At 51.7% G+C, this 204,751-nt stretch overlaps 2 protein-coding genes, 1 non-coding gene and 1 pseudogene across 6 annotated transcripts; 1 reads left to right on the top strand and 3 right to left on the bottom strand.

Moving 5' to 3' along the window:
* Positions 1–2,280: 2,280 nt before the first annotated feature.
* On the top strand, positions 2,281–9,734 carry TIMM22 (translocase of inner mitochondrial membrane 22). The gene is made up of 4 exons (XM_054572978.1): positions 2,281–2,617; positions 6,501–6,697; positions 7,170–7,242; positions 8,613–9,734. Exons 1-4 carry the CDS (start codon positions 2,380–2,382, stop codon positions 8,687–8,689), a joined length of 585 nt encoding a protein of 194 aa, XP_054428953.1. The 5' UTR covers positions 2,281–2,379; the 3' UTR covers positions 8,690–9,734.
* LOC129070171 (Y-box-binding protein 3-like) lies at positions 4,640–5,688 on the bottom strand (annotated as a pseudogene).
* A 1,322-nt stretch (positions 9,735–11,056) lies between the features above and the next one.
* ABR (ABR activator of RhoGEF and GTPase) lies at positions 11,057–151,543 on the bottom strand. 4 transcript variants are annotated; one of them, XM_054573270.1, is made up of 23 exons: positions 145,947–146,035; positions 105,043–105,227; positions 82,947–83,045; positions 76,039–76,224; positions 70,281–70,388; positions 67,482–67,542; positions 62,700–62,752; positions 61,984–62,124; positions 60,005–60,126; positions 58,302–58,467; positions 54,547–54,669; positions 54,154–54,229; positions 53,547–53,651; positions 52,550–52,624; positions 49,235–49,332; positions 48,739–48,870; positions 19,947–20,006; positions 19,574–19,683; positions 18,777–18,916; positions 17,697–17,831; positions 16,663–16,768; positions 14,348–14,495; positions 11,057–13,703 (listed from the first exon to the last, which is right to left on the bottom strand). In XM_054573270.1, the coding sequence occupies exons 1-23, from the start codon at positions 146,005–146,007 to the stop codon at positions 13,614–13,616; spliced, it is 2,580 nt and encodes an 859-aa protein (XP_054429245.1). In that variant the 5' UTR covers positions 146,008–146,035; the 3' UTR covers positions 11,057–13,613. The 4 variants fall into 4 exon arrangements, with proteins under 4 accessions (XP_054429245.1, XP_054429247.1, XP_054429246.1 ...); XM_054573272.1 differs by lacking the exons at positions 105,043–105,227; positions 145,947–146,035 and adding an exon at positions 151,428–151,543; XM_054573271.1 differs by lacking the exons at positions 105,043–105,227; positions 145,947–146,035 and adding an exon at positions 90,318–90,537.
* A 46,549-nt stretch (positions 151,544–198,092) lies between these two features.
* Positions 198,093–198,199, bottom strand: LOC129070375 (U6 spliceosomal RNA). The gene has a single exon (XR_008529117.1). It is a non-coding gene; the product is annotated as a U6 spliceosomal RNA (small nuclear RNA).
* Positions 198,200–204,751: the final 6,552 nt, after the last annotated feature.

Here is a 204,751-nt window from a genome sequence, read left to right as displayed (position 1 = left end):
ATTATTCAGACTACTCATTGTTACCAAATTCACATACAACTCAAATCTACGTAAGACACACTGCCCTTCTCAACTTGGACCTCCTCATTTCATCCCACTCATACCATTTCTTTTACTTCTGGGCTCCAGTGACATACTGAGAGAACAGCAGGCCAGCTGGGGGCTCGACACCCAAGTGCAATATGATCGGGTCCCCCTCCAGTTCAGCACATACCCATTTGTGCCACTACCCAGAGTCCTTCAAGTGATGGGTCACCACTTCAGAGTGTTCTGACTCTGCCTACAACCATCCCCGTGAATCTAATTCCTCTTTAACTGCCCCTTGTTCTCTCTGACCCACTGACATGCTGCCGCAACCCTCCATCCTTGTCAGAACAGACAACTTGCGGTGGAGAAACAAATCGTACCACGAGGCCTGCTGGACGCCCAGTGATGCCGTGCCAGATAAAGTCGCCTAGGGAAACAGACACGGGAAACCACTTCTGACTTCTGGAATATGCTTGAAGAGTTTCAAGTTTTCCATCAGGTGAAACTCATCTCACCTATTGAAGATGGATGGGGGGAGAGAGATACCAGATTAATGTCTGTGTCTATAACTGTTCTCTCTCCATCTGTGACCTCGGCCAACAATGTTCCATAAAAAGGTCTCTCCCTCATGTACCATGGCCACATGGAATTTCTGCATGTGCTTTCTTGGATCTCCTCTGAACTCTGCTGTAGACCCTTAATTTTTGGATTGATTATTAGTCTCTAACTAGTTTCATGGACTAATTGTTTAGACCGTTGATTTCCAAGGCCACCTTGCCCAGGAGTGCCTGGGGGCCTGTCCCAACTTTGCTCTTGGGTCCAACGTTGGCTCTTAAGACCTCAGCATGCATCAGAGCTCGGGGCCCCTCATTCACCTGGAAGGAAGGGGTGTTTGTCCGTGTGTTGAGTTAGAAGTGCCTATGGAAATAGTCTGGCTCTTGTGCTTATGAAAAAGGTCTAAGCTGGAGATAAAGATCTGGGAGTCATTAATGCACTAGATATGGTAGTAGAAGCCACAAGTGTGGGTGAGTTGCTCAGGGAGAGTGAGCTTCATGAGAAGAGAACAAAGGACGAAGCATCGAGAGGACAAAGAGGAAAAGGGGAAAAGGTGCTTGCAAAGAAGACTGAGCAACTGGAGAGGCCTGTAGCAAAATGAGGAGAGAGGAGCTCCACTGAAACTGTGAAGAAACTTCAGAGAAGGAGGGAGGAGTCAGCAGTGTCAAATGCAGCCGAGAAGTCTTGTAAAATGAGGTCTGAATTAGATTCAACAGGTGTGAAGTCCTTGGAACCTTAGGACTAGCTCCTTCAGTGGTTGGAGCAAAAGCCAGATAAATTGTATGCTCTGCCCGGCAGCACAGAGAACGCTGAAAACCAAAAAAGGATCTCTCTGCCTATGTTGACTTGCTCTCTTTACTACCTTCTGTTTTCATTTGTTTCTCTTAGCGGATACACCCAAATATATCGCTAGTCTGGATCAATACAATAGTCCGAGTTCTATGTTAGTACCATAAAAACTACAAAAGTTTTTTCTGGTTCATATATAGTACTATCTCAGTTTACCTTCAGGTTCTGAGTTTGCAAGCTGGTAAACACTTTAATTGGTTCAATATAATATAAATTTAGCTTTTCATAGCAATTTTAGTCCTACATCACTAATTCCACGGACAACCACCAGCCTCAGCCTCCCTTGAGCTCTCCATCAAGACAGTCACCTCCACTTTCTATCACTGACCCTGATTTTTCTTACTCTTGACTAACTTCACTCATCAAAGGTTTCATTATTGAACAAAATATTTACGCCATACATTTATACCATGCTTTCACGTTCCTTTACAGAGCACCTTCCATGACATCTCACGGTACCTGCCAGGAGTAAACTGTGAGGGCAGTGGCGAGGCGCCTCCTGCCGGCGGCCCAGCGCGCTGCAGCTTCACGGGCGCGCTACTGCTCCGCTCCCGCCTGTCCGGAGCCACAAAGGAGGACTAGGGGCGAGTGCCAGCGCAGGGCTTCCTGGGAAATGTCTTGGGCGTAGGAGTTAGAACTACAAATCCCGGTGGGCACCGCGCTGCAGCACCGAAGGTGGGGGCGCGCTGCTGGTTCTGAATCTTGTTTATCAGTGCAATTGGGAACGCTGCACAAACCTGGTTCAGTATTCACAAAAGGCTTTGAGGAAACATAATAGTTGTGCCAGGTGCGCACGAACGGACTTGAATTCGGCAACTCCCTCGGACTTGCTCGAGATGGCGAATCTGTCGTTGCGGAGCAGCGCCTAGACACGCAAAGGCCCGAAGTGAAGCTCGTGGAATCTGCGGCGGGAGAGAGGACGCCAGGGTTTCTTGGGCAACTGCAATCATGGCGGCCACTGCGCCCGGTGCCAGCGGCTCCGCGCCTGAGGCGGCGGGTTCCTCCGAAGCCCCCCTGCAGTACAGCCTTCTTCTGCAGTATCTGGTGGGTGACAAGCGTCAGCCCCGGCTCCTGGAGCCTGGAAGCCTGGGCGGGATCCCGAGTCCGGCCAAGAGTGAGGAACAGAAGATGATCGAGAAGGCGATGGAAAGCTGCGCCTTCAAGGCAGCGCTGGCTTGCGTGGGAGGTGAGGCAAGGCGAGAGGGCGCCCTTGGGAGGCTGAGGGTTTGAATGGCAGCGGGGTCCTCTGGCCAGAAGACCGCGCGCCTTGGAGGCAAGGAGCTTGTGGGCCTCGACCTTGACAGCACCCCCGCCTCCTTCAGGGACCTCCAGCAACCCTCTCTAGAGTCTTTGGAAACTGGATCAGAGATGAGGCGCTATGGGTCGGGACGTGAACGTTGTAAAACAGTTGGCTTCGTTCATCATTCGTTGAGTAGCTTTTAAATAATTATTCTTTCAAGAAGTTGTTCCTGAGTAGCCGTCACGTGCCAGGCGGTGGAGAGACAGGGAGAGAGACGAGAGCCTTGTTCTCCCGAAACATTCTTAAATTTATATATCGAAGATTGTCTGCAGAAGAATGCTGCAGACATTGGGAACAGCACGTGCAAACGTCTGTTCGGGAGCTGGCTTGAGGTTTGAAAACAGGCCATGGTGACCAGTAGACTAGGCAGCAGTGAACAGAGGGGACAAAAGTCTGGACTTGGCTTTAAAAAACAAAACAAAACAAAAAAACAAAAAATCTTTTGAAACTATGAGAATGTACAGTCCCCCTCCTGTGTGCAGGGTAGAGATTGACTGCATTTGTAGATGAGCTGAAACCTCATCGAGAATGACAGACAAACGAATGTTGTAAGAGTGCAAATGTGAAGTAGAGTACAAAGAAGGAAGGAAGCATTTTTTGGTTTGGGGGGAAGGCCACAAGAGCAGGTGAGACTGGAGCTGTATCTTGAAGGATTGAGAGAATGGAGGTGGACAAAGAAGAGCAGTACCATTTCAGGTTGGGGTAGAGTGGGGGTTTTGGGCTTTCTGTCTATAGGCATTAGGGCAGTAATCGATGGTTTTTTAGGAGAATTAACAAGTGGTAATGAGCGTGACTCAGGCTGGAGTGTGGTGAAGGAAAGAAAAGTGGATAGGGAGACCAGACAGGAAATTTGCTAGACGGAAGGTTTATGAGGTACAGACTGGGTCTTAATTCATCATTGTGCGTGACCCTGGTGTATCACTTACATATTTGTTGAAATGAATGAGGCTTTGTAGTGCTCCAGGGTGGAAGTGATAAAGGCCCTAGACTAGGATGATAATTGTGGACGTGGAATTGTAGGGGGAAGCAAAGAAACAGAAATGCCCTTGAGGTTTGTAGCTGGAGTGGCTGGAAAGGAGGAGCCATAAGCAAGAACATCTGGAGAAGGTGCCCATGATTTCATTGAACGTACACAGTTGACTCTAGAACAAGATGGGCTTGAACTGTGTGAGTCCACCTCTACACAGATGTTTTTCAATAAATACCTGTACTGTTTTCTGTCCTCTGTTGGGATTTCACGGATGTAGTCGGCTTACCGTATGCACTGACGTACACCACTTTATATAGGGAACTTGAGCACCTGCAGATTTTGGTATTCATGGGAGGGCCTGGAACCAATGCCCCACAGATAACAAGGGACAACTAAGGGATATTTTTTTTCCTCCCTCAAGGGTAAAAATTTTACTTTTGAGGAACTTCATGCTGCACATTTTTAAAGAGTCACATAAGAGAGCAAAAATGTTACCCTCCTGTCATCCTAGAAATAAATAAGATGGGTGTAAAATTTCTTTTTAAATTATGACACTTGGAAATTGAGCACCAGCATCCAAAATGAACAAAGAGAGAGAGCGGGGGAAGAAGCATTTACCATATATTTCAGAGTTCTTTGGTTGGGCTTCTCCCCATGTGGTATTAATACTTAATCTTTCATGTTACCAAAATAGTAAAAACCAGGAAAAAAAAATATATATACCTAGTGGTTGCTGAAACTGGGAAGGTTGCTCTCATCTTCTGTGCAGGCATTCGCGGGAAAATTGCTGGCAACATTGACTGACGTTCTCCTTTTGTACTTGTTTCAAATAATTGTAAAAATTCCAATGCCCACATGTTGGTTATTAGTCTTCCACTTTATTGCTTTGGTGTTGGTAAGGTTGTGGTCTGCTTTTTGTTTTATTTTTTGAATGGTCATTAATTCTTTAGCTCATCTGTTAATGGCAAAGGTGCCTGGGGAGCCTGGTGTTGCTCAGAACTGCACTGCTCCATGGCGGGAGCAGGGTTCTTAGATGGCACTTCACCTGCCTTGGCCTCTTTGCCGTCTTGTGAAGGAGCGTTAGGAGGATGAGGGTGACGCCGATAGTCGTACGGCACCAGCATCCCGGGCGAGCAGATGCCTGGTTTGGACCATTGCTGCTTGTTCATTCTCTTTACCTTCAGCCTCTCCCACAGCTGGGGCGGGTCGTGGGTGAGGAGGTCCCCTACAGTACCTTGGCTGGTAAGCTGGATTTGAATGAACTGGGCTGTGAAGCTGCGCTTCCTGGGGGACTTCATCCTCCATCTCTCCGGTCTCACCAGCCTACATTCTCTTGGGAAGGGGAAGGCCTGTGAGTGAAGGTCAAAGGTCTGTCCCACGTGGTAGGGCGGGAACCCGGCTGGTACTGAGGGTGATACTGGGGCTGCACAGCTGACTGCAGGTCCCAGAGAACTGCCTGTCTGTGGCAGGGGGGTCATATTCTTCACTGATGCTCCTCCCTTCCTCCTCCCCAGCGTAATTACGGGGCAGTGTGCGGCATCTGCCACAGTAGCCAAGTCTGTAACAGCGCAGGTCAGCGGCAAAACCACTCTCTCCTGCAGGAACTGCGTCTGGGCCGTCGCATTGGCTGCTTCAGCACCCTCCTCTCCTTCCAACTCGACGGTTTCTCTGTCTCCTCCCCTGCGCAGATATTTCCATGGGTTATTCTTGATGGCAGTCTGATGTACAAACACGTCTTTGGTGTCATTTCGATGTATAAATCCATATCCATTTCTGGCGTTGAACCATTTGACAGTGCCAAGGACTTTGGTGGCAAGAGCTTTTTTCTCTACAGCTTTACTGTGGGCGGCAGCCAGGTCCCCACCGGGCTTCGCTGCAACGATGGTGGCGATGCAGGGCCTGGACCTGGGGCGCGCTGCTGCCCACGGCTCTTGGGCTCCACTGGCATCTATGGGAGGGTGGTGGTGGCCTCGCCTGCCTGGCTCATGTCGCCTCCTTTGCTCTCAGGCATCTCAGTGGTCGTTGGTGGGTGGTTAGCGGGGCCGGCGGGCTGTGCACTTGCCCTTGGGCTCCTCACTAGATTTTACTCGGGACAACTAAGTGCTGGGGGAGTCAAAAGTTGGGCGTGGATTTTTGACTGGGGGCGCTTGGCACCCCTAACCCTTGCATCGTTCAGGGGTCAACTGTATTGACCTTGAGGTGACGAGAGGACATGCCTGTGGAAATGTCCAGCAGGCTCAGCAAGGACAGATGTGGACAGCAGTGCAGTGACTGCCATTTGGTAGCTTTGTGACTTTACGGAAGTTACTTAACCTCTCTCAGCCTGAGTTTCTTCAGTTACAGAAAAGAGAGAATAGTATCAGCTTCACAAGATTACTGTGAAGAATAAATAAGGCTGTAACAAGTGTCCAAGTAACTGGCATGTGGTCTTTACTAAATGGCTATTATGAATGTTACCATTGTTAGGGAGTGATTCGCAAAGGCAATAGCTTAACTCAAGGGTGACTGGTTACATGAGAGAGAGTGCAGAGAGCAGAGGGTTAAAGACTGAATCCTGAGGAATGCAGTGTTAGAAAATGAAATGAGGGAGAAATCCAAGAGGAGACAGAGAAGAAGCTGTCAACAAGATAGGCCCTGGATCGTGTAATGTGGAAACCAGGCTAGTGGAGAGTTGGGGTGGCAAGGGGTGTGGGGTGCCCGCATCACTGGTGGCCCCCCAGAAGGTGTTGTTTGCATATGACCCCATTACAGTAATTAAGAAAGCATGTCAAAGAAATCTTCATCTCTGTTTGTTTTTAGGATTTGTCTTGGGAGGTGCATTTGGGGTGTTCACTGCCGGCATTGATACCAACGTGGGCTTTGACCCTAAGGATCCTTACCGCACTCCGACTGCAAAAGAAGTTCTTAAAGACATGGGGCAGAGAGGAATGTCCTACGCCAAAAATTTCGCCATTGTGGGCGCCATGTTTTCTTGCACTGAGTGTTTGGTAGAATCTGTAAGTGTCTCTGCCTTCTGAGAAAGCCTTGCTTGCTGCCATCTTACAGCTTCTGAAGAGAAATGCTCTAATGTTATTAGAAAGCAGATCAGAAATGTCCAGTACTTTTCTAGATTGGGTTTCTATTAAATAGCCCTAATGTAAACTTTTTGTTTTTATGATTTGGGCTTGCATGATCCTTTACGTCTTTTTGTAGGCTTGAGGTTGGTTAATGCTTTTAAACACGAGACTTACTGGGGAACACGAGAAGAGATTTTGATTACTTCTCAAACTCTGCACTTGGTTTCAGTGCTCTGGTACCAAGCATCTGTGAACATGTTCAAATTTTAGGAACTATACTTTTGAAAGAGAAAAAGATTAGGTTTCCTTTGGGAGGGACTAAATTAGCCAGCTAGAAACCCTGTGCTTTTCCCTCTTAACCATCTTGTTCGGCTTGTTTCTTTGGCTCTAACCTGCACTTCTCCACCCACAGTACCGGGGAAAATCAGATTGGAAGAACAGTGTCATTAGTGGCTGCATCACCGGAGGAGCCATTGGTTTCAGAGGTTAGTAAACAGCTCTCAAGCGGTTTTCTTCGTGGCCTTGGACAACATGCTGAAGTTGACGTTTCTAAACATATGAGTGTTCCAGGAACAGCCCAAAGTATATATGAACATTTGGTAGTCTTCCCTTCAGACAAATTAATCACGTTTTCTTATTTGTCCAACTTAATTTCCAGAGCTTCAGGGCATCTTATCTCGACACTATTGATATTTTGGACCAGATAAATCTTTGCTGGGGGAGAGGAGGTTGTCCATGTATTTAAGGATGTTTAGCAGCATCCCTGGCCTCTACCCACCCGATGCTAGTTTTGAGAACTAAAAGTGTCTCCAGGCATTGCCAAATGTCCCCTGGGGAGCAAAATTGCTCCCAGGTGAGAACCACTGATAGATCTAGATCTGTCTTAGAAAAAAATAACTGCCCCCATGTCGGAAATATGGGAAGGACTTCCCCACAGCAAGTATTCCTTGAGTACGTTGCTATGCAGGATAATACGGAAGAATAGCTAGGACCCACTCAGCCCTGGAAAGCCCATTTGTCCACATATCATGCTGAAATTTCAGCTCCATGCATTTCCAGTATTTAGACATTTTTCTTAATAATTTTGTGTGTAAGTTATTGTGGTAATGTCTTTCTGCAGTTGAGGATTCTTAGATTTCTGTCCATGGAAAGCCAAATATAGGTGTTCAAGAACTGTTCGATTATCAGCTGTGAACAACAGAGACAGAAACCTGTTCCCTGCCCCTTCTCCCTGTTGGCGTTCCCGTCAGGAGGGTGCTGCAGGGGGCCAGTCACTTGACTTTTCTAACAGCGTCCATGGCTGGGCCACTTTCTCTGCCGTGTCCCGACTTACCCAAAGCAAAAAGCCTGTTTTCTCATTTTCTGAGACGCAAGATGATTTGCTTTCATTAAAAACCTGCTTTTGCTCCTCAAACAGCCATTTACGATTTAGAGAGTAACTTTTCCTTTGGTCTTCCCACTGCTCGGCTTTGTCGGGGCCTCTGAGCAGCTCCGCTCCCTCTAGGACTGCTTTGATCACCTTCCCAGGAATTTATTCCATAAACAAGTCAGAGTAACAGGCCATATGCTTTCACTTGATTCTAAGGGCTGGTTTTCTTAACCAGTTTCCTGCCTGTGAGGGGCTACTTTCATGAGCCTGGAAATATTCTTTGGAATGAGAAAAGTTAAACGAACGCACAGCTTAGCTGAAGCACACTGGGCGAGGTCATGTGCACGGCTTCGTTGAAGTCTTGCAGATCCCTGATAGGTTGAATGACTTAGAACGGGTAAGCTGGCTTCTTTGCATCTGCGGGTATGCAGGCTTTTTGTGAGTGCAGTGTCACCACAGATAATGTCATTTCTGTTTGCTTTACAGCTGGCTTAAAGGCTGGGGTCATTGGTTGTGGAGGTTTTGCTGCTTTCTCTGCTGCAATCGATTACTATCTACGGTGAGAATGACTGCCTCCCAGGAAGGACAGCCCCAGCCCAGCATCGTGGCTGCTCTGAGGGGGGCATTGACTGCCCCTCCCCCCCACCCCTGCCTCGGCACTTGCTTCAGGCACTGAAGACATGGATTTCCCCTCCTATAGCTGATGTTGTGAGGGAGCTGCCTGGCTGCTGTATGCCTCCAGCCTCTGAGCAGCTACGCTGTCTGCTCCTGGACTCCAGCCAGGCCGTATGGGGATACGCCATGCCAGGCTCTCTCTCTGGCAGATTGGGAGTCAGTGCATTGACTTGTAGAAATTAAGCTCCACAAAGATTCAGTGCTGACTGCACCTGGCCCTCTGGTTGTGTGGTGCTGTGGAGCAGATGGGACTTCACACAGACCCTGGGAAGCTGTTCTGCCTGGGACCCCGCGCTGTCTCGCGTATCAGGGCGGGGCCAAGGGAACTTACGCCCTCCTGCCAGTTATGTCATTTTGTTGAGCGCTCTGCTATCCTTGTTAAAAATGTGTATTTATATTAGTTTGAGTGGTTTTATTTTCAGATTTTACAATTCCACAAAATGGTGCCATGTGGCCCAAAGAGTGAACATTCAAAGGAGAGAAATTGAGAAAGCTCCCGAGGAGTGTGGGGTTGTTAGATTCTCGGGGCTTGTAGAGTGGCGTTGCCCTTACTGAGACGTCGGCCAGGGCCTTCTACCCAGGAAGCCAGCCGGGCTGCTTCCTAGGATGTTCTGAAATCCCACACGTGAGTCCTACTGGCTTCCTCTGAAAACCTGCCTGTGGACTGGCCTAAACCACTTGTTGCTGTTCTGCTTTGAGCACTGGACTAGGCCTGGCTCGAGGACAACATGTGAAGGGTCCTGCTGTCATCCTGATGACTAAATGACAGCCAGCACTGGATAAAGTGAGTCATTGCTGAGAGGCTGTTCCCCTACCCCGGTTCCGTGGTATGTGCTCTTTCATGTTAACGTAGTGCTTTGACTTGACCTGACAGCCTTTTCTGACAATAGCAGCTCAGCCTAGTTGTGTGCCATGGGCAAAAAAAAAAATTAGCCTTTTTAAAAAAGATGGATTTTGCCTCTGGTTCTGCTTTACATCGGTAGCAAGATGAAGCTGATGAGTCTGGGCTTTTGCTCTTGGGGCAGGCAGGTGGGCTTGGTGGGGGACATAGAATCCTGGCCACCTGTAGCCGGTGTTTGTCTGTTTTCCTACTGTACAGTAACTCCTCCGCCTCATCTTTCTTCTCCCTTGCCTGCTGCCTTCTGGCCCGCCCACCCTTAACCAGATTTCAAAGACAAGGCTGGAACATCAGGCGTCCCGAGTGTGTGTGTGTGTCGTGAGTGATAATGTCAAACCCAGCGGGTAACACCTCCCTCTGGCCATGTCTGCTGTTTCCTGTGGAATGAGTGTGAGTAGTACACAGAGCTCATGTCCTTCTATGGTGAATTCTATATAATGCCTGCCCCAGTCTCACAGGCAGGAGACGTCTGTGCCGCTAGGCTGTCTGGAACGTCCTCAGAGGTCTGAGGACAAATTTAGAATTGTTGTCTACACTGTCCTAAATAAGATGTCTGTAAGCACTTTGAGAGCAAGAGCACATACTCCTACCTGGCACCTGTCAAAGTGCTAGATGCCCAGCTTCTTCTCCCAGCCAGTCTAGTGCGTAGGGTCAGACACACTGCATGACCGAGTCCAAGACACGCTGTCCTCACAACGGCCTTGGCAGAGATGAGCCCTGGGACTGTCAGTAGCCATCAGTTCAATAAGCGGAGCATTGTCCACATTGACTATTGACTCAAGAGAGGAGATGAATAGCTTCCTGTTTTAGATGGCCAAGGAGTCGGTATGACCTCATAAACCAAACACCAATTTCCAGAGACATCTGTTCCTGATCTCCAGAATAAACACAGTGTCCGATGGCTTGGGCTGGTGGGGGCCTCCGCAAACCCCACTAGCTCTCCTAAAGGGAGGCTGGGCCCTTTGGGGGACCTAGCCTTGCCACAAGCAGATTAGGCCAAAAGATGAGCCACATCCACGGAAAACGCAGAGGGAAGTTTACATAAAATAAGAAGCCTCCACTTGAAGGGGCTAATTCCTGCTCTTTCTCAGGCATACTGATGGCCACGTGTCTGGCCAGGCACTTATAGCTGGTGGCTGACCTGGAGCAAGGAGAGGGCTTGGGCTCCCCTCCCTCAAACCGCCTCAGTCCCCATGGTCCACAGGGAAGCTTGAGGGGCATTAACTCGGTAGGTGGATTCCTGGAAATGCATATCTGGATGCAGCCTGAAGAGTTAAACACACGTAGATCGGCGGTCTTCCCTGGATGGGCTACCGAGAACACAAATGTCCGCACCACAGGGTTGAGTTGTGTGCAAATGTTGGGGTTTTGCATTTTTTTTTATTAACATTTTTCTCTCACGTGGTTTACATCAATTTATAATAATCTACATAAGTTGAAACAGAACATAGACAAAAAATATATCCTTACCAACTTATTAAAGTCAAATATTAATGAAGGGTTCCATCCTACCTGTATCAGCAAAAACCAGCAGCCCGTAGTCACTGCCAGTGAGGACAGGCCGACCAGGATTCCTGGAGCATGTCTGCTGAGCCCGTTGGCACAGCCTGCCCTGCTGGGCACAGTGGCTGGGCGTCCTGAGCTGCACAGTCCCTGTTTCTCAGGAGAATCCATGGGCAAGGAGAATCCTTGGTGCAGCTTAGTCCAGGTCTGGTACCTGCCCCCTCCACTTGGGGGGTAGAATTTATAACGTTCTGAGCCTTTGCATTTCTCAGCCTTCCACCCATTCTCACACTGCCTGCACGCGGGAGCTGCAACAGCTACCTGATGCTGAGAAGTAAACATCCCTTACTTTGGGGAGGTGAGAGGCACCCATTTTTGGCTGTAACTAGCTCAAGCTGGGCCTCCAGTTCATTACCATCAATGGCTTTAGAAGCAAGAGCCTTTCGTGCCACATACTGACTCCTGAGTGCCAAGCAGAGACTCTAGGGATGGGCAGACGCTGGTATCTTCAGATTCAAGTTCTTTCCCATCTCCTGTCTCAAGGAGCAGGGCTCATAGCTAAGCTGCTAACAGGTAGCTAAATGGCCAGTATGTCCCTCCTCTTGGGCATCTCTTTCCTCTCATGAGCACAGAATGTGTACCGTTCTGCCCGATATTGGGCCACAGGTGTAAACAAGATCAGAAAGGGCCCTGCTTCTCACGGAGCTACAGCTTTAGGGCCAGCCAGTCCTCCTTTGGAACAGCCCTGAGCTCAAGCTACAAGAGCTGTTCTCTCCAATCCTGAGAGCTGGGAATCTACTCTCTGCCACACAGGATACTGTACTACAACCCAACCCCCTGCAGCCCAGGAGTGTCTGCCATTCCAGGCTAACCACCACAGGCTGGCAGCGCCTGCTCACATGGGAAGAAACAAGTATTTGGGTATACTTCGCACTCCTTTCCAGTACCAAGCAGCGGGTCCCAAACTTGGGAATGAGACCTGCTGATCGCTGACTCCGGAGCAGAGCATCAACATCAAGGGTCTCCAACAAAACCCAGTCCCAAGATGCAGTGCCTAGAACACCTCATCCTTCCCCAGCTTCTTGCGTTCCCAAAGTTCATCCGAAAGGCTGCATCGAGGAGCCAGGGTGGAGAGGCAGCACCCTGAGGGCTGGCTACCATTGGACCGCACCTGCCCACCCCAGGCCCTGGAACACACGTGGCTGGGAGGGCTGCCCTGTGGCAGTGCTTGGCTGTGGAGGATGTAAAATCTAAGGCAAAGGTACCACAAGGTACGTGAGGTGCCAGGAAGGGCTAGTCTCCTGGATGGAGCCTGCCTGGGTCTGGACACCTGCTTCAGCCATATTAGCTGCCCTCCTGGAGGCCTGGCTGCGCTAGAAAAGCCACTACAACTCGCTGCTGACAGCGGCTCCCCCCAACTCAGGACAACCAGTGCCGCGTGGCATTCCTCTGGTGTTCAACCAGTGCTGCCCAGTGGCTGACTCTTCCACCTTCCCCGAGTCTTTCCTCACCCTCTGGCTATAGCAGGTCACTCGTGAGTCTTCACACTCAAAGAAAACAGAACGCAGGGGGAAAGGAACTGAAAAGCAGTAGAAGAAACAGTCAAAACGCCTCATTGGTAGGCAGGAGACAGAACAGATAAACCCCAGAAATGGAGATTCTCAGGTGGAAAACTCCAGAAATCCGCTTTCCAGCTCTGTGCTAAGCTGAGGATTAGTGTGAGTCTGTCTCCTAGTCCAACATTTGCACAGGCAGCAAGGCAAGCAGGTGTGCTTCCACAGGTGGAGGGCGAGGGAAGGGCTGGGCGGTGGCAGGTGGCAGCCTCCGACGGGCCCCCGCGGTCACTGCCGCCCAGGGCTGCCTCAGAACTTCCAAGGTGATGGAGCGAAAACCAAGGCTGCACATGCAAACGGGCAGGCTGGGAGGGAGGAGAAAACTGAGGGGAGGCTGCCAGGAGGCTGCGATCTGGGAGCAGGGCCAAGAGAGGCTAAGCTGGCAGTGGTTACCGAGCGCCAAATAAAAGCCCTTGGACTGGACTCAGAAGGAAAGAAAGTGTTGGAGGAAACGAAAGAACAAAGCAGGCCGTCTCTGTGCCCATACCAGGTCAGTCACTACCTTTTCTGCATGACAAACAGACATAAAACAATTCCCGAACAGCATGGAGCATTAGACACAACTAGAGGTACGGAGGGCGAGAGCCCAGGGTGTGGCGGTGAGGCTGGGGGCTGGGTCAGCTGGCTTTGTACAAGGTGGCACAAAAGATGCACATATTCCAGTTCTTGGAAATCTGCGTCCCTTGGAGTCTGGAGTGCTGGGTTTGGGAGTTTTCCATTGTAGTCTTTCAAGTCTGTGTTGGGTCCCCTGGCTGGAGGGGCTGGTTTGGCCACCCCCACAGCTGCTCCCACCCGGGGCTACACATCGGTGGAGAAGTACAGTGTGTTCCGCTTCAGTTCTGCGAAGGAAATGGGGGGGTGCTGCAGGTAGTAGAGGAGGACCTGGACCTGTGGGGAAAGAGGGGAGACTGAGGCAGGGTCCTTTTACCTGCTGAGAAGAAAGGGTCCCCTGGCTGGGGTCACGTCTGTGTTGGCCCCCTTCCCTCTCAGGCTGGCTCCAGATGCTTCCCCTTCCTTGGCAGCCCAGGTGTGCCTGCCCATTTGCAGCAGTAGAGGGCGCTGCAGGGCAGAGGGTGAGGAGCCTGGGGCCACTTTGCGGCCTGTCATAAGCTTCCACCCTGTCTCCAGGGGCTGGCTTTGGCGTGGCCGCCTGCCTCAGGCTGGACCCTGCCCTGGGTCTCCTAGGGATCCCAAGGAAGCTTCCTGACCCAGAAGCAATCCTAGAGCTTCCATGCGAGAACAAGGCCCCAGCTTTTTCCTATGCCCCTGGGCTTCCTTTCCGGGACAGAGGCACTCGCTGGATCGCAGCCAGCCCCTGGGCTCCGGTCTTGGGGCCGCAGTGTAACCTCTGTTTCGGTCTGGGAGGGGCAGGACTGTCCAAAGCTCTGCCTCCCTGGTCACGGCCTACAGACCATCAGCCCAGCTGCTCAAGAGGGAAGGGGTGTGGGACTCTTGAGCTGTTCTCTCTTCACCCCTCAGGGGGGCTTGTCGCACCCCTCTATCAGCCACAGGCCCGGCCAGTGTGGCAGTACCTGTGCCATGACATCATGGGACCAGATGTCTGCAGCCGACGTAAGGTGTGCTTTGGTCTCCACTTCTGAGGGTCTCAGTAACGTGGGGCCAAACACAGTAGCCAGGTTGTGAAGGGACATTTTGTTGATGGGCTCCTTCTCAGCAACCCTGAAACGGAGTGGAGGGGGAAAAAGTATTTTGTCGGCAGCCACTTGGAGCTCCAGACCCTCGGCCTTAGGTACGAAAGCTCCTAGAAGGATTCTCGGAAGGAGGTTACTAGACTTCCTCTCTTATGGGTAGAGACCTCTTGGTAGGGAGGGAACTAGGTCAAGGGGCCAAGTCCCCAGCTGTCTCAGTACATTCCTATGACAGATTCCCAGCTCGGGAGCCACACCCTAAACTGATGGTAAACTGCCAGAGTCAGGAGGACACACTCAAGCACCTCTGCCTTAAGAGATGATGGTATTACTGGCCCAAGAACCTTCCCAATAATGGTTCGCACTCCTCAAAATCCTTTGAGTAGGTATTATCACCTCCATTTCACAGATGAAGAAACCAAGCACAGAGAGGTTAAGTGACTTGCCTGAAGTCACACAGCTAGCAAGTGGGACACCTGGGCGGTGAGCCCAGGCAGCCTGCCTCCAGGGCCCCTGCCCTTCACCGCTCTGTGCTTTACCCTTGACCAGCAGGCCTGGAGGAAGGGTCAGGGTGGGTGGGGCAGGGGCAGGAGCCCCGGGTGGGAGCTGGAGCTCCAGCAGCGGTTGCTAACTAGACCCGAGGCTCCGTGGCGGGAATAATCCTCATCCCAGATGGAGCTCAGAGGCTGCTCTCCCACTCCTGTTCAGAAGGGTCTATCTCATGGCAGCCCAGAGTTGCCTCCCCTTGGATCTTCCTCTCCTTCTCTTGCATAATAGGACAGGTGCTCTATAGATATTTCCTCTGAGTGACAGCAGGGGCTGCTATCTGTGGCCGGTGTCCAGGAAGTTGAGTGCTACCCAGCACACCAGAGAGGCCCTGGGCCTCCCCAGTCCTAGGAAATGCTCCTGGGGCTGAGACCCACCTGCCCCGAGCAGCGCCTCTCACCCCGCTCTCTATACCATCATTCCCAGCCTCCACGCGAGAGTCACAGACGTGCCCGCTGACTGCTTTGGAAACGGGCAAACATGGCCATGCCAGGAGGCAGCTGCACAGCTGGCCCAGCCGCTCTCACACACACAGACACGGCCAGCCAGGGGCCCAGATGTGGGAACAGACTGTGCCCAGTTCCCAGGGTGGAAAACCTAATGAATTTTCCCTTTGCACTCCTCTGTGCGTCCTCCCCACAGGGCTCGCCACGCGATTTGGGAATGGGTTGGGGTTTTGGTCCTGGCCAAACCAGTGGGAATGTCTCATAACGGGGAAAACAAGACAGCAACGCCAGGCATTTCCAGATCCCTGCCGGGCCTCCTGAGTGTGGCCCTCCGGAGCCCGGCCCGGCTGAACTGCGGGGGCCTGGCCTGGGGGCTGGGGGCGGGGACGGGGCTCAGTTCAGGGAGGACCCACAGCACAGGCCCCTCTCCAGGCTCCCCGGTCCTGGGTGGCGGATTTAAGGGACACTTGGGGACTTTTCTGCCCCACTCATACCCCAGACCAGTCCTGGGGTCAGAAGTGAATGATAAGGGCGTCTTCAGGACGAGTTTCAGTTTGAAGTTTGCTGCTGGCCTCAACTTTAGCAGCTCTTGGTTTGACCCGATTACATACAAAGAGGGAGCGATCAGGGGAAAGGTGGGAAGGGCCTTCGTTTAGGGTATTGGGAAATGTGGATTCTAGGGACGGAGCTCGGCTAACCTGAGCAAACCCCTGCTGGGCTGGGGACTGCTTCCCTATCTTGGAGATAAGGTGTGGCCAAGACCAGCAGGTATTTAACTTTTTGACCACGACACAAACACACCTTACATTGTAAAGCCCACAGGGCTGTGCGTAACTGAATGGAACAGGACAGTCACGCACACTCTGCCTGCAGCGCACCCCGAGGCTGTCTGTTTCCAGTTCGAATATGCTAGGTTGACTGAATGACCCCCTTGACTGGAAAATTCATCTATGGTTTTTGGCTCTAGCCCTGCCTTTCTAAGCATTCTATGGCCAATATTTCAGATTGTTATTTGGACCCAAATTTTTCTCAAACCTGAACTGGAGTGTAAAAGTTTGAGAAGCGAACTCTCACCCTGCTCTGGATGGTCCAGCGGACCCAGCACCCACGAGGAGGTGCGTCCTGCAGCCGGTGTGTGCTCTCCAGCAGGTGCCTGCCCTGGACGCCCTGCCCCACCCCAGCCCCTGATGGGGCTCCTGTCATTACCTTTTCAAGTGTTCCAGCAGGAAGAGGAAGGTGATGAGGTTGGGGTCGGGCAGGGAGCGGAGCAGATGCATCATGCAGTTTTCCTTGGCAGCAGGGTCTGACAGGGCTGTGGGGAAGAGACGGGGCTAGGGCGGGGCTTGGCGCCCAAGCAGGGAGGCCCTAGCCAGCGCCCCTGCGGTCAGCAGGCGGCAGGGCCCTGAGGGAGAGCCCAGGCTGCCTGGGGTCAGGGAAGCAGTCCGGCAGGGAAGGGCCGGGCATCTTTCCGAGGGTGGGCTGTGCGCAGCCTGTTCCTACCGAGGCCCACCCACGACCTGCAGCTCAGCCAGGAGGCAGGCTGGTGGGAAGCAGACACCCTGCCTCCCCTCACTGCCCAGGCCTTTGTGGCTGAGGCCATGCCCTACCCTGGCCTGTAAGGCTCAGTTTAAGACAGGACAACACTGGTGTGAATGTTTTCTCTTTAACCCACCCGACGCTGGAGCACGGCAGGGAGCGGCAGCGAGCAGCCTTCCGTGGGGCTCCTCCTGCCTCACGGTGGCTGAGGGCCTGATCCGCCCCGGGGGAGAGAGGCAGGAGGGGGCACTCAGGCCTGGATTTGGCCCAGGCAAGTGGAGGCCACAGCGCTCCAGGCCAGGGCCCTCCACCTCCGCCCCAGCATGAGTGAGAGATGAACGAGTGCTCCTTCCAGAAGACTCCGTACCAGCCATGTCAGGTGTACTCCAGCCCTAACCAGGCTTCTCCTTGGTTCTGGGGTGCTGGCCCCTGACCACCCGCTGCAGGGCAGATTTCCTTGGACACCCAGATTTCCAAGCAAGGGGGTCACTGCCCACAGAGGAAGGACAGAGGGCAGCCCATAGGACAACAGGGGGGAGAGGCAGGTGAGAGAAGGTCCAGGCTCTGGCTCAGGCTCTAGCAGGCTGCCCTTGCCCTCCTGGCTACTCAGCCCCACACTACAATACGCTGGGCAACTGATGAGCAAGAGAAGCCACAGACTCTCTACCCTGCTCAGCCCAGCCCTTGGGGGCCCAGAGCCTCACCGATGCCCTCCATGAAGGCAGGGTAAAGTCGGTCTGTGAGGAGGGGTTCAGGCAGCTCTCGGAAGTAGAGCTTGAGGGTGCCGGCAATGGCATTGATGTCCATGTCACTCAGCATCAGCAGGATGTCCTTGTTATCTGTAGAGTAGGTGAAGGTCAGGGTCCACACTGGCCTCAGCCACCTCTCTCCCATACACCATGCACCCCCTCGGCTGCTTGGGTGCGACCTGTTCCATTCCCCATCCATCCTTCAACTACCAGGGGTGCCCCTGACTCCACCTCTGCTCTGCCCTCCCACAAAGACAGGATGCAGGCAGTGCCCACAGGTGGTCTGCAGCTCAGAGCCACGAGGAGGGGGGAAGGGGGCAGAGTTCTGAAGCCCCATTTGAACCACAGGGGTCATACTCCCTCCCTCCACCTAGAATCTCTCCACCGCTAAGCCCTTCTCTGGAAGGCAATGCACATTTTTTACACCTAAAATCACGTTGCAACAAAGCCTCAGCTTCCAGGGTGCACAGAGGAGCTGTGCACCAGCATGTCCCCGGCCTCCCACCCCAGGCTTCCCAAACACGTCTGCTTGGCAGCACCCAGGGACACCCATGGGCCTCCTCTCAGCCTCCCTGGAATCGGCACTGCCTGTCCAGTTCCAGCTCCCTGACTCCGCACATGATACTGCTGTAGCCTGGACCGGCGAGATGGGGGCAAGAAGACCTAGAAAGGTCAGGTCCACCACCACTGAGGAATTTGTGGTCCAAGCTAGACAACAATGCCCCTCTCACAGGGTGGGTGCCTGGGGCCCTGGAGACAGCCAGGGGGGAGTGGGAGCCAGGGAGTGGATAGAGATTAGAGGGGACGATGACCTGAGAGAGTGCAGAAAGCACCTGTGACACAGGGACTCAGAAATGGTCCACCCCCACCCTAGGACTGTGCGGTCCACAGACCAAGGCTCCCTGCCATCGGCTAATCGGGGACCCCCAAGGAGACGGCCCCCCACCCCAGTTCCACAGGGCTCTCCTGCCGGCCCTAGAGCCTGCTGGGACACCCTCTCCCCGCCGCCGCCCAGGCGGGGCCTCCCACACTCACTGGCATCAAAGACGGCCTTCAGCGCCTGGATGTCTGTGGCCACCCCTGATATCCGGTAGATGCCGACCTCCTCGATGCCCCTCTTCTCCACCTCCTCCACGCACTGCCGGACGATGTAGGGCACTTTGGAGCGCTCCCGCCTGCGGGGGACAGGACGTGAGGGAGGGTGGAGGGAGGCCTCCCAGTGATGGCTACGTAGCCCCCTCCCTGAATAGCCTGGCCTTGGAAAGCTCTAGCCTCCGGGATCAGGAGGCGTGTGGCGGGGGAGGGCAATACGGGGCTGAGAAAGAGGCTATGCCGCCCTGCCCCGCACAGCCCACGCAGGCCTGCCTGTTGCGAGACAGCAAGGGACAGAGGTTGGAAGTTTTGGGAGATAAGCCCACAGACTGAGGAAAGAACGTTCCTCAGAACACAAGCCTCAGAGTCAAATGCCATGGAAGACCCAGCAGGTAACCCATACAAGGGAGGTGGGTCAGGTCCTGGAGACAAGGGGACGGTGGCGAGCTGAGGGTGCATGCCCTGTCCCGAGGGCCAGCCGCTCCTTGGATCCAGCCCACTTCTGCCAGGTTAGAAGGTGGGCCTGCCATTGTCAAACCCTCCTGTTTATTATGGGAAGCTGATGCCCTGGTGTTTTCACGGGCCGTCTCCTAAGGTTTAAATGCAGGCCCATTTAGTTCTCCAGTAGCACACGGGACAGCAGGTGCGCCTCTGCGGGCCGCTACTGAACTGGAGGGTGACTGACCAGGGGCCAGGCGGGGGCAGGGAGGGCTCGCAGGGGCCCCGGAGGCAGCACCTACTTAGTCACCACGCTGATCTTCACACCAAAGACGCCGGTCTGCTTTTTGGACGGGGTCCTCTTCAGGCTCATATCTCGGCTGGTGAATTTCATGGAGAATTCCACTTTGATCTGGTTGGGGGTGAGGCAGGACATGAGTGCCCGGGGAGTACCCCTCAAACCTGGGGTCCTCTCCCCCAGAACTGCAAACAAGGCCTGCATCTAGTACCCAGGGCTCCCTGAGGTAACACCGGCAGGGCGGAAGTGAGAAGGGTGCAGGCGGAGGAGGGCGAGGGCTTCGGCTAAGGGGACAGGGGCAGGCAGCACCCGGAGGACACCAGCCAGAGGTTGGGCTGCCCACCCACGGCGCAGACATTCCTGTCTCTCCAGCTCACCCCGTTCATCTCGATCACATCTGTGTGCCAGTTCTTGGTTTCTACAGTTTGTGGATCCAACTGTGAAGAAAGAAAGAAAAGAAGAGAACGTGAGAGAGGGAGAGACGACAGCTCAGGGTCCAGCCCGAGCTCACCCTGTTGTTCAGCCGCTGCTCCCAGGCTGGCGAAATGGTCAGGAAGGCAGAGTGGGGGCCCAATGTGCACCCTGAGATCAGCCCTTTAGGGGGGCCACAGCCCCCAGCCCTGCTAGGGGCAGTGAAGGAGGAGCGGCACACCACTAGGTACTTTTGCCCATCACATCTTTCACTCCTGACCACCACCCTGTGAGGTGGGACTATCGCCCACTTCACAGATGCAGAAACTGAGGCTCACAGACAGGAAGCAACCTGTATGACCCCCTGAAATGGAGCAACAGGAGCGGAGGTGCTGAATGGGAGGCAGCGCTATGCAGAGGCGCAGAGCCCAGCCTCGGGAGTCGGGCCACTGGGTCCAGACCCGGGCTCTGCCGCTTGCAGCGGCCCAGCCTTGGGAAGTTTGAGCCTCGCTGAGCCTCATCTGTTTCATCTGCTCACTGCAGTCAGTAACAGAACCTTCCTCGCTGAATTGTTTCGAAGACTCAGTGACATAACTTGGGGTAAGCGGCCGGCCCCCAAGGAAGCAAACACTCTGCAGGGAGGCCCCTGCGTTGGGCTGGAGCCTCGGAGGCAGGGATGACAGGGGAGGCTCAGAGGCCTTCCTCGCGAGGGGCCTGGGCGGGACTCTGTTTCTCTGACCCAGTGGCCTTCAAACTTTTCCCTTGTGCACCCACAAAATCTGAAAAACTATGCACACCCTGGCACATTTTTAAGTCAACAACTGAACATTTCCAAAGCAAGTTTAAATACTTGCAAGGAATAAAATTTCCAAAATAATGTAAATATTTACATCTTAAAATAAAACTGTTACCTCATTCTTTTAAATGTGTTCAGTGAAGTCCAAATACCATAGTGACTTGATACCCACTGTTACCCCCTTAAAGAACATGAACGAGCTATTCTTTCCCTTGTGGAAGCTGCACGCTGCTTCTCCTCCTCGAGTTTGTTTCTGTTCTACTTTCCCAAAGAATTTTGCCTTCGTTTGTATTTTTAAAAGTCTTTTATTCATCACCCTATTCTATTTCACTTCAACAAAAAATATCTATATAAATGGAAATAAAAAATTTCCTGAGACCACAAGGTTCCAAATATTCAAATCATATTCTGGATTAATTATGACAATAATTAGGAGTATACAATAAAAACTTAACCAACAAATTACAAATTTTAGTAAATATGCAGCAGCAAAATACCAATTTGGTGGAACTGCATCTCTTCATCAGACGGGAGGAGCATTTTTTATGTTTTAGCTCATGGATGTGTAGGGATATTATTTTTTGCCAGGGTCACACAGGGTTCAGCACCAATTCTGTTCGTATTGTTCTGGTTTTGTTTTGAAAGATGTAAAGAATGAAACATCTTGTTCATGTAAATAAACAGAAAAGGCCGAAAATGGTTTTACTATAGAAATGTTAGGCAATTTTTAACGTTACGTTGCACATATATCTATTATGAACATTTATTTTAAATAATCTCTCAGCTCACAATCCATCAGTTTTGTAGAAAACAAAGCAGGGGAGGCCACCAGACCCGTGAAATGCCCTTCACAGCATGCTCGCTTTTTGATGGCAGCACCCATGGGAGGTGAGCATCTGCAAACGGACTCCCTCCCAGTCTCCCTGCCACATCACCCTTGGGAAGTCCTGGCGCGCCCCCAGGGCAGGCGCGCAGTTTGAACCCGCTGCTCTAAGAGGCCTTGCCACGGAGGCAAACTGGAGCCGGGTCAGCCCAGGGTGGCCTGGGCCCTGGGGCTTCCTCCAGCTCGAGCTGAGGCCATCCTGAACCTTCTATCATGCACACACCAGTCGGGGACAGGTGGCACCCAAGAGTCTGGAGTTGGCATCTGGGCCGGCTCTGGCCCAGGCCCAGGCTTCAGCAGTCAGTTTCCTGCCCGGAGAAGGGACGGAACAGAGAACAGGAGAGAGGGAGATCGGTGTGGAGGGAACCAAGCACCGTGCCCCCACCCCCGCTCCCTGCTGAATCACCGGGAGCAGGTGGACTCACCGGCCTGGCTGCTGCCAGGGTCTCTATTCCAGAACACTTGGGTCCAAGTGCCCTACTGGGTCCCAAAGGAAGCTCCAAGTTTGGCCTCCCTTTCTGGAAGCCTCCCTCCCCTCTAAACTTTTGTCCCAAACCCTCACCAGGCCTTCATCCCATCTAGAATGCTGGGCCTGGGACACAGGACCTGGTTCTGCCCCCAGCCCTGGCCTCCAGCAGCAGCCACCTGGAGTAGGGAGACCTCAACGACTTTGTTGACAGAGGCGGACACTACCCTTGGACACACACTCTGGAGTGACCACCCCTTTAACACAGGTCTCCCCAGGCATCAGCAAGACCCTCGGGCCAATTCTATGGTCACGGCACCTGGCCAGGTTCACCTCATGTCACTCTCCTGCTCCAGCCTCCCCTGGCCTGGCACCCCCGGCAACTGCCGCTGACTGAGCTAGGGGTCTCCCCATGGGTCCTGGAGTGGCACCTGGACAGAGCCTGAGGGGAGGGGAAGTGTAGGGACTGAGAGTCCGACCGATCTGGGTCCAAATGTTCGCGCTTCACTCAACTGTGTGAACTGGGGCAAGTCACTTAACCTCTCCGCGCCTCGGTTTCCTCGTGGGGGTGCCCAGACCTACGTCAGGGGCTTGTTATGGGAAACAGGAACAGCAGATGATGACCTGTGAGCAGCTCCCCGAAGGCTGGCACTATGCCAAACCTTTATACACAGCATCTCAATCATCGGAACAAGCCTCACAGGGTTGAGCCTTTACGCTGCTCCCATTTTACAGATGAGGATGTGGAGGCTTAAAGAGAATGAAGCGCTGGCCCGGTGCCTCACCCCTAGAGGGTGAGAGCCAGGACATGGACTCAAGTCTCTGCTCATCTGCTCTGCTGAATCTGCAAGATCACGGGTAAAGCACCCGGCCTGGCGCCTGCACCTCCTGGCCACAAGGGCGCTGCTGTTCCCGTTATTTATTGAGAAGGGAGACATCAGGGCTCCTGGCGCGGGGCCGGGCGCCACGGCAGACCTGGGCGCTGCCAGGCCGCCGCCTCCAGTACAATCCTTCTGCCACTCCCCTCCTCACTGCCTCTGTTCCAGCTGCCCAGCATCCTGACATTTTCCTGGGAGCCTCTGAGACAGGAAAAGGGACTCCTGAGGCTAAGGCCCAGTGTTCACCCTGCTTCTTCCAGGAAGCCTTCCTGGATAACCCTAGGCCTCAGGAATCGTCGGTTCCCCTCTGCCCCTTGCACTAAGACCCAGTCCCTCCGCAGCATGCCAGCACCATTTACTGCTGTTTTACACACACCAGCTTGTCCAAGGCCAGGTCTGGGTTAGATGGCATTTTTGAGTTTCACTGCAAGTGCCCACCACTGCTGTATGCCTGATCCCCTCTACAGGTGCACCCTGGTGCCCGCTCAGGGAGGCCGGCCTGCCCCCTCGGTGCCCCAACAATGAAGCTCTGTCTCCCGGGAGGCCAGCAGTCTCCAGAAGCCAAGGCTATTTCAGGATGTCATTTAAATACAGAGAAGGGAGGGTGCGGAGTAGAGAGGGACATGGCACATTTTCCAGAGAAATGATGCTGCCTGAACTGCTATGGCTATTTATAACCCCTGGGAAATGTGGACTCTGCTATTTCCTGATTGGAGTAGTGCCGGGGGCAGAGGGGCCAGTCCCTGGGATGGCAGGGGATGGGAGCACCTGACTGCTCACCCTCTAGTCCCAGCAGACGGGTGCCATCCAGCGGCCCTACAGAGCACGCACCTGGGGCACGCAGGATCACCTGCGGGAGGGAGGGGTCGCTACAAAGGGCAAGGATGGGGATGACCCCTGGAGGGCCTGCCCTTCACCCTACAGGAGGAACTACACACACAGTGGGGCTCCCCAGGGTGGGGCCCAGGCAGGAGACTGAAATGGACCATAGAAGACAGAAGCAGGTCGTAGAACGTGCCAGAGAAAGTGATGAACACATGGGCAGTTCACAGCCACTGGAAGCAGCTCAACCATGAGCTGCCTTTGCATTTGGATTTGGTCTGATCATGTATGCATATCCAGACCTCTGTCCTTAGGGAGAATCTGCTGACCTTTGCAATGAGTGTCCCAGAGAGAATGACCAGGTCCCCGGCAACGTCTTGGGCTCCTGCTGGGAATCCTGCATCCCCACCTAAGGAGAATCTGGCAGGGGCTTTGGGGAGGTCGTCTGCCCTGGCCGGGCCTCAGTGGGCTCATTTAACACAGGAAACACCCTGGCGGCCTTGAAGAGGGCCAAGCGTTAGAGGGTCCGAGAGCAGGTGAGGGCATGCTGTGCACGCCTGAGCATCCTCCTGATCGTGGTTATCACCTTCATTTTGGGAATGTCCCCAGGAGCCCCCTCCTTCCGGCCCGTTTCTCACCCACCTGGGGCAGGTGAGCCAGCCTGGTGCTTCTCCTTCCCTCTGGTTCCAGGGCTGTTCACGGCTTCCTCCTACCCCACCCCACATCGTGCTTGGCATTTCAGCGGCACCAGAGAGTCTGGGGTCCCCGTCCTGCTTCCCCGAGTAGGTGACAGAGCCCACATTCAAAGTCGGGTCCTGATGGTGGGCAAGTCTTCCCCACTGTACCACGTGCCTTCAACCACGCAGCTAGCTGACGGTCTCCTGGTGGTTTCTGCCACCTCTCCTTCCCCTCACCCTCACGCGGGCTGCTCCAACCTACAGCGGCGGGGCCTGGGGCGGCCCTGCCACGGAGCCGCCGGCAGTGTTACTTTGGGGTGTAATGCAGGTGCTCCCGGGCTGATGGGGGCCCATGAGGAGTGTTCACCAGGGGCCCCAAGGGCCCCCAGGACCGCGCCCCCCCCACAGTCCCTCAAAGCTCAGCTCCCTCCATTAGCGCCTCCCTGTGTGTGTCATCTCCACAGCACAGCCCCCCTCCCGTCGCCTGTCCCTCTCTAGGCCGAGCACTGCTGTCCCCTCGGCTCTCTGAGCCCAGGGGGCTGGCACCCAGAGTCTGCCCTGAGTGGTGACGTGGACTTCCCTTGAAGCCCAGAGGTGTTTTTAGGGCTAAAAAACCTAAGTGCCTCTTAACAGGAAGGGCAGTCAATTGAGTATACCGAAGTTGTCGCCACAGGGGTGAACAGGGCACTGAATGGGAAGGCAGAGCTGTCTGGCCGTGCTGCTGGGGACGTCTGCCAGAGGCTGAGTGCTGGGCCGTGACCGGGCCCCAAGCCCATGTCTTGTCTGCCTGGGGGTACGTTTCCTGTGGCCCCCGGGCCAGTGGCCACGGTGGCGGTCTTGGGTTGGCTTTCCCCTGCCCTCCTCTGAGTGCATTCACATGCCCTGGGCTGGGTCCCCTTGGGACACCAAAGCCAGCCTGTCATTGGGACAGACCACAGGAGTGAGAGGCATGGTAGGGCTGGCAACCAGGAGATCAGGGAGCTGCCAAGAGCCTGCCTGTCCTCCCTCATGGGGAGGGTACGGGAGGATTCCGTCAACGTGGCAGGGTGGGGTTGAGGGGGCGGGGGTGCCAGGGCCTCTATCCTGGCTTCCAGCTCAGCGGCTGGGTTGGGGAGACCAGGGTCAGGCTCTGTAAACTCACCTATCCTCCCAGAGGCCCACCCTCCCCGCAAGGCCAAGTGACCTATGCCCTCCAGCCCTCGCCCCGCAGGGTCAGGCGCCCACTCCCAGGCCAGCCACACGACAGGCTTGTGCGAGGCACTGGGATGAGGCCACCTTGCCTCAGCTTGCCTCCTGCAATCCCCTCCCCAGAACTTTGAAGTTCCCAGAGGCCCACATATGGAAAGGGTTTAGCAGTGCTGAATGAGGCTTTTTATTGAAGCCAGGTTAGCCTCATAGCTCCCACTGTGACCTGCCTTCCCCAGTGCTCCGCATTCCAGCGGTTCAGCCCGCTCTGTGCCTGCTGCACTTTCAGCCCTTGGGCCGGGCACGGCTGCAGCCAGAACTCAAGCCTGGGCTGCTCTGGGAGACCCCAAGGCCGGCACAATTCTCCCAGAATCCCGGGGTCCACCCACCACTCCCTCCCTACCACACAAAGCCCGGAGACTTCGCCCCAGAACCAGGCCTCAAACTGAACGGCCAGGAAGCTGCCCCACCCCGGCTCAGGGACATGTTGGGGACACTAGGGTAACAAGACCAGGGTCACTGGGGAAAAGGAACTGGTCAGGGTCAAAGCAGCACAGGGGCAGCCTCCAGCAGCCCTGTCTCCAATGGGACGGGGCCATTTTAGAGGTCAGGGTCCAAGGCGAGAGGCTGCCTGAGGTTCCGACTGGGCAATTCCATGCTTGCTGCCGCGCCTGGGACTAGGCAAGGACCTTTTGGAAGACCATGGGCTCAGTGGCCTCCCTCTGAACTTGGAGCTGTTTGGTAAAAATGATGGAAGTCCTCCGCAGTTGACTTCACCCTCCCTTTCCTGGCCAGGACAGCCATCTGGGCACAGAGCCTGTTAGTAAGAATGACAGGCACCAGCAGTCTCACCGCCTGTGCCCGCTGAAGGGCCTCCCAGTGGACTCTTCCCTGGGCCCCGCAAGCCACGAGTCTCACGTTCACTAGCCGTCCGCTAAAGTAACCGCCCATTTCTACGCACAGCGTGCTGGCTGGCCCCACGCACAGCAAGGCTGCCAGGCAGGACGCTGCATCCAGAAGCGCCCCATCCAGGGCTGACAGCTCTGCCCCCAAGGGGGTCCATGGCCACCCGGACAACTGCACGGCTGAGGAACAGCCACAGGCTCCAGCAGGCTCCGGGCCTCCCCCTTGGCAGGACGGTGGGTATGACGGCCAAGATCCGGGTTGCCTGGGTTTGAGCCCTAGGATTCTATACAAGGCCACTCATATGACCTCATCTGTGTCACCCTCTGAGCCTCAGTTTCCCCATATGTAAAATGAGTGGCTAATAATAATGGCACCTCGTAGGTGATCACCCACCTCATATCAGAGCTAAGAGCAATGCCTGGCGCGCGCTCAGCCTGCGCTCAGAGCAGGACGGCATCACCAGCGCTGGGCGGGGACGCTCTGGGGAATTCCCGCTGCTCTCAGGTTAAAAGCCGAACCCCCCGCCCGCTCCGTCCCAGGTGATCTACACTCTCCACACAGCCTCCGTCTCCCCGGAACACACCACGGTCAGCCCAGCGCAGGGTCTGTGTCTTGCGGGCTCCTCAGCCTGGAACGCACTGTCCCAGATCTTTTGAGAATCCTTCCTGCATTTAAATATTTAAAATTCTCTCTTTAAGCAAGGCCTCTCTCTCCCCATTCCTCTCTAATCCATTACCCAATTTAATTAATTTTCTTCATCTTTTTTTAAAGATTTTATTTATTTTTAGAGAGAGGGGAAGAGAAGGAGAGAAACATCAATTGGCTGCTTCTCCCACACCCCCAATCGGGGACCCAGCCTGCAACCCAGACATGTGCCCTGACCGGGAATCAAACCAGCGACCCTTCAGTTTGCAGGCTGACACCCAATCCACTGAGCTACACCAGCCAGGGCCCCAGTTTAATTTTTCTTTACTGCACTTGTATAGCCCAAAATAATCTTATTTATTGCCTGACTCCTCCTGCAGGCACAAAGTTCTGTGAGAGCAAGGCCTCTCTGCCCGGGCCACCTCGGGAGTGGCCTGCATAGTAAAGGTGCCCCATTGATACTCAGGGGCCAAATGAACTGACTGGGATGTGGAGGGTGGAGGAACTGGTGTCTTCCCTCCGGGGCTCTTCGGGGCCGGGGCCGAGCAGGCCCACATTCCTGCTCGCCTCTCTGCTTCCGTGCTCAGTGAATGGCTGGCCGTGGCCCAGGAGCAGCCCTGTGACCTCTCCCACCCAGACTTTCCCAGTGTGTCGAGTGGTTAAGGCTCAGGAATAGGAATCTTGAGACATGGCCAGAATCATCATGTGAACTGGATCTAGGGGATCATCCTGTACAGCTCCTTCTTTATGCTGATGCCAGAGAACCAGAGAGGTGAAGATTTGCCCAAGGTCACACATCAAGTTAAAACAGCAGACTCAGGATGGGCCCCACCAGCCTGGTGCCCTTCCTACTCTGGGTTCTCGCGCCGCATAGGCCTGAGGGATGGGAGCTCTGCAAGGAGCAGGCCGGAGCACGGAGGCGGCCTTCAAGGCCCTGACGGGAAGGGGAGCTGTAGCTGTCCCCGCACATCGGAGGCACCAACCCTGGCTGGGGCCACTGTCCGGGATAGTGGCCATTCCAGCTTCTGGCTTAGGAGTAAAATTTCCCCGGCCAAAGCAGGACCAGGGAAATTACTGTGGGGTTCTGGGGCACTCACGGCCTCTCTGCAGAGGAATCTCAAAGGGTGGCCCCCATGGCTGCTTCCCACCTCCCTAGGGCCCCACCTGCAGACCAAGGACAGTGGGACCTTAGCCTGAGGCTCACGGGGACCCAGATCCAGGGCTGACCCTGGCTTCCTGCCAGCACCTGGGGAGCTGTCAGAACACGGCCCCCTCTTCTTGTACCCAGCATGAGTGGACAGGGAAAAGAAAGCCCAGCTGGCACCTGCTCACCAGGTCCTGACAATGTGGGCAGCCAGCAGGGCCACTCAGCACAGGGCTGGGCCTTCCCAGAGGGCTTACCAGTGCCTGGCAAGTCTCCAAACCAGTACCTGAAGTTTCTGGGCTCTTTCCAAAATGTGTGCCCTCCTGGGGCCTCCCAGCCTCGCAACCCTGGGCTCAGGCAGTATCGGCCTTTCAGGAACCACCCTGGTTGGCAGGCTCAGCTGCCTCTGGTCTAGGGCCATCCAAAAGCTGGGGCACGAAGCCCAGCACGGCTGACCGGCCAAGCCACCTGTGGATCAGAGATGCTGTGGAGGGCCAGTGCCTTTTCTAACTTTCCCAGGTGCTAAGAAACAGCACCTTGCCAAGTCCACTTAGAGCAAGCAAGGTGTCTCCCACTTGGGGGGGGTCCGTGGCCCTCTCAGAAATATCACACAATTCAAGTGTCTGGGTGGCTCTGTGTCTGGGCGAGGGCTCCATAACCTTTGTCGGATACTCAGCGTCAAGGACTCCTGTTCTGAGGACTCGCACAGCCCTCTCGGGAGAGGCAGCTTAGTGCAGCAGCGGGAGCGCAGGGGTCAGGAGGACAGCAATGTGACCCCAGGAATGAGGTCCTCTCTCTCTAGGGAGGGAGTGAGCGCTGTGAGAAGCATGGTGACTGCAGGAATGCAGGGAGGTCACTCCACTCCCCCAAGCCTCCAGCTGGCCTGGTCCCAGCCCTGGCCCTGCCGAGGCCCCGGAGGACACGAGCGGGCTGCGAGGTCCTCCAGTCCTGCGGGAGGCGCCCTGTTCCTCTCCTACCGCCGAGGGGTAGCTCCAGAGGGGTGGCGGGCATGTGCGTGGGGCAGACACTGGATGCAGGTCCCTTCCCTTCAGCAAACAAGGTGGAGACAGGTGGGGCTGGCGGAAGGGGTCAGGGTCGAGCGAGCAGTGGGCAGCCAGGGCAGGACGGATGTCTGCTGCACAAGGTTTCACAATCTTTCTTTATGCCCAGAACCAGTTCATGAAATAAAATAAATGAGCTTGAGACATATCTCTGTCTTAGACCCCAGCACCCTTGCACCCTTAGCAGCAAGTGGCTGGCTGAGTGAGCCTTGGGGTACATGCATGGTTTGCAGAACTGGTGCTACCTGTGAGGAAGAACTGTCCATTTAAATGACAGACTCTGGGGGTGCAGGCCAGGAGCTGTCCTGTGGTGGCAATGAAGAAGGAAAGAAAGGGCCCTGGCTGGTGTGGCTCAGTGGATTGAGCGCGGCCTGCAAATCAAAGAGTTGCCGGTTTGATTCCCAGTTGGGACACATGCCTGGGTTGTGAGCCAGGCCCCAATAGGGGGTGCTCAAGAGGCAATCACACAATGATGTTTCTCTCTCTCTCTAAAAATAAATAAATAAAATCTTTTAAAAAAAAAAAGGAGGTAAAGAAAGGGACCCTCCTGAGCCCTAAGGTTCCCCAGACAAGTGGGCCGAAGGCAGCTCCACATCCTGTCCTTCCTTGGGTAATACCTCTGACCCTTCCTTAAAGCCAAGGGAGCAAACTCCATGAGAGTGACCAACTCACTAGGGTTCAGCAGCAACCCCCCTCAGTGTGCCTTGCCGGCCTCCAGCTTCTGGACAGAAGCTCCTTGGAGTCAGGGACTTCTCAGACCCACATGGGAACCTCTCAAAGCAGAGACAAGGTCATGTAGAACCAGCCTCCGCTCTCCCTGACTCCCCTGGGCCCTGCCGGTTCCACCTGCCTCCCTATACCTCTAGCCTGTATCTGGCCTCGCCTCAGCGGGCACGTCTCAGCTTTGGCTGCAAAGGCGACAGTGGGGCCTAGCTTCTCCCCTGCCCTCACCACAGCCCCCAGACAAGTATTTCTGGCCCAGCCTCACTGGGCCCTGCTAGGCCTCTATGGCTCCCGCAAGTAACCCCATTAACACCTGTGGACACTTCAGGGCGTGGGGTTCGGGATTCCTCTTTTAGCCTCTCTGTGTCCAAAGTGCAACCTAAGGATCTAGAAGCACAGAGGATGGCAGAAAGAGCAGGCACTGAGCCTGGTCTCCTTGAGTGTGATTTGGAGCAAATTAAAAAGAAAAAAAAAAAAAGAAAGTAGAAATGCGAGGTTGAAACACCAAGAGGACTGGCAGAACCCACAAACCCAAATGCCACGTGTCTGCCCTGCTAAATGCTTGCACAACAAACCAACTGCCAAGTCAGAGGCCGGAACGAGGCTTCAGCCCCAGAACTCTCTTTGGGGATAAGAACAACCTCAACCATAGCCCCCTTGGGACCCAAAGGAAAGCCTGCGAGTGGTTGGTCCCTGCCTCCCCTCTTCCAGCAACAGCAGATTCCTTGGGCCAGGCTCCCTACAGGTCAATACTGGCACTTTGCCACCTGAACCGATTCTTCAGCCCCTGTAGTGTCCCCAGATGAGTCACACACACATCCTCCTCCAGCCTTTAATGAATCTTTGGTTAAATGCGAGCAGGAGGGCCACAGGTGTTTACGGAATCCCCAGCACCCAATCCTTAGGGCAAAGTTAAGGAGGCGACCCCTGCCCTGCCCTGCCCCTGCCAGGCTGGGCAGTGCCCGGTGCCCCTCCCCCATCCCACGTAAGCTGCTACCTGATCTAGGCCCCCTTTCCTGGCAGGGAGCCTGCTGCTCTGCAAAAAAAAAAAAAAATAATAATAATAATGCAGCTGCGGAAAGAAAGGAAGTGGGCAGTGGGCCTGGCTCCACAAGAAGGCCTGCCACCCACCAGCACGGGCACAGCAAGGCAGGCACTGCAGGAGGAATGAATGTCCCTCTGTCACCCATGGTGCAGACCCTATGTCTGTGACACTGACATACTTTGTCGCACAGCAGGGGCTAGGAGACTGAATCACCCGCCACACAGAGCGTCCCAGCGCCAGAGCCACCCTGCAGTTGCACTGACGCCGATCAGCTCAGCAGCTCAGCAGCCCAGCGCCTGCTGTCCCGCCAGCCCCTCGTGCCCTGAGAGCCCCAGGGGACAGGGAGCCATCAGACGCCCCCAGAGGCGAAGCCCCCTGAACAATTCTTGAGGTGGCTTCTTGGCTGGGCTGTTCGCAAAAACTCAGGGAAAGAAAAAAAGAGTCTAGGAAAGTCTGGGATTTTAGGGTTTAAAAATTGTCCCCTACCTGCCAGGTGCCTCCCCGAAGGCGCAGGTAAGTCAGAAGGGCTCTATTTAGCTGGCAGTGGGCCAGGAGCCTGCTGGGTCAGTTTCTGGCCAACCTCAAGGTCTAGGATTGGACAAGGAGCTTTGGGCTGGTGTCTGCTGGCCTCAGCAGCGTTTGGGGAAGGGGGTGCCGGGGGACTGGCTCCGCGCTGCTGGGCACAGACAGCTGCCTCAGCACAGAGGGGCTCTGCGAGCAGCTGAGGCCAGCAGGGCTCTGCTGGCTTGGTCCCCAGAGAGGCTGAAGGTGACACAGCGGCCAATGCAGGACAGCTCAAGTTGCTGCCCTGCCCAGCACTTTCCAGGACTGATGTCACCTCTAGGAGGTCAAGTAAACCCCATTGGCAGGGGATGAAACGAGACCAGGAGCCCATGGGCCCAAGATCACTTCCTCCTGGTAGGTGCCAGGAGCCTCTCTGCTGGCTGGCAGTGGGGACTTGCACAAAGGGTCCCCTTTTGAGCTACAGGAGGACTTGCAAATCCCCCTTAGCCACACAGACTAGCCAAAGCCTCCCTTATGACTACCTGACAGGGCACGGCTCTGGTCACCAGGTCAGGCAGCCTGCGGCACCTTGCTCAGGCAGCTAGCTCGGCCTGCAGTTATCAAGCACTCACTGTGTGCTAGGCACTGGGTCTGGCTCTTCCTCCGATGTCTGATGCCAGGGCCCAAAGCCAGCCCCAAGGCAGCCTGCCCAGCTGCAGGACAGTCCGCTTCTATCTCAGATTTTAATCCCCACCCAGGTCTGGGGCAGCAGGCAGGATGGGCAGTTTTCCCTGCCACAGCTTGGTCGGAGCTGCCCGCTGGGTCAGGAAACTCCTAGCACATGGACTGAGTTGCCTGGTGCCCAGCTGGCACCGGGCCAGCAGTCAGCCGGGGGTCCCTGAAGAGGCAGCCTACAGACCCCAGACTCCGTACATCCCTGCCTCCCCAGCACACCCCCCATCCCCGCTGGTGGGGGTGAGGCTCCATCCCATACAAAGAAACCTCACACGGTTGATGGTGTCGAGGTGCCACTGTCAGTGCCCCTCACCGAAGGGACAGCCAGTAATGCCGACTGGACACAGCGGGGTAGGGTCTTGGCTGAACACTAAGGAGGGGCCACTGAAACCCAGGAGCCCCCTGCCTCCTCCACTCATATTCCTGCCCCTAGAGACTCAGAAGCCAGGCAATCCCCTCCCACAGGGGACAAACCCCCTTTTCCTGAGACAGGGACAGATGCTGAGAAGGCAGCCAGGGTCAGCGGTGGGGGCAGGGACCAGCATCAATCATCATATTAAGGCCACTAGGGCAGACTAAAGGCAGACCCCAGTTCTGTCCCAGGACCCCACCATCAGGCAGGAGCTTCTGCAGCCCCCAGCCTCCCTCAGCTCCTCTAGCCCACGCGGCCCGCGCGCCCGCCCCGCCCCGGTCCGGTCCCCCACCAGCACCTTTTGGCGGAGCAGCTTGCTGCGCACACGGCCCCAGAGCCGGGCGCCTGTGTTGGGGGGCCGCTTGCTCCCCTGCTCTTCCAGCTGATCCAGGCAGCAGCGCTCCAGGGGCTCGCACACCGCCTTCAGGCTACAGTCAGGCTGAGGCAGGACGTCGGTCATGCCGGCGGCCCCACTGTTGGCCCCGACAGCTCCGGGGACGCGGGAGCGGCAGGGGCACCAGAGCTCAGCGGCAGAGAGGGAAGCAGAGAGGGAGCGTTCGGAGCGCTCAGCCCCCGCCAGCGCCGGCGGGTAGTTACTGGAGTTGGGCTGGGAAGCGCATGGTGCGAGGCTCCGCTTTCTCCTCCCCTCTCGTCCCTCCTCCCGGGAGACTGCCGAGGTGGAGCCCGGTGGCGGGGCCCTCTCCTTGCCTGCTGGTCCCGGCGCGGCGCCTGAGTGCGTGCGCCACAGACGGCCGGCCAGAGCAGCTCGGGGAGGTCCCCGCCTCCACCGAAGGAAGTGACTCAGAGGCACGGAGGCTGCCCCCTCCAAAAAAACCCAACCTCCGGGTTTTAACTCCTGGCAGGCTGGGGCTCCTCCTCACGGACCCTGCCTTTCTCCCTCCGGCCCCTACTAAATAAAGTTTGACAAGCAGCTAAACACAATCCAGTCCCTTCCCCTCTAGATCCCAGGTTAACCCCTTCACCACCGGGCTGCTCCCTGGGGCCAGGGGTGAGGGAGGCTTGCTGGGAGCCAGGAGGGTGAGCACGGGCCAGGGCTCAGGGGCAGGAGCTGCGCTTTGGCCATCAACAGCTGCCCTCATCCGGGAAAAGAGTCTGCATCGCCCTGGAGTTCTGCATCCTAACCCCCAACTCCGGCCAAGGCCCCTCCCTCAACGCCAACTTGGTGCCGGGGCCAGACAAGCATGTACTAGCCATCAAATCTCTTGTGGCAACTGCAAAGAATAAGGAAGGTCCCCAGTGGGGCAGCCTCCTGGGCTTTAGGGGCCCCAGAAGGAACTGGCTACTATGGACCCTCTCTTGGGTCAGGAGCAAGAGACAAGGATGACACTGGTCACTGGTGCCCAGCAAGAGCTGCTCCTCACATGGCCACTTTTAATCACAGCCCGGCGCACTCACCAGAAAAGCCCGAAAACAGGCTTGTGCTGCCAGGGGCGGAGGATGCCCACTGGCAAAGGGGCCACCAGCTCCTCTGTGCTGGTGCCTTGGGGGCTAGAGATGCATGAACTTGTTTTTGACCATCAAGTTGGTGAATGTTTTAACCAAAGAGTGAGGAGTGAAATCGTTTTGCAAGGTACCAATGCAAATTGGAGCCCTGTAAAAATTTCCAATACAAGTTTTCCAGAGAAAAAAGACAGTCCTGAACCCCAAATGATGAGGGTACACAAAGTCAGAGGTGTCTAGAATGTGACACCATGCACAGCTAGGCACAGGGTAGGAAGGAAACCAGTATTTTCATCGTGCCAGTCATGAGCTGGTTCCCTTGCAAACGGCTTTGAAGAGACTGCGTTTAAGCCTCACAGCTTTTGTGATGTTGGTGTCATGGTCCCAGTTTTAAAATAGATGCGATTGGGGCTAAGGGAGGTAAAGCTCTCCCCTGAGGTCACGTAGCTGTAGCCGGGAAGTGCCAGGTCATCTCCAAAGCACTGGGTGCTCACAACCACTGGGCTTCACCGACGCGTGGCTGGTTCTTTGCATTCAGGAAAAAGAGCAGAGTCAGGACATCCCTTGGTTGACCCCAGGGCAGGTGGGTCAGAGCACAGAACCAGCCCTTGGCCTCCCCTCTGGAATACTCGTGCTGGGTCTCAACAAGCATCCAGGTCTTGGGGTTTAATATCAGAGCCCTTGTGCTTTCCGAGACAAGGAGCCTTGTGGCATCCCCGCAAATAGCCAAGACCTGGTCATAATAAGAGCTGCCCTTTCCTGAGAGTTTACAATGCAACGGTCACCACGCTAAACCTGCACAAGGACTGACTCACTTAATGCTCCCCCAACTTAGTAAGGAAGTACTGGCATTCCTATTTTCCACCTGAGGAAGATGAGGACATGGAGAAGTTGAGCAATGTGCTCAATGATAGGCCAGGCCAGGAACAGAGGTCTGGCTGGCTGCGAAGCTTCTGTGCTCACCACTGTGCTGTCCGGTGTGGCAGGACCTGGTCCTGCACTGCCTCTGCCTGGCCGGGGGAGGCGGGGTGCTGGGGCCCTGCTGAGCGCTGGGTGTCCCTGCAGGGCTCCGCACCACACACCGCCTTCTGCACAGCGTAGACGGGGCTGGGCCGCCAAGGCAGTGCAGAGCCCCCTCATACCTCATCTACAGTTGCCCAAAACCACTGCAGCTAAATGGGGCTGAGCCACACAGCTTTTCCAGCACCTCAAGGGCAAGGGGAAGAGACCCACAGAAGCAGCGAAATACCTGTGTCCTCTGCCCAGCTGAGGCCCGGGCCATTCTCCTTGCCTGCCTCTCCCAGGCCACCTGGGTGCCACCTCTGGCGATAGTCTTTCTCCAGCCCCATGAGGCAGCTTCCTCGCCCGAGCTGCCACAAAGCCCATGTCCTCCAGAAAGGTTTTGCTCAACCCTGCAGTCCTCATTTCTTCATCCAACTCCTGTCATTCAAGACACCTCGACTGAGGTCCTAAGTGCCTGGCCCTGGGGCAGGGCCTGAGGAATCACAGAGATGAATCAAAAGCCTGCATTTGGCAAAGCTGACAGCCCAAGAGAAGAGAAGAGCCCCGGGCTTAAACACCTCTCAACAGGAGGCAGAAAGGCATTCATGTACTTGGCGCATATTAATTGTTCACCTACCCTATATCATACTCAGAAGGACAAAGCATTGTTTTTGTCCTCAAGAAATCCAGTCTTGCCCTGACCAGTGTGGCTCAGGTGGTTGGGCATCATCCTGTAAAGCGAAGGGTCATCGGTTCGATTCCCAGTCAGGGCTAGGTTGTGGATTCAGTCCCCCGTCGGGGCGTGTACGAGAGGCCTCTCTCACATTGCTGTTTCTCTCCCACTCTTTCCCCCTCCCTTTCCCTCTCTCTAAAAATAAACAAATATAAAAGAAATACAGTCTTAAGCTGCAAGAACAGCATGAATAAAGTGCTGTGAAAGTCTAGAGAAAGGAGGGAAAATTTCTAGACAGAGGGACTCCAGGAAGGCCTCCTGGCGGAGGAGGGGTTGGCGTGGTCCAAATCGCTGTGGAAGGCCATCCACCCCAGCTTTACTCTGCACCCCCCAGCTAATGCGCAACTGCTGGTTGTGTAACTGGCTGTAAGGTGCCATTATAATTGCTGACCACATTCACCTGCTACAGACACATGGTCAGCGCTTGGCACCACCGACTGGTTAACTTCAAAACTGGCCCCTTGCTGGCTTTCTAAGGCCTCTCCTCTCTATCTGGGTCACATTTCCCAAGATGCAGTTTGGGGGAATGCTGTGCCCCCCCCCCCCATCTGCAGGTGTGTGGGAGAAGGGGGACAGAATAGATCCTGTCCCCAAAGCTCTACACTTGTCTTAGGAACCCCAGGCTCAACACTTGTCTGGGTAAAGCCAGTTCTGATTGGATGAAAGATGGCCAGCTAGTCTCCATGGTGACATAAGCGCCTTAGCAGATGGGTAGCCATTAGGAGGCTGTTCCCTTGAGCTGCTCATCTTTCCCTTCCTCCCACTGAGGGCTCTCTCTGGGGGCAGCAAAAACTTGCCTTCTCTTCCCCAAGTCTGACTCGGTCCTTCCTGGAGACCACGGTCTAGGAGCAGAGGCTCCAGGGGGGCTTTGTACAAGACAAATGTTCCCAGCAAGTTCCTCAAAAGCAGCCATCTGAGTCCTGGTCCCTCCACCCCACCATGGACCCTTCCTCATCCCTGCTGAATGGGCTAGGCTCAGGCTGTCCTGGCCACCCAGGAAGTGACCACATCCCCTCTCCCCTCTGCCCACCCCTTCCGCCCAGCCACACCTGGCAGGACCTGCCTCTGAGGATGCACAAGGGCTCCTGTCTAGATAAAAAGAGCCTGGGTGGGAAGGCCTACACGAACAGGTGTCACTGTCTTTGGAATTAAAAACATTCCTAGCAGACCGTCCAGTCATCTCTCATCCCCTCCCCAGGTTCTCTGCCAAGGGCATGAGAGGGGATGACCCCAAGGAGAGGGCAGGACCTGGGGTTACACCCAGGGAGCACTATACACCTTGGGGCCAGGACCCGCCCCCCGGCACAGGTGAGTGGGTGAAATCACTAACATGATTGCCAGCAGCGGCGCAGGAGAGAAAAAGGCCAACAAGGAATATATGTGGCCTGAGATGTGTGGGCAGGAGAGGCAGGGGTTGCCCCCGGGGCTGCCTGGGTGACAGCCGGGGGAGGGGACAGCTTTCAGGCAGACCCTCCAGCCTGTGAACACAGAAAGAGGGCCCTGTCTCAGAACTTTGGGGTGTTGCTGCCACTTCTCCAGAGTGACCTCCTTTTTCCCACTGGATGACTCACCTTCCCTCAGGCCCAAGCTAGGACCCCAATTCTCTGTCCCTGTACCCAATCAAATGAGAACTTGAGGCAAGAAGAAAGGTTTCTGAGTGACTAGCTAGGCCAAGGCCACAGGCCCCCCAGTGAGGACAGCCTGGAGTGAGGGGGGCGCCCCAATGGGCCACACGGACAGTCTGGGCGCTGGACCTGGGAGCCAAGGAGCCTGGGGTCATGTTGAGGATGAGTCCTGGGGGGACGCGGTCGGGGTCCACCAAGGACGTTCCTTCTCAGCCTCTGGGGACAGCATGGAGCAGGCCCCGAGGGAACAGGGCAGGGAGGCAAGGTGGTGGCAGAGATCAAAGTGGGTCTGAGGCTGTGGGGCTGCAGAAGGCAGCCTGCAGAGGTTCCTGCCCAAAGACAGGCCCAGGAGTCTGGGCTGGGAGAGACACGGTGGGACGGGGCGGGCTGCACAGGAGGGCCCCCGGGGCCCTGCCCGGGCAGGGGTGTGTGAGCTGCTGGGGAGGGTGGCACGTCCCAGGGGAACTGTGGGAGATGGGGTGGGAGAGTCCCTTGAAGACGACCGGCTCTGTGATCCCTGCATTCCTAACGTGTGTTCTCACCCTGTTCTGTACCGATGCTAATCAAAACCTGCACATGGGATGGGCAGGGCTCTTCACAGAATGAGCAAGTAAGGCAAGACCCATTTATGTTTTCCTCTCTATCCACCTTCTGAATATCTGCTATGTTCAACGCCTGCGTTAGGCCCAGGGACAGGAACCCTTTGCTCAAAGTCAGAGCAACCAAGGGCAGAGCTGAGCCTAGAAACGACGTTTTCCCTCCCTCATTCATTCCTTAGTCCGTTGTTGAATAGATCCTCAGCACTGCCAGGTTGGGGAGGACCTTGAACAGGTCACAATCTAATCTGGCCAAACCAAGCCTTGGGTGCCTCACCACTGATCCCCCTCCAAGGAGGTAACTGTCAGCGATGGGAGCGATCTGGCAGCCCAGGCCAGAGCTCCCCGCGTCGGCACCCTGCCTGCTAACAGCTACGCACACACGGGGATGTAATTCTCTAAGCTCTGGAATCTCAGCTCTGTAGATAAGTGGCTACGGGTGGCTTTAGATGGATGCCCAGGGTGGGGGTGGGAAGCAGGTTCCGAGGTGGACTGCAGGTTTAAGGTGTGCCTGGCACGGTCTCAGGGCAGGGGCAGCTAAAAAGCTAGTTGCTCCAAAGCCCAGACCTAGCCTGCCAAGGTGTCCTGCGATCCTCCTACGTTCCCAAAGACCCGCGCCGATTCATGGCACAGGGCAGAGTACATGCTGTTCCCCACACAGGCTCCCTCTTGCCTTGACCCCCCATTGGCATGGTGTGGGTACTTGGAGGCCCTAGATGGGCTGAAGAGGCTGAAATAGCCCCGGGGCCCACACACCCTGAAGAGCTGTCTTGATGGCATGTCCCTGGCAACCCCTAGTGATTCTCATGGCATATTGGTCACAGAAAAGGATGGAAAATCCACTTGAGCCTTTGGGAACAGCTTGCTCATCTAAAACATGCCCACCCAGGAACAGAGTGGACAGAGCCCACCCACCACGTGTCCATCCATTCCTTCCCAACACAGCTCACAGCCAGACCAATGCCCAGACCGCCCTGGCTGCTGGCCTGCTCCTCCTCACAGGGAGGACGTGGGGTGGCTGGGGTCCCCCGGCACAGCCGGTGGCCAGAGCCTCACGGGCCTCGCAGCTCAGGGGTCGAAGACACAGTCTCAGGCAGGAGGGTTTGAAAGGTCACGGTCCACTGAGCCTCCAAGCTTTTTTTCCTCTTTCTCTATTATTAAGTAACTCTTTTCCACTCAACTGTAAGCTCCAAGTGAAGAGAACTGAGCTCCTGGCAGCCAGAGAACCTGGCCGCACATCCTGCCTAGTCACTAGGGACACGGCAGCCACTTTCTCTCACTGGGCTCACTTTCCACACCTGTCAAAACAGGAGCTTGGACCAGATAGTCTTTTTTTTTTTTTTTTTTAATAGCAAAGGACACTCCCCACCTTTCTTTTCAAATGAAATCTTATGCCAAAGTCTCCCTGCCTCCCAATCAGATAAAAGCAGGGAGTGAGGTCCCCAACTGAAGCGAGGATACGGGACCTTATCTGCTCACACCGCCTCTGTCCGCCACGCCCTGCCATGGTGCTTCGGGGCCCTCCCAGTAACCCCCAAGCTCTGCAGGCAGAAGCTGAGGGCGCCGACCCTCCTTTTGAGGGGATGGGCTGTGAGCATTGCCGATGGACAGTCCTCATGAGAACCGCTGCTTCCCTTGACCACGGGCCCTGGGGCTCACTCTCCCTGCCGGTGGAGCAGGTGCAGAGGCTGGAAGCCTAGGGACTTTCTAAAGGAAACTCCCGGGCAGACTCCTGGATGAAACGCCCAGGTTACCTCTGCTCTCTCTGCTCTCGGAAAACTCTGCCCCTCGGCTTTGCTGGTGTGAGTTTCCCTCGGTGGCCTTGTGATGGGGGGGACACTCATCTCATCCAGCCAGTCAGGCTGGCGTCTTCTGGGTCACCTTGGCCCAAAAGCCAGAGCAGCTCAGCTCTTTCCTCCAAGGTTACAGTTGGGCTGTACCTGCCCCAGCCCCTGGGGAGAAGCTGCGCCTGGGGGTCAGACCCTCGCCAAGTGCCACCACTGCCCACAACTGCCTACGGCAAAGGCTGGGCCAACAGTGAGGGCCACGGCAGGCCCTGCAGCCCCTGCAGTGAAGTGTTGGCAGACCCCCGCTAAAGTGTCCCCCCCGCCGCCTGCCCACCCCGGCATTCACGTCCAGCCTCAGCCCTCAGTCAGGGAGGTCCCTGGCAATTCCTCTGCTAGGTCCTTTCCTCAAATGTTTTGGGGGGGGGGGGGAGTCATAAGTGAGTCATTCTCAGGGACTAGTTTTTTTGATTTCTAGGAGGACTGACGTTGCAGCCTCCCTTGCAGGGAGACCAGCCATACTGAGAGCGTGCTGTATGCCAGGCACCGCCACCTGTGTGGACTCATTTAATACACAGGCTCGAGAGGACGCACTCGAAGAGGACACTTCAAGCTGGGTCTTCTGCCCAAGTCGAGGAGCCCCCAGTCCCAGAGCTGTGAGGACAGCATCCCTCCTGTGCTTTGCTGAGAGGCCGAATGTTCTCAGGGTCTGAGGAATCATTTCCCGAGGTCCTGGATCAGCTTCTCTGCCTGTCACCCAGCCCTCGGAGGTGGGCGGGGTGCGGGCACCTAGCCTGCCTGCCTGCCAGCCAAGGTGGCATTCCCAGCTGGGGCAGGAGAGAGAGGGGGAGCCTCGAGCCTCCATCTGCTTCATATTGAATGCTTCCTGTTTCCAGAATCCCCTGGGCGGACCTAGGCTTCCCAAATCAGGAACACCTGGGGGAGGAGGCGGCTGAGCAGGGATGAGGAGAGGTTATGCTGCAGTTTGGGAAAGCCTTTGGACAGCAGGGGGGCTCTCTCAAGGGACCCTGCCCCTGGCTTTCCCCCTTCCTGCTGCCTGCATCCAAGTATAACGGGGCATCGAGGAGGCAGTGTTGAGACCTGCCTTGAAGAAGGACAGCAGGTGGGGAGCAGGAGAACAAATGGTCTGAAACAGCTGGGGTGGGCGGGGCCCGGGCAGGACAATGGCTGCAGTCACCAGGGCCCCTGGGAGGAGGTAGTGCCTGAGATGGGGAGGGGACCGGTCCTGGCGATCGACCGCCCCCTTCCTCTGGGCTGGCACAGTGGTGACAACGGCCGCCACATGGGCCTGCTCTGAGAGCAGCGGGGACGTAAAACTCAAACTCCAGAGGCAGATGCTCCCCTTGGCTGTGCACATCTGGTCCAGGCCGGGGGTGGGGGTGGGAAGGAAAGGGTCCATCTTCCAGGGAAGAGGCTGGAAAGCCACAGCCAGCGTGGCCACTTTGGTGTCCTGGGCAGGGAGCTGCCTGGGTTCACAGGTGCCCGGCTGGGGGTTACGGGGAAAGCTCCTTGGCCAGCCTGACGGGCCAATGCTTCCTCACAGCTGCCGCCCCACCGTTCCTAGTCAAAGCCAGGCCACACCCAGGGGCCCGGGGCAGCTGTAGTCAGTGTGGCCCACACGACGCACAGGAGAAGGCATCAAGGACCCACGTTAAGGCCTGTCATTCCACCAGGGGAGGGCCCAAGCACCTCGTGGTCCCAGCGCTGGACCAGAACTGGAAGGGGTTTTGGGTCAAGCAGGCCAATGCCCCAGAGCCTTGGCTCCTAGGGCAATAAAGCTGGCACACTTGACCGTCAAGCGGGGACAACAGACCCTTCAGGGGCCAGAGGGAGGGACCTGGCGTGGGGGAGCCATCGACTGCTGCCCTAGCAGGCTCCTGACCCACGCCCACTCTGAGTTTCCTCACTCCGCAGGGTAACTGAAACCAGAAGCAGCTCCCCGCCGACAATGGCCCCTTGTCTCCAGCCCCTCCCGCTCTGTGCCTGCAACTGGCTGCACTGCACCGAGCTGAGCGCAGCACCAAGGGGACAAGCCCAGAGCTGCTCAGCCCCAGGGCTCAAGGCAGGAAAACCCTGGGCTGGCCGGCAATGAGGGTCCTAACCTTGACGTCCCAGCCTGCTGATGTCGGTTCATCGGAGCTGCCTGACTCCATCTGCTTAAGGAAATAGATATTACCTCAACCAGCCAAAGGCCCAAACACAGGAGGGTCGCTTGCAGGTAACAGCCTTTGGGGGTAGGGGGCTGCTTGACGAGGCACACTCAGAACCCCTGCAGGAATTCAGAAGACAGTGCACTGCCACATGGTCAAAAGGCCACCATCACCAGGCGAGTACTGACTATGCCAGGCCTTGGACTTTCACATTCAACACTCATCAGAGCCCATTTTACAGGTGAGTTTGGAAACGGAGGCTCAGAGAGGTAGAGTAACTTCTCCCACTCTCCCAACTAATGAATAGGGAGAGCTTGACTCTCACCCCCAGATCTGTCTGGCCTCAAAGCCGTGCCAACACTGGCTGAATGGTCAGAACCCTCGTCTGTTTACTTCACTGTCACCACATGCTCCATGGCGGAGAAGGGTGCATAAATGAGTGACAACAGGGGTGTGCATGTCACAGCTCTGACTAGCCCTTTGAGGTGCATTCCGTGCTTTGAGCCTCACAACAAGCTGGTGATGAAGGCGGAGCGGGGACAATTGTCCCCATTTAACAAGCGTAGAAACAGAAACTGAGCCCTCAGCCCAGCGCTTTTCACACAGTGCCGGGTAACCAGACTCCACCCTCAACACATCCAACTGGCAGACTGAGGGGAGGGTGGCAAGGGAGCTGCGGAAAGGCGGGTCGAGGAGGTAAGTGCCTGGGGGGACGGTGGGGGCATACTGCTTCCCACAACTAGAAGAAGTTAATGGTGACCAGTGTGCTCTGGGGTCGTGGGGCCCTGCTCTCCTGTTTCAACTGGAGAGGGATGAGCCGTTGGGGGTGGGGGGAGAAGGGAGGACGCCCCCAGGTCTGGAGGGAAGGTCATGAAGTCTCCATTGTCAGAGACCAGGCTTTTTCTCTCACTTAAAAGTAAGAAAGTCTAAGGTGGAAACCCCCCCAATGTCTATGACAAATGAATAAATAAACAGAATGTGGTGTATACATAGGTTATTCAGCCTTAAAAAAAAAAAAAGGAAATATGATACAGGTTGCAGGGATAAACCTTAAAGACATTATGCTAAGTGAAACAGCCAGTCACAAACAAGCAAATACTGTATGATTCCACTTACATAAGGTTCCTAGCGGGGTCAGGTTCACAGAGACAGGAGGTAGACGGTGGCTGCCCGCGGAGTGGGGAGGGGGTTGGGGAAGTACTGCTGAACGGGCAGCATTTCAGCCTGGGAAGATGAACGGCTCTGGAGATGAAGTGCGGTGGTGGTTACACAACAATGTGAACGTACTTAATGCCACTGAATTGTACACCTAAACATTATTAAGATGGTAAATTTAATGGTATGCATGTCACCACAAGTGAGAAACCAAGTAACAGGGTCTAGATACTCAGATTTGCCAATCTGGGCTCTGTGAACGCCTGAGTTTCATTGACTCCTCCTGGCTTCCAAGTGGTCAGGTCAAGGATGGCGAAGAAATTACCCCCCTTTCCTCTTCAGACACGGGCTTCAAGCTGCAGGAGGGAAGGCCTCCTATCAGGCCTGAACTTGGCAATGGGGGATGAAGGGGTGCTCCCATCCCAGGGCTGGGTGGCCGGAGCTTCCTTGTTGGCCCGAAACCCCGCTCCCTCCCACCCCGGGACTTAACCACTGCCTCGCAGGGAGGGCTGCCCCGGAAGGTTCCTGGGAAAGTGAAGGTACCTCGCACCCTGGAGGCAGGGAATAGACAGGGAGGGGGCGGGAGGGTCGGGAGGTGAGCCCCAGGCTTGTGGCTGAGCTGGGAACGAGAGAGCCGGGGCCTGGAGAGACTCTTCTGGCCTAGGTAACTCCTAGGTCTCAGGCGCTTTTCTAGTCTGGAGTTGGTGGCAGGAACTGAGCTGTGAGGTCCTCGGGAAGAGCTCTCCCCTCTGGCCCAGCCAGCCAACAAGGGCTAGACCCTGGGAATACGCTAATCAGCCAGCGGGTGGGTCCCAGTTAGGAACAGCACATCTGGAGCCTGGAGCAGCGGAGGTTGGAAATAGACTGGGATAAATACACTGCAGTCCCCCAGGGCCAGGGAGGCAAGGCGGAAGAAGGGGGGTCTCCTGGCTGAGCTGTTCCTGCGCCAGGCAGGGGTGGGGCAGCAAGGAGGAGGCAGGCAGTGGTGGGGGTTGGGGGGGCTGATGGAGAGTCAAGGTGCAGCCCCTTAAGTCTGGGGAAGAAAGGGAGGATTCCTGAGCCTGGAGGAGGAGAAATGCACCAAGCTGGTGGGATCTGAGACTAAATTTGCAGTGACAAAGGACAAACCGCTGAGGGTCACAGACTGACATCCCAGTCTGCCCTGCCCTATCTAGGAGTATTTGTTACTCATCCGTCCAGCAGCAGACCACGCGTGGCCAACCTGAACTGGGTTCCCGGATTTGGAGCTGGTGCTCAGTCACTAATGAGCTGTGTGACTGTGGCCATGTCACCCCCCTTTCTGGTCTGTTTTCTTCTTCCCCCAAAACAAGATTGGATTCAATGCCCCCTAGGATTCCTTCTGGCCTAAAACTCTACAGGTCCTCTTCTTTTCTTCATTCCTTCACTCTCCCTCTTACTTTCTTGCTCACAAGCTCTCCTGCTCAGGGCAGGCAGGCTCCTGAATTTCCTGGGATACTCCCTGTGCATTCCTGCCTCCCTGCTCCGAACGCCCACCACTCCTTTCTGCTGAGCCAGAGCCTGCCACCTTGCTGGAACAACAAAGAGCCTCTAAACAGCAATTCATGCGCTGGTCACTATGGAAAATGACTTTGATAAAGCGTATGAAGTACTTTTGACATTGAAACACAGAAGGTAATTATAAAGACTACATACAGCCTTAGAAAAAGAGATTTATGATGATACATGAAAAAAGGAAAAATACAAAATATACCCTGTGATTAAACCATATAAAATTTTGTATACTCGAGGAAGGGGAAAGGCACAAAATAAAATGGCTGTTCCAGAGGAGTAGGAGTAGGGATGGTTGGTGATTATGTTTCAAGTCAATCTACTACTATTGCAGTTCTCTCTCTAATACAAACATTGCTTTTGGAATTAAAACCCCAGTGTTCTCAAATCCCTCTCGCTCCACCTCCTCCTGGAAGCCTCCCTAACTCCAGCCTACGAGGCTCTTTCCTTCTTTGACTCCCTTTGGCTCAGATTTCCTCTTACTACGTTTGGAACATGGGAGACCGGAGAGCACCAGCAGAGGGCAAGGCCTGGCCTGGTCCGAGCCTGCCTCCAGTCCCGGCTGCCCTGCCTGCATGGCTACCCTGCCTTAGAGAGGTTACTTAGTCCTTTATGTCTCAGCTTTCTCATCTTGAAAACTGTGAAAACTTTCCTACTACATAGGGTACTCTGAAGCTCCCCGGAGATAACGCTATGAGCATCAGCCCAGGGCTCACAGTCAGCTCTCTGATGGATGTAATCACCACCGTTGCTGCCGTCTTGCCTTGTTCTCTAGTGGCTTGAAGTATATCTATACGTTTGTCTTCCAACCTGGCAGTCGATTCCTTGAGGCCACGCCCCTGCACCACACGGAGCAGCCGGCCCAAGCTGCGCACGCTGCACGTGCACAGGAAGGCCCCATCCCCTGGCTCTTTTTCATGCACGCCTCTCTCCAGGTGCATGGCAAAGAACTGTCCCCTGCCCAAAGGTAAGAGGACTCCAGGCAGAAGGAGCCTGAGGCTCACCTTATGCCACAAAGCAGGACGCTGGGGCGGAATACCACCCGACTGCCCTTCCAGGCCACTAGCGAGGCCAGAGCCTTCACCCAGGCTGGGAGAGTCCCTGATAAAGAGCTGGGACACAGAGACACAGCACAAAGGAGAGAGCATGGCTTTCCCTGTACACTCTAAGCACGTCTGTAAAACGGGGAGGATACAACTGTCATTTTCCTTGGAGACCTGTTGCAAGGGTCACGAGACAATGTTGGAAAAGGGCCTCCAAGAGCGCGAGAGCTGGACACACATGTTGGTAATTAGCACCGCCCTCTGTCTGTCACTAAATGCTGCCCCCCCGCCAGCCCACTGCTCCAGAGTCCCTGGCCCCACGGCCCTATCAAGCAAACTTGGGCAGGAAAACTTGTATTGGAGCAATGCCTGCAGTTTAGGAAATGAGGTCCCTTGATGTTCTCTGGAGGGCTGAGCCAGAGGGGCCTAGAAAGAGGCGGGGGTGGGGCACCAAGGGTAGGCCTTCCCTCCCTGCCTTTTCTTCAGGCCACCTAAACGTCCCCAAGGACTCGGCCCCGACTACCAGGCCGCCTTTAGCTCCATCCTTGGTGCGTGCTGAAGGGGAGCAGAACCGACAGCCACATCCCCTACCCTGGACACGTGACAGGAAGGGAGGTGGCAGCAAGCTGTGGGAACAGACTGTCCCAGGGCTCTGTGGGGCCAGGTCACGTGGGAATGGCTGGGTGCAGGCTCTCTCCGCAGCCTGGTCATCCTTGGTGTCTCCGAGGACAGTCACAGGGTGATCCGGACTTCACAAGGCACGGACTTCACTGAGGACACCCCTCCCCCTCCCCAATTCCATGGAAGGCCAGGAAGACAGCTCCATGGCTGAGGGCCAAGCGCTGCACCAAGGCTGCACCTTGGGGAGCCGAGGGCTGGGGGACTTCAAAGCCCTCCAGAGGACGCTGGCTCTGAACTGGCCGCTCGCAGGCCCAGGTCAGCTGGCAGCAGGAAGGTTTGTGTTTCTTTTAATATCAACTCCCAGGCATTTAACATTCCTCGAAGCTTAAACACAGAAACATTCTCCTTACCAGACTGTGCTTTCTGCTTTGCCAAACATAACCTGGCTTCCTCCCCTTCCCCCACCGCCTCCATCTGCTCCTGTCTCCAAGATGTAATGATTTATGGTGTTTCCCCTGGGGCTGGTGCAGCGGATAGAAGTGAGAAAGAGGAAGCAATAGGGCTGGAAGTCCAGGTGGAGGCGACGCCATCAAGACCTGGAATCTGGGTTCCGGAGGGGTCAGGGCCCAGGGGACCTGCTGAGTGGTTGTGCTGGACATTCTTTTTAACTCTTCTATTCCACAGCCACCAACGGCCCGGGCACATAGAAACTGATCATGTTTCTTAGCTGAGTATCTCCCGGGGCCGGACAGGCCAACCCAGGACCTCATCCTGCCTGTCACTCCTGCCAGGCCAGGAATGTGGAGATGGAACCCCCTCTCCTTACCCCTGCAGGAAGTAGTTCCCCAGGACTGAACTTAGAGAGTTTTCGCTCTTCAGCCCTCATTTCCTAAATAAAGAATAAAATAATGAAGGACCCACTTACAGTTGCCTGGCAACACCATCTCCCTGGAGACAGTGCTACAGAGTGGGGCGCAGGTCCCACAGCGTTAGGAAAAGATGTGTTTAGGAACATGGGGCGACATGAGGCAGACAGCCAGGACCCCACCAAGTGGAGCCACCCCTCTTCAAACACTAGAGCCTGAGACAGATTGGGGGAGGAGGAGGCCCACGCAGGACCCAAGGGGCAATGCTACTAAGAGCCAATACCCAAACCCTAAAGCCTCAACAAAGCATCAGAGAACAAATACTTCCTGCAAAAATAAAAAAAATAAAATAAAATAAAAATCTTTCAGCTCTCTGTGCCCAGATTTTGTCTGACATAACTGTTAATAAGCCCGGAGCACCTAATGCCCATGGCTCAGTCCCTGTGTGTGCCAGTTACTGTTTCCCTTGATTTCACAGACACAGAATCTACCCCCAAACCAGGCCACCTTGTGTCAAAGTGTGAGGCCACACAAGGTACCAGTGGAGTGTGGATGGCTTCATGCCTGCCTGTGTCTGCGTCCTTGTCACAGGTGACTGAACAACAGCTACCTTCGAACCCGGAAGAATTTCCAGAGATACAGGCTGCAGACAAGGACCCCTTCCCCATGTACATTAACAGGGTACCAAGAAACACAGCTGAGGCACGTACACTCTGAAACCGACTCAGGACCTGCTTCCGCCGATAGCCGCAAACCAATCCTAAGCCAAGCAACACTAGGGACAGGGGAGTAAGGCCCAGCAACCCTAGTGACAAGTCAGAGACCAACCCTCAACAACCCAGCAGATCCTGAGCCTGTCCAAATGCTGGGGCCTCACACCTTACAACAGATGCTGTGAATCAAACACAGCACTCACAGAGCTTCTGATCCCTTAGCACGGTGCTCCTGGGGAAAGCCACCAGTGGACTAGAGTTGGGGAGTGAAAAAAGAGGGAGCTGCCATCCCCCGAGTCCATCCTGCAGGAGTATGGACGACCCACCCGAGCCAGGTGCGGAAGCCCAAGGAGCCAGGCGTACACAGGCGTCTGGGGCTAGGACAGGATGTCACCTCCAGCAGGCGAGAACCAGCACACAGGGAAACTTTTCTCAAATCAGCTCTGAGCCCGAGTCAAGAAAGGCCAAGCACCTTGACCAAGAAGGCACCTGACAAAGATGCCTTCCCAACTGGCACCACCGCCTGGCAGCTCCCCAAGCCCTGCCTTGGTGCCCCGGCTGCACCTGGACGCTCACCTGGATCTGCCCTTTGCCCATGATCTTGTCCACGATCTCGTTGTTGTCCTTGTTGACCTTGGTCTTGTCGTAGCACTTCTCGTAGCACAGGATCCTCAGGGACTGAGAGCCCTCCAGTTCAATCTCGAACTCCTGAGGGAAGATGGAACAAGGGTCCTAAACCTCGGAAGCGGGGGGATGTGGCTTCCTGGCAGGTGGCGGCCCCCACTTTGCAAGGCTGAGAAGCCCGCAGGACCACACCATGAGGCACGGAGCAGCGTGCTCACGTTCTGGGGCTCTGGACGCCTCCCTATCACTGATGAAGTGGCGTCTGGGGCCTGAGCTGAAACCCCGCGTCTGGGCAGCAACATGCGGTCCGAAGTCAGAGGAGGGGCCGAGGGGTTGGGCAGACCCAGCCGCCCCCAGCCAACAGGACGTGATCAGCACAGGGAGTGGGGTGGCACGGTCAGTGACAAGCTCGGTGGTCCCTGTGGGGACATCAGCCCCCTCCACTCACCTCGTCCCACTTGGGCTCTGTCGTGTCCCGAAATACCCTGGTTTTGGCTTTGCTGACAAAATAGCCAAAGGAATCCACCTCCAGGGTACAGTAGAGGTCTGCAGGGGGGACAGGCAGAGACACACTGCGTGAGGCCTGAGGCCCGGGAACTCGGGAGGAAAAGGGGCTTCACATATCTGCCCCCCCACCCCAAGGGGGCTGCCCTCGGCTTCCTCCCCACGGCCCTGGGAGTGAGTCTGGCCTCCCCCAGCCCTCAGCACTCCCCTGAGATGGCGCTGCCCTCCTGCCTCACCCACCAGCCTCTGGCCACGCTGCTCTCCTCCCTGAATGTGCCCAGCTCTCCCCTCCAGGGCCCTTGCTGTCCCTTCATCCCTGATTGTCGCCTCCTCATCATGTGGTCACCTCACTGACCACGCTAACGGAGACACCTCTCCCCACCTTCCCCACCGACCCCAGGTCCTTCACCAGGGTATCATGAGCGTTTGAGGTGGGAGTCTCTGGAGGGCATTTGGCCTCTGGGGGCAGAAAGCTGGAGTAACGCCCAGCCACTGAGACCAAAAAGTGCCTCCCCCATTCCAACAGCTCAATTTGTAGTTGTTTTCTCCATAGCACTTAACTTTAACTGAAGTTGTTTTTTTCTCTTTCTCGTCTCCCCCTGCTTCACTACATCAACACCATACAGGCAGGAGCCTTGTTTTCTTAGCCACTGGTGGACCCTTCGAACTATTGGATAGCTAATAGTTTCTCCTCATTTGCCAGCTGAGAAAACTGAGTGGAGAGAGGCAAAAGGACTTAACGTCACACAGGATCAGCAACCCGGGGCTCCTGACTCCTCTCCTCTCAGCCAGCCCCACGTGGGATGAATGAATGGAGCTCTTACCACCCCCCAAGTGCTTCAGGTAACCAAGTGGTGGGGGGCTGGGGCTGGGGGTAGGCAGAGCTTTCCCTAGTGTGTCCATCTTGAATTGTGACCTCTGAGGCTGAAAATCTTCTCCCCTCTACCCTGAGACCGAACTGGCCAGACTACGGCACCAGGGGGCCACCCCAGGCACTCTGCAAAGCTGCCTGTCCCGTCTGTGACTGGGACTCTGGCAGCCTTCTTCTCCCCATGACGGGGACTGCCCAGGTTGTTTCCTAGGGTAATGTGTCTGTTGCAGGGGGTGGCTTTGGGGCACTACAGCCAACCCTCTGCAGCACGCATCAAGGGGAAAAGGGCAGAGGTCGGAGGGTGGACGTCCAGCTAAGGCTCCGGGGTTGTGCAGCTGGGCTGTTTTCCATGAGAATGGAGGTGGAGTCACCCCCAAGTAGTCCCTAGCTGGGTGTGGCATAGAGCAGATATAACTGCACATGGGGATGTGGGTGCAGATTAAAGGTGAACAACGCCGAAGGCCCAAAGCACCCGGCCTCTGCCAGATCAGACTATAGGCTGAGAGACGGGGCAGGAGGGGTTGCCACCACCTACTGATTTGGTGTAAATCCTCCGTCAAGGGCCAGGGCCTCGTTCATGGGGTAAAAGGGAAGGCTTTGGAGTCAGACTGTCTGGGTTCAAATCCTGGCTCTGCCTGAACCGCCAACCTCTCTGCCCGAGGCCTTCCCCCTGCACGGCAGGAGTACTCATGGTGCCTGCACCCTCGGCCTGACTGTGCAGCTGTAATGAGTTCACTAGGACAAGAAGCCACGCTGAAGACTCATAGGTCCTAACCCCCTCGAGTCAGAATGAATACCTGAGCCAGCCAGAGGGAATAAGTGAAGACAGGCTGGGATAAGGAGGGATTTCGTAGCAGCTCGCCCCACGTTTCACCACTAAGGCCCGTTCCAGCCCAGCGGGGAGAGGAGGAAGGGGGAGACGTCTGTGTGCTGTGGACCTGGGAGGCGCCCAGTCCAGCCGCAGATTCAAGTGGGTACAACAGCCCTGTGGAGCTTACTAGCCAGAAATATCCTGGGCAGTACCCCCCTCCATCCCTCTCCCGCAGAAGGGGATTCCGTGGGTCGGGGGAGGGTTCAGGAAGCTGCCACATGTACACACAATACAGCTCGCGTGATGAGTGCAGAGGTCCCAGCCACACTGAGAGATGATGCTCTGAAGGGAAGAGCGTGGGCTTCAGCGGCAGAAGACGTGGATTCTACTCCACCACCCACGTGACCTGTCTGTGCCGCCTGGGAAAACCCCTGTGCCCTCGGCGTCTTCGTGTGTAAAATGAGAATGGTACCGGTGAACTCCACGGGATGCCAGGAAGATTAGAGCAGTACTACACCGGAAAAGGCTGTAACATGCCAGGGCGTGTCCGTACACCGGCCACATTTATGTTTTCCTCAGCATCTAGTAAGGTGCCCAGGCACACAGTAGGTGTGTGGAAATTAGTTGCCTAGTTTAGTATTTCTGAGCTACTATTCATCCAACGATAAAGGACACATGGTTCTGCCCTCTAAGAACTCATATGGGAGCAGTAAATTTGAAGTGACAGAACAGTATGACAGGTGCTGTAAGCATGGTTTGCCCTGGAGTGACGGGAACACAGAGCGAGGAGGCTGATGCGCCCCAGAACTCAGGTTTTGCATAAATGCTTACTGAACACCTGTGAGCCAACGGCACAACCTCTGCATGGGGTACTGCCTGGGGGGAGGCCAAGGGCAGACCTCACCCACCAGGGAGGCAGCGGAGGGTGGGGGATGGGGCTGGCTGAGATGAGAGGAGCCGGGAGCCCTGGGTTTCTGACCCTGTGTGATGTTAAGTCCCTTTCTCTCTCTCTGACGCAGTTTTCTTATCTGGCAAATGGGGAGAGACTATTACCTAACTGACTCACAAATTCCTGCAGGAGAACTAGATAAAAAGTGTAACTGTATCTTGTAAAATGCTAAAACCTGCACAGGTTTAGTAGGTATGATGACAGAGAAGGGAGGGTGTGTGGCACTGTCCTGGCACTGCACACACGCAGTTGTATCGCAGCCTGCTCTCAAGTCCGTATTAACGAGAGTGATTGCTTTTATGGAGAAAGAAGCTGAGGTTCAGAAAGGTTAGGAGACGTGCCCCAGGTCACACAGCTTGTAATCAGCAGATGTGAAGTTGGAATCCAGGAATTCGCCAGACTTGGAGACATAGGGCGGGTCAATGGCCCTGCCCAGAGGTACTGGTTCCTGGCCTTTGGGGACATTTCCCACATCTCAAGGCAATGGCAGGGCCCCAGCCTGGCAGACCAGGGCAGAGCAAGTGGGCTGTGGGAGGCGCCAGGCAACGGGTCCGCAGGGACTTTCTGGGACAGGATGAACAACGGCCCACCCAGCCTCTTTCTAGGGCTGGTGGTCAGGGACACTTACTTGCTGACTGCTTGAACCCCTTGGCAGAGTGGACAATGACATGCAGGAAGCCATAGAGGCCTGGAGACTCGTCGTCTGCAAGAGAGCAAAGCCCCCAGGGTAGGGGTGGTGAGCCGCTTAAGGTTGTGAGACGCAGTAGGAGCCTAGGCCTGACAGCACCACCTGGTGGCCAGATGAAGAAGTTTCCAGAGCCTACAGCTCCAAGACGGTGAGCTGGTGCCCCTTCTCCCTGCACTCAGCCTGGGAGACCAGTCCACACTTCCCCTCCTGGATCAAGGAATTTGTACTCCTCCCCCAGGGCACTTTCCCTCTCTGAGTCCTGCTATCCCGTAGCTGCCTCTCTCAGTCTAGCCTTTCAAAGTAAAAGTTAACCAGTAAGTCACTCTGTGCGAATGGGAGAGAAGGCCCATACCTGCCTCCTCTCTGGAACACGGCGGCAAGAGACCTTCCCGTGCGGTGGAAAGCTTGCCTTCCAAACCTCTTTCCAAACCCACGGGCAGCCCGGTTCCACCCACTCTCGGCCAGTTACCAGCCCTGATCACAGCCCTGCCCGGCTCAAAAATCTCCCACAGGTACCTGGGCTTGAACAACAAACTCCCTTGCTGGGCATTCAGGGCCGTCCGAGATCTAATCCCTGGAAATACCCGGCCTTGTTTCTCATACGCTATTCTAGTCCATCTCCCCTGCCCCCCGCCCCCTACCCCGACCCCCTGCCCTACGCTTGTCTTTTGCTTCCACTATCTGACCACCTCGCGATTATGTTAACAACAAGCTCCCAGTGCACCAGGGTGCCAGATTCTTCTCCCAAGCCAGTGGGGGCCAGGGAGGTGCTGGGGCCACCTGGGGGAGTGGACTAGCCCTGTTCAACCATCCTCTGTCCCTGGCAATCGAGTCATCCCAGCCTAGAAAAGCAGGGATCAGCCATTTGTAGCCAAGTGCCTGGCTAGGTCCCTGTGGAAGGCCCCAGCAGGAGTGGGCCACCTTGGATTCCTCTTACCATCTTTATTGCTGGTGACAGGAATGTTGTGGACAGTCCTAAGTTTGAAACAGGATCCCGTGAGCACCTGGAGCTCCACTGAGCTCAGGACAAAGGCCTGGAGATCTGCAGGGGAAGCCGAGGGAGGGGAATGTCATTGCAGGTCCACTAGGACCTGTGGCTCCCTTTGGGGGCTATTGTAGGGGGGGGAAAACTAAACATAGTTCTAGGGACAGAGTTAGTCATTGGAAGAAAAGGAAAGACTTGTGACCCCTCACATGGGAGTAGGGTGGGTGCTGTCAGAGGAGTAACAATAGGAGAGTCTAACTGTAAGAGTACATGGGCCTCTTCAGTTAGAGTGTGTCAGAAGGAGGGAGAGGGAGAGGGGACCCTCGGCTCTGGGTCCAGTCCTATCACTGCTTCATTGTATGTCTTAAGCAAACCACTTATATTCTTTGGGCCTCAATGGGCTCGGTAATATCAATTAAGGGCCACCTGCCCTGGCACTTTATAGAGTGACTGCGGGGGCTGAAGAGGAGACACGGGACAGAAAAGTGCTTGGAAATACACAAGGTCGATTGCTGCTATGGACCCTATCGGGGCAGTGTAGAGTCGGGCAGGACTTTACCCTTCTTCTGTAGTTTCTGAATTGCTTCTCTCCACTCTGACCTTTCATAGTCCGAGGACAGTAGGAACACGTAGCTCTGAAGAGAGGAGATGACAATTCAGCGGGGTGACTCTAGTCAGATCAAGCACATTCCTGGATTTGGGGGCTCCAAAAAAGCTCCTTCTTACAAAGGTACCACCCACCAGGCTTTGAGGGAAACCCAGTGATAGAAGTGGCAGTGCCAATGATGGCCAGCAGAGGGCACTGGCTCCACACCAATGGGGAGAGGGAGTCCAGGGCTGGAGCCACAGCAGCCTCTTTGAGAACTGGGGGCCTGAGTCCCTGAGTCCTGCAGGTCAGGGCCAGAAGCCACAGAGAATGGACAGTCCTAGACTGAGGAAGGGGGTTCCTGACCTTTCCATTCCGATTGTGGATCCGAAATGGGATTGTGGGGGAATTAAGCAGCAGCAAGAACTCATTCTCAAACATCTTCTTTTTCAGGCGCTCGATGGCCCGGCTCTGTCCTTTGTTGGCTTTCTGCAGGGGACAGAGGGCACAGATGGTTTCCCTCACTCAAACTCCACTTTTCACTCTGCAGCTCTAAGCACAACTTTCCCCTGTGTGTTAATCGTATTTTTTTCTTTTTCAATACTTTATGATGCTTTGACATCTTGGGAGGCCTACCTGGCCAGGGAGAGAACTATTCCTCCCAGGCCATGCTAATTCCTAGCATATCCCCAACCATCTCCTTTACTGAACTCTCACACATCATTCCCCTACCCTAAGTCACCTAGGACCAGGTACCAGATAACTAGGGACAGCCTCTATAGCCCAGAGCCCGCCAACATTATCCAAACTAGCCAGTCCTACGCTCTTTCCTGCCCTGCCTGCCTTCCTCTTGGAAAGCACCGTACAGGCTCTGGGCCATGGTTTCCTGTGCTCCTTCTGCTTCCTGACTAAACCTGGCGTTTCCCCCATGTGGCCCTGTGTGGTGTTGTGTGTGCCCTTCTCTTAAGAGGCTGTAATTTATAAAAATCTTCTTTCGGACCTGACTGCTGTGGCTCAGTGGATTGGGTGCCAGCCTGCGAACCAAAGGGTTGCCAGTTCGATTCCCAGTCAGGGCACAGGCCTGGGTTGCAGGCCAGGTCCCCAGTAGGGGGCGCATGAGAGGCAACCACACATTGATGTTTCTCTGCCTCTCTTATACCCTCCTTCCCCTCTGTCTAAAAGTAAATAAATAAAACCTTAAAAAAAAAAAAAGGTCTTCCTTCAGTCGCATTAGCCTCTTCAGTCACCTCTATAAATTAAATCTTGGGTACCCTGCTTAATACCTCAGGCACCTTTTAAAGTGAGATACACTGTTCAAAAACTTCAGACACCATTCAGCATAAAGCCCCAGCTCCTGGCCTGGTGCATGGGGCCTGCCAAGGCTGGGTCCCAGCCCCCTCACCCCACCTGATACTCCCCCACGCCCCACCCTGCACCCTGTACCCTACACCTCAGCCTCGTGGTGTTATTCCCTGTTTTCTGACAAGCCATTCCCTCTCATTGGTGTCCCTTCTCCAATTTTCCAAGTTTATATTTTATAAAGGACTCTTCCCTTTTATTAACTACTATTATGCCTAAGTCTTTTTTTTTTAAAGATTCTATTTATTTTTAGAGAGGGGAAGGCAGGGAGAAAGAGCGGGAGAGAAACCTCAGTGTATGGTTGCCTCTCTTCTCCCTGCACTGGGGACCTGGCCCACAACCCAGGCATGTGTCCTGACTGGGAATTGAACCAGCGACCCTTTGGTTTGCAGGCCAGCACTCAATGTACTGAGCCACACCAGCCAGGGCATATTATGCCTAAGTCTTGGTTCCCATGTCTTACTCAAACTCCATTGTTGAAATTCTTATCTGCAGCTTTTTTTTACCCATTTGACTAGCAAAGTTGTAACAGTGGCTCCCAACCTGTGTTGTGACAGTGTGGGGGATGAGTGACTCTCATACTGCTGGTGGGAACATAATCAGATGCAGCCTTTTCAGAGGGAAATCTGGCAAGTAAATGCACAAGCCCTTTGCCCCAGACATCTCTCTTGTAGGGAATCTACCAGAAAGAAGAAATGTGAGTGCGGTGATGTTTGCTGCAAACTTGCCTGAGAAGAGTAAAGAATCAGCAATAATCTAAATACCCAAGTACATTGTTGTGCAATCAAGCAACAGAATAGAATGCAGCTATTAGAAAGAACCTGACAGACTCAAACTACAGTGCACTGTTAAGTAAAAAGCTTAAATTGTAACACAGCACCTGTAGCCTAATCTCATTAAAATACTAAAAAAACAAAAAAAAGTCTAAGCACAGAAGAGTCTAGAAGAAGACATCTCAAAATGGTTACAGCAGGAGTCGGTGATGATCAATCAGTTTGATTCTACACACTTTGGTATTATGAGTTTTCCTTATAACAAGTCAGGGTTACATTGGTGACCAGGAAAAAAATAGTAAGTTAAAAAAATGTTATTAAAAAAATAAATCACCGCTGCTTCTGTGATTCAGAGAACGACTTTGTTGTGCCTCTCCAGTGACTTTCATCGCGTGTGTCACACACTGTGGGCGGTAATGGGCATGTTTGCCTTCTCCCCCCGCCGAAGAACTCTGTCAGGCGCCCGGCACACCCTGCAGCCAGCAGCCAGTGGAGCTCAGTAAGCGCCGATTCGGCTGAGCAGAAGGCAGCCTCTGTCGACACACGTGGGGCAGGAGGGAAAGCACCAAGCCCACCGGCTCTCAGGGCCAGGTCGGGATGGGGGGCAGCGCCAGATGGGGCGCAGGTTCCACTGAGGCCAGGCGGGGCCTGGCCATTCGGGGGCAGGGACACCTGTGCGGGTCAGGGTGCTCCCTCTGGATGGATGCACCCCCGGCCAGACCCGCAGGCCCAAACACCCCTGGGATTATTACTGTGGTCTTCTGCCCGTTCAAGGAGAGATAGATCTGAGTTCAAAGATCCTTAGAGGCCATCTGCTCGTCTTCCTCAACAATCATTTATGAAACAAGTCTTTATTTATTATGTGCCAAGTACTAAGGACATAAAACAGCCCCTTGCTAGAGTTCAAATCCTAGTCAGCAAAGGAAAAAGCTGACTCTGGAATTAGAAATCAGTACCAATAAAGCAGAGCAAAGAGGCAAACATCAGGAGCCAGGATGCGGGGCACCCAACCCAGACCGCCACGAGTGCACATTAGGGGATGCTCCCCAGGGAAGGGAGGCCCCAAGCAGAGCCTGGATGGGTGAGGAAGAAACCAGACCAACCAAACAAGCCCCTCCACGCCCTGCCTGCCACTTATGGGGAAGCCTCCTCCTGGGTGCTTGCCTCTAGCCTCTGCTTTCAGACATATGAATTTAAGGCTATGCATTTCCCTGTAAATAGCACTTTGACTACATCTCATGCATGGGGTCTGATATGTGGGGCTCTCATTTTCATGCAGTTCTAAACAGTCTATAGTTTCAATTTCGATTTCCTCTGTACTCTGAAAGTTTTAACTTGCCAGCCCGCTATTTAACTATATTCTAGTTGTTGATTTCTCATTTTACTGCACCATGGTCTGTGAACATGATTGGTATACTACCAATTTTTCTTTAAATTTGAGGTTTCCTTTGCAGCCTAAAACATGTTCAATGGGTGTGAATGTTTCACATGTGTTTGACAAGAAGAATCTCGGTTTTCTGTCAGAGCACAAGCTTCCATGCATTTTTAGATCAAGTGCGTTGTGACATGCAAGGCCTCTCTCTCCTTGGTTTCTGCCTACTTGATCTGTCAGTTTCTGGGAGGATTCCCAGGCCCTTTCTCTTCTACATGTCCTGCTTTTCCTTCAGGAGGTCTCCTCCTCTTGCTTCCATTTTCTACAGTGTTGATGTACACTGTTCTCCAGGAAATTTCCCAGGATCAACCCCACTAACTTCTGAGCACTAACTCCTTGGCTTGCCCTCCATCTGCTCGGTGCTGACCTGCCAAGGTCAAGGTCTTTCCCTAAGCATGTATATGCCAGAGGCTTCCTTCTCTTGCCTCTTCCCTCCTCACCAGGTTTCCAACCCTTACCACCTCCCCTCCCTGCACTTGTCAATTCACCCAGTTCAAAGGGCCCCAATAAAAACAGCTGACTCCCCCGTGCCAGCTCAAAGGCCAGGCTTTGCTCACCTCCTTCTGGATTTCGCTCTTGAGGGCGGAGATCTTCATTTTCATGTCCTCCAGCTCATGGTCTGGGAAGGGGTGCACATGGGGGCTGGCCTCCGACTCCTCGGGGGACGGAAACACGAGGTCGGCCAGGGGGATGTACCATTTGCAGTCATATTGCTGGTGCTTCCTGCCAAGAAGCCAGAGGAGGACATGAGCCAGAAGGAACTTGGCTTGTTAAGCCTGAACTGCTGAACCCCAAAACTGCCTAAAAACGATTTACTGAGAACTTGTCACAGGCAAAAATGATCCATTGTCCTTGGGTTACCCAATCAGGAAACGCACACACAGAGGTTCTAGGGTCAGGCGACAGCGAGGACTCTGGACGTTGGCCATGCCAGTCTTCTGGTCTAGTATGACTGACGTTTTTAAGTGTCCCAAACCTCTAGGACAGGGGCAGGAGTGGGCTCATGCTTTCCTATTCCCCATCCCACACTCTCCCTTCCCTTCCAGCCTGTCCATACGTAGCTCATACTCATTATCCTTTACACTGGAGATGGAATGCAAATGCTATTTTGAATGCCAGCTCTGACCACTGAGGTCACATGTGGTACTGGAGAGAGGATTATAAAGCCACATTCAAGTCCCGCGGGCAACAGTGCTGTGGTTCATTAGTAAAGTTTGCCATGGACAAAGGACTGAAGGCATAGGTATGTTTGCTTATGATTGCCACCTGTGCTTTAAAATAATCTCAAATCTGGTTCCAGGGAGCTCTGCCCTTTATTGAATCTCATAAAACCTCGCCTTCTCTCACTACCCCCAGAACATAGGTGTGCACCTCGTTCTGGTCCCTTAGTGGTGAGCATGCGGCCTGTTTCCCCTGGACTGTAAGCTGGCGCGCTGGGCACACAGCAGGTGAACGAGTGTGGGATGCATACCAAACAATCTACTTTGCTGATGGCACAGAGGGGACCTACATCACTAAGTACAGAGAGGGAGGTGGAAAGGAGCTTTCAAGTCAAATTAAGGTTCAAATCCCATCTCCTCCACTTCTGGTTGTGCAACCCGGGGCAACTTATTTAACTATTCTAAGTCTTTTCTCTCATCTGTGAGATGCAGAAAATAATACCTACTTTATAGAGTTGTTGGGAAGATCTTAAATAACATATTCAAAGCATTTGTCATGGCACCTGGCATGGCAGAACCACTCAATAAATGATAGCAGTGGATTTAATGAATATTCACTGACTTGGTAGCAAAAATGTAGAGTTGTCTAATAAAAGAAGAATGCTTAAGTAAATTACGGCATATCTACTTGTAACATCATGCAGGGAAGTAAAATGATGATTATGAAGATTAGGCAGCAACAGGGAAAATGCTTATGACGTGAAATGGAAAAAGCAGAGCCCCAAATTGGGTATTCACTCTGATTACAAGTATATGAAAAAATGTAAGAACATTAAAAAACTGGAAGGAAATATAGCAGCAGGAGACTCATGCTTATGTTGGGGTGGGTGATGGGTTTTTTTGTCTGTAATTTGGTTATATGATCTTTATAATTAAAAACATCATTTATCTTTAGAAAAAGACTATGCAGTAAAATAAAATAAATTAATATGTTTTTAAAGAGGAAAAAATATGCAGATTGTCGCTCGTTGCTAAGGGGCTCCATGGGGGCAGGGTCTCACTCCTCCCCAACTTCGTACTCTGGGCACTCGCCCACTCACCCTGCGGATGTCTTCTTGAGCTTGGCGCACAGTAGGACATCTGTGAAGAGGAAGACGTGCCGCAGCTTCCGGGAACCCTCCGACACTTCCACCAGGAAGCCGTCCTTCACCAGCTGCCGCGTCTGAGGGAGACGGCACACCCACCCACCTGCTCAGGGAGAGTCAGCCCAGGGCCCAGACTGCTCAGGGGCACCATCCCGCTGAGAGGGCTGGGGAGTCGGGGGACGGGCGGGGGGGAGGGGCTGCAAGGAGGGGCTGCAGTGCCTGGTGGTTAAGAGCATTGGCTTTGGGGTCACATGGACATGGGCTTGAATCTAGACTCTGCCACTTCCCAGCTGTGATCTTGGGCAAGTTCTCTGACCTCACTGAATCTCAGTTTAACCATCTGTAAAATGGGGATAATGATGTCTGCCCCTGAGGAAGGGATCATTAAGGTGATACATGCAAGATGGCACAGGGCCCAGCACATCAGGTGTGATCAACACATGGGAGCTTTACACTTTTCTGCCGCTCTCAATAGCTCCGATCTGGAGGGACCCTAGTTCAGGATGACTTGGTTCCTCAACCCTCGGTCATGAACAACCCCCTGCCCTGTCCTGTCCTGCCCTGCAAGTCCTGCTTAAGTCCTGCTTAAGAAGTTGGTCTAGTTTCAGTTCAGCTCGACCTGCAGACCCCCTCAGGCCTGGTGATACGAGCTCTGAGTAAATTCTTCAACCACCCCAGGTGGATGGGAGGCGCTGGGCTACCCTCTGTGGGGCTGTTGGGTGTCCTGGGGAGCCTGCAGCCATCTCTAGACTGGGTGCTGCTTGGTCAAGAGCACTGTTCCATGCAGAACTCCCGGAGTTTTGTCCCTGCCACCCTCAGAGGCAGGAGAATCCCTGGGGCTGTCACAGTCTGTCCCAGCCTTCCTTGTACTATATACCATGTTAGAGCTACATATGCTACAATACGTAGATAAGTATGTCAAAAATATAACACTGAAATGATCTGAAAGTGATAGTGCTGTCAGCCCCTGGAGGTCTTTCAGCTAATCCCCAAGTCAAACAAACAACTGATATTCCAGGGTTTGCAAACCAGGGCTGGGAGCCGCACGCAGGGACAGCTCTCTGTGCTCGTTAGTCACTCTCTAGATCCTGTCCCTCATTACTTCCCTCCTCAGGAGACACTGGGGACTCATAAATGTAACGAAGGAGCATAAACCCAGCCAGCCTGCGCTCCTAAACACCATTTAATTCCCTCTGCTGGACAGGAAGTGCTGTACGTGGGCCGGGCTGCTGACCCATGCCAGTAACTATCTCTCTGATTCTTCAAATTGCTTCTCCTCACTGGGTCACCCCGCAACCTTCCTCCAAGAAGGCCCCCAGGGACTGAAGCTGCTGTACCACATCTAGGTGCTCACCTGGGACATTTCAGTAACCTGGCTGCCTCAGCCACCTCTCCCACCAGTTTTCCCTGCTATGGGGCTCACTCCCTAGCGTCCCTATCTGCTCATGCAGGCTCAGCAGGGGCAGCTCGGAGCTCCCACGCCCTCAGACTCCCCAAGCTCCCTCAGACTGCGCCACTGCTGCCAGGGGGCCCTGGGGGCATCAAACTACCCATGTTGGGGGCGGTGTTTGCATTCAAGACTGAGACAGCCAGAGCCCCCTGAGTCCCTGGTATGGGGGACAGTGCACGGGGCTTACAGGCAGCTAACCCCAGCTAAAGAATCCAGTCCTGACACTTATGGATAAGAGATCTGCCAGCCTGGTGAGACTCCCCAGGCCTCAGTTTCCTCTTCTGCCACAGTGGAGGGTTATGAAGATGAAGGAGACACTGGACTTAAAGCCATCAGCCCAGGGCCTGAAGGCCCCTCCGTGGCTGGGAATGAGGGGTCAAGGCTGGAGAAACACAGGGCACAGGCCATGTGCCTCTGCGTGCCAGAGAGCAGGGCTGGGTGATCTGCTTGCAGGGTGGGGGGCTGCGTCAGGCCCTGAGCTCACCTCCCCTTTGGGCGTGGTGACAGCAGTCCGGCGGGGGTCGATGTCCTCATTGATGCTGGACAGGAAGTTCTGGGAAATGCGGAGGGCATCCTGCAGGAGCGGGTAGTCTGGGTGGTCCACAGGTGTGTGCTTCAGCAGGTCCTGGGGAGGGTTAGGGTGGGGAGTTGAGGGCAGTTCTGGGGCTTAATAAGACAGTGGGGAGCACTCCACCCTCACTAAAAGAATTCTGGGGGTGCACTCAGAGATCCCCACTGTGATCTGGTGATGCCTGTGAAATCTGAACTAAAATTAGGGGCAGCAGGGGTGAAGGCAGTGGTACCACTTTATTTCTCTGCTGAAGTCATTATGCTCCGCCCCCAAGGGGGCGGGGAGCCAGGTGGATCTCATCTCGCCAAGCAGCTGGGAGAAACACCCATCTACCCGCCCCACAGCTGCTCCAAGGGCACTGAGGAGCAGCCAGCAAGGGAGGCAGGAAGTGCCTGCCTCTGAAGGAACATTTAGCCAAATGTCAAGCTTAGTGGCCCGGCTATATTTAGGCCCTGGCCCCATTGGCATGGTTACCAGAGGCCAGGAAGGCACAGTTGGGGCCCAAGGACCCTCTATTCAGTTTCCCAGGTGGGGCCTCTGCTCAGTGACTCCAGCACCTGCCCCCTCTGGACTCAGTCTCTCATAGAATTCCTGACCAGTCTCTGGCCGTTCGGGGTTCTCACACTCACGTGTAGGACCAGGGTGCTCCTGGTGACTCGGTCAATGGGCTTGTAGAGCAGAGCTGTAGGGGAAGGCAGGAAGGAGACAGGACCGATGAAATACAGGAGCAGCTGAGGCTTTAGGAACCAGTCTTGCTCCCCGACCTGCCTCACTCCCCTGCACGGACACCTGCTTGCAGGACACCCACCCACACAAGCAGGTTCCCCAGCGACTTGCGCCTCCATTCTCACCCCAGGGCAGCCAGACAACACAGCAGGCAGGCACACAGCCCTCCCACCAGGTGTGACTTCTTCCAGGGCCACCTCTAGACCTGCCCTGGCCTGACCAGGCTTGGCAGATGGAGACACGTGCTCCTCCGTAACGCCCCTGCCCACCCCCCCAGCTAGGCCTAGCCTTACCCTGCAGAGCTCCAGCACACTCTGGGTCACACCTGGAGCCCCAGAATGTAGGCAGGAGACACGCTGTTTTTCTAGGGAAGGCAGCTCCCTCAGGCCCGATCACTCTCATACTCCTCTGGTCCAAGGCCTGGCACTGCCAGATGGAAATGGCAGGCTTCCTCCTGACCCACATAATCAGCCTCATCTCCATGAAAAGACCCCTCTCATGCCCTCCCACCCCCAGCCAAAATAGGACAGGCTGAGGGAGGCAGGCCAACTCTCCACAGAAAGGCTCGGCTCCAAGCCAGTGGCAGCTGAGGGGCAAAGATTTCCTGAAGGAATCCAAGTGGGGCCTCTGGGAGCCCTGAAGAGGTGGGGAAAATGCAAGCTCAGCAGGCCCCACATTCGCCACACCCCCTGGTGACCAGGACACCAAATGAGGATTGCTGGGATTCAGCAGAGACAGGTGGAAGCGGCAGCTGGCCGACCAATACTTCCAAACAAAGCTGCCTGCAAGCAGCTGTGCCCGGCCTCTCCCAGCATGGGTGGTTCAGCCTCAGTCCTGCACCTGGAGGCCTCTGGCCATGGGGCTGCGACCTCTGCCCTCCTGCTGTAGGAGCCACGAGGCAGGATGCTGGTCTGGGGAGGAGAACCCTAGATTGGGTGTCCCACAGGACCAGATGGTGACAGGTCTGAGAGCTGACATTCATGCTCTAGTCAGTCCCCAAACCCTGAGAGTCCCCCAAAGCCCTAGATAGAAATCCCCTGTGCAGTGCTAAGCAGACACTTCGGGAACAGTGATCTGGCTGTGGAGAAGACGCAGTCTCAGTGGTGTGCCACGAACCTTATCTGCAGTCTTTGCTTGGCTGCCCATTAGAATCACGGGGGAGCTCTTAAAAGACACAGCTGCCAACCTCCCCCTCCTCACTGCATCAACTAAATCTCAAGCTCTGCCGGGTGGAACCTGGGTATCAGCATTTTTTTAAAAAGCTCCTTTGCTGATTCGGATACGTAGGAGTGACTAAAAACCACTGCTTTATGCAAACATACTTTCTATGACTTATCTGTAGCCCTTTCTTAATTTAGCAATCTCTAGAGCCCCTCCCCATGGGCCATGGGAGCGAGAAGGAACAAGACCCGGCCTGGGGTATCTGGGACAGTGAGGGGGGGCCCAGCGATCAGCCCAGGGGGGATCCAGTTCTGAGGTTGTTTAGGGTATGCACCTGGGGCTTTGCTCATCTTGGGGAGAAATCCCACCCTGAGAACCCCAGAGATCCAAGAGAAAGTGTGAGCTCAACAGACACCTGCCAGGGTAGGCCCTCGAGTTCACTCAGGGAAAGCTGATACTGCGGTGTCAGCTCCCTCTGTCCCTCTTTCGGGTCCCAGGAGAAAGAGGTTTCTGACTAAGCTCAGAGGTCTGCACAAATGGTGGGTTGGGTTTCAGAGGGGTTATTAATATGCCTGTAGTCACCTCAAGAGTCCATCTGATCGGGGACTCAAGTAGCATGAGTCCACACCCTGGTCCAGGTGGGAAAAGGGCCGCTGGGAAGAAGTGAGGAGAGAGACAAGTGGAGGGAGAGGGCCCTGGGGACACAGTCATACACAGAAACAACTGGGGGCGGGGGGAGCAACTTGATGTTCTTGCTTCCCAGGGCTCCTGCATGCCTGCTTCCCCTGAGGATGCAGGGTGAGGGCCTACGTTTCCTTCTCCTGTTCCTGCACTTCACCTGTCCCGTGGGTTTCCTGCTTCTCCCACTCTCCCAACTCCTCACCATGCCGTTCCTGTTCCTGGAACTGACAGCGTTCACCGAGCTGCAACATCTATCTCTCCTCCTCCTCCGGGAAGCCTTCCCTGACCAGGACTTTTGCAAACAATACCCACGGTGCCTTAAAGTCAGGCCACTGACACGAGCAAGCTGGCCTGTCTCTCGTTTGTTGGGTACTTGCTCTGTGTCCAATGGTACTGTTTTACATGCATGATTTCCTTTGATTAAAAAGGGAAGCAATTATCACTAGTCCCATCTCACAGACAAGAAAACTTCTCTGAGGCACAGAGAGGTTATGTAACTTGCTCTCAGAAAGATTCACAAGGAAAGAGTGGGTGAGCTGGTCTCTCTTACTGCCAAGGTGAGCCCCTCTTAGGCACCTGGGTCACACATGACTTTCCTTCATGTCCCCCACAGCATATGCACGGAGCCCTGCAGAGCTTAGCAAATAACCATGAACTCCAGTGAGAGCCCAAGTTGCACAGTCTCCATGGGACCCTCAGAACTGGCATGCCTGGGAGGAGCTGAGAAGATTCTAAACAGTGTGACTAGCAAGAGCTCATTCACTCCTTACTCCCCGCTTTGAAGCTGAATGACTTCAAAGACAGCATCACAGGGACCAAAGAAACCCTGAAATCAAGGTCCCTGGCCTGTTTCACTAAGACTAAGCTTCCATTTGGGGCAGGAAGAGGAAGCAAAAAGGCCAACCCACTCCTTTTTTAGGGAGGCAGAGTTGAGACCTGATCAACTCCTAGGTCAGATCAAAACAGCGTTTCCCTTCTGATCTTTGAACAGGCCATTTCCAGTCCTGCTCTCCTCTTGTCTCCAGCCTGTCAGAGCCTGAGCGGAGGGGCAGGAGCACAGGGTGGCTTCTGCCCGGGGACTAGAGCTCCCAGAGCTATCCTGCTGGGGCAGCTGGGGCGGGCCCGCTGCAGGGCTACCTCTGTCAGGAGTAGCCTTTGACACAGGACAGCCTGAGCAGGTGAGGGGGCAGCAGTCCCTCTGGCACAGTGGCCCCTGGGAAAGAGCCCAGGAAGCCCCATCATCTCTCCTCCAGCAAACTGCGCCCCCCTATTCAGCCTTTGATAAGGAGCTCCACGTTACCACGGAGATGTGAAAGCGAAGTGACTGGGAAGGGTGCAGACAAAGCACCTGGTGGGAGGGGAGAAACAGGGCCAGCTGCCTGCCTCTTCAACACGCAGGGACCCAGAGGTAACATCTGACCCCATGCCCCCGCCAAAGACAGCTGGGGTCATCTGTAAGGTACTTCTTGCCTCAGAGAGCAGGGCCCACCGCTTCCGGACACCTCCTTGCCTAGGCCTACGTCAGCCTTTGAGCGAGAGCCTGGCTGACAGCATGTGCCCATCCGGGACCCCTTCACTGAGGAAACTGCCAAGAGGATGCGCTGATCCCTTCCATTGTGCGGCGGGGGGGGGGGGGGGGGGAAGCGGCGGGGCGGTGTGACCTTCAGAGAGCAGCCAGCTGCCACGCCCCCCTCTCCCCCAGCACTCGTTAGGTGCCAACACCTCAGCTCTAGGGTCTCTGGTGGCTGGAAATAAGCCCCCTCGGAGCAACCCACTCCTCCCCGCTCCCCCAACCGCACCCGGCTCTCCCACTGCCACTGCTCTGAGGGGAGAGGCTGTCTCGAAGGCAGCATGTGCTCTCTGAGCACACAATACCCTGGACGCTCAGCCTCCTTTCCTCTCTCTGGAAACAAAGAAACTCCCAACTTCTCACTCCAGCCGCGCCCTCCCAGGCCAGGGCACTGCGGTCCCAACCACCTGTCACTCTCGGACTGGCCCCGGCTGGCCCCTCTTCCGCCCTTTAGGTTGCTACACCTGTAGGTGCAGTCTTGTCACTTTCTGTCTTTAACAGCCTCTCCAGGAAGTTGCCCAAAGCCTCTCAAGCTAAGCCACCAATTCCACACAGATCCTTAGGGGATACCTGGACCCTTCGAGCCTGGTCCTTCCATTTCTAAGCCATTGCTGCCCCGAGTGGCCCCCAAACTACAATTTCAGGCTGTAAGCTGGCCGAACCGGGGTACATGCACATCCAGCCACTTGCGCCCCCTCCCTTCCCCGCTGCCTCCCAAACCTTGACGGCCACATTTAAGCCCACTCCGGCCAGCCCCCAGCGGCGGGAAGATACACCACCTCCCACGAGAGGGGGCCTGGGTTACCATAGGTGCAGTTACAGCAGAAGCGAATGATGAGGAGAATTTCCATGGCAGCCTCTGTCCCCGCGGCAGGAGCAGGAGCGTGCGGCCATCGCTCCCGGCTCCCATCAGCAGCCCAGACACTCAGCCACCTTGCACGCTGCTGCTGTACATCCTCCAGAATCAAGCAGCCGCTTCCGAGTGCTCCTCTAGCAAGGGGGGGGGAGGGGAGGGGAGGAGACGAGGGGAGGGGAGGGAGGCACAACGAAGAAGCGGGAGGAAGGAGGAGGAGGGGAGCTAGCTGCCCGCTGGCATCCTACGGAGGGAGCACGTTTGTAGCTGGCTGGCTGCCTGGGGGCAGAGGCTGATTCCCGTGCACGCGCTCACACACACTCCCACACGAACGTGCACACGCTTACACAAGCAGGGCACCGTAGTCCACAAAGCCAGACAAAGGAAGGTGGCTGTTATCCAGCCTACCCCCGAAAGTACCTTCCATAGTGACTGACGTGTGGCTGTCCTTGGAATCCTTGGGACCTTTCACTTTGAGTTCCTGCCAAACAGAGGAGAGGAATCACTATTTGGCCCGTACCGAGGCTGCCCATCCCCCACTGTGAGCGTCGCGGGAGGAAGGGCTCTGAAACCCAGGGGTCCAAATACAGGAGAGACAAAGACCAACAGGCAAGAGCATCCCTCTGCCTCCCCATCACCTGGCCTCCCTGTGCCACACCCATGATCTCCTGGAGCCCCGTGGAGTCCAGCAGCCGGGTGTAGGCAAGGAGGGACTCCAGGTACCAGACAGGACTTCAATAATCATGCTCCTCAGACCTGTCCCTTAAAGCCCCTCCCCTGCAACTTCCAGAGAATCAGAGGTGGCAAGAGCAGGATCCCCACCCCACCCAGGGTTTCCCCAGCAGCAGCCATTGATGAGGGGTCTGTACACATCAGTCCAAGACACACAGGGTTTGAGGGGACAAGCACCAGGTGTACCAGCTGATCCTGGGGACATGAGTAGCTCTTCGAATAAGGAATGAGGGGTCCTGCACACCTGAATGGGACAGGGGAAGCACCTGGGGCCAAGAGGCTTAGTTCCACAGGGCAATCTGAGCAACATCCTACCCAGGAGGGACGCACCCAGCCCCCGACCTCCCTGACAGGCCCCTCCCTCCGGAGCCAGAGCCGGTGCCAGGCACCCAAGAGGAAACTGCCAGGAAGGAAAAGCCAACACCCCTCCTGGATCCCAGGCAAAGTGACCAGGTAGTGAGTGCTGGAAACAGGCTCCAGGGCAGCGTATATAATCCAAACCTCTCTTATCTGCCTTTAGAGAGTGGTCCAGCTCCAGCTCTTGCCAAAGGACCAGTGCAGCCTGTAACTGGAGCTGTAATGCAATCCCCGCCTGGAGGGCTGAGTGCACAGGGGGGCCTCCAAGGGGGGGAAGGCGGGGGTGGGGAGGTGAGGCCAAGGTCAGGTACCCAAGTGATATTGCCCACTCTGCTTGGGCGGAGGAAATGCCCAGGCAGCAGGAGCTCCCCTTCTCCTGCCTCAAGCAGTTTCTAGACAGAGAAAACCCCCAGGGACTGAGCTTGGGGTTAGGAGGTAGAGAGGGGGGAAGGGGGGGTTTACTCAGCTCCTCAAATCTATGTCTCTGGCTGGTGTCTGGATTCCCAGTTTTAGGGAATTTTTCTCCACTTCCCCCTCCAGTGCAGTCTGGAGGTATGAAATCACTCCTGCCGCAGAGAAGGGCCTAATTGCAGTAATTAAGTGGCAGCTCCAGTAGGAAGAGACAGCTCAGCGTCAGCGCATGAATCAGGGTGAGAAGCCACCTGGCAGCAAGCCATGGGCTGGCTCTGCCCTTGGAGCCTGCAGGCTTTGAGAGGGGCTTAGGGATGCGTGCAGGGGTTTCTGTGCACAAGAGGGGACTCCCCCCTGCCAACCTGGACCATACATGACCCCAGGTATCCAGGTAGCCATGGCAGGGCCTCTCTGAACACAGATCCAGGGAATCCAGTTTGTTCCCAGGGAGAACTGGGAGCTGTGAGGGGAAGTACCAGTTCTCCAGCCTTGTGACTCCACGTAGAGGGACTTCCCTACCCATCACGCTGTCCTCTGAGGCAGAGGGTGACTTGCCTGACCCCTGGGTTTGGGAGAGGAAACTGAGCTCAGCCCTCTTCTCTCTGCCCCTAGTAGTGGGTTTGTGGAGGGCTTTCAGGTGTTAACAAGCCCAATGTGGCTACAGATCTAAGTCCACATTTTTCCAACCTGGCTTTTATTAGTAATCAAGTTGTAATTTCACCTCCGTCTGATTCTGTACTCCGTCTAGGCCAATTTCAAACTTGGTTATAACCCATAACCCCACTAGTTACATGAAAACTATGCGGCATCTCATCAACTTTTCTAGCATCAGAGCTGAGGCAAGAAAGCCAAAAGTCCAGAGAGGCCTGTAAGACAGGGCCTCCAAAACTGCACAAGGGGCTCCCCCTCCCTGGAACCTAAGCTTGGGCAGGGCTGGGCGCTCTGACTACAAGGACAGCGGCTTGGGGCTGTCACTGAGACCTGTCTGGCAGAAGGGGTGAGCTAGGCTGTGCTCCCCAGGAATCCCAGAGCCCTGCCCTGCCACTCTGGAGAGACAGAAATGCCGGTGGCAGAGGAGCTAGAGGGAAGGCACAGTGGCAGCAGCAGGCATATTTCCAGCCAGGGGGTCCGTGACTTCCCCACTTGAGTGGCCCCTGTGCTCTCTGCAGGGTTGCGAAAATCTGAAAACACCATCTAGCCCGGACTTCCTCAAATATCCCTGATCAATAACAATCACCCAGGAAGCTTATTAAAAATAGACTCCTGGCCCCCAACCCCCAACCTCCTGAACTGAAGCTCCAGGGAAGGTGCCGGAAGATCTGCATTTTAAACAGTATCCTTGCGGCTCTTATCACGCAAGTCTGGCAAATCAGACACTTCATTCTATAGAAACAAAAGCCAACAGAAGGGAAGTGACTCGCTCAAGGTCACTGCTGCCTGAGAAATAGTGCCTTTTTTTTTTTTTTTTTTTTTTTTTTGCTTCTCCTGTTCTAACACAGAATAACCTAAAACAGAATGACAAAAATCAAACAAATTGGTGTTCGTACATTAAGAGGGAAAATGTCAAGAGCAAGAAAGCAAATGTCAGGCTAAGTGTTACCCATCAGGGAACCACTTCCCTCACTGGCAAGCAGGAACGGAGAGGCCCAGGGCCTAGAAGGTTCTGAGCAGCCCCCAAAGCCCCAGGTCACAGGGGTGGCTGTGCAGGGTGCTGCCCACCTCAGAGATCTTCTGGAACTGGTTGTTGGACTGGCTGCACTTCTCCGCTGTCTCCAGAGCGACTTTATAGTTATCCACAAAGGCCTTGTACACACCAAGCTGGCTGGCCTGCAAGGGGAAGAGAGTAGGGGCGGGGGCAGGAGTGGGAGGGGGAGAAAGGCTTAATGAATGGATGGAAGCTTCACCAGAGCACCTGGGGCTCCCTTAGCTCTCAGAACCTCTAACTCCGCTCCAACAGGCTAGCTGGGAACAGAGGGGAAAGGCAAGATGCTTATACTACAGGAGTCCTTTGAACTTGACAGTTTCCATGGAAACTGGCTCAGCCAATAAGGTTAACAAGGGGGCGCTGGGGATTGGGGGGAGCAGGATAGGGCCTTTGTTGGCCTGCTAGAAATCCAATTCATCAGTGGCGCTTGGCTTCATTTAGCATCATCAAGGTGTCTCAGGGTTTGAAGCCCCTCCATGTCTCACACCTCTTTCACATCCTGGAATTAACGGGAGCAGGGAGAGACAGGGTGGGCGTGGGTGGGCACGTGTGGGTGTGGCCTGCTCAGTACGCCACTCCCATGCTGAGTGTGCGGCACAGCATTTGAAGGCACGGTCTCCACTTCCCTCAGCCTGCCAGGCAGAGGCCCTGCCTCACCACATATTTGCATGAACCTGACACAGAGCTTTTCATGCCTCATGACCACACAGAGCCTTGAACTCCTCTGGGAAGCAGAACGGATAGCATCTTCTCTTTCTGCAAAAGGGGAGACCGAGGCATGTTCACGCACTTCCTCAAATATTTATGGAACGTTTTCTCTGGGCTGTGCATACACATTTCCTCTTAAGGGAGCAAAGGGTGGAAATGTGAATTAAAACGACAATAAAATACTATTTTATACAGATTCATCTGGTCAAAATTTAAAAGTCTAGTAATATCAAGGGTTGGCAAGAATGTGAAGAAACAGGAACTTTTATAAACTGCTTGTGGAGGTGTAAATGAGCAGTTCTTTGCAGAATCATTTGTCAATAACTAATACATTTAAAATATGAACAGTTCAGCCTACTACTAAGCAAATCCACTTCTCCACAGAGAGCTCTGCTGTCCTTTACAGGAGCCACTCGCTAAATGAGACTGCTGAGCTCGTGAAATATGGCTCATTCAAGCTGAGATGTGCTGTGAGCATAAAATCCACACTGGATTTTAACGGCTTTGTATATAAAAGAGAATGTAAATTATCTCATTAATATTTGAATATTGCTAATGTGTTTAAATGATATGTTATTTTTTAAAGATTTTATTTATCTTTAGAGGGGGAAGGAAGGGAGAAAGAGAGGGAGAGAAGTATCAGTGTGTGTTGCCTCTCATGTGCTCCCCACTGGGGACCTGGCCTGCAACCCAGGCATGTGCCCTGACTGGGAATCAAACCAGCAACCCTTTGGTTTGCAGGCCAGCACTCAATCCACTGAGCCACACCAACCAGAGCTGAAATAATATTTTAGACTTATTGAGCTAAATACATTCTTAAAAAAAAAAAAAAGTTTATCGATTTTAGAGGGAGAGGAAGGAGACGACGGAGAGACAGAAAAACATCAATTTGTTGCTTCACATATGCACCCTGACCAGGGGATCAAACCCTCAACCTCTCGGTGTACGGGACAATGCTCCAACCAACTGAGCCACCAGCCACGGCACTACAATGTATTCTTAAAATTAATTTCGCCTGTGTATTTTTTTTTTTAATTTTTAGAGAGGGGAAGTGGAAGGCGAAAGAAAAGGAGAGAAACATCAATGTGTGGTTGCCTCTCAGGTGCCCTCTACTGGGGACATGGCCTGCAATCCAGGCATGTGCCCTGACTGGGAATCAAACTGGCAACCCTCTGGTTCACAGGCTAGTGCTCAATCCACTAAGCCATACCAGCTAGGGCTTGCCTGTGTATTTTTCAGCCTAAATTTTAGCTTAGATATGAGGTACTAGAAAATTGTCAATTATAAATGTGGCTTGCATTATATTCCCAGTGGAAAGTGCTGCTCTAGAGGAACTTGCGCATGTATGTGCCCAAGAAAACGTGAGTGAGGGTATTCACTTCCTCATGCTTCCTCCTGTGGAAAGACTGGAAAGAAATGTTCACAGAAAGGGAATCCCATATACACACTGCAGTTAAAAATTAATGAACTAGATCTATGGGTACAACACTGACAAGTTTCAAAACAAACGACTGAATTGCAAAATGTAGAAAATATATATAGGTATGTCCATTTAAAAAGTCCATGCAATGCCATAAAAAGGCATAGATATATAGTGAAAACACAAACTGTAGCCCAGAAGGCTACACACCAAACTCATGCCGGTAGCTGCTTCCAGGTGAAGGGGAGAGCAAGAGGAAAGGGGAAAGGAGAGACTGCACCTTCATTTGTAATGCTTTATTTTCTTGATTAAAAAGTTCTGTCGTATATCTTCAGAGCTCAACATCTGTTAATTCTGGGAGGTGAGAACACAGTTGTTTGCTACATTATTCTCTAGATTTTTCTGGTTTAAATTTTTTTTCAGTGATGGAGCAAGGAGGTTCAGCTGCTGTGGGGCTCCCTTGGGGCTGCTACCCAAAGTGCTGCCTCTGAGCCCTACCCTGGACCACTCCATGTTTTCCAAAATCCTTGTGCTCGTCAAGGACCCAAAGAGGTGAAGCCAGGGGCCCTAGCAGCCTGGGCAGAGACAGAGCCCAAGGAAGCTGACAGTGAAGCCCAGGAAAGCCAGAAGGGAGCATGAGAACTGGGATGCTTGTGGAGAAGTCAAGGTCAGAGCCATGTGGTTCTCAGCCCCCAGAGAGGCCAAACTTCTCAAAAACAAACAAACAAACAAACAAACAAAAAAAACATCTTCCAGAGGGCAGGAAGGGATGGCGTTTGTTTCCCTTTTCAGGGGGAAGTACTGGCCCACTGGTGTCCCAAGCTACAGGGGATGTGCTAGTCAGTTGTGTCCTAAACCAAAGTAGAAATCATTGCTATTCTTCCTCCAGATATGCATTCTCCTGTCTCCCTCCCCATGAGGCGAGTAAAGGCTGGGTGCTCAGGTCGGAACACTACCCTCCCATCCCACTGCCTAAGGGAGCAGCAGGAGGTGACCCAGAAACTGGAGCCTGGGCAGAAGGCCTGAATGCAGGGGCCACCGGCCATCCTGGGCACTGTGGTTTCCACGAGACGCCCTCACCTATAGGGCTCAAGGCCCTGCCTACCAGGGCTGTTAACTGGGAAGTGCATGTTGCTTGGAAACAGCAGCCAGGCACTGGGGTGATCTCATAAAACAAACAGCAAACATGCAAATTCCCTTCTGTCTGTGATGGATAATCAAATACCCGGAGACCAGAGGAAAAGCAACTGCCTCCAGATGCCCAGCCTGTCCTGGCTCCACCCAGGCCCTCCCCTCTGGAGCCTGCAGCCCCAAGGGCTTCAAATCTCAGTCTGTGATGCTGGGGGAGGTGAGGTGGGGTGCACATTCATGGCCGGGCCCAGGGAGCTGGGACTAGAATGAGGGACCCTGGTGACAGCAGGCTCCAAGTGACAAAGATAAACAAGGACAGTCTTTCTACTATACTCGGGGGTGTGCACCCTCCTGCTCTCAGGCTCGGTCTCGTCTGCCCTCCTGAGGGCTAAGAGAGGCTGCCCCAAGCCAATCAGCTCAGGTTTCTGGGACCAGGCTGAGCGGTGAAAGGGTGTTTGCCATCCCGGAACGGGGCGAGTACTCCGGAGCTGCCAGAGCCAGGAGTGAGGGGTTCCCTTGCAACACCTTCTAGGGTGCCTCTCCCTAATAATATTCATCATCATCATCATAATAGTAATAATAGCAGCAACAACAGTAATGGTCATGGCTAACTATTGAGTATTGGCTAATTTACTATGTTCCAGGCTCTGTTCCAAGCACTTTGCATGTAATCCCCACAAGATTCCAATGGGAATAAATACTTCTATTATCCTCATTTTTATAGATAAGGAATCCAAATCACAGAGAGACTGGGTAGGTTACCCAATTTACAGGTTTAATATGTGGCAAACGCAGTTGTGACCTGGCTCTAGAAGCTGTGCTTGTCCCTGCAACACTGCTGGTCTCTCAGGACACAGACCACAGGCCCTGTGAGGTCTCCCTCAATGCCCCCCCAAGTTCTCCACAGTCCCAGTGTACTCATTCCCTCAGTCATTCACTATTGCAGCACTGGGCTGGTTCTGGGGGGTCTAATGACAAAGCAAATACGGTCTGCTTTCCCAGAGCTTACGGTTTTGGGGAGACAGGCAGTTACAGTGTTCGCCGAGGGGATAATGGGAGGGGCTGCCTTCGAGGGGCTGGGGAAGGCTTCTCCAAGGAGGTCACTTCTAGGCAGGGAACTGACCAGGAGAAGCCAGACCAGATGGGGAAGGACATTTCAGACAGCTAGAGCCACAAGTACAGAGAGGTCAAGAGTGCCTGTAGTGTGAACTGAGAACAGAAAGTTCAGGGTCGGGGCATGGCGGGGTGCGGAAGGGGAGGCAGCGGCCAGGGGGTGGCATTCGAAGGGTCTCCTGAGCCATTGCTCAGAGCCTGGTCTTCACCCAGTGGGCAAGGGGGCGCCACTAGAGGGATTTAAGTAGGGGAGAAGGAAGGCCTGGCCAGGAGTTCGGATAACTCCCCTGCTATTAGGTGAGGTGGGAGGTGGACGGTGGGTGGGCCCGGAGGCAGGAGCCACTCTTGAGGCTACAGCAGTGGTCCAGGTGTGGCCCCGGAGCTGGTGGGGAGGCAGGTGGCCGTGAGCGCTGCAGATGTGGACTCTGAGGGATATAAGAGTGAGGGAGGAGGGGGCAGAGGAAGGGAAGTGCCAAGGGCGAGTCTAAGGGAGTCCTAGACGGACGGAGGACAGGACGGTGGCAGCACCCACTGAGGTAGCGGCTGGAAGACCAAAGAACTTAGAGACAAGGAGTACAGTTTTGAACATGCTGAGCTTAAAGCCCTGGGAGTAGTCAAGCAAGGGTCTTCTCCAGTGTAAGGGAAGCTGAGGTCTGTCCACTCAACCAGTCCTACCACTGCAGGGGAGGAGGAGGAGGAGGGGCGCTGCTCCTGCCCCCCACCATTCTCACCTGACCACGGCAGCCACTGACTCCCTTCCCACCTGTCAGGCTGGCAGAAGTTATGGGGGAAAGCCCAGGGAGAGCCCGGTGGGGGCCCCCGTGAGTCTGGCCTGAGGGTCCTCCAGGGGACACAGCCAGACAAAGACACAGGGCTATGGGAGAAGGTGTCACAGAAGCCCTGGGCACGCGAAGACCTCTGCCAGTCCCTCCTAACACCAAGTCTCCCCATAATTCTACCCCCCACAGCCTCTCCCCTCCCCTGCAGTGGTGGGAGGGCCGGGTTCTCACTGCTTTCTGCTCCCGGGTCCTGCGGGGAGAAGCTCGCTATCTGACATAGTCTTCCCCAACCAGCAGCAAATACCTGCCGTCTCAGGTGGGCAGTTCCTGCCCGTCCACCCTGCACATGCCCCTGCCATGGAGGGCCAGGGGACCTGGACCCCAGCAGGGGAGAGAAACAGTACCCTGCCAGGAGCACCTATGCACACGGCCTGTCTCCAGCATCCCTAGAACACTCGTGGCTTCACGGGGGAGGCCGGGAGTGCAGGCGCCACCCAGGCTTCCCTCCAGGACATGGAGAGCTTCAGGGAGAGCCGGGGGGCCGGGGGTGGCTGGTCCTCACCTCCAGTAGCAGCTCCACTGAGGCCCTGGGTAAGGACCCTCTATCAACGCAACACTCACCAGCTTCTGGAAGAGGTGGCCCATGGTGACCTGGCTGTCCCACTGCTGCACCTTGGGGCAGAGGTTGTCGTAGAACTCTTTGTGGATTTCATAGATGTCCTGGATCTTGTAGAAGATGGTTTCGATCTGCTGGATGGTGAGCACGGGCTGGGAGGTGGTGGCTGTGGCCTTCAGGGGCTTCATGGGCTGGGAGAGAGGAGGAGGGGGAGCAGGCAAGTACATCAGTGTCAGCAGGCCCAGGGTGCTGACGAGCCCTTCCCTCGCCAGAGCTCTGCCCAGACAAGGCCCCGGACGGCAGGGCGCCTGAAGCGAGGTCTGTACCAAGTCGCTGCTGCCACAGGCCTCAACGTGTGTAACTGCACGAAGAGGGGACCTGACAGCCAGAGCCTGGCCTGGCAGCCCTGCCAGGTCCCAGGCTGTACCAGGACACATTCCGCCCACCCCTCGCCTGTGTCTTTCTTTCAAAGTGGCCTCATGCTGTCTGTCATAAGCTCTCCTGTCACACTTCAGTGGAAGGGACCAAGGGACAAAACGTGACTCTAGGACTTGGGAACAGAGTCCTGAAGAGACTCAGCTGCACTGATATTTCAAGTTCCCATCGCTGAGTCCAGAGAGAGCGACAGGTGGCATACATGCCACTGCCCTGCTTCCTGTACCTGTGGCAGACATTGCTAAGTGACCACATCTCTCTCTCTCACTGAGCCTGGTTGTAGTCTAGACCCTTCCTCAATGCCAAGGTTGACATGCAAAATGAAACCTGTCTGTCATCTCTGCTGTCCACACTGAGGTGCTCCACGGGCCTGAAGGTGGAGGGAGGAGATGACAGCCAGTGACTCAGGACCACCCCCCAGCCCTGGCTGGGAGCTGAAGCCACCGCCTGCGCGCCCCGCAGTGGGACCGTGGGAGAGTGGGGCTTGGGTGCATTTTCTTCAGTGTGATTTTCTCTATTCTCTAAACGGCTTTCAGTGAATAAACACTGACTCTAAAATCAGGAAGAAACAAACAAACAAAAACTGGTCCTGAAGGATAAAGAGCTCTTCTCTGATTGACCTTCCTTCAGCCCCAAGGCCCTCAAAGATGCCCAGACTGCACTCCAAGGGCCCTCCAAGTGACAGGGTCCAGACACCCGCCACAAAGAGAGGGCAAAAGCAGGGAGGGCACGGCCACCTGGAAGAGAGAAGCGTGAGTCAGACACGGCTGCTGTGCGTGGAGAGAGGCCCCTGCCTTAGCGTGGGCCACTCTGGAGGTGCAGGAACAGCAATGAGCCACGTGGGCAGGTGGGGACTCATGAGAGCTGTTCCCCACTGGGTCACAGGACTGGGTGGTGAGCCGTTCAACGAGAGGAGCATTGTAGCAGGAAATGGGTGACTCAGTGCTGGACTGGAGGGGACCCCTCCGCTGAGGGAGACCGGAGTCGTCCCCGCCTCGCTCTAAGGGACGACCGCCCGCTGAGCTGGCCGCAGCCGCGCCTCCCGGCCAGGCTCCACTCCAGCCTCCCACCTGTCGCACTCTGACGGCGGCAGCGTCCAAGTCTGTCCACAAGAGGAAGTCCCATCTACTCAGACACCCAGACAGTTCTCCAACTTCTGGCTCCCTTGTCCTCTCAGCTCTAAAAAAGTCCAGACATGATGAAAAAGGCAAGAAAAAGCAGAAGCCCTCCTTCTGACCCTCTGAGTGCTGAAACCAACAAAGCCTTCATGTCCAGCCCTTTGCTAGGGAAGTAGCAGGGGGCTTGCCATGGGCGGTGCGGGCAGGCCGTGTGGGTGTGAGTCCCAGCTCTACCACTTAGTAGCTCTGGGCAAGTCACTTAGCATCTCTGGGCCTTAGCAGCCTCTTCTGTAAAACTGGGCTATTACCTTTTCAATAACACTGATGGGAGGATTAAAAACCATTATTTATATAAAATAATTGAGTATGTACCTGGTACAGAGAAGGCAATCAAAAATGTTAGCTGCTACTATTATTGCTACTCACCCCACAAATAATATCCCAAGTACCTAACGATGTGAGGCTAGATGGGAACGGGGCTTTGGAGGGGAGGTGTCCCATGATTCACAAGTCACTGCCCCCAGGGGGCCTCCCGTCTAGTACAGGAGACAGACAAAACACAAGGAAATAATTCCAACACAGAATCACACAGACATGCATTGAGGGAACGAAGAAGGGCATGTTTTGAGACAGGAGCTAACGGGGACATTTACCCTGAAATGGAGACACGAGGGCAAAGGGGACAGTATTCCAGGAAGACTTCCTCAACGCCCAAGCCTGAAGTGGGAACAGGTTCGGTGACAGAGGAGCTGGAATGGAGCCAGCGAGCCCGTGGGCAAGGGTAGGAGGGGAGGGACCTAAAGCAGGGCTGGGGGTTGGGGGGCAGCGGCCAGGTCATGCAGGGGAAGGCACGCAGCTTTTAAGCCCAAGCAATGACCTGGCTTTCCCCGGAGGGATTTAAGCAGTGGAATGATGGGGTCCAGTGTTCTTTTCAGGAGATTATTGTTCTGACTCACAACCCTTGCTCTGGAGAATGTTATTTCTATTTGGGTAAACTGGACCAACACAGATGAAACACCCCAGCGGACAAAGCAAGATAGGGTATTACCCAATTCGGACTGTAAATACCAACCGACTTGGTCTCAAGGTTGTGCTGGTGCGACTCGGGGGGCTTCACAGAGGAGGTGACAGAAACAGGCCTTGAAAGTTGGGACGATCTGAGCAAATGGAGAGGTGGGGCCTGGGTAAGCCTGTCTGGCAGGGAAACAGAAGTAACCAGAAGCCAGGAAAAAAGGAATGCTGTTCTTCCAACCCCAGGTGGTGGCCACACTCAGCTTCATGGCTCATAGCAGCCTGGGAAGGGTACACTGTCTCTCAGGATCACACTGTCATAGTTTACGCTCATCCTTCTTGCCAGGACCCAATGGAGGGTCCAAGTCACCACAGAGTCCCAGAACACTAATCCCTGTCCCTGCCATGGTGCAATCTTCACCAAGGAGAGAATAAAGGAAATAGGAAGAGAACAGTCCTAGGAAGGCAAAGGAGTCAGGACTTCTCAGAAGCTGCGCTTGGGAAGCATTTGTGAGCTGCCTACGCAGGGACGAGCTACCACAGCTCTGCTTCCTCCTAAACTTCCTACTCTGCCTACAAAAGAAGAAATGGGTGCTCTCCAGCAGCAGGTCACATGGCCAGGGCCTGCACTGGAGCATCATCAGGTGGTTTTTGGGACAAGTCTGGGGACCTTTAGGAAGCGCTGTGTGTGCCCCTGGCTGCCCGGAGACTCTAGGAGGCAGTTATTTTTAGCTGGTGCAGCCCCGAATACAGGCGTCAGGTGGTGCGGGTGAAAAGGCACAGGCAACCCGGCACTGCCCCTGGGCCGGAGGGGGCCTGCCAGTTTCCTCCTCCTCCCCAGTCATCCAGCAACCCCGCTGCAGAGGGCCAGGGCAGGGCGCTCTCTGTTTTCAGGGGGGAAGGGGCGTCTTAGAGAGGACTCCTGAGGGACTTCAGAGCCTAACCTGACTCGCTTTCCTGTGAAGTGCTTCTCAGGAGGATGGTGCTGAGGAGGCTCTAACTCCAAATGGGACTTCCCACAACCATTTATCTGCTCTGTCCTCCAGCTACTTGTCTTTTGAAACAGAGCAAAGAAATCGGCCCACTTCCTCCTCTACCTCCTATCCCAGAAGGCCCAGAGGCGGTTGGCAAGGCCTGTTTACTAACTACTACCTCCTGGCCCAGGCAGAAGAACGCCATTAATCTATTTTACAAGATAAGGAGCCTGAGCTCAAGACGCCTAGGAATGCCTAGGAACTACAAAGCAAATGCCAGAATGAGAGTCTTAGAGAGGAGGGCCAGTTGCGGCCTGGTGGTGGGAGGTGCTGCAGGTACCCAGCTCATTACTCAGATTTGGGGGGAGGGGGGCAGGGAATGGATGCAGGATTCCATGTATTTGCTTTGTCTCTACTCTCCAGCCCAGCCCAGCCTCTCAGACCCACTCCATTTGTAATCTGAGCCCACCAGGAGCCTGCAGGAGTCCAGGCGACCAAGCCTTGCCCAGCCAGCAACCAGGGGGCAGGAACAGAGGCTCCTGTGTGACATCCCTGTCTGTGCTTGTGTGTGTACACAGTCATAGGTACACACACCTCATCCTGGCATATCAGGAAGTGTTAAGCGTAGAACAATCAAACACATTAGGAGCAAAGCTGTGGGCATGGGGTGGGGTGATGCCTGGGAGGAAGAGGGAGCTCGGAGGGCAGATTGTCTCCCCTGAGCCCCTTTGTCAGATCACCCTGAAAAGCAAAGAAAGGGCTTAGCTGCTAGGCAGCTGAGAGGGGAAGGAGGGCTCCCAGCTCCGAGGAGGGAGAAGGGTTTGACTCCTTATCTCTGAGGCCTATCAGCAGGGGCTGTGGCTGTGGTGGGTCCTGCTCCCTCTTCCTGGAGCCTTCCAGCCACAGACCAGGCCTCCCAGCTGCTGAGTCCCTATCTCACTGTCACCTCCACTAAAGAAAGAACAGATCAGGGGCCCAGGATGAGCGAACTGGTCTGGAGAGAAAGGACCCCAGCCTTATAGTTTTTGCCTTTGGGACATGAGCTGTTAGAAAGGCAAGGCGGGGAGGGAGTGTCTTGGCCTCTAAATCTGTTGTTATCTTTGTTGGGACAAATGGAAACTCAAGTTAGTCCCAAAGACAGATGAGAACCAACCCAACCGCAAGCTGGGATGAGAATGGCAGGCTTCTGAGGAGAACGTGCTCCTCCCCTTCCTTCAGGGCGAGGGTGTGTTTGTTAGGGACTAACAGGCCCTAACCTGACTCCCTCCCAGCACTGGAGAAAATAATATTATCAGCTAACACTTTGGCTCTTTTCTAAGAGCTTCCTGTACAAAACTCCTATACAAACCCGTGTGATTCTCACAACAAGCCTTTGAACAAAGCTAGGTCCTCGATGTCTTCCATGGGTTCTGTGACTTGAAGTAAACCCAATTTTATCGTAGGCTAACCGATGTAAACAAGAGCTAGGTTCCTAGGGTTTCTCATCAGCATTGTCATGAGGACCTCCTGCCCTAATATCAGTACACCCAGTCTACAGATGGAGAAAATGAGGCACAAAGGTTCAGTGATCTGCTGAAGGCCGAGGGCGAGTTTCTGGTCAAGCAGGGATGCAAAGACGGGCCACTCTTCCTTTGTTGAACTCCTTTCAAATATGCATCCTTTTAGTAATGACAACCACGCCCTCTAATTTTGGTTCAGTAATTCATAGTTTATAAGTTGTGTTTCTCATGAATCTGGCGGGTCAGCTGCCTGTCCTCCTTCCTTCAGTTAATATTTAAGTGCCCAAGTACTGGGCACTGTACCAGGTCCCAAATAGGATCACCTAGTCTTCTCAACTCCATGAAGAAAAGAGGTTAATGGTGCTATTCTCATCCTCATGAAGAAACTGAGGCTCAAGGAGATTATGCAAGGCTTGCCCAAAGCCAGTGGTTTTCAAGCCCTACAACACATGTAAAAAATAATATGGGCCAGTATATACATATATGCATACACATACATACAACAAATCACAAGTTTCATGAAACAGTACTTATGTGATATGTGCTGATATTTTCTTCCTCTTTCATATTTAAATGCTGGGTCAATCTACTAATGGCCAAGACGCACAATCTGTCTGACAGTGTGGCAAGTCTGTTATTAATGGCAGGGTGGACCCTGCGCTAGCTCTGGCCCCAGACCAGAGACCTCATTTATCTGCCATATTGTCCCTCACTTGAAAACATTGCTGTGCATTCCAATAAACTCCCCGTGAGGTTCACCACAAACTCAGTCCAGTGTGTTACATCTGCACATTTCAATAGTTATCCCTTGGCTAATAAATGTGAAGTCCCCTGGGACACTGGGTGACAACATAAGTACATAAATCTGTATCTTACAATTCTTGTGAGAATGAATTTCTACTGCTCTGCATCTACATTTCTTTTTGGTCCTCACCTGAGGATATGTTCATTGATTGGAGACAGAGAGAGACATCGATCAGTTGCCTCCCATACACATCCCGACAGGGAATTGAACCAGCAACCTAGGTATGTGCCCTGACCAGGAATCAAACCCACAACCTTTTGGTGTACAGGTAATGCTCAAACCAACTGAGCTGCCTGGCCAGGGCTGCACCTACATTTCTTATTCTCCCTTTTTTCTGATACCATCATATGTCTCAGACTGCAAAACACCCATAAAGAGAACTTTACATGCCACAATCACTCTGCATAATCTCCAGACACATCTAATAAGCACTTTCTTCAAAGGCTGGAACATCTTACATCTGTGTAGTACCTTTATTTTTTGAAAACATTTTAACAGCATTTCCCCGCTTGTCTGATTCTCACAGCAATGCCCCCGCCTTGGAGAGGAAACTGAGGCCTGGAGCTGGTCTAACGCCTCAGAGCTACGGCACATCTCAAATTGGCACAGAGAGCCCTCCACCTCACATTTCCTGCCACAGGGCCTTGGGATGGCGCAAATAGTTCACTGTTGCAGGAAGGAGGAAGGCCCGGGATCAGTAACAACAGAGAAGTCTCAACTCAACTGACTACACAGAGGCTCCAGAGCACAGTGGGGAAGTGGGGGGCAGACCCTCCCCTGGACAGGTCGATTAGTAATGCCCGTGCCATGGTCTTAGGTGATGGAGTGTCTGCCACCACCACCTAGCTGTGCTTCTTCTCCTGCCTTTCCCGGAGCAGGTAATGGAGAGCGTGAGCCCTTTCTGGCAATGGCCCGGCTGCTTGACACCAAGCTGTAAGCAGAACAGTACCACCAACTCTGTCCACAGGGAAGAACTGGTTCAGATCCTCTTTCCTTTCTAACTCCAAAAGCAGTTTAGGAGCACGACACTGTCCAAAAAGGGGACCAGAAGGGCCCAGAGCATGTACTCACCAGCAACAGGGCTTCCAGCTGGTTAATGTAGATCTCTTCGCTGGCCAGGAACCCTGAGAGAACCAGCTTCCTCATCTCCAAGCCTTTCCCTGCTTCCACCTGTACGAGAGCAAACCAAATGTCAACAGCTCATGAGAAAGCAGGCCGGAATCCTGAGTGGTCTGTTTTCTGGCCTTTTATTTTTCTTTAACTTACATTTTTATAGGGGATAAATGACAAATATACTTATTATGGAAAATCTGGCAAATACAAACATATAAAGGGAAAAACAATCACCCGTATTCCCACGCTAATATCTTGCTTCATTTCTCTCTCATCCTTTTTTCCACCTTTCCTTACTTGATACCCATTCCCCCATCCATCCACCCACCCACTCACCCTTCCACCTATTCAGCCATATGATAGTGAGCAAGACAACAAAGGACCTGGCTGCATGTGTAGGGGACAGTTTAAAGGGGGGACACAGTTGGGAAGGGAAGTCAGAGTCATGACTGAGGCAGGGCATGGTCACATGTGAGGGCACGGCACGGGGGGGTTCCCCAGAAGACGTGATCTGCAAACTGAGGGTAGGGGTAGAAAGGATGGGATGAAAGTGGCCATAGGACCTCCAGCTGTGTGGTCTTTTAGCTACACCTCTGACTGTATCTTCCTGTCCCCAGAGGTTCAAATTCACAAGGAAAGGTGCTAGCGGTGGGGGCCCCCCATCATAGCCTGACTGCCTCATTTTGTAAGGCACAGACCCCGGTGGCCTGGTGGCCTCCTGCCCCCTCCCTCCCCTCCCCTGTGGTGGAGATCACGCCTCATTTAGCCTTGAATGCTAGTCTCTCACCAAGACTCCTCCCTCCTGTTCCACTCCTCCCCTCTGCTGTGGCTGGGCCTATAGCATCCGCTCTGCAGGCCAGTTCTTCTAACCCCCGGCTCTCCTCCCTCCACTCTACACACCAAAGCCAGATCAATCTTCAGAGTGTGCCACCTTACACCTGATGTTTGCCAAGGACTGAATATCAATACAGCAAAATGTGATTGCCTGGGGATTCAGTAGGTTATTCTTTCACTTAATTTATTCATTCAACAAATATTTACTGAATGCCCACGTCTCCTTGGAGGCACAGCTTAAGTCTCCAGCCTACAGCATCAACTCTCATGTCAGGGTCTGTGGCATTGACCCTCAGACCTGATGGGGACCCCATCTCATTACCTGCCCGTTGGTTTCATGGAGCCTTTGAAGTACCTGCGTCACACTCCTATGCGTGTCCCTGGAGCCCAGCACCAGGTGATACCCCTAACATGTGGGCACCTGACATTTATTAACGCTTGTAAGTTCTTTCCATGCTCTCATTTGGCCTTCAAATGCCTCATTGAGGTTTGTTTCCATTACACAAATGAAAGCAAAGAGGACTTAAAAGAGGGAAAGGACTAGCCCAGGGTCACACAGCCAGGAACACCAAAATCCATGCTTGTCCTCTGCTCCAATAATGTCCTTACTCTTGTGTTCCTCTTTCAAGCATCAGATGCTTACCTGGCATCTCAAACATATCCCTCTCTGGACATCAAATGTGGCCCTGAGCATAGTCTGGGAGAGCATGCGAAGGTCTCGGAAGTCTCCCAAGTCCTGAGAAGAGTGGCTTCCCCCCCGTGGCTTTCCCTGCCCGGGAGAGCGAGTGCTCCCCTGCTCTCCTGCCCTTTCCCCAGGTGAGAGACGTAATCCTTGGCCTTCCATTAGCAAGCCAGTGAGCGGATCTGGGCTGCAGGCACACCCCCACCAGTCTCGGAAATGGTATCTGACCCCGTGATGGAAAACAAGGTCCTGCCAAAGAGGTCCACACCCTAATCCCACAAACCTGTGAATGTGTTATCTTATATGGCAAAAGGGACTTTGCAGATGTGATTAAATGAAGGATTTTTAGATGGGAAGATTGTCCTGGACTATCCAGGTAGACCCTATGTATCACAAGGGGCCTGTGAGAGGCAGGCAGGTGGGTCAGAGAAGAGGTGATGTGACCCCAGGAGAAGAGAGGGGAAGAGGAGAAGAGAGGAGAGGGGAGGGGAGAGGGGAGGGGGAGGGAGGGGAGGGGAGGGAGGGGAGGGGAGGGGAGGGGTGGAGGGGTGGAGGGGTGGAGGGGTGGAGACGAGATGAGACTGGCTGGGTACTGGAAGATGCTGCACTGCTGGCTTTGAAGACATTCCATGAGCTAAGAACACAGGAGGCCTCTAGAAGCTGGAAAAGGCATGGAAACGGATTCTCTTCCCCCAGGGCCTCCAGAAGGAACGCGGCCCTGCTGACCCTTGCAGACTCATGTGTAGGTGAAAAATGTGTTGTTTTAAGCCACTAAATGTGAGGTAATTTGTTTCAGTGGCAATAGGAAACTAGCAGGGACGCCAAGCTTTAGGGAGGGACAGTAGTTTTATCAATGGCTTCACAAGTACCAGGGCACTGTCCTAACTTTCCCATGGATTCACTCACTGAAATCCCGCAGCCTGGAAGGTGTGACCATTACTCTCCTGAGTCAGAGAGAGTTGAAACCGCCAGCTGCCTGGAGCTGTCCGCGAGGCAGGCGGGCGGCACGCCCTCCGAGGAACGAGCTCAGAGCCGGAGCAGGGCCCCAGCCACAGCCCCTGCCCCTCGCTCCACAGCGCACAAACCCTGCTGGTTCCCCAGCATGACATGACGAGCAAACGGGGAACTCTCCTGCCGCGCCTCATTCCCCCCATTCCCTGCCAACCAAGGGTTTGTCTGAGGGCCTGGAAGTCACTAGGGGAAGACCGTGGCCTTACTGTAGAGCTGGCTGGACGAGGAGCAGGTGAGGACCTGGAGATTCGCAGCCCCCGCCAAGCCTGCACGCGCCCTGGCATGAGCACAGACTCGTGTCCGGCCCATTTCAGCAAGACCCACTCTGTAAGCAACTTCCGCCTCAGAGTCCAACCTTGAGAGGGCTTCCCAAAGGGATTACAAGTCACCCCCAAGAGTCCCTACTCTGGGCCACAATCACTCTGAAGTTTGGGCCGGCGTGGGGGTGGAGGTGACATGAAGTTACATTCCGCGCATTTTATCATAGGAGGCCTGCTCTCAGAGGCCACCAAAAACCTCTTCCATCTTTTCTTTGCTTTCCTTAGACCCCACATGTTCCTGGTGTAGAATCATCTAGAAATTCACAATTGTTTCTTGCATTCGTGTGGGGCTATTCTTATCTCATAACATGTCAGGGCTCAACAATTGCCCCTTCGTGCCTCATTAGGTGCCAGGCACTGCGAACACAAGTGAGGGAGACAGTCTCTGTCCCAAAGAGCCCTCTGGAGGTGCCCAGGTGCCCCAGGGGGACTTCTCTAGAGTTCAGGGCCCCCCAGCACAGGAAAGCTGCCTGCCTGCCCAGGGACACCGTCTGCACTTCCTCCTGCAGCGGAGCTTACGAAATGAGCCACGGTGGGCTCCTTCGCCCCAGTGTTTTACACAATCTGCTAGTCTCAGAGTCTGGCTGCTTGAGGTCCCCAAACCCAAGAGGTCAAGACACTCGAGCAGGGGCACTGTCTATAAGTGAGGCCTCACTGGCTCTGGCCTGTTCTGCTACTGTTGGGACTAAAAGAAGCCTCCGAAGGTGGGGTTCTAGGCCAGGCCAAGACACCATCTGTACAGGAGCTGTCATCTCCTCCAAGACAACAACGGAGCCTGAAGAGGCAGAGCCGCCTGTCATCCAGAGCCGCAGGCCAAGCGGCGCTCCCTCAGCAGAATTCAGCTCACGGGCCACGCCAGCTTGCAAGGAGCACCCGGTGGGGTCTGCTCAGAGCAGAAGCTACTGGGCCTAAGGGCTGCGTTCCTTCCCGGCGTGGGCCTCGGGCCGGCCAGCCCTTCTCCGAGTAGAGACAATGCAGGGACATCCACTACTCTCTCTTCTCTCCTCTCCTCAGTGCTAGGCACTAACGGGGAGATGTCTTTCAGCAAATTCCTCAGCAGAACAAAGAGCAGAGAGGATGGGGGCAAATGCAGGGGGGTGTGTGAAGCCCAAATCCTCCTCCTCTCATGGCGGAGTCCCATATTCTGGGTGCCTGGCTGGCCAAAGCTCTAGGCAGGCCCCATGGGACCCAGCCGTGTTTCCAGCCTTCGGGTGTTCACATCCCACCTTTACAGGTTTGTCAGTCACACAGCCCCTGCACTATTATTTACTTAATATTGTTCTTTACAACAACTGACTTCTTAGTACCACAGCCTTATCCCATGTGTGATATAATGAAATCACAGAAAAGATGTACAAATCATATTTTTTCTAATATACACTAAAGTATGTACCTAACTATATACCTAAATGTCACATACATATCCAGGTGCCACGTAAAATCATCTTTTGAATCATCACATAGGTGGCCCCCACTTCAAGAAACACCCAAGTTGGGGACACAGGCATGCCTCTCACTGCCCGTGGAGGGAGAAGAGATCTGGGTGAATGAAAGAGAAATTTAGGCATTTCAGACAATCCATTAAAAATAGGTACAGGATAACACCTGAAGGGTTAATCTGCATTATAAAAGGGTTTTCATTCCTGACAAATGAGTTCCCTTAAATAGCAGCATTTATATTGCAAGGACTCTATTATCCCTATGTACCCTTAAATAGAATTGTATCAAAGATTTTTGGAAAGTATAGAACACTTTTCAGCTGGGAAGTGATGTTGCTATGAGTATTCACATTATTATTAGCATATAGATCATTAACTCCTCAAAGGCAAGCGTGGGTTGCAAGATGCAGCAAGTTCCCACTATGGAGAAAACCACTGCCATCTTCATATCTGTCCCCCCCACCCACCCCCCTGGAAGATGAAGCATTTGGAAATTACACTGAAAACAGGATTGATTTATAGGACTGTCATCTGGACACATGCTCAGGATCATGAGGACTATTTAAGGTGAGGACTCCTGAAGTAAAGTAATAGAAAAGAAAGAACTATCTTGGATTCCTACCAGCTGCTGAGAAGAGTGTATCTTGCAAGAGCATGCCAGGATGGTCCACAGGCCAGGACAGGGGCCTGCTCTCCAAAAATGCCCCTTGACCACACGTGTACACATGCTCCCAGTCCAGCCTTGACTCAACTAGAGGTGGTTTCTCCTCCTGCGAATTTAGTCCCCTCTTATCAGAATCCTTCTCCAGGCTCTGACCGCTTTCTATTTTTCTATTGTCTGTTCATTTGCCCCCTCCCCTGGAATTGTGAACTGTGAGAGTGGACCACACCTTGTTCATCTTGTCTCCTCCCTATCCCAGGAAGGGTGCTGTGAATAGAACACAAGCCAGTGTTTGTTGAATGAATCAGTGAGCTTTCTCACCATCTCTCTCGAGCCATTCTGCTTGTCTTATCTCTCTAAAGACAGCCAAGCCTGGGAGAGGAGGAAGGCACTAGAGGTGTTCAGGATGAGACATGGGGCCTGGAATTCCCCAAGCCTCAGGAAAGGTCTCCACCCCTCATGCTGGAGACAAGTCCAAGAACATCGAGACAGCAAAGTAGAGGAGCAGACTCACAGGGATCTGGGAGGAGCAGTGTTTTTAGGTGTGAGTGTGCCCCGGTCTCCTTGGCATCCATGTGCTGCCTCCTGAGAACACCTCTGAGATGGAACAAGGCCAGGGACACGGCGCACACTTTGCAGGCCCCATCGAGCCTCACTCATCCCACAGATTCACTGGGCACCTGCCAAGCACTGTGCAGCACCACAATGAATACGACGTGGCCCTTGCCCTCAAGGAGGATAGGATATACTTGAGAAGGCGGATGCCTAGAGTTCCAAGCAGAATGAAATATGGGCTAAGACTAAAGTATAAGCCAGAGTCCAGAGTGAGGGTGGACCCATATGGCAGCACACGAGCAGGACCCCCTCTGTGCTGGGAAGGGTTTCTCAGAGAAGGCCCATTAGGAACCCCAGATACCTCGATCCCACACATTACTGAACCAGCCAACGCTCTTTGTTCAGTTAGACTTCTTCCCTTCCTGTTCCTGGCTGGTCAGACCCTAAGTGCTGAGGCCTTCGTGTGCCCAATCAGGAAGGTGACTTATCCCTGGACCTCAGAGCTACTAGCACCAGAAGGGAACCAGGGGAGGGACACCAAGTACTGCTAACCTCCCATTACAGCTCCTTAACGCTCTGCACCCAGGCCTCCAGCTGCTGCTCCACCCCGACGCTACACACCAGCTATCTGCCCCGGGCTGCGGTCTATCTGTATCTTCATTAGCTCCTCCTCAGGACCACGCTGTGGCATGGGTGGGGCAGGGCTATGACCCCAATCTTGTAGGAGGGACAAAGAGGCCCAGAGAGGCCCAGGGACAGCCTCCTGCCCACAGCAGCGTGCTGTGCACCAAGCCCTCTGCGGTGTGTTGTTGCTTGGGCAGAAAGGCCCCAGGGCCCACAGATGGGGGCTCCCAGTTGGGGAGCCTGGCTTGCGGTCTGCGAACCCCCTGCCATACTTTCTAACTGGCCCCTCTTCTGGCCACGGAACAGAGGGGAGGTGAGCAAAAGGCTGTGAGGTGAGAGCTTTCAGAAGTGGGCTTAGGAGAAAGAAAGGTAGACTGGTTTGGCGTGCCGGGCCTCAGGCAACACTGGCACGGTTTCAAGGGGGAGCCCTCCCACTGGGGAGGAGGTGAAGAGAAGGGATGGATGCAGCCAGTCCCTCCTGCTCTACCTTCAGGGCAACTTCTCTGACAGGACAGGGGCACTGCTGCCAAGAGTGCCCACAGCCCCGGAGTGCGTGGGTAGGCGGGGGTCCAGCACCTGCTTCCTGCCTATGCCCACCTTAGGAAAAGGGCCTACCCACCTGGTGTCTGCCTCAAAGCCAGTGGTCACCTCCCCCTCTTCAGTAGCTCCAGCTCTCTTCCTTCAAGGGAGCCCAGTAACCTCTGGCGCTTGCTCTCTCCAAATGCCCTCTTGTCCTAGCAAGATTAACCAAGTCTCCTTGCTGGAAAGAGAGTGGCCTCCTTCGCCTGAACTTCCATAAGTGCACTTATCCCACTGTTGCCATGGAAATAATAAATTACGGCCACCTGGTTTCAAGTCAGCCAGCTCCTCTGGGGCAGCAGGCTCACACCGCTGACGTGCCCACCAGGTGACTCTTGTCATTGCCAGAGAAAGCCCCCAGCACAGCTGGCCTGGGTAAAGCCAGCAACCACTCCCCCTGAGGACAACTGGTCCAGGGGAGGAGGCAGGCACAGCACCTCTCCCCAGGAACAGCTGCCGCCGTGCACAGCCCCTCAGCCCCTCGCAGGCATGCGCCAGCCCCTCTCAAGCTGAGTAAGGTTTGCGCACCCATCAGCCATTTCTGCCCGCAAACAGCTTCGCAGTTCAGAGCTGCTAGCCCTGCCCCCTCCCTCAGCAAGCATCCAGGGCGTGTCACATTCCCACCTTCACAGCCAGCAAGAAGGGGGACCCTGAGCCAGGGCTGGACGGGGTTCCCAACTCGCATTCCTCCAGGAGAAACACATCTTCATCCTCCAGAACCTTGTCCAAATAGCCTATTGCCTCCTCTTCCTCTTCCATGGCAGCCGGAGCCGCGAGGGCAAACAGGAAGCAGGGTCCACGCAGCAGTGGCAGCAGCGGCGGCGGCAGCGGCGGCGGCAGCAGCAGCCTGCGCTGCCGCCGCCCCGGGAGCGAGGCAGGCAGGCAGGGAGGGAAGAGCGTGCAGGGCAGGCCTAAACCAGCATGCTGGCCTCCCCGGAGTCAGTCCTGGCACCTGGCCACCGGCTCGCGATGAAAGGCTCCATTATGAACCTTTTCCTGCAGCGGCTTCCCAGCCCTCCTGAGCGCGGGGCTGCTGACCGGCCTCGCACGCGTCCCGCCCTGAGAAAGGGGAAACGGGTCCTCCAGGCCAGCCCCGTGGGCCTCGGGCGCCTCTCGGCGGAGCCCTCTGCCGCCGCAACCGCCGCGATGTCCGGGCTGTCAGCGTTGGAAGGCGCGCGGGCGGAGCAGGAGGCGCCCCTGCGCGGCCGCCGGGCCCTTCCTGCTGTGCGCGCGGGCCGGGCGCAGGCGGGGCCCCGCGCTCTCCTCGGCCGCCGCTCCCGAGGTGGGTCCCGGTGGGTCCCGGCGCCCCCCGCCGCCGCCGCCGCCGCCGCCAGCCCCAGCCAGCCCCGGCGATCCCGCCCTTTCTGGGTTCCGAGGTTCGCCTTGCTATTAATATACAGGAAGTGCACAACTTGACTTGCGAGGTGGAGCCGTTCCCTCTGTGGTCACCGGGCCAGCCGACTGGCAGAGGCTTCTCGAGAGCGGAGGAGGGGCGAGGAGGCCGCAGACGGCAAGGCGCAAGGGGAGGTCGGCTTCCCAGAGACAGGCTTTATTTACAGCCCCTCTCCTGGACCGGGCGGGAGCAGGCAGGGGGCGGAGCGGAGGAGCAGCTGCCCGCACAGCCTCGGGGACGACCCGGGCCAACCTCGGAGTCACCTTGGAATGCCGCTAATCCTGAGTCCTCTTCTCACCTCTGCCTCAGGCTTTGACACCTTTGCGGAGGTGAGGTGAAGGCCTGGTGTGTAACCAGTTTCCGGCCCGGCCGGGAGCTGGGGGAACAAGGCTTTGTGCAAAGAAGGCCTGACTGCCTCACAACAGAAGCGTAAGTGCTAAAACCAGGGTCTGCAGCAGGGCTACCTGGACGGTCTAGGAGCCACATCTACTCACAGATGGTGCTGAGATTAGCAATACCACTTCCTTGGGGCTCTTTTTCCTCGAGAGGGGCCTCGGACCCCATACAGCCAGTCATAGGAGACGGTGCACACGAACCAGGACAGGGAACATGGCCAGCCCTGCCCACCCCCAGGCTGCTTCCCTTGGCTGCTTCAACAATCACAAAAGCTGCACCCATCCAGAGCGTAAGGGGCACACCCTGGTTCCCTAGCCTGGACTTAGCAATGTACATTCACGCACTCTCCTGGGGGAGGAGTTTGGGGCAGCAGCGCAAGAGCTCTTTCAAAACACCTAGGGCAAAGGTTGCAAACTCCAACACCTATGATGCTGTAGATAACAACCAATCAGTGAAGCGAGCCAGGTGGGGACTGGGCGAACTCAGCTCCAGCTGATGGCTGCCAGGGGCAACGCAGGCACAAGATTGCCCCATTTTGGCTTGTTCAAGAGAGCTGGAAATCTGGATTCTTAGGTGATATCTCTTGATTTTAAAATGATGGCAGATAAGTTACATTAAAAACAAACCAACCATGGTGCAGTCGATGACACTACGATAACTGTGTATGGTGTCAGGTGGGTCCTGGAAATATCACACCTTAGGGAAGCACATGATGGACTAACCACTATGCTGTACACCTGAAACCAATACAAAATAATACTGAAAGTCAACGGCAATGTTAAAAAAAAATTAGAAGTAAAAAATCAAATAAACCAGGGTGTAGTCTGAGTAAAACACATATCTGTGCACTGAATTAGGCCCACAGACAAGGCTGCTGTCTTCTTGCAGCTGGTTGTTTCTTGAGAGAAGGTTCGCAGTTGTGGGGAGAGGGCAGGGGTTCCCTGAATATCCCCTCTGCCCCCTTTCCTTGTTGGAATCAAATTCAACCTCACACAATAACAACCCAACACTTATCTTTGTAAACCTATATAATAGGCGCCACCACCCAGGTAGATCAAGTGAAAACTCGAGATTCTGGGTGGTGAGCTCCGAAGCTCCAGCCCCACTCAAGTCAACAACCCCCACCCCGATCTCCCACCAGCCCACAACCCTATCTCCAGCCAGGTATCCCCTTACAATCTTCCTGATGCTTCCATCTCACAGTTCTGTCTCCCAGCACACAGTTGCCATGGCCAGCCACCGTGGCTCCTAATGGTGCAGAGTCTGAGCTGTCCACCGGTTCCTCATATGTGCCCACCAACAGCCTCCTTATGCACATGTAACATCCCCTGTCAGGTGGCAGCTGTGTGGCCACAGAGGGGAAGGTCAAACTCTTTGGAACTCACTGGGAAACGCATTCTAAAGGAGGGTCCACCATGCAGCATCCGCGGCCCGCCTTGTGTCATTTCATTGCCTGTCTCCTCCCCAGTGGGCACCTCAGCTGAGCACAGGGTCCTTGGCTGAGCCTCCAAGCTGGGTGGAGGGTTGAGGAGGAAAGAGGAGGGAAAAACAAAAGAAGGGACATGGTTTCTTCTCCCACCTCCCCCTCAAAGTCTGCGGATGCTCTAAGCTCTAGGCAGGGGCTCCTGCCATTCTATTAGAGCAGAGAATCTGTCCTCACTAATGACAGGCTCCTCCCTGTCACGAAAGCTGAAATACAAGGGATTTGGGGGAGGCTCTCTGGGGCCTCAGGGCCGACAGGGTTCCAAAAGGCACACCCCACCCCATTCCCTGCCCTCTCCATTGGTCACTGGTTTTCCCCTGTCCCTGCCCTAGATGGTTATAAATAGCCAGGGCACATCTGAAGAGCCCTTTCAGCCACAATTCCTCATTTGGTTTGGGTGGATGAGGCTGTTCCCAGGCCTTGGGAACAACCAGGCCTGGTATTCTCCAGGGCACACATGTGCCAACCCACGGCTCTGTGCCACAGTTTCTGTCTCCCATCCTACAGGCTCCAAGTGCGTGGCAGGGCTGTGCCCACGGTCAGGCAAGCAGGTGGCATGGGAAAAGGGCCCCTCCTGTGTTCCTTCCCCGACTCAGAGGAGCATGAGCATGAGGTGCCTTAGAAGCCTCCTAGAGTGTCCTCATCTCCATTCCCCACGTCCTTCTTCAACACGGTGAGATAGAGACCCACTTCTTTCCCACATCCGGCAACCCCTCAGAAGCTGCTCTCTGAACACCCATGGCACCTCTACTCCACCCCATCCCAGTCGGCTGGAAATTCCAGTGAGTAAGGAGAGTGCCCTTCCAGCTCCACCGGGCACACAGGCTGCACTCAGAGGCCTCGGTCCTCCCCCTGGAGGGGAAGTGACTCACAAGTCCCAGCGATGCTCCCTCCCTTTCCCCTACAAATGCCCTGAGCCAGCCCTAGCCCTGGCCCTGGGCTCCCTCCCCTGTCCACCACACTCCAGCTACTTCAGCCTGGCTCCCCCTCCTCCTCTCTAGAGAAGCGGCCACTCCAAAGGCCCTGAAATTGCCTTTTTCCAAAGTCAGAAGCCTCCCTCACTATTCCTTGGCTTCTGGAACCTGGACGTTCTCCAGTCCCTCAGCCCCTCCCAAACACTCTGGTTTAGGTGGTCTCTTCTTTCTCCTGTGTCCCATCAACGTGGAGTCACCCCTTTAGGACCCAGGCCTCAGCCCGCTGCTCTGCTTTTCGAGCTCACCCTTCTCATTTCTAGGCCAATGGCAGCCCTTCGCTACCCGCGCCTCCAACATCTTGCTCCGCTCCACAGGCGGCATCTGCACTGTTAGCTAGAGCACCTCACTTGGACGTCCCATTCATGCCCTTCAACTGCCTGTATCCAGACCAACAGACCCCTCCCCCTCCCTAGACCAGCTTCCCCTTCTGGCTTCTCCACTTCTGTTGGCAGGGCCTCCATCTTGTGACTCTTTCTTCCCTCCAGCCCCACATCCCTTTTATCAAGTCCCTTTGGTTCTTCTTTTCTTTTCCAAAGCCACCACCCCAACCAAGGTTTGCAGCATCTCACACCTACACAACCACAATAATCCATTTTTGACTCCTGTTTTTGCCTCTCCATCGATCTGCTCATTCGTTTGTTCACTCATACCCAGAGAGAAGGCCTGGCATCACACACACACCCACCGGGGAGACGCGGCCCTCGCCGTTAGAGTGCTCCCCGCCCTCAGCGAACCAGGGTGTGGTCTGAGCAAAACACATATCTGTGCACCGAATTAGGCCCCCAGACAAGGCTCCCGCCCTCATGGAGGAACAAGGCAGTGTTCGCAGGATCAGCACAGTGGGGACACAGGCTGACGCACTAACCCTGCCCCAGAGGAAAAGCTTTATAGGGCATGGCTTCTGAGCAGCATCTTGAAAGAGGAAAGGCTTCCAGGCAAGGGGAGAAGGGCGGGAAAGGAAACCCTTTTGTGAGGAAGCCCAGGAAGCACAGCTGGAGGACAGAAGAGAAAAGGGGCAGGTGAAGCACTTGGAGAAGCAGCTAGAACCACATCTTGTTGGAGGGTGAGGGGTGTGGGCTCCTCCGCGGGCAAAGGGAGCTCACTAAGATACCTGCAGCTCACCCAGCCCACGCTCTCAAAGCCACCAACAGTTTCCTCGACCCCATGGCCTTTTCTCTCACACACTCTCCATCCCCCATTCCCTTACTCACTCAGTCCACGAGTATTTATTCATTGCCTCCTGGGCCCAGGCCCCGTGCTAGCCTTCCGAACACGGCCACCAACAGGACACTATGTCTCCCTGCACGGAGCTGCCGGTCCCAGGGGCAGACTGACACTGTGGGCCACGGCAGTGCCAGGAGAGGTGCATAATGTCAGAGCTGTGGCGCTGAGGTGCCACTCTTCCAGAAAGGGTACTAGCAAATATCCTTTGTGATTTAAAATGTTCACACCCACGGACTCAGCAACCCCACTTTAAGGAGTTGGTTAAGTGAATTATAGTACATCCATAAAATGAAATACTGCATATAATCATAAAGAAAAATGAGGTAAGTCTTTAATTACCGATACTCAAGATGTCCAGTTAATTAAGTAAAATAAGAACAAACTGCGTAACAGTACCAATAATATGGAATATGTTTATATATGTGTAAACATATATATCTATAGATACATATAGATACAACAGGTCACATGAAAAAAATGAGACACATGAAACATACAACCAACTCTTAACAAAAGTTTTCTCTGTAGAGAATGGAACTTGAGACTTTCACTTTCTATATTACATATTTCTGTAAAGTTAGAATTTTTAGTGATGTAATCAGGGAAAATAAAGAAGTTAAAAAAAAAAGAAGTGGCGTAAGTGCTATGATTGGGTAAGTAGAGTGAGCTCTGGGGGCACAGACAGTAGCAGCTGACAGAGCATATGGGGGAGGGGGTGGCTTAAAACTCATACTGAAAAGCGAACGGGGGTTCGCCAAGCCAGTGGGGGCCAACGGGCAGACAAGGCTGTGTGAGGCAAAATGAAATGAAGTCAGTCTGGGTGGTGAGTGTTCATTCATTCATTCATTCAACCAATGTGTATTGAGCATCCACAGAATGCCAGACACAGCTCTAGGCACTAGAATTTGCAATGAGCGAACATCATGTTACAAAACTGACAAAGCTTGCAGAGCTCACATTCTACTTGGGGGGTTGGTAATAGGCGGCAGTGGGAGGTAGGGGTCAAGTGGTCAGGTCAGGCAGGGTCTTGAGAGCAGCCCCCCAGGACAAAGGGAAGGCACTGGAGGGTTTTAAGCAGAGAGTGACTTGACCGTTCTTCAATGCATCTCTACTGCTGACATCAGGTTATTTTTTTCTAAAACACTGCTCACCCTGGGCCCAGCAGGAAGCCAAGTCAGCCCAAACAAGGGCAGTGGGCTCTCACTGATGACTCAACTGATCCAGCCGTCGACAACAACCTCTGCTGTTACTGTCCCCTGAGAGAGCCAGGCACAGTCTCACCTTCAGGCATTGCCCTGGGCTTGAAGCCCCTTCTCCCTCCTCTTTGCCTCCCAGCTTTCTTGGCAGAAGCTTAGGCCCCACCTCTGGCTTTTCTGGAACTCAGCATCCCCGGGGCCAATGAGAACTGATCTCGAGGGGCCAGTGGCAAGGCAGGCAGAGTCGGCCACAGCGCAGACGGAGTCAGATTCTACATCTTCCTAATGCCTGTGCTGCTCCCTCTGCCTCTCTTCCTCTGTTATAGTAGAAGTCATTCCAAAAATTTTATGTAGGGTTCAATTACATAAAGCAAGCATTAGGCATAAGCCAGTACAGGACACTGTTTATATAGTAAAACAAATAAAACCGAAACCAAAACCAAAATGCTCCCCTGGATTCCGGATCTGAATCCCCGCTCTGCCTCTTGCCAGCTGTGTGACCCTGGGTAAGTCATTCAGACCTTGTGGTCCTTAGTTCCCTCGTGTGTACAATGAAGGTGATGAGAGCACCAAGTCCAGGGCTGCACTGAGGACGGGCACACCCAGGGCAGGGCCTGGCGCGTGTCAGGTGCTCAGTCGGCACCCGCTATTCTCTTCTTTGGCAGTGGCGGGGCTGTGGGGTGTAAAGCAGGGGGAGCCCTCGCCCACCCCCAGCTGTACCTCCCACCTCTGCCAGTGAGCCCAATCCCACCCCCCCGCCCCCGCCCCACACCACCCTCCTTTTCTTAAACCTCCAGAGACTTCCCCACATTCCAGAACTTACACCTCTATCTAGGATGTCCTTCCTGACCAGTGCCCAGGCAGAACACGGCCTACTCTCTGAGGCTGCCTCCCCCAGGTGCCTCTCCCTGATTCCCCCACCTGAGGTCACATGACTGCCTCCTCGGACCCTCTGCATCTCCAAAGGTCATTGCACAGACGGCCTGGAAATGGAGGGATTGTGTGCCTCTCTTGCTGTGCTGGGTGTGGGGGGCCGGGGGATAAGGGGCAAACTCTGCTTATACTAATTCTGAACAGCATCCAGAACTTTATCTTGTAAAAAGCAGGCGCTCAGAAAATACTTAGTGAGTGGAAATGACGCTGGAGGCCTATAGGGCGAGGCAAAGGGTCTCCCAAGGAGATAAATCGAGGATGCACATTGGTTGGCTGGTTCTTATAAAGACAGGTCCCATGATGTAGGCTCCCAGGGCTAAAGGGACACCCAAAGTCGCACAGGCCCTCCAAAGAAAGAATCTCTCTTCCTTCAGGCACCAACTTCTGCTCGAATCCTTCCAAGGCCTGGAAGCCAATTACCTGTCCCACTGTTAGACAATTCTAACACTTTAAATATTCTTAATATTCACTCAAGTCTTACCTCATGGTAGCTCTGTTCTCATCCTGCCCTCGAGAGCAACCACAAGATAGTTTTCTTTCATTTTAATTAGGTAAAACTTTCACAGCCTTCAAATGCAATAAGTAATAAAGGGCAGAGAGTAAGCAGGCCCCTCCCATTGCTGCCCAGACCTCCCCCTGCCCCCCACAGCCTGTTAGCCTGCTAGGGCCCTAGGTCTGTTGGCTTCCCCTAGCCCTAGGATTGGAAACTGGCTTCACAGAAACCATCTAGGCAATCCGAATGCCTGGACTTACCTTCCCTAGCAGACCCCCCACCTCGCCCCGTGAGGCTCCTGGGGTCATTGCCACTCGCTACGTTTTCCGCATGCCTACCTTCTCCCACTTAGTAGATGCCAAATGTCCCCTGAAGGACCCCTTATTCCTCCCCGCCCCCTACCCCGAGGGCTACTGTTCTCGACCTTCACATTTCTAGCCTCCTTCTAGACCAGTGGTCCTCAACCAGGGGTGACTTTGCTCCCAAGGAGACATTTGGCAATGTCTGGAGTCATTTTTCGGTTGTCTCCACTGTGGTTTGCTACTGGCATCTAGAGGGCTAAGGCGGAGACGCTGCTGAACTTCCTACAATGCACACATAGGGCTCTTTCTCACACCAAAGAACTATCTGGCCGTTTCCAGAGCACAGACTCTGCTCTAGACATGGTCCAGAGCCAGAATCCAGGTTTGAAGGAGGGAGGAGGTGATCACTTACCAGTGCCAAACACAGCGGGCCAAGCACTACTGTACTTCCCAGCACTTCCTCCTTCCTCCGCTCACAAGCCCTGGTGGTATGTCAGCGTCCCGCAAGGTGGGCTTGAGGGGACACCCTCACAGTGGGGGCCCAGGAGAAGGGAGGGCAGATTATGGGCGAGTGGGAAATGGCTCGAGGTGGCTTTAGCAACTGGGTCTTTGTGTCCTTCTTTTCCCTGAAGCCCCCACGGTGGCACCCTCTAAAGGGGGACCTCGGCCCAACAGGAATGCCGCTGATAGCAGAGCCACTTCTTCCAGGGCCAGGGCATGGACGAGAAGGCCCAAGAGCAGCCAGAGCTGGGGGCTCACAAAGAGCAAGGGTCACATCCCAGGAGAGATTCACACTCAGCCAACCCCCTGGGAAGCAGGTCTTCTGTGCGGTGCGACACCAAGCGTTTTCACAGCTAACATGTCACCTGGTTCTCGCAGCAGCCTTTCCAGATAGGAGGCATTTATGCTCATTTACAAGTGAGGGGCCCCAGATGCTACAGGGCGCCCGAAGTCACACAGGCAGGGAGAGCTAAAAGGGGCACTAAGGCCCCTGCCCTGGAGAGATCGCAGAGGGCAGTGCTGATGAGTACCCCAACACTCACTAGCTGTGGGGCCTTAAGAGGGTCACATGACCTCTGTTCCTCTGCTCCACATCTGTAAAAATGAGGCCGTAATGGCGCCTGCCTCGCAGGGCTGCGGTGAGGACTTAATGAGTCAATGTTTATAAAGTGCTCTGATGGTGCCCACCATGAGTAAGTGCTATGAGAGTGTTTCTATTCTTTCTCTCCCTCTTTCTGCCATACAGGCAGGAGGGTGAGGGGTCTGTGTGGCCCCCCAGGTAGAAGCAACCAGTCCAAAGTCGAGGAGAGAGCATCATCCAGTGAAAGAAAGCGCTAGCTCCCACTAGTGGGGAAACTAGGTGGCAATGATGGAAAATAGAGTGTGGGACAGGAGCCAGCCTGCTGATGCCATGCTCTCTGCCCTTCCGCGCCCTGGCCAAGCACAGAGCCCAAAGGCCATCCAGCCTTTGCCGCCTGGCCGCTCACCTGTGTGTGGCCAAACCCCTCAATGTGAAGACCATGTCATCTTAAGGTATTTCACAGCACTTGTTTCAGGGGCAACTTCACACATGCCGGCATGATTACGTGGGTCAGTTGGCCTACCTGTCCTACGCCCAAACGCTCCAGGGCTCAAGGGTAGAGAATGGGTCTTGTTGGGTGCACCTTCATATCCAAGTGCCTGGGACATGTGGGAGATCAGCAAATCTTCACTGAATATAAGTTATTCAGTGAAGCAGCCTGACTGGCAGATGTGAAATACATTAACGAGCTATGATCCCAGCACTTCGGCAGGGAGAGGGAGGTGCCGGACAGGCTAGGAGAGTGACGGGGATGCCCCAGGTTAACCAGGTGTGTGGCATCAGGGAAGGCCAGCTCTGAGCCGGGAGTGAAAGTGGGGATGGGCCACAGGGGACAGGAAGGGCCAGCTTCAGAGGGAGCTGAGGGTCACCACCAGGGCACAAAGTCTCCCTGTTTACCTCCTTCTCCACTCACACAAGCTAAGGAACATGCCCCCCCCACCTTAGATTCTTCATCTACAAAATGGGGGCTCCCCCCGTGGTTGGAGGAGTTAGGTAGCCATGAGGCTGGTGGGCTCCAGCTCAGCACCTGGCACGTCGGAGGAGCCAGTTAGTCTCCCCTTTGCAGCGAGGATCAAAGGTCCAGCAAGAGAAGAATGAGGGGCAAGGCTGCGAAGACAGGAGGTTGGCAGCTTGAGGACAGTATGTCTCTGATTCTACCAGCAGCGGGAGATACCAAGAGACACGAAGCCACTAACCATAGGAGCCACTAACCCACCCTACTCAGGCCTAGAACAGCGCCGGATGGGAGGAGACTGCCACATAAGCTCAGACAGCCCCCTGCTCTCCACGGGGCTTCTCCATTCACCCAGTTGCAAACTCCTTGTTTTGCAACCTTGAATCTCAAACCCGTCTTCAGAAGGGACCGAGGAAGGTAAGTGGAGGCAGAGGTTGTCCCAGCTTCATCCCCCGAGACTGCATGTGCCCTCCCTTCCTCCCGCCAGCCATCTCAGGGCTTCTCAGTTCCCCTCCACAAACACCAGAGGGGCAGCCCCGGGTGCCCACCCGGGGAGCTGCCGTTGGGGGCCATGGGAATGATTGGGGCTGTAACTGTGTGAATTTCCCAGACAGCAAAGGGCTCAGCGATAGGCTGTAACAGCTCCACAAAGGAGGGGGCGTCTGGGCAGACCTGCCAGCAAACTCCAGCATCAGAAAGACCTGAGTTTAAATCTCTGTCCCCACGGGCTTGCCTGGGACAAATTAAGCCACCTCTCCGAGCCTCAGTTTCCTCAACTGTAAAATGATGATCACTGCACCTACTTATAGGGTTGTGGTTGGCCTTGAATCAGACAAACCATGTAAAAGGCTCAGCAAAAATCTAAGTTTCTGTGATGGTGATGAGGAGGAGAGGGGAGGGGCGGGGGCAGGGGGACAAGGATGACAATGGTAATCATTTCAAAGCTCCCTCATCCTTATCTTTGGATTCTCTTGCAAGCTATAGCCAGAACGCCTCAATTCAGCCGTTTATTAGACACCCTTTGACCTGCTGTGGGTATCACAGGAGCTGCAGAGTGAGTTTGACATTGAGCAGTCCTAGCTGAAATGTATACAGGCTTTACAGAGCGCTCTGCCTAACACCATCTCACGGAAGCCTCACAACAGCTGTGTGAAGTCAGCAGGGAGGAAATTCTCAGTATCTTCACTTCAGAGATGAGCAAATCTGGAGCTCAGAGACGGTGACTGGCATCCCTCAGGTCATGCAGCTAGAAAGCAGCAGTGCTGAGACAACACCCAGCTTTTCTCTTTCCCTAGTGGCCCCTTTTTCTGCACCTCCCAAGAGGGCAGACAAGGGTCCATGGCTTGTAGGGAACAAGCTTTTCTGTGAGGCCATGGTCCTAGCAGAGGCATGCCGGCCAAGATGGAGGGCCCCCCGCTGCTTCCCAGGACGAAAGCAAGCAGTGTCACTGAGCCAAACCACCTGTGGTCTGTGGCCCTGGCCCTGCTGGGGAGCTCTGCTCAGCCTGGGCTTGGGGAGAGTGAGGTATCTGCAGGGCGGGGCTTCACATTTCACACGGGTACCTGCAGGAGTGGGGGTGCCGCGCAGAAAAGCAAGGCTGTACGGGGGTGCTGGGGACTGAAAAGTGCACGCTGCCAGCACCACAGAGACCTGGCTTCCTCTGGGCTGCCACACTGGCAGGACTGATCCAGCCCCAGAAAGGAGGCTGCTAAAGCGGATTCAGTCTCGTCGGGCAATCATTCACCAGACCAGGTCCTTGCAATGTCCCCAGCTCCCCGCTCCTCTGAAAGCTGGTGAGAAAAGTCTTGCGGGCCTCAGTCACCAAGGACTCAGCACCTACAGTGAGCTGCACCCAGTGCTGCGGGCCTCACCTGAGCCATCCCAGTCTGTCCTCTCAGGTAGATAGTCCTATTTAGAGATGAGAAAACAGGCTCAGAGGCGGTATGACCCCCCTCCAACATCTCACAGGTAGAGAGAGCAGATGTACACTATCCAAAGCTCACGTTCTTTCCATTCTCTGGGCTGCTGGAAGAGTAAGATGTGATGTTTAATTTTATGTGTCAACCTGACTGTGCCACAGGTGCCCAGACATTTGAACAAAATTATTCACAGTGTGTCTGTGAGGGTGTTTCTGGGTGAGAGTAACATTTGGCTCAGTTGACTGAGTAAAGCAGATTTCCCTTCCTAAGGTGGGTGGGCCTTACCTAATCACTCGAAGACCTGAGTAGCACGAAAAGGCTGCTGGGTAAGAGCTCCTCTTGCATGACCGTTAGCAGGGACATGGGTCTTTTTCAGCCTGCAGACTCAGAGTGAAACATCAGCTCTTCTTGGGTCTCAAGGCTGCTGGCTTTCTAATCTGAAAGACCATTGGCTCTGCTGGTTCCAGACTCAGACCAGAACTATAGATCAGCTTCCCTGGGTCTTTAGTTTGCCTACTGTAGATCTTGGGATTTCTCAGCCTCCATAATTAAGTCAACTCCTTATAATAAACCCCTCCTACCCACATATTTTATATCTCTGGAGAATCCTGACTAATGCAAAGACCAAACCTTGGGCTTCTGGGCACAAGCTGTCTGAATATTTGGGTGTGGAATGCCTGGCTGCCAGAGGCCAGATATCTAAATATCTAGAACAATTGTCCAATTTGGTCTAAAAGTCTCGGTTCCCAAGGTCCCAACAGGAAGCCTGGCAGGGTGGGGACCTGCCTGGCCAAATGAGCAGAGCCAAGTAGCAGAAACCCTGGCTTTCTTTATTCCTTTTCCCTCCTCCTTCCTCCTCTTCCTCATCTTTCTTTTCTTCTTCTAACTAAAACTGCTCCCCAAGTACTTGGGAAGAGTACTCTCCAGCATCCTGATGTAAACAGCAATACTCAATGGTTCCACTAGATGGGGCTAATGACACAGCAGAAAGAAAATGCAACTCCAGGAGGGATGCTGGGGAGGCAGGGGGTGCATTGGTCTGGAATCTTCACTAAGCTCCCCAGGCTGGATAAATGCTTCCTACCTCTATCTTGCATGACTTCTAGCCAATGGTTAAACTCAATCCTCGGGTTCCCAAGCACTTTAGTTAGTTGTCACCGTAACATCTCTGGATTTCAAAGTCTTCAAACCAAGTTATTCCCTCGTGAGTCACCAAGCAGAGTGGGCAACCACAAACTGAAGTCTGTCACTGCCCTGAGGACTCCGTGCTCCAGGCAGGGGAACCTCCCCGTCACAACTGTTTCACTGGACAGTGAAAGCACCTGACAGTACCTCTCACCAGGGAATCTAAACATCGATGCACCCGGGCAGGGTGGTCACATGACAAAGGAAGGAACCGGGACAGGAAGCAAGGAGGGAGGCAGAGAGGGCAGAAGGAAATGGCAAAGACACTTTTCCCCTTCAGCAAGCAGCTCTATTTGGCCACACGTTCTCAGCTCTCAGCCAGCACCGCTGGCCCTGTCACAGTGGGGAAATAGCCGAGTCCCCCAGGGGTCTGTGAGCCCTGTTATGATGAGAGACCTAAAGGCAGAGATAGGAGGCCAGAGTCTTCTTGCTTTCCCTATTGGCCTCAGTTCGTGTTCCAGAATAACTCCCCCTTCCACCAGCAAAATCTTGCCTTGTGTGTTCAACATGGCCGTCCCTCACCTGCCACCTTTCCTAGGACCACAAAGCAACATACCAGAGTGCTGGCTGTGGGGGGCCTGGACCTGACCAACACCCTCCGCATCCCCTCTACCTCTCACCTGCCCCCACTATCCCTTCCCAAACTTCCACCGCCTGGCAGCTGGCTGAGCTCTGCCTCCATTGCCATGGCAACCATGTGGCTTTCCCCAAGTGGGAAGCTGGTTGCCAAGGCCCTTGTTGCCAAAGGGTATAACAGCCACCCTGGCGCATGAAGAGGGGGGTGAGAGCTCAGCAGAGGGGTGGAGGGTGGCCAAGGAGGCTGGAAAGAAAGGAAGCAGGGGGTTCTCGAGAAATGGTAGAGTCCAGGTAGCCATCCCTGGCTGGATGGGTGGCGGGGTGCGGGGCTCTATAGGAGGGGAACAAGTATCTCAGAGCATCTCAGTGACTGCTCCTTGGGGGTATTAGAGGGAATAAAGGAGCCCCTCTACAAAACACACCTGGATAAGCCTTCTTCCCAGCAGGACCAGGCACTCCAAGCCCCCCCGAAAATAGAGGCATGGCTTTGATTCTCCCCAACTTCAGAATGGCAGTCCCAGGAATTCCTGTCTCGCTTGCTCCTCTCTCAGATGCATGTGCACACGTTGGGCCCAGAGGGAGCAGGGCCCTGTGGCCAGGATCAGCATTCATTACAAGGATTGCAAACCTCTTCTCACTTCTACCCCCCCGGTTTGCCTCAGAGAACAGACTTATTAGTCCCTGAAAAATGCTTCTCTTTGGAACAGAGCTTCCATCCATCGACAAGAGTTGAGGTGGACACCATGAGAGCTCATTCCCTTCCAGAAGAGGGCTGGCTGGACGGGGTCCCTGGTCCTCTGAAATGCTACAGACGCAGCTCACGCCACCCCACAGGCAGCACCCAGGCCAGCCTCGGTGCGCTGAGCTGGCGTCTGTACATTTACAGCCACTGTCCAGCCCGGGCCCCAAGAGAAGGGCCTGTTCCCTCCCCAAGGCTCTGCCCTGCTAGAGGTGCTGAAAGAGGAGGCGAGGGTGTCCTGCAGGCAGGGGGAACAGATGGCTGGCAGAGGAGGCAGGGAGAGCAGCAGGTGGGGTGGGAGGGGAGCTGGTCTGAGGGGGGTCCAGGGCTGGAAAGAGCTGAGGAGGGCACCCAAATCAGCCAGGTCCGAATTTCCCCAGTCCTGCTCCCCTACCCCGTAGCATCCGAAGCAGAGCCTGGCCCATGACACCCATGCCTGTCTACCCCCTCCCCCAAAGCCCCCCCTTTCCAATCCCAGAAGGAAAAGCAGGTGTACCTACCCCAGGTGCCAGCCCCTCAGGTGGGGTGGGGGAGATGCTATCCCCGCCGCCCTGACTGCGGGCGCTGAGCTGGGGCGACATGGTGGGCGACTCGTCGATGTACGGCATGGTCTCTGAGCCCTCCGGGGGTCCCTTCTGCTCCTCATTCCCCTCTCCGTCGTAGTCGTCTGCCCCGTAGCTGAAGTCTGAGACAAGGAACAAGAAAGGCCACTGAGAGTCCTCCACGAGGGCTGCCAGGGACTGGTAGCGCAGTGGGCGCCGGCGGCGGCCCCCGGCTGCCATGCTCCTGGCTGCAGCATCCAAGGCCTGGCCCAGGCGGGGGCTGCGCAGGGGGCCGGGGCTTCGTGCGGGGCCGGAGCGCGCCAGCAGTTCAGGGGCTGCTGGGAGCCGGGGAGGAGCGGTTTCTCTGTTGCCACCCTCTTAATAGCATGTCAGTTGCGTATTTCGAGCTGTTGTTTCCTTTGCCTCCTGCCTAATTCCAAGTCTAAAAATTAACAGCGGGAGCAGGAGGCAGGACGCTTCCAACTCTCCTCTCTGAGTCACCATTTTGCTTTTTATAGGGAATAAGGAGGTGGGGACGGGCCAAGCAACGTCACTTCCTGAGCCCCTCCTCCTAGGCTGCCACTTATACACTGAGCCAGGTCCCTGGGTGAGGGAGGCAGAGCAGATTTCAGGATAGGGGGTTGAAGAAGGGCACCCAAGGGAGCCCTAAACCTCCAAACAAGGCCGTGTGCAGGATGGGGCCCAAAGCTGGCAGAGCGTGGGTGAGAAGGCGGCACTGAGGCCTGGCAGGGACACGATTGAACAGGCTCCTCAAAAGCCAGCACTTACGTCTATAATTTCAGTGTAGGCTTCCTCTGGAATAGGAGGGAAGGAAACGCTGTAGGGAAGTTGAGCTGCTGTTAACCCCCTTGGCTGCCAGCACCACTCAGGCTCCAGAGCCCACATGGAGACATCCCACCCCTTCCCTGGGACAGCAGGTCAGGCCCATGGGGGACGGAGCGCAGCACCTCAGAAAGGCCCCTGGTCACCCTGGCTGGTGCAGCTCAGTGGACTGAGCACTGGCCTGTGAACCAAAGGTCACTGGTTTGAGTCCCAGTCAGGGCACATGTCTGCGTTGCAGGCCAGGTCCATAGTATGGGTCACGCGAAAGGCAACTGTACGTTAATGTTTCTCTCGCTCTCTTTCTCTCTCCTTTCCCCTCTCTAAAAATAAACAAATAAGTCTTTTTAAAGAAAAAAATCCCTGATCATACTCCACAAGTGGTGGTCTCTCCTGCCACTGGGTGAGAGACCCTCCCACCCGCCTTCCCTTTCCAGACCCTGGCTGGGCCCTGGCCCACCATCTGCTCAGATGTTACTTTTTCCAGGATGTGCTCCCTGGCACCCCAGCTCAGAACTCCTATAGCTCATGACCTTCTAATGCCCCTGTTGATCCTGCCCATTTGTCCCTAAGCCCCTGGGGGCAGGAACTAGGTGTCTCAGTCAACACTGTGCACCCTGCACGCACGGGCTGACATACGGCAGGACCTCGGGAAATGTGTGTGGAGCGAATGAATGAACAGAGGAATGCCCTGCCCCTGTCAGGTCTGAGACTGGAGCCAAACTCTCCACTGGGGCCTGGCTCCTCCTCCTCCGTCACAACACACCAGCCCCCGGGCAGACGGCAGCCTGAGAATGGTGTCAACAGGTCACCGGGGCGCCTGGCCATAGCCACCCTCAGCGCAATCTGGCCCTTTGGCAGCCGAGAGCTTCCCTCAGCCTCACTGCACCTGCTCCTGCCGATTTCCACTCCAGTCCGTGCTGACAGCCCATTAAGCTGTCAGGAGACATGGCTCCCTTCTCCCAGGACAGGCACCTGTGTGAAGACCCACAGAATCCAGGGATCTAGCCACTGGGCTGTGTGTATGCCGTGTACCCGGGAGATAGGTCCACTGCCCTGTGGGCCACAAGGCCTACATCTGAGGCTGGCAGGGAGTGAGCCAACTCTGCTATTTGCAGGGGTTGGGAGAGAGAAAGGGGAGCCGCAGCATCCAGTCTGCCCTAGTCTGGCACTGTGAGGGAGCCTGGTTGTTCGCTGAGACCTACTCACCATGGAAATACACAAGGAGGAAATAAAACCTCATGCTAACCTGCCATCTCCCCTCCGGGAGCCTCCTGGCTGCCCTGCTTCTCCTGGGGTCAAGGCCAGGAGTGTCAGCTGTGGTGGTCCCTGGCCCAGCCAGCAGTTCGGAGTCCAGCGGGCTGCGCGGACTCTCCCATACACTGACCAATTCCCAGAGGCCAGAGGGCCCTCACTCTCCAGACCTCTGCCAAGGGCAGAGGAAGAAGGCACAACAGGGAAGGCAGCGTGGCTCGCCTCCACCGCACAGCCTGTAGCTGGCTGGGCCACAGCAGGACGGGAAGGTCTCTGCCAGCCTCCCTCCCTGTGTGCACAATTCTGCCTTGTCAGAGTGGCGGCTGCAGGCCTGCATCTCCGGCTCCTCTCCACCTAGCCACACCTGCGAGGCTGTTCTTACTGTCCCTGACTGCCAGACAGGTCACTGAGTCTCAGAGAGATTTACACAGAGAGGATCTGAACCCACGTCTGTCTCCAGATGCCATCGTTTTCCCTCTGAATATCACTTTCCAGAGAAATCTTCTACGGCCCTCCTTGTCAGGGGAGGCTGACCACAGAGGAAAGGGACGGGTGCCTGAGAACGAGGTGCTAGCCATGGGGGGAGGCTCAGGCGTGAAGAAAAGTGCCCACAGAACCCTCTGCAAATGTTTCTGCTTCCCCTTTCATTCCACCCTTCATAAGACCCCGGCAGCCCAGTTAGTCAGAGACCCAGGAGACCCCTACCAGGAAAAGGAATACAGAGAAGACTGAGACACCAACCCTCAGAGAAGGAAGGAACCCTGGGGACATGGGAGGATGGAAATCTGCAAAGCACAGGCTTCAGCTGATGAAAGGTCACAGATAGGAATGCTGAGCAGACTGTAGCTTGGCCACCAGGTCTTGAAAGAAAGAAGGCAGAGAAGGCTGCTGACAGCCAATATCCACTTCCCCTCCTTCTAACATACATCTCATTATATGTAGAATGGCCGTGTGCCCACCGGCCAGCTAAACGATTACTTCTCCTAGTGCTATGGGCCATATGATTAAGTTCTGGACAATGTGGAATTTTGAGAAAGGCTGCTAAAAGAGACTCTTTTGGCTGAAAAGTATTTTGTTTGTGTGTTGTTTTCGTTGTTGTTTTGTTGTTGTTGTTGTTGTTTTGGCCCTCTTCATGCTTCCCCTTTCTGTTGTCAGTTCGGTTTAGAAAGTGGATGGAATGGCTGGAGCTCCAGCAGCCATATTGAACCACGAGGTGATAGAAGCCGATAGGGAGCTGGCTGAGAAGATAGCTGGACAGAAAGCTAGGAGTCTGGGCTGACTGACGATGCCACAATGAACGACCATACCACCCCAGGACTGTATACCTCTGAACTTCTTTTACATAAGAGGAAAAAATTCCTATTATTTAAACCATTGTTATTTAGTTGTTGTTATTGTTGTTTTAATCCTCACCTGAGGACATTTTTTTTTTCTTTGCTTTGAGAGAAATAGAAACATCGATGCGAGAGAGAAGCATCCATCGGTTTCCTCCCACAGGTGCCCAGACCAGGAATCATACGGTCCAAACCGGGGAGTAAACCCACAGCCTAGGTATGTGCCCTGACTGAAAATTGAACCTGTGACCTTTCAGCCACAGGACGACACTCCAACCAAATGAGGCGCACCAGCCAGGGCCACTGTTATTTAGTTTTTATGTTATATGCAGTCAAACCTAATTGTAACTGATCCAGATGGTTTTCTTTGACATTCTGCCTGGGTGCTTTTCCGCTGCTTTCACCATTTCTTCTAAGCCTCTTTGATGGAATCCTCTGTCTTTGCCCACCCTTTACAAGTTGATATTCTTTAGATATCCTTATAATAGAATATTGTTCAGCAATAAAAAGAGACAATCTACTGAGACATGCAACAACAGAAATGAGTCTTACGTATGCCTACAGACTCTCACACTAAGTGAAAGAAGCCAGACACAGAAGGGCATATCCTATGTAGTTCCACTTATAAGAAGTTCTCAGACAAAACTAATCTATGGTTGGAAAAAAAAAATAGTGGCTGCCTCTGGGACTGGGGTAGGGACAGGAATTGACTGTAAGGGGCACAGGGAGTTCTCTAGGGTGATGGAAATGTTCTGTATCTTGACAAGGATTTGGGGTGCACAGGTGGATTCATTCATCGAGTAGTGCACTGAAGATCGGTGCACTTCATTAGCTATTGAACTCCGGTTAATGATATGCATGCTTATGTGTGTTGAAGCAAAGTGTACTGATATCAGCAACTTACTCTGAAACATAAAAAATAAGATGGGTTGATTATGTTCGGAGGGATGGATAGATGTGTGATAAAGCAAGTATAGAAAAATGATAATTATAGACTCTAGATGACGGCTATGTGGGTGTTCACTGTACAATTCTTTACACATTTATGAATGTTTGAAATGTTTCACAATAAAATGGTGGGAAAAAATTGGTGTTCTCCAGGCTTCTGTCACCTCTCACTTTGCTCCCTTTCCCAAATCTTATTTACATTCCAGGGCAAGATCTAGGCTGCAGACCCCTCTCTCTGATCATTTCCTGAACATCTCTTCCTTCTATGCCAGCTTGCTCAGGTTGGAAACCTAGGACTCATTTCGGATTCCTCCCCCTTCCTACTCCTTAACCCCTGCACCCTGAACTATCATAACCCCACTTCCCATCCGTCCCGCTACCTTTACCAACTCGTATGAGGACAATCCTGACACTCTCTCCCCTGTTCAAAATTTAACATTTCCCCATTCACTTCAAGGCACAAACTCCTCGGTTCAAGGCCCTTCACGGTCATCTGACTTTGCCTTTACAGGGTCATATTCTGCTGTCCTCTCATATCAGACATTTTCTAGATCCTTGCAGTGGGTTGAATAGTAGCCCACAAATGTATATGTATGTATCCTATGACTGTGACTGTGACTTTATCTGGGAAAAAATCTTTGCAGATGTAATTAAGGTAAGCATCTCGAGACAAGATTTTCCTAGGTTAACTCAGTGGGTCCTAAATCTGATGATGTGTCCTTAGAGGAAACAGAAGGGGAGAAAACACAGACACAGAAGGAGGCCATGTGAAGGTAGAAGCAGAGATCAGAGTCACACACACACTGAGTCATCAGACGCTGGAAGATGCCAGCAAGAATTCTGCCCCCCGAGCCTTGGCCGGGAGCATGACCCTGCCAACACTGTGATTTTGGGCTCTGGTCTCCAGGCGGTAAGAAAATAAATTCCTGTTGTTTTAGGTCCCCAAGTTTGTGGTTCTTTTTTTTAATGGTAGCCCTATGAAATTAATACAGCCCCCAAACACACAACACTGTGTCCCACCTCTGGACCTTTGTACATGCTGCTCCTATATCTGGAGCACCCTCTTCACCCCTGTCCTCCTGGTGAAATCCCATTTAGCCTTCAAATCCAACTCAGCTGCATCCTTTTCCTGCAAACCTCCTGTCTCCTGAATATATAAAGCACTTTTGCAAATCAAGGAGAAAAAGATGAATAAATCAACTTTCTAAATGAGTTAGACAAATAAACAGAAATTTAAAAAGAGAAGTACAAAATGCCCAAATGCAAACTTCTATTTTTTGCAATTTTTCTATCAAATCAGCAAGGATTAAAAAAAAAACAAACCCAGAGTTGTCAGGAAACAGGCACTCTCAGAAACTTTTGGAGAGTATGTGTAACTGTCACAGCTTTTCTAGAGTCAATTTGGCAACTTGTATCAAAACTTCAATAGCTGGTACAGCTTACCCTGGCTGGGTAGCTCAGTTGGTTAGAGCATCACCCCAATATGCCAAGGTTGTGGGTTTGATCTCTTGTCAGGACAAACACAAAAATCAAACAATGAATGCATAAATAAGTGGAACAACAAATTGATGTTTCTCTCATTCTCTCTCTCTCTCAAATCAATAACTAGATTTTAAAAAAATTGTTGGGACAGCTTTTAACCCAGCACAATCCAAGACTATGTCCTAAGAAATTAATTCTAAATGTACATAAAAATAGTTAAAAGATTATTCATCAGCAGGGCTGTTTATGATTGTGAAATATTAAAAACAACCTGAATGATTAATTACAGGGAATTGGTTGAGTAAATTATGGCGTATCTCCAAGATGGACTACTATGAAGCCATTAAAAATTATGTGGATGATGTACACCATCTTATTAAGTGAAAAGGAAATTAATAATAGTAGGTACAGTGTGACATTATGTTTGAAAGAAATATAAATGTCTGTATGTGCACAGAATAAAGCCTGCAATGCAACAACACAAAACAATTATAAAGCATTCAGCCCTGACTGTTGTGGCTCAGTGGGTTGGGCATCTCACTGCAAGGTGAAGGTTGCTGGTTCGATTTCTGGCCCAGACACATGCATGGGCTGAAGGTTAGGTAATTGGTTGGGGGTGTTCAAGAGGCAACCGATCGATGTTTCTCTTGCACATCGATACTTCTTTCCCTTTCTCCCTCCCTTCCGCTCTCTCTAAAAGTAAATAAATGAAATCCTTTTTTAAAAAGGCATTCAAATTCTAGGAAGTCGAAAGAAATTAATACATGGCCTTTTCTCTCTAGGACACTAGCAGGCACTGCTTGTCTCTCTACTCAATATCCATCTTCCCTTCTTCCCCACTTACTTTACCCTGGGTTTATATGAGGTGGCAATGGACCTGGTCCCAGGCAAGATACCCACTTTCTCTGCCTCTTACAATCAGGAGAGGCCATTTGACATCGTTCTTGTCTACGGTCATACCACCCTGAATGCGCCCGATCTCATCTGATCTCAGAAGCTAAGCAGGGTCGGGCCTGTTTGGTACTTGGATGGGAGACATGGTTCTGATCAGTGAGACCAAGTGAAGTAGAATGGGACCTCTGGCAAGGCCTTTGCTTTGCTAGTTAAAAAAAAGACTTCTCTTCTTGAACTCAGATATGATGACCAGAGCTACAGTGGCCATATTGCTGCCATGAAGAAATGATCAAGAAAGAACAGAGACATTGCCATGATGCTGTGAGGTGCTGAGCCACGCCAGACACAGGTAAGTGGGTAATACAACTCTTACAGGATGGGTTTTCTGCCACTGAAAATGAACACATTCCCATGCGAGACCCGTACAGCCCAGGAGAGAAAGGCAGTCCAATAAGCAATAAACACCCTAGATACTAGGACAGAAGTCGCTGACAGGCGAGGCAGCAACGGGGGAGCAGGCAGCGGTGTGGGTGACAGGATGGCTGGGAGGGCTTGGGTGATATTTGAAGGGAGGTGGTTCATCATGTGGTTTAGGGTGAGGATGCCGGGCACACAGCTTGGATTCCAATCCAGGCTCCGTCACTTTCTAACCTCGTGCTCAGAAGAATGCATGGCACAGGCAGCCTTTCATAAATGGACAGTCAGTGGTTACACCAATGAATGTGAAAAAGGATGACAAAGAGACTGAGCACACAGGGCTCTTGCGAAGATTAAACCGGATAATGCACACAAAGCACTTAGCACGTAGTAAGCACCCAATAAATCTCAGCTGCTATTATTAATATTATTAATTGCATCTTGAAAGATGTGTGGGTGCCTGCCAGGCAGATGGGGGACATGAGCAGACTTCTAGGCAACGAGGAGAGGCTTGGCAAAGGCACCAAGTGTGAAGCAGCAGGGCCCCTGAAGGGGGCTATAAATAGCCCAGCAAGGCTAGAACACTGAGTGAGCAGGCGGGTGAGGGGGCAGAGAGTGCTGGGGAGCGGGCACACCCAGGGCCTCCAGAGCCAGGCTAAGGGTTAGGCAGGACCCAGTGGGGACCACGGATCTGGACCATACCCACTGCAGGGTCTTGCCAGCTACCAAATACCTCTAACCTTAGATAATTCCTCCCGATGCATGTGTTCCTCTGTTGAGCAACAATGCAGGCGGACTCCTGTGACCTCCAGATCTCCCAGAGTCACCAGATTGGGACCACATGTGAACCCAGGGTTACCTATTCCAAGCCTGTAATGGAGCCCATGCCAGATGACAGGATATGAGCCAACAAGTGACAGGCCGTGGAGACACGCTCATTTGTGCCACGTGAAAAGCTGGTCTGTGGAGGGTAGATTCAAACTCAAATGACCGACCCTCAGCTCTACCATCTAAAGCTCTGGTAGGCCCACGGGGGTGAAAAGGGCGCCCGAACAGCTGGAGGCACGCAGCTCTCAAGCTGTCGACAAACTTCCCCTGAGACTGTCCAGGACCAATGACCAAAGGACACAGCCAGAATACATCCTGGTACCTCCCACCCCCTCCCCAAACAGATGGTGGGGGCCATTTGGGGGATCTTTCCAACCTCTTCTTGGACACTCTTAAGAGTGCAGGATAAAGTTCTGTGTACAGAATAGTCCCGCCCTCCCTACAGGCGTGACACAAAAGATGATATTAGGTGATAAACTTATTTTCTGCTCTGGAACTGACGATGGCAGGGGAACCTTGGGAGAACAGCTGAGGGGCGCCCAGGTCTGACCATCATTCCCACAGAAGCAGCATTAAAGGTCATCAGAGACCATAAAAATTCTCTGTATGCCACATGCTACATAAGGGGGTGACAGAACAACCAGGCACAGACTCCGGTTCAGCCCCCTGGGATCTCCCCGTGCGGCCTTAGGCTCACTGTCACTTGTGGCTGTGCCAAGCACTGGGCTAGGCACTGCCTCGTTTCACCCTCAGAACCCCCTGTAATGGACGAATCTCACAAACATCACGCTGAGCAAGAGGAACCAGACACAAAAAAGTACATGTTGTCGGATTACATTTATGTGAAGTTTGAGAACAGACAAAACAAATGGCAGTGGCTACAGCGGCGGGACGGGGCGGGGGGTGGGAGGGGCAGCGGGAGGCCGTGAACCTTGACTGGGAAGGGGTATCAGGGGACTTTCTGGAAACGTCCTGTATCTCAACCTGGATGGTGGTTATACAAGTAGGCCTATGTAAAAGTTCATTAAGCTTTACGCTTAAGATTGGTGAACCTAAAAAACTTATAAACAATTTAAAATCAAGTACGCACTACCATTATAATTCTCATTTACCATTAAGGAAGTGAAGGCATGGGGTGTGAAGTCACTTGCCCAAGGTTTAATGGCTAAGTGGGAAACCAGAGTGGACACAGCTGGTCTAACTCCAGGACCTGTCCTTTAACCATTATAACATGTAGGACCTGTCTAAATAAAAAACAGAACAAAACAAGCCACACAGGCAGGTTGTTCTAAGAAAGAAACAACCGTGTTAAGTCTGGAGGAGGAAGAGGTCCGCCTGGTGGAGGGTGCGAAGATGGCTCGGAGAGGAGGGGAAGGAAGCGCCGCTCCCAGCCAGGGGGTCAGGGCTGGGACCAGCGGGGCAGGACTGAGCACTTTAGCTCAGGACACTGATGACCAGCCGACTGTAGCGGACGCTGAGGTCCTGGGAACCCTCCTCCTGCCTCGGTGCTGACCTCCCAGCTTGCCATTCCTGTCGCTAACTCCCAGAAAATGATTCCACTCCCTGCTCAGAGGCCCCCCGGATGCCGGGCACCGGACTGAGGCCGGCACTGACCCTGTTGTAAAACTGTGCACACATGGTTTCCTGACGTCAGCCCCTCCACAGTGAGGCGCACGGATATGCTCTTTCCTCCCAAATCCTCTAACTCCCCCAAATTCCTCCTTGAACTGAGCTGGGCCTTCCCCACATTGCCAGCAGGCCAGGACGCTGGCTAGACTCAAGAGTTAGGGGCAGTTCTGAGACCAACAGCCCCTTACAGGGACCCTCCCCCCGCACCATCTGCATCCTGCAGCTGACAGGCCTATGAAACTTGGCTTCCCCCTGACCCAGGGGAAACGGAGACCCCAAGGCAGACTTGGAGCCCAGGTCTTCCCGCCTGTACCAGAGCTGGGCTGCCGCAGAGCTGGGAGAGCTGGGCTTGTTGGCTCTGTGCATCCCCAGCAGCTTGGCTCTGAGTCTCTCTGAGCTTTGGTTTCTTCTTGGGATGGGGATAATAACGCCCATGTCGCAGGCTGGCTGTGAGATAAAATTAAATAATATCATGTAAGTTAAAGAACTTGCACTGCATCTGGCAGAACAGTCCTCAATAGAGGCCAAACTGAAGGAACAAGGAACAACTTCAGCTGGGTGCCCCGTGACCCCAGCTGACCCAAGAAATACCATTGGGAGCCTCTCGGTTGTGAGAATCCCTTGGTGAGGACCAGCATCTTTCCCATGGACAAGCCACCTCCTTCTTAGCACCCTCTGCTCTACAACTGATGGAAGAGGAAGTGGGGAGTGAGGACAGCACAGAGCACACAGGCTTTGAGTCAGACTCAGGTTCCAATCCCAGTATCACCACTTCATAGCCCTGTGACCTTGGGCAAGCTACTTAACCTTCCAGAGGCTCAGTTTCCCCATCTAAAAAAGGGGGCTACTACATAATGACTATACCTTTTGAGTTTTTTGTGGGTTTGCAAAGAGAAAGTATATATAGTGCAAGGCACCTGGCTCAGGGCCGGCGCTATCAACATTGTTACTACCCTGGTCCTCTTCCTGAGCAGCAAGTGCCCTCAGGGATCTCCTAGTCCTTGAAAAACAAAAAATAAAACAGGACTTTAGAAACAAACAACTGGGTCAGGCTCCCGCAGGCCTTCCTCCCTCAGCACCTCAGTTGTTCACTGGTCAGCCTACATTGCACTAGGCTCAGCCTCCAGGCCCCTGAAATAGTTCCAAACTTAAACTTGAAGATATGGGTTCCACCATGGCTGCATACTGGAATTCCCTGGGGAGTTTGGAAGCTACTGGTGTCTGGCTCTCAACCTAGAGACCTATATTGCATTGGTGGGGGTGGTGGGGGCAGCAGGGCTGCTAAAATCTCCCCGGGTGACTCCAAAGTGTTGTAAGGCTGAGAACCACCAGTTTAAGACAAGCGAGGTCGAATGGAACTAAACTCTGCAACAGTCTGGGAAGCCCCATTTCCTGGCCGGGCTATATGAGAGCCACAGGAGAGGTTTCCTGTGAGAGGCAGGGTTCGAATTAAGTTGGAAGGACTTGGAGATTTGCCTGGGAGGGGGCAAGGAGGTGGATGGGAAGGGCTTTACTTTGTAAACCGGGGCAGGCAGGAAGGGCAGCCCCTGACCCATCCACGCTGGGCCTTCAGCCTTGGCCTACAGCAGCCGCCTGGACCACAGGATGGCCTCCCCTCACCCTGAGGCCTTCAGGGAGGCCCGCAGCAAGGAAATGAACCCAGCAAAGAGACAACTGGAAGACAGGGCAACGATGACGCGGCTGTTCATTCCTAGAGGTGCAGACAGCGTAGCCGCGTAGCCGGAGGGCTCCGTTCTGGCTCCGCCCCCGCTGCTGGGAGCTGACTCACGGCCCCCCAGCCGAGGAGCTGCTCAGCCTCTCTGGTTGCCATGGACACGCGACCGCCACTCCACCTCCAGGCTCCCTCGGGAAGGGAGGCAAGAGACCGTGGCCTCCACAAAAAGCGCCGGCTCCAAAGTCTGAGACAAAGGAATCCTAGGCCTTGGATATCTGCATCAGGGACAGACGCGGCGAGAGGATGGGGGCCTAAGAGCGGGCCCTGGGTAGAGAAGGGAAAGCGGCTGCGTCAGGGTCCAGGTTCAGAGGTGGACCAGGAACGCTGGTATCTGCACTGTGTTTTACGGTGTACACGGCAAGCCCAGGCCCGGATCTCATTTCCTCCTCACAACCCCGGGAGGATGTCAAGAGCAGAAATCACTCCCTCACTTTACATAGGGGAAAACGAAAGCTCGAAAATGTTTGGGGTCTTGTCCACGGCCGCCGGGCTAATAAACAACTGAGCCACAACTTAAAACCTGCTTTTTGGACCAAGTCTATTGCTTTTGGAACTTTGACATAATCTCCCATCCTGGCAAGAGGGACCTAAAATTCCTAATTACTCTGTAGGAAAAGTAGTTACATGCCCACTAAATATATAGGAATATTGGTGCAAATGGCCAGATGACCTTGCCAGAATGGACAAAAGTTTACTTCATGTGTAAATAAGCAATAGTTATTCAACAAACATCTCCTCATTGTCTTATGTGCCAGACATAATGATAGGAACAGACCCCAAACAAGACTTGGCACCGCCAGCTCTACTACCAGTAGCCTACCAGCCAGTTGACAGAATACAATGAGTTGAGCCCAGGGCCAGAAGTCAGGTGGATCTGAGTTCTACTGGCTTCCTTCTGGCCAGCTGCTCTCTGGGAGCCTCATTGCATATGAGATGACACAGCTGCCCTGCCCCTCTCACAGGGCTGCTCTGAAGAACAAGGAGAGAGACCAGACAAGAGGAGTATTCCATAAGCAGTACAGCATTCCATCAAGCAGACCAAAAAAAAAAAAAAAAAATTTCCTCTACAAAGTCCATTCATTTGGCCTTTGGTATGTACTGGCTTCCCCACTAGGTGGCAGGAGTCTGGAGCGCAACTCCTATTTACTTCGTATTAGTCGTGGCACTCAGGACAGCATTCACTAAAAGCGCTCGCCCCCTAACTGCCCCACTGGCTGATACAGGCCCCTGAAACTCTTCCTGGTCTCTTCCCATATCAACTAATTCAATTATTTAGGGTCTGGGACCAGGAGATTACTCTGACAAATCCTACAGGAATTCCAACCCTTGTTAGGGTTAAACGCTTTAACTTGCCTCCTCCTTCCCCTCTGCACCATCAGGAACTGATAACAAGTAATGACTCTGGACTGATTTGATTTAAGGTTCAGCTCTCCCTCCCCTCCTCCACATGCTGGTGAAAAATGCTTGGTGAAGGGGAAGCAGCCAGGAGAGAGAATCAAAGGACCATTATGACAATGACCTTCAAATCCAATCCCACTTATCACCCGCCGGGGATGGATGGCCTCCTCGGAGCCCCCTCCCATATATGGTTTCATGAGTCCTTAGGGTATTTATGAAAAATTAAATGACTCTCAATCTAGTGCTGAGAAGTAAGAAGGGGCAGTTCAAAGAATAGATAAATAATGTAAGGTCCAGAGAGGTCAGCAAGATTCTCAGAGCTGCCTTACATGTTGGTAGTAGCCAGGAACAGAACCTACGACCCCTGCCTTCCACCCCAGGGGCTCCCTTCAATCCCAGAGCCAAGTGACTCCAGGCTCCCACCCCCCTCTGCAAAAGTCAGCCAAGACATCCCCAACTTGCACTCACTTGCACAGCCTCACACAGACCCACAGAAACACCCTGTATCTCTGCCATTGCTATCAGGAGGCCAGACTTACTGACATTCAGCTCAAGCTGCTTCCTGGCTCTCCACAGAGAGCCTCCCTGGACCTTAAAAATAATTCTACTATTGAACAGGGCCATTAGAGGGCACCTCAAAACTTGCGTCCTTATCCCCCGCTCCCTGCCCCAGAGTATCAGTGGTGTGGCCTGTTCCAGATTGCTTTAGTCACCCACGGAGAGGAGATGAGGGGACATCACCAAGTCAGTGGCCTTCTCCTGAAACATCACCTTTCCTCTGGGGTGGTGCAAAGGTGAGGGCTGAGCTGGGGAAGGTGGTGCAGTTCGCCCAGCCAGCTCATTTCTGCTCTTTGCACACACACACAGAAATATAGGCCCACACAGGTCAAAGACAGACCCACCCCCTTAAGGCCCTGACACCTTCTGACTTCAATTGCTCTGGTCAGCCCTCGTGCACAATTCCCCGTTCCCCTTCCCCTGCTGCAGTGACCTTGAAGGCCATGGGTTCCAGATGGTGTAGCCTCCATTATGCTGGGTACCTGAGCAAACACATGGAGCAGAGGCCCCTGTCCACCTGTGAGGGACTGGTGTGCGCAGGCAGTAGACCCTGCTTGGCTTAAGTCATGGGGATTTCAAGACGAAGCTGGTTCTGCAGCATAACCAGCTACCCTAACACGCCCCCACCTCCTCCATGCAAGTTCAGCCAGACAGTCCCAGCCTCACAGAAGCTCCACCTGTACTTCCCAATGCAGGACAGACCCTTTCTCTTACCACCACCCATGCTGGGCTCATGATGAACCATAGCCATCCTCCTCCTGTTCAGGAGAGAACCAGGAACCCAAAAAGTTCTTCTGAGGGCCAAGGGGAGGAGATCTGGAATGTCCTCAGTCTAGTGTCTAGTGGTAGAAACTGGAACCAGAGGGCCAAGCCTTCCTCTGGTGACCTACCCACTCTCCTGGGGCGTAATCAGTGGGCCCATCCCTAACCAAGCTCCAAGGATGACCTATCACTGATGTGTGAAGTCAGCCCAAAAGGAGACTGGGAAACACCTGTGTTCATTGCAACATTATTCACGAGACCCAAAAGGTGGAAGCACTCCAAGTGACCAATGACGAATGGATAGATAAAATGTAATCTATACATACAATGGAATATTATTCAGCCTTAAATAAGAGGGAAATTCTACAGGTGCTATAATGTGGATAAACCTTGAAGACGTTGTGCCAAGTGAAATAAGCAGTCACAAAAGATTGTATGATTCCACTTATAGGAGATATTTAGACTAGTCAAATTCATAGTGACAGGAAGTAGGACGGCAGTTGCCAGGGTCTGGGGGTGGAAGGATGAAGGGGGTGTTAGTATTTAGTGGGTATGATGTTTCAGTGTTGCAAAATGAAGAGCTCTGGAGATGGGCGGTGATGTGGGGTGCACAGCAGTATGAGTCTCTTAATGCCACAGAGCTGCACACTTAAATACCACTATGATTTTAAATTTTATTATATATGTATTTTAGCACAACTTTAAAAAACAGAGTAAAATGTAAATTTTTCTAAAAAGCAGGCTGTCAGGAGAGGAGTGATACTAGAGACAGAAACTCTTTTACGGGAATTAGTAGGGGCAAGGGGATTAGACCAGGCCCAGAGTCCACTCAGCTTCCAAAGAGGGCTTTAGAGTCACCTTCTGAGTTACCAAGGCAGGTTCCACCTTCACAGCTCCTTTCTGCTTTGCTGCCAACTTCCTGGCACAAGACAAGCCTGGCTGTGCCCAAGGCAGGGGCTGCTAGGCATTTGTCAGCTCCAATTCCAGTATTCCTTCTCCATCCAGCAGCACCTGGCCACTCATTACAAAGATGACCTGCCCCACACTAAACCAATGCCACTGGCGATGTCTCCGGGAGTGTGCAGAACAACCCCAGGGTTTATGGCTGGAAATGAAACTTCCCCTTATCCCCCTGCTACTCCCCAAGTCCTCCACTCAGATCCACACAGTGCCATCCTCCCAACTGCCAGCAAGAGATGCCAGCCTTACCTCCCACAGGAAGGCAGTCTCCTCCAAGAATCAAGCTTAGGACTAGACATAGCCCAGGAGTTGGTGGAAGGGGGGGGGGAGGGTGGGAAGGAAAAGAGATGTTTGAACTTGGCCCTCCGAACAAGGGCAATTGTAGACAACAGGCCAGAGAGGACAGGCTGAGAGAGACAGGCACCAGGGCCCACAGGGCTGGCGGGGTCTGCCCTGCCCCAGGTGTTTACATGGGGACCATCTGTGTGCAGACAGACTAGTAGGATGAGGCCAGAGCGGCAGTGGCCAAGGTCAATTACCTCCACTCCCAGGAGAGTGCCTGGAAACGTCTTTTTCATTCCTGGACATGTGAGTATGAGAGACACAGTCCCCATAAACAGTAGACCTTGGCTGGTGTCAGAGGCCACCTTTCACGCACAGCACCTGTGCGCAGGCAAGTGGGCACATCCTAGTCTCCCAGGAAAGGGAAATCAAGCTTCTGAACTGGGGACAAGAGAAGAACTACAAGGTCTGGAGGTGTCCTCTGGGAGCCATGACAGGCCATAGTACTGGTTCTGGAGCCAAGCTACCTGAATACAAATCCCAGTTTTAGCTGTGTGATCTTGGGCAAACTGTTTAACTTCTCTGGGTCTTAGTTTTCTCCTTTATAAAACGAGAATAATATTGGATTGGCCAAAAAGTCCACTGTTTTTTTTTTTTGTTTGTTTGTTTTTTTTTGTACAATGGCTCTAATAGTGCTTAACTTTAGTTGTCTTTAACGTCATTAGAAACAATTTTTTTAGATTGTATTGTGACAGCTGTCATGTCAGTGTGCATTAAAAAACATCAAAATTGGTGAATTTTTGTGCAGCCATTTTAATACTAAAGATGGAATAAAATATGCAATGTTTTTGGTATATTATGCTTCATTATTTCTTTTTTAAAAGATTTTATTTATTTATTTTTAGACAGAGGGGAAGTGAGGGAGACAAACCTCAATGTGTGGTTGCTTCTCACGCACGCCCCCACTGGGGATCTGGCCTGCAACACAGGCATGTGCCCTGACTGGGAATTGAACCTGCAATCCTTTGGTTTGCAGGCCAGTGCTCAGTCCACTGAGCCACACCAGCCAGGGCTGCTTTATTATTTCAAGAAAGGTAAAAACACAACTGAAATGCAGAACAGATTTGTGCAGTGTATGGACAAGGTGCTATGACTGATCAAATGTGTCAAAAGCAGCTTGCAAAGTTTCTTGGTATTATTGACATTTTGGCCAAAAAATCCTTTGCTGTGGGGCTGCTTTTTGCATTGGAAGATGTTTAGCAGAACCCCTGACCTCTGCCCACTAGAAGCCAATAGTGGGAGAGAGCTGACATACTCAAAATATCCAAATCAATAAAGTCATTGGTAAAAATGAAAAACGTGTCTTTTATTTTACAGAAAAAAATGTAACAGACTTTTTGGCCAACCCAATAACAACACTGTCTCATAGAGCTTTTGTGACAGGTAAACGAGGTAGTTCAAGTGAAGGCATTAGAACAATGTCTTTAGTAAGTAATGTAGTAAATAATGTTACTGTTGTCACTGGTGGTATCGTTATTATTATTTCACCCCACAATCCTGGCCCTGGGAAGGACACTGAGAGGAAGCCCAGCTTGTCTGATGTCTTCTGAGGGACTGGCAGCAGCTGCTCGTTGTGTGGGCAGCACACAGGTTACCCAAGCACCGAAAGGGGCACAAGGGAACAGCTCACACACGGCAGCCATGTCCTACTTTCACTGTTTGCTCCTCCTGGGACACTGTCCACTTTTTGTTTTGGCTCTGAGCTCCTTCCTGGAGCCTGAAGGCCGTCAACAGGGTTAGGAAGCTATCCAGGTAACGGTCTACGGTCCTACGCCAGCAGGGGCAGAGCGCCCAGGCCTCTGGGAACCACAAAGGCAGGGAGGGAAGAAGAGCACAGGTGCAGGTCCCCCTGGGCTCCCGCAAACACACAGGTGCGGCCATCAAGACACAGAAGCTCACAAGTGCAGTCCCGAGCCTCCCCTCCCATCGCTGGTGTATCAGTGTGTGTATGGGGGGAGGTGGGCGTGCACACCCATGCACACACACACACACACACACACACACACACTCCTCCGGTGAGGGGGGTCATGCAAGCTAACTCGTTATCATCCTTCCAGAACGGGAAGAGCAGAGACAGAACATTTGGTCAAGAGCTCATGTGCTGGAACCAGACTGCCCGGGTTTGAATCCCCGCTCTACCTCTTTCTTACCAGCTTTGTGACTTTGGGGACACCACCTGACCTCTGTGTCTCTGTTGCATTTTCAAAATGGAAGAATAGCATCCAGACTCCCAGGGTTTTCATGAGGATGAAGTGAGTAATTACATCTCAAGTGCACTCAGAGGAGTACCAGCACCACCTAAGTGTTAGCTACTATCACCATGCCTCACAAGCTCAGCAAGCTAGAGCTCATGGCTGCCAGGTTCTTACAGAGGCCCTAGTCCTCTGCTGGTTCTACATCCTACGCCAGGACCATCCCTGCGGAGAACTCAGCAGACAATTAGTCCTCACCCCTGCAGGGCTTCAGGCAGAAATCCCAAGCTCCGTCTATGTACCAAGTCTAGGCTTTGGCCATGCCCTGCCCTGACCTCACCAACGGCTCCCTGGGTTTTTGTCTGTCCACAGGCAACACCCACATCTCTCATTCTTTCCTTTCAGGAACCGGATACAGCTCCAGTCAACCGGTCCCCCACAGAAACTGTGTTTTCCTCTGGGGAGAGACTGTCATGGTTTTTCTTCCAGAAGATGAACAATGTATTTCTCTACTGGACGTCCTAAGAATTGCTAATTATAGGGCATCTGGAGTCCAAGAGAACACTGGACATGAAGCCCAAAGATTAAGGCAAGTCACTTAAACCCTCTGGGTCCCTGAGTTTGCTTCACTGCAAAATGGGGCAGCATTACCGACTCCCCGGCGTGGAGGTAAGCAGACGACGAAGTGAGGATGGGATGGTGTCTGGTGCAGTGCCCGTCACACCGCAGGTGCTCCATGCGCTGAAACACGAACTTCCTTACCTCCTTTCCCATTACAGGCAAAGTGTGAGAAGAGATCTGAGGTACTGCGCTCACTTGGCCAAGCAGTCTGTTATCTTTAGCAAGATGGTGAGCTCTGTCAGGCGGCTTAGAAAACATTCATGATGCAGCCTGGGCGGGTTTTGTTAGCTGGGATTCAGAGCAGCCCCCTGTTCTGGGTTACTGGTTGCATCCTGGAGCCCTCCCTTCCCCAGAAGCTGGTTTATTTGGTCAAATCACCTACTGCCCCCTGAATTAGGCAGAAAGGCCAAGGGAGCCCCTTGTGTTCTCTGGTCACATGCCCACATGGCTTTTGGAGCGGCTGCTCCTTCATGTCCACCTAAACAGATGGCACATCTCCCTGTGGAAGAGCTGGGAATATAGGCTCACAGACTCATGTGCCTATCACATGACAGCATCACTAGGCAGGAAAACCACACCCTGTGACTAACTCATCCTTCTCACTGGTTTGAGGCCTAGTGGTCACCATAGCAACAGGATTTCCAGCCTACCAGGCGGGGCTGATGCAATTCTCCGGCAGTGAGCAACTCCAACTCAGCTCAAACAGCTCTGTTCCCACTCAGGGGCGGGCAAGTGGGAGAACAAATGAAGAGGGAGGAGACGGACACACACCCTACAGAAACCTCTGCTCTCCCCCCAGTTCTGCTGTAAGGGCTGGATCCAAGGGATGTGGGCCCTGAAGAGAGCAATGGATTCCCTGCCATGTCCCTAACAATCACGGTGTCACTGCAGTGGCTGCCACCTCTGGGAGATTCATCTCCAAGGCCCTAGGAGATCTGGAGAAGCAGGAGGCAAATGGTACCATCCATGGGCCTCAGTACTATCATGTGGTCCCTTCCCCGCCCTCTGAGCCAGCACCCTACAAGCTAAGCACCCCCAATTCCCTCAACCCACAAGCAGCCCAGCTCTTTAGTATTCAACAGGTGCAGCTTCACCCTTCTCTGCTCAGTGGTGTCTCTTGCGATAGTTGTAATAAAGCGCCCATAATCCGGAACTCCCCTGCAAACCACAATGCCCCCAGGCTGCCACCATGCCCCATCCTCCCAGCTCTCCATCCCCCTCTCCAAGGGTCTCTGGCTGCCCTGGGGATTTTTTTCCACTGGCTGGCATCAAAGTGAGACAACCGTTCTACAAGGAGGACATACTAACCAAGAGCTACTTGACTTCTTACTGCATCTAAGTCCCTCAACCTCATGGAACTAGCACTCAGAAAGGAGAGAGGTCAAGTCACCCAGTCCCATCCACTCACCCACACCCCCCTACCACACACACTCACTAAGGAAACAGGGAGGGAAGCTATGTGGCCCTCCCACTCTCTAGCCTCCCGGTGCCTACCCATGGATGCAGAGTTCTCCCTCCCGCGGCCGCTGTCCCAGTGAAGATGTCTCTGGTGCCAGGAATGCTTCCCTCCTGCAGGACCCCTTCCTCTCCATCCTGACAGCCACTTCCTGCCCATGCTCCCTCCTACCTGGCCCACATCAAGGGCATCCAGCCAATCAGAAGCTGGGCATCAGCACAAACAAGCCCTGCTCTGGGACCTTGAACCTAGCACTGGGAGATGTGTAGGCTTGCAGGTAGAGGGAGGGAAAGTAGGCCTCCAGGGCACCCTCCCCTGTGAGTCCTCTGGGGCCGGCCACCCTGGGCCCTCCCAGTGGTCACCGTGACAGATTCAAGAAGTGACTATCTCCAGGGGCCACTCAGGGAATAGCATTTAGCGGCGAGGTGTCTTGGCAACGCGTCCTGTGGGAACATCTGGAACTGCCGAGAGCAGAGAGGCAGAGAGGCTAAACTGCTGGAGCTGGAGGTGGCTTTCCAGATCTATGGGTCAATGGAGTGGATTTGCAAGTCCAGAAATAAACACATCTATGTATGGTCATCTGGTTTTCAACCAGCATGCCAAGACCGTTCAATAGTTTTTTCAACAAATGGTGCTGGGACAACCGGATAGCCACCTACAAAAGAATGAAGTTGGACTCTTACTTCACACAATATACAAAAATTAACGTAATGTGGATTGAAGGCCTAAATGGAAGAGCTAAATATAAAACTCTTAGAAGAAAACATAAAGGTAATTGGATTACCTTTGGATTTGGCTAAGGATTCTTAGATATGATGCCAAAGCACAAACAACCAAGGAAAACATAGATAAACTGGGCATTATCAAAATTAAAAACTTTTGTGCTTCAAAGTGAAAAGACAACCCACGAAACAGGAAAAAATATTTGCAAATCATGTATCTGACTAAGGACTTGTAGCTAGACTACATAAAGAAACCTTACAACTCAACAATAAAAAGACACATAACCCAACTCAAAATAAGCAAAGGATCTGAACAGACGTTTCTTCAAGGAAGGTAAAGGTGGCTTCCCTTCATTTCATTGCCAGACAACTGGCGTGCATCTAGTGTGCCAGGCACTGTGCTAGGCCATAGGGACACAACAGCGGGGCAAAGCACTCAGTCCACGTCCTCATGAGGCTTACACACAATGGACAGACAAGTACATTTACTATGTGCCTGGTACACATAGCAACTCACTTAATCCTCGCAATGACGTAGGGACTCTGAGAGTCCCATTTTGTAGATGAGGAAACTGAGGCACGGAGAGGTCACATGTCTTCCCCAAGGTCACACAGCTGCTGAGTGCCCAAGCTTGAACCCAAGCAGCCTGGTCCCAGACACTACCCTCTCTCTTGCTACCTGACTTTATCAGTAATGTGAGAGTGCATTTCTAACATACCCCGGGGCCAGATTCAGGTCAGAGCCCATGAGATGCAAAAACTACAAGGGCAAGGCTACAGCTATAACATGCCCAGCAGGAGCAGGGAGAAGCCAACAGACACAACAGATGGAAGGATGAGAACCAGAAGGCACCGCGGTCCCGTGCCAGAGTGTGTGGGCTGACAGCCCCGGTGAGAGCAGCAGGGCCATGCCCTGCGCCTGGTTGCTGAGCAGAGAACCACTGGCCTCTGAACCAGACACGGAGCGGGGTGCACGCAGCCACTGCAGGTCGAGCTGTCAGTGGCCATGAGTTAGTTTGGCTGATCGTCTTTGGAATGAACGGAAAAGAAGCATCTCACATACTGAGGATAGATATTGTTTCATGAAGCTTGTTTCAGATATATATGATGTGTATGCTGTGTTGCATTGTAAAATGATTTTCCTACAATGGCTTTTGTCCAAAAATGTAGGAGTACCATTATTTCTACTAAGTAAGCTGTAGTTTATTTCTATAATGGAATTCAAAGCAGCTTTGACAATGAATAATCTAGAGCTATAGGCAAAAACAACTATGAATCTCAAAAACATAATTTTAAGCAGAAAAAGGCAAGTCGTGGAAAAATAATTATACTATGATTCTATTTATATAAATCACAGGCGAAACCACACAATTATATTACTTAGGAATGCATACCTATGCAGGAAGACACTAAAAAAGAGACAGGAATAATTAATACAAAATTCTGGGCGGCAGTGACCTCTGTCTGCAACGAGGGGCAGGGCAGTGAGGGTGAACGCGATGGATTGACTTGTGTCTTCCTCAAAAAATAGATGCTGGAGACTTAACTGCCAGTACCTCAGAATGTGACTTATTTGGAAATATGGCCTTTACAGAGATAATCAAGTTCAAATGCGGTCATCGGGGTGAGCCCTAATCCGATACAACTGATTTCTTTTACACAAAGGGGAAATTTGGACAAAGAGACACGGGGAAGAATTCCACGTGAGGATGAAGGCAGAGATCAAGGCAACGCACCTACAAACCAAGGACCGCCAAGGATCGCCCGCAAACCACCAGAAGCTGGGAGAGAGGCCTAGAACAGATTCTCCCCCGGGGCGGCAGAAGGACCCAAGCCTGTGGATGCCCTGACCTCAGACTTCCGATCTGCAGACCTGCGAGACAACACCTCCTTGCCGTCTGAGCCCCCGGGCGGCGGGGCACTGCGCTAGCACACTGATTCAGTGAGGCCCGTGGCAGCTTCTCAGGACTGGCAGTGGACTCCTGGAGCTTAATAGGGGGACCATGGATGTTTGTCTTCTAAGTCTTTATTAAACCAAACACAGGCATTTCATGTACTCTTTTGTATACATGATGTATTTCATGTATCAAATAGAAATAAAAACCCCATAGGGGTCGTCCAACCATTACATTTTATAGTGGGGGGCGCCGAGGACCTGCCCCGGGACACACACCAGGGAGTAACGAGGCCAGAACAGGAGCCCAGGCCTCCCGCCTCCCAGTTCAGCGAAGGCCGCTGTGGTAGCCACGACCCAGAAAAGGGTGGATTCAGTACAGGGACCCCAAAACTCACAGTCCCCTGGGAACTCGGAGGGGACCTTCACTCTTTTGTGCCACGGCCATGGTAGTTTGGTGAAGCCAGTGGGACCTTCAGAGAAGAACACTTTGAAATGAATGAAACACATAGCACTACAGTGGCAATCGGTTATACTGAAATGCTGTTCTAGCCGTAGGGACCCTGGCAAGTCCAGGAGAATTAACTGATCAATGCCCATACACAGCAAGCACTCAGTTAAAGTCAGCAATGGATATTACTGCTAATATTAGGAGTTATTTCTTTCAGCTTGGGCCAGGGTCAGCGAAGCTGAGGGGGAGACCCTGGGACCCCTGCCTTGGAGCTGGGGACCAGCGCAAGACCCGGACTCGGCTCAGGGACGAGGGATGCTGCTCTGAACTGCAGGCCCATGAGTGAGGCTGCCACCAAGGAAGGGGATGCTGTCCTTCCTTGTTCCTTATTCCGAGAGAATAAGTCCTTCAGGGCTGAGAGGAGAGGGACCACAGCAGGCCTTGCCTGCAGCCCAGGGGGTAGGCCCCAGAGGAAAGCACAAACAGGGCCAGGAACAGAGCCCTGGGGGCCTGTGTCCACAGCGCTTCTAGTCACGTGTACTGCTAGAGGGCAGAAAATGACACTCAATGCGTAGCTCCATGGACCCAGCATTCGCCACACATTATATAGCTGAATGTATTCAAATGTCAGCTTTGCAACTGCTTGATACGTATACATTTTATTCCAAATTTACAGAAGAGGAAACAGGTTCCAAGATGTACCAACCTCATAGAATCAATTTCACATCCAGGTCTCTCTAAGGAGAACTTTTAATGCAAAGTAACAATCACTTACTCATTTTAATTCATCCATTCACTCATTCAACACCTCTTCAGTTATACAGAAATCTCCCAAGGTGGGACATTTATCCAGTGGAGACACGGTCTCTTGATGGGGTTGTTCTTTATCCTTTCAGCCTCCAGGGAGTGCTGCTGCCAAGTGCCTTGGGCAAGAGAAGAGGCAGGTGGTGGCCCTGCCTCACTGCCTTCTAGAGAACCACAGACCCCAGCCCCGGTACACCACCCTTTCTTAGATACACAAAGGTAGGGGCCCTTAAATCTTGCCTCCCCTTCAGCACCCACCCTGGGCTTTTCAGAAAGCCACACTCACCGGGAAGTCAAGTCTTTACAACTAGGCCAAGGAGGCCTGTTAGGTCCTCTTACCAGCACCCCCATGCAGGTGGCTAACAGCGATGACAGCATCCATTCTCCTTGGAACCCCAAACCAGCCCAATGAGTGCACCTCCACTGCCGAGAGGCTCATTCAGTGACTCACCCAAAGCCACACAAATATTAAGCTGGGGCTCTGGGAATCAAATCCAGGCTTTTGTGATTTCTTTTCCCTTTACCCACATATCCTTTGGAGATGAGAGGCTCCCCAGCAGAGGTGAGAATGTGTAAGACGCACTCCGTGAACGGTACCCAGCAAGTGTTTATCAATGATAACAATTATCCCTTACTCTGGTATAAGACAGTATGATGAACGAACATACGCTGTCACCATTCATCATATCAGCCGATTTTGACAACAACCCCAGGACAAATGTAGGGCAGGTATTCATAACCCTCACTTTGCCAATGGGGAAAGTCAGCGAGGATAATTTTACCTGGACACAGGTACTTTCCTGGAATGTCCAGTCTCCCCGCCTCTCAACCTTGCTTTGTGCCCCAGGAAGGGAGGAGTGTGAGGCTGGGATACTTCTCCCCCAGCTCCTCCCTGTGGCCCACCCTGGCCGTGTGCTTCCATGAAGGTTGCAGCTCCTGCCAGGAAGCCTCTCACTCAGCCTCTGTGTCTCCACGTGTAGGAACTCACCCTTCACTCTGACCGCATTTTGGTCATAGTCCCCTCGTAAGTGCTTCCCAAACTCACCAGCCAGAGTGAGCCACCTATTTCCTGCTGGATCCTGATGCATCGATGTGGTAGTAACTAACCTGGCTGGGGACCCTGGTCTCCTGATGCATGAACCAGGGCCTCTGTGAACCCGCCAACAAGCACTGAGTGGTCCCCTGGGGATTTGTGGGGAGGGGACAGGGAGAAAAGGAAGATGGCAGAACACTGGAAGGAGCTGGTAGTAGAAACAGCAGGCAAAGGTCTTGGTCTCAAGTTTCTCTTTGTTGTTGTTGTTTTAGAGGGAGGGGAGAGGAAGGGGAAAGAGAGGGAGAGAAACATCAATGTGTGGTTGCCTCTCACATACCCCTTACTGGGGACCTTGCCCGCAGCCCAGGCATGTGCCCTGACTAGGAACAGATCCAGCGACCCTTTGGTTCGCAGGCTGGCACTCAATCCACTGAGCCACACCAGGCAGGGCTCAAGTTTCTCTTTGAATTAACTGGAGTTAACCTTTGGAACATATGTAAAGACCACAACACTGAGAAGCAGGCCTGGGGGAGGCCTGAGGAGGGAAAAATTTTCACCTGGGCTTCAGGCCAAGTAGAGCCACTGGCGCTGCCTACGTGGGCATTCTGGAAACTGATCTCTAGTCACAAGCTGGGACAGGGCCGGGGCAGCCGCCTTGTAGCAATGGGCACTTCCAGGCTGTGCTCTTGGGGCGGGCTGGGGAGGATAAGGATGAGGCATGTGACAGCTTTGAGAGAGAGAGACTGCGGGCACCTGGTCCTCACTGCCTGAAAGAGCCAGAGGAGAAGGGAAGAGGCCACCCATTGGTTTCCAGACCCTCTTCCCCATGCATTCCCCCTTGCAAGCATCCAGGGTGGGTGCTGGGACATGGGGCTGTTCAAGGTCATGCTCTGGTCTCCAGTTCCCCTCTGCCAGGAACAGACAGCTGAGCCACATGACTAGACACTGGGCAACCCAGGAGAGCAAAGAGAAAGGCTCTTCTCAGAGTGCGGGACAATGGCACATGGATTTTCTTCCTTCTACTTCTAGGTGTATTATTTAGTCTTTAATAACTACATGCTTTCATTTTATAAAGGGAAAAACATTCTATCCTGGGGAATCATGAAGATTCTCAGGGAGAAGGAAGACAACACAGCGTGGCACAATTAGGTGTGAATTAATACATCGGAATGGGACCCAGAATCAGAATTTGCAAGCATGAGCCTCAGACAAGCCTGGAGCCTCAGCTTGTTAGGGACACTAATTTTATGCAGTCTCTAAACTAATACTCCAGGATGCACCAGGATTTTCTGCACCTGGTGACAGGCTGGCACATGACCAGTGTCCCCACAACATTCAGGGGTGGTAGGCAGGAAGATATGAACCCCTGGTGTGAGCGCCTCACACCTGGCTGAACTCTATCTCCATTCAAGGATCTCAGGGGCTGGGGGAGCCCAGGAAGTCGCACCTCCCTCTGACAGTGTTATCACCTACTTTGTGAAACATCCCTGTAGGTATCCATGTCCTTGACCTTAAAGAAACTTACATTTTTAAATGTGGCAGTTGGTAGGCAAGCTGCAGCATAGTGTCCTATTTAAGAGCAAGAACACAGGGACCAGATTGCTTGGGTTCACATACCAGCTCATCACTTACTAGCTATTGATACGTGTCCTTCAGCAAGTTACTTACCTAATTGTGTCTCTGTGTTCTCGTCTGTAAAGTGGAGGTAAGTGTCTTCTTCATAGAATTGTTGTCGAGAATAAGGGAACGCATATGCAGAAAGTGCTTGGAGCAAGGTAGGACACGTAGCAAGTGCTGGGTAAGTGAGAGCTACTATTGCTGGCACTTTGCTATTAATCATGTCATCATTTTTTGGTCTCAACTCTTTAAGAACAATCTCAGTATTTCTGTGACAACTCCATTGAAAGTTCTCATCAGCGTGACCTCTAGGGGTCAGGGGGTGGCAGGAGGAGAAAAGTAATGGAGTGAACAAGAGGCATTTAGATGTGTCCCTTGCCAAGTGTTACATACCACTTAACCTAGTGATAGGGACACCAGACAAAATGCAGGACGTCCATTAAAATTTGAACTTCAAATGAGTAACAAATAAGTGTTTAGTATAACTATGTCCTAAATTTTGTGTGGCGTATACTTCTAGTAAAAAAAAAAAATTGTTGATTATCTAAAATTCAAATATAACTAGGCACCCTATATTTTTACTGGCTAAAAAGTTTGTCAGCCCTAGCGGTGGGGTTGGTAAGGTTGTTCCCATTTTATAGGTTAGGTAAGATGAAGCTCAAAGAGGCTAAGTACATTGCCCGAGGTAACTGTCCCAGCAAGCACTCAAAGGCTACGCTCCCTGCTCCCTCCAGCTGCATTCTTCCTCTCAGGAGAGGGACTTCTGGGCCTAGAACTAGAGAAACTGAGCACTCGATCACCTACCCGCAGTCAGATCATGCTCCTCAGGCCCCTGGATGGGAGGCTGCACACAAGAAGAGACATCTTTTTTCCCCCAGAGAGAGGGAGCTATTGCTCCCTGAAACCAGTGCACCAGGGAGCCTTCCTCCAGGAAAGGGAGGGCAGGCAGCCAAAGAATCGGACCTCCAGGCCTTGGCCAAATATCTCGGTTGGCCAGAGCATTGTACCTATACACCAAGGCTGTGGGTTCAATCCCTGGTCAGAGCACATGCAAGAACCAACCAATGAATGCATAAATAAATGGATCAACAAACTGACTTAAAATCGAAAACAAAGAGTAGGACCTCCCAACGAGGGCTACAGCGAGGCAGGGTGGCACCTACCACCCTTCCGGGAACTAACCCTGCGTAGGGCTGGAACCTGGAGGCAAAAAGCCCAGGAGAAAACTCAGGAAGCACCAAAGGAAACCCCTCCGGAAGTCCTGAAATATTTCCACAGCCAAGAGAGAAAACTTTAAAGTGAAAGCAGCTCTCAGAGTCTCAACGAGGTGCCCAGAGTCAGGGTGTGACCACGGTGTCCTGGCAGCCTCAGCCCAGGTCACAGGGCCACCCCTCCAGAGCTCAGGCCGGCGGGCCTCAAGTCTCCTCAGGCTCCACAGAGCACTCCACACACCTTCCCGGGAGGGAAGGGCCCCCCGCCTCTGCCCTCCCTGCCTCCAAGGGGGAGTTTCACTTTGGTCATTCTCAGCTCTATTTTTACTCACAGGTGGCAAGAAACAATGAATGTTCAGAGCAGAACAATTGAGTCACCTGATTCCAAGGCTCTGCAACGCCAGGGACCATGGCTGGCTGGCCTCTGCTGGGAACAGGGACAGGGAAGGGTTCCAGAGACCTCCTGAGGGCTTCACTACAGGACCAGGTGTCTAGGTCTAGAGCCCACTCCCCAGGTGGTGGCTTCTCAAGGGGGTGACATTTAGCCTCATGTGCACCTGGCCAGGAAAGACCAACAGGCCTTCCTCCAGGGCGTGGAGCAGCACCCACAAAAAGCACAGCCTCTGAGGAGCCTGGTGTGTCTGGGGAGCTGTGAACAGTTCAGTGCGGCTGGAGGATGGAGTGGCGGGGGGGGGGGGGGCGGGGGGGGCGCGGCGGGGGGGGCGGGCATGGCCAGGAAGTGCGGCTGGAAGAAGGTTGCAGCCAGCGTCCGAAAGGCTCCCCACTATGTCAAGGAGTTTAGATTTTGTCCTCCAGGAAGGAGGGAAGTGGAAAGGTATTTGGCGAGTGGCTGAATCAGATCCTCCAGGAAGGCTTGGAGGAATCTAGGTCCTTCCTACCTAGCCTGGGCATCACCTGAGGGCTTGTTAGAATTGTCAAATTGGAGGCCCTGCCCCAGACCTGCTGGACCAAAATCTGCACTTTTACAACATGCTCTGGTCTAGGTGAGGCCCTGAGTCATGTCTAGGGCAGACAGCGAGTCCCCAGTTTAATGTCTCCAATGTCCTTTTCTGACTGCCCTTCCACTCAGCCCTAACCCCTCCTCGCATCCTCCCTGCTCCTCTCAGGTGGCCCTTGTGCTAGGACAATGGACCTCAGACCCCCAGAACATTCTCTTTTTTCATAACCCTCAACCAGTCAAAGTATTTCCAAGCTTCCACACGCTCAGGGCACAGCTGGGTATTGTAGGAACGGGAGACGCGCGCGTGGTTAAGTGTCTGTGCCCATATGGGACTGGGCCCACAGAGGAGCCTTTCAAACATACGGATGTCTGGGCCCCAGCCTAGGTCCTCACTCAGAAGGCCCTGGCTTCTGGGCACCTCTGGGGGGGAGCACAGGCTGGGCTTCCACAGAGAGCCAGGTTTAGAGCCCAGGGAGGCCCTTCATAGGCTATGTGGCCTCGGGGAAGCTGTTTAACCATTCCAGAATCTTTTTAAAAAAGTTTCCTCATCCAGCCCTGGCCGGTGTGGCTCAGTTGGTTGGAGCGTTGTCCCATAAACCGAAAAGTTGCGGGTTCAATCCCCGGTCAGGGCACATGCCTGGGTTGCGGGTTGGATCCCTAGCCGGCCTGTACAAGAGGCAGCCTACTGATGTTTCTCTCCCTCTCTTTCCATCCCTTTCCCTCTCAAAGCACGTCCTTGGGTGAGGATAAAAAACAACAAATAAATAAAAGTTTCTTCATCCATAAAACTGGATTAAAAGAGTTGGGACTTCTCTGGGAGGTTAAAGATTAAATGGGACATTGTTTATAAAGTGCTTAAGGACAAGTCTGGCACTCCATAAATGGCGGCCTTTGTTATTCTTCTTAATGCCTCTAAGGAGTTTAGAATTTGGCAGAGAAGAAATGACAGCGGACGGAAAACACTATATACAGGGTCTGGCACAAATAACGCCCCTGTTTTATGAGCTTGTAATCTTTACTAAATCTTTTATTACAAAATCTTAAGCCCGTAATTCTGTAGTATGACAATATCACACTCAAGCTCACCATATGGGCATTTTAGGTGAAACGTTCAAGTTGCTGTCCATCTCATGGGAGACACTCATGTACCCTACCAACCCCACTCAATGGCATTACTTCTGCAGACCCTGCAGGTAAACACTACCAAACAATAAGAAAGTGCTCAGTGTTGCGGCCCAGAACCAGCAGTGCTCCCTTCCAAGTGGGGGACTGCACTGAGGTGAGTGCTGTAATCAGGCACCAGGGCTTCCTGGGGAGGGAGGGAGCTGAGCCAAGGCTTGGAGCTGGGTGGGGATTCACCAGAGCACACGAGGTTGGCTGTGGCGAGGGACTCACCGGCCCGTGGGGGTGGGGGCAGGAAGGGGAGTTTGCTGGAATGCTGAGAAATCCAAATGGATAGTGTGGGGTGGACCCCCCAGCATGGGGGTTCTGAAAGGGGGTCTGGATCGAATGTGGTGGGAAAGAAAATGCCCTGCCGGAGGTTTTCTTTTGGAGAGGTGAATGGAAATGGAGGTGGCATAGCTACAGACAGCTGGAAAGGAGGTGATGTCTCAGGTCGGGGAGGGGGCTTGAGGGTGCCCAGATGTCACTGCAAGGGCCTGGCTGTGGTGGCGGCAGCTCATCAGACGCCATAAGGTCCCCCAAACCAGAAACAGCTCTCTTGACACCAAATTTGTGCCCCATCCTTCCTTTCCAGGAAGCAAGAGACAGAACCAGCTCCTGCTTTTGGTCCCTAAAGGTTCTACACCCAAAGGCGGCATATGGTGCCCACTGACTCATCTAGGTGGGTGCCATCCAGGCCCAAGGAGGAACGTTTGGTCAGGAGCTGCCAAAATCCACCTAAATCAAGGAAAAATGGCCCTTGTACATGGTTGGGTGGCATACCAGCTGGTGTCTCATCAACCCTCTCAATGAGGCACTAGAAAATTAACAACCAAGGCTTTCTGCTCCATTAACACTGAAGTTGGCCCCTCAGGCGGAAAGGGGGTGGGCAGGTCACGGGTTTTGTCTAGACAGAGACATCCATAAAGGCCAGATGCCTGAGTCTCCGTACCTCAGGAAGGGGTAGGCAGAGACCTGGTGTGTTCCCCACATGGCAGGTACGCCCCCCCGCAAAAAAAAACTGAAGTTCCCAGCAGAAGCTGATCACAATGGCTGCTCTCTCTTCTCATCCTTGAAATTAGGGTAACAGCCTTTCACAGGTTTACTGTGAGGATCAAATGAGATCATGAATGTGAGAACACTGGTCTGGTGCCCATTAGGTGTCCCATCAATTGCTTCATTATTTTTACTTTTATTGGGAAATGAGGTCAGAAGAGAGATGTGTCTTGGACTGCCTTTATCGGGTCAGAACCCAGTGTTACGGGAGGGTCTGACTTCATTTGGGATCTACAGTTGGTCCCGTAGGAGGGAGAACAGGGGACCCTGGAGCCCTGCGACCCAAATGGTGGTCCCCAGACTGCCACCAGCAGCACTGGCATCACCCAGGAGCTTGCCAGAATGCAGAACCTCAGGCCTCATCCCAGACCCGTATGAGAATCTGCAGCTTAACAAGATCCACAGGTGATTCAAATGCACAAGAGAGTTTGAGATGCTGCTCTCAGATAGTTTGGTCCTGGAGAAAACTACTCTCTCCCCTCCCGTCTCCCACCAAGGGAAAGAAGGGGCCCATGACTCAGGGTAGACAGAGGCCCTGAAGCGGAGGAGCCCTGCGAACAGCACCTGCTTGCTTGCCATTCTCCATTAAAGCACATTCAATCACATGTTGAGAAAATTATTCCCTTCTTGGTTCCTTTCAGTTTTTTCTGTTATTGAAGAAGAAAGACTCTGTTTGGTACCAATGTCTTTAACATCCCCTCTACCTTCTCTCCTGTGTTTATTTCCCTTTAAACAAAGACACAGGAGGCTCAGACCTAAATCCTTTCAAAGGCAACAGTGTATAACTAGAATTAATAACATTGTTTAATTTTTAGTGCAGTTATTGGTAAGGTAACTTTTGATTTACTACAAGTGGTGCAGATTTCCATTAGTTTCCTTTCTAAGTAAGTTACATTTTAAATAATGAATCACATTGAAGAAGGACATTAAGTGTAATAACATAAGTGTGCGAATCTGGAAAAATCACAACAGTGGCATATACAGAACTGCAGCTTGGTAAATTACTATCCCCCACAGTTCATGAGAACCCTTTGAGAGAATCTCATCTACTGCAGCAATTCACAACGAGCACTTTTTGGATTTTTTAATAGAGTAGAATAAAATAGGATTGGATGGAATGAAATGAAATGGAATAGAATAAAAAATATAAGTACATTGCAAAAGTGATAGAAAGAGTAAGTACTATCCCATGAAACTTTGGTTTCAGTTTGTGTGTATATGCTGGCTTACAGTGTAAAATGCGTGTACAGTCCACCCTCTCTGTCCCTGGGTTCCACATCTGCAGATTCAGCCAACCATGGATCAAAAATATATTTTTTAAAATGTTATGTTGTTGCTGACATATACTATGTAGTTAGGCCTACAATGGTTGCATCTGTACTGAACATGCACACAGTTTTTGTTCATTATTCCCTAACAACAGAACAATTATTTACATAGCATTTACATTGTATTAGGTATTATAAGTAATCCAGAGATGATTTAAAGTATACAGGGGGATGTGTGTTGATTATATGCAAATTTGACTACACTACTATGTATAAGGACTTGGGCATCCTCAGATTTTGGCATCCGCAGGAGGTCCGGGGACCCACCCTGCCGTGTTTGGGTTGTGGTCTAAAGAGCTGGCGGTTCAGTCATCTAGTCCCCTCTCCTTTTGGTAGGTGCCTCCATCTCTGCTAACTTAATTGCAATGGTGAGGAGTTGACTCCTTTGGCCAGTCCATCTGTGAGCAAAGGTTTCTTAATGCTACTTCCTGGAGGTCCCCACCACAGCTCTATGGCTCCTCTCCCCTGACTCAGAATGACAGCAGTAGCTCCAGCCAGGTGTTGTTAAGCGGGCACTTCCCAGCTCTGCTAAGGTGCGGAAGGGCTCAGGCAACTCGCACTGAGGCACTGTTTCCACCTGCACAGAAAGAATTGCAAAGAAGCATGGGGGTGAACACATGTCCTTTTTGGAGGGACAGGATCCCCATCACCAGGAACTGCTCTCCTGTACCTCTCAACTGTCATAGGCTTGGGGAGCCCTATTTCACCAGTGTTCCCTAGGCCATGCCTCTTCCCTTGAAAGGCAGTGATGGGGAGAGGGAAGGAAGCTGGGAGGAAGGGTAGGAAGAGCAGCAGGAGCTTTGGGTGGGGGAGAGAACAGAGGGCACTACAAGGTGGTGCTTGGAGGGTGGACTTTGCCAAGCCTGAGGCTCTGGTCTGGCTGAATCCTGGGACCCCAGGGAGGGCAGAGCAGCAGGAGCAGCAGGGAGAAGGCTGGGGTAGTAGGTTCAAGGAGGTGGGAGAAAGAGGTCAGGAGCAACTAAGGCCTTGGGGGGCAACTGAAACTCCACATTTGCCCCCTTACTAACAGATCAGTGAGTGAGGGGGAGGGTTCACGGGTTCCTCTAACCAACCAAGCAGAGGTTTCTAAAAATGCCCACAGGCTCAGTGCAGGAAGGGCACTGCCAGTGAAATTCTGAGCAGCACAAGGAAAGGAAGAGAACGGAGTGGCGAGCACCCCCTCCCTCTACCCCACTTTCACCTTCCTGCTTGGTTGTCAGCTGGGGCAGGCTTTCATCCCCTCCATCGTGTGCGAGAACTCACCACCACACACAAACGCTTTGTGCAACCAGCCTTCCAAACTTGTTCCAGCCTTTCTGACTCCAGCCAAAGAGGGGTCTACTAAGGTGATAGCTGCCCCCATACTCCCACCCCCACAGGCTGCCCCCAGAGGGCAGACCTGAGAGAGAGGCTCTCTAGGCTTGGAAAGGGGGAGCTTAGCAGGTGCGGGGCAGGGGGCTGGAGGGTCTGCTCCAAACTACCCCATCATTAACATGCTGCACATGGGTGAGTTCAAATGCAGAAGCTAGATGTGCGGCCCAGCTGGCCTGGCCTCAGCAAAGGACCTTGGTGCACAGTGGCCTGATTTAAGGCCCAGGGCTCCCTTTATTTTCCTTTGGAAACTGTGGAGGTGCATTAAAAAAGGCCTGAGAGCCTCGCCAGCACACATGGGCTCTGCCAAGTCCCTTCTTCCCCCAGGCTCCACTTCCTTGCTCCCAGCCCCGCTATGCTCTGGAAACTGGGCACTAGCTGTACCCCATCCCTAAGTCCATTTTCTCTCCTTTCTCCTCTCTCTGGTTAGCATTTGGTGCTTCTTAAAGCAGTAATCCCAGGGACGAGGTAACTCTGGGAGATGGGTTCCAAGTGCACATGGGGAGATCTCCTTGGGGTCATCCCTGAGGAAAAGGCAGTCCCACTGCTGAGAGCTCAGAGGCCATGTGGAGAAGCCAAGACAGTCTTCACAGTTGCCATTCTAGCTAGAGAGGGGAACAGATCAATCAACCGGCTGCCAAGGAGCTTCCACTGGCACCTCTGTGAAAGGCAAGGGACTGTGGGAGAAAGAGCAGCTTAGAGTCAGGCCAAATTGTATTCAATTGCTGGCTTGTACTCTCGCTCTAGGACCTTGAATTAACTAACTTCCCCGAGCCCCAGTTTTCTCCCTGTAAAATAGAGGTAATATTTCTGCCCTATAAGGTACAGGCTGTTAAAGATGACTGAGTAACACATGGAAAGCGACTAGAACACTGTTGACACATAGTAGGTACGCAGTTGTCAGTGGCTGTAATGGTTATTGTTGTTGGACACTAAATGGACACACACACACACACACACAAGGTAGGACAAAAGTAGGTTTAAATTATTGATTTTTCCATACGAACAAGTGTAAGCCTCCTTTTGCCCCACCCTGTATATATATATCTGAGATTTTATCCCGCTTAAACTGGGAGAGTCTCAGTTTCCTCATTTGTAAAATGGGGTGGTGGCGGGGAGATAACAGGTACTTTGTTGGGTTCATATAATATAAGGAAAGTACCTAGCACAGTATCTGGCATGTAGTATGGATGGCTAAATGTTATGTTTTCTTCCACCCTTCCTAGTCCAAATGGAAAAATATAATTTCTACGAACCCAGGAAGACTAATGAGCATTCTTTTCATTGGGCCCAGCGGTTGTGAGAGACTCGAAGATGAGGTCTCTATGCCCCTTTGCAGACACATTTCCCAAAGAGATCCCCACCGCACAACTCCAGGGGGCACCATCACATAGAACACACTGCCACCCTGATCCAGAGACCTCAGAAAGGGGTTTTTCTCCTAAAACTGCACCTTCAAGGGAGAAACTTTTTCAAAAAGATGGTCCACATGCTGCTTAGGCCGAGGGGAGCATGCAGCTGAACAGGGAGACCACAAAGGAGGAAATCAATTGCTGCAGAGGGGAGTTGTGTCCCCCAGCTAGGGAAATAACTGGGCTTAATCACACAACATCTTTGGGCTCTCTGTAATCTTGATCCATTAAACCCTTCTTGCTGGCCAGGAGGCAATGCCCAGGAGGAAGGCGTTAGCCCAATACACTAATAGGATCAGCCCTGCAATCCCATGAAGGTAATTATGGCCACATCCTTCCCCAACAGCCTCGAGTAAACCCACAGATCCCTAGTCAGCAAGGGGCTATTCTAGGCAGCACCACCTCCACCAACACACAAGGGGAACCAGTAACCATGCCTCCCAGCCTGACGAGGACTCTGTACTCCATTGGCACTGGCCTCCCACTCGCCCAGCCCCTCCTGGAGACCTTGCTCGTCTTAGGCAAAATGCCTGACCACGTCTGTCCTGTCTACCTGTGGTCTAGAGGGGCATGAAGGCATCAGGGAGGAGGTGGAGAAAGGGGAGTGTCCTGCCCCGTCTGGCCCCACCTCCTGGAGCCCACTCTGACCCTGTCAGTTTCTACATGGCCAGGCAGCTCATAGTCATCTTCATTCTGGCGTGCGATGGGAAAGGAAAGGCAAGAAAAAGAAACCAGGACTAAAGCATTGGGGCAGCAAACTGAGGGAAAGGCCTAAATAAGGTCAGAACCTGGGGACAGAGAAACTGGCTGTCCCAGCCGCAGTTGGTCATGGCATCACTGGGCCCCACTTCAAAGGGCTCTTTCCCAATGCCGTGGGCAGGCGATTTGGATGATGTATCCTATAGTCTGCTTCTTGCCCTGATTTCTTTCTTCTTCCTATTTACAGGGTCTGGACAGGCCCTCTCCAAACTTCAGGGACAAGCAGGACACTCCCACTGCTGGTCTGGGGCATCCCTGGCTCCAACTACCCTGCCCACTGAAATGCAAGCTAAGGCAGACCTGCCACAAGTCACCCTCAGTCTCTCCCATCCTGCCCTGGAGGCAGGTAAGCCTGCTGGCAACAGTGGAAAGTGCCGAGATGCTGCAGGTAAGAATGCGGTGGGCACGCCAAGCCCCGTGGATCACCTCAGCCTACGGACCACACCAGGGGGCCAGACAGAGGCAAATGGTGTGGAGATGACTTAGAGCTGTTCTAAAGCCACGCAGTTCCTGATTTGCCCCCAAAGAGCTCAAGCTGAGTTAAACAGCTACAGCACCAGTACCGGCAGTGCGGTCTTCCAATCACACAATCGCAAGCCTCAGCAGCACGTGGGACTCCCTTGGGGGGTCTGCGACGCCACTGTAAGTTACTACAATCACCAAATCCACACAGCTGGAAACTTGTGAATGGGCCAGCCAATGGGTTTCTGGGATTTCTAGTGGAGTCAAGAGTTAAAGGAGCCAAGAATGGGGAAGTTTTCTTCCCCTTCTCATACTCGCTCATACAACCAAAAATTATGAGGGCATATTGAGTGTAAGGCACTGGGCTAGGCACTGCCGAAGAGCCTGGTCCAGCTCTGCTGCTGCCAGTCCCCTTGCCCCCTTCCCACTCCCTCCCAAACTCCTCTGCAGGCCTTTCACGAATGGGGACGCGATGGTGAGCTGGACAGCCAAGCAATTCAATAACACCCCTAATCTTCAAAGCACTTTATGTAAACCTCAACCAATTAATCCCCAAAACACCCACGAGAGATCTCATAGCTTCCCTTTACAGGAATATGCACCAGGGGTGTGCTCCAGACTTGTGCAGCAAACAGATCAGACCTCAGAGAGCTGCCCGTCTCCCCTCCTACCCACAAGAGTGAGGCAAGAATGGGTTTTTCTCACTATTCTCCCATCTTCTACCCACATAACTGTATTTTCCAGCTAGTTCTCCACAAATGTTCCTGTCATTTCTTCCTCTTTCCAAAGAACAATAACATCAGCAATCACAACAGCAAATTATGCTTCTCTGAACAGATGACTTAATTCTTCTGCCCGCCCCACCTGTGGGACTCCGGCGGCCGTTGACAATCGGGCTCGGTGCCTTGACTGGGGCTATTCAGAGGACAGGAGGACATCCACCTGCAAGGGTTCACTAGCACATGAGGGGTGGTCTGGCTGAGAGGGAGGCTCAGATCAAATCCACACGGTCTGCCAGGCCAGTGGTTAACACAGGACTAAGGTGGGCAATGGAGGCAGGTGAAATGATCATCTGGAGACGGGTGCATCTTCACAGCCCCAAATGTTTCCCTGGCCCTTGGACAGGGCAGCGAGTCTGTAAGAGCCACGAAAATATCATAACAGAATGAAATGTCCCTTGGAAATTTTGCTTGGGGTAAGAAACGCGAGCTCCAAAAGGTAGGTTCTAATAACAACAGATGGTCATGCTCTGCCTTCCGTGAGGTCCCCGTAGCCGCAAGCTTTTGTTTGGCTCAATAGGGCAGGAATGTTTGAGGCCAGAGCTGAAAGGCTTGGGACAAAAAAGAGGCTGGAACGGCAAAGGAAAAGACCTTAAATGAGCCCTCAGCTCTTTAAATAAATCCTGAACATATGGCTAAAGACTTTCCATTTGAAGAGGTGCCAAATTATTAGCATACCTGGGGCACACACATCTCAATTCAGATCAGTTTGGATGGCTGTTGCCACTCCAGGGACAGAGGAAGCTTCTGAGCACCAGTTCCCCCTCCCTCTATTTTGAAGTAATTCCTTCCACAGAACTTACTTTAATCCAACCTAATCCCATGATAAAGAAGAAAACCAAAAGGAAGTGATGTGTTTAGCGGAAAAGGTGATGAGAAAAATACAGAAAGAAGATAAAATGAAGATCATAGCCCTACAGAGAGAATCAAACCAGACCCAGGGGAAGAATCTACACAAGACACTTGTGTGTGGTGGGAGAAAAAGCTGACATTATTACATTACTGTAGGGAAATTCGTGGCACAGAGACAGGAAGTGGGATGCCTGGAACCTTCCTCGGCCAGTCCATCTTATTGGGGCAAAGATCCTGCTGCAGCCAGTCCTGGAGCACTCCGGCAGCTGGGAGCCAACCCAGCTCCTTGAGTCAGACAAATCAACATCACTGCAACTCTTCAAGACTTCTACCACAGGGGACAGAGGGGGGCTGCTGCCCACCTTTTATTAAATGCCTATCAATCTGCAATGGAAGTGGACACTCCTCCTGGCACAGATGCTGAGGCCAGAACGAGCTGATAACTCCGAAGGCAAGAAGGGTGTGCAGGGGAGGGGTTGTCGGCAGTCGGGCACCTTAGGAATTGCTGGTCTCGGGGAGCTCAGAGCCTCAGTCAGCCCTGGCTCTGCACCTGGACAGGCTGGGGTCAGGGTTATTGAGGCCACTTACCCTGCTGGATTGTTTCATGGAGAACTCTGTGACAGAGGACCAAAGAGACAGATATCCCCCATTCCATGACATGGAAGCCTTGAATAAGCTCAGACATATCCAGGTGAAGTTCGAGTCTTCCTAGTGTATGACCTGAATTCCATCTTTGTCACTTATCAGTTATGTGACCTGAGGTAATGACTTGAGCTTACTGAGCTTCTCTGTCTGTAAAGTGGAGGTAAGACTACCTCTGTCTCGCCCAAGTTGTGAGGTTTGGAAAGAATGGACAGAAAGTGCCTGGCATATAGCAGGTCCTCAAGAGATGCTATTAACACTGTTAGACACTATTATCATGTGCTTAAGGAGGAAGCTTTGTCACTGGGTAAGTCATATCTCTAAGAAGTGCACTGGCCACCCTGCGCCCTAGTGCATCCCCTTTACAATTCCTGATGGGTTTGGCTTTTCTGATGACTTGCCACCCCAGGACTGTGAGCCCTGTGAGCAAACAGCTTCCCGAGAGGCAGAGGAACTTCCTCTGGGAGCCACAAAACCCTGCTGCCAGGCAAATGACAGCCCGGGTATTTGTTTTAATTTAGGCTCTTGTCAAGAGGAAACTTCATGGCTAACAGCCCAAACATGACTGCACAGCACCTCCCCAGGAAGCCTCATTCTACAGCTCTCAAATAAGCTGTTTTGATGAGGGAGGCAGGCACTCCTCACATTGCTGCCAAGTCAGTGCCCCCTCCCACCCCTCCATCAGGCCGCCTGCCCCAGGAGCCCAGGAGCCGGGGCAGGAGCAGTGGCAGAATAGACAGCTCAGATGCCAGCCTGCCAGAATCAGGGCTGGTTAACAGGCATCCCCAAAGAGGCCCTCTGGTCTCATTCCATTTCCTGGTCCTGGCTTCCTCTGGTCAGAAATTTCCAAGGTGGCCTCAGGCAATTTTGTTTCTCTGCTTCGGGGGCAGGGAGGGAAGGGGGAGATGGGGAAACTTGGAAATGATCAGGTCTGGGATTCTTCTTCAGAGCAATGGAGAGGAAGCCGGAGCCAGGTTTCCATAGGATTCTATGCTTTGGGAAATAGGGAAACCAATACTGAGTTTCACAAAGAGCCAGAAATATTCAGAAATGTAAGCAGCACGTGAATATGAGGCATTGTTATGACTGTTATTTGCGAGAGCGCAGCTAAGAGGAGGTCACTAATCCCTCCTGCGGGTCAGGAGCTGATCTTCAGTAGGGCTCTGAACAGATGTGCGCCCCCATTCACGCGGACACACGTGCACACACACGCCACACAGCCGTGGGCCCTGACCTTCACCCAACGGTGCTGGCCTCTGCAGGGGAAGGAGCAGATGGAGTGGCTGTGCTTGGTGCAGGGCTGACACCCAGGGGATCCTGTGTTGCCCCTTTGATGTTGAAAAACCAAAGCAGAATGAACCATCACAAGGACAGCTCCTGGGGTGGGGGTGGGGAGTAGAAAAGGAAGGAAAAAAGGACGGAAGCGGGGGAGGGCGAAGAGGGAGGAGAAAGTATGAGAAGGAATGATGGTGACCTAAGAGAATCCAGAGGTCAGAGGCTGGATACCGAGTGTTAAGAAGCCTCCAGGGCAAGACCTTGGGGTCCATGGCATCATCCTTGTCTACTCCCTCCTCCCACCCTCCATATGACTGGTACCAAGGAATTAGAGCCAAACTGGCTCTTAAAAATGTCCTTGACCCATGGACAGGGTCAGAGCCAGTGTCCAGGGCCAGAATCTGGCTTCACCTGCCTCCCCCCAACCCCTACCTCCCGCCTCAGGGCTCTGGGCCGGGAGAACAGCGAAGGGAGTGGGAGCGTCCTACTGAAGTGATGAGGAGAGGAAAATTCGCTACCCGCTGCCTTCAGGGGCCAGCACGACCCTCCTCCTACATCACCGAGAGCGTTGGGGAAGGTGTCTCAACGCGGGGGTGGAGCGGGGGACGGAGGATGTGCAATGCCTCAGCCACCTATGCAAGACAGGGTGGGGGCGCTTAACCCACCCCCACCCCGCAAATGTACGAGTAATCGGTTACACATTCCCAGCGGCAGCGCAGGAGCAATCACACGACCGCGGCAGATTCGGGAGCGAGGGAGTGGAGAAGCCGAAAATGTTCGTTTTTTCTTTTGCGGGGGGGTGGGGGTGAGGGTGGCGATGAGGCTGGCAGGAGGGACTGCGGAGCCGGGGGGTTTTGGCTGCTTCATCCCAGTGGCCCTCCGCGCAGATCTGCACACACACTCTCCCTTCGCGCCCACCCCCACCCCGAGGCGCACACACGTCTCAGGATGTCCCTGAGGTGACAAACTCTGGCCCCGAGGACTTTGCCAAAATGGCCTTTCTGCTTTTCAGCATGGACGGGGGAGCAGCCAGTCGGGGAGCGGAGGCAGCACCCTACCAGGGCTCTGCACCCTTCCCGAGGACCGGGGAGTGGTCGGCTGCACAACAGGTGGGAGAGGGGTGACACAGCTCTCCTGGCCCCGTCGGTCGGCTGCCCGGCTCCCACTCGCCTGAAGTCCGCTCTGGGGACCCCATCTGTGGCCGATCGTGGGGGCCCCACGCTACTCCCCCGCCTCCCGGTCCGCTGGGCCCTTGGCCGGTCGCGCCCGCAGCCCCCAGACCCCAGTCCCCAGCCCCCAGCCCGCGCCCGGCTCCCCAGACAAGCCCGGCATCTCGGGCCCCGGGCCCGTCCGGGCGCCTGGCAGGGCGCGGGGCGCGGGGCCCGTTCCCGCCCAGCCTCCCCGGCCCGCGCGCACACGTACTGCTGTAGAGGGTGTCGATCCAGGAGAGGCGCGGCAGGCCCCGGTGGCTCAGCGGCTCCATGCCCGCGGCTCCGCGCGACGGAGGCGGCGGCAGCTCCGTCAGATCGGAAACCCGACCCTCATCGCACAACAAAGGAGGGAGGGCGCGGGCGGCAGGCGGGCGGGCCGGCGGGGAGCCGGGAGGGGCGGCCAGCCCTGAAGGCCGAAGTTGCCGAGCGCGGGGTGCAGGCGGGCGGAGGCAGGGAAACAGGTAGCAGGGAGGAGCGAGCGGGAGCCGCTGGGAGGGCGGGGGCGGGCAGGCGAGGGCGGCCGAGCGCCCCCGGGAGCCCTGCCGGCCACTGCGGCCGCGGGCAGCCCCGCTGCGGATCCCGGAGCCTCGGCCCCGCAGCCCGCGCGCCAACTAGCAACTTCCCCGGGGCTGCGCGGCGCCCAGGGGCGGGGGCCGAGGCCACGACCAATCTGCGCGAGGCTCCCGCGCCCCCTCCCCCGCCGCAGCCGCCTCCAGACCCGGAGGGGGTGTGCGGAAGCGGCCCGGGTCCCCACCGACGCCCAGACGAGAAGGGCTCCTGCTCGTGACAACGGAGCCGTGGCCCCGCGAGGGACTCCGGGCGGCGGCGCAGGCCCAGGTTCCTTCTCTTCCCTCGCCCGGCTCAGCCGAATTCAGGCAAACCGCAGACTAAGTGCCGCGGGGAGACCTATGCGCCCGCAGGGGTGACATCACCTGCCACCCCAGGATCTCTAAGCGCAGTTTCAGGGGCCAGTGCGGCTGCCAGGCCCCTCCCCTAGGCGAGCCTGGGAGGCGGCGCTGACGGGGTTAATGTCCTGCCTGTCTGCGGGCAGCCTTGGCTGCCCAGGGACTCTTTCCTTCCAAACCGTAACAAGGCATCCTCTATCTAAACACCCTTGACCTAACAGCAGGGCCGTTTCCTGCCCTACGCTCCAGGGGGCGGCAGCTGGAGGAAGGCCAGAGGCTGGGGGTGAGTGACGGGCTGTGGAGGACAAACTGGGGTACAGGAGAGGGTCGGGGTCTCTGCTGGGTCCCCTCCAGAATCCCCTTCTGGGGATTCCTAGCACAGCACAGGAGGCATACCATGTACACATAGTCACATACAAATGGAGGGAAGTCTGGGGTCAAGACACCTCTGAGAACAGAACCTTTAGAGACAAAATCCCTCCTAAGACCCCACGAAAGCAGTGAAGAGATGGGGGGCGGTGCCTGTCCCCTGAGTGCTGGCTCTATGAGACCCAAGGCAACGTGGGCTCTGCAGGCCTCCTTGGGCCAAAGGACTGCAGAGAAGAGACTGGAGGGGTGGGGTCAGCCTAGGGTGGTCCAGGGCAGCCTGCAGCTCCTGAACCGAAGGGAAAGGAGGCGGTGGGCCTACCAAGGGCATATTGCACTGGGCGGGGTATGCTGCCTTTACCGCAGCTAGTGAGGTATCTGATAATGGAGACGGCCCTCCCCATACCCCCCCCCACCCCACCCCCACCCCCAAGGCTGGGACCCAGCTCCCCAGACAGGCCCACAAGGTGCAGCTCCCCTGGCCTTTGTTGGGGGCAGTGCTGTCAGCATCCACAGAGCACTGGGGAGGAGGCTTCTCATCATTCTGAACAGCTGTAGGTCCAGTTCTTAAGGAGAGAAGCAGACCCTCACCATGATGCGGAAGGGAAGCCTGCGCCCAGCCCCTGCAGCTGCCTGGGTAGAGGCCTGCAGAGCTGCCCCAGGGGAAGATGGTGGCCACGGGCTCACAGCAGGTCGGGAGGTGCAGTGGGAGATGCTCTGGGTTGTGGAAAACCTCCACAGGTAGCTGCCGTGGAACTGTCCAGTGACATTGGCCCCTCCCTGCATCCACTTGGTTCTCCCCGACCCCAGCCCTCCTGGCTCCCACCCTGGCTGTGGCTCTTGTGGCCCCTCCCTGCTCAGCTACCACCCTCCCACCATTCCTGCCTTGCACACAAGACTGGGAGGGCCAAGCTGGCACCTGGAGCTTGGTGGAGAGGGAGGCGTACATCTCCAATGAGATGCTCCAGAAATAGAGCCCGGATGGGAGAGGAAGAGAGTGGGCTCTCGGAGGAACCAGAGGGAGGACAGGGATCGTGGAGGAGCAGAGAGGGCCCCAGGGCCTCTCTCCTTCCCACGTGGAACTCTCGGAAGGTACAGAACCCAGAAGAAAGGTAGAAGCAGGGATACAGCCCAGGGAAGCTGGAGCTCTGCCCCTCCCCACCCACCGCTGCCACCGCCACCAGCGCAGGCTCGGCCTCTTTCCGCGCTGCAGGGATTTTCCTGATGGCCACATCTGGGCACTGGCTATGAGCAGGCCATGGATGTATGTTTCTGCGTGAGTCACATACATTTGCATACATTTTACATTTTTATCTACGAAGGCTTGAAGAAGCTATTTTCAGCATTTTTGAAACTAAAATGTTACAGTTGCCCTCCTTAGCGTTGCTATAGTTTGCTTTTTTCCCACATTCTGTCCAATCCTGTCTTGGACCTCCCACTCCAGAACCCAATTCAGGGTCGAGGGAGAGAGGAATCTAGAGGCCACAAGGAGGGGCACCCCTGTAGTAACAGAGAATGACTGCAGTGCACCTGGCTCGGATCTTGATGTTTTGTTCACAAGATTATCTCACTGTGAACCTCACTATCTCAGTTCCCTCCATTTCCCAGGTCAGAAAACTGAGGCACTGAGCAGCTAAGGAACCCACCCAACCAGTAAGTGGAGGGCAGGGACTTGAACCCTGGTGCCATCTGCTCATGCTTTTAAATGCCATGCATGCTGCCTGCACTGTCAGGGACTGGTGAAAGCAAAGTGACAAAGGTCCCTGGAAATCTTTGCTGGCCCATGGGTTAGAGACCACCTTCCAGGAAACCCTTCCAGCCCTCTTCCATCACCAAACACCTGTCTCACACGTATGTGTCCCAGGAAAGGACTTCAAGATTCCCTTGACGCCTTTACTGGATGGCTTTCCGTGGACGGTAAGAGCACAGAGCCTGACTCGAACCTTGGCTATAAAGACATATCATGTGTGTGGGCTTTGAGCACCAGGGTGATTTCGGACTGGAGCAGAAGCCTCCAGAATCCTGGCACTGAAGGTGAGGAGGAGTTTGGGGCAGGCCCAATCCACCTCTTATGAAGGAAGGAGTTAAAGAGTTACTCTCATCTGCATTTTGCCAAAGGTGAAGTGCTCAACCAGCAACCCCAATCTGTCAGAGCAGCAGGGGGTGCCTTCCCGTGGACAGGCTGCCCTGATTCAGCAAAGCGCAGACCTGTCCATGCACCCCAAGGCACTGAATCAGCACCCATCACAGGGCGTCCTCCAAGCCCACACTAACCATTCGCTGTCCAGTCCTTTGAGGACTGGTGCTCTCCACCTTCCCCAGCCCTCCCTCTGGCCTGTGTCCGCAGGCTGTCTCCCCTCCCTCCACTGACTGCCCTGCTCCTGCCTCACCACCACACCTTGCCAGGCGCCCTGATGATGACAGACTCAGTGGGAAGAAGTTATATCCCATTCTTAAGGTCAGTGACCCTGCATACATTTCACAGGGTCATGCTACTTAACTTCCTCTCCAGCAACCAACTCTTGTTGCTACCAACCACTCGACCAGAATGGAAAATGGTGACTGTGCTTAGAACCTAAACTGGGTATTTCCACTTTTCACCCCTCCTCAGCTCCACTGTGCACAAGAAGACCTCAGGAGTCTTCGCTGCCTGGATCCCCCAGAGGTCACTGCTGGGAGAGGATATCCATTTGCCTCTCTCCACTCTGGGGCCAGCAGGAAGCACCAGTGAGCAGAGGCTGAGTGTACCGGTGGCCAGGGGGGTGGAACCCTTTGCATTCAAATTAAAAACACACAAAGAAAGAGCAGGCTGTGATAGCCAAAGAACCAAGAGTTTTCACCCTCCAGGGTAGATCAGCTCTTTAAAAGCTGAGGCTGCATCTCTTCTCACTGGGATCCAGCGGATGAATGAAACTCAGGTAGACCTCTGAAGCAGCCATAACCACAGGGTAGCCCCCAGATCAGCTTTCTGTCAAAAGTGCAACAGATTAGCATTCAATGATACATGTTAAAGAAATAAAATTAACAACAGCCGACATTTACTGAGTGCTTTTGAAGCGTCAGGCGTTGCTCTATGTGCTTCCCATAGATTATCTCACTTAACCCTCATAATAAACCCATTCGATAGGCTCTACTAACCCCTCCATTCCACAGAAGCAGAAAGACAAGCCATCAGCTAGCAGGCGGTGACCTTGGAAATGAACCCTGATTCTGAATCCAGAGTCCACACATGTAATCTCTGGATTGGGCTACAACGAGTGAACAAATGCACAAAAAAAAAAAAAAAAAAATGAAGTTAAATCCGGGGGGTGGCGAGGAATCAGAGCCACAGAAGAAATGCAAGGCAGAACCCCCAGGACCACCAATGAGTAAGCAAAGAGAGAGCTGGTTCCCAAAGAAAACCACTTCTACTACAACAGGGCACGTGACCCTGGAGACAAGCTACATGCAGTCAGTTGAATGACAGTCTCCTGAACTCCAGTCCCAACCAAACGCTACTGCTTCTCTGCCTTGAGCCAGTCTCAAGCCCTTCTAGCCTCAGTTTTCACATCTGTAGGTGCGCAACTAGGTGGATCACACAGATGACTTTCAGGCTTTCTACCAGCCCCAGAGGACTGTAAACTTCTCTTCCTAGCACACCCTGGGGTGGCCTGTTTCCCGCTCCTTGCTTCATTTCATTTACCTTGATATAGTAAATTGGCACTTACTGTTTTAACATTCATCCTCAATCCTTGAGCCTTGAAAGAAGAAAATTCCCCAGGCCCCTCCATTCCACAGAAGCAAAAAGACAAACCATTGGCTAGCAGGTGGTGACCTTGGAAACGAACTCGGATTCTGAATCCAGAGTCCACATGTGCAATCTCTGAGTCACCTCTAAGGGAGAAGGCTTGGCCTCACAGTTCTGTCCTTGGCCCTCTCCCTGCCTGCCTCTTCCCAGCGGACAGTCAGATCTGCAGGCAGCACAGATTACCTCACCGCACTCCTCAGTTGTTCATTTCTCTACCAAAGTTTTGTGTAGGATTGAGTCATGGGAAAGCTCTGCAGCTCTGGCAACATATAAACCTGAGAAGAGCATTCACCCCCTTGTTGCCTCCCTTGGCCGGGAGAAGGCACAGTGACATCCAGGTCCCTGGAGCCATGAGGTTCCTCACCCCTACCCACATGTTTCCCAGGGGTGTGGTGAAGCCCTGCTCACAGGACCAGGGTCCACAGTGAGCCCGGCACTCCGGACAGAGTAGCTGCCTTAGCCTGATTAAGCATGCTGCAGGTTCAGGAGAGTCTTGTGCCAAGCCCCAGCTAAAAAGGCCCTAACCCAACATGGCTCAGCTCACACCACCCAGAGGGTCAACATGAGAGGTTTCCTAGAGGGTTGATCAGAGGGCTCAACACAAGCGCCTGGAGCCCCTTCCTAATTTACTTACCACAGCATCCTCATCAGCGTTTGGAAAGAGGACAGTAGAAGAGACGGAAGGATTCTCTAAGTCCCAAAATCCCAGAGACAAAGTTCAATGGCTCTGAACTTATCAGCTGCAAGCGAAGCAGGGGCATATCCAGCGGGGGCCAGAGCTCACAGGCTGGCCCTCTGTCCTCCCGAGGCCACCATTCCCCTGAAGCTGGCTGTGCTCCTCGCTCTTTCAGCCACAGTTCTGCAGATGCGTCCCAGGCCTGCGCTGCTCTGCCAGGAGCTCTGACGCCACCAACCAGGCAGACCCAGTCCCTCCCTGTAAGGCCCAGGAGTGGCCACTGGGGCTGAGGGCAAGCTGTGAAGGAGACTGGCTCCAAAGATGGCAGCTCCACATTCACGAAGGCTAGGACAAAGGAGCATCAGAGCCTAGCCAGTGGTGTTCGTCATTAGTGGAGTCTCGCTTTGGTGTTACCTTTCAAGTTCGTGGGTGTGTGGCCTTGTCTCTTTAAGGACCAGGCCTCTTTAAGACAAGTTCCCTCTGCAGTCACTCCAGCTACCAGCGCTCCTGCGGCAGACAGCGGGGGGCTCCGGAGCGCCATCTGGTGGCGCAGAAGAGCAGCTCCTCGGCCACCAGGAGAGGTCCAGCTAAGAGGCCTGGAAAAGCCTGCGCTAAAATCAGATACTAGCCCGCGGATTCTGCACAGCAACAAGGCTTAGGAAGCCAGCAGGAATTCCATTTGAGGTCAGGGGACAGCAGGAGCCCCTATGAGGGGCCTGAGAAGAAAAACCATCCCACTGGTCAAAATCTTCCCTAAGATATTTTCAAATGGGGGGATTTTCCTAGGCTCCCTGCTTGCCAGTTGCAGGTTCTGAAGCACAGCTAGTTATACATACCCTGTCCCCATGAACACTTGAACAGTGGTTCTCAATTGGGGGAGGGGTAGTTGGTAGTATCTGAAAATGTGTAGCAGCATTTTTTTATTGTTGACACTAACAGATGTCCCCATTCCCCCATCCTTTGCCCACCTCCCCCCAGCCCCCTTCTCCCTCCCTCCTCCCCTGGACTTCACCACGCTATTGTCTGTGTCCATGGGCTGTGCATATATGTTCTTTGGCTCATCTCTTCACCTTCTTTTATCCAGTTCCCCCCACCCCCATCCACCTCCCCTCTGAGATCTGTCAGTCTGTTCCATGTATCCATGCCTCTGGTTCTATTTTGTTTGTCAGTATATTTTGTTCATTAGATTTCACATATTAGTGAGAGCATATGGTACTTGTCTTTCTCTGACTGGCTTATTTCACTTAGCATAATAATCTCCCGGTCCATCTACGGTGTCACAAAGGGTTAAGAGTTCCTTCTTTTTTTACAGCCATGTAGTATTCCATTGCAATGTGTAGGAACATTTCTTTTTTACTGTCCACTGAAAAATATGTTTTATTTTTTCTTAGTTTCTTTTCATGAGTTATTTTTCTATTTTCCTCCATCCCCAAATACCCCACCACCACCATGTAGGAGCATTTTAAATACAGAGATGTCAAAATGTCCTGGAATATGTAGAACTGTCCCAAAGAATGTCTGTCCCCAAATGCCAAGTGTTAAGAGCACTACTTGGTTATGGGGAACTGAGGATGGTTACATGGCAAGCTCATACCTCCCTGTTCTTTTCCTCATCATTCTGCCTTTGACGTCCTCCCTAAATTTTACCTTTATAATCTTATAGGTGGAGAGAGGGAGTGGTCTGGCCCAGGCCACCTTCACAAGGGATGCCAGGGTTCTCAGCTGCCCCTCTCCAGAAGTTCAACACATACTTGCACCCAGCCTGCATTGAGTCATTATAACCTTTGGAAGGGACAGGCAGACAGACTCAGTTGGCTAGGAACCAGCAGACAGTCTCTGAGAAGAAATCACAGAAGACCAGCCACACAGTTCCCCCAAAGGACCACCTCTGCCTTCCTTCCTACAGGGATGACTCAAGCTAGCCCTGTGCTCTGCCCCTGGACTGTCCCAGGATGTGCATCTTTTACATAAGGCACTTTTAGATTCTGGTCATGCAACTTCGTGACTCCTAACTTCCCCTTTTCCAAGGTCACTGCTCTCTGTCCTGGGCTGGTCAGCTCAGTCTCACGAACGCAGTCTGGGGCTGACTGTGAGAAACCAACATATGGGACTTGTAGCTTAATGAGGGGAGAGTGGAAGAAACTGAAACTCTGGCTGTGGTGTCAATGAAAGCTGCACAGTGGTCACCTTTGAGCTGGGTCTGTTAGCGTGAGCAGCCCCAGGCTCGCAAGGCTGGTGTCGTAGCTAGAACGATCACTGGGAAGCAAAAGTTTCCTGGCAGCTTACAGAAACTAGACAGCACTTTCTAAGACACACCTGCCAGGTCACTCCTTTTGAAGACCCATCTACGACTTTCCACTGCTGTCAGAATCAACACCCACATCCTCTCGGGGGCCGCCAAGGCCCCATGGCCTGGCCGCTCCTCCTCCTTTCAGCTTCATCTGACACATTCTCCTCCTTGGTCTCTCTTGCTTTTTCAGAACTTTTGCACAGGTTGATATCTCTGGCTAAAATGCTCCACATCCCCCTCTGTCTAGGTATTCCCTACTCGTCCTTCTGGTCTTAACTTAAATATCACTTCCACTAGGAAGCTTTCCCTAACCACCAGACCAGGGAGACCTGCATTTCAGGTTACCCAGTGCTCCTGTAAATCACTCCATGCCTGTGTCTTCTCCTACACTGAGAGAGTTCCAGGGGGTTAGGAACCACATCTCTCTTGTTTACCATTGTAACCCCGTCACCTTGTATAGTGATTTCAATGACAAAATGAGTAAACGAACGAATAAATAACCAAATATCTTCCTGGTCACAAAGGGCTTGGAATGAGGGAGGACAGATGCTTCGGCCAGTCCAGCTTCCAGCTGGAAAAGGACTGTCCGAGCTGGTTAGGATGTCATGTTGAGAATGGCCACACTCTCTGGAAAGACTCAGAAAAAACAGCAGGATCAGAGAATCGGATTTGGGGCAGGAGAATTGCTGCTCAAATTAATTCTCTAACTGCTTACACGAAATCCCACCTACAAACTCCCTAATGCATAGGGCCCCTGTGCTAAGCAGCCAGCATTTGGAGCTGCACTCCTTTTTAGCCAATCAGACTCCCACGCAGACGTGGAATAGAAACCCAGAAATGGTTCAGCCCACTAAGGAAACTTTAGTCTCAATTCTCAAGAGTCCTTCTCCTAGGCCTGTCCCACATTTGCAATTAAATTTGTTTTCAGAGGAGGGAGGCAAACTGTAGCTCTCCCCTAGGAAAAAGCAGTCTCCGGGTGGGTGCCTGCTCTGTGTCTCCTGATGTCTGGTAGGGTGCAGATGCTGGGAATCTGAGCAAGAAGCAATGCCGACCTCCCCGTCGCAGGGGGTTGTAGGCTGAAGCTGTCACTTGATGGCTCCCAGGGATGACTTTGATGCCCCTCCAACCAGACAGATGGGAAATCTTGCTTTCAGCTTAGTGATGGGAGAAATATGATGAAAACTGTTGCTGGGACCCTGTCGTGCCAAGGACCTAGCTCGTGAGCGTCTGCAGGCTGCCTGACAGACGGACGGACAGACAGGGCTTAGGCAGACCTCTGTGGCTGGTGCTTGCACTGAGCCACGGTGACCACTGGGCAGGCCTGGGAGCCCTGGAGGGCTCACTACATCAGACTCGATTGGTCTGCTGGGCACCTGCAACAAGGGGAGAAATTTCCTTTTCATTTTCCCTTCACTGAAATAGAGAGACAAATAAGACTGGATTTGTTGGGCCTTGGGTCTGTCAGGGTCCAGAAAATCATCCTAGGCCACTGGGGTCAGTACCCAGGTTAGTCCTCTAAGCCACCTGCTGCCCAGTAAGGGTGTTCTGGCACAGTTGGCACTCTCAGGGCTCTTCTGTCCCCTAAAATGAAGGGGTCTGGCAGTAGGAGGTAGTGCTTGTCAATGAAGGGCAGAGGAATAATAGAGTTATGTGATAGCAACGAATTTTTTAAAAATTTATTTATTATTAGAGAGGGGAAAGGAGGGAGAAAAACAGGGGAGAAACATCAATGTGTGGTTGTACCTCGCACACCCCCTGCTGGGGACCTGGCCTACAACACAAGCATGTGGCCTACACTTGGAATTGAACCAGCAACCCTTTGGTTCGCAGGCCAGCGCACAATCCACTGAGCCACACCAGCCAGGGCAACAAAAAATTCTTATTTTGTGCTTTCCATGCTAGGGCTGATCTAAGGACTCTGCATGTATTAAACTACTGAATTACCACAGAAAACCCCGAATGCTCCAAAATCCATGTCTTTGCCCCTCAACATTCCACTGCCCCTCTCATCAGAAGGGAGAGCGAACTAAATTTAGCACACCCTGAATCTAGGGCCTAGCTCTGCCCCTAACTTGCTGTGTGACCTGGTGGAACTTTCCTTCCCTGTCTGGGCTTTGGTTTGCTCACTCTGACACGCAGAAATGAAGGTCATCTTGTCTATGATTCTCGAGGGACAGATAACCAGAAAATACGTGATAAGGGAAAGGAAAAACTATCCTCTTTCCCACCCCTCAGGTCTCAATATTTCAGGAAGTACATTGGGCTGTGAGGGCTAGAAAAGATATTCCTTAGCGCATCAAAAATCCCCTGAGCCTTGTATAAAACTGGGTTCTTTGCCTATCATGTCCATGACAGTGGATTAAGACATGCCCAGAAGTCACCAAGAGGCAAGGCAGTGCCTGGCATGGATCCAGATAATGGCCTGGACAGTATGTTACGGACAGAGGGGAGTGGTGACCACTGCGAACTGAGTTAATAACCAAATGCTTCTTGGAGGAAGTGCCCTTTGGGCTGGGGCCAGGGAGGGTACCTAATATACAGTATCATTGACAAAAGTGGTGGGTTGGGGAGGCAGGGCGTTCTGGAGGGGCGAAAAGCATACGCAGTCACACAGAGGCAACATGGGAGTGAAGAGGGGAGGCAGCATGGCTGGCTGGCAGGGAGGTTTGGGGGCCTGGGGAACACTGTAAGGCTACTGCTAGCCTACCGTGTGGCCTCAGCGTGAAGTCAGGGATGTACACAATCTGCAGCTTTTCTTACACTGTCTTTATAAAAAAAGCCTTTCTGGGACACCTTCCCCCACCCATACCCTCACACTCTCAAATTCAACACTCACAAAGGTTTAGAGCCCACCCCCCCTTCCTGTGCGCTTGCAGGCTGAGGCGCCAGCCCCTGAAAGCCCTTCAGTCAGTGTGTCCCTGGTTTCAATGCTTATGTCCTAAGCACATTACTTTCCCTCTCACTTTCTTCTTCCCGGCTTTATTGAGATATAATTGACCAATAACATCGTGTAAGTTTAAGGTACCCAATGGGATGACTCGATCCAAGTATGTATTGTGAAGCTATTACCGACCTATAGTCAACGTGCTGTACATTAGATCCCCAAAATTCGTTCCTCTTACACCTGGAAGTTTGTAACCTTGTCCAGCAAGTCCCTATACTCCACCCCAGCCCCTGGTAACCATCCATCTACTGTTTTTATGTCACTCTCATTTTTAATACATGATCCCTCTGTGTGGAAGACATGATCGTTATTGCCACTTTATAGAAGAGGCTCAAGGTCACACCTCCTGTAGGGGATAAGTCAAGTTCACACTCGGATCTGATTGGGTCCAAAGCCCAAGCTTCCCAACCACTGTTACGGACTGAATGTTTGTGTCCCCTCAGAATTCACAGATTGAAGCCTGAATCTTCAAAGTGAAGGTATTTGGAGGTGAGGCCTTTGGGAGGTGGTTAGGCTTAGAAGAGGTCATGAGTGTGGGTACCCATGATGGGGTTAGTGCCCTTTCAAGAAGAGAAAGAGACCAGAGCTCGCTTGGTCACTTGCTCCTCCATCCCCGCCTCCATGTGAGGACACAGCAAGAAGGTGGCAAATTACAAGCCAGGAAGAGAGTCCTCACCAAGAACCTTGCACTTGGACTTCTCTGCCTGCAGAACTGTGAGAAATAAATGTCTATTGTTTAAGCTACCCAGTCTATGATATTTTGTTATAGCAGCCTGCGCTAAGACACCTATCACATGACTGCACCCGCCTACCAGTCATGATGCTGCAGAAAGCATCCCAGCCTTCAGCATCACAAGATTCTTCACTGACAAGGGAGCCGAGCTCCTGAGCACATCAGGTAGCACTGGCCTCTGACACTAATATGAGTTTATCAGCAGAGCTCTTAAAAACTACTCTCCAGGGGAAGTGGCAGGGCAAAGAAGACACAACGATGCATTTCCACCCTCTTCCTCCTCAACCGGAGTCTGACAAGCTCTTGAGCATTTTCAATCACTCCTGGGCACGAGGCCTGCACTGGAATGTGCCTGGCAGTGAGGGTGTTTTCCAAGGCTGCAAACGTTACCTAGTCTCTGGCGCATGGCTCTCTCAAAAGCATTTCCCAGTTCTGCCTGTCCCAGGTTCAGCCAAGTATTGTAAGGACCATTTTAAGGAAAATTATTCCTTAGCTAATCTCTCAGGGGAGTGCAGGAAAAAATTGGGGTATCAGCTCTACATCGGCCTCATCCAAAGTTTCATGTCTGCACTGCTCTGGCCCTAAAGAAGAGGACCAGTACATTCAGAACTTTCTTGAAATTTCTCTGTGCTCTGGACAGAGCTAGAGGCCACTGGGGGAATATAAGACTGCCAGGCGCAATATAAGAGATTCACTTCCCTAAGAAGGATCTTGTATTTCTGAGAAATCTTTCCCACAGAACTTCAAAAGCCAAAAGCGCCGAGGAATTCCAGTTCCGTGGCAGTGCCGCCTGGGCCCAGCATCCACTGGAGGGCCAGCCTTCCACCCCCCAGCGCTGCAGGGCTAGCTAGTCCCTGAGGCACCTCTCCCACAAAGGCAGCCTCCCGCCCTGCCCGGCCCCGGCTCATGTGAGTTTTGTAAGGAGCCTTTAAAGAGAATAGTTCCTCTTCCAAAGCCACCAGGGAACCGCCTGATCTCATGCTCTGGGTGGAAAGGGGACGGCTGGGGGCTCGGGGCTGTGGCTGCCTCAGCTGCATGCAGAATTATTTCAAACTCCTACCCCTGCCCACCTCCTCCAGGGTGAGCCCCATGTTCAACTTCTAGTTTGACAGGTCGAAGACACTGTCCCTTTGTCTCCTGATCCCTCCAAAGTCTCAAGTTCCAGGGACCCCCTTTGGTCTTAGCCATCACTCAGATGAAGCCTGGTTCCTCACCCTAACCCTCCTCTCAGGGCATGAAATCTTCTAGACAACTCATTGCCCAATTTCCCACATGCCCCACTGAGTTATTTTTCCAGGTTCCTATTTCTGATTATGCAAGTTTCTTTCCTCCAGAAAGCCACAGGCGCATCACATGAGAGTAACTACAGGTCACGAGAGGGGGAAGGGTGCTAGGAAGAGTGCCCTTTCCTGAATCTCAGAGCCTTGTGCGGCATCTCCCCACTCCCTGCAGCCAACACAGGGAGTCTGGGACCACCCAGGGAGACCAATGCAGGCCCAAATGAGATCATGACTTGGTTTTCAGTCTCCCCAGAGAATACTCCCTTTTGCAGGTGGCCCCTGCACATGGGCTCTATGTCAGACAACCCAAAGCAGAAGGCAGAAGCAACCACTCTGTACAGGCCAGGAAGGACTCAGTGCCTTCTCTTAACACCAGCTATACCTGGCTCCAGGCCAGCTCTGCCACTTGGATTCCTGGCTTTTGGGGCAAATGCATCTACTGACTGCTGGAGCAGAGCCATGCTAGAGGCTGTGGCTGCACCAGAGCCTCCACACTGGAGGTTAGTTCTTAAGGGGCCCTTAAGGAAGTTGAGCTGGTTTTTCTGGGCTGCTTTTGTAAAAGAGACCCTATTTGTCACCTGCCATGACTAACCACAGATGAGGAAGCAGCCACACAGATGCTCTGGCCCTCAGAGCTCCTGGTTCCCTGACGTTCTCTTGGAGGCCACACTTGGAGCTGCACACGCAAGGAGCCCTCATTTTCTTCCAGGCCTCAAAGAGCCCTGACTTCCTACAAAGACCACTAACCCCAACATCCGTGTACGTGGGCACATCTAGCCAAGGCAGCACTTCTGCTCATTTCTAGTGTGGTTTCCGGGATCAAAAAGGAAGAGGGTCTATTGTGTGGAGGAGAACAGAGTCCAAGACACCAAGGGTAGCTGACTTCCCACCTGGCTGCCTGATCCTGCAAGCACAGGAAGGTGCCTGGTTCTAGAGACAAGGCTATCTCCCTCTTGGACCCTTATTTTTCAGAGGGAGCTGGTGAAGGTCTGGAAGCTTCGATCAGGTATGGTCAGGGTCACAGACACCTTGTTCTGATAAACAAAAGTTCTTTCCAGCTCTGGCTGGCGGGGAAGAATGGGGAAACAGAGGGACCATGCTCAGTTCCTGCTAAGAAGAACACCTAGGCTGTTGTCTCAAGAAGCCACACTGCAGTTAAGCACCCTGTCATTTGCTCATTTGTATGCATGTCACGTGTCATTGGAAGACCACATGGAAGGTGTGGACCACATGAGCTGCTGAGGCGTTTTTTAAACTATAGGTTTATTCAGTTCGTGTTTCTGTTATAAAAGTAATAAAACCACACTAAAAACCATTTTGAAATGTACCACCTTGATTAGCAGTTTCCAGTCCTTTCTGGCATGCACACAGTGGGGGTCTTCACATACTTATAATCAAAGCAGATCCCCAGATTGTGCTCAGGAGTTTTGTAACCACTGATCTTTGGCCAGTCCAGACTCTCCCCCTGTCCTGTTATGTCCAGCAGGGCAAGCGCTAACTAGATGAGCTATGACCTTTTTTCACTCAGGGTCTCCTTGGCCCCAAACACACAGATGAGTCCCCAGAGTGAAACTCTAGCCCCTCAACCAAATGTGTTCACAATGCAAGTAAGATGTGGCTGGTTCCTTGGGGAGGGAGGAACACTATCTGCTTGTCAGAGCTGTCCAGGGACACCAGAGATAGATAAAGTCTCGTTGCAGTGTTCCCAATAGGAAGCTGACAACTACTCCTGCAGGGGCAACAGCTTTGAGATGAGAAGGAAATCTTGGGGTTAGTGATATCAGTCCTTTAGCCATGGAAACTGAGGAGGAGGGGAGGGAGGTCTGACAGAGAGGATTGTAAAGAGAAAGTTAGGTTTGAGGTCACTGTCCAAACCCTAACCCTTCACAGGAACAAATGAGTGGAAGGCTGGATTTGCCATTACAATCTTAGGAGAGCAGGAGAAGTCCTTTCTAAGCTTTGTCACATCACAGAACATGCCGGAAATGCCAATGTTTGCACAGCACCTTGGGGGATGAAGACAAAGCTGTCAGTGGTCAGAGGCCATGGGGCATCCCACTGCCCCAAGACGTTCCCAGTCACCCTGAGACTGAGACCCATTCTAGGCACGCTGACTGGGAAGCTCTGGGAGAGGGAGGGGGAGACGGCCCTCTGCTTCTTACAAACCTTCCCAAGTGGCCTCAGGCTTCATGAGCTTTTATGATTTTGAAGCCCCCACACAGACAAGATAAAATCCATGAAATTCCCTCTAAGATAGCAATCCTGGCCCCCGTAGCAGGTAAAGTTAGGCAATGCCCAGGTGAATTCCCCTGCACACTCAGCCAATGGGGCTGAGGGCACACTTCCCAGGCAGACACCCTATCTACCGGCCATGGTTGCTGATAAAGCGGCCTTGATAGCCTGGAGGAGAATGCCACAGCTTGGGCCAGGGGGCAGTTGTGCCAATCTTGTCGAAGGGTTCCCGTTTCCCGGCCAAGCTGGAGACTGATACTTACTTTTACGAAAGCAGAACTGCCAACACAGTAGTGGTTCTTTGCTGATACTCTTGGCTTGGGTTCACCCATCCTCCCATCCCAGGTGCCCGGTGGGGGTTTGAGGGGGAGGTAAGAACTGCTGGGTGCTGCTGCCAGGACCTTGGGTCCCCTGCAGGCAGCAGAATCACCCAAAGCTGCTCACATCAGTACTAGCTTCGTGGGGTCAGTTTCTGAGCTGCTGCTGCTCTGATGTAGGCTTTAACGTTTAGGTGAGGGTGTGGGTGCGTGCGAAACCTCGTGTCCTTAAGTAATTTAACTTCTCTGGGCCGCAGTTTCTTTCAGCGTAAAATGAGGCTCTCAACGGTAGCTGCCTTGAGATGATTGAGAAAATCAAATGAGATGAGCTAAGATACCCAGCACAGTGCCTTCATCATATGCAATCAAGAAATGTTCACTAGCCCAGACTGGTGTGGCTCAGTGGGCTGGGCACTGTCCCACAAACTGAGAGGTCAACGGTTCAAGTCCCAGTTCAAGCCCATGTCTGGTTTGTAGACCAGGTCCCCGGATGGGGGCGTGAGAGAGGCAGCCAACTGATGTTTCTCTCCCTCCCTTCCCCACTCTCTAAAAATATTTCAAATAAAATCTTTATTTTAAAATTTTTGCTATTATCATTTTGTTGGCCAAGTTTCATACACACATGCACACACACACAAACTACGTCTCTCTCTTGAGGGCCAAAACAAAACAAAAAATGAAACAGCCGCCTTCCTCCTAGATTACTGGAAGCCTGCTGAAGAGATGCTGTGTGTTGTGCTGAAGTTACCAAAGCCCAACCACACCCTTTGTTTTCTGTGGGTGTCTCATTGTCACTGGAGAGTTAACAACTCGTTAGCATATTTTAAGTCAAAGCAACCTTACTCCTCAGACATGGGCCCCCTCCTAACTTAGCTCCTCAATAGCAGCTAGAATAAGAAAAACAAGACCCATCTGGAAAAGCAATCCTCTAGCCTTAAATTCACGGCTTGTCACTCTTAAAAAGAGCAGGAGCTTTTAGGTTGCTAAAAGTCCTTGCAAGATTTCACGGACAAATGAGGTTGAAAAGTTGAGTCCAGGGTGAACTTTCTTGACAGTCTTCTCAAAGGTGCCAAGGCTAAGTGTCCGCCCTGAACAAAAAGGAAACTGGGTCTGAAGGGTCTAAGTGTCTTCAAAGGAAAAAAAGAGGATGTGTAGCTTTTTGTTAAAATTGAAACCTTCGGTTATCCAAAGTAAACATTAAATCACACTGTTGGGCCAAGAAAAAAAATTCTTAAAATTAGAAATTAGTGTGTATGCATACACACACAATAAATTTTGGGCATGTCTGAGTATTATAACATGGGCATGTTGTGATCGAAAAGGCCTTATAATAACAGATTCAGCTCTACTAGAGCCCTGCAGCTTACATTAAAAAGAAATCTCCATTTTATTTCTATAACTCATCTTGGACTTCGGTGTGATCTCTCATTATAAATTGCAAATTGAAAGGTTATCCCTGCTGCCTTTTTATATACTCTTTTGCAAACAGTTCCCCAAACACAAATGTGCCAGGAAAAACACAGACACACACACACACACACACACACACACGCAAGATGTAGTCACATCTAAGGGCATTTCCCCTGAGAACAAGGAAGCCCAAATTCCCAACCCCCGCTATGGTGTGCCGACCAAAGTGCATGTCGCCCTTTTCCTATTTTGACGTATTAGCTCTTGGTAAAGTTGCATGAAATTTGATGATCCTGTTAGGGAAGAAAAGATGAGTCAGGATCATCTCTTCCTAATCCGCAGACCTTTGATGAAAGCCTGTCTAGGTTTAGGGTTTAGAAACACTGCACCGAAACAGTTCGGTTGAAGACTAATGACCCTCTCGTTTCAACACGGAGGCGCCGGCTGCCTGCGAGAAGGGTAAACTCAGCTCTCCCCTCAGGCTTCTCTGCAAGTTGTTGCGGGCAGCAGTTCCTGTGGAGGACCCTGGCACGGGGCTTTTGACCACAGCGATGCCCAACCAGGCTCCCCAAGGGCTCCCAGGGGGCGGGGCCAGAGAGGGAGGGGCCGCAGACTCCTGGCCACGCGAAGGGGGCTGCGGTTTTTAACTGTGAAACCGAGCAGGAGCAGCCAAACGTGGCGGGCCGCGGGGTACCTCCGCCTGCACGCTTGATCACTCCAACATCAAATCAGAAGCCCAGTGGCGGCTGCTCCAGGAGCTGTAGGGGGAGGGGGGAGGTTTTTGAGGTTTGCACAAATATTGCGATGCAAATACATTCAGGTTTGGGGGCCTTGTTTCTGTGACTCGTGCGGGAAGGCAGATGTCGCAACCCTCCGGGCGCTTGTCCACACCCTGAGTTCCCTGGAAGGGTGAAGGGAGGCTGCGGCTCTCCCAAAAGGCAATACAAAGGGGCCGGCCAGGGAACGTGCATGTGTGTGGATCCCCCCAAGCCTTCGCCAAACAACAATCAGGAAGTGTTGGGCACTCTGGGCCGCCTGGCAGACGGGGAAAGCGTAACAAGCTCCAACACTTTTTTTCTGGCTTTAAAATAGATAAAGAGATCAAAGAGTTTCCGTTTCCTGGTCTCAGTGCAGGGTCCACTGGGAAAATCCCTGGAGCAGAGGGGGAATGAACAAGAAAACACAGGTTCACTCGCCTAAGACTCCCCCTGGCTCCTCCCCAAACACCGCTGGCTGCAATCACTGCCACGGTCTCCCGTATTTTCCCTAGGGGCACTTTGGGGGAACTGTTGGGAGTCCCTAGCCCCTGAAAACCTTTCCTGGAGGCACACTTCAAGGATGTCTTTTCACAGGACTTAAACCACCCTCCCGAGAAGGAAGATCTGAAATCCAGATAAAGGTCCGTTGAAATTCAAATGATCAGGCCGCAGGTTTGCCTGCTTGGTCTCCCAAAGGACAGCTGCTGGAGTAGAGTGCAGCTGAGCTGAGCGACCCCAGGGTCCCTTGGGACTCCCTCGGACCATTTTGGGTTTGTGAGAGATACACCACTGAGCAAGACTTGTTCTCCCCCCCCCCCTTCAAGTGTTGTATCTCAATCTGAAAAAGAAGCACTGGCTTCTTTTTCTTAAAAAGAGAAACGTGGGTTCAAACTAATTAGCTGTGGGCCCCTTGGCATATCACCCGACCTTCTTAGGTCTCGGTTTTCTCATCCACAAAATGGGGTTAATAATGCTAACCTCTATGGTTGTTGTGGACTAAATGGAACAATAAACAAATTATATGCAAATCCTTGTACATATGCCATAAAAAGAAGGGAAGGATGTATAATTTACAACAAACTGTTAACTGCAGGTTCCTTCTGGAAAGAAGACTGAAGTGGTGGGGAGAGATGACAAGAGCTGGCTTGCTTTATTCCAAAGACTTTAGAAATGTTTATATCTTTTATAGTGAAAATACATTTATGCAAAGTACAGGGACTGCTTCATGATATATTAGGATGTGAATTTTTAAAACTGAGATCTTAGTTCTAACTTAATTTTCCTTTGGGGCTTCTGGTTGAAGGTGGAAGACGGAGTGCATCGAGTGTTTTGGTTTGTTTTTTCACCATTCTGATAAACTTGTCACATGCCTCTCTTAACCCAAATCTCTCGACATGATATAAATCACACACTAACATAAAACCTGTAACAGCCCAGGAAGGTGACACAGGATACTCTGAAGGACCAGGAATTCTAATTAACCCCTGAAAGAAGGGGAGAAGACTATCAGATCAGAAAAGCAAACCACAGGCCAGGACATGCCCGGGAGAGGGCTGCTGCCAACACGCGGGTGGGGAGGGTACGGGGAAGCGGCAGATGCTGGAGCATGAGAGCGTCCAGGGCAGCTCCCTGGGGGACCAGTGGAGAGGAGGCAGGAGGAGCACCCAGGCAGACTAGCACCCAGATGCGCCTGCTCCCTTTCCCCTTTTTCCTCTACCCAGAGCCCAACAGGCTTTGGCTTCAGCTCCTTTTCTTCACACTGTGGCTTTTCTTCCCTTTCTGGTTCATGTAGATGTATATCTTATTTTTAAGCACACCTGTATCTTTTTAGTTTTTCAAAAACCGTCTTTATTTATCATGACTTTATTTAGAGCAGAGGGATAAGCTTAAAGTATGAATTCATAGCATGAACTTAATCAAAAGTTTGAAGTGATCAGTTTTCCAGGGAAATATAAAGTCCAAATATTGGTTTGAGGGGAAAAAACACCTGAACAAATTACTAACCTTTAAGTAAATGGCAAGTAGGCAAAGATCTAGACATGAGACCCAGCTGGTTATAAAGGTGAGCTCCCAAACCTTTACCAACAGAAAATGCCCATGTTACACAAACTGTTTCAGGGCTCAGAAGCAGATGGGGAGCTACCTCATTTCATGCCACTACCATGATTCTGATATTAAAACTGAATAAGGGCAGTAAAAGGAAAGAAAATTATAGGTCAATGTTTTCTGCACCATAGATGCAAATGATCTTAATTGTTTGGCATAGGAATCTAGCAGTGTTTCTTCAAAAACCAGTAAGGCTCAGGGCCACCCACTATACATGTTTATAAAGGCTGGGCACTGCACAACTTGCTGTCATGTGAATGAGTTGTTCAGTGAACAACTGAGCAAACTGCACCCTTATGTAACAGACCAAATAGGGTTTATTCCACGAATAGAAGCCTAGTTCAACATTAGAACATCTATTTGTATAATTTATTATATTAATAGGCTGAGAAAGAAAAAAGCATAATCATCTTAATATATTTGAGAAAAGCATTTGTTCAAAGTTAACACCTATTTCTGCTTAAAGGAAACAAAAAAAAAATTCCTGGGAACTAGAAATAAAAAGAAAGACAAAGTTTAACTTAAGTAAGTCTATAATTAGCATACTATTTAATGGAGAAGTGTTAAATGCATTCATTCACATTAAATAAAAAAATGGGCAAAAAAATCTGACAAAGAAGAAATAGGAATAATGAATATAAGAAAAGATAGTGTACCTCGCGAGTAATAAGGATCACATGTACATTGAGATGACCTTTTTGGTCCATTAGATTGACACAAATGAAAAGTAGTAACAAATGTTGGTGAGAGAGTGAACAGGCCCTCTCAGAAAGTGTGGTGAGAGGATAAACTGGAATATTTTTGGAGGACAAAATTTGGCAATATCTACTAATCTTTTATATGCACATATTTTTTTAGACTTTATTTCTTTCTAGAGAGGGAAAGGGAAAGAGAAAGAGAGGAAGACAAACATCGATGTGTGGTTGCCTCTCATGCACCCCCAACTGGGGACCCGTCCGCAACCACGCATGTGTCCTGACTGGGAATCGAACTAGCGACCCTTTGCTTCGCAGTCTGGCGCTCAGGCCACTGAGCCACACCAGCCATGGCTATATGCACATATTTTTCAACTTGGCAATTCCATGTTCTTCATTCTTTAGATATTCTTTAGATTTATTCTCTAGATATTCTTTAGAGAAATATTCATGCCTGTGCACACATGGGTTGTATACATACATGGTGTTCATTATGGAGTTTTTTGGAGTAGCAGAAATTAGGAACACCCTGCCAGGGATTATATTTGTCCCTATTTCCTTTTCTCTAGCAAGAGCAGTGCCCCCCCCCCAAAAAAAACAATTTTGGAATTACAGACCTTATAACCTTATAATTCCTCTCCTAAAGTGGCACCACTTTGGAGCCACTGACATCCCAGGTGGCCTCCCTGTTATAATCTAGGGAATAGAGCATAAGAAGACTGTTCTAAAGGTTTAAAAAGAGCAGTAGCCAGACACTCTCCCCCTACTCCTCCAGATGGGTCCCAAGAGATGGAAAGGAAATCGTGATCGATGCTAGAACTTGTCCTGCCCAGCCTTCCTGAGCAGGTTGACACATGGGAAGCAGCTCCGTGACCTGAAGGAATTGGGTGTCAGGAGCAGGTGCCCCCAGCCAAGCTCAGCACTGAGGAACAGGCACTTTCCTCTCCGAGAACAATGGCAGCCTGTGCTGGGTCTCCAGCTGTACATTCCACATCACCTTTGTGTACTACGGTCATCTGTTGACCTATGGGGTGAAAAGTCATTATTGCTAATCAAGTTCTCTGCCAACTTGGCTATACAGGCACCAACCACAGCTCCCTCTTTGACTCTCTACAGGACAGGTTCAATAGCGACCTTCTGCTGGTAGGCATGTGGGCGCTGGAGCTGAACAAAGAAGGAAAAGTGCCAAAGGATGTACCCTCAAGATTGTGGAAGGGGTGCTACCACTTTTTTAACTACTGGTCAACCAGCAAAAATGTGTATTACTGTTTGGTATTTGAACAGCAGTGGCTGCCAACAATTTATAAAGTCCTGCCTTGTGTCCTGTGAGCCAGTTAAAGACGGCAAGCCCTTGGCATGGGTGTCTATGTACATTTAGGCAGTGGAAAACTGTTTACTAGACTGGTCCCACGTGAGACTGAAGGTTCTTGAAGTAAAGTTTGAACCCTTTCCGCAGGTGCAGTGCTTGGCACGACGCAGGTGTCAATAAAGTTTGCTTTAATGGTGCCTGCATTCCCTTCTCCTTCTCCTGGATGGAAGTTTATGGTAGCCCAGAATTGATGTCCCATGGTCATAAAATCAGACATACAATCCTTTTCTTTCCAGAACCTGCTTTGAAGTGGGTGTTGTTTCACTGTTTAAATCCTTCTCTTTTAACCCTCTAATGCTTGATGATTTAGATACTCCATGAACTTTGAACATTTGTAAAGGTGTTTTGTTGACCATTTTATTGATTGGTTTGGAGGTTACAAGTACTTCATGCTCTCTGCAGTGACTTTTAAAAACACCAGGAAAAAAGTCCCATTTATCAGAGCCTAGCAGGTTTGCCTATTTACAAACTCGGTGAATTTACAAGTTGCAGCAAAGCTGCCGTCTTAATTCCACCTCCATCGATCTCTGCTCCAAAGGGAAAACACACACACACATGTATTTCATGGCACCCACATCTAAGTCAGCAAAGGCTGAGCTCTTCGACAGACAGAAGGAAGAGAGTCAGAAAGTGATGGAATTTGGAGAGGCAGAGGCTCAGCCTACCTGTGTTGGGACCTCAGGGCTGCCACTTGTTACCTGGGTGGAAAGATGTGACCCCACCCCAGTGCCCATCTTCCTCAGAGCTCAGCAGGGGAAATGAATGTGGCTGAGCATTCAAACCAGGAACCTGACACCTCCCAACAACATGATCACTATCTGGGAGCAGCAAGAGGGCCACCTACATGAAAACCACAACTGGCTAAGTGTTTCAAAATAGCAGATCTCAATGGACATCTCTGTACATAGGCCAAGTGTCACTTCACTTTCCACGGCTGTTTGTGCCCCCAGGCCAAAGGTCACCTTGGACTGCTTCCTCCCTCTGCTTTCTGGCTCCTGTTACAAATGGGTTATTTTATCAACTGTCTGGCAACTTGTTATCTACTCACACACAAACTCAAAAGGGCTTTTCCCTCCACATTTTGTTTAGAAGCACCTAAAACTCTTAAGTAAACTGGCATTTGTTTGTTTGGCTCCCTTTTAGGGTCAGCCTTTGGGGGTGTATGGGCAGAAAGGCCTCACCAGACATGAGCCAGCAATCCCACTTCTGGGGATGTACCCAAAAGAACTGAAACCAGGGTCTCGGGAAGATACTGTCCATCAGCATCATTCACAATCGCAAAACCTTGGAAGCAACCAAGTGTCCACTGACAGATGAATGGATAAACAAAATGGAATATTATCTGGCCTTAAAAATAAGGAAGTCAATAGCCTTAAAAAGGAGGAAATTCTGACATGCAGCATCCACAAACCTTGAGGAGATTACGCTAAGTGAAATAAGCCAGCCACAAAAAGATGAATACTGTATGATTCCACATATATGACACTCACAGAGTAGTCAAATCCACAGAGGCAGAAAGTAGAATGGAGGCTGCCTGAGGCAGTGGGAAAGGGGATGGGGGGTAGTTTTGCAAGACGAACAGAGTTGTGGGGATGGGCTGTGGTGGGGGTCGCACGACAGTGTGAATGTATTTAGTACCACTGAACGGCACACTTAAAAATGGTCCATGTGCTAAATTTCATGTTATGTGTAGTTTTACCACAATAGAATTTTTGGGGGGGAAGGGTTATAATGTATATAGCCTCACCCTATTTTCCACATTTGGTGACAACTGTAATAAAATTTCTTTTTTAATAAAACAAACTAGAAAGTGTACATTAAAAAAAAAAATCAGAGACTGCCCACCACCTCACATCAAGCCTAACCCCAGGGTGCTAAGGACCCCCTGGACTGGCTGAAAACATAGATTCCAGGTTTTGCCCAGACCCGCCAGGATTCCACTTCCGTGCGGCTAGGCACCAGAAATCTGTTTTTACAGTGTCCCCGCAGAGCGTTCCGACTGGCAGTCGGTTCTTTATCTTGATTATTCCAAAAGTGGAAGAATAATAGTTTAGTAATTTCCTCAGTCATCCTTTCAGGTTAATTGGCACACACTTGTCAAGTCGGTAGGACATGTAAGGCCCTATGGCAGATACTAGGAAAACAGAGGGGGAATAATATGTTATTTATTGAGTCCTCGCTGTCTGTCAGGCCCTGTACTGAATGCTTACCATGGATTATCTTGTTTAATCCTCACAGCATTCTAGGACCACATCCATTTTACAAATGAGAAAACCAAGACACGGAGAGGTGAAATAACTTCTTAAAATCCTGACGACTTGTAAATCTGGCACCAGAGCCTGCACCTTTCACCGTGATAAACCAGTTCCCGCCTTCAGTGAGCCACGTGAGGTGGGGGAATATGGAAATGACCACAAGAGGCCGAATGAAACAAGTGTTAAATTGAGATACAAAGACCAGGGCTGGGGAGAAGCTCTATCTGGGATGCTGGTTTGGACTGAAGAGATTTTTTTACCCTTTTGCTAAACAGCGAAAGAAGTGTGAAATTCCCCAGCAAATCCCTGAATGGAGTCACAAAGAATCAGCAAGAGTCAACTCATCTGATGCAGCAAGACTCACTGAGTTTGTTCTAAAACGGGTCTGTCTTTAAGACATGGCACTAAGCAAGCTGCAGCCTGAACCCAAAGGAGACTTTTCCACTTTTCAGTTTCTAAAACTCTTGATTTTGTAATGTGCTTGGGGTGGGAGTTGAGTCAGGCCAGGAAGTGGTCAGATGTGACACGGATGATTTTGATTTTTCCTTGCACACTGTGCCTGCAATGAATTCACCTAAAGGCTGTGATTTGGGGACTAGAGAAAGCTGCCAGTTAGTTTGGAACCAGAATAGCAAACTAAGGGGCATGTAAAACAGGAAGGTAACCCTATTTTAGGTGACTAAGCAGATCCTATTTAGCCTGAATTAAGGTCACAGGGGTTGAAGGTCATTTTCCTGACTCATAAGAAGTGCTTGTATGCTAGCTTTTCTATAGAGACTGTAAGCGAAGTTCAGCAAAGACACACTGTCATAATCTCACAGTGAGCTTACTTCTAAGATGACGGGCTCTATGGTTCCAAAGAAACAAGCTGGTTTAACAAAGGCAGTGTAAGACACTTTTTATTTTGAAGAGATGTGAAATGCTGTACAGGACTTCTTCCTTTTATTTTCACCTTAACCTGATCAGAGGTGTCCAACCAGCAGCCCAGGATGGCTATGAATGTGGCCCAACACAAAATCATAAATGTACTTCAAATTTTTTTTTTTTGCTCATCAGTTTTTGTTAGTGTTTGTGTATTTAATGTGTGGCCCAAGACAACTCTTCTTCCAGGGTGGCCCAGAGATGCCAAAACTTTGGGCATCCCTGGACGAATTTGAAGCATGAAATTAAAAATAAAATGGTTGTTTTTCTCCTTCTCTCCCCTGTAAACAAAAAGAAACCCAAACAAAAACAAGGCAGTCATACTTGGAAACATTTCACAGGCTAAAGAGGAAACAAGAAAATAGGTCCAGGAGGGCATGGCGTTCGGGCCTATTCAGTGACTGATGGCACAGACAGCGGGGTCCTCCAAGGATTCCTGGCCCAGCCTGGTCCCTAGAGTATGGCTTTTGCTAGGGAGCAGCTGCCCGATTCAGAGGCTACATTTGCCAGGACCCCTTCATCTAAGTGGGGACATGTGCCAATGAAATACGAAAGGAAGAAATGGGTATCACTTCTGGCTTGGGAGAGTTAAGAAGCAAGTGTGTCTTCGTTCTCTTGTTCCCTTAGTGCTTTCTGAGAGCAGAGAACTTCCTAGAGGAGGGCAGATCCACAAGAGCACAGAAGCCTGGGTTCTGAGTGACCATGGGAAGCAAACCTCCCCATCACGAGCACTTAGATTCACTGTTAATGTGAACTGAAAGAAACTTAGCCTATTAAGCCACTGATACATTGCAGTTGGTTTGTTACAGTAGATAGCACTACTCTAATTGTTCACATCCCATGGGGCTGAGATTGGGGGCTGGAGGAGGAAGTAAACACTTATGAGTGAGTTAAGAGGCACACTAGGAAAGAAATACATTTTTTTCTTCTATGGAAAACTCTTTAACATAGGGACAGTGATCTCAAATGCCTAAAACACTAGGCAGGTAGTATAACACTATTAACTATTAACAACTAAGCAGCACTTAAAATGTGGCAGTTACTGTCCTAAGCACGTATACTAACTCAGTTCTCACAAATTTGCGAGGTAAACTAAGTACCATCCCCAGTTTACAGATAAGGAAATGGCCCCCAGCGGTTAAGTAATTTGCCTAAAGGCACGAGACAAGAGACAAGCGAGTGGCAGAGGCAGGCTGCAAGGCCAGGCAGCTCAGCTCTGGAGTTTTGCTCTGTTTACCACACTGCACACATGCCTCTCACAATGTGAGCAGATAAGAGGCCAGATGAAGGCTGAAGCAATTAGGGAAATCAGGTCCAGTCTGAAGAGGTCAGCTCTTTGGCCTGATGATTCTCCCATGTATTGTAGATCTTCTCATCTTTCAAGAAAAGCCAGAAATCCATTATTTATGTAAAATCTCTGATTTTCAATTGTTTTAATTTTGTTTTAACCGTCTGCAGCCCAAACAAAGCACATCCACAGACTGCACGCAGCCTGGGGCCGGCCACTTGCCCTCTCTGCTTCAGAGCAGCCATCTCCAAGAACCACGCTGTCTTCTGCTTGTCCAAAGGCCCTGGGGAATTCTGGGTCTGGCAGCCAGAAGGGGAGTCAACTCTGCAAACAACAGCTCCTTCAGGCCCGCTGATATGAATAATTAATTTCTGTTTTCTCCCTGCCAGCCCACAAAGGTTACCAACAAGCCTAGCATTCAGGAAGCAGCTCTGTGCCCTTCTGAGACAAAGAGGATAGGCGTAGGGTATCCTGGGGGTGCTCAGGGAGCCCCATAATGAAGTCCAGCATGGTGGCCTGTGCTCAAGGGAGCCTGTGGATGCCGGTGTGGGCCTGTGTGTGCACTCCCTGCCTGGCTGACTCGGTGGGGCCATCGGAGAGTCCACAGGGCTCATTAAGAGACATGACACTCTGCGGCTTTCTCTGCTCTCAGCGGGAGAGGGCTCTGAATTCCTCAAGATGCTTTAAAATAAAACAAAAAGGCGCAATTATGCAGCGGAACCAAGGCCAGGCAGCTGCATACAAAGCAAGGCTTTCTCCATAATAGGACCACAACCTCAGCTAGACAGTGCTGAGGCCTCACCTTCCTCCCAGGCTGCAGCTGTGAGGCATGGGTAATTGGATGCTCCACTGCTCAGGCTCTTGGATTATTCAAACTGCAGGATTTCCAGAAGCCTCGGGTTTCAGTTAAGAATACGACCAGGCAACAAGATGAGTAAGATACCATTTTTCACCTTTGCAGTCTATCTCAGCAATAGACATGGCCAAACCCGTAATGACTGTGATAATAATAATGAAATTAACCAATGCAAAGCTTACTGTGTGTCAGCTGCTAATTGTTTTATATGTTGAGTAATTTTATCCTCATAACAACTTAATTAGGTATTGTTATCACATTATTATCACCCTCAGTCTACAGATATGGAAACTGAGGCACAAACACCCTTAAGTTAGCTCAGCCTCACATAGCAGTTAAGTGGCAGAGCTGGGATTCAAACCCAGCCAATGCAGTCGTAGACAGCACGCTCTTGACCATCATACCAGTGACTGTTTGCATTTACATAGAACTTGCTATATGCCAGGCCCTGTGTTGTATATTTTCCAAAAGATTGTTCCATTTAATCTTTACACCACCAGGTAAGGTATAATCATCTCCATTGTACAGAAAAGAAAATAGCTTTAGCCCTGGCTGGTGTGGCTCAGTGGACTGAGTGCCAGCCTACAAACCAAAAGGTCGCTGGTTTGACTTCCAGTCAAGGTATATGCCTGGGTTGTGGGCGAGGTCCCCGGCTGGGGCGTGCGAGAGGCAATTGATAGATGTTTCTCTCGCACATCAATGGTTCTCTCCCTCTTTATCCCTCCTTCCCCTCTCTCTAAAAATAAACAAACAATATCTAAAAAGAAAAAAAAAAAAAGGAAAAGAAAATAGGTTCATAGAAATGTTAAGGGCATAAAATAACAAGCAGCCTACAGACTGGATCCAAACCCAGGTTCCTCTGATTCAGAGCCAAGCTATTAACCATTTCTTGGAACAGAGTCCCAGCTCATCTAACATAACTAGTGTTTATAAAATTAGGCCTGGAAAGCCACCTAGTCCAATTACCCTGTCTTAGGGATGAGCAGCTGCAGCCTGAAGGCCCTCAGAATTAGTCATAAGATGGAGTAGAGTAACTTTGGTCCCAGAAAGAACGGGGTTCCATTTTAGTTCTATCCTTTATTAGCTGTGTGACTTGGGCAAGTGACTCAGTCTTCCTAGACTTACTACTATAGCAGTGGTCCCCAGCCTTTTTGGCACCAGGGACTGGTTTCATGGAAGACAATTTTTTCCACAGACTGGGGAGGGAGTATGGTTTTGGGATGATTCAAGCCCATTACATTCACGCTCACCTCCTGCTGTGCACCTCAGTTCCTAACAGGCCCAGACCAATACCAGTCCTTGGCCCGGAGGTTGGGGACCCCTGACTATAGAATGGGAATAAGAATACTTAGTCTCATGAGGCTGTACTGGTCGAATATACGTGTAGTATATACTCATACTAAACACTTGTCATTACAAAACCATTTCATTATAATTAGGTATCCCCAATTTACAGATTAGTAGTTTCAAACTTTTGTTTATATGTCTTTTTTTTTAATGATTTGACATAAAGAATGGTGTAAGAGTGATAAATAGTTTAGGGGATGGCCCCATAAATCTAATTGATAAAGGCCTTGGAGAATTACATTGTACTTCTGGAATTTTTCTTTGCGTCACACTCATTCCAAATGTGCAAAAATTCCCCCAAGAAAATCACATTTCTCAGAGACCTAGGCACTCAGACGTTAGGGCCTGCTACCCTCACAAATAAAGTTAATATACTACTAGATCATGGACAAAATTAATTTCTGTGGTATTTAATTCTGGTATCCTTTTCACTATGTTAGTGATCTCATAATTTTGCACCTGGAACAACGGACCATGCTGTAATGGCTTGTCAAGTTCTTCTGCAGAAACATCAAGATTGGTAATGTGTACACCTAGGGGGTGTACACATTGTGGGGGGTGGATCTTATATTTGGTTGCCATGGCTGGTTGTTTAGTAGGATATGCCTATGTGGCCAGCCCCCTTAAAAGTCTCAACTCTTGATGGTCTCAAACCTTGAGACTCAAACAGACCTCTAAGAGGGAGAATGCTCCACAGATGTCTTGGTAGTTTGTTATTAGAGAAAGAGAGAGAAACAGACAGGTACAGAGAGCACTCCTGCGTAGCCTCAGACAAGGAAGGACACCAAAAGCCTACGCTGGACCTCTCTGGAGTCTGTCAATATATATATTTTTCTTGCTGCTTTTGCTCTGTATTCTCTAAAAAAATTTCTTAGCCACAAGTATCATCTGCTATTTTTCTGTATAAAAGTAAGTCAGTTATGTATTTGTATCGGTCAGAATAAACCAGATAATGCTGCAGCAACAAAAAGCACCAAACATTTCAGTGGCTTAAAATAGCCGTGGCTTATTTCTCACTCTAGTCCATGTCCACTCAGGGCTGATTAGGAGCTCTGCTCTGCTCTTCCCTCTCTCTGGGACCCTGGCTGACAGTGCAGTCACCATCTGGAACACTGGGCATTGCAATAGCAAAGGGAAAGGAGCGCTCCGATGGGTCTCATATCAGCATTAAATGCTCTGGTCCAGAAGTTTCACACATCACTTCCATTCAAACTCATTGAACAAAACTAGGCAAATAGTCCTACCCAGTTTTGAGGAAACCAGTAATGTAATCCTACCTACTGTGTTCTCGGAAAGCAAAGGGAACCAAAAAATTTAGTTTCCAGTCCTAATGACTAGCACAGGTCTCCATTAGCCGGGGAGAGCCTCGCTGGCCAGGTTTGACGCGTCAGCCTTTTTCTGCATTGCCCTCCCATCAAGAAGAGGGGCACACAGTGGCCAATTCCCAGCTGCTGGGCTTGTGGACATGGTAGGAAGCTGGAGGGGCACACATCAACATCTCCTTGAGGCATGTGAAGTTTGAAATGGCTTCAGGAAAGAAAACCCACCACAGCTCTTGAATATGTCTCATCAATGGGTTCTCCTGGTCCAAAAACAGAGGAGAAGGGGGAGGAAGAGATTAAGATAAAGACAAAGAAGACAAAGAGGAGGGGAAAAAGAAAAAGGACTTCAAATGCTTAGAGACCCCAACAGCCTGCTCAGCTACTCTAATCCCATAAAAGTCTTACCTGAAAATGTACAATAATTATTTTATTTGTTCAGTAAACACAATATGCCAGCATTGTGCTAGGGGCAGGGATACTGGAATTAAAAGAAGTGGTACCCTTCTAACACACACACATTTAAGGGCTTCGAATCCGATGAGGGTAGCAAAAAAGCAAACCATTTTCTAATTGCTTAAATGAGTTAATGTACCAAGTTCAAGGAAGGATTCCTGGGCTGGTTTTGCAAACGCCAGTCACAATCCCCTTCCCCTTAACACTCAACACCAGAGGCTAAGGAGCTAAAATTTCTGATTGGCCAGCCCTTGGGCATGGCCATGTGACCCAGTGTTGGCCAAGCAGCATGAAAATAGCAGTTGCTAGGCAGGGCTTAAGAGGAAAGCTTTTTAAAGGGACAGCCAGCCAGTATGATCATTTCAGTCTAATTTTTTAAAAAATTTTTTAAAATTTATTTTTTACTTCAATCTAATCTAATGAGACTTAAGGGGTAGAGCAATCACTATGTCTCTAATTCAGAAGATAATTGGGAATTAGGGGAGAAAAGTTAGAGGCAGAACAATGAGCTATTGCAGTGGTTTAGATTAGAGGCAATGAAATGAATGTCTAAATATTCATGTACATTTATTGAACACCTCCTATATCCCAGGCACTATGACATTCTGGGGCTACAAAGACAAAAAAGACACAGGTCAGTACAAGGGCCCCTCCCACCATGCCAACTATAACCCCACGGCAGGAATGAGGGGTGCTTGTGGAATCTCAAGTTTGGGATGTTCTGCCCCCTGCCCCAAGTCCAGAAAACACAAATAGGGTAAGATGGGACCAGAGGAAGTAAGGCCAGCCCCATTCAGCACCAGGACTCTCGCAATGATGGGAAAACAACTGAAGAAGTAGATGGTCCTTTTATGTATATATCTCACCCGAACAAGCCCTGATGTTTCCCAAGACCTGGTCTAGTTATTTTACATCACTGCATGTGGCAAATTAGAAAAGGAAATGGTCCCCCTCCCACCTGATGAAAATGGTCTGGAATTAGAGAGTGGTGATGGTTGCACAACTTTGGGAACATACTAAAAACCATGAGCGTGCACTTTATTCGTTTTATTATTATTATTGGTGTGCAGGGACCACACTCCAGCCACCTGAGCCACCAGCCAGGGCATGACCGTGCACTTTAAAAGGGTTCAATCTATAATATGTGAATTATCTCTCAATAAAATTAACTAATTAATTTTTAAAATAGGAGAGGAAAAATAACCCTGCTACTTAGCTCTAAGCAAATTTGGGTTCGTTAGTTAACTGGTCAGAATCATAGTTTCCTCATCTGAAAAATAAGAATAGTAGCCCTGGCCAGGTAGCTCAGTTGGTTGAACTGTGGTCCCGCACACCAACAGGTTGCAGGTTTGATTCCCAGACAAGACATATACATAATAGGTTGCAGGTTTGATCCCCACTTGGGGCACATATGGGAGGCCATGGACTGGTGTTTTTCTCTCATATTGATGGTCCTTTCTCTCTCTCTCCCTGCCCCCCACCCTCTAAAAACAATAAAAAATATCAGGTGAAGATTAAAAAACTATAAAGTTAGAACAGTGGATTGTTCTGAATACTAAAATGTGATAATGTAGGTTAAACACTTAACATAGTGTCTAGCAAGTAGTAGAAGCTAAATATATCCCAGTTCCTTTCCTCCTAACTGCCAATAAAAATTTGTAAACAATCATTTTCTTAGCAGCTTCAAGATGTGACACAGACCTCAGCAACCTCCCTTCTGACCGTCTTGTCTCAGGCAGACTAGAGCAAGGATCAGACCGGGAGACAAAAGCAGGAACCGAAGGTGACGCTCACTGCAGAGAGACTGCAGATTTACTCTGCAGCTATGCAGTGCAGGAATAACAAGAGAGATTCACGTGGTGTAAATACAGCTACTGAGACAGCAGCGGTAAAGAAAGTCAGGTGGACACTGGGATTTCTGCTTATAATTCTAGTTTGGTAAATAAACAGAGTCCAGTTTCCAAAATAGTCCAATCTATCCCAACACCTGGACAAGTTTATGTGGCTACAATGCAGCCCTCACGTTTAGAGATACCCCATGCCCCCCTCCCTGCTATGATTCCTCAAAACAAGAATAAACCTAAAACAAACCTTACACAACCAGAATTGCCCGACACGGTACCAAGTCAGGGAATTTATAGTTCCAAAATCAACGACTACTTATCAAGTGCCTATCATGTGCCCAGCCCCATGAAAGGTATGGGAAAAAAGGTATGGAAAAGGGAGAAAAAGAAGCGCAAGCCATGTTCCTCTCAAGGAGCCAGCTAACCTCTTAGTTTGAGAGCAACTCTTCACAGTAAACATATAAAAGGCATCGTGCCTTGCACAGAGCAGTAGTTCAGTTGTTATTTGTTCATTGGGTCAATGAACCAATAGATGGCACAATAATAAGACAATTGTGCAAGTGTGAGGCTCACTCTAAGAACCATAAGATGGGTTGGAGTAGCTGGAAAAGGCTTGTGCCAGAGGTTGCTAGTTGCCTACCCAGTAGCGATTCTTCCATTTTTTCCATCTAACAGAGCCCCTATTTTACATAGGTGGCCATATACCCAGATAAAATACTGCATTTCCCAGCCTCCCTTGTAGCTAGAGGCGCCTAATGAAATCTAAACAAAAATTGTTAAGAGGGACTTTGTGCCTTAAAAGGCAGACCAACAGCTGCCACTCACTCCCTTCCTTCTAATCCTTGTCTGAAACATGAATGTGATGGCTGGATTTCCAGCAGCTATTTTAGACCATGAGGCAACCTTGAGACAGAAAAGCAGAAAGACCAAAGGAGCCTGAATTTCTGATGATGACAGACTTCTGGAATTCTTTTATATGAGGGATAAATAAATCTCTACCCTGTTTAAGCCACTTTTGGGGGTTTTGTCTTATACAGAAAATCCATATGTTAACCAATACAAGCTTCCATAAAAAAGCTAGGCCTTAAAGGAGAGGCTGGCTTTGTAACTGGGCAAATGGAGGTAGGAGGGCATCTCAAATGCCAGAAAGAGCCCAGGAAAAGACACTGGCAGGAATGAGCACTGACTGAAAGCAAGTGGGTAGAGGGTGGTAAAGAAAAAGCCAGAGAATGGTTTTGTAGATGCTGGGGGAGACAGGGCTTGACTGGGGAAGGACCAGGGACCACAAAGGAACAACAAAGCAGCAAAACACCTCTGGACCTGAAGAAATGTAAGGAGAGAAAGAGGCAGACAAAGAGCTTTGGGGAACTTCATTACATGAAGAGACCTGAATATGAGCTGTATCTTGGTTCAGCCAAAATGAAAGTTCCTGTACTTAGAACAGTAACAATAACACTACCTAATACTTACTAAACACTTATGTGCCTGCTTGTGTGCTATGCCACTTTAAACACATTACCTCACTGAAGCTTCACAACAAGTCTATGACACAGTCCTAGCATCACCACTCCTACTTGGCAGACAAGGAACCTGGGGCTTAGAGAAAGTCAGTAACTTGTCCAGTGTAGGATTCACAGCCCTGCAAGCTGGGGAACATCAAGCTCAATTTTCAGATGCAGAAAGTGTGTGTACCAGTATTTCAAAGCCACAAAAATGTATGAAGACCCTGACTGTAACACATAAAGGTTCAGAGTCAAATATAGAGCCAATTGCTTTGTGAATAGTCTCTTAATAAGAAGAAAAACAGACTGGAAGAGTAAAGAACTTTTCAGACTGGTTGTAGAGGAGGGAGAAATTGTTAAACTACCCACACCCTCTGACTGATTAGGAAAGTGTTCATGAGATGCAGATGGTGGGGTGAGGGGAGGGGGAGGCCAGCAGTGAAGAACCAAGCAGACAGTGACGCCATGTCAACTCTGATTATAAATGAATGAAAACCAGTCACCAGCTCATGTGTCTCAAATAGTTTTTTAATGTTTCACCACAACAGGGAATGAAAAGAAAAAATTACTCTATCACAGCTAAGGCTGAAAACTCAACACTTGAAGTTATTCAAACACATCCGCTGACCACAAGGAAGTTTTGTCTGGAGCAAAAATCTCCCCAGTCACTAATGGGAAGGGAAAAAACCCACCAGGTTACACATGAACTAGGTAACATGAGTACCTAGCAGGAAGAACATTTCCCATGAAGATTAAAAACAAAAAGTCTTTTTTGGCAGCGTGACAGAATCTGATGGCGGGGCCCCCCCACACGGAGAGATGCAGAACGCTCCAGCTGGCCCAGGACGGCTTTACCTGCCGGAAGGAAGGAGCGTCGGCTTTGTACAACTGACCCAAGTTCAAATGCTGACTCCGTTATAAGCCGTTTGGTTCTGGGTAAATTTCTTGACCTCTCCAAGCCTCGGCACCTTCGCCTATAAAATGGGCCTGCTAATTCGCACCCACTGAGATGGCTGTGAGACTAAATGAGATGGCCTGCTGCCCCTGCTACTCTGACAGGACTCACATCTTCAGTGTTCTCCGCTTAAAATGCCAGGAAAGAAGGGCTATCGGATACAATGGAAAGAGCCTAGATCTGGCTGGTAGGCCCTACCTTAAGGGTCATGAATACGTGACCATGAGGGTACTTTTAGTGCTCCAGGGCCCTCATCTACCTGGGGGGAAGCAGGATTTGACGAACTCTAAGATCTCTTCCTGTTCTAGGCTCTTGAATGTTGCTAAGGTTCTAAATAACAGCTCTTAGCTGCTTATTTCAGGATTTGACAAGTTATCTACTGGGACATTGTTTCTTTATCTAAAAACCTCCACCTACCCCAGGAGCCAGAGAGCCAGGGAGAACCTTAAAGGCAGGTCATGAACTTCTGTGGTCTCACCCCTTAACACAGAGGTATGAAGTAAGGCCTCAAAAAATCCTTGTTGAGTGGGAAGAATGGATGAATTTTAAGACGTAACAAAAACAGACACTGCTCCTCTTCCACTGAGCCAAGTTTAATGCAAGAAGAAAATGCTACAAATTTAAAATATTAATGATATTTACTTTATCCTCTGAACTAAAATCAGAATATCAGATGAATAGTTGCTACCAGTCAAAAGCACACCTGACTCTGAAAGCCACCTTTGGGCTTTGCTAGGAGCAGGTGCTTTGGTCCCCAAAGAGTGCATATGTGGCACAGGGGATGCCACAGGCTGCAGAAGCATGTCCCCGTGAAAGGTAAAACACCAGGGCCCCCTCATGGGGGCACACAGCTGTGGCCGCCCAAGAGTGGCAGCTGAGTAGGGGAGCCCTAAATTCCAGCAGGTGGTCTGCTCACCTGCTAGGCCAAATCCTCCCCAAAGCCCCACGGGTGGGCAGCAGCCCTGACAGTTGACCTCAGCAGCAAATGGACTGGTCTTCTGGGGACTTTATTGATAAAGAAAATTATAATAATGCTCATACATATATACACTATACACATATGCACTTAATGAGAACTATGTGCCAGGGGCTTTGCTAAACTCTTTAAATACTTTATTGTGTTGACTCTTAACTATCCTGAGAGGTAGGTGCTATTATTTGAACCCACAGGCTCAGGAGTCAGACTGCCTGAGTTCAAATCCTACGTGCTGCTTATAAGCTGGGTGACCTTGGGCAGGGTTATCATTGAAGTTCTCTGGGCCTCAAGATTTTCAAATGTAAAATGGAAATAATCATAGTGCCCATCTCATTGAAGTTCTCTGGGCCTCAAGATTTTCAAATGTAAAATGGAAATAATCATAGTGCCCATCTCATAAATGTGTTATGTGGTATAAATGAGTTAATATGTGTAAAATGCTTAGAACAGGAGCTGGCACAAAGTATAAGTGTTAGATCGCGAAAGTCAGTGGCTTACCCACAGCCTCACACCTGGTGAGAGGCAGGACACAGACACAGGTTTGCCTTCACAGGACACATGACCTACCCCATTCACACCACTACCCTCACTCATGGCAACATGGCCTAGTCTCTCTTGGTACCAACCAAGGCTACAAGGTACTAAAAGGAAGAGACTAAAAAAAAAAAAAAAAAAAAAAAAAATTGGCATTCTGCCCTGGCTGGTGTGGCTCAGTGGATTGAGTGCCGGCCACTGGACCAAAAGGTCGCCGGTTTGATTCCCACTCAGGGCATACGCCTGGGTTGTGGGCCAGGTCCCCAGTTGGAGGCATGCAAAAAGCAAATGATTGAGATCTCTCACGCATAGATGTTTCTCTCCTTCTCTTCCCCTCTCTCTAAAAAATTTAAAAAATAAAAATAAATGTCCTTTTTCATAAAACAAAATAAAATACAATAAAATAATAAGCATTTTAACTAATTTAAAATCTGATTTGCTTACTATGTGTAGAAAAACACCCTAAATGTGTCGTGGTATGGGGTCTGCCCTCATCTCAGGGAAAACAACCCTTTTCCAGGGTGGGGAGTACTTCTGCCTCTGGGTCTTTTCATAAGAGGTCTCCTGTACTCTCTCTCATTGAGACTCTGAGAGGAAAGCAAAGCCTTCCATTGCCCAGTAAACCTGACCTTTGGTTAAGGATGTCTGAACACAGAAAATGGGCAGGATTGCTGGTGGAGAGGGAGAAACAACACAAGAGCCAATTCAGCAAGAGAGCCTCATGAGCTACGACGACCACTCTGCCCTGGGTCCTGCCCTACTGCCTGGAAAGTACCAGAAAGAGCCAGAGCCATGCTAAGAAAAGCACATGCACCATAGAAAGCCACAGGATCTGTGATTCAGAATAGTCTGGGAGTGGAAAGCATTAACTCAAAGAAAACAACCTGTAGTCATGGTTGGTGAACGCTATGGGTAATTCTGCTGTGTGCCAGGACCTGTTCAAAGCCCTTTAGAAATAACATTCCATTGATTTCTCATATCAACACTATGAGGTAAGCAGTGTTTATTGGCCTCATTTTATAGATGAGGAAACTGAGACACAGAAAATTCAAATAACTTCTCCCAAGGTCACACAAGCAGTATAGCTTCAGAGCCCACGGTCTTTATCAGCATTTTCAAAGCTTTTTGTCCAACCCACACCAAAAAATACATTCTACATCAGGACCCAGTATACATCTACACATTTACACATAACTGAAACTAAGTTTTTAAACAGAATAATACCATTATCATGTGCAATGCACTCTGTTGTTTTCTATTCTATTCCATCCCATTTTAAATATAAAATTTTTAAATATATGTATATTTATATATAGATCCCATTTTAAATACATGTAAATATATAAATATAAATATAAAAACATACATATATAAATCTCTCTCTCTCTATCTATATAGCATTTGACAAATACGTATGAAACACCTAACGTGTTAGATACTGCTCTAGGCTTTGGGGCAATGTCAGTGAATGAAAGAGACAAAAATTCTTGCCCTCACAGAGCTTGCATTTGATTGCAGAGAAGGATGAATAAGATCCACATGGAAAGTTGTAGCATCTGGTAATTTGGTGAGCACAATGGATAGAGAAAAACAAAGCACGGATGGCCAAGGGTAGCCGAGGAAGGCCTGGCAATGCCTTCATTCCTCACCACAGGACTTCAGTGGGCTGGCATGAAAACCCCTGTCCTTAGTCCCTCCACTCTAGTGCCTCTCTGTGCATATGAACTCCTAGTGTGTGCCAAGGCACAACATGTATGTGGCTGTGCGCACATGTGTATACATACATGTATAGGAGTGCATAGATGTGTGTGCATATATGCATGCATGTGCATGCCCACCCCTATTCACTTCCTCACTGGGGAGGTTTTGGAGCCGGGGTAGGGCTCCCACATGCAACGGTGTAGGGGTTCCCTGTAGAGAGGTCCTGGAATGGGGCCCTAAATACAGTCTAGGCACTATTAGCCTAAGCCATGAATGCCAGACATGTGCCCTGGCTGGAGTCTTCAGTCCAAAGGATGGAGAATCTTTTTTTTATTACTGATGTACCAAGAGGGGCCACCTTTTGTAGCTATAGGCCAGAGGGAATGCTACTACCTAATCTGCATCAAGGTGCTCTCTGTGCTAGAGTGCCCTTAACAGGAGGGGAAACATCTTGCAGAAAGAAAAGTCACTCCCTGGGGAAAATCCAGTGCATTGGACACACCTGGCAGGGTGATGGATGTGGGTCTAAGGGGAGATGGGATTGGAGCCAGCTCTGAAGTGGCTCTGGACCACTTGAGTAGCCTCCATTGAGGGCATTGAAACTTGGCACTAGGGTGCAACCTTCAGGTTCTTCCTTTGAGTTAAAGGGGCACATAAAAAATGTTACTAGCATGGGCACAAAAGGATGACCTGTGGGAAAAGTAGCCAATCTCTGCTAATGAATAAGTGTAATTGATCACAACGGATGACTTGATGGACCTTCCAAATATGCTTTTAGCAAAGTAGACAGTTTTTCATTCAAATGCAAACTTACCCAGATAAGATCTAATAATGGAGATTTTGGAACAATCCCAGCATCAGTAATTTTTTTTCTTCCTTCACTTAGCAGGAAGGCATCTGAAGTTCCTGGTCCCGGCATGAGCCAAAGAGACACCGATTTATACTTTCCTACGGCTGAGGAGGCCCTGACACTTCCTGGGGCAGCAAAGGAGCAGTCACTGGCCACTCCGCAACCCTGTCCTTGCCTCCTCCCCGACTGATGAGGAGCTGGGTGGTGGGGAGACATTTTTTCAAGAAATATTTATTGAGCACTCATTCAATACTGTGTGCAAGACACTATGCTGACCACCACAAGGGGATGCGAAATGGCTAAGACCAGGTCCTGTCCTCAGAAGAGAGGACAGATGTGAGGGAAAACAACAAATGACATGAGATCCAACTGGCAGTATCAGCTCACGCCAACCAATCACTTAATCTTTCTGAGCTTTAGTTTCCTCCTTTATCAAATGAAGGCACTGCACTAGACATGATCTCTGGGCACTAGGCCAGCTTGAAGACTCCATGATTGTAAACCCTTCCCTTCCCACTCAGGCTCCTAGGCTCCTAAGCAGCTGACAGATCAAGCGCAGTGTTCTAGGAAGAGGGCCAGTCAGCAGAGGCAGGGGACAGTAAGGATTATGTACCTTTCCCGGAGTGCAAGCCTGTTCCAATTTGTCTCGTTCACAGAGACAGGCCAGAGAAGGTGAGATATTAAGTTCAGAAAATTAAGTGGAAGATTCAGACTTCCACATCAAGGAATCTGGGGAAAATGGGAGACACTGGAGTTTGTGCAGAGAAGGATACTATCTATCAGTGTGGCACAAAGGAATCTGGCCAACCTGTGGAGGGTGAGTTGGAAGGGTGACAATGGATGATGTTGCAATAGTCAGAGCAGAAAGGCTAAGGCCTAAGTGAGAGATTCCTCCCCTGGTCTGGCCAAGCACCATTCCATCACCCCCTGCCATCGCCACAACGCTTATTTTCTCGCCCAAGTCGAAATCACTTCGCACTACATTTTTCTTTTTTCTTTTAAAGTTCCACAAGTGACAATAAAGGCAAACAGGTATATCTTATCTCCCTTTTTCCCAGGAGCCCGAGGTTAAACAGGACCAACAAGGAGTGCCTGGGATGGAGCGCTGGAGGTGATGAGCAGCCCGGGGCGGGGGGCGGGAGGAGGAGGGGGCGTGAGGCGGGGATAGAGAGGGGTGCGCCTACCTGCAGAGGAGCCGTCTTCATGGTCCGAGCTGTTGTGGCTGCAGTCACTGCCCCTCTCGGGCGAGCTGTGGCTGGGCGAGTCCCGCTCGGGCACCTGCAGGAACCTCTTGCGCCGCCACGGGGGTAGGTGTTCTCGGGCCCCGCGCCGGGGTGGCTCATCCGTGGCTGTGGGCGAGCCCCGCCCGTCCTTGGCCTCCGACTCCAGCTGCTCCAGGTCGCGGCTCCGACGCTGCTGCCGCCGGCCCCCCGGGATCAGATGCATCCAGCGATGGGGACTGCTAGCCCGTGCCGGCTTTTCGGCCTCATCGCGGGTCCCAAGCCGGCAGGGGGGCACGAGCAAGTGGCCTAGGACGAATTTCTCGTTTAAATCCACCATCTCGAAGTCGTGGTCACTGCTGTCACCTCCATCGTCCGCGCCCGAGGCGTCCGGCTCGCCTTCCTCTGAGCCCCGCCCCGCGCGGGTCCCAGAGGACGGCTCCTCTCTCGGGGCTCTCGGAACTGTGCCATCGTGGCCGGGGGGCGCACAGTCCTCCCGGCACCTGAAGAGGAGGCGAGGCTGAAGCAGCTGCTGGTGGATGGCCGCGGTCAAGCTGCGCACGGTACCCCCGGCCCCCGCCGCCACGGGCCAGGTTGGAAGGTCCAGGCACACGTACGGAGGTGTCTCGGCCCTGGCGGCCTCCTCCGGATCAGGGCGCTCGGGTCCCGGGAGGTCTCCGCCGCCGCACGCTGCGCCCTCCTCGAGCGGTGGCGGCGCCCGCTCCGGCTCGGCGGGCGCCGGCTCCTCCGCCGAAGCTCCCGCGCTGCCGCCGTCTGCGCCCTCTAGGCGCCCGCAGCCCGGGTCTCGCTTCTCTCCGGCCAGGGCCGACCGCAGGTAGGAGACTTTAAACTTCTCCTCTGCCAACACCTGTTGCAGCCGCTTCAGGTTGAGTTTGCTGCTCTCCAGCTCCCGCTCCATGTCCAGCACCGAGTCCAGCCGCATGACTGGCGCCTCCTGCCCGGGGAACTCGGCCTGCCAGTGGCGCTCAAAGTCCTGAGGGTCCCACATGCTGGGCGCCCCTTCGGGCCTCCCGGGCCCGGCTCCTTCGCGCAGCCGGCTGGGGTCGCGGCCGGCTCTCTCCGGAAGCCCTCGCTGGCGTAGTCTCCTGCCCGTCACTTCAGCCGCAGAAGAGAATAAGAGAAAAAATAAAGTTTTTCCCCTTCCGCCCTCGTGTCTTTTTTTTTCTTCTTTTCCCCCTCCTTCTGGTTTTCGCCTCCCTGACGTAAGCGTCTACCAGCGGCGGAGGCGGGCGCCTGGGGGCCCTGGGCCCGCCCGGGGCAGGACGCACGGAGCCTGCGGTCTGCAGCCCCTGCGACGGGGTCGAACACCCCGCGGGCTCGGGCGGCGGGAGCGGCGCGGAGGGGGCGGGGCCTCGGTGGCGCGGGGCCAGGCCCTGCAGGAGCGTCTGGGAGCTGCGCTGGCAGCGGGAGGCTGGGAGAGGGCTGCTGCGGGGCGGTCCTTCCGCGCGGCCCACCCAGAGGCGCCGGCGACCCCTGGAGCTGGCCGGCGTAGGCACGACTTTGCATCTTCGTGGCCAGCCTGGCTGCGCAACTCCAGCCGCCGCGCGGGCTCCCTGCACCCGAGAGCGGGACCGCGCGGCCGGAGGAGGCGGGAGCCCCCGTGAGGGAGCGCGCAGGGGCGCCTGGGCCCCCAGCCTACCTTCCGTCACCGGCTCTTCGCTGCCAGGCCGGCCCAGGGTCAGGGCGGCCCCCCGGACCGAGAAGCAAAGGTCGGAGGAAGGCGATGTGGCGTGGCAGGTGTCGAAAAGAGCGGCCTCCTGACAGCGGAGTTGTCCTTCGCCGGGATTTATTTAGTGCCTTGAACAAACTTGATCAAAATCACAGAGCTATTTAATCCAAAACTGGGATAAAACTTTTAAGACATTTTAAAGTGTTCTCTCCACTAGTTCCCTCGAGTTTTTCCGGAAAGACATAGGTGAGGGCGACAGCTCCAGTTGGCTTTGCTTAGTGGCCCCTGTGGCTCCAAAGCTGGGGGTAATCCCCTGCGACTGAATCAAACCGTGACTGCAGAGGCCTAGAAAACTGGGTGTCTATAAGGACCCTCCACTCCTTGGCGCCTGAACAATTCCCTAGGGAGGAAAAGAAAGGAGAAGCTTGAGACAAGAGCCTGGACCGGCGCTTGGGGCGGGCGGGGTGGCTAGGCACTCCTGCTTCCCCCTCCCCTCCACGCCTCACTGCGCCACACTTTTCAAGGATCTCCCCGCCGTCCTAGAGAGATGTTCTGATAACTTGTCTCGTGCTTGCTGCAAGGCGGGGACCTTAACAGTGATGCACATTTCCTTCGTTTTGATAAGGAAATGGATCTTCTAGAACAGCAATTTTCAAACCGTCTGCCTCGGCAAACCATTGTGCCGCAAGAATTTTTTAAATATGCAATACCTGACTAGTCAGGGATACTGCCTTCTTTTCCCTTAGATTGTCCAAAAAAAAAAAAAAAAGACAACTGCCAACACAACAATAGCTTTCCACTGTAAATGAATCAAAATTATACCTATTTTTTGTCAAGTCAGCAAACATATAGTTTTGGTGTGCCACATAATTTTAGTAATTAGCTTATGTGTGCCATGAGATGAAAAAGGTTGAAAATCAGTGCTCTAAGAGACTTAAGTAACTTGACACCTGGAAATTCTTCCTGTCCTCAAAGCCCCTTGGGAAATGGAGCTAAACCCTGAGAACTGCTCTCCAGCCCCCTGCCAGTCACCTCTCACCTGAACCATCTGAACAGAACTTCCTGCTCCCCCTTGCTTTTCAATCCCCTGTAATCTATCCCACAAAGCTTGGTATTGGGAAGATCATTCTTTTTTGAATATATATTTTTTATTTTATTGATTTGAGAGAGAGAGCGAGCGAGCGAGCGAGAGAGAGAGAGAGAGAGAGATTTGTTGTTTCACTTATGGATGCATTCAGTGGTTGTTTCCATACGTACCCTGACCAGAGATCAAACGCACAACCTTGGGGTAAGGGATAGATGATGTTCTAACCACCTGACCTCCCCAGCTATGGCTACAAGGAAGATAATTCTTAACTACAAATGGACCCGTGCCATGCTTTTGCTAAGAACCTTTCAGTGGCTCCTCATCATGGAGTCCAGACTCCTCTGCATGACACAGGAGGTCCTCCCACATTTGGTCCCTGCCTTTCTCCTGTGCTTTAGCTGTACCAACTCCATGCTGTACCCAAAGGTGTCTCCCTCTTTATGGCTGCGTTTTCCTCTTCCTTGGAACTCCTGTCCCTACACAAGGGCAAAGATCCCTGCTGCCCTGGGGACGCCACCGATCCTCCTTTAAGAACTAACTAAAGGGTCCCCGCCTCGGAGAAGCTGTTTCTGGCCTTTCCCCTTCTTTGTGTCACCACTCCTTTGGACATGTCTTTATCTTTGCCCTTGTGCCACTTCATTATAATTATTAGTGGCATCTTTTGTTTCACCTACTTTCAGAACCCTTCAAGAGCAGGGATTTGTGTCTTTTCTACTTTTGTATTCCTGCTGCTTCTTGCAGAGTGTGATAGAGATAATCGATCACTGTTGAATAGAGATGAATGAAGGAACAGACGTAGGAAGGAATACTCACCTTTCGGGTCCTGCTTGGCTTCTCCATTTGTGAATCACTCCAGACCAGGAGCAGATGTGCCTCCCGCAGGGGCCTCCCAACTCTGGAATTTCCTACCTCGACAAAGTCTGTGTTTACTCATTTTCTCAGTATCCCTTCTTCCTCTAAAAAAAAAAAAAAATTGGTGTGCCGCTGGCATGACTCATCACAGTGTTTGTCTTTGTTCCCAACTACTATGGGGAAATGAGTATCTTTTAAAATACCTTAATTAAACCCTGGCTGGTGTGGTTCATTGGATTGGGTGCTGGTCTGTGAATCAAAGGGTCACTGATTTGATTCCGTCAGGGCACATGCCTGGGTTGGAGACCAGGCCCCCAGCAGTGGGGCACGTGAGAGGCAACCACACATTGATGTTTCTCACCCTCTCTTTCTCCCTCCCTTCCCCCTCCTTAAAAATAAACAAATAAAATATTTAAATAAAATAAATACATTAATTGAGGATTCCTCAGTCTGTGTAATTTCTCAATTCTTTACCTAGTTCCTCAAGCGTTCTCTCCCACTTTATATTCATATTTTTTTAATGATTTTATTTATTTTTAGAGAGAGGGGAAAGGAGGGAGAGAGGAAGAAAAGCATTGATATTCAAGAGAAACATCGATCAGCTTAGCTTCATATTTTGAAGAGATTGTCCCTTCCTCCCCAGAGGCCACCACAGTCTCCTTTGTCCACTGAGAAGGACCGAGGTGATCCCAGTGCCTACAGCATTGAGTGCAGGGGTATTTTATCAAGCGGAGTCCACAAGCATCTTGGCCCCTGTTAAGATTTCAGAATGAGAAAGGTAGCATAGTAGGGATGGATGACCCCAGTCAACAGCATATTGATTGGGAGACGTTTCAATATGGATATTTAAATGCACAATAAAAAAAAACACAACAAAACACTATGTTACTATAAGCATCATTTTCTGAATTTGTAGGTTCCCTGGGAGGTTAGTTTCAACTCTGTCCTTTAATTAAAGCAGCAGTGCGATTCCCTTTTGGTATAAGAAAGTTGTTACCAATACCACTAATTTTTTCCACGAGGACCAATATAGCTGGAAATACAAGTATATATCTTCTGTAACCAGATCCCAGGAGCAAGCTTCATTGTCTCTAGCTGGTAGGCAGCTCAGCTTTATTATTTGGCTTTGGGTCACCAGGGGGGCAAGGGTAGAGTGGCTGACAGTTATTGAGTCCACACTTCTAGTTGCCATATATCTTTGATCTCATCTAATTCCTTACAACAACCCTGTAAAGAAGACATTATTGTTGCCACTTCAGAGGAAGGGAGAAATGGAAGAGCAGAGGGGTTAAAGGTCATACAGCCAATCTGCTGGTTTCTAAAGTGCAGTAACTTTGCAAGAATTTGGCCCAGGTACGTCTTCATTAATGTTCATTTATTCAGTAAATACCTGTTGAGCACCTACTAGGTGCTGGAACCTGGCAAATAAAGTTTAAACTTTGTAACCTGGCATCCCAGACTCTTTACAATGGATCCCTTGACCCCAGCCTACTTTTCCAAGCCCATTTCCTGAATTTCTTCTGCTCGCTGAACCCATTCAGCCCCCTAATCTGAGTCGCCCTCTGAGCAGATGCCTTCTGTGTCCCCTGCCACCTCCCTTTGGCCCATCTCAGATTTCCTCTGCAGCTGCAGTGGACAGTTCCCAGGGGCTGTCGGGGTCTCACTTCAAGCGCACACCCCTATTACTCTCTACTGCCATTAGAGTTTTTTTCAACATCACAAAGGTCCCAAGAGTATCCCAGATGGAAGTTTCTATGGGGGCCATTATTCCCAGGGGCACTTCATGGCCAGTGGAATCTGGAGTTGGTTAATAAGGGCCTGTCTCTGGAAGGCATTTCTGAGGCATACTCTACACGGTTGCTCTGTGGTCGTCAACAGGAACGAGCCCAGTTGTTCATCATGGTAACCAATCCAGAGTGAGCTCTCTACTGGCTTTCCCTACGTCCCTGTCTCCCTCACTCCTGCTCCCCAGGATAATCTCCCAAGTAAAATACATGCCTCAGGTCCTGTGTCGGTTCCTGCTTCCCCTCCACCCCGCCCCCGACTCCCTCACCAGGACACCGTCAGGCCTATCCGTGTCCTGAGGCAGACACGCGAGGTGCTTCACCATTCCCCCTGTTATTCCCTGGTCTTCCTTTGCCACGCTGCTTCCTACTTTACCTGGTGAGACCCTTTCTTGGCCCTGGCTGGGTGGCTCAGTTGGTTGGAGCAGTGCCCCAGTACACCAAAAGGTGGTGGGTTCGATTCCTAGTCAGGGTTGCAGATTCAATTCCCCTGTTGCAGCTCATACCCTGGTCTGAGTTCATAGTGGAGGTGAGGCGGCTGATTGATGTTTCATCGATGTTTCTCTGTTTCTCTCTCTCTCTATGTCTCTCTCTCTCCCCCTCCCTTCCTCTCTCTCTAAAATCAATGAACATATCCTTGGGTGAGGATTAAAAAAAAGAGAGGGAGAAATCCCTTTTTTGCCTGTCAAAGCCCAGTTTACCAAGGCTTTGAAGCCTTTTCTTCCCCAGGTCCAGTCAGGCATACCTCCCTACAGAGGGATTTATTTGCCTTGGTTCCAGCACTGGCCATAAAACGTGGTAAGTAATTCCATGGCTTTCTGAGGAAATCCTGGTTCTGGCCAGCTGGCCTCCCTTATTCCCCCAACTGCCACAGCTCCTAACCTGGTGCCAAACAGTGTCTATTACTATGTGTCTGTTGAGTGAGTGAATGAATGAGGAATGAGTGAATAATTAGTACTCCACCTGGACTATTTACTCCTTAACTTCATGCCATCTTTTTTCCTTTTCTTTTTTTTTAATACTTACCCAAGGACAATGTTTATTACGTTTATTGACTTTAGAAAGAGGGAGGGAGGGGGAGAGAGAGAGAGAGAAATATCAATGTGAGAAACATCGGTCGGTTGCCTCCTGTACCTGCCCCAGCCAGGGAGGGATCAAACCTACAATCTAGGTATGTGTCCTGACTGGGAATTGCAGGCTTTCAGTGTACTGCACGATCATGCCATCTTTTTTTTTTTTTAAGATTTTATTTATTTTTATTTTTAGAGAGGGAAAGGGAGGGAGAAAAGGGGGAGAGAAACATCAATGTGTGGTTGTCTCTTCTGCACCCCATCCTGGGGACCTGGCCCACAACCCAGGCATGTGCCCTGACTGGGAATCAAACTGGTGACCTTTTGGTTTGCAGGCTGGCACTCAGTCCACTGAGCCACACCAGCTAGGGCAACTTCATGCCATCTTAAAGCAGGACCACCTTTACCCAAAGGAAGAGTGGAGCAATACCTCTGAGGTCATGCTGCCGGGAGCTCTGTTTTTAAAAAAATTCTTTTGGACATTCAAGCAACCTGCATGGAAATAGAAAATCTGGCTATCAGTCATTCACACTTCAGTGCGAACTGCCTTCTCCCTTGCTGTCTTCAAAGTTATCTGAGGCTAGTGTGACAGGGTGGGGAGTTTGGACTAGAGAGGGGAATGGAAACAGCGCAGACAGAGGGAGCAAGTAGGCGAAGCTGGAAAGGACTTGACAAGTGTGGGAGCTGCAATTTTGAGTGTGGAACGTATGAACATGAAAAGAAAGTCCCCTCCCTTTGAGTACCTTTTCCACCAGGCTTGCTTCCTTGAATGCCAAGTTCTCCAGACTACAAATTAGAACAACCTGGAGTTATTAAGACTCTCCAGTCTTGGACTTCCTCCAATATCAATTCATTCAGAAAGTAACATAATGCCTTTTCATGGCTGAGTAGAATTCCATGCTATGAATATACCCCTATTTGTTTATCCATTCTCAAGTTGATGGACTTTTGGGTCTTAGTGTGGATAAGAATGTGATTGTTAGGTTGTATGACAACTGTATGTTTAACTTTATAAGATGCTGCTATATGTTTTCCAAAGTGGCTGTACCATTTTCCCTGACCACCAGCAATGGATGAGAGTTCCATTTCTCTACATCCTCATCAACACTTAGTGTTGTCCATCTTTTCATTTTAGTCATTTTAGAGGATGTGTAATGGTATCTCATTGGGGTTTTAATTTGCATTTCCCTGATGACTAGTGATGTATACTGACTTTTCATGTGCTTATCAGCCATTTATGTATCTTTTTTTGTGAAGTGTCTGTACAAATCTTTAGTTCATTTTTTATTGGATTTTTTTCTTATAATTGAGTTGTAATAGCTCTTTGCATTCTTTATTCAAGCTTTTTGTCAGATATATGTTTTGCAAATAATTATCTCCTAATCTGTGGTTTGCCTTTTCATTTTCTTATCTATGACTTTTAAACAGTAAGTCTTTTAAAATTTTTGCTGAAGTAAATTTTATTAATTTTTTAATAGTTTGTACTTTTTGTGTTTTATTTAAGAAATCTTTGCCTACCCAAATATCGCAAAGATTTCTCCTGTTTTTTTTCTAGGAGTTTAATAGTTTTAGTTTCAGTCTGTAATCCACTTTTAGTTAATTTTGGAGTGTGAATAGGGTAAGGTAGGGTTTTTTTTTCCCCATGTAGGTATCCAGTTATTGAAGCACCATTTAGGAAGGACAATTTATTCCCTACCAAAATACTTTGCCAAGTTTGTAAAAAATCAACTGACCATAGAAGCGTGGCTCTATTTCCAAACCCTGTCCTGTTCCATTGATGTGTATGTCTGTCCTCATGGTAATGCCATCTGTCCTCATTACTGTAATTTTGTAGTAGGTCTTAAATCAGGTATTGTATGTCCTCTAACAGTCCTTTTTAAGAAATTGTTTGGGCCATTGTTATGTCCTTTGTCTTCTATATAAATTTTAAAATAAACTTATCAGTTTTCCAGGAAAGTCTGCTTGGATTTTAATTGGGATTTTGTTGAATGTAGAGATAAATTTGGGGAGAATTTCCATCTTAACAATATTTAGTCTTTCAAACTTCATTAAAGTCTTTCTTTCTCTCTTTCTTTTTTTTGAGTTTATTGGGGTGACATTGGTTAACAAAACCACACAGGTTTCAAGTGCACAACTCAACAAAACATCATCTGCACGCTGCATCGTGTACCCATTGCCCAAAGTGACGTCTCTTTCGGTCTTCATTTTCCCCCTGCTTTGCGCTCTTCCACCTTCTCCCATCCTTTTCCCTCTGGCTATTACCATATTGTTGTTTTTTGTTTAATACCTTCACCTTCATTTTTTTACCCAGACCTCCAAACACCCCCGCCACACTACTGACAGCTGTCAGACTGTTTTTTGGACCTATGCTTCTATTTCTATTTCGTTTGTTAAACTATTTTGTTCATTAGATTTCACATATAAGTGAGATCATGTGGTATTTGTCTTTCTCTAACTGGATTATCTCACTTAGCATAATGCTCTTCAGGTCCATCCATGCTGTTGCAAAAGGTAAGCTTTTATCCTTTTTTACGGCCAAGTAGTATTCCACTGTGTAAATATACCACAGCTTTTTTACCCACTGATCTACTTAAGCTGTTTCCAGATCTTAGCTATTGTAAATAATGCTGCAGTGAACACAGGGGTGCATATATTCTTTTGAATTACTCTTTCAGGTTTCTTTGTATATATTCTCAGAAGTGGAAAATACTTACTACTTTCCTTTTTAAATATAAGGCTAAAACTACAAAACTCTTAGAAGAAAACATTGGGGTTAAATATTCATGATCTTAAGTTAGGCAATGATTCCTTAGATATAACACCAAAAGCAGAAGCAACCAAGGAAAAGATAAAACTGGACTTGATCAAAGAATACCACCAACTATTCATCAAAGAACACTACCAAGGACGTGAAAAGACAACCTAAAGGACATGAGAAAATATTTACAAATCATATATCTAACAAGGGTCTAGTATCCAGAATATATAAAGAACTCCTACAACTCAACAATAAAAAGACAAATAATCCAACTAAAAATGGGCAAAGGATTTGAGAACGCATTTCTCCAAAGGAGATATGCAAAGGCCAATAAGCACGTGAAAAGACATTCAATGTCATTAATCATTAATCATTAATCATTAGGGAAGTATAAATAAATCAAAGCCACAATGAGATATCACTTTATACCCACTGGGATGGCTATGAATTTTTTTAAAAAGGAAAATAGTAAGTACTGGTGAGAATGTGGGAAAATTTGGAAGCTTCATACATTGCTGGTGGGAATGTAAAAAGCAGCAGCCACTTCAAGGAACCAGCAGTTCCTCAATAAGCTAACCCTAGAGATACCATATGATGCACTCTTAGGTATATACCAGAGAACACTGAAAACGAATGTCCGTGCAAAAAGTTGTACATGCCTGTTCATAACGGCATGTTGTTCAGAACAATTCAAATGACCATCAGCTGATGAATGACTAAACAAAATGTGCTATATACATACAGTGCATTATTTAGTCATACAAAGGAATGAAGTACTGATACATACTACAACATGTTTGAACCTAGAACACATCGTTAAGTGAAAGAATCAGGTGCAAAAGGTTACATATTGTCTTATTCTGTTTATAGTAAAAGTCCAGAAAAGACAGATCTTTAGTGACAGAAAATAGATTAGTGGTTGCCTACAGCTAGTGGGTTGGGGGAAATGAGGAGTGACTGGTAATGGGTACAGATCTCTTTTTGGGATGATAATAGTATTCTGGAAATAAATAACAGTGAGTGTTATACAAGTGACAATATATACTAAAAACCACCGGCTTGTATGCTTTAAATGGCATGATTTATGGTATGGGAATTGTATCACAATAAAAACCAAACAAAATGAGTAATAAACTTATAATAAAGTTACTAGAACTAATGAGTAAGCTTTGTGAGGTCTCAGGATACAAGGTAAATTTACAAAAATCAACTGTAATTTTTTATGTCAGCAATGAACAATTAGAAAATAAAATTTAAAACAACTCCATTTGCAATAGCACCAAGAAAAATAAAATACTTAGAAATTGAGCAAATGACGTGCAAACCTACACCCTGGAAACCTGAAGTATTGCTAAGAGAAATTAAAGAACACCTTTTTATAAATCAACAAACAACAAGTGTTGGTGAGGATGTGAAGAAAAGAGAAATCTTGTGCACTGTTGGTGGGAATGCAGATCGGTGCAGCCACTGTGGAAAACAGTATGGCGTTTCTTCAAAAAATTAAAAATGAAACAGCCTATGTATACTTTCCTAATGATTAATGACATTGAATGTGTTTTCACGTGCTTATTGGCCTTTGCATATCTCCTTTGGAGAAATGCATTCTCAAATCCTTTGCCCATTTTTAGTTGGATTATTTGTCTTTTTATTGTTGAGTTGTAGGAGTTCTTTATATATTCTGGATACTAGACCCTTGTTAGATATATGATTTGTAAATATTTTCTCATGTCCTTTAGGTTGTCTTTTCATGTCCTTGGTAGTGTTCTTTGATGAATAGTTGGTGGTATTCTTTGATCAAGTCCAGTTTTATCTTTTCCTTGGTTGCTTCTGCTTTTGGTGTTATATCTAAGGAATCATTGCCTAACTTAAGATCATGAATATTTAACCCCAATGTTTTCTTCTAAGAGTTTCGTAGTTTTAGCCTTATGTTTAGGTATTTGATCCATTTTGAGTTAATTTTTGTACATGGTGTGAGAGCAGAGTTTAACCTCATTCTTTCTTCCCTTTAAGATTTATTGAAATATAATTGACATGTAACATTGTGTAAGTTTAAATTATGTAACATGATAATTTAATACATATATATAGTGAAATGATTACCACAATAGGATGTGTTAACACATCCATTGCTTTAATATAATTACCATTTTTTAAATAGTGAGAACATTTAAGATCTACTCTCTTAGTAACTTTGAAGTTTATAATACAATATTATTAATTATAATCACCGTGCTGTACATTAGATCCCCAGAAGTAACTGAAAATTTGTACCTTTGACAGCCCTGTCCCCAGCCCTGGCAAGCACCATTCTACTCTCTGTGTCTATGTGTTTGGCTTTTTTAGATTTCACATATCAATGAGATTATACAATATTTGCCTTTCTTTGTCTAACTTATTTCACTTAGCATAATACCCTCGAGATCCACAGCACATGGCAGGATTTCTTCCTCTCTCATGGCTGAGTGATAGTCTGCATACATGACTAATATTCCATATCTGTGAATAATATTTCATGTATACCTCACTTCTTCTTTATCCATTCATCTGTAGGTGGACATAGGTTGTTTCCATATCTTGTAAAGGAAAAAACACATGATAGACGCTTGATTCTTTACCTTTATTTCCAATTTGTTTAAAATAATTAGTTGGTTTACGAGTACTCTTGAAAGTCAACCAATAATGTTTTGTTTTGAATTGTTTTTAATATAATGATATATTCAGAGATTTAAATATATTTATGTGTTTTGTTCCACTGTAGTTATAATCTTTATTGATGTTCAAATTGTCCCATCTTTGATTAATGGGAGCCTCTTCAAGGAGCCTTTTGGAGCCTTTTGACATCAGTCTAGTGGTCTTTGATAGCCTTGCTGCTTTCTTGGTGGACAGGATGTTCAAGGCTTATCTTGTATATTTCCTGCCCCAGAAATAAAATCAGATATTTCTCCAAAGAGCCCTGGTTCCTTTTAGTGGGAAATGGCATTTGGAGACCTTCTCAGGATATTAGAGGCATTTATTTCTGTTGAGTTGGTCACTGTTTATACACTTTTTCAGTGGAAAAAGCTAGGAAAAAATATATATATACTACTCATGTTGGGGTTTAAATATATATTTAATAATTTCAACAAAATTTTACTTAATCTCATAGATACTGCTCTTTCCTTCATCTTTTCCTCCTCAAAAAAAGAGCCTATCTTCTCCATAATACTAATCTGTCTACTCATACAACAGCCTCATGATTTGTCGTCAATTTGCATATCATCTGTGCCCAGAGATGATGCCAATCATCTCTGTATCGTTTTAAATTTAGTTTATGTGCTGCCACAGTGAGAACAAGCTTTATAACCTTCACCAGTCTGAAAGGTGAAAAATTGTGTCTCATTTTAGTTTTATTTTGCATTTCTTTGGTAATTAATGAAGCTGAGGGTGTGTCTTTTTAGTATAGGCAAACCCCTTAAGCCGTTTCCCCCAAATTGTCAGTATTCTCCACAACAGCATTTCCCAAACTTCATTCATCTTTGTAGTATGTTTTTCCTAATTACTAACTCACCCATGCTATTATTTACTGGACACATTTTTAGTTACCGAGCCCCCTCCCAAGTGGTCATATACGAGCACAATACAACATTAATATATTTGGTGTCTGGTTCTATCCTTCCCTCGTACACATTAGCATACATATATCACTCTTAAAATTAAAGAGTGGGTACCACCTGAAATCATCTCTTGTACCACCCTCTGTGGGGTGAGCACCATGCCCTGGTAATCACTCTCCTACAGGCGTGGCATTGTCACTGAACAGAATGAGAGATGCCAGTCATTGTCCCCGGGCAACATGTCTTTCATAAGAAAGACTATGTTTGAGAAAAGCCAGACCAAATACCTGCCCTCACACGGTACTAGAGGCAACTGTATAATAACACTAATGTGCTTTCACTGCTTGACGTGGAGACGAGAGCCCGGGCCTTGATGTGCAGAGCAGCTGTGAGCCAGCTGGGCATCTTCGGGAAACCGCATTGCCGCTCCAGCCCTGTTTCCCTCATCTGTAAAAATGGGGAAGTTGGAGTAGATGATTTGAAGTCCTTTCCTGCTTTGAAGGCAAGTTTGTAACCCTTCCATCTTCATGCAGAGAGTTTCTAGTTTAGAAGTAAGAACGGCCCTGGCCCAGTAGCTCACTTGGTTAGAACATTGTCTGAATACACCAACGTGGCAGGTTCAATCCCTGGTTAGGGCACATACAAGAATCAACCAATGGGTGCCTAAATAAGTGGAACGACAAATCAACGTTTCTCTCTCTCTTCCCCTTCTTCTCTCTCTCGAATCACTTTTTTTTTTAAAAAAAAAAGAAGAAGTAGTAAGAACAGTGCTCCCTTGCAGCCATTCCTTTTCTCCCACCTGTGTTCCCGGGTCAGGACTGGTGTGGGTGGTCCCAATCCATGCCAGCACGCCTCTCTCTGGTATCACTGATGGGGGATTCACATGCGAGAAGCTAACCAGCCCCTAAACACAGGAAGCACCAAAGGGTAGCTGAAGAGTTAAAGTGCGGCCTCCAAATCATAGAGGAGCGGAGGTTTGGGCGGCGCAGGCTGTGCGACCCTCACAAGAGGGACTGCCATCAGGGGAACTCAGGCAGCCCTGGGCAGGGGCGCAGCCCGGCAGGAAAGGGCCCTGTGACGTCCAGGGGATGCCATTCACTGAACCCCAAAGTCCAGGTCACGTCTCGCTTCCAGAGCAAGGTTTGGAGAGGCGAGGGCGAGGGGTGTGCGTCGTGAGTGTGTGCGTGTGTGTGTTCCGGAGAAACAGAACACAGAGCTCCTGAACCGGACAGCGTGGGCTTGGCCGTCACCCTTGCCTCTTACTAGCTATGTGGCCTCAGACAAATCACTTAAAGACTTGCTCTTCAGTGTCCTCACCTGTAAAATAAGGACTATAAGCATTGCCAACTTCACAAGACAGCGATAAGGATTAAAGCGGTTAACACAGGAAAAAGAGACTGGTCATGAGCATCAGTTCATGTCTAAGGGAGGAAGACAGGAAAGGAGGGAAGGAAACAGCAGTTTCATCAAAGCTGCCTCCCCAGTGGGGTGGGGGGATGGAGGTAGGGGGTGCTCTCCCCGAGTTCTGGGAAGAAAATGGGATGCTCAGAGCTGAGCTTTTCTCCCAGGGCAAAAGCTAAAAAGAAAGCCCCCAAACAAGCAAATTAAACAAAACTGCCTAGAGGTATTTTGTTACTCAGGGCCCAGGACTGAGGCCTCACCCAGCATGGGCAAATACACACACACACACACACACACACACACACACGCCCCCAGAGACCTAAACGTTTCCCCAAATAGTCAGCAACCCGCAGGCAGCAGAAGACAAATAGCTCAGACCTGACTAATGAGGCCACCTCCGCAGGCCAAAGGTAACATCTGACCCCAGCTGTGTTTCAGCTCCTGAGCCCTCAGGTGGAGTGACTCCCTGGCTACTGCTCCCTGAAACAGACAGGGACCCAAAAAGACCTCAGAGCTGTCCTTGAGACCTGAAGAAATGACTCCTTGCTTTACCTCACCTCCCGTGAATCAGTTCCCAGCGCAATCCCGAGCCCCTCAACCCACGGTGCCCTGCGGTTTCACCCTGTGTAATCTGTAATCAACAGGCCTTCAGGGAGTTGGGTCTGCAGAGCATTAGCTCCCCTTCTCTGATTGGCCAATTCAGTATTAAACTATTTTTCTTTCTATACTGCAATTGCTACTTGTGCATTTCTTTAGTCTGGTGCATGCAGGCGAGTGGACTAAAGGAAATCAGTGGGGTTTTGGTAATGCCATGCCCACTGAAAATGCTGCCACAAAGGAAGTCATTTCTTCTTTGGACTAGAACATTTATTTTATTTTTTTTTTTGTACTAAAAGAAAACATCTAGCAGTTTCCTTGAAGTAGTGTGAGTGAGGGAGAGGGGAGAAAGAGAGAGAGCGCGAGCGACGTCTAGGGAGACAACCTTCCTTTGGCCCCTTACCTCCAATGCCGGGGAAGGTCTGAATCCCGGACAGACTTGAGCTATTTCACTGGGAGTTTTTCCTGCGGCGGGCATTCTTCCCAGAGGCTGGCGGCCACCCTCAGAAGGAGACTCACATTGTAACCAAAAGCAGGTCCTGCTGCCTGCTGCTAAGAAAGCCAATTCTGGAGAGATAGGAGCTGATGTAAAGGAAAGTGGTTTGTTTGCAGACGCCCACCACCTGGAAGATGGGGGGCTCACGTCTCAAAGCCCATGTCCACCTCCCAGTAGAGGCAGGACTTTTATAAGGAGGCAGAGGGCAGCAAAACAAAGAGATGAAGAGAGGGGGTTGAAAAGTTCTCTAAGTGCAGACCAGCGCAGTCCAATGTGATAAGACAAGTGATGGCCCGGTGTGCGTCATCCTGGTTTAGTCACCTGGCTTCACGTCATCCTAGCTTTCTGTTTGGAGGTCAGCAAATCCCCTGGAGCTGAGATGCCTGAAGGTTGGAGGCTGTCTCTTCTGAGGTTAATTCTTAGTGTTTCCGAACAGGGGGCCTGGCCCTTAGCGGGTCTGCCCAGGGCCAGCTGCAGTGTGTGGGTTCCTGACCTCATGTAGGAAAGATTGCACAACGTGCGTCCAGGAGACTGTGAGGGTACATTTAGTAAAGCGGGGGACAGTGAAACAAGGAAGGGTTTAGCAAAGCAGCAGCAACAGGAGAGCCTGGGCTGGGCTGCCTCAGCTCACCGGGAAGTCAGAGAAAAGGGGGCTTTGGGGACAGGCTCAGGGGGTTAGCCTGGGACAAGCTGCCAGCCGCCCATTGCTTCAGAGTTTAGGAGACGCATGCCTGTGCAGAAAGAAGTAGGGGAAGAAGAAAGAGAAGGGAACGGTGCAGGGTGCTCCCCAGAGGGAGAGCTTGCAGGCTGGGGCCTTTGTCTTGAGGCTTTTATCTCTTTCTCCCTGGCAAAAATCTTCGGGGAGGTCTCAGGGGAAGGTTTGAGTAGACTATCCATCCGTTCTCCAGGTGTCCCGGTTCAGGATCGTGGACTCCACGGGTTGGTGAGTGACAGGGCAGGAGGTCTTTAGTCATTGCAGTTGGTTCTAGCCTCACCCAACTGGTTTTGCAGCTTCTCTTGGCCTGGAGCTGAAACACGACTGAGGCGTAGATGTCATCCCTAGGAAGGAAAGGTCAGGGGAGGAATGGTGACCCTGGGGGCCAGGCCCTTGTTTTCCTAGTTTTGCCCCTTGCGCTCAGCTACCTGTGTCAGTTTCCCTATACCACTTGCCAAGGAATTTTCCTAGCTTCTCACTATCCTGTCTCACAGCCAGCAGGCCATGTCTGGCTCCTGTTTTTATAAATAAAGCTTTATTGGAACACAGGTATGCTCTTTCATTTATGTATTACCTGTGGCCGCTTTCTAGCCACGAGAGGATAGTTGAGAGGAGGGGATAGAGACTGTGTAGCCCACAAAGCCTGCAAATATTTATCATCCGATCCTTGCAGAAGAAGCTGGCTGCCTCCTGGTGAAGGACAGAAGGTGTGAACTCGTTTAAGGAATTTCAGTCACTAGTCAGCAGGTAGGGGTAATATTCCGAGGGTCTGAAGGACCCCTTGAGTCTCTCACGCTGACTCTCCCCTGTCATAACAGTGGAGAATTGTAACGGTGGGATATCACAACCCACCCCACCTTTCTTTTGACATTGTTTCTGGAAGTGCTGACTCTGACTAATACATAGCTTGCAGATGAACAGCATGTTTGTAAAGGAGTCTTGTGAGACCGGACAGTGAGAAGCTAGGAAAATTCCTTGGCGAGTAGAATAGGGAAACCGAGACAGGTAGCTGAACGCAAAGACTGAGCCATGAACAGCCATGTGCAGATGGTTACCAGGCAGAAAGCCCCCTGCTCCTGGCAGGGGACAAAACTGGGAAAAGAAGGGCCTGGCCCCCAGGGTGACCTTTGCTCCCCTGGCCTTTGCTCCCTGGAGATAACATCTAGGCCTCAGTTGTATTCCACCTTCAGGCCCAGAAAAACTGCAAAACCAGGCAGGCAACGCTGGGAACCTACTGTAATGACTAAAGACCCCCTGCCCTGTCACTCACCAACCCGTGGAGTCCACGATCCTGAAAGGGGACACCTGGAGAACGGATGGATAGTCTACTCAAACCTTCCCCTGAGACCTCCCCGAAGATTTTTGCCAGGGAGAAAGAGATAAAAGCCTCAAGACAAAGGCCCCAGCCTGCAAGCTCTCCCTCTGGGGAGCACCCTGCACCGTTCCCTTCTCTTTCTTCTTCCCCTACTTCTTTCTGCACAGGCATGCGTCTCCTAAACTCTGAAGCAATGGGCGGCTGGCAGCTTGTCCCAGGCTAACCCCCTGAGCCTGTCCCCAAAGCCCCCTTTTCTCTGACTTCCCGGTGAGCTGAGGCAGCCCAGCCCAGGCTCTCCTGTTGCTGCTGCTTTGCTAAACCCTTCCTTGTTTCACTGTCCCCCGCTTTACTAAATGTACCCTCACAGTCTCCTGGACGCACGTTGTGAAACCTTTCCTACATGAGGTCAGGAACCCACACACTGCAGCTGGCCCTGGGCAGACCCGCTCAGGGCCAGGCCCCTGTCTGGTAACAGCTGGAGGCTGCCAGACCCTTGTTCTACATTTATAGAGAAGGGCAATGGGATGGGGTAGGGAGAGCTGACGTTTGTAGGGTATACACCACCTAACAGGCACTGTGCTAGGCCTTGATACATGGTATTTCACTTAGTCTTCATAAAAATCACGGCATGGAAGGTGCGATCAATATCCCCATTTCGTAGCCTAGGAGACGGAGGCTGAGAGAGGTTAAGTAGCTTGACTGAGGTTGCTCAGCCGGTGCTGGCTGGACCTGAACTCCGGTGTGTGAAGTTCCAAAGCTTGTGCTCTTTCTACAGAGACAAGGATGTGCAGCATGTTGGAGCTAGATGGGGCTCAGAGCTCACCGAATTCATCATCCCCCCTCTATGAAGAGGAAATGGGAATCACGGGGGACATTCACCCAGGACAAACCTGTCTTCTTTCTCCGATTTATACAGAGATGTCCCTAATGCAGTCACCTGGGACACAGCATCTCTCCTGAATAAGTAGGCAGATTCCAAATTTGCTCCTTACACGCTTCCCTTTCTCCTGCCCTTCTCTTCTGCTGAACATCTTGCAATGCAGCACAGAAAGAGCTAACATTTTTTTTCCCCAGTGGAAGACTTATATTTATTGTAGCAACGGTTAGGGAGGTTTGAGTTAGCTGGACAACTTTATATTGCAGTGAACAGACTCCAACTCAAATTGGCTTAAAAGATAAAGGTCATTTATTGGCTCACATAACTGAACAGTTCAGAGATGGAGCTAACTCCAGGTGGAGGCTTAAGACAAACTGAAACAATGTGCCCAGGTCCCAGCTTCGCTCTGTTGGATTCTCATCATCCTTAGCAACAGTTTTAATCTCAGGCATGTTCTCCCTCTCGTGGTGGCAAAATGGCTGCCAGGAACTCATGAGGCTACATTCTTCCTTTTTTACATACTTCCCCTCAAACAAGGAGGTTTTTCTTTGCTAGAAGCCCCAGTAAACATTTTCTTGCATCTTATTGGCTTGAGTTAACTATCCATTTTAAATCAATCACTGCATCCAGGAGTTGGGACACTCTGTCTTAAGCCAATCAGGACCCATCCCTGGAGCTGGGGGTGGGGTTAGTAGTACCTAAACCATGGGGGACAGAGCCAGGGAAGGGCTGATTCCCCTCGTGAGAAATCAGGTGGTGTTGTCAGGAGAAGTGGGGTTGGCAAACAAATTGTCTGCATTGGATTGAACTAACAGCCCTCGAAGAGCTCTCCTGTTCCAAGATCTCACTGTTCCACTCTATTCTTTTTCTCCTGTGGGCAGAGGTTGTT

Source organism: Pteronotus mesoamericanus, unplaced genomic scaffold, assembly GCF_021234165.1.
Source record: "Pteronotus mesoamericanus isolate MK-2021 breed Mesoamerican mustached bat unplaced genomic scaffold, CSHL_Meso_final contig_246, whole genome shotgun sequence".
Classification (NCBI taxonomy): Eukaryota; Metazoa; Chordata; class Mammalia; order Chiroptera; family Mormoopidae; genus Pteronotus; species Pteronotus mesoamericanus.
Note: the sequence above shows the minus strand (reverse complement) of the source record. Positions and strands in the feature narration are given on the sequence as shown.

Coding starts and splice junctions, on each gene's coding strand:
- TIMM22 (XM_054572978.1), top strand. CDS start 2,380: ATGGCGGCCACTGCGCCCGGTGCCAGCGGCTCCGCGCCTGAGGCGGCG. Junction 2,618..6,500: donor AGCGCTGGCTTGCGTGGGAG/GTGAGGCAAGGC, acceptor GTTTGTTTTTAG/GATTTGTCTTGGGAGGTGCA. Junction 6,698..7,169: donor CTGAGTGTTTGGTAGAATCT/GTAAGTGTCTCT, acceptor CTCCACCCACAG/TACCGGGGAAAATCAGATTG.
- ABR (XM_054573270.1), bottom strand. CDS start 146,007: ATGGAGCCGCTGAGCCACCGGGGCCTGCCGCGCCTCTCCTGGATCGAC. Junction 62,125..62,699: donor GGAGCACCCTGGTCCTACAC/GTGAGTGTGAGA, acceptor AACCCTCCCCAG/GACCTGCTGAAGCACACACC. Junction 58,468..60,004: donor CTCAAGAAGACATCCGCAGG/GTGAGTGGGCGA, acceptor GCTTCTTGGCAG/GAAGCACCAGCAATATGACT.